Below are 246,723 nucleotides of genomic sequence, written 5' to 3' on the forward strand. Positions count from 1 at the left end.
TAACGTAGCTTAATGAGATAAGAGCATTTAGTAAAAAGACCAAAACTCAACTATTGTACACAATATGGTTTATTATTAATGTGTTTACTGAGTTTAGTCTTTTAAAATCTCTGTATTATCACATTAAGCCATGTTAAGCTTTTTCACTGCTGCCCGATCCTCTTAGCACCGGCCCCTTACGGTCCCTCCTGCAGGTGGTGAGCCCACTGGAAGGCGGCCCCACGTCGCTCCTTCGGGCTGAGCCCGGCCGGACCCTGTGGGGGAAGGCCCGGCCACCAGGCGCTCGCATACGAGCCCCAACCCCGGGCCTGGCTCCAGGGTGGGGCCCCGGCTGCGCCATACCGGGCGACGTCACGGTCCCTGATGTAGTATCTCTCATAAGGGGTTTTGAACCGCTCTTAGTCTGACCCGTCGCCCAGGACCTGTTTGCCTTGGGAGACCCTACCAGGGGCATATAGCCCCGGACAACATAGCTCCTAGGGTCATTCGAGTACTCAAACCCCTCCACCACGTTAAGGTGGCAGTTCAAGGAGAGGGCAGCAGTCGAAGGTGGAGGCCTCGACAACCCGATCCCTGGACACGGAAGCTAGCTCTAGGGACGTGGAATGTCACCTCGCTGGCGGGGAAGGAGCCTGAGATTGTGCGTGAGGTTGAGAGGTTCCGACTAGAGATAGTCGGGATCACCTCTACGCACGGCCTGGGCTCTGGAACCACACTCCTCGAGAGAGGATGGACTCTTTACAACTCTGGAGCTGCCCATGGTGAAAGGCGTCGGGCTGGTGTGGGTTTGCTTATAGCCCCCCAGCTCAGCCGCCATGTGTTGGAGTTTACCCCGGTGAACGAGAGGGTCGTTTCCCTGCGCCTACGGGTCGGGGATAGGTCTCTCACTGTCGTGTGTGCCTACGGGCCAAACGGCAGTATAGAGTACCCGGCCTTCTTGGGGTCTCTGGGAGGGGTGCTGGACAGTGCTCCGACTGGGGACTCCGTCGTTCTACTAGGAGACTTCAATGCACACGTGGGCAGCGACAGTGACACCTGGAGGGGCGTGATTGGGAGGAACGGCCCCCCTGATCTGAACCCGAGCGGTGTTCAGTTATTGGACTTCTGTGCTAGTTACAGTTTGTCCATAACGAACACCATGTTCAAGCATAAGGGTGTCCATCAGTACACGTGGCACCAGGACACCCTAGGCCGCAGGTCGATGATCGACTTTGTGGTCGTTTCATCTGACCTGCGGCCGTATGTCTTGGACACTCGGGTAAAGAGAGGGGCGGAGCTGTCAACTGATCACCACCTGGTGGTGAGTTGGATCCGATGGCGGGGGAGGAAGCTGGACAGACTCGGCAGACCCAAGCGTACTGTGAGGGTCTGCTGGGAACGTTTGGCCGAGCCTCCTGTCAGAGAGATCTTCAACTCCCACCTCCGGCAGAGCTTTGACCAGATCCCGAGGGAGGCCGGAGATATTGAGTCCGAGTGGACCATGTTCTCCACCTCCATTGTCGAAGCGGCCGCTCGGAGCTGTGGCAGTAAGGTCTCCGGTGCCTGTCGAGGCGGCAATCCCCGAACCCGGTGGTGGAAACCGGAAGTAAGGGATGCCGTCAAGCTGAAGAAGGAGTCCTACCTGGCCTGGTTGGCTTGTGGGACTCCTGAGGCAGCTGACGGGTACCGGCAGGCCAAGCGAACTGCAGCCCGGGTGGTTATCGAGGCAAAAACTCGGGCCTGGGAGGAGCTCGGTGAGGCCATGGAGAAGGACTATCGGCTGGCCTCGAAGAGATTCTGGCAAACCGTCCGGCGCCTCAGGAGGGGAAAGCAGTGCCCCACCAATGCTGTTTACAGTAGAGGTGGGGAGCTGTTGACCTCAACTGGGGATGTCGTTGGACGGTGGAAGGAATACTTCGAGGATCTCCTCAATCCCGCCGTCACGTCTTCCATTGAGGAAGCAGAGGCTGAGGGCTCAGAGGCGGACTCGTCCATCACCCAAGCTGAAGTCACCGAGGTAGTAAAGAAACTCCTCGGTGGCAGGGCACCGGGGGTGGATGAGATCCGCCCTGAGTACCTCAAGTCTCTGGATGTTGTGGGGCTGTCTTGGCTGACACGCCTCTGCAGCATCGCGTGGCGGTCGGGGACAGTGCCTCTGGAATGGCAGACCGGGGTGGTGGTCCCTCTTTTTAAGAAGGGGGACCGGAGGGTGTGTTCCAACTATAGGGGGATCACACTTCTCAGCCTACCTGGGAAAGTCTATGCCAGGGTACTGGAGAGGAGAATACGGCCGATAGTAGAACCTCGGATTCAGGAGGAACAATGTGGTTTTCGTCCAGGCCGTGGAACACTGGACCAGCTCTATACCCTCTACAGGGTGCTGGAGGGTTCATGGGAGTTTGCCCAACCAGTCCACATGTGCTTTGTGGATTTGGAAAAGGCATTCGACTGTGTCCCTCGCGGCGGCCTGTGGAGGGTGCTCCGGGAGTATGGGGTCGGGGGCCCTTTACTAAGGGCTGTCCGGTCCCTGCATGACCGAAGCAGGAGCTTGGTTCGCATTGCCGGCAGTAAGTCAGACTTGTTCCCGGTGCATGTTGGACTCCGGCAGGGCTGCCCTTTGTCACCGGTTCTGTTCATAATTTTTATGGACAGAATTTCTAGGCGCAGCCAGGGGTCGGAGGGTGTCCGGTTTGGTGACGACACGATTTCGTCTTTGCTCTTTGCAGATGATGTTGTCGTGTTGGCTTCATCAGACCAGGACCTTCAGCATGCACTGGGACGGTTTGCAGCCGAGTGTGAAGCGGCTGGGATGAGAATCAGCACCTCCAAATCCGAGGCCATGGTCCTCAGTCGGAAAAGGGTGGCTTGCCCACTTCAGGTTGGTGGGGAGTTCCTGCCGCAAGTGGAGGAGTTTAAGTATCTTGGGGTTTTGTTCACGAGTGAGGGAAGGGTGGAACGGGAGATTGACAGACGGATCGGTGCAGCTTCTGCAGTAATGCGGTCGATGTACCGGTCTGTCGTGGTGAAGAAGGAGCTGAGCCGCAAGGCGAAACTTTCGATTTACCGGTCAATCTACGTTCCTACTCTCACCTATGGTCATGAGCTCTGGGTCATGACCGAAAGGACAAGATCCCGGATACAGGCGGCCGAAATGTGCTTCCTCCGCAGGGTGGCTGGGCGATCCCTTAGAGATAGGGTGAGAAGCTTAGTCACTCGGGAGGAGCTCGGAGTAGATCCGCTGCTCCTCCACATCGAGAGGGGTCAGCTGAGGTGGCTCGGGCATCTGTTCCGGATGCCTCCTGGACGCCTTCCTGGGAAGGTGTTCCGGGCGCGTCCCACTGGGAGGAGACCCCGGGGAAGACCTAGGACACGCTGGAGAGACTATGTCTCCCGGCTGGCCTGGGAACGCCTTGGTGTCCCCCCGGAAGAGCTGGAAGAAGTGTCTAGGGAGAGGGAAGTCTGGGCATCTTTGCTTAGACTGCTGCCCCCGCGACCCGGCATCGGATAAGCGGGAGAAGATGGATGGATGGATGGATGAAGCTTTTTCACGTTAGTCGTTTTAGAACAGGGGTGTCAAACTCAGGCCCAAAGTGAGACGCGCCCGCGCACTAACAAATTATATTTGGCCTGCGAGATCATATCAAGTGTGTATTAGAGCTGGCCCGACAGTATATATCGCATACACCGCTAATTTTAAAAATCCCAGAATGCTTTGTTAGTGCGTGGGCGCGTTAGTCGAGACCGCTGAAAAACTCGGCGATTTACCCGGCCATTTACCGACTTTGAAACCCAGAAATGCAGATTTGAACTGCTCAGTAATCCGTTTGTGGTTGACGTGGAAAGCGCACCAACCAACCTCCAAATGGGGCTAATTGAACTCCAGTGTAAAGGCACGCTCAAGTCAAAGTACAACTCTTTGTGTGCTGCACAGTTTCCATGTTTCCTCCCCGACACACTCCTCCAACTCCGTGCCCAAGCTGCTCAAATCCTCTCTGTGTTCACCAGCACATATCTGTGTGTAACTGTTCTCTTTAATGAAGATGAACAAAACACCACCCAGAAGTCTCACTGATAAACACCTTCACTCAGAGCATCTGAGAACCTAAACCCAGACATTGATGCACATGCATATAAGAAGAGATGATCTGGGTTGAACCATTGTGCATCAGAGTAAATCAGAGTTGTCTTTATGCACTTTTTCTACTCCAAGGGATGGACTGGTAACTTTTATTTTTTTTTAATTAAAGGATATGATTATTATTTTTGGTTGTTTTGTTGTTGGCCTGTGAAAAAAGATTTACATTAAAAAGAAATTCGAAAGGCTACAGAGAGAGAGAGAGATAATAAGAAACGAAAACCACTGATGTGTGTTTTATTTCAAATTTAATTTCTCGTGTTTATAATATTAAACTTTTGTTGTACCAGATTCAATGTTTATGCAAAACTAAAGTTTGAAATATGAAATGGTTAAAAATTACACATCTGGAGAGACGGAAAACATGCACAATTGCATTATATTTTTCAATAAATATTTAGTTTGGCCCGCAACTTTGTCCGAATTTTTAATTTTGGCCCACTGTAAATTTGAGTTTAACACCCCTGTTTTAGAACGTCCCTTCCATGTGAACTTAGATAAATAGTTTTTCCTTCTCACTGAACTTGTTTTTACAAAATCATTAATCACACACTCAAAGTTACTGTAATTACTGAATGTAAAGTTACATCAAGGGTTCAGGTGAAGATGTTCAGTCTCTCCATAGTGTTTTGTTTAATAGATAAAACTTCAGCTGTGCATCAATATGAATCTGTATGCAGAACACGGTGTGTTTAGGAGGAAAGTACGTGTGGTAACAGAGTGTAAATGGAGGGTGGAGTCAGGAGAAGTGAGTGATGAGGATCCCACACCAGTACGTGTATGTTTTAGTTCATGAAAAGTGAAATCACGAGAATGAACATTAAGATTCCAGTTTGCCTTAAGCTCCGTTTCATTATTTTTATTTTGTATTGTTTTACTTTATTAAATACTGAGTTATAAGTAATAAAAATCTAAATAAAACTCACATCTGACACTGAGGTATTGAGCAGGAGATGGGAGATGTTCAGATCCTCTTACAGCACAGTTATAACTGCCTGCATCCTCACTGCTGACCCTCTGCAGGTGGAGTTTGTTGCTCTTGAAGGTGTTTGTGGTTAAATTATGTGTGTTTTTGTACCAGATGAATGTTGGATCAGTCAGACTGCAGGTGGTTTTACAGGTCAGAATGACTGATTCTCCCTCTGTCACTTCTGCAGGAGCGATCAGCTGAAGATCTTATACAATGAGAGAAACATTAAATCTGCATCAGTGAATAATCACCTGCTCATTTTAGTAGCAGTTCTAAAGTTTTCTTACATTTACCATGAATTAAATCATGTCGCTGCATCGAGTTACGACACTTTATAATATCTGCATTGCTCAATTACTCATATCTGATTAATCTTCTATTAAATCAGTTTTTATTGTATTGTAATGTCATGAGTTCTTCTGTTGGGACTCTGTGTGTCATGGTAGAGATGAACTGCATTACCCATCAGCCCCTGCATGTCACATGAGCTGGTCTAATCACTCTTAACTGTATCTCACTATTCCTTGTCTTTACCTGGCTTTTATTGTGTCTCCCACGTTTATTTATTTTCTATTGTCTAGAGTTCATGTTCATGTTTTTGCTCTTCTTCTGGGTATTTTTTCATTGTAATCCTCTTAAACACAAATTTCTGACATCATAAAGCTGTTATTATAATTATTTTCTAATCTCTGATTGCAGATTCTGTTTTACTGTTTATTTATAACTTTTATTATTTGTTTTATTTTAAATTTTGTAGTTTTAATTCATCTGTTACAAAACTCCTGTAGCTAAAAGGAGATTATGGTCTGAGTGACACATGTAGAGAATAAGATGATTTTATTTACCTGTAACTCTGAGTGTAATTTCAGGATAAGCCGTGTATTTATCTTTAGTTGTTATGAATCTGAAGCAGTACTTGTGTTCATCTGATTTCTTCACATCACTCAGTCTGAGGGAGAAGTGATTCTGTTTATCTCCTAAATACTCCACTCTGCCTGAGTAACCTGATTCATTACGCAGATCAGTCGCTTCTACACCCTTAACTCGGTTTATTAACCAAAACCTCTTTATCACTGTAACATCTGTTGGATGTGTGTAAGTGGCCTCCATAACCACTGTAGATACTTTTACAGCACAGAGATTTAGTTTACTGTATTCCACACTCCATTGATTCCCAAGAGCTCCTGAAACATGACACATGAAAGAGGTGATTAGAGATCATTATCCTGAGCCCCATAAAACACTGAGTTATTTTACAGCTTCTCTTCTCTCCTCTGGAACTCCGGGGCAGAAAAATACAAACTATTCTTTACTACTGGAAGGAAACTGTGCAGGATTAAGGGTAACATTTAAGGGTAACATTTGTAACTGAGCGAGTAAAACTCACATCCTGGTCTTCATCACCCCAAACCACCAAACACATGCAGCACACAATCTTTAAAACTTTCTTTAAAGAGATTTACTTTTTTTCTACAATATAAATATAATATGTTAATGTACTCGGTAAGATTTGTATAGAACAGGAAGTGTCAGTGGTGAATTGCCCTGTAGTCACATTAACAGGCTGGAGTGAGAAGGAGGACGGGGGAGGGGATGTTTTGACTATTTCTGTTTTTTTACTTACTTGCCTTTAAAATGTAATAAATATTTTTATACTAATGATTGTAAATGTAAAAAAATTATATATACAATAAATGAAAACATCAGAAATACTAAATGTACTGTAAAGAACAATTTATTAAGGAATTACCACAGTGATCTGGAGCTGTTCATGGTGGAGTGTCACAACAACCACTAGAGGGAGCACAGCAGGGGAAGTCATCAAGTAGGACTCATGCTGCAGGTCTACTGGAGATGTTTCCTCTTCATTAAAAGTCTTCTTTTCCTCATAGTGTCAGCCAGTGGCGCATGTTTCAGGAGTTGCACTTTTGGGGTTGGCGCTTCCGAGGTCGCTTCCAGGTCCTACATACGCTTCCAGGTTTTGGCACCATCTTGGAATCTGCTCTTCTGGTGAATCTTGGAAAACTGGAATGTTTTTTTTTTTAGAGTGGGGTTTGTATCACCTTCTTTGCTCCTTTTGCCGGTTTCACGCTGGACTGCTCTGGTCAGTAACTGTCACATTGTAAAAAGAAAAAGCCAAGCAGACTCATCTGTCAGACTGTTCTTCCAAAAAAAATGATCAAGACCAGGCATAAACTTAGCTTGACCAAACACTTAACCACTGAATTACTGTGAGCACTGCATCCATATTGTGCTGAGTGTAATATCTGTCCATGTGTGTGTACTCTACTCAGAGTAGATTCTTTTGGGAAGTATCAGTAGTTTTACTTCAGTATGATATTTCCTCACTGTTTCCACCTCAAAAACAGCCACAGGAGCCTGCAGCAGGACACAGTACAAAGATGCATATCATGAATGTGACCAGCAGGTGTCACTATCACACTGCAATTAAAAGCTTTTAATTACTAGTTGCTGCATTTTTTTACTTAAAAAACATTTAAAGGTAAATATTCTGGTTTTATGGCACTATGATACCAGTCACCAGGCATACAGTTAAAAAAAGTAAAGGGGTCTAAAAAACTTTTTTTAATGCACTCTATGCAAAGCTTAGGCTTGTTAAATAAAAAAAAAGTATACATATTTATTTATTATTTTTTTTTTATTATTATTATTTATTTATTTACGTTTACAGATCTGCATATTTAAAATATTCATTTCTTAGCTTAATATTACTGTTTAGTCATGTATTTAATCACACCAGAATCGGTGATTCACTTGTGCTTTTATTTGGGGATTTATTTAAAGAAAATGGGGGAAAGTGTTTCTTGTGTGCCAGTCATTCCTCTGTGCCCCCAGGAGTTCAGGCACATTGAGCCCTCATTAACTGCCACATGTTGTGTGACATGGATCAGTGATCTCCAGCAAGTGCTTCCCTTGGCTTCTGCCTGGTAATTTAGCAGATAGGGGGCTTGCTACCTCTCAGGAGGCACCAAGAGCGGCCACAGAGCACCACCTAAGCTGCTCTGGGTGTACCAGAGATTAGTTTTAAAAGACTGCTTCTCTTAAGAGTATAGTATCTTAACTACGTAATATCTTTAATATGCAAAATCTTTGATCTGTGTTCGACTTTGTTCTGTGTTGCTGAAGGCAGACCAGATGGTTATCGTTAAGCAAAGTATGAAAGGCATAGTGTTTAGAGCCATGACTGGGAAAATGAGAATGAAAATGTCGTCCTTAAATCAGTATGAGTCGAAGTATAGAATATGATCCAGGATGCATGTCCAGTTGGGAGACGACCTCTGACCCGTAAATTAGATAATTAAGATGAATGATCTGGGAAAGGGAGCTCCGATACATCTGGGATACATTTAGTCTGGACAAAGACAGACTTTGCTTTGTGTTAAAGCATTATTGCAGAAATGAGGTCATATACATTAAGGGGCGGACCCAGAGATCGGGCAAAAGTATTTAACATGTCTGGAGCAATGAATCGGGAGTCGTCGATGTCGATACGGCGGCCCCGAGCTGATCCAGGAGGCTCGTGAAGATGCTGAATCTCTGTGTTAAATAAAAACTTTATTTACAAAGAAATATCAGTGTCGGCGAGGATTCATTCCAAGAAACAGCTACACTCCATCAAGACAAGAAATATACATCATTTCCTGGCGTCACGAATCCTGGGCGTGTTGTGGCCTTCAGCTTCGCGGTTCTGCTCCATCGTCTGCTCCCGAATCTGTCCGGCCGGCTGAAACGGTGAGCTTTCGCCCCCTGGGGTGGTTCTGTTTTTCTGTGGCTGGGTCGCACCGTATAAAGGGCCTGTGTGTGGGTTTTGTGCATGTGTTGTGGCTGTTTCTGGGAGTTTCTGCGTTCTAAATATTTTTTTTTGCACTGCTGGGCAGCACAAAAGGGGGGATTTGACTGTAATAATGTTTTAAGGAAAATTAAACGTTGAATTACAATAGAAAAGAAGTGAAGTAAAAAGTTAAAGAGATAAAAGGAACAGGAATAAAGAGAGAAGTAAAGAAAATAAGAGTTGAAGCTGAAGAGAAAAAGTATAAAGATGAATGCTTTTGAGAAACAGAAGAAATATGGTAAAATAGTTAAAGGAAGAATAAGGTTTAAAGAAAAGGAGCCGCAAGATTTGAATGAAAACCCTCAGGGAGGTGACATTAGGTGGGCCGTAAGACCTGGATATTTACTAAGTGACTTTCAGGTTCAGGTTTCAGGCGCTCAGCTGGGGGAGGGACCCCCTCCTCCCTCTCTCTCTCTCTCTCTCTCTCTCTCTCTCTCTCTCTCTCTGAAAGTTTGTGCGTGTGATTGACTGCAGTATGTGTGGGTATGTGTGTAATATTTATATATGAATAAATACATATAAAGGTTAAGGGCTAATTTTTAGTAATTACAAGGGAAATATTTGTCTTCTATTAAGAATAAAAACAATGAGCCTCATTATTACATAAGAGGACTGAATCTGTTAAAATCTATGAGCTTCCCTTAGGAAGACTTTTTGTTCTGTTAATGACAAAAGAGAAACATAAAAAAAACAATGAGCCTTTTTGGGAAAATATTTTTATGTATGGCCAAATAACCTTATAAACCTCTAAAGAGGACCTAACACACCGAAGTCTAACCACCCTTAATACTGAATGAATAAAGACACCCCACAGTGAGACAAACACTCCCCTGTCCTGAATGAATAATATCATTCCAAAAAAAGGACATATTCAAGTAGAGAAGTTAATGAGGGTGTGTGTATGTGTGCGTGTATGAGCAACTATTATAATAAGTGATTATTGTATATGTATATGTATTGTTTGTGAGTAATACTGATTGATAAAAGAGTTGGGGTGATTATTAAAGTAAAACAAATGGAAGTTCATGCAATATGATGTTTAGAGGTTAAAAGGAGATAGGAAATCTGTAGAGCATAAAACTCTGAATGCTGATGGACGTTGTGTGTGTGAAGTATGAGGTGTTATCTGTAGAGAACTAAATAGATACTAAGGTCCTGTCTGATTTTTTTGTGTGATGTGTGGTATGCGAAAATTGCCAAGTTTTTGTGCAGAGGAAATAAGTAGGTGGGGACTTCCGGATCGGATATCCTCAGATAATGGAAAAGAATTTGTGGATAAAACAGTTAAATTGATCTTACAAAAGATGGGAATTAAACAGCGTCTTGGAGCAGTGTACCACCCACAAAGTCAAGGAATTTGTGAAAGGATGAATGGTGTTATAAAGAATCGCATTGTTAAGATCTGTCAGCACACGGGCTTAAACTGGGTAGCGGCGCTTCCACTGGCACTGATGAAGTGTCGCTCAAGCGAGCTGCGTGATTTGCAAATGACACCTCATGAGTTGCTAACGGGAAGACGGATGCCGACTCCTTGTTTGCGTACCAGTGGGAAAGGTCCAAGTCTAGCACTTTTGGAAGAGGAAATGCGAACTTATGTAACATACATGGTCAGCTTACATAAAAGGATATCCGCTTATGTTTTTGACAGGCAGAGGAAAGACGAGGTGCAGCAGAAACTTGATGAGCAAAAGAGTACTACAGTGCAACCTAGAGACGAGGTGTTTGTAAAAGTGTTTAGAAGGAAGTGGTATAACGAGCGTCGGGAAGGACCATTTGAAGTGGTCCGCAGTACTGGAACAGCGGTCCAGGTCAAAGGATCTCCAACGTGGTATCATTTATCACATTGTGTTAAGGCACCGAAAGAGGAGATAACGTGTTCCCAGAGTCAAGATGGTGAGGGTTCAAGAAAGTTGTAAGAAAGTGTGGATGAGCATGCAGCAGGAAAGGAGATGCATGAAAATAACCAGAGTCAAAACCCAGAAGGGGAGATTGTCCATGATATGGATGATGTTAATGATGCTGTGTATGTTTTTGACGATGCCAGAAATGACATTACAGTTAACAGACAGGAAAGAACATTTGGGGACATTGATTTCCAGCCGGTTCCTATCTCAGGTTCCAATCTCACCAGAAGGACTGATGGACACTAAACCATTCTTTGGAGGATCTGCGATGGACAGAAAGGTAACACTTTGAAGTACACCCATAATCTCTTTAGCTGTTTTGAATATTAGAAGTTCTGCTTTAACTTACACAGAACATTCAGAGTTACACTGGTGGAGTTCTGATGTCCAACTTTATTACTGCACATACACTTGTAGTCTCCACTGTCCTCAGAGCTGGTCCTAAAGATGGTGAAGGTCTTTCCTATTCCTAACGATGTAATTTCCTTAAACCAGGTGTAGGTCTCCACAGGTGGGTTTGCATCAATACTGCAGCTCAGATTCAATGCACTGCCTGCCACAATCTTACCAAAGGGACTGATAGACACTGAAACATTCTTTGGAGGACCTGCAATGGACAGGAAGGTAACACTTTGAACCAAATCCGTAATCTTTTTACCTGTTAAATAAATTTGAGTTGTTCTGCTTTAACTTACACAGAACATTCAGAGTTACACTGGTGGAGTTCTGATTTCCAACTTTTTTACTGCACATGCACTTGTAGTCTCCACTGTCTTTAGAACTGATCCTTAAGACGGTGTAGGTCTTTCCTCTGCCTACTGATGTAATTCCCTTAAACCAGGTGTAATCCCATCATATGGAGATAGGGAAAAAGAAAATGGTCTACTGAGGGAACTGAACCAAGTCGAGCTTGGGCATGCTGATCACACCACTCCCAGAATCATGTACCCATAATACCATCAATGTAATTTGTCCTTTTATAGTTAAAAAAAAAGCTCCTACACTTACATCAATTTTAGCTATTGTGCTTTTTGTGCGGTACATGACAGTCTGTGTTTTTCATTTCAATGAATCAGAACTTTTTGGTGTTCCATTAAACAGTCATTTAGTAAGAACATGTTAGAACTCTTCATTCAGCTGCTTTAAAACTGTAAATTATAAATGTAGAGAAAAAGATTGATTTATTTACCTGTAACTCTGAGCGTAACTTCAGGTTTTCCAAGCCATTGGTCTCCTTCTGTTATGATTCTGAAGCAGTACCTGTGTTCATCTGATTTCTTCACATCGCTCAATTTGAGGGAGAACTGATTCTGTGTTTCTGCTAAATATTCCACTCTGCCTGAGTAACCTGGTTCACCACGCAGATCAGTACGTACTTTTTCTGGAACTGGGTTTATTACCCAAAACCTGTTTGTTACTATTAAATGAGTTGGATGTGTGTAAGTGGCCTTCATAACCACTGTAGGTCCTTTTAAAGCACAGATATGTAGTGGGCTGTGTATCACACTCCATTCATTCCCGAGAGCTCCTGAAACATAAAATATGGAAGAGGTGAATAAATGCCATTATTGTGAGACCAATAAAAGAGTTACATTTACAGTTTCACTTAACTCTAATGGCTAATGGATTAGAAGACAGTGACTGTGAGATTTTAATAAAATTTTTCAGACATTTATGACATTTTAATATATATATTTATTTTCTGACTGGATGAATGGTATACAAGGTGGTATCAAAATGTTTCAAGACTAGTTTTGTAACACACTAACAGCACAATGCTGCACACAGTCACAGGGAGCACCAACTTTCATAAGTCGGAGCTATGCAACTGGTGCTATTCTGACCATATGTGTTAAAAGGTCTGAGATTTCATAATGGACAGCAAGTTAGAACAAAAAAACAAATATGAAATTCTGCGTGAAATAAGCAAATCTGCCACAATAACATTTGACATGATTCGGCAAGTTTACAGCAATGCTGCAACGAGTTGTTTTAGGTGTTTTGAGTGTCTTCAAGAGAGGAAGAAAAGCACTGGAAGACGATAAGAGATCAGGAACACCTTCAATGAGCAAAACCCCTGAAACCATTTAGCAACTTGTGCATGATGATCATTGGAAAACAATCCACATCATTGCTGTCATACAGAACAACCCGGGTGATCCTCACGTGTGATTTGAACATGCCTCATGTTGCTGCTAAGTTCATCCCAATTCTGCAGACACAGGAGCAGAAAAAACAGACCCTTGAAGTCTGCCATGAACTGTCAGTATGCTGTGGATCACCCGTCCTTCATGTCAAAGATCATTACAGGTAATGAAGCTTGGGTATTCAGGTAGGACCCTGAGACTAAGCAACCGTCTTCACAGTGGAAGAGCCTATCATCTCCACAACCAATAAAACAAGGCAGGCCGCAGCCTAACCAAGTGCATGCTCATCGTCTTTTTTAACATTCGTCAATAGTGAGTTTAACTGCCACGTATTGTAATGTAAAGGAGGACATTCGGCGAAAGCGACTGGTCTTCGGCACGCTAGTCTTAAAATATTTTATACCTTTTTTTTTTAATAAAGTCCATGTCCATGTTTTTAATAAAAAATATAGATTTGAATTGGGAACTGTATAAAGTTGCTAAATATATTACTAGTTAATTAATATTTTCTGTCTTTGATGTGTGTAGTGATATCACATCTCCACCTGCTTAAAACTCTGGCCAACTTTTCAGCCTTCCATCCTCACTAAGACAGCGCCATCAGTCAACAAAAACGTAACTTTTTTGAAAACAATCTCCAAAGTGAATGAACTTTAAAATGCGGTTTTCGTTGTTGTAGTGTGGACTCTTTGGAGGCTTTCAAAAATGATTACACATTTATATTCATTGCTGCTGCATTTCAAAGAGCCGGAAAGTAAATAAAACCCAGATGGAAATGATGCAGGTTGAACGCATTTTCAGGTGTTTCAGTGTGGATGAGCAACATTTGGGAAAGTCATCAACTCCAACCCTCAACCCCCTCACACACTTTCACTCTCAGACTAAAACCTGCTAGTGATTGAGTACAAGTGTGTTCAATTAGACATATAGTAGACACAATTAGACACACACACACACCTAGGAGCTCAAATCACTTTGCTTGCCCAATATTTCACAATCAACAACCAGCGTCTAGCACCACCAATTCTCAGACCAGAAGTTCTGTAGTGATGATTCTAAATTTAAGAGATTTACCATGAAGGACTATTATACACAATCATGGCTTTACAAAGAGGTAGACTGGACTCATTTTTGAGAGCCTGTTTCCACATACACACAGATATTACATGATAAGCTGTGATTATGCAAAAATGCAACTAACCTATGATGATCACAAATTGTTCTGTATTGTTGAAAGATTTATGATCAAACTCTTGATGTCACCCATATGAGGATGGGTTTCCCTTTGAGTCTGGTTCCTCTCAAGGTTTCTTCCTCATATCATTTAAGGGGGTTTTTCCTTGCCACTGTCGCCACGGCTTGCTCATCAGGGACAAACGCACACCATTCACCTTCACTGTTGTTTTCTGTAAAGCTGCTTTGAGACAATGTCTGATGTGAAAAGCGCTTTACAAATAAACTTGACTTGACTTGACTTGACTTGACCTGAGATCATTACTAGAAAACACCCGCAAAGTGAAGACATCATTCTGAGGGACTTCATTGCTAAAAGATGCATATAAACTTTAAGAAACAGAAAAATATTACAGTAAATAAACATGTTAATTAATAGTGTTTATAGCATAAGTATTCGTTATATTAGTAACCTGACCTCTTAAACCAATTTACTGAGATTTTTATTAATCACAGTATTAAAATATTAATAAAAAAAACACAAAAAAAAACCTGTTCATAAACTCTGCAATTAAATGTACTCAAGAGAAGGAAAAACACTTGTCATACACTTATCACCACTATGTCTGAATTTCCATTAATAAAACATATCAAAGGATTCATGTGTAATATATTTATTACATAAATATTACAAATGTCTACAAATATAATATATGTATATAAATATAGATACATAAATATCTAATAATTAAAAAATATTTTTTTGTCTGAGTTTCAAAGACAAAAACAGCAAAGCCATGAACACAATTAGATTGCTATGCTGAACTGTTCCTCATAAACAGTGAAAGAAAAGAAAATATAGTTTTGTACTTGATAGTTGTTTTTAAAGCAAGAATCTGAAAGAGTTCTGAGGTCATCTGAAACGCTGTAGGCTGGTCCACCCCACTTACCTTTGTCAGGTTCTATTACCTCAACATCAGAGCCCTCTGGCTCCTCTGTCCTGCGTTCTGGTTGTGCACAGACACACTAGGCAGGGACTGGTCAGTAAGGCGTGATTGGACACTTAATTCCAAAGCGTTGTGACGCAGCTCGAGGTACCGAAGAGGAACGTCTCTAGGTTACGTATATAACGTCTTTAGGTTACGTATGTAACCCTAGTTCCCTAAGGGAACGAGACGCTGTGTCAACAGTCCATACTCCCTGCATCCCTGTGGCGCTTATCTTCTCTTTTTTTAGAAGCTAACGTTGCTCCATTGCTCACGCATTTTGTAGCTTCCTGGTTCGCGACGTCGCCCGCCGAAGAAATCACGACTTCCTGTTGGTCAGATTTCACACGTGATTCAGAGCGGCTGTAGATTAGTCCTTGTCAGCTCTAGCAGAAAGGCTTCTGTGGCTCATCCTGTAAGAGGAGATTCCCGACAGGGACAGGTCTTTCCTTCTGAATGCCCCGGTGGCTCCTCCTGACCTGTTCAGGCAACGCTGTAAGTAAGGGTGGTCCCTGACAGGTTCAGGAGACCACGACGGCGTTTCAGTGGTACTTCGCCCCCGCTCTCATAGGGCTGTTAATCCGTTGCAGCCCCAGCCCCGCACAACCAGGCACTGCGAAGTCCAGAAACAGAACTCTGCCACCCGGACCCCACCGGGAGGACCCAAAGGCCCCAGGTGGCGCTCCAGGCCCAAATCGAAGGAGTCGGCCAACTTAAGGGTGGTCCTCTCCCCGAACAAACAGGTGGTGGTAAAGTGGCCCTGACAATCAGAGCACCCTACATCGAAGAGGGCGGTCTACACCTTACAGCCCAGAGGGGTAGGTTCCCTGATCGGATGCCTTGGCACAGGAGGCCAGGCTGTTAGCCCTACCAAAGGCTTTGGGGCACAGCCTCCTTCCAGCAGGTGGTTTGAAGAGCTGCCAGACGTATCTCGGTGGGTCCTGCGTACGATAGAGAAGGTCTAATCGATTCGATTCAGGTCCTCACCTTCCCGGTTCAACGAATTGAGGCCCACCCTGGTGGAAACCAAGCAGGCTCTGGTCCTGAAGCAAGAAGTATGCACCCTCCTGAGGAAAGGGGCCATCGAATTGGTTCCTCCCTCAGTCAGAGTGTCAGGATAATATGTCCAGTACATCATTGTTCCGAAGAAAGACGACGGATTGGGGCCAATCCTAGATGTACATTCCTTGAACCGATAACCCATGAGGCTCAGGTTCAGGATGCTTTCTCTATTTCCTCATAGCCATCCTTCCTGCTCACAGGAGGTTTCTGAGGTTTGCTTCCAGGGGCGCAGCTTACCAATCTCGGGCCTCCCCTTCGGCCTAACACTCTCAACCCGCACCCACAAAGTGCATGAATGCAGCGCTAGCCCCGCTACGGCTTCAGGGCATCCGCATTCTGAACTATATAGATGACTGGTTGATATTAGCGCGATCAGAGCTCCAGGCGGTCTGACATCGACATGTCATTCTTGGGCGTAGTGTGGAGCTTGACCGTGTTGCGGGCACGATTGTCTCCCACCTGGATCACAGCCATTCTCACAGTAGTCGAGAGAGTAAGAGAAGGCCAATCACTCACTGTAAAGCAGTTCCAGAGGCTGCTAAGTCTCATGGCGGAAGCGTCCAACATGATTCCACTTGCCCTCCTCCATATGAGACCCCTCCAGTGGTGGCTCAGAGACTAAGGGTTCTCCTGAGGGGGCAGCCCACTCCGTACTATCAAGGTCTTGAGGCGGGCTCTTCGAACCTTAGATATATGGAGAGAACATACGTTCATGTCTCAAGGCCCCATCTTGGGAGTGCCTTGTCATCGCGTAACGCTAAGAACAAACGCATCCATCACGAGGTGGGGAGCGGTCATGAGTGGCCGGTCCGCCCAAGGTTGGTGAACCAAGCTACATTGGTCATGGCACATAAACTGCCTGGAGATGATGGCTGTGCTTATAGCGAAGCAGATCCTCTTATGGTCCCAGGGTAAACTCCTCTCACATAACTTGCAAAGAGTTTGAAGTTATCATCATCTACAGTGCATAATATCATCCAAAGATTCAGAGAATCTGAAACAATCTCTGTGCATAAGGGTCAAGACCGGAAAACCAGACTGGATGCCCATGATCTTCGGGCCTTTAGACGGCACTGCATCACATACAGGAATGCTAATGTAATAGAAATCACAACATGGGCTCAGGAATACTTCCAGAAAACATTGTTGGTGAACACAATCCACCATGCCATTCGCCCGGCTAAATGTAAAAAAAGAAGCCATATCTAAATATTAACCACAAGGGTAGGCATTTTCACTTGGCCAAGTCTCATTTAAAATGGACTGTGGCAAAGTGGAAAACTGTTCTGTGGTCAGATGAATCAAAATTTTTAGTTCTTTTTGGAAAATTGGGACGCCATGTCATCCGGACTAATTAGGAGAAGGACAACCCAAGTTGTTATCAGCGCTCAGTTCAGAAGCCTGCATCTCTGATGGTATGGGGTTGCATGAGTGCGTGTGGCATGGGCAGCTTACACATCTGGAAAGGCATCATCAATAATGAAAGGTATATCCAAGTTCTAGAACAACATATGCTCCCATCCAGATGTCGTCTCTTTCAGGGAAGACCTTGCATTTTCCAACAGACCAATGCCAGACCACATACTGCATCAATTGCAACATCATGGCTGCGTAGAATAAGGATCCGGGTACCAAAATGGCTAGCCTGCAGTCCAGATCTTTCACCCATAGAAAACATTTGTGCATCATAAAGAGGAAGATGGGACAAACAAGACCTAAGACAGTTGAGCAGCTAGAAGAGTGTATTAGAAAAGAATTGGACAACATTCTTATTCCTAAACTTGAGCAACTTGTCTCCTCAGTCCCCAGATGTGTGCAGACTGTTATAAAAATAAGAGGGGACGCCACACACTGGTAAACATGGCCTTGTCCCAACTTTTTTGAGATGTAATTTACATTACTACCACCCTTGCAGCTAAACGTAAATCTCCACAAATATTTATAAGTACACTCCAAATTCTAGTGGAACATCTTCCCAAAAGAGTGGTGAGAATTATAACAGCAAATTGGGTCTAAATGTAAAATGCGATTCCCAAAAAGCAGATATCATACTTTTGACAATATGTCTGCAAACTTTGGCAATATAGTATAACTATTAGTCTAATAAGTAAAATTAGTAACAAATATCATAATCCTTGTCATCTGTGTGTTATTAAGGCCAGTTTACACACTCACACCCAAACACAAAAAGTGTGAACTTTAATGTGACAGAGCTGCAGCTGCGACTTCAGGATGGCTTTTTTAGCCATTTGAAAGTCAATTCTCAAATCTCTAACTCAACATGTACCTCAGTCATTCATACACATACTGTTAATAAACAGTTATGAGATATTCAAACACTAAAATTAGAATTGCTAGATAAACAATTGGCAACCTCAGTTTTAATTTAAAAAACATCAACATTATAATATAATAGATTTAATATTCCATATTAATATAGGGCATGTGTGGAAAGTCACATGCTTCTGGGCCACGGTTATTTATAAACATGGCCACAGAAGACACCCGACACTCTGCTAAAACAAAGAAATGAAAATTGTAAGTGAACTGCAAGTCAGATTGTATTTTTTATATATATATATATATATATATATATATATATATATATATATATATATATATATATATATATATATATATATACTGGAAATGTAAAGATTTAATATTCTTGAAATCACAGATTTGGAACGACCAACTTGTCTTGCTATGGCTGATAGGGTCATCCCTTTGGCCTTCATCTGGACATCCTGCTGCCGGAGGCTTTCAGTCACTTTAGAACGGCCCACTATTTTGCAGAGTCAGTGAAACTGGAAGTTAGGCTGCCAGTTAAATAGGGGTTGATCCTCATCTGTGTTGTGTCAGAGGTGGGTTCAAGAATCAGCTTTAAATCATAATGCTTGTCATCTGTATCTTATTACAGTCACTTTACATAAGTTTGTCTCTTTGTGCTTTGAGGAATGGCCATAACCCTCGACAGAGTGTGTGGCTAAGCTGGCTGATTATACAGTGCATACACTCACACCCACCCACACACAAACACACAAATAGTGTGAACTTGAATTTGAGAAAGTTGAAGCCACTCAGAGTTCAGGGTGGGCTTGTTTATCAGTTTTAAAGTGAATCCTCCATGGTCTTACTCAAAAAGTACCTCAGTCCTCCATACAGATAATGTTGATAAATAAATATGAGTCTATGCAAAGACTTAAACTTGAATTGCTTAAGAAGAACAATTGGCAACATTATTTTAAAGAAGTCAACATGCCATAAATTCACATTAGGTTAATTAACACCCCCACTTAAAATATATTGATGTAGGGCATGTGTGGGAAGTCACATGCTTCTGGGCCATGGCTATTTTTAAACATGGCCACAGCAGACACTCGTACTCTGCAAAGACAAAGAAATGAAGGTTTAATGTTGCAAAAAGTTTGTTTTACTGCATGTCAGATTCACACTGATGAATATTTCTGATTTTGAAAATACGTTTCTGTGCAAGCATTAACAAAAAAATACTTCGATAATGTTAGATTTTTATCATGCTCAAACGAAACTTCATTCTTGGAGAGGTTTTCCATACGACCTTAGATGCCCGTAGTGCCTTTCTGATATCAGGGAAGAATCACACAGCACACAGCAAATGTTCTTCTTCGGTTTATTGCAGGCAGCAGACACGTGTATATATACACACATTGGAAAGAAAGCTGACCTAAAGTTGTTTCCTGTTTAGACAAGAGGGTATACTAGCCGGAGATGTGTGAGCCAGATAAAGACTCCCTGTATACCTTACATACTAACATCATAAATATCCTATAGACACTGAACAGACAAAGGAATGTGTGCGAAGCAGTGTGAGAACCGTTTTAACACTTACAGATAATACATCAAATTTTTGTCAAATGCACACCATCCACTCAGATTCCAAAGCTTAGAAGCCTATTATAGGAGATTTAGGATGTGTATAGTGGTGAATATAGGAGGTTTAATTGCTCTGCAGCGATGTAACCCAATGCACATCAATGTAAATGAATGAACATCGTGTTTCCTGTTACTGGTCTTTACATGAAGCAATTTTAATATGTACCACTACGATAGAAGAAACGCCTACTAGTTCCTGCTACATCAACCTTGAGAAGTGATTGATTACTTGCTGCTTAATATTTGACATTTCTTACAATTTCTTGTTATTCTTTTTCTGAACTGAGTTGTTTATGACAAATTGTCTAATTTAACAGAATTAGCAAATAAATTGTGTTTGTATATTGTACATAGGTAAGAAGGTACTGTAAGAAAATATTCAATATACACTCATTAAACTCGATCCACATTTTCCCAAAAGAAGTAGAGTTGCAGGGTAGATTTTCAAGCAACAACGTATGGTTTTTGGATATATTTAATAATCTCTTAATAATCAACTGTCAGTAGAGGTCTGCATATGTTTTATTAAAGTATAATATAATATAATATTAAAGCCCTGAATCCAGCATTTAATCTGAACTGACCATGACCTGACTAATACAGAAAAAAATGTTAAGATACCTGTAGATCCAAATTAAAATGTATTTCTCACAAAAAAAAACAACCTTTTGCAATAAACTGCATTTCAAGATTACATGCAACACATAGTGAACAAGATCCACCCTCACAAACAAAAGCAGACAGATGGTAAAAAAAAGTTTTTTACTGTGAGTGTGTAGAACACAGAAAGAACAGATAACTCCAGATACTGGTGATGTATATTTCTAATCCTGTTCGTGATGCCAGGAAATGATGTATCCTGTTCGTGACGCTAGGAAATGATGTATATTTCTTGTCTTGATGGAGTGTAGATGTTGCTTGGAATTAATCTTCACAGACACTGTTATTTCTTTGTAAATAAAGTTTATTCAACACAGAAATTCAGCATCTTCACGAGCCTCCTGGATCAGCTCGGAGCCGCCGTATGGACGAATCGACGACTCCCGCTCCATGGCTACACACACGTTTAATAGTTTGCCCGTTCTCTGGGTCCGCCTCTTAATGTATAACAGATGTATATGAGCCTATTTCGCAATAATGTTTAACATAAAGCGAAGCCTGTCTTTGTCCAGACTAAATGTATCTCAGATGTACCAGAGCTCACTTTCCCAGACCATTCATCTTAACATCTAGTGAACTGGTCAGAGGTCGTCTCCCAAGAGGACATGCATCCTGGATCATATTCTATACTTCGGCTCATACTGATTTAAGGACGACAGCCCGTCTCATTTTCCCAGTCATGGCTCTTAAGATAAACACTATAGGCCTTTCATACATTTGGCTTAAATATTATATTTTAGTATATTTTGTTTTTATGTTTTATATATATATATATAATATCGGGGTTGAATTTTACTTGATTTATTCATTCATATGTTTATTTCAAAAACTAAGTTCCTGATGGACTGATTGCATCGAGTAGCTTTTTTGCTGACGTTCCACAGCTTTAAATGTAACTGTAAATGGCTGAATACATTTTATATGCTCTTTTAAAAAAAATAAATGTTGTTAAAGAGAAGTACACACTTGGGGATTTGCTGTTATAGGAAAATGAATCATCTTTAAGCAGCTTACAGTAACTCTGATTCATCTGTACTGTACAATACTGTATACATTCACATCAACAATTTCTTGTACCGACTTCTTTACCTGGTTTATACTTTGGTCTACTGTTGATCCAGTTTTTTTTTTTTTTCTGTTAAAAGACAATTTTAATAACAAAAATCAGCATTGAATACAATATATTTAATGCATTAAAATATTCTCAGTCAAAACTAAACTGTTATAATCTTGTGCATTTAAAAACAGTAGTGTTTACCAGTAAATTATTCAAACACACACACACACACACACACACACACACACACACACACACACACACACACAAAAGTTTTACAAAAATAAAAAAAGGCTTGACTTACATTTTAAACAAGATGATGACACCAATGAGGCAAACACACACAACCACCACAAGACCTGCATACACAGCTACATTCATTCCATTTAGAGCCTCTGTATAGAAAGATGACGAAACAGTGTTTTTAAATAAATAAATACATTTAAACAGTGTGTTTCTGGTGAATACATTTATATCATCTCTCTTACTGGTTATAGTGATGGACACTGCAGCTGATCTCTCAGAGCCGAGTTTATTCTGAACCACACAGTAGTACAGTCCACTCTGTAGAGCTCTGTAACTCTGTCCTGTTCCTACAGGTGATGATTCATTCTCCTTAAACCAGGTGTAGTTCTCCACAGGTGGGTTACTGTCACTGCTGCAGGTCAGAGTCAAGGAACTTCCCTCCACTTTCTCACCAGAGGAACTGATAGACACGTTCTTTGGAGGATCTAAAATGGGTTGGTAAATGAGAAAATAAATCAATAATTTTATCTTCTATTGGCTGTAAAAAGATCTTCAGCTTTAACTTACGCAGAACATTCAGAGTTACACTGGTGGAGTTCTGATGCCCGACTTCATTACTGCACATGCACTTGTAGTCTCCACTGTGCTTAGAACTGATCTTAGAGATGTTGTAGGTCTTTTCTTGTCCTACTGATGTAATTCCCTGAAACCAGGTGTAGTTCTTCACAGGTGGGTTTGCAACACTGCTGCAGTTTAGCATCACTGAACTGTTCTCCACAATCTCACCAGAGGCACTGATGGACACTAAGACTTTCTTTGGAGGATCTAAAATGGACAGAAAGGTATCACATAAAAGGAAATCTATGTTAATTTTATGTTCAATTAGCTATAAGAAGATCTTCAGCTTTAACTTACACAGAACATTCAGAGTTACACTGGTGGAGTTCTGATGCCCGAGTTTATTACTGCACATGCACTTGTAGTCTCCACTGTCTTCAGAACTGATCTTAGAGATGTTGTAGGTCTTTACTTTTCCCACTGATATAATTCCCTTAAACCAGGTGTAGGTCTCCACAGGTGGGTTTGCATCACTGCTGCAGGTCAGATTCACTGAACTGTCCTCCACCATCCCACCAGAGGGACTGATGGACACTGAGACTTTTTTTGGACAATCTAAAATGGACAGGAAGGTAATTTTTTAAAGAATACCTAAGAGAGTTTTATTTGTCATTGGTTATGAGGAGATCTTCAGCTTTAACTTACATAGAACATTCAGAGTTACACTGCTGGAGTTCTGATTTCCGATTTTATTACTGCACATGCACTTGTAGTCTCCACTGTCTTCAGAGCTGATATTAGAGATGGTGATGGTCTTTCCTTTTCCCACTGAGGTAATTCCCTTAAACCAGGTGTAGGTCTCCACAGGTGGGTTTGCATCACTGCTGCAGCTCAGAGTTACTGAACTTCCCTCCACAATCTCATCAGAGGGACTGATAGACACTGAGACATTCTTTGGAGGATCTAGACAATGTCATGTTAAGAAATTAGAAAGTTCATGGCCTTAAAATTCTTTCTTTACTTTTTTATTTTTAGATTTTCTTATCAAAACCTGAATCCATTGTTTAACCAGTATTTTTAGCAACTGTTTTAATCATTCATCTTCTTCTTCTTCTTCTTTCGGCTGCTCCCATTAGGAGTCTCCACAGCGGATCATCCATCTCCAGACCCCCCTGTCCTCTACATCTGCCTCTTTCACACCAACTTCCTGCATGTCTTCCTTCACCACATCCATAAACCTCCTCCTTGGTCTTCCTCTTTTCCTCCTTCCTGGTGTCTCCATCCTCAGCATTCTCCTACTGATATACCCCATGTCCCTCCTCTGCACATGTCCAAACCATCTCAATCTCACCTCCCTCACCTTGTCTCCAAAACGTCCTACATGCGCTGTCACTCTAATAAACTCGTTTCTAATCCTGTCCATCGTCGTCACTCCTAATAAACATCTCACATTTTTTAATCATTATTATATTAAAGCAATTCATACAGATTTAAGTTTTACTCATCATTTTCCCTGATTACAATAAGTATCCAATCAAACCGACATCAATATAAATCTACATGCAGAACACAGTGTGTTGACAGGAAGAAAATGTGTGTAGAAAAAGGGGTTTGGTTAAATATCGGTTTTTGAATGGAGGGCGGAGCCAGGAGATGTAAGTGGTAATTCTGTAATTACTGTGTGTAATTTTACTAACGAGTTCTGTTGTTTGGTAAACGGAAATGAGGACAAAAGAAAAGATGAGATACTTTGAGAGAGAAAGAGAGAACTAAAGCAACTCCTTAGATGAATACAAAGGCAGAGGATATTAAGGTATGTTAGAAAACCACGTGGTGAAAGATGTGCAGCCTAATGGTAAAGCGTAAGCCAAAGTAACACAACTAACATTATGACCCAGTCTCAGGATTATGTCAAAGTCTGTACACTACACAATGTAAGCTTTAACTTACACAGAACATTCAGAGTTACACTGGTGGAGTTCTGATCCCTGAATTTATTACTGCACATGCACTTGTAGTCTCCACTGTCTTCAGAACTGATATTAGAGATGTTGTAGGTCTTTTCTTTTCCCACTGAGGTAATTCCCTTAAACCAGGTGTAGGTCTCCACAGGTGGGTTTGCATCACTGCTGCAGGTCAGAGTCACTGAACTTCCCTCCACAGTCTCATCAGAGGGACTGATAGACACTGAGACATTCTTTGGAGGATCTGGACAATGTCATGTTAAGAAATTAGAAAGTTCATGGCCTTAAAATTCTTTCTTTATTTTTTTATTTTTTTTTTATTTTGAGATTTTCTTATCAAAACCTGAATCCATTTGTTTAACCAGTATTTTTAGCAACTGTTAGAATCAATAATCTTCATCTTCTTCTTCTTCTTCTTCTTCTTCTTTCGGCTGCTCCCATTAGGGGTCTCCACAGCGGATCATCCGTCTCCATACCCCCCTGTCCTCTACATCTGCCTCTTTCACACCAACTTCCTGCATGTCTTCCTTTACCACATCCATAAACCTCCTCCTTGGTTTTCCTCTTCTCCTCCTTACTGGTGTCTCCATCCTCAGCATTCTCCTACTGATATACCCCATGTCCCTCCTCTGCACATGTCCAAACCATCTCAATCACACCTTCCTCACCTTGTCTCCAAAACGTCCTACATGCGCCGTCCCTCTAATAAACTCATTTCTAATCCTGTCCATCGTCGTCACTCCTAATGGACATCTCACATTTTTTAATCATTATTATATTAAAGCAATTCATACAGATTTAAGTTTTACTAGTTCCATTGTGGGCAAACACTACCATATGTTTATTTTTTTTTTTCTGAGACATGGAAAGACAGCTGACTGCAGCTTTTTAAACTGTTGCTGTAGATTCAGGCGGCTTACAGACAAGCATGAGTGGCTCATGTCATTGTAACTGATATGTGAGACAGAGAATATCTGAGAATGCCTCCATTCCTGAGAGCACTCTTTAACAAATCTGCATCATAAAGTGGATTGGCACTTTACCTTCTTGTGAACTTGTGAAATAAACATGATCATTTTTCCAAGATTACAATAAGTATCCAATCAAACCGACATCAATATAAATCTACATGCAGAACACAGTGTGTTGACAGGAAGAAAATGTGTGGAGGGCGGAGTTTGAATGGAGGGCGGAGCCAGGAGATGTAAGTGGTAATTGTGTAATCAGCCCTTGCACATCACATGCTTGTCACACGTCACTAATTATACACACCTGTTTCTCTTTGCCAGATTTAACAGGAAAATAAACCAGGATAAACATTTCAGGATTTATTGATCAACTGTACCCATTACATTTTGAAGGCAACAGCATTTCAACTGTTCCTTAATTGTACTTTAGGATTAGGAGCCATAGGTGAAAGTCCAGCATAATTCTCAATCTATCATCTTGGACCTCAGGCTACTGTGCCCCAACCCAATACCCCCATACCCTCAGGAGGGTTACACTTAGTATCCACTGTGGTTGCTTATGCTGTTGGTTTTCATAGTTTTGGGTTTTAATTTGCACTTAATAAAATAATCTGAACTTTCAGACACTTTCCCAGTGTGCAGTTTGTCACTGAATTACAGCAGTACCTCCATTCCTTCTTCTATGCTTCATTTTTTTTTTACACTATTGCTTTATATAGTTTTTTATATTACGTTATACAATAGACTGCATAAGAAAAAAAAAAAAAAAACTCACATCTGACACTGAGGTTATGAGCAGGAGATGGGAGATGTTCAGATCCTCTTACAGCACAGTTATAACTGCCTGCATCCTCACTGCTGACCCTCTGCAGGTGGAGTTCGTTGCTCTTGAAGGTGTTTGTGGTTAAATTATGTGTGTTTTTGGACCAGATGAATGTTGGATCAGTCAGACTGAAGGAGGTTTTGCAGGTCAGAGTGACTGATTCTCCCTCTGTCACTTCTGCAGGAGCGATCACCCGGAGATCTAAGACAATTAGAGAAGGATTACAATTTTAAAGTTGTAATGAATCCAATAAAGCATTTACTTTAAAACTCTAATCCTTCAAATGTTTTTTTTTCTAGCTAATAATTTTCTTATTAATTTTAATATAGTTTTACAACTCTGGAAGTTATTATTATTATTATTATTATTTTTTTTTTTTTTTTTTTTTTTTTTTTACCAAACTCTGACTGATCGTATTCATCAGAGAAAACACTTTGTTCTTTATTTTATTTTCTAGACAATGGTTAATCAAGTACATGTTTGAGATTTGTATTATCTTCTGCTGCTTGTGTAACCTCAGGCAGCGTAACACAATCAGAAGAAAGCACTATTTTCCCACTTCTGCACACATGAGCTCACAGACACTGATGATTGTTTAGTATTTTTGTAATAGATATGGAAAACAGTGTGTGCCCACTTTCTAGTTTTGCGTTATACATAGAGTTATTAGCTGCTGCTCTACAGTAAAACAACAGTAAAATCAATGTGTGTAAGCAGTGTGTGAACTGTAGACAGAAACTGTACAGGAACCAGTCTCAGATATCTAAACCCCAAGCTCTAATTCAGGCAGACCACCACCTTCTGCCCCCAACTCCTCATCCACTACAGGATATTTGGAATTAGGAATATATGAGGAATGCTAAAAAAAAATGTGGGTCTAATGAAAGGTCTGGTACATCAAATAATCAAAAACAATAACAATAGTGGGCTTAGAGGCAAATACATGAAACCCTCATCATGTCATCTGGTTTTCTCTGTGTTTTTATTACCCAATCAAACGTAATAATTTGTTCTGTCATTTAAATCCATCACCTTCTCCCAAATGTTCCTTTTTTCTACTCACTTTGTTATTAAACTAATATTTTTTTCTTCATTAAATGTTGTTATACAATAAACCTAAAAGAATAAATGAATAAAACTCACATCTGACACTGAGGTATTGAGCAGGAGATGGGAGATGTTCAGATCCTCTTACAGCACAGTTATAACTGCCTGCATCCTCACTGCTGACCCTCTGCAGGTGGAGTTCGTTGCTCTTGAAGGTGTTTGTGGTTAAATCTTGCCCGTTTTTGTACCAGATGAATGTTTGATCAGTCAGACTGAAGGAGGTTTTGCAGGTCAGAATGACTGGTTCTCCCTCTGTCACTTCTGCAGGAGCGATCACCCGGAGATCTAAGACAATTAGAGAAGGATTACAATTTTAAAGTTGTAATGAATCCAATAAAGCATTTACTTTTAAAACTCTAATCCTTCAAATGTTTTTTTTTTTTTTTTTTTTTTCTAGCTAATAATTTTCTTTTTAATTTTAATATACTTTTACAACTCTGGAGTGTTTTTATTTTTTTTTTACCAACCCCTAACTGATCGTATCCATCAGAGAAAACACTTTGTTCTTTATTTTATTTTCTGGACAATGGTTAATCAAGTACATGTTTGAGATTTGTATTAACCTAGTACAATTCCTTTAACAATAAAAAAAATGCCAACCAATGACATTTCCAGAAAACGAATAAAAACACAATACTAATGTAATGTCCATGAATTATAGTTCCTGTAAGAGGAGCTTTCCATCAGGATTCATTGCAGATCCTGTAATAAATGATTCATCATCACTGCTGCAGGTCAGAGTCACTGAACTGCCCTCCACAATCTCTGCAGAGGGACTGGCAGACACCGAGACCTTCTTTATAGGAGCTAAAGAGAAGACAAATGTATTTATTTGTCACATTTATATTACAACATAGTAAAATTGTTTCTTCACCCAGGGGGTTAAGGGTCTTGCTCATACAGGGGCTTGAGCCCTCAACCTTCTGATCAGTAACCCCGAGCCTTAACTGTTCAACTACCACTTCCCCATTATTATTATTATTATTATTATTATTATTATTATTATTATTATTATTATTATTATTATTTTGTTGTTGTTGTTGTTTGTGACATCATGCAAGCTACAACAAACTGCATGTATATATTTATGTTTTGTTCTTCAATTTGCTTTTATTTTTCCGAGCAAATCTCCCAGATCAGATAAATATTATTATAAACTACACATCTCAACTTCTACATCAACAAAGTAGAAGCAAAATCATTTCCTGTTCATAAATATTTTGGGACAACAATTGATTAGAATTAAGAAAAAAATAATTATTCAAAAAACAACAATGTTACCAGTGAATACGACTTTCATCAGAACAGATATTAAATTCAGAAGCAATTATATTAGTTTCCTAAATTTGATCTATTCCCACTTCAACTCATTCCAATTCCGAAGGTTTCATTGAAGAAACAAGTCGCACAAAGAACCTGTTTCATCTCTCAACAACAAAATTCACACACAGCCATTCTGATATTCATGTACATTTTGTGGACACTAACATGTTCATTTCTGAGGCATGGGGAGACTGACTGCCTTTTTTCCAAACTTCTGCTGCTTGTGTAACCTCAGGCAGCGTAACACAATCAGAAGAAAGCACTATTTTCCCACTTCTGCACACATGAGCTCACAGACACTGATGATTGTTTAGTATTTTTGTAATAGATATGGAAAACAGTGTGTGCCCACTTTCTAGTTTTGCGTTATACATAGAGTTATTAGCTGCTGCTCTACAGTAAAACAACAGTAAAATCAATGTGTGTAAGCAGTGTGTGAACTGTAGACAGAAACTGTACAGGAACCAGTCTCAGATATCTAAACCCCAAGCTCTAATTCAGGCAGACCACCACCTTCTGCCCCCAACTCCTCATCCACTACAGGATATTTGGAATTAGGAATATATGAGGAATGCTAAAAAAAAATGTGGGTCTAATGAAAGGTCTGGTACATCAAATAATCAAAAACAATAACAATAGTGGGCTTAGAGGCAAATACATGAAACCCTCATCATGTCATCTGGTTTTCTCTGTGTTTTTATTACCCAATCAAACGTAATAATTTGTTCTGTCATTTAAATCCATCACCTTCTCCCAAATGTTCCTTTTTTCTACTCACTTTGTTATTAAACTAATATTTTTTTTTCATTAAATGTTGTTATACAATAAACCTAAAAGAATAAATGAATAAAACTCACATCTGACACTGAGGTATTGAGCAGGAGATGGGAGATGTTCAGATCCTCTTACAGCACAGTTATAACTGCCTGCATCCTCACTGCTGACCCTCTGCAGGTGGAGTTCGTTGCTCTTGAAGGTGTTTGTGGTTAAATCTTGCCCGTTTTTGGACCAGATGAATGTTTGATCAGTCAGACTGAAGGAGGTTTTGCAGGTCAGAATGACTGATTCTCCCTCTGTCACTTCTGCAGGAGCGATCACCCGGAGATCTAAGACAATTAGAGAAGGATTACAATTTTAAAGTTGTAATGAATCCAATAAAGCATTTACTTTAAAACTCTAATCCTTCAAATGTTTTTTTTTTTTTTTTTTTTTTTTCTAGCTAATAATTTTCTTTTTAATTTTAATATACTTTTACAACTCTGGAGTGTTTTTATTTTTTTTTTACCAACCCCTAACTGATCGTATCCATCAGAGAAAACACTTTGTTCTTTATTTTATTTTCTGGACAATGGTTAATCAAGTACATGTTTGAGATTTGTATTAACCTAGTACAATTCCTTTAACAATAAAAAAAATGCCAACCAATGACATTTCCAGAAAACGAATAAAAACACAATACTAATGTAATGTCCATGAATTATAGTTCCTGTAAGAGGAGCTTTCCATCAGGATTCATTGCAGATCCTGTAATAAATGATTCATCATCACTGCTGCAGGTCAGAGTCACTGAACTGCCCTCCACAATCTCTGCAGAGGGACTGGCAGACACCGAGACCTTCTTTATAGGAGCTAAAGAGAAGACAAATGTATTTATTTGTCACATTTATATTACAACATAGTGAAATTGTTTCTTCACCCAGAGGGTTAAGGGTCTTGCTCACACAGGGGCTTGAGCCCTCAACCTTCTGATCAGTAACCCCGAGCCTTAACTGTTCAACTACCACTTCCCCATTATTATTATTATTATTATTATTATTATTATTATTATTATTATTATTATTATTATTATTATTTTGTTGTTGTTGTTGTTTGTGACATCATGCAAGCTACAACAAACTGCATGTATATATTTATGTTTTGTTCTTCAATTTGCTTTTATTTTTCCGAGCAAATCTCCCAGATCAGATAAATATTATTATAAACTACACATCTCAACTTCTACATCAACAAAGTAGAAGCAAAATCATTTCCTGTTCATAAATATTTTGGGACAACAATTGATTAGAATTAAGAAAAAAATAATTATTCAAAAAACAACAATGTTACCAGTGAATACGACTTTCATCAGAACAGATATTAAATTCAGAAGCAATTATATTAGTTTCCTAAATTTGATCTATTCCCACTTCAACTCATTCCAATTCCGAAGGTTTCATTGAAGAAACAAGTCGCACAAAGAACCTGTTTCATCTCTCAACAACAAAATTCACACACAGCCATTCTGATATTCATGTACATTTTGTGGACACTAACATGTTCATTTCTGAGGCATGGGGAGACTGACTGCCTTTTTTCCAAACTTCTGCTGCTTGTGTAACCTCAGGCAGCGTAACACAATCAGAAGAAAGCACTATTTTCCCACTTCTGCACACATGAGCTCACAGACACTGATGATTGTTTAGTATTTTTGTAATAGATATGGAAAACAGTGTGTGCCCACTTTCTAGTTTTGCGTTATACATAGAGTTATTAGCTGCTGCTCTACAGTAAAACAACAGTAAAATCAATGTGTGTAAGCAGTGTGTGAACTGTAGACAGAAACTGTACAGGAACCAGTCTCAGATATCTAAACCCCAAGCTCTAATTTAGGCAGACCACCACCTTCTGCCCCCAACTCCTCATCCACTACAGGATATTTGGAATTAGGAATATATGAGGAATGCTAAAAAAAAATGTGGGTCTAATGAACGGTCTGGTACATCAAATAATCAAAAACAATAACAATAGTGGGCTTAGAGGCAAATACATGAAACCCTCATCATGTCATCTGGTTTTCTCTGTGTTTTTATTACCCAATCAAACGTAATAATTTGTTCTGTCATTTAAATCCATCACCTTCTCCCAAATGTTCCTTTTTTCTACTTACTTTTTTACTCACATGACTTTTCAATAGTTTTTCCTTCATTAAATGTTAAGTTATGAATAGACCTAAAAGAAGAAGGTAAATAAAACTCACATCTGACACTGAGGTATTGAGCAGGAGATGGGAGATGTTCAGATCCTCTTACAGCACAGTTATAACTGCCTGCATCCTCACTGCTGACCCTCTGCAGGTGGAGTTCGTTGCTCTTGAAGGTGTTTGTGGTTAAATCATGTGTGTTTTTGTACCAGATGAATGTTGGATCAGTCAGACTGCAGGTGGTTTTACAGGTCAGAATGACTGATTCTCCCTCTGTCACTTCTGCAGGAGCGATCAGCTGAAGATCTTATACAATAAGAGAACTATTAAATTTGAAAAGTTCTTCTGAACACAGTAAAGCATCTTCTTTTATAACTCTGCTCTCTCAAAGTGTTTTAGTATCCAATGAAGTTATTATCAGTTTTAAAAACTTTATATCATTAAGCAGTGAATGTTTCAGAAACACTTATTAATCAGGTACAAACCTCTGAAACCTCTTTCAGAAAAAAATGATTCATTTCAACATTTCAAACCAAACGCTATTTACTGTCATTTAGGAAATGATACCACAAACATCCTCTATAAATGAGACTGTTAAACGTGTAAGATTTAAAGGTGAAGGACGACATGCAGACACACCTAGAAATACCACCAGCCTTGATTTGCGTAAAAAAAACAACAACAAGAAAAACAGATGAGAATCAGCAGCAAGGATTTCTTCAGACTATGGGCACAAACGATTAACTCCAGGAGCATAGACACACAGGGAGGAGCCATTAACCAAAGAACAATTTATTAAGAAACTATAAGGCATGCATGAAATTTACAGAAGAACATGCACTGAAATGCAGCAGCAAATAAGAACCATCTTATTTACATATTTTCACTGATTGCATCAGAAACTCAAAGTTATGCGAAGACCTTCTGGATGAAACCCATTAGTCAAAATATTATTCATAATATATACAAGAATATTTATTAGATAAAGATAATGATTTCAATTTCCTACAGTCTTTTGAAAGAGATCTTTCCGGAATTCAGATATAAACTCAGCTGATTGTCCTATTTTGCTAAACGAAACGTTTTGTTGATTGAATCTAGAACTAAAATAGAAACTGTCTGATATGAAGCGCAAACACTGTTAACAAATAACACTGTAACTGTGCTTTTAAATGAAGCCACACTCAATCAGTTTCTGTAAAGATGCTCTGCAAAGGTCTTCATCCTTAAAAGCTTTTTGCACATTTTTTACATTCCAATCTTAGAAAGTTTGTGGAATTTTTGGTTTGACATGTTTTCTAAATGCAGTGAAAATTATTATTTATATGCACACAATTTATATACAACTGAGAGAGTGACCCAGATATTTTGAAGCCACTGTATATAGAAACTAAGATGATTTTATTTACCTGTAACTCTGAGTGTAATTTCAGGATGACCCTGATATCCTCCTCCAGATGTTATGAATCTGAAGGTGAACTTGTGTTCATCTGATTTCTTCACATCACTCAGTCTGAGGGAGAAGTGATTCTGTTTATCTCCTAAATACTCCACTCTGCCTGAGTAACCTGATTCATTACGCAGATCAGTCAGTTCTACACCCGGAGCTGGGTTTATTAACCAAAACCTGTTATTCACTGTAACATCTGTTGGATGTGTGTAAGTGGCCTCCATAACCACTGTAGATCCTTTTACAGCACAGAGATGATGTTTGCTGTATTCCACACTCCATTCAGACTCAAGAGCTCCTGAAACATGACACATGAAAGAGGTGATTAGAGATCATTATCCTGAGCCCCATAAAACACTGAGTTATTTTACAGCTTCTCTTCTCTCCTCTGGAACTCCGGGGCAGAAAAATACAAACTATTCTTTACTACTGGAAGGAAACTGTGCAGGATTGAGACACAGGGGTGTGTTCTGGATTCAGAGCTTTTTTTGTTATTATTTACATTATCATCCGTTATTCCCGTGTCACTGACAGACCACAGTATTATATCCTGGTGTTCAGGTTTTGGTAAACATATAAAATATTTCTGCAGTTATTTCATTAACTGAGATTATTTATAAAAAAGTTTATAACTATTTACTTACTCATGATTGTGTCTTATGCACATTTATCTTGTGGAATTCTGACTCAGAGAGGATCAGTGTTAAATCCATGGAATGCCATTTAGGACCAATATGAAGTACAAAAATGATGATACAGTAATTAGATATGAATATTATCCCGTTTTAAATGCATGTTGTTGTTTTTATTCTTCTCAGACCACTGATGGACACATACTTTACCCAAGTCCTATTTTATCTTCTGCCTAATAACGAGTGTGCAATATAAAAAATGTTGCAGTAAGAAATATCATAATTACATCTAAGAGCCTTTTTGCAGGAAAATTAGTGATACTGAAGACTATTATTAGATTTACTTTGATCTTTATTCATTTCTCATTATTATACCACCATGTAAAAGTGGGGACATGGTCGAGTGCTGGTTTTGGATTGAGGGATGGAGACGGAGGAATTAAGTGCTCAGGATCGCACACCTACACTATATTGCCAAAAGTATTGGGACACCTGATCTTTCCTGCTATATGTGGTTCTTTTCCAAACTGTTACCACAAATCTGGAGGCACTTAATAGTACAGGGTGATTTAACTTGGAAACCCAAAACTGTTCCAGCATGGCGATGCCCCTGTGCACAAAGTGAGCTCCTTGAAGATCTGGATTTCATGCTTTGGAGAGGAAGATCTTGTTGCTATAAAGCTCTGATCTCAGTTCTACTGAACACCTTTGGGATGAATGTGAACGCTGACTGCACCCCAGGTCTCCTCACCTACATCACTACCTGCCTTTCATAACACACTTGTGGCTGATGAACACAAATGTCCATAACCACACTCCAAAATCTAGTGGAACATCTTCCCAGAAGAGTGGAGGGAATTAGAAGAGGTGAATTGGGATTAATGTGGAATGCGATGCTGGAAAAATCACATACCGCACTTATGAGCAGGTGACCCAATACTTTTTGAAATATAGTGTATAGAAAAAGAGATTCAAGAGCCTTGAGAGAGAAAGAGAAATAAAGAGAGAAGAAAACACAGACGTCTATGTGTGCATTTGCAAGCGTTCCGTAATATAAAGGTTATTTCATAGACTATAGATATTTTGGTTACGTGAACCATTTTCCCATTTTCGCTTCCCACTAACTCTCTGCTCGTTATTAAGATTTTTTTATTCGAAAGTTTTTCTGGCTTTAATGTTATATCCTGTTATATTTGAAAAGTTGATATAATTGAAATCCCTGATTATTGTAAGGTATAAAAGGGAGCAGGTGAAGAAAAAGCCCAGAAAATCCATGTAAATCAACAGTCTAAACAAAATGTGAGAAATTTATTAAAAATAATGACATAACATTTTATTTTAAGTCTCCAAATCTGAAAACAGCAGTGTGAGAATTTCCCCTAAAATGTTTAAAATCGATATAATTGGCATTTTTTCTTAACTTCTTCTTCTTTCGGCTTCTCCCATTAGGGGTCGCCACAGCGGATCATCTAAACATCAAGTCTAAACAGTAATTAATTAATTTATTTATTTACTGTACCCAGTGTGGGGTATAATGAGTGTGATAATGTGAACGTGTGACTCACCGGTAATCACAAGAAGAAAGATCAGACAAAGTAGAGAAGCCATTTTAAAGGACATCATTCTTCTATAAGGAATCTATAGGTAACTAAAAACAAATAAATAAATTAATAAAATTACACCAAGAACAAAACCCTTATACGAGCAACTGCAGGTGAACTGACATTCCTTTAAACAAAACTTCTTTGTGGTTTATATTTTTTGTTATTTTGTGTTTGATTAACTTTGATTAACAATTACAACATAAATTGTAACTGTAAACACAAATGTTGGCAAATTGCTATAAGAAATAAAAACACAGAGATATGTGAATATATTAATTACAGAAATCAATAAAAATAATCAAATTTAACGAATCTGAGAGGCAAAAAGCATCTGCTTAGCTATCATATAGTAATAAGCATATGGATAGAATTATTTTGAAAAATTACATATCAAGATACAAGCAATGGGTCTAACATTGGTTGAAACCATGCAGAAGTATATTTCTATGTACATATAGTAACTAGTACAATATATCTGAAATATGTTCCCATTGATACACCTCTTTTTAACTACACCTAGACACAGGTAACTATATAAAGGGGTATAAATGTAGGAACACAAAAGCCATCACAATCATTAAGAAGTTCCAGTCAACTGTAAATGTTTGTTATGAATCAGCCTGGAAGAGGAAATGTGTGTGTGTGTGTGTGTGTGTGTGTGTGTGTGTGTGTGTGTGTGTGTGTGTGTGTGTGTGTGTGTGTGTGTGTGTGTGTGTGAAATGGACTGTGACCAGGAAGGTTCAACAGGGCAAAAAATATCTCCCACGATCCCAACTATAGAATTGCAGAAGTTAATTGTGTTTGGCGGTTAAAAAAAAAAGTGTCCATAACTGCAATCCAATACCTCACAAATTGTAAATTGTTTCAAGAAAAAAAAAAAAGCCTCTACTCAAACATCTTCAGTTTGACAGAAACTACTGGGGCTTCAAATAGAAATGGGTTCTATGATCAAACGAAACCAAAATATGGCTTCATAGAGGTAGGCTTGGCTTACACAGAGATTTTAGAATAGAATAGACTTTATTTGTCCCATGTTCATTAGAACACAGTGAAATTCTTTCTTCGCATATCCCAGTTTCCTCGGGAATTGGGGTCAGAGCCATGATACAGCGCCCCTGGAGCACGGAGGTTTAAGGGCCTTGCTCCAGGGCCCAAGAGTTCCAGCTTTGCAATACCAGGGCTTGAACCTCCTACCTTCCGAACAGTAGCACAGCACCTTAACCACTGAGCTACCAATCGTCCGGATATAACAATATGGGAAGTTAGCTCATGCCCAAAGTTTAAAATAGTGGTAGTTTTACGGATGTTTTTTTCTGCCAGAGGACCTGGACATTTTTTCTCGAATTTCAACAGATATTAACTGAACACCCGACTGCTTCTGCCAGAAAGCTTAATACGAGCTGTCTTTGGATCTTCCAGTGAGACAGTGATTTAAGATGTACATCAAAATCAACACAAAATTTTTACTGAATACAAAATCAATGCCCTGCCATGATCATCCCATCTTCCTGCCTGGAACCCCATACAAAACATGCGGAAAGAACTGAGGAGGAAATTCACCAGCATGGATCTTATAATTTACATTTACCCCATTTGGAAAACGCCCTCATCCAGTGCGAATTACAACTGAGCAGTAATATGTTTAAGGGCTGTTTAAGGGCCCAGCAGTGGCAGCTTGGTGATACTGGGATTTGAACTTGTGACCTTCTGATTGAAAAGTCCAATGCCATTACTACTGACCTTCTGACTACCGACCTACTGACTTCCCCAAATCTGAAGGATCTGGAGAGATTCTGTATGAAGGAATGGTTTCAAAGCCGTTGTCATATATTCTTCAACCTCATCTGGCATCTGGTATGATCTAATTATCATTGATCTAATTCTCATTGATCTAATTGGGTATTGATCTAATTATCTTTAGATCAATTTAGATGCACAGTAATGGAAAGAATCTGAGCAGCTAATAAATACACAGGACAGGTTTTAAACTATGTTTTACAGTAAATATGTAGAGCAGCAAAACTGGCAGCAAAGTGTTTCATAAATAATAATAATAATAATACAAAAAATAATGTCTGATGAAGATTCATAAATGTAATAGTTCCCATATGACTAGAAAAGTAAAATGTCCAAGTCATGGGGCACTTCCTGTTTTTTAGCCTTGGTTAGCTATGCTCATGCTAACCATGACATGAAGCATTGTAAGTCTGTTGTAAGACTGTTTGTTTGTCATGTATTTGTTTGTTCCATGGACTGCTCTACTTGGTGTTTGACTCTTTGCCTGTTTAATAATTCTGTGTTTGGCTTTTATCTCTTTGTGTGTTTTACTAATTAAACCGCTTATGTATGGATTATAATAAAGTGCGGTGTACACTGGGCACTGGAGGGGATATTACAACCCCAGTTCTGAAGTTGGGATGATCATCAAATCTCATAAATCCATATTGAATTCAAAATACAACAGTTTTTTCACAGATTGGTGAACCTCAGCCATTCTTTACTTCTGAGAGCCTCCACCTTTCTAAGATACTCTTTATACCCATGTTCTTGATCAGTTGTCAGTTAACCTTAATAGTATTCCAGCTGTTCCTTTTTAGTAACACTATTAATCCAAGCTTTTTTGAGACGTATTGCAGCCATCGTATTTACTTTCTTTTTTCCTAGTATGTAATTTCCTGGACTCTTATTGTTCTGACTTGGTAAGTTATACAACATGACTGTTGGGTCATGTCTGTGTTTGGGAAACACTTTAGATACTTTATTAAATGTAAACTTTAAGCAAAGCGATAAGTATTATTTGTAATTCTGCTCATGATGTGTTAGGGATAGAGGTTACGGGGTTGGGGTTAGTGGTGTCTTTAGGGTTGACCATAGACTGTAGTGGAATTCTCATGGGAGGTCTAGATCTTGAACAGTCTAGCTGAATAAATAGGCAACAGGTTGTTACCTGGATGTGAGCCAAACCTGCTGAAGTTTGTACAAAATGTGGAAGAGGAAAAATAATGTATTTGTAACATTCTTGTATTGTAGGTGGGCCTGTCTGGAAATGGGTTGCTTCGGGTCATTGGTCCTGAGAAAGCCCTGCAAATTTTGAGTCAGCATGCAAAGTTATTTCGGAGATACAGACTCACTTCCTCTTTGGTGGCTTTTGACCCATTACAGGCAATTCAAAACTCAGCTTGAATTCGAGAATCCATGGATCCCTTACATTTTGATTGATTTTGATGGTAGAGCATTTTACAGAATGTTCCTTAGATCTTCTCCAATCAGTGACAAAATCTCACAAATGTTTACAAGAAGACACTGTAGGGTGCCATAGACACCAAAGCCAGAAGAAGAGGCAGAAAAAAAGGTAGATCGTTATTATTTCTAAGTAGATCTGTAACAATAACGATGGTAATGTAAATATTCATCTTTGTTCACACTGAGACTCTATAACAGACTATATAACAATATATATATATATATATATATATATATATATATATATATATATATATATATATATATATATATATATATTTTTTTTTTTTTTTTTTTTAATTATTATTATTTATTTATTTTTTTTTATTTATTTTTTTTTACCAAAAATCAATTGAAAAATGCTAAAAGATTAAAGCTCAACTTTAGCTCAGGTCTAATGGTCATGTCACTCTGTATAATCACATGGTAAGACTGTCACTGATTGGCTGTGCTAAACTATGGTGCTGAACTTGTTATTGTTAGTTAGTTAGTTATGGTTTCACATAATGTATACTGGGTGGTTTTCTTTTGCTGACTGCTGCCGAATTTTGCAGGTAATTCAACATTAAAGGTAATTCAAAACAATCTACTTGAAAACAACGTGGATGCCAAAAGCAAAGCATTAATGTCTGTCATGGTTTATCCCTGCCTAAAGTACACACATGTAGCCATAAACTAATCAAGTTTTTGAATCCATTGATGTGAAATAAAAAAGCCATGAGTTAATGTTACGGTAAGTTCACTGAGTTCACTGAATGTAGTCTAAATAAAACTTTCTTTTGGCTTCTCCCATTAGGGGTCACCACAGCGGATCATCCGTATTCATAAACTGCATGTTCGATTTGGCATGTTTTTACGCTGGATGCCTTTCCGACCGCAAGCCTCCACATTTATTCAGGCTTGGGACCGGCACTAAGAGTGCACTGGCTTGTGCAACCCTAATGGCTGGGGCTGGTTCCCTGACTGGGAATCAAACCTGGGCCGCAGCGGGAGTGCAGCATCCTAACCACTAGACCACCAGGGAACCCTTGAATGTAGTCTAAACAAAAAAAATATATATATATAAATACATACACACACCAGTTGTGGGACGTCAGAGCCAGCAAGGCCTTCTCTGCTGGCCTAAACACTATCAAAAGCACTGACCTACATTTTCACCTTATTTTTTTATATTTGTTTCATGAAAATTTATTAATTTATTCCCATCAGTTTATTCTTTTCATTTCGTAGTGTTCCTCTCGGCCGCACTGCTTCCAGTACGTGTATGTGGATGTTATATTTTTTGTCCAATCAGATTTCAGCCTCTATGTGCTGTCATGTCAATCTAATCTGCCCAGGGCCTTCAAAATCAGTACTGCTGGACTTTTTACCATAGTCTCCATAAGAATTAGTTTTTTTTTTTAAACAATCTGATTTCAAATTCTTCTCAGCGAATTAGCGTCAGAATAGCGTCAGCATTTTTCCGTTCTCTGATTGGTTGGTCAGAGGGAAACCGTTACAGCCAAGTTCAACTGGCAAAACACGTCTGTAGCTCTGCATACATTAACACATCTGAGTTAGCCTTTTTCATGCCTACGGAGGGAGAAAAATTTATTTGGTCTCAAACATATTTAAAAATCCATTTTAAAGATAAGCTAGACATCATGAGGAGGTCATCCAACTCTGAATCTAGCTAGCTTGTCTCAGCCTGGGAAAGGGTTTGGTTCACCACTTCCAGACCAGTGAATACGAGCAGTACCACTGGATTACAGCCTCTGAGGAGCGCTGCACATTATGAGTCTGCATCTCTGGTGAGTACGTTGTATTTTATGAAATTTTGTATGTTTTTGACATGTTATTAGACAAATATTGATTCTGAACATGTTGTTATATTGCGTTTTGTATTGTATTGATGGTTTCTATAATTGTGACGTGATAGTGGTGGTATTAAGCATATATATAAAGCAGTTTTATTACTTGTGCATGAAGTTATGCAAATATTAGCGCATGGACTAGTAGCACAAATGGCTGTTATTGTTTATAATTGCTCAAGAAATATCAGCATTTTATCCCAGCAAACCTGATTCAACTCATCAGGCAATAACCAAAGCAGCCATGAGGAAAATACAAAACGTAGTATGAAGTAACGGTATCAGTATGAGACAATAAGGCCAATCGCGATATCTCCATGATACCTGGAGAAACCTGAAGGTCCTATACATAGTATATGTCTTAGTATAAAAACAGCCAGCGATACGGCAGAATAAACTATTAAGAATATAAACATAAAGCCTTTCAGTATTTAGTTCATTATTTAAGACTGAAGTTCTGAATGTCTACTCACGCCTCATGTGCACCACCACAATAAAGAACAGAGTGATAGAAAGGGTTTTCCTCTCACATGCTGTCTTTTGGATGTTGGTTGGTCCTACATTTGACTTTATTTTACTAACAACACCACAATAGCTGAAATATACCTTATCACAATATTGATAGCTCGATACACAGTACACAGAAACACATATATCCATTATTCCCAGCACACAGAGGCGATCAGTAAAAGTGCTAAAGTTAGCAATTAATGCAAATGCACTGGAAAAAAACAATACCATTTGAACATATCTATGTTCTGGAAATGTAACAATTAGACTAAAGAGTACATTTGGAAAAACCATTAGTAAGAACATTTTTTTTTTTCTTACCGTGTCTTCTTGACTTTCATGGTCAGCAGAAAGACTGAGAATAAAATAAAGTGCAAGAGAAAGAGTGTGTGGGTGAGAGGTGTTGCCGTTTCACATAAATGCAACATAGTGTTTCCTCTTTTAATTGGCGCTGAAGTTGTCACTCTTTCTGAATTTGAGAAAATCCTCCCATGAAGACGACTTCTCACACTCGGAATAGTAAACGGTTCGCAGTGTGTAGCACATCAGCAGCACCATCAGCACTGAAGCAGAACATTTCAGAGCTGCTTTCTGGCTTGTCTGTGATGAAGTCATTTGCATTTTCCTTTAGAAAAGCAGCTGCCCTGCAAATTCATGCTCGAGTGATCTCATAAGCATAAGCATAAAAAAAAAAAGATAAAGAAAAGAAAAGTCACTGCAACAGACTTTTCATCATTTCCTTCTTTTGCAATGCAAAGATATATTTGTGGTAATGTTGCCTTGGTGATGAAGTCGGCTGTGAAATTATATTGGCTTTAATAGTCAAAGTACAAAGCTGATGAACAGACTGAATGTATGTACCCTCTCTAAGACCCTTTAGCACTAAACAACTAGCACATAACCCATTATAAAGCTAACATGCTGGTTAATGTTTCCATTAGCATGATGCTAATATGCTCAGCTCAACTTTAACCATCTGAAAGGTTCATTAGCATGATTTAGCCTTCAGATTAATAGCAGTGTCCTGTTGCCTTTGTTAATGTAGTAAATTGTGTCTGTCCAGAGAAAGCATGTCTGTCCTCTGTGGCCATGTTTAGGATTTAAACTAGTGCTGAAGTATGTGATATACACCGCAAGCGCCATCTTTTATCTCGAAAACCTGCTCTGGACTGATTTAAATATCACAAACTCTGTCTAGTTTACAGCCTTCAGGACATGCAAAAGTTTAATCAACTCATCGGTCCACTGAGTCTGATCACGTCAATAATGCTTAATTAGCTTCATTAACTGGTGTACTTATTATAAAGGTCCCCTGGTGGTCTAGTGGTTAAGATGCAGCGCTCCCACCGCTGCGACCCGGGTTCGATTCCCGGTCAGGGAACCATCCCCAGCCACTCTTAGTGCCGGTCCCAAGCCCGGATAAATTGGGGAGGGTTGCGTTAGGAAGGGCATCCAGCGTAAAACATGTGCCAAATCAAACGTGCGGAGGATCCGCTGTGGCGACCCCTAACGGGAGAAGCCGAAAAGAAACTTTTTAACTGGTGTACTTATTGTATTGTATTGTATTGTATTTTATATTTATTACTATAACTGTAATACAAAAGCAAAGTGATTGTAAGGCATCGTTACAAAAAAAGCTTTTACTGCAACCATTTTCACACATTAAAAAGCGAAGCTTGGTGTGTCAGCATTAATGGAAACACCGTGTATGCAGTATTTCTTTTTTTTTTTCTACAACCCACTCAGTGAACATGTGTTAAGAGAAAAAGAGGGGGTTTAGATGAACTGAGGAAGTGAAACCCACAGCACGGTCAGCTTCAATCCAACAGCAGCAAATTCACACGTTCCAAAAATTCAGTTTTACTTTATATAAAGAGGTATAACACACTGCAGGATAGAAATATATATCATATTCATAATATGAAGAGTATATTTCTATTTTTTTCACTCTTTTATAAACATTTATATGAAGAGTATAATGTTTTATTTTCCTATTTACCATTTATTTTAACAGAACCTGCCACAGTTTAATTTTTATTGATGTGCACTGCAGCTGCTGTGCCACACGGGGCAGTCACGAGACTCTACTGTTCTAAACATATATATATTTAAAAAAAAATATATAAATTTAGTGAAATAAATATTGTTTATAAAGAAAAATAAATAAATAAATAAATAAATATCTGATATCTGTTTGCTTAGTGAGATTCTTAGGCAGTAATTAAAAGAAATATTTGAATGTAAATAAATGTAACATTTTCTATGGATTAGTTGTATCCAACTGGTCAATGATGTGTAGCTTGTGTTTTACTAAATATGAAACCACCACCATTAACCGTACATTCTACATTTACAGGTGATCATTTACCAGAGGTGGGAAGTAAGGAAGTAAAAATTCTTCGTTACTGTATTAAAATAGATTTTTCTGGTATCAGTATTTTACTTCACAATTTTTTTTTGACAACTTCTTTCACAAATATCTGTACTTTCTATTTCTTATGTCAATATTTTTTCTTCTAATTGTGCCATTTTCAGCCAATCAACCTGTTTTCTGTCATTGTGCTGCTTTTTCAATCCCCCCGTGCATCATTTCCTGTCTCTCACACATCACAGATGTAGACTAGTTTATGAAGCTCACAATGAGCAGGCAGAAGGCAGTAAGAAGTCTGGCGTTAACGTGGATGAGACAGAGGGAGTCAGTGATGAGAACATGACTGAGAACAGAGACATTCCTGATCACCTGATCATCATCATCTTTTCTCTGCTTGTGTTCTATATGGTGGATCTTCAGCCTACATTCATTAGGTAACTACTTCTTCTTTTGGCTGCTCCCATTAGGCGGCAGCACAGCTGATTATCCGTCTCCATACCCCTGTCCTCTCCATTTGTCTCTTTCAAACCAACTACTTGAATGTTTTCCCTTCCCACATCCATAAACCTCCTCATTTGTCTTCCTCTCCTTCTCCTTCCTGGTGTCTTCATCCTCAGCATTCTCCTACTGCCCCATGTCCCTCCTCTGCACGTGTCCAAACATCTCAATTGGGCCTCTCTCACGTTGTACCCAAAACGTCCTCCAAGATCTCAGGTCTCACCACAGTCTTAAACTTTCCCTTTCACTCTCACAGATACTCTTTTATCACAAATCACTCCTGCTATCACTCTTCTCCACCCACTCCACCCTGCCTGCACTCTTTTCTTCACTTCTCTAACACACTCTCCATTACTTTGCATTGTTGACCCCAGGTACCTGAACTCCTCCACCATCTCCACCTCTTCTCCCTGCAACCGCACCCCTCCACTGTCCTCCCTCTCATTCACACACATGTACTCTGTCTTACTCCTACTGACTTTCATTCCCCTTCTCTCCTGCATGTACCTCCACCTCTCCAGGATCTTCAATATGTAAAGGGTCTACTTTTATTTGTTTTCACTGATAATAACAAAAAACTAATGTGCTTTTATAAAATTAAGAAAACAGACAGGGGGCGCTCTCTGCTGTCTCTGTCAGCTCTCTTCACAGACACAAATAAAACAACCTGAATGCATATTTGCCTCACAGACATAATACATATATAAATAGAAAACGCAAAAAGTCTACTTTTAAATAAACCAATTCACATCACAAATATTCTCTGATTCATGCCCATGTTAAAAGCATGTATTAATTTAAGGTACATTCAAAACAGATAAAAATGTGCGATTAACAGAACTCATGACAATCATGCGATTAAATATTTTAATCAATTGACAGCCCTAATATCAGTATGACGTGACATCCAGTTAACAGCGTGACACTAAAACAGGTAGAAGTAACAGCTACTTTTTACATATAAATGTCAAAGCCCAAAATTCTTTACTTTAACTTGAGTAAAAAAGTGTACTGAGTGTCGACTGAGTAAAGGACGTGTGTACGTGTGTGTGTGTGTGTGTGTGTGTGTGTGTGTGTGTGTGTGTGTGTGTGTGTGTGTTTATACAGTATATACCTGTTGAACGTGTTGCAGCTTGATGTCTTTTTCAGATAGTAATTATTACTTGGAAGTTCAATAGATTAGCAGAAAATAAGAGTATGTTCCGGTAGATTCAGACTAATAATCTACTGTATCGTGGTTCTGCGCTGTTAATGAAGACCTTCGTGTACGCATCACGGCTCTGCCCTTCCCGCCGCTTTTGTTAGTGTATGGTTATGAGCTACAAAGATTAACATTTTAATCGCTGGAGATAATTGAACAATTGAGAACCTGTGGTTTGGATTAAGGAAATGAACAGTACACATGCGGTTAGTGAAGTAAAACATCCCTCCCACCCACCACGCAGTATCAATGTAGGGCATGTGTGGTAAGTCACATGGTTCAGGGCCATGTCTAAATATAGCTATAGCAGACACACTTTGACAGAAAAGTTTGCAAAGATAACATCTAGAGAATTGCTTACAAAGTACGTGTTGTAAGTTTTAAAGAAATAAAAAAATTAAATATATACATTAACATAGATATTATGTATAGATGCTGCACAATCAAGGAAGTTTTAATGTTATCAAAGACCATCAGGGCTGGCAGCTTCTCATGCATGGATTCCCTTCAACTGTTTTGTCAACAGGTCAACTGTAAAACGCATCCTCATGTTTACTAGATAAGCAGGGGTGCTATTGTTCTCTTGTGCAGAGCAAATGGGGGAGCAGCTACAGTAGGTCTGGGATAGGACTGATACTCTGACTCCATGCTTTCACTAGATCAATCATTTTATTCACCAGGGATCTCACTTTTCCCATGATGACAGAGGGAATATATGTCTTAAATCTCCTTCCTTCTCTTCGTAACTATGCCTTCTGTTGTCTTGTTGCCTTTCCCCTACTTCTTTTCTTCCAAGGCTTCTTTTGGACCTCCTTTGGAATTAGCTGTGAAGAGACTGCAGCTGCCATTTGTAGGATGTTTAGCTTGTCTCGGCTATAAACAATGGCTGCATGATGTTGTTGTCCCCAAGAGGTATAGCTTTCCAGAATGAATGCTCCAAAAGCCAGGATAATATTTAAAACTTCTCCAAATTTCATCATTTTAGATGATGGCTGTGTATCTAGTGGTCGACTGCAACAAGCAGCCATCCAGGTTGATGCCTGCACTTTAATCCATCCTCAACTTGTGCAGTAATTGGCACTAAAATGCAAGACTCTTCATGCAACCTGTGGTCCTGAGCACATTTTAGTAGACTGTTAATATTAATTACAGTCCAAATCCATCCTTAAAGTTCTTGAGTTATTCCCAAAGCATTACGACGCAGCTTGAGTACCTGGAAGGGAACGTTCTGTATTCACGGGTAGTATATACGGGTGCTGAGTATCACCCACACACTCGTGGTTCCTGACACCTTTTCTTGACATCTAGCTGAGCCCACACCCAGATCGGGTGCCTTCCCTTTGTGCCTTCCCTGTGTGCCCATCCTTCCAGTCTCCTGTGTTTGGTGTTTCTCTCTCCTTCCAAAGCAGTTGTCTCTCCTTTTTATTGGGCTTCAAATGGACTAAAACATTGCACACGTATTAGTCTCCATCAGCTGCATGTGTACGCTACCACTCGGGTCCACCCTCCACACGCAAAGCAGCACCTTCTGCCACAACTACATGAAGGATGTCTGGTGTTGCTGGAAGAAAGAGCAACAGGCAGTAATTAACCCAGCAGATCTTTCTTTATTTTACTTTAACTTTCGCCCTGGTGCTTTTCTTTCCTACACTGAAGCCGGGTCTTACCACGCTCTCACGGTTCCGGACACCTTTCCTCAGCGTCCACCGAAACCCACTCGCGGATCAGCGCATCTTTCTCTCTTCATCCACTCGCGCTCAGTCACCACTAGGTGACTCTTTCGCTCTCCTCTGCTTGGTGCCTTTCTTCTCTTTATTGGCATCGCCGGACTAAAACACAGCGCATTGATAAATCTCATCAGCTACAGCTGAAGTCTTACTGCTCATTCCCTCCATTCACTTGTAAGAAGAGATCAGTTACACACACCCGTGTGGTAGATCATCAACACGCCTTACTGACACATATACTGATATCCAAGTTGTCCTGAGAGACATGCTGAGAAGACACTGTATCTAAAATTAAAAGTTTTTTTCTTATCTTTCTGCTCTGAAGACCATGTCTGCACTTTCACCTTCTTCATTATCTCCTTCAGCATCAGTTATACATCAAGGGTAAGAAGTGAAAATGTCTATATTTTACCCAAGGTTGTCCAAATCAGAATGTAGAGCCACTGTGGTGTTCTTCTTAAGGCATGGAAGCCCAGAGATATCTTCAACAAGGTTCTGAGACACAACGATATCCTCTTAACAATCGTCAGACCGGGAGAGAGAGAAGGCAGCACATGGTGGACATCGGGTCAGGGATAAATAGCACCGAGACACTCATTGGTGCCTCTGATTATACATCTCCTCTCCTGTATCTCGAAAGTTAGCATTTTCTGCATCCATTTTATTAGGGTCATGTTCTGTCATGAGCAGGATGTGGATGCAAGTGCAGAGAATGTTGAATAAACTGCAAATGTACATGTGCTAAGTGACGGTGATGTGATGGTGCTGATGCCAATCATAGCCATTAATCCTGAAAGTCATACTGTGTTTGTGTGTCTGAGTTCTGTGTTTTACTTTTTTAATAAAAAGTATGTTCATGTATTTCAAAAATCACTCACATAAAAAGTGTCGTATTTTGGATATTTATTTGCAGTAAAAACAAAGCAAAAGAGGAATGTGTACAGTATATAAGCTGTGATTGGTAAAAGCAGCTGTACTGTAATGTATAGTAGTGCTTTATCCTGGTCAGAGCCACAATGGACCAAAGAGTCAATTCCAAAAATAATAAATATCTATTTCACTAAAGCCAGTAACTCAAAACCAACTCTACTTAGAAGGTCAGGATAATTTCAGCACATCAGAGTAACATGGATGCTCATGCCATCAACTGTAAATAAAACATTACTTCACTACTTTAAATAATTCTTTAGCAGTTATTACTGTATTTTATACAAATTAGCATAAGCACATTAGCAGCTTAAATCTATAACACTGACCTACACTTTATAGATTAGAGAAGGTTATATATCATCAGTATTGCTGGTGTCAGAACTCAGAACCGTCTCTGAGTGGACATGTCACAGGTGGATTCTTTGTTGCAATTGATTCCCAAAGTAGCACACTCAATAATAATAATAATAATAATAATAATAATAATAATAATAATAATAATAATAATAATAATAATAATAATAAAATAGACTCACAATATACCTCAAAAACCAATGAAGGATCTTCAGTTCTCAGATGAGGAAAAGCAAAACTTCTTTATTGCAGTCATGTTCCAATGAGCTCAACAGAAGGTGGTCACTCGATCAGGTCAAAATAATTGTCAGGGATTCACCCTGCCACGCCCCCCTTTGTAGCTGTCAGGGATTCACCCTGCCACGCCCCCGTCTGTAGCTGTCAGAGATCCACCCTGCCACGCCCCCCTCGATAGCAGTCACGCTGCTTCCCAAGATTACCGACAGCTGTGGCTCATGAAAGATCAGACTACATAAACTCACGTTCTTGAGTCACAGGCTGTCGGTCGTTATATTGTCAAGCTGGACAATCGCGTGGCTGCTCGACCGCCGGCTGTATATGCGAATTCCACTTCCGACTTGGATTACTCATTGCCGAAGGCTTTATGGATTATGCTTGGGACATTCGAACTCATAGCGGACAACGCGTATCGAGCGGATGTCTTTGTTTGTTGTTTTCAACGGCTTATGAGTGTTTTTGTGTTGTACGGTTGTTGAAATAAAAGGACAATGATCGGACTATATCGGCTTCCGCGTCTGCAGCCTGACAGAACGACCGACCTATACCGAACGCGGATTCGCCATTCTGCGATTCCGACGGCAACGGATCGGCAGCTGAACCCGGCTTCGGATTTCCTCCGGAAGCTCAGTGCCGCTTCTCGCGGTTCAGATCCACAGAAGCCGGATCATGAGAGCGCGGCTGCGCCACGCCCCTCAGAGAGCGCGAGGGGATTACCGGCTCGTTACTCGGGGAAAAAAGACGAATTGGGCGGATTTCTGCAAGGCATCGGCGAGTATGTGGCTGTTAACATTTCCCGGTTTCCTTCCGAACGAGCCAAGATTGCCCTCTGTATTTCCCTTCTGTCTGGAGAAGTTCTTGCCAAAGCCAGCTCACTATGGAGCGCCAAAGGGGGCAAATTCGGCTCACTCGCCGAATTCAGCGGGCTGCTTCTGGGGAAGTTGGGGATAGAGGTGGTGGATCTCCACTACAGTCCCCTTGAGGAGGAAGGTGCTCCATTCCAAGGTTCTCAAGAGCACGCGGCTCCGTGCCGGATCTCCCATGAGCCTGCAGCTCAGCCCCAATGTTTTGATGAGAGGGCTGCTTCATCTCAGGGTCTCTACCAGCGTGCTGCTGTGTTCCGGGTTCTCGTGGACGCACCACACCATCTCCGAGCGTCGGCGAGCACACCATGCCGTCACAGAGCTTCTACAGGCGTGCCGCTCTGTTCCGAGGTTCCCGTGGGCGTGCCACGCCGCCACAGTGTCTCCAGGAGCGTGCTTCCCCGCCACAGAGTCTTCACGAGAGCGCCGCGCCGCCACAGAGTCTTCACGAGAGCGCCGCGCCGCCACAGAGTCTTCACGAGAGCGCCGCGCCGCCACAGAGTGTTCACGAGAGCGCCGCGCCGCCACAGAGTCTCCAGGAGCATGCTTTCCCGCCACAGAGCCGTCACGAGAGCGCCGCGCCGCCACAGAGTCTCCAGGAGCATGCTTTCCCGCCACAGAGCCGTCACGAGAGCGCCGCGCCGCCACAGAGCCTTCACGAGAGCGCCGCGCCGCCACAGAGTCTCCAGGAGCATGCTTTCCCGCCACAGAGCCGTCACGAGAGCGCCGCGCCGCCACAGAGTCTCCAGGAGCATGCTTTCCCGCCACAGAGCCGTCACGAGAGCGCCGCGCCGCCACAGAGCCTTCACGAGAGCGCCGCGCCGCCACAGAGTCTCCAGGAGCATGCTTTCCCGCCACAGAGCCGTCACGAGAGCGCCGCGCCGCCACAGAGTCTCCAGGAGCATGCTTTCCCGCCACAGAGCCGTCACGAGAGCGCCGCGCCGCCACAGAGTCTCCAGGAGCATGCTTTCCCGCCACAGAGTCTCCAGGAGCATTCTTTCCCGCCACAGAGTCTCCAGGAGCATGCTTTCCCGCCACAGAGTCTCCAGGAGCATGCTTTCCCGGCACAGAGTCATCACGAGAGCGCCGCGCCGACACCTCCGGTCACAGAAGGCGAAGTGACTCCTCCGAGTCCCTCTCCAGACGATGCCACATCCCAGAGCCCCTTCCAAGGCGACATCTCGCCCACGGAAAGCTCGGCTCTGCCCCAGGACCTCCAAGAGAGCTCCGCCCAGCTCCAGGTCCCTCCAGAGAGCTCCGCCCAGCTCCAGGTCCCTCCAGAGAGCTCCGCCCAGCTCCAGGTCCCTCCAGAGAGCTCCGCCCAGCTCCAGGTCCCTCCAGAGAGCTCCCCCCAGCTCCAGGTCCCTCCAGAGAGCTCCGCCCAGCTCCTGGCTCCTCAAGAGGGCACGACTCCGCTCCAGGCTCCTCCCGAGAGCTCGTCTCCGCTCCAGGCTCCTCCCGAGAGCTCGTCTCCGCCTCCGAGCGACCCCACGAGCTCGTCTCCGCTTCAGTGTCCCAAAGAGAGCTCCACTGATGTCGTGGACCTCCAGGCGAGCCCTTCTCCGCTCGTGGATCTCCAGGCAGGCTTCACCTCATTTCCAGGCTGCTCAGTAGGCTCCGATCTGCTCCTAAGGGTCCCAAGGAGCGCCCCTACGCCCAGGGGTTTCCCTGTGCACTCACCCCGGCTCCAGGACTGCGAAAGGGAAGTTGAACCGCTGCCCCCGGGTTCCACCGACGGCGACGGCTCACCCCACAGTCCCGCAGAAGGCGACGGCTCGTCTCCAGCGCCCGCAGAAGGCGACGGAAATCAGCCCAGCTGGTCAATGACCTGAAAAGAGCTGGGACCACCGTTTCCAAGGTTACTGTTGGTAATACACTAAGACGTCATGGTTTGAAATCATGCATGGCCCGGAAGGTTCCCCTGCTTAAACCAGCACATGTCCAGGCACGTCTTAAGTTTGCCAATGACCATTTGGATGATCCAGAGGAGTCATGGGAGAAAGTCATGTGGTCAGATGAGACCAAAATAGAACTTTTAGGTCATAATTCCACTAAACATTTTTGGAGGAAGAAGAATGATGAGTACAATCCCAAGAACACCATCCCTACTGTGAAGCATGGGGGTGGTAGCATCATGCTTTGGGGGTGTTTTTCTGCACATGGGACAGGGCGACTGGACTGTATTAAGGAGAGGATGACCGGGGCCATGTATTGCGAGATTTTGGGGAAAAACCTCCTACCCTCAGTTAGAGCATTGAAGATGGGTCGAGGCTGGGTCTTCCAACATGACAATGACCCGAAGCACACAGCCAGGATAACCAAGGAGTGGCTCTGTAAGAAGCATATCAAGGTTCTGGCATGGCCTAGCCAGTCTCCAGACCTAAACCCAATAGAGAATCTTTGGAGGGAGCTCAAACTTCGTGTTTCTCAGCAACAGGCCAGAAACCTGACTGATCTAGAGAAGATCTGTGTGGAGGAGTGGGCCAAAATCCTTCCTGCAGTGTGTGCAAACCTGGTGAAAAACTACAGGAAACGTTTGACCTCTGTAATTGCAAACAAAGGCTACTTTACCAAATATTAACATTGACCTTCTCAGGTGTTCAAATACTTATTTGCAGCTGTATCATACAAAGAATTGTTAAAAAATCATACATTGTGATTTCTGGATTTTTTTTTTTAGATTATGTCTCTCACAGTGGACATGCACCTAGGATGACAATTTCAGACCCCTCCATGATTTCTAAGTGGGAGAACTTGCAAAATAGCAGTGTGTTCAAATACTTATTTTCCTCACTGTATATTGAAATTACGAATTGGTCTTGATTTCTTTACAATAAATATGAAGTGGTTTACAATGTAATTAGATGTAAATTACATACAAAAAAATAAATTAATTAAACTCACATCTTATATTGAGGTATTGAGCAGGAGAGTGGAGATGTTCATATCCTCTTACAGCACAGTTATAACTGCCTGCATCCTCACTGCTGACTGGCTGCAGGTGGAGTTCGTTGCTCTTGAAGGTCTTTGTCGTCTTAATATTACTCTTTTTGTACCAGATGAATGTTGGATCAGTCAGACTGCAGGTGGTTTTACAGGACAGAATGACTGATTGTCCCTCTGTCACTTCTGCAGGAGTGATCAGCTGAAGATCTTAATCATTGAAACATATATTCTGTTTCAGTGAATAAACTTTGCAAATAATTTAGCGCATAAAATCCGAATGCAACGATTTCAATTCTAATAAACCCATATTTTATTCACAACAGTATATAGACAAAAAAAAAAAAAAAACATCTCAACATCTTCAGCTCTGCTACCTCCAGCTCCACCTCCTGTCTTTTACTCAATGCCACTGTCTCTACACCCTACAACATCTCAGGTCTCACCACAATCCTATAAACTTGTTTAGAAAAAGTTTAAAAGGAGCACTTTTACTTTTACTAGAGTCGTATTCTACCTACTCTCTATCTAATTTTACACAACTACATGGTTTGTGTACTTCGTTGACCAAGAAAATTGACTTTCTTAAATCCTTAAAGCACTAGAAGTTTGGCTGTCAGAAAACTTCTGAACAATAGACAAAGAGAGAAGCCGGGAGACAGAGCAAAGGAGAGAAAGAACGGAGTTAGATAGCAGTCCTTAAGTCTGAATGATTGCAAACAGGGCAATGTGAAAAGAGCAAACCGTACTCGTGGGGATATCAAAACCAAAAGTATTGTTTCCATGAGGAGGAAAAGGGCTGAAAGGTCTCAAACTGACACAGAGCGAGAAGGCAATCTGGAAATGAACTTTTTTTATACTTAGTGAATATGGCTCCACACTGGTGACATTACATAAATAATCCTTCAGGCTGGAAAAGCCCATCATATGGAGATAGGGAGAAAGAAAATGGTCTACTGAGGGAACTGAACCAAGTCGAGCTTGGGCATGCTGATCACACCACTCCCAGAATCATGTACCCATAATACCAGCAAAGTAATTTGTCCTTTTACAGTTCAACAAAAAGCTCCTACACTTAAATCGATTTTAGCTATTGTGCTTTTTGCGCGATGGCTTTTTTAGCCATTTAAAAGTCAATTCTCCAATCTCTAACTCAACATGTACCTCAGTCATTCATACACATACTGTTAATAAATAGTTATGAGATATTCAAACACTAAAATTAGAATTGCTAGATGAACAATTGGCAACCTTGGTTTTAATTTAAAAGACGTTAACAATATGAATATTCCATATGAATATAGGGCATGTGTGGAAAGTCACATGCTTCTGGGCCATGGTTATTTATAAACATGGCCACAGAAGACACCCGACACTCTGCTAAAACAAAGAAATGAAAGTTGTAAGTGAACTGCAAGTCAGATTGTATTATATACAGTGAGGAAAATAAGTATTTGAACACACTGCTATTTTGCAATTTCTCCCACTTAGAAATCATGGAGGGGTCTGAAATTGTCATCGTAGGTGCATGTCCACTGTGAGAGACATAATCTAAAAAAAAAAATCCAGAAATCACAATGTATGATTTTTTAACTATTTATTTGTATGATGCAGCTGCAAATAAGTATTTGAACACCTGAGAAGGTCAATGTTAATATTTGGTACAGGAGCCTTTGTTTGCATTTACAGAGGTCAAACATTTCCTGTAGTTTTTCACCAGGTTTGCACACACTGAAGGAGGGATTTTGGCCCACTCCTCCACACAGATCTTCTCTAGATCATTCAGGTTTCTGGCCTGTTGCTGAGAAACACGGAGTTTGAGCTCCCTCCAAAGATTCTCTATTGGGTTTAGGTCTGGAGACTGGCTAGGCCACGCCAGAACCTTGATATGCTTCTTACAGAGCCACTCCTTGGTTATCCTGGCTGTGTGCTTCGGGTCATCGTCATGATGGAAGACCCAGCCTCGACCCATCTTCAATGCTCTAACTGAGGGAAGGAGATTGTTCCCCAAAATCTCGCAATACATGGCCCCGGTCATCCTCTCCTTAATACAGTGCAGTCGCCCTGTCCCATGTGCAGAAAAACACCCCCAAAGCATGATGCTACCACCACCATGCTTCACAGTAGGAATGGTGTTCTTGGGATGGTACTCATCATTCTTCTTCCTCCAAACACGTTTAGTGGAATTATGACCCAAAAGTTTTATTTTGGTCTCATCTGACCACATGACTTTCTCCCATGACTCCTCTGGATCATTCAAATGATCATTGGCAAACTTAAGACGTGCCTGGACATGTGCTGGTTTAAGCAGGGGAACCTTCCGTGCCATGCATGATTTCAAACCATGACGTCTTAGTGTATTACCAGTAACCTTGATAACGTCCCAGTTCTTTTCAGGTCATTGACCAGCTCCTCCCGTGTAGTTCTGGGCTGATTTCTCACCTTCCTTAGGATCATTAAAACCCCACGAGGTGAGATCTTGCATAAAGCCCCAGTCCGAGGGAGATTGACAGTCATGTTTAGCTTCTTCCATTTTCTAATTATTGCTCCAACAGTGGACCTTTTTTCACCAAGCTGCTTGGCAATTTCCCCGTAGCCTTTTCCAGCCTTGTGGAGGTGTACAATTTTGTCTCTAGTGTCTTTGGACAGCTCTTTGGTCTTGGCCATGTTAGTAGTTGGATTCTTACTGATTGTATGGGGTGGACAGGTGTCTTTATGCAGCTAACGACCTTAAACAAGTGCATCTAATTTAGGATAATAAATGTAGTGGAGGTGGACATTTTAAAGGCAGACTAACAGGTCTTTGGGGGTCAGAATTCTAGCTGATAGACAGGTGTTCAAATACTTATTTGCAGCTGTATCATACAAATAAATAGTTTAAAAATCATATATTGTGATTTCTGGATTTTTTTTTTTAGATTATGTCTCTCACAGTGGACATGCACCTACGATGACAATTTCAGACCCCTCCATGATTTCTAAGTGGGAGAACTTGCAAAATAGCAGGGTGTTCATGTATATACACTGGAGATGTTGTAAAGATTCAATATTTTTGAAATCACAGATTTGGAATGTCCAACTTGTCTTGCTATGGCTGATAGGGTCATCCCTTTGGCCTTCATCTGGATAACCTGCTGCCAGAGGCTTTCAGTCACTTTAGAAAAGCCCACCATCTTGCAGAGTCAGTGAAACTGGAAGTTAGGCGGCCAGTTAAATAAGGGTTGACAGATAATCAAGGAAATTAGCACCAGGTGCCAGATTAACACCAATAACTGGGAGATATCTGAAAGTGTTTTCTTTAATTTTGATCAGTGTGTTTTCTGCAAAATAATGTATTTTTTTTAAAATGCCTTAGTTATTTTGTGGAAAAGGTGGTCTGGTAGTATGGTATAGACAAGACAAAAACTCCTTGAACTGTTGAGCAGTGAAGATGACATTATTTGAGAATTGTTCAATTGTTTATATATTGTTCTCTAATTTTGATCTCCAGTGTATATATACAGTGACTTGCGAAAGTATTCGGCCCCCTTGAACTTTGCGACCTTTTGCCACATTTCAGGCTTCAAACATAAAGATATAAAACTGTAATTTTTTGTGAAGAATCAACAACAAGTGGGACACAATCATGAAGTCTTCAGAGGGCCTTGGCAGATGAATAGTTGTTCCGACTTTCTCCACAATCTTGTCCAGTGGACATAGCAGTCCAGTGCTCGGAATGCCTGGAGTTTAACAGGTCGTGGGACGACCGAGGGCAACTTGGGGATGTAACCTGCTCTAGGGTGCGGGGAAAGAAATAGCCATGCCTGGAGTAAACTCCAGAAAGGAAGGGGCCACAGAGAGGGCAAGAGAAGGAGCCAGAGCTGCAACCACACATTTTTTTAAGGTGCGGGGTGACCAGGCAAGGCCAAACGGAAGAACCCGATATTGGAAAGCTTTGACTCCATGACCAGAGCCTGCTCGGTTCCCAACAGATTGGGTCAGACCCGTTAAAACATGGCGGACGAGACCCGAACTAGATTGTATAAAGCCTCTCTCAACAGTGTGCAGGACCCATCAAGACACATCTGGCAGAGATTTCCAGGCTGCCAGGTGGATTTTTATTAAGGTTATCAGTCTGACTATCGTGAGAAGAGGTCGGCCAACCCCAAAGTTAGCTAGCTTGTTTAAGCCCAGGAAAGGGTTATTTTGCCACTTACAGACCGGTGCATACGAGCGGTACCACTGGATTACAGCCTCTGAGGAGCGGTGCACATTATGAGTCTGAATCTCTGGTGAATATGAAGTATTATATTTACATTTGTATGTTTTTTGTCATGTTATTAGACAAATATTGATTCTGAACTCCTTCAGATGATGTAAGTGCACAGTTGTGGTTATAGTGCAGAGGTTTGGAGTCTTAACTGCGTTTCTTGCTTTAGTAAAAAGCAAGTATTGTCTCTCTGTAATGCCACGTGTTGTTATATTGCGTTTTTTGCATAGTATTGATTGTTTCTATAATTATGACATGATAGTAGTGGTATTAAGAGGTGGATCAAGTCAGGTAAGTCCCCACTGAAGACCCAGGTACCAAATGCACAGCCTGCCACTGACTCTAAAGCATGACAACTGATTTTTGTGAACCCTCTTCATACACCGAGTTCTTTGCAAAGCTGAGTATTACACTATATTAATGCTGATTAATGGTTACATGTATTAAGATTGGATTCAAACTAATAAAAGCAATGTTATCTGAAGGATATTGCTAAATGATATTATACATTACTAGATCCTACTACTAATAGCTGAAGCTGACCTAAGCTTAATTACATTGGTGAACTTTATGCACCCTATTATGCAAGAGGAGTCAAAACGTCATGCGGTCTCTCTGTTTTCTCTGCATAGCCAAGGTGTTTAACCACATAGACTTTAGATGTGTATCAATATCTTTGTCTGTCATTTACTGACATTTTCTAATGTGTTCCATACATGACTTCTGACTGAATTTTGCACAGTGCATGGTGCACCTGCACATGCCTCTTCTCTGGATGATTTTTTTGCACACTGTGCACAATGCACCTGCACTCACCAATAAACCGACCTTACTATTACTACTAAATCTTTTTTTACTGTTATTGCTGTTATTATTTATAACCCAGCCATTAGGGGGGCACAAGCCAGTGTACTCTTAGTGCCGGTCCCAAGCCCGGGTAAATGGGGAGGGTTGCGTTAGGAAGGGCATCCAGCGTAAAACATGTGCCAAATCAAATATGCGGATCACAAATGAGAATTTCATACCGGATCGGTCGAGGCCCGGGTTAACAACGACCGCCACAGGTATCGTTAGCCGACAGGGTACCGGTGGAAATTGGGCTACTGTTGGCCGAAGGAGGAGAAGGAGAGGAGGAAGGCGTCTACAAAGACGGCAGGAAAAGGAGCAGTGTAGGAGAGTAGAGGTTCGGGTTGGTACTTTAAATGTTGGTACTATGACGGGTAAAGGGAGAGAGATAGCTGATATGATGGAGAGGAGAAAGGTAGATGTGTTGTGTGTTCAGGAAACCAAGTGGAAAGGGAGTAAGGCCAGGAACATTGGAGGTGGGTTTAAACTGTTTTATCATGGTGTGGATGGGAAGAGAAATGGTGTAGGGGTGATTCTGAAGGAAGCGTACAGTAAGAGTGTAGTGGAGGTGAAGAGAGTTTCTGATAGGGTGATGATCGTGAAGGTGGAGGTTGAAGGGATGATGATAAATGTCATCAGTGCCTATGCTCCACAAGTTGGCTGTGAGATGGAGGAGAAAGAAAGATTCTGGAGTGAATTAGATGAAGTGGTAGATGGTGTACCTAGGAAAGAACGATTGGTGATTGGGGCAGACTTTAATGGGCATGTAGGTGAAGGGAACAGAGGTGATGAGGAGGTGATGGGTAGGTATGGTTTTAAGGAGAGGAATGTGGAAGGGCAGTTGGTGGTAGATTTTGCTAAAAGGATGGAAATGGCAGTGGTGAACACGTATTTTAAGAAGAAGGAGGATCACAGGGTGACGTATAAGAGTGGAGGAAGGTGCACACAGGTGGATTATCTTCTGTGTAGGAGATGCAACCTGAAGGAGATTGGAGACTGTAAGGTGTTGGCGGGGGACAGTGTAGCTAGACAGCATCGGATGGTGGTCTGTAGGATGGTTTTGGAGGCGAAGAAGAAGAGGAGAAAAGTAAGGTTTGAAAGAAGAATAAGATGGTGGAAACTGAAGGAGGAAGACTGTAGTGTGAGGTTCAGGGAAGAGGTGAGACAGGGGCTTGGTGGTGGTGAAGAGGTGCCGGATGATTGGGCAACTACTGCAGGAGTGATGAGGGAGGCAGCTAGAAAAGTACTTGGTGTGACATCTGGAAATAGAAAGCAAGACAAGGAGACGTGGTGGTGGAATGAGGAAGTGCAGGAGAGCATTAGGGGAAAGAGGTTGGCAAAACAGAAGTGGGATCGACAGAGTGATGAGAAAAGTAGGCAGGAGTACAAGGAGATGCGGCAGCAGGTTAAAAGGGATGTGGCGAAAGCCAAGGAAAAGGCATATGAGGAGCTGTATAAGAGGTTGGACACTAAGGAAGGAGAAAAGGATTTATACCGATTGGCCAAGCAGAGGGACCGAGCTGGGAAGGATGTACTGCAAGTTAGAGCAATAAAGGATGGAGAGGGAACTGTGTTGACTAGTGAGGAGAGTGTGTTGAGAAGATGGAGGGAGTATTTTGAGCAGCTGATGAATGAGGAAAATCAGAGAGAGAGAAGGTTGGAGGATGTGGAGTTGGTGAAGCAGGATGTAGATAGGATTAGTAAGGAGGAAGTGAGAGCAGCGATTAAGAGGATGAAGAATGGAAAGTCGGTTGGACCAGATGACATACCGGTAGAAGCGTGGAGATGTTTAGGAGAGATGGCAGTGGAGTTTTTAACCAGATTGTTTAACAGGATTCTGGAAGGGGAGAGGATGCCTGAGGAATGGAGAAGGAGTGTGCTGGTACCGATCTTTAAGCATAAGGGAGATGTGCAGACCTGCAGTAACTACAGGGGAATTAAGTTGATCAGTCACACCATGAAGTTATGGGAAAGAGTAGTGGAAGCCAGGCTGAGAGAAGAGGTGACCATCTGTGAGCAACAGTATGGTTTCATGCCGAGGAAGAGCACCACAGATGCCTTATTTGCTTTGAGGATGTTGATGGAGAAGTATAGAGAAGGACAGAAGGAGCTGCATTGTGTATTTGTGGATTTAGAGAAAGCGTACGACAGGGTGCCAAGAGAGGAGTTGTGGTATTGTATGAGGAAGTCAGGTGTGTCAGAGAAGTATGTGAGGGTGGTGCAGGACATGTATGAGGACAGTGTGACGGCAGTAAAGTGTGCAGTAGGTACGACAGACTGGTTCAGGGTGAAGGTTGGACTGCATCAAGGATCGGCCATGAGCCCTTTCCTGTTTGCAGTGGTAATGGACAGGTTGACGGACGAGGTCAGACAGGAGTCTCCCTGGACTATGATGTTTGCAGATGATATTGTGATTTGTGGTGAGAGTAGAGAGCAGGTTGAGAAGAGCCTGGAGAGGTGGAGATATGCGCTGGAGAGAAGGGGAATGAAAGTCAGTAGGTGTAAGACAGAGTACATGTGTGTGAATGAGAGGGAGGGCAGTGGAGTGATGCGGTTGCAGGGAGAAGAGGTGGAGAAGGTGGAGGAGTTCAGGTACCTGGGGTCAACAGTGCAAAGTAATGGAGAGTGTGTTAGGGAAGTAAAGAAAAGAGTGCAGGCAGGGTGGAGTGGGTGGAGAAGAGTGACAGGAGTGATTTGTGATAAAAGAGTATCTGCAAGAATGAAAGGGAAAGTTTATAGGACTGTGGTGAGACCTGCGATGTTGTATGGATTAGAGACAGTGGCATTGAGTAAAAGACAGGAGGTGGAGCTGGAGGTAGCAGAGCTGAAGATGTTAAGGTTTTCGTTGGGAGTGACGAGGATGGACAAGATTAGAAATGAGTTTATTAGAGGGACAGCGCATGTAGGACGTTTTGGTGACAAGGTGAGGGAGGCGAGATTGAGATGGTTTGGACATGTGCAGAGAAGGGACAGGAATTATATTGGTAGAAAAATGCTGAAGATGGAGCCACCAGGTAGGAGGAAAAGAGGAAGGCCAAGGAGGAGGTTTATGGATGTGGTGAGGGATGACATGCAGGTAGTTGGTGTAAAAGAGGCAGATATAGAGGACAGGGTGGTATGGAGACGGATGATCCGCTGTGGCGACCCCTAATGGGAGCAGCCGAAAGAAGAAGAAGAAGAAGAAGATTGCTGTTATTATTTATATAAAATATATTATTATATTTATATTTATTATCATTATATTATAAACCAAACCAGCTAAATTTGTCAACAGTAGCAATAAACATTATAAATAGATTCTTAATGTGCCTACTTAACCTTCATGTCCGATAGCCATACAGAGAGTGTGAGAACTTTATATTATCAGTTGGACTTGAGCCTCTGTCTATACCAAGCCTTGTTATTGTGTTCACACTTTTGATCTTCATCTGTGTTGTGTCAGAGGTGGGTTCAAGAATTAGCTTTAAATCATAATGCTTGTCATCTGTGTCTTATTACAGTCACCTTACATAAGTTTGTCTCTTTGTGCTTTGAGGAATGGCCATAACCCTCGACAGAGTGTGTGGCTAAGCTGGCTGATTATACAGTGCATACACTCACACCCACCCACCCACACACACAAATAGTGTGAACTTGAATTTGAGAGAGTTGAAGCCATTTAGAGTTCAGGGTGGGCTTGTTTATCAGTTTTAAAGTGAATCCTCCATGGTCTTACTCAAAAAGTACCTCAGTCCTCCATACAGATAATGTTGATAAATAAATATGATCTATGCAAAGATTACAGCATTATTTTAAAGAAGTCAACATGCCATAAATTCACATTAGGTTAATTAACACCCCATCAAAACATACTGATGTGGGGCATGTGTGGAAAGTCACATGCTTCTGGGCCATGGCTATTTTTAAACATGGTCACAGCAGACACTCGTACTCTGCAAAGACAAAGAAATGAAGGTTTAATGTTGCAAAAATGTAGTTTTACTGCATGTCAGATTCACACTGAAGAATATTTCTGATTTTGAAAATACGATTCTGTGCAAGCATTAACAAAAAATAACGTTATAAAGAAATACTTCAATAATAAATCAAATGTTTGTCAAATGCACACCATCCACTCTAGTCAGATTCTAATGCTTAGAAGCCCATTATAGGAGATTTAGGATGTGTATAGTGGTGAATATAGGAGGTTTAATTGCTCTGCAGTGATGTAACCCAATGCACATCAATGTATATGAGAGACCATCGTCCTTCCTGTTACTGGTCTGTACATAAGCAATTTTAATATGTACCACCACTACAATAGGAGGAACGCCTACTAGTTCCTGCTACATCAACCTTCAGAAGTGATTGATTACTTGCTGCTTAATATTTCACATTTCTTACAATTTCTTGTTTTTCTTTGTCTGAACTGAGTTGTTTATGACAAATTGTCTAATTCAACAGAATTAGCAAATAAATTGTGTTTGGATATTGTACATAGGTAAGAAGGTACTGTAAGAAAATATTTAATATATTTGAATTATTGAATACACCCAAAACTCGATCCACATTTTCCTAAATAAGTAGAGTTGCAGGGTAGTTTTTTAAATATTAAACTTTGGTGTTTTTATATTTTAAAATCTCTTAATAATCAACCCTCAGTAGAGGTCTGGATATGTTTTAAAGTAAAAAACAAAATCCAGAATTTAATCTGAACTGACCTTGACCTGACTAATACAGAATTTTTTTTTGAAGAAAACTGTACATCCAAACTCAAAACTAAATTTCTCACAATTTTTTTTTTTTTTTTACTGTACATGGGTAGAACACAGAAAGGACAAATAACTCCAGATACTGTCCAGAAAAGTCCGTAATTCTACATAATGGCAAACAGGGCAGTATGGAGCAGGCAAAAACAAGGAGCAGACTGGATGAAGAGTGGACCAAAATCACACCAGAGCAGTGTGAGAGACTAGTGCTGTCCTTTGGCTGCAGATGTGCTGAAGGCATTCAGAGCAGAGGCCTGTACACTTCTTACTAATTGCTGACTGTTGTAACCTTCAGAAAATGTTGTTGTTGTAATCTTTTTCCATGCTACAGTCATTGTTGTTCTCTAATTTTTGATCAGTGTGTTTTCTGCAAAATAATTTTTTTTTTTTAAATGCCTTAGTTATTTTGTGGAAAAGGTGTTCTGGTAGCATGTTATAGACACGACAAAAACTCCTTCAACTGTTAAACAGTGAAAATGACATTATTTCAGAATTGTTCAATTGGTTATAAATTGTTCTCTAATTTTGATCTCCAGTATAAATATCATATTTATATACCACTTAATGTAAAATTCATTGAGTAGCACTGAGCCAGAGCAATTTCAAATCTCCATGTCACAGCAGTCATTGTGGTCTACATGCTTGAATGCTATGGACTAGAACAGTCTCCAACTATTGATTGAGAACAGATCAAAGACCCAATCCCCCACTGCACAGTATACAACCCAACGTGTCTCCCAACCAGTTTTACTTTAAAAGTTTATATGCACAGTTGTTCTTAAGCCTTTGTCAGTACTAAGAGGTTTTATTGTGTTCACACTTTTGATCTTCATCTTTGTGGTATAAGTGGTGGGTTCAAATATCAGTTTTAAATCTTAATGCTTGTCATCTGTGCTGTATTACAGCCAGTTTAATCATGTTTGTATCTTTGTGCTTTTAGGAATGGCCATAACCCTAGCAAGAAAGTGGCTAAGCTAGCTGATCATACAGTGCATACACTCACACCCATACACACACATACACAGACACCCTCACACCCAAACACACCCAGTGTGAACTTGAATTCGACTGAGTGGAAACATCAAGTTCAGGGTTGTTTATTCATTTAAAAGTGAATCCTCCACTTTCTCACTCAAAAAGTACCTCAGTCCTTCACACATTTAATGTTAATAAATAGTTATGGTCTATGCAAGGGCTAAAATTTTAATTGCTTAAGATAAACAATTAGCAAGTTTGGTTTAAAGAAGTCAACTTTCCCTACATTCACATTGGGTTACTCAACACCCTTCACCCCCTCAATATATATTGATGTAGGGCATGTGTAGGAAGTCACATGCTTCTGGCCATGGCTATTTATAAACATGGCCACTGCAAAGAGAATAAAATGAAGGTTTTAATTTGCAAAAATTAACTGCATGTCAGATTCACACTGAATATTTCAGATTTTGAAAAAAGGTTTCCATGCAGGCATTAACAAAAAATAACTTCTAAATTCTAAGGTGTTCATGCATCAATTAGAGCATTATGCTGCTTCTTCATCCTATAGTCCATCCTGGTGCCATTTTGTACACAGAAGTGTTATGTGCCACACAGGAACAAACAATTCTTGCTTCTCTTATTGCTCTTTGTCTCCCTTTCTTCAGGGCTTTCCTCATCTGCATGTGCAGGATCCAGTCATTGGTGCAGTAGGGGGATTTGCCGCACCACTCATGGAGGTGGGGGTGGAAAGTTCATGCTGTGATTAAAAACCCCTTTCTCTTACACCAGGAAGCTATAAAAGCACATGTAGTAAAGCGACACTGTCTTCTGTCTGTTACTAAAGCGCTCTATGTGTGTGTTTGTCCCCTTACAGGTTGGTAATGTCGGGAAATAAAAAGCAAAATGAATAATCAAGCGATCGTTCCGACTGTGCACATAAACAGCCCGTGAGTCGCTTGCTTGGGAACGGAGCACGTTAGGTCGGTTTCCGAGAAAACCAGTTGGTTTGTGGACCTGGTAGCCCTTCTCGAACAGCCTATCTGGGAGATACCTCTTAGACAGGGGTGCAAATGTTTACGCACACCCAGAGTTGTAGAGGCTCTGGCTGTGGCCCCTGAGGGTCGTATGCCGCTAGATAGCGCCTGTTCATTGTATGGTTCGAACAGCACCGATTGGATTCAGTTAAGGATCCAATTCTTTGGATCCTCAATTATTGGACTGGTTGGTTTAGTGCTGGAATTCCTTCAACAGTTTGCCAAAGGGTTGGCTCTGTCCACCGTTAAAGTCTACGAGTCTGCCATTTCGGTGTATTATGCCCCCTTGGCAGGGCAATCACTTGGCAGAGACCCGCTGGTGACACGTTTTCTCCGCTAGAATGACGCAGCGTCTCGTTCCCTCAGGAAACCAGGGTTACATACGCAACCTGAATATGTTCTTGCTTATGTCCTTTTTCTTCCAGCAAACATAACAAAAACACCAGATGTTAATCCCTAAACCCTACACTTAACGTACATTATTTATACCCAATCATCTCACTGACCTATTGTCAATTAATTTAATTAGTTTCAAAATGTTTCTCTAACTGTTTAATTTTATTAGCACTTTTCTATGTTCTATTGTAAATAAAATATGGGTTTGAAATTTGCTAATCATTGCATTCTGTTTATTTATTTACTTATTTATTTACTTTTTTTGAAATGTGGTTATATTTCTGATTTTTGAGCAGCTAAATTATGGCTGATGTGTAGTAAGGATGGTGTGACAAATAAAAGAAAAAAAGAGTCCACAATTTTAGATATTTATTAATTGCACAATTAATAATTTAGGAAAGAAAAAAGAAAAAGAAATATACACTCACTGGCCACTTTATTAGGCACACCTTACTAGTACCGGGTTGGACCCCCTTTTGCCTTCAGAACTGCCTTAATCCTTTGTGGCATAGATTCAACAAGGTACTGGAAACATTCCTCAGTGATTTTGGTCCATATTAACATGACAGCATCAAGCAGTTGCTGCAGATTTGTTGGCTGCACATCCACGATGCGAATCTCCCGTTCCACCACATCCCAAAGGTGCTCTATTGGATTGAGATCTGGTGACTGTTGAGGCCATTTGAGTACAGTGAACTAATTGTCATGTCCAAGAAACCAGTCTGAGATGATTTGCGCTTTATGACATGGCGTGTTATCCTGCCGGAAGTAGTCATCAGAAGATGGCTACACTGTGGTCATGAAGGGATGGACATGGTCAGCAACAATACTCATGTAGGCTGTGGCGTTGACACGATGCTCAATTGGTACTAATGGGCCCAAAGTGTGCCAAGAAAATATCCCCCACTCCATTACACCACCACCACCAGCCTGAACCGTTGATACAAGGCAGGATGGATCCATGCTTTCATGTTGTTGACGCCAAATTCTGACCCTACCATCCGAATGTCGCAGCAGAAATCGAGACTCGTCAGACCAGGCAACGTTTTTCCTATCTTCTATTGTCCAATTTTGGTGAGCTTGTGCAAATTGTAGCCTCGGTTTCCTGTTCTTAGCTGTCAGGAGTGGCACCCGGTGTGGTCTTCTGCTGCTGTAGCCCATCCGCCTCAAGGTTTGACCTGTTGTGTGTTCAGAGATGCTCTTCTGCCTACCTCGGTTGTAACGAGTGGTTATTTGAGTTACTGTTGCCTTTCTATTAGCTCAAACCAGTCTGGCCATTCTCCTCTGACCTCTGGCATCAACAAGGCATTTGCACCCACAGAACTGCCGCTCACTGGATATTTTATCTTCTTCCCAGAGATGCTTGTGCGTGAAAATCCCAGTAGATCAGCAGTTTCTAAAATACTCAGACCAGCCCGTCTGGCACCAACAACCATGCCATGTTCAAAGTCACTTAAATCACCTTTCTTCCCCATTCTGATGCTCGGTTTGAACTGCAGCAGATCGTCTTGACCATGTCCACATGCCTAAATGCATTGAGTTGCTGCCATGTGATTGGCTGACTAGAAATTTGCGTTAATGAGCAGTTGGACAGGTGTACCTAAAAACGTGGCCGGTGAGTGTATATATATATCCAATTAAATGACCGAATTTAAATACACACTGCAAATTAACACTCCAGAGTACACATGATAAACACTACAAACAAAAATAAGAAAAAAAGAAGCACATGTAATATTGAAATGTAAATATATTTAGGCTTGTGATTAAATATTATATATATATTGTGTCATACAAATGAGCAAAAGCAATTATCCGAGAGCATATTTCAGGTAACTGATGCTATTCTGGATTGTTGGCTGATTTTTGACTCCTTTGTGAAGAAGGAATTTTAGGAAACATTCACATTCACTCACTCCCGCTTATCCGTAATTCGGGTCGCGGGGGCAGCAGTCTAAGCAGGCCCCCGCCTCCGACTGCTGCCCAATCCTCATAGCACCGTCCCTTACGGTCCCTCCTGCAGGTGGTGAGCCCACGGGAAGGCGGCCCCACATCACTCCGGCGTCACGGACCTTGATATTTCCCTCGTAAGGGACCCCCTTTTAGGAAACAAGTTTGTTTTATTTTAAATTAAGCTAATTGGTTTAAAAATCCTATCTTAAATTTGATACTGTCTTTCAACTGGGTTCTGAGTTAGTGGGCGGATATTGTTATCTCTATCTAAATATCTGTGACTGACAGCTTACAGTTGAATCCTGGTAATATTTACACTTATACAATATCCTCTCATTTACTTTTTTACATTACATTACTTGAGATCTGTGGGTTTTTATACAGCGAGGGTCCAGAAGACATCAGAAGATCTAAAGCTGGATTTATACTGTAATAGTTTTCAGGCTGATTTTGTGACACACAAACTTTACACATCAGAAACAAACTGATTGTTCGCTGAGGTGAAATCTGAAGTCCTACAGCCCATAATGCATCATGCTGACCAGCAGATGATGAAGTGCCACTGTTCTGTTATGAGCTGCATTTATAAATGAGTCACTGAAGTTTCTAGAAGCTTTAAACTAAAACCAGGTGGAAGTTGGTGATGCTGATGTTGGATAAACGGGTAAATTCTATTCATTTCATGCTGCTGTAGATCACACTGAGATCCTCAGCATTGGAAGACCTACAGAAAGAGAGTAAATGATCACACTAAGATCCAGCAGAAGATCTTTTCCAGATCTGTTAGATTGAAGGAAACAGACCAGCTCTTCTCACCTGTCGTCAGCACCAGTGCATCTAAATTTAACACTAGCGTACTGAACCTCGTCCTCCCCAGAGGCAGAAGTGATTGCAGCAGAACTTCCAGCATCCCTGAGATCAACAGCACGCTGGCATACAACTTTAGCATACAGGTCTTCATCCTGATTGGCCGAGGCTGAAATAGATGCAGCGTTGACTCTATTCACCGCTACATTTTCATAAAAATCCTGAGGTGGAGAGCATGAGATCACAGATCAGAATCAGAATCAGAATCAGGTTTATTGGCCAAGTGTGTTGACACACACACACACACACACAAGGAATTTGGTTCCAGCTGTTAACCCCAATCTTATCGTCCCTACATTGGCTTCCTGTTAAGTTTCGAATAGACTACAAACTACTGCTACTCACTTGTAAAGCACTAAATGGTTTGGCTCCCATGTATCTATTCAGTCTTTTAACACGCTACAATCCGTCACGCTCCCTGAGATCTCAAAACTCTGGGCTTCTAGTAGTTCCTAGAATAGCAAAGTCCACTAAAGGCGGTAGAGCATTTTCACATTTAGCTCCTAAACTCTGGAATAGTCTTCCTGACAGTGTTCGGGGTTCAGATACACTCTCCCAGTTTAAGTGTAGATTAAAAACATATCTTTTTAGCAAAGCCTACACATAACACACATCACACACATCACATCATAACCTTGTGCTCCAGAACATCTGATCACATGCACATTATCAACTTGTGCTGTTAATATCATGAACAGCAGCTACGCTAATTCCTCTCCACTGCTTCTCTTTCTCTCCCCATCCCGAGGCATCCTGAGATTTGGCCAGCTCCAGTCACGTCCCACCTCGTGAAGATTATGGACCTATGGATGATCATGAAGAAGTAGATGCCGAGTGTTTAAAGGCCCTGGCATGGAGAAGCTGATGCTGGATCTATGATGATCACAAATTGTTCTGTATTGTTGAAAGATTTATGATCAAACTCTTGATGTCACCCAAATGAGGATGGGTTCCCCTTTGAGTCTGGTTCCTCTCAAGGTTTCTTCCTCATATCATCTAAGGGAGTTTTTCCTTGCCACAGTCGCCACGGCTGCTCATCAGGGACAAATGCACACCATTCACCTTCACTGTTGTTTTTTGTAAAGCTGCCTTGAGACAATGTCTGTTGTGAAAAGTGCTATACAAATAAACTTGACTTGACTTGACTTGACTTGACTTGACTTGTTAGTGACTCACAAATTACAGACATAAATAACACTATACATTCAGCTTGGACTTTACAAGACAAAACAGACGATGTGAGACAATATAGACAGTATGAGTAAGAGACACAGCGAGGTGGCAAACATCTAACTTTATATCACAGCACTGTTAAATTCTGGATTGTGATTGGTCAGAAGGTGTTGATTTATTAATAATAACAGCAGATCTTTCACTTGTTCTAATGTCAAGGCTGAATTTTGTCCTACGAATATTTAACATGATGTTTAATAAAAATTATTGGTGAAAGAGAAATAAAACACGTGGGAATGTGCTGTTATTGGAAAAGAATCAACTTCAAGCAGGTAACAGTTCCTCTGCCTTATTACATTATACTGTTGTTTAATATACTGTGAAAGCAGCACATGACATACAAACACAAGTCAACAATTATCTGTACACTTTTTTACCTCTTTTACACTTTGGTCAATTCTTTTATTTTTCCTGCTGATAAACAAAAACAAAAACAATATTGAACAAAATATCAGCATTGAACAAAATCTGTTCACATTTTTATAACTGCAGTTTTAATCATGTAATAAATGATAAATGATCCTGTATTTTCTCACCTTTTACACAAGATGATGACACCAATGACACAAACACACACAACACCAACAACCCCAACACCTGCATACACACCTACACTCTGATCTACTGTGTGGAAATATAATGTTATAATGAATCAGTGTTAAATATTATACAGTGTAATTCTGATTTATAGATTTATATCATCTCTCTTACTGGTTATAGTGATGGACACTGCAGCTGATCTCTCAGAGCCGAGTTTATTCTGAACCTCACAGTAGTACAGTCCACTCTGTAGAGCTCTGTAACTCTGTCCTGATCCTACAGGTGATGATTCTTCCTCCTTAAACCAGGTGTAGTTCTCCACAGGTGGGTTACTGTCACTGCTGCAGGTCAGAGTCACTGAACTGCCCTCCACTTTCTCACCAGAGGGACTGATGGACACGTTCTTTGGAGGATCTAAAGAGTTCCATGATAAGAGTGAAGAAAGCAGTTCAGTGTCATAATGAATGGTTTTGTTATCTTTAATCAAGGCATTTAACCATTTTAGCACAAACCACTCATCAACTTCAAAATTATTTTGAGGATCTTTTTTTAATTAGGATAAATAATCCACACCTTCTCTAAAAACTGTTCTACCTTTTCTTTTCCTGGTGAAAATGGGATTCAGTCTAAAGTTTTTTATCATATCAATATTTCCGAAATGCGTACAAAAAACTAAACATCCACAACTAACCCAAGTCATAACAAATCACACAGGTGTAAGATTATAATCTCATTATAATCTCATTTACATTTTTTTTAGGCAAAGCGTAACATGTGCTTCCTTCCATATAGGGACATTTCTAAAACACTTAACGTGGCTTAATGCAATAAGACAGCATTTTAAAAGACCAAACTCAGTAAACACATTAATAAAAAAGCAGATTATGTACAGACAAGCACATGAGTCCAGAATACGAATATAATTAAAGAATATAAATATATACGAAAAAAATTACAGAATATACAGAATATAAATATAATTAGTTTAATTACAAGTTAAGCCTTTTTTCTACTACAGACAATTAAATAAAAATCTTAACGTGGTTTAATGAAATAAGAGCATTTTTAAAAGACCAAAACTCAACCAAACTGTTTGTACACAATATGATTTATTATTAATGTGTTTACTGAGTTTAGTCTTTTAAAATCTCTGTATTATCACATTAAGCCATGTTAAGCTTTTTCACGTTAGGCGTTTTAGAACGTTCCTTCCATGTGAACTCCTGGACACTTGGTCAGGAATTTGTGTGGCATCTTCAAGTCTACACCATCAAGCAGCACAAAATACATTTACCTTCTCACTGAACTTGTTTTTACAAAATCATTAATCACACACTCAAAGTTACTGTAATTACTAAATGTAAAGTTACATCAAGGGTTCAGGTGAAGATGTTCAGTCTCTCCATAGTGTTTTGTTTAATAGATAAAACTTCAGCTGTGCATCAATATGAATCTGGATGCAGAACACGGTGTGTTTAGGAGGAAAGTACGTGTGGTAACAGAGTGTAAATGGAGGGTGGAGTCAGGAGAAGTGAGTGATGAGGATCCCACACCAGTACGTGTATGTTTTAGTTCATGAAAAGTGAAATGACGAGAATGAACATTAAGATTCCAGTTTGCTTTAAGCTCCGTTTCATTATTTTTATTGTGTATTGTTTTACTTTATTAAATACTGAGTTATAAGTAATAAAAAAGTAAATAAAACTCACATCTGACACTGAGGTATTGAGCAGGAGATGGGAGATGTTCAGATCCTCTTACAGCACAGTTATAACTGCCTGCATCCTCACTGCTGACCCTCTGCAGGTGGAGTTTGTTGCTCTTGAAGGTGTTTGTGGTTAAATCATGTGTGTTTTTGTACCAGATGAATGTTGGATCAGTCAGACTGAAGGTGGTTTTACAGGTCAGAATGACTGATTCTCCCTCTGTCACTTCTGCAGGAGCGATCAGCTGAAGATCTTATACAATGAGAGAAACATTAAATCTGCATCAGTGAATAATCACCTGCTCATTTACCTCAATCACCCCACCTGTGTGTGTGTGTGTGTGTGTGTGTGTGTGTGTGTGTGTGTGTGTGTGTGTGTGTGTGTGTGTGTGTGTGTGATGAAAGTAGTGAATCCTCACTGTTCTCGAGCTGGGGGACGTATAAAGGGACCCTGAAAAGACAGTGAGATGGAGAACTTTTGGCCCCAATTACTGCTGGTTCTCTCCCTTATTCTCTCGCTCTAAACAAAGACGGCAGCAGCTGAGAGGATTCCTGCCAGACCCTCGCCGAAGGAGACTGTGACAGAGCCGTCTCAGGAATCACGACCAAAAGTACCGAGTCTGACCAGAGAACCTCTCCCCCAAATAAACACACGAGAAAATCCCCGAGTCTGGTGTCTGTGTTCTGCCCATCGCTTTACTGTTAATTTATTACTTTTATTTATTTGTTTTATTTTAACGTTTGAAATTATATTTGATGCTAATTAGAACATTGAGCAGACAATCTTCTGTAAATCACCTGAACTACAAGCAGAACATTTATCAGATCCACAAGTAAATTTGTGTCTGTGTTTGTAATTTGAGTGAATCAGAGTTTTGTGGTGTTTCATGAAAACAGTAATTCAGTAAAAACATGTTTGAGTTTTAATTCATCTGTTACAAAACTCCTGTAGCTAAAAGGAGATTATGGTCTGAGTGACACATGTAGAGAATAAGATAATTTTATTTACCTGTAACTCTGAGTGTAATTCCAGGTTTACCCTGAAATTTATCTTTAGTTGTTATGAATCTGAAGCAGTACTTGTGTTCATCTGATTTCTTCACATCACTCAGTCTGAGGGAGAAGTGATTCTGTTTATCTCCTAAATACTCCACTCTGTCTGAGTAACCTGATTCATTACGCAGATCAGTCGGTTCTACATCCTTAACTGGGTTTATAAACCAAAACCTGTTTTTCACTGTACAATCTGTTGGATGTGTGTAATTGGCCTCCATAACCACTGTAGATCCTTTTACAGCACAGAGATTTAGTTTACTGTATTTCACACTCCATTGATTCCCAAGAGCTCCTGAAACATGACACATGAAAGAGGTGATTAGAGATCATTATCCTGAGCCCCATAAAACACTGAGTTATTTTACAGCTTCTCTTCTCTCCTCTGGAACTCCGGGGCAGAAAAATACAAACTATTCTTTACTACTGGAAGGAAACTGTGCAGGATTTAGACACAGGGGTGTCCAAATTATTATTATTATTATTATTATTATTATTATTATTATTATTATTATTATTATTATTATTTTTATTTTTATTATTATTATTATTATTTTGTATATATGATTTGTTAATATTGAATTTCAGTCTCTGATCTAAAATCAGCACGAGCAACAACTCACTGACACTTTAATAAAACATTTACCACTGAATAATGTACAGAATACAAATATTTATTATATTTCTATTTCTACACTTTGTCTTTTTTGCATGAATAATCAAAATGTTATTTTTAAAAGGTAAATTGTGATTCTGACTATATAATATTAAGGTGGTTGAATATTTCATGTCTCTGGTGTGTGTTTGCTGTGATTTTTATGTAGATGTGCACTGATGCACGATAGCAGATGCAAGAAACTCATGCTCTGACTGCATTCGCTTTGTGGTTACTGGCGCTAATATGCTTATGTATGCACTAAACACTGCTGCAACTGGAGAAAGAGGGTGAATTCTGACAAGGACGAAAATGTAGCACTCACCTGAGATCATCAGGAGGAAGATCAGAAAAAATTGGAGCACCATTTTGAGGGACATCATTACTAAAGGTTCTAAAGAAAAATGTTTTAAATTAAAAAATTACTTGAAAAAGTCAAAAATAGCTTTTTTTAATTTGAGAAAAATAGAAGTTTTTTCTTACATATATTTCAGGTTTATGGAAGGAGTCTCCAGTATCATAGCTTTGTAACAGTCAGAGGTAAAGCTGTAAAATATTCAGGACAGAGGAGTTTACACCTATTTTTATAACTGACAGAGAGGGAAACACCCCCCCCCCTCTCTCTCTCTCTCTCTCTCTCTCTCTCTCTCTCTCTCTCTCTCTCTCTCTCTCTCTCTCTCTCTGTCAATTACACAAAAAAGTGTAAACTCTTCTGTCATTAATAGCTGGTTTATTTATTTATTTATTTGTTTATTTATTTATTTTTAATTTCATTACATTTTATCAAGTGCACAGTTTGTGTTTTTTATTACTTTTTTAAATCACACTTTTATTAACCACGTTACTTTGAACACATCACAACAATCCAATACTCACAAACCACAAATAAAAAGCTGTTCATGAATTCACTGTTAACAAATTTACCATCATGTTCTAATTTCCATCATCTTAGAATTGTCATTAATGTACAGAAGCTTTAGACAATCAAAGCTATTGGATTAAAAACAGAATAATAATCAGAAATATCTCAATTTTCTAATATTTTTTCTACTTTTTATTTATTTATATCGTTTCATAGATAAAAACAAAACAAGTCCAGTAGTGTTAGTTTATACTCATTGGCCTTCCACACTACATTACTATAGAACTCTCAACTTGCCAAATTGGCTTTCCACAATACATCACCACAGAGATAAATAATGACACCAGTGGCCTTCCATAGCCTCAGCTACACCGCTAGATGTTAAAGTTTCTTACTCCAGAACTCTCATTTATCAAAGTGTGTAGAACAATTTATAATTGTGTGTGAAAGAAACACCAGTACACACCCCAACACTGGTGTTTATCACACGTGTGTACACACAGATGTAACTATATACAGTCATCAATCCTACAGATTCTCTACATGACTCTGTTCCTGCACAAACACATTCATTTACATAAAACATCCCCAAATCACCATATAAACTAAATAACTTCATTTCATGGATATATTTTATGTTTTGTAATGTTTATAATTTGTTGTAAATATGTTAATATCTAATCATGTAGTCACATTCAGAGTTTGTAATTTATTATAAAAACAGACACAGTCACAATATCATAATCATAATTTATTAGAATGTTGATGTTATAACTATTTTTCTCAGCACTGAGAGTCGATCAGTAAAATGTTTACAAAGGAAGTAAAGATTTGCAAAAATGAATCATTTACACTGAAAAAACAACATTGAACCTTTTTATGTTCAGGAAAAGTAGAGATTAAACTAATGAGTAAATTTAATGACTACAAATATAATAAATAGTTTCTCACCGTGTTCCTCGACCTTCATGTACGATGACCAAACAGAGAGTAAAGAAAAGTGTGAGAGTTGAAGGTTGTTGCAGACGAGTTGTTGCTTTTTCCTCTTTCTCTGAATTTGTTGCTGCAACTAAGGAAGTGTTGTTTTCTACAGTAAACACGTCGTGTCTGCATTGTGCATATAATTTTTATTGTGTCAGTCCAGAAGTGTGAAAAGAAATGGAGAGGTGTTGAAATGAGGCCACTGCATCTTCAACTGCGGAAGTAAAACACACAGCGTGGTCATCATCACCCTAAACCACTAAACACACTCAAGAAACAATCACAAGTGTTGAGCATAGAGTCATGACTTTTATAAAAACGAACAGTGTAATGTTTATATTTGGTTTGATTGCCATATATAAGTTTATCATTAAGTTTATCTACACTTCATTGTATCATTGATTTCAGTATTGTCTTTGTTTTAAGTTGAAAGTTAAAATGCTGATTATTTGAGGAGCCTGTGGGCCTCTGAAGACAGAAACAGCAGATTTTTGCTCCTCAGGATGGAACACAGTGATTATCAAAGCAAAAAGAGGAAAGAAAACACAAAGGAGCCAAGTGAAAGGACAGTTTTATTTAAAGTTTAATAGTTTTCTGTAGCTTATTACTGAACTGAAGCTTATCAGTCCTGACTTCCGGAAAGTTTTTCCCCTTGTGTTCCCCTGTATTCCCCACTAGATGTCGCCATTGTGTCCCTCTGTCTCTCATTATTTTCCTACTGTTTCCACGTGTCTAATCACTCCCGTGTATATTGAAGCTTCACCTTTGTCTCTGATTTTCAGTCGTTTTTAGTGATTTTGTTGATGTTCTGGTGCCTGTTTTTCATGTCTCTTTTTCTCTGTGTCTCCAGCTTTTTTTCCTTGTTGTCCTGTGTGAGTCTTTGCTTATTGATTTCTGTTTTGTTTTGTTTTTTTCCTGAGAGGATTTTTCACGTTCTTTACATTTTTTCCTTTTCATGTTTTGAAATCGTTAATGCTATTTTCTCTTGCTGTGTTTTCTAAACATTCTAATTAAAGAATGGATTCTCCTAACTGTCCGAGTCTGTCTCTGTTTTTAGATTCACACCTCCCTAGATTCCACAGACTGCTAGAACCCCGACCCTGATATTAACATTTACAGGAAATGTTTTTGTGGAAAATGTTTTTGTGGAAAGAGAATTGTAGGCAGTAGTACTACACAATATTTCTCCATGTGTAGTTGCACAAAATAAACAAATAATTACAAAATGATAGAAAATAACAAATCATTGAAGTCACTTTTAAAATTTAATTTTGTATGTGTTATTTTAATGTTATGTAATTTTTATCTGACATGCTTTAATTAGATTTGCTGACCACTGTTAAACACTGATCATGCTTTATTACATTTTATTTTATGTTTTTGTAGAGACAATTAGAAAAATAAAAGCTGAACAGTACTCTAAAAGGGAACTGGGTTGTGATTTTCACACCTGGCAACCCACGGTATAATTTTCTGATATTGAGTGACACACAGCAGAGCATCTCTTGTAGGACAACTATTTGTTTAGGGGGCAAAATGAGTTTCACTCATTAAAACCTCAGTCATTTGCACTTCGGTTTCCCGCTTCGTTCCTCAGAAGAATGGACCTGAACTGAAAAGAGGAAAAGCTCTACCTTGCGATAGATCCACAGCCAGGTGGCGCTTCAGATCCCATCAGGGAGCTTACCTGGGCTTCTCCACCGCCATCCGGCAGCCCAGTGGCTTTTCCAGGCACCTTCTCCGGGGATGCGGCCGAGTGTCATGGTTCCCTTCCGAGGGTTGCATTCCTCATCTCCAATGCGAGTAGGATATCAGCGACAATCCAAACAAGATCAAGAACGCCCCCTAGCTGCAGGGACATTCGGTGAATACACCCACCGATATCTCTCACTTGTCCATGCTTCCTGTCACATTAATTACCTCCGCTCTGTCCATCTCAGTATCTGCACTAGTTGACTCCGGCTCCGTGGGGATCTTCATCTCCCAGGCGTGTGTAGCCTTCATCTCATCAACATCAGGAATCGAGAACTCCTAGCCATCAATCTGGTGCTTGAGGAATGGAAAAACTGGCTCAAGGGGGCAGCTCATCCATTCATGGTTATTACTGACCACAAGAACCTCCAGTACCTCCATTAAGCCAAGAGACTAAACACTTGAAAGTCATGGTGTGCCCTGTTCCTCACCCGGTTCCATTTCACCATTACATACCGGCCGGGCTCGAAGAAAGGGAAGGCAGATGCCCTCTCACATATGTATGAGTCGCTCGAACTGGAACCTATTCTACCACACGGGGAGGACAAATCCCCACAAGGTGTCTAGGCCGAACCTTCTTCGCCGATTCCGGTCAACCTGCCAAAAAGAAGATGGTACACGAGAACCTCGGCTCAGGTCATCCAGGGAGAAATCGAACGCTCCGTCTGCGCCAGATCAAAAACCTGCCGGCACCTGACCGTGGGCAAATTGGTCCCTCTGCCTGTCCTGCAACGACCATGGTCACACTTGGGGATTGATTTTGTGATGGACTTACCATAGTCGGAGGGATATACCTGCATCCTCGTGGTGGAAGAACAATTCTCCAAAGCCTGTCGCTTCATTCCCCTCCAAGTCCTCTTCCACCATGTATTTCAGAACTTCGGTATCCACGAGGAGACCACGGTTCCCAGTTCACCTCCTACATATCGGGAGCGTTCTTTCGGCTTCTTGCGGTGTCCATAAACCTGTCTTCCGGTTTCCATCCACAATCAAATAGAAAAACGGAACGGAAGATCCAGGAGTTGGGATGGCACTTGCGGTCTTATTGTTATGAAGACCAGACAGAGTGGAGTCGATTCCTTCCCAGAGCGGAGTATGCGCAGAACTCGCTGCATCAGGACACAACCGGCCTCACACCCTTCCAGTGTGTGCTAGGGTTCCAACCTCCCCTGTTCCCATGGTCGGACGAACCGTCCCAAGTACCCGCGGTTGACTACTGGTTCAGGAAGAGTGTAAGGGTGTGGAAGTCAGCATATACCCAGCTACGGAGGGCCCTAAGGGAGACACTGAGACATGCCGATGCACGGCGACTGGTAACCCCGGCCAACCAGCCCAGGGATTTGGCATGGCTATCCACCAGGGACCTAAGACTCTGGCTTCCCTGCCGTAAATTGAGCCCCAGGTGCATAGGACCCTTTAGGATTATAAGGCGCATAAATGAGTCGGCCTATCAGTTGGAGCTCCCCCCCAGTATCTGATTCACCCAACCTTCCATGTGTTGCTCCCCAAGCCATACATGCCGCTGACCGCCCGTCGCCCGGGTGAGACTGTGGATCCTCCTCCGCTGGAGATCTTGGACCAACCAATGTGATTCGGGAAGTGCTGGACTCCCGCCGTCGGGAAAGATTGTGGAATACCTGGTGGACTTGGAGGGTTATGGTCCGGATGAACGCTCTTGGGTGGCCCGGCAGGATATCCTGGACCCGGCGCTCCTGGAGGAGTTCCATGCCGCGCACCCGCTTCGTCCCGCACCCTGATGCCGTGGCCAACCCAAGCCGCGAGTCTGGGCGACATTCCCCGACACACCACACACACTTACTAATTCCCTGTCGTACTAAATACCTGCACCTAGCGCTCATTCCCGTGCCAGGCTATTTAAGCTCCGCTCAATACCTGAATCAATGTCCATTCTACAGGTTATGCTGGCGAACATTCTAGGACTAATCTACACTCGGATTTCTAACCTTTCCAATGGATTACTCTTGCTCCGTGGACTCTACGTTCCCAAGGATTACTGGCATTACGGGTTACGTTATATGTTTGTTGGGACTTTCTTTTGCTACTGGTTTCACTCATTAAAACTTTGGTTTCCCGCTTTGTTACTCGTGCCTAACAACATCACTCACCTAGTAAAATGTACATGTTTGGTCTAATATCTCTTCCCTAACCTTCTGCTTATCTCACCCTTTGCTTACTTGAGTGCTCTGATCGTGCACTTTTGTACACATCTATGCACCAGATCATCCCCCACAATATTCTCACCTTTTCTTAAAATCTCTTTCTGGGTTTTTCCTATGTCTGCATATCATCCTTTGTTTTGTTTTGTTTGTTTTGAGTACACTTTGTATAGAAACATGTAGTTTTTTTTCTAGTTTTATAAACCAGGGATTTAGTTTTAACACACCAGCTCTTTTCTCCAAATATTTTTCATATTTTTCTTATGCCAAAATACTTCTTTATATGGAATACCCTGTCTTACTCTGCCTGCTTAAGCTCATGCTCTAATAAAAACATCTTACTTCCTGTGTGTTTGGGACATTGTACATCTTATACAATTTCTTGCAACTATTCTCCCACGTTCTTTATTATCTAACAGTGTGTTGTGCCTATTACCCTATTATTCTTCTCAATTTTTGTTTTTTTTATTTTCATATAATTTTATTTGATTTTTCTACTTAAGTTTATACTTCTGCTTTAAATATATATGCATATACACTCACCAGCCACTTTATTAGGTACACATTACTAGTAACGGGTTGGACCCCCTTTTGCCTTCAGAACTGCCTTAACCTGTTGCCTTTGACACAGATCTTGGGAAGTCTTATCCTGCGTGAGCAGGGATAATCCAGAAAATCAGAGTCCGAGTCAAACGGCACGTAGCGGGGTTGAGCAGCCGCGAACACACCGGCACACACGCGGACGGGCATGAACATGCAATAACGGACAGCGAGTGTGTGTGAGTGAGCGGTTTATATGGAAGCCGGGAGTGATTGCGTGATACGCTTCAGCTGTGCATGATTTGCGCTGCGAGCTTGGGAGCACGCAGCGGCAATGACAGTCTCTGACGGAGGTGTGGCAGGTGGATTCCTGACAGTGGGCTTCATACACAATTGAAATATCTCTAAAAAGAAGACACTTTGAGCTTTACTGTCCATTATTCAGTGTTGATATTGTTCAAAAAAAGAACAAGTTATAGATGATTAAGTACTGTAGAAAAATAATTGCTTTCCCTTTCCCTTCATATATAAATACATGAAATCTATCCTATGGCAATCCTGAAAATCCTGAAAAGCCACATGTCTCATGAGTTTATATTTTAAATTGAATGAAGATATCATAAAAAATGAGATTCCTACAAACATTTATCTGAGACTATGTCTGTTTCGCTCCCCACCCAAATTTTAGGACTCACAGCTGAAAAAACTTACCTAAATTTAAATGTTAACAATTCCTGATAAAAATGTGCTACATACACAATTTAAATATCTTTGGAAACAAGACACTTTGAGCTTTACTGTTAAACATCAAAGTTGATATTGCTCAAAAAGATTTTAAGTTATAGATGATGAAGTGCCATAGATATACATTTCCTGCATAGAACATTATTTGTATTTAATATATAAATACATGAAATCAGTCACCTGGAGCAATACAGAAAAGTACTGGGTTGAAAGCCACATATCTCATGAGTTTATATTTCAAATTCTATGAAGATTTTCATAACAAATGAGATTCCTACAAACATTTATCTGAGACTATGTCTGATTGTTTTCTCCCTCCCCCTGTTTGAGAGACACCTGCTAAACTCAGGTGATCATTCATACTCTATTCATACAGTCTGCATATTAATGAATGATTGACCATTAAAGGCTTTTGTTCTACATGTTTGGGGCGATTTATATTGATTTAGCATTCATATTGATGGCCAGGTAGCCAGACAAGCTATTGTTCTACAGTCATGGCCATTCATATTGATGTCTGGCCATTCCATTCTCAACAATACACACACAAACACACACACACACACACACACACACACACACACACACACACACACACACACACACACACAAACTTACTTTTCAAGCATTTCTCTTATAAAAACAAACAGGCAATAAAACCAATGAAATCATATATGGTCAGGAATCCCCCTGCCACGCCCCCTTCAGTGGCTGTCATACCTCGGTGTGTCAGGGAAAGCCCTGCTCCTTCGCTCAGGCGTACCCTGCCCACACGGAGCTCATTGCAATCGGGCTTCATTCCGAACACCTGTGACTCATTCCAAGTCTCATCACACCGCCTATAAAAACCCCACATTCACCTAGACTGTTTGTCCGTTATTGTATGTTCGTGTGTGTCTGTGCAGGTTAATGGTGGTGTGCTTCTTCGCATATGCTTCTCGCGCTACGTACCTTCTCATCCCGGACTCCTCGCTCTCTCCACGGTAGCGTTTACCTTCCCCAGCGCACCACGGACTACTGATGCTTCTCAGTCGCTGCCTCCGCGCCGCGCTTCCTCCATCACGCACCGTGGATATTATTTACGGACTGCCTTTTGCCGAATTATCACGTTTTCCGCGGGTGTTTTGTGTTGGCTCTGCCTTTGGTTTAATAAACACGCTTACTTCTATTCCGGCTTCCATCTCCATATCCGCCGCGTAACATATAAAGCTATAAGGGCAGATTTATTGTAACTTACAGATGTAGATCTCCAGGTCTCTGTTGTTACTTCGCCCCCCAAAATATTTTCCACATCGCTGTTTTTGTGCAAATCTCAGATAAAACAACTTATTTGATTGTCCATTTTTTTCATTGTTTTCTTTTTCTTTTTTGTAAACAAAGTCCAGTTAGCACGAGCTATAAACAGCTGTTTATGTTGACCTTAAAACTGCATCACTTCCTGGTTCGTCACTGCTTCTTCGCTGCTTCAGCCAGTAATAGTTTGTAAAGAGTAATTAAACTAAGTTTCACACACGTGGATAAAATAAAATCCTCCCATATATCGTTAGAATCCTGCACCTTTTGGCTACATTGTCCATCAGTCATTTTGTTTCCATAATGCTACTGGCTGGAAATAAAAGGTTTGAAATGAGAGGCGGTGCATAAAAAAACATGGCGACACCTGCAGAGAGAGGAGACTCCACCCAAGATTTATACTCTTTTACTTTTTTATTATAATTTTTTTTTTACTTTTTTGTGGTCTCAACCGTTTTGTAACACTATATTCTACCAGCCATATTTGTTTTTTTGTCACCAAGATGACATTTTTTATGTGAAAGTTATTCGGAAATATATAAACACAAACACCAGCCGAAGTTCTGTGACGTAAACAAAGGAATAAAGATCTAAATTTCAACACTATTGTTTGTTTGTAGCAGAAATGCTTTACCGCATGTTGTTCACTGGACCCTTATATTTCCTAATAAACCAGGATTAGCAGCAGTGGATGTGGGTTTTTTTTATGCATGTTGTTGTTGTGTACTGCTCACACAAATTCAGCAAATACATTCGTTATACGTTTTCCATTGAAAAACAGTGATCTGAAATCGCTGATTGAGACTTAGAGCTTTAGAATGATGTATCGTTAGTCATGGTTTCTGTTCTCCCTATTTATTGAATTGCTAAAATGCTATTGCTAAACATTAACACCTGAGAACAATTGGCTATTAGTTGCATTCACGCAACCACAAAGCCTAAGAGGTTAATCCTTCGTGGCATAGATTCAACAAGGTACTGGAAACATTCCTCAGAGATTTTGGTCCATATTAACATGATAGCGTCTCGCAGTTGCTGCAGATTTGTCGGCTGCACATCCATGATGCGAATCTCCCGTTCCACCACATCCTAAAGGTGCTCTATTGGATTGACATCTGTTGACTGTGGAGGCCATTTGAGTACAGTGAACTCATTGTCATGTTCAAGAAACCAGTCTGAGATGATTTGCGCTTTATGACATGGCGCGTTATCCTGCCGGAAGTAGTCATCAGAAGATGGCTACACTGTGGTCATAAAGGGATGGACATGGTCAGCAACAATACTCAGGTAGGCTGTGGCATTGACACGGTGCCCAACTGGTACTAATGGGCCCAAAGTGTGCCAAGAAAATATCAACCACACCATTACCCCACCACCACCAGCCTGAACCATTGATACAAGGCAGGATGGATCCATGCTTTCATGTTGTTGACGCCAAATTCCGGCCCTACTATCCGAATGTGGCAGCAGAAATCGAGACTCATCAGACCAGGCAATGGTTTTCCAATCTTCTATTGTCCAATTTTTTGTGAGCCTGTGCAAATTGTAGCCTCAGTTTCCTGTTCTTAGCTGTCAGGAGTGGCACCCGGTGTGGTCTTCTGCTGCTGTAGCCCATCCGCCTCAAGGTTTGACGTGTTCAGAGATGCTCTTCTGCATACCTAGGTTGTAACGAGTGGTTATTTGAGTTACTGTTGCCTTTTTATCAGCTCGAACCAGTCTGGCCATTCTCCTCTGACCTCTGGCATCAACAAGGCATTTGCGCCCACAGAACTGCCGCTCACTGGATACTTTCTCTTTTGCGGATCATTCTCTGTAAACCCTAGAGATGGTTGTACGTGAAAATCCCAGTAGATCAGCAGTTTCTGAAATACTCGTCTGGCACCAACAACCATGCAATGTTCAAAGTCACTTAAATCACCTTTCTTCCCCATTCTGACGCTCGGTTTGAACTGCAGCAGATCGTCTTGACCATGTATACATGCCTAACTGCATTGAGTTGCTGCCATGTGATTGGCTGATTAGAAATTTGCGTTAAAGAGCAGTTGGACAGGTGTACCTAAAAAGCTGAATAATGTTTATGTGTATTATGCGGATTTAAACTAATATAAGCAATGTTATATGTGATCTGAAGCACATTAGCATATGGTTTGTGCTCTGACATGCACTGTTAACTGTGGGACCTCATAAAGACAGGTGTGTGCATCTCCAAATCATCTCCAGTCATCTGAATTTACTACAGGTGGCCTCCATTCAAGTTTGCAAAGATTTAAAACAAAAGTATTTTACGTTGTCATTATGAGGTTTTGTTTGTAGAATTTTAAGGAAAATAAAGAGTGTAATTAATTTTGAAATAAGGCTGTAACATAATGTGGAAAAAGTGAAATGCTGTGAATACTTTCCAGATGTGGCTCCAGCGGTTAAGGCGCTGGGTTGCCGATCGGAAGGTCTGGGGTTCAAGCCCAGGTATCACCAGGCTGCCACTCTTGAGCAAGGCCCTTAACCCTCTATGCTCCGGGGGTCCCTTACGAGGGAAATATCAAGGTCAGTGACGTCGGAGTGACGTGGGGCCGCCTTCCCGTGGGCTCACCACCTGCAGGAGGGACCATAAGGGACGGTGCTGTGAGGATTGGGCAGCAGTCGAAGGCGGGGGCCTGCTTGGACTGCTGCCCCCGCGACCCGAATTACGGATAAGCGGGAGAAAATGAATGAATGAATGAACTTTCCAGATGAACTGTATATTTATTTGGAGTTCATTTTCAACCAGCATGTTCATGAAGCTTTGGCTAGTTTAAGTAACTGTACTGTGATTTATAAATATATATATTTACTAAAGCTTGTAAATCAAAATATACTAAAACATTAAAAAAAAACACGGGGTTATAATTGTGTTTATAGCAATTAACAGGCACACACACACACACACACACACACACACACACACACACACACACACACACACACACACACACACACACATACGCTGCCTACAATTTAAATAATGTTAATACATCATAAAGTTCTTTAGTAATATTAGCTGGCTAGCTTGTTGCTAACAAAACACAGACAACCAATAAGTAAGAAGAATTAAATATTTTGGGTGGTAACACTAACTCCACTACATCTTATTACCCTGTCACTCAATATTATAATGCAATATTTACAGTCAGATTTTTAGTTGAGTTTCAATAATTTTCCTCACTTCAAATATTTCCAACAAAAATTGATCATTGATAAATAAAAACAGCTATAAAATGATGAAAGCTGCTTTAACTGGCTGTAAGTTGCTGATGTTTCTGGTGTAAAGGGACGATTCAGGTTCTTCACTTCAGTGAGGAGTTTTCTCTGTTCATCAGCTGTTTCAGGACCCATTTTCTTCATTATGTTCCTGAAAGTCTGTGGGACAAAAAAGACACAGGAACATCATAAATTTGTGTTGAAATAGAACTCACTCACATTTTCAGATGAAAGGAAGTCATAAGACCAGACCTAAGAATAGGTGCATTTACATGTAGCATTGGAATTGATTTAAAAGTCCAGTCCGAATGAAAATGCTCCATGTAAACACCTGAATCCGAATAAAAAAGCCCAAACCGAATGTAATTGTAATGGGTTTGAGAGGGGTGGGATAAACCTGTCTATAAACCAAACAAAATACAAATTCTGCCATGTAAACACATTAAACCGATTAGTGCCATCGATAAGACCAATTGCTTGAGACACAAAATGCGCTTCCTTAAATCTCCATGCGATTTTGGAAGCCTCCTGTTCACCTGGCATCTGGATCAGATCTCGTATCAGCTCATTCCCTTGCAGAATTTGTAGATGAACGTTTTAACTGTGCTCTTGAGAACAAATTAATTTGGCACAACAAGGATTTTGACAAAAAGGTGTACATGTAAACGTGGCTAATGGTTTTCAATGAAACAAAAAATCCCAGCCATAAAGATTAAGTACAACAAAGCACACATGATATTAATATATTAATACCAATGAATTTTAAATGTTGTTCTCTAATGAATGTATCCAGTCTAAAGATCCACCATATAGAACACAAGCAGAGAAAAGATGATGATGATCAGGTGATCAGGAATAGCTCTGTTCTCAGTCATGCTCTCATCACTGACTCCCTCTGTCTCATCCACATTAACCCCAGACTTCTTACTGACTTCTGCCTGCTCAGTGTGACCTTCATAAACTAGTCTACATCTGTGGTGTGAGAGAGACAGGAAATGATACACCAGTGGATTGAAAAAGCAGCACAATGACAGAAAACAGTGCAGTGAGAAAAAGAAACAATAAACATATCACCAAATACATTAAAACTAAAGTAACGAGTCTGATTTAAAAATGTTAGAAGTAGAAGTACAGATATTTGTGTAAAAATGTAATGAGTGAAAGTAAAAAGTTGAAGTAAAGAACTGATTCCAAAATTTCTTCTACTGAAGAAGAGTTACAAAGTATTTGTACTTCTTTGCTTTCCACATCTGCTCCTGACCTTCTGATCACTAACCCAAATCTGGAAATCTAAAGTCACCTGAAGAGATTTGACCAGAGTCTATATCACCCACATACTGTACGTCTCAGTGCAGGATTATTCCCAAGCAGTGTGGGAGACGGCCAAGAGATATGTTCCAGGTAGTAAAGGAGCAATGCCTACTGTAGAAATCATGAAGAAAAGCAGGAACAATGACACCTAGTGATTTAAAAGATTTATAATCACACACTTGATATCACCCAAATTAGGGTGAGGTTCCCCTTTTGAGTCTAGTTCCTCTCAAGGTTTCTTCCTCGTACCATACAAAAGGGAGTTTTTTCTTGCCACAGTCGCCCCAGGTTTCACCAACAGTCGAGCCAAAAAGATAAACAAATGCAAAAGTAAGGTTCCTATGGTCAGCCTCTTTTATTTCAGGATTACAGGAGAAAAACATGAGTAAAGGGGCTCCTGGCTGATGAAGCCCCCGAGGACACTGTAATGTGTGTGTCAAGTACAAACATCTCACTTTTGCTGGCATCTAATCAGAAGACGTGGCCACATCAGCAGGACTGGGATGAGAAAACTGTGAATAAAAGGAGAGTTGTCACCTTGGTGAATAATTGGGTATAAAACTCCAAAGTACAATTAAAAAACAAATAAAACAAAACCTAATCTATCAGAATACAGATTTAAAGAAAAATAAGTTATCATTCTCTTAAACCAAACATTCTTCATAAGATGTTTTACAACTAACAGTATTCTTCACGTAAAACTTACTGCAAGTGTGTGATAAACATCATCAGATTTCCGGCCTGCAGGGTCGAGAGCTGCATACGTGTCGTCTTTAGCACTCAGCCCAATGTTCTGCAGAGAGGAGGGGTGGAGAACATGAGCAGGTTCTGCTGAAGATCTTTACAGTAAGAGTTTATTATGAACAAAGCAGCCACCTGATGGACAGGTGTGTATTAACTCACCTGATGATCACCTTCATCTGCCTTTTTCTTCTGTCTCCTGCATCTGTTCAGAAAAAGTCAAATATTTCACCATCAACAGCGTCTTCAGAGAAAATAATCATGAAATAATCAGCACAGTTTTTCTCACCTCAGCCAGAAGGGGGCAGAGAGAAGAGCTCCAAGTGCAAAAATACCAAGTCCAGCAGCCACATACACAATTACAGAACCACCTTATAGTATACACACACACACACACACACACACACACACACACACACACACACACACACACACACACACACACACACACACACACACACACACACACACACACAGAATATATACAAAGCATAAGTAAAAATATTTTCATGTTTATCCACAAAGTACAGGATGTATGATGGAGCAGTTATCAAACAGGAACATCTAAACATCTCTCACCAGTTATAGTGATGGACACTGCAGCTGATCTCTCAGAGCCGAGTTTATTCTGAACCTCACAGTAGTACAGTCCACTCTGTAGAGCTCTGTAACTCTGTCCTGATCCTACAGGTGATGATTCTTCCTCCTTAAACCAGGTGTAGTTCTCCACAGGTGGGTTACTGTCACTGCTGCAGGTCAGATTCACCGAACTTCCCTTCACAATCTTACCAGAGGGACTGATGGACACGTTCTTTGGAGGATCTAAAGAGTTCCATGATAAGAGTGTCATACTGTAATTAATGTTTTTTGTTTCTTTTATCAAGGCATTTAACCATTTTAGCACTTCACACCACTCATCAACTTCAAAATTATTTTGAGGATCTTGTTTATTAGGATAAATAATCGTGTCTGTAAACACTGTTTGAACTTTTTCTTTTAACTGGTCAAAATGGGATTCAGTATAAAGTTATTTATCATAATCAATGTTTCCTAAATTTAACATGAAAAATGCTCAATGTGGAAAAAAAAAAAACAAACTCAGTAAACACATTAATAAAAAAGCAGACGATGTACAGAGAAGCACATGAGTCCGGAATATGAAAATATCTGAAAAGAACATGTTTAATTAAACGTTGATAATTATTTATTTATTTATTTTTTTGTTTGTTTTTTACAATAGACAATTAAAGAAAAATCTTAACGTGGTTTAATGAAATGAGCATTTTTAAAAGACCAAAACTCAACCAAACTGTTTGTACACAATATGATTTATTATTAATGTGTTTACTGAGTTTAGTCTTTTAAAATCTCTGTATTATCACATTAAGCCATGTTAAGCTTTTTCACGTTAGGCGTTTTAGAACGTTCCTTCCATGTGAACTCCTGGACACTTGGTCAGGAATTTGTGTGGCATCTTCAAGTCTACACCATCAAGCAGCACAAAATACATTTACCTTCTCACTGAACTTGTTTTTACAAAATCATTAATCACACACTCAAAGTTACTGTAATTACTAAATGTAAAGTTACATCAAGGGTTCAGGTGAAGATGTTCAGTCTCTCCATAGTGTTTTGTTTAATAGATAAAACTTCAGCTGTGCATCAATATGAATCTGTATGCAGAACACGGTGTGTTTAGGAGGAAAGTACGTGTGGTAACAGAGTGTAAATGGAGGGTGGAGTCAGGAGAAGTGAGTGATGAGGATCCCACACCAGTACGTGTATGTTTTAGTTCATGAAAAGTGAAATGACGAGAATGAACATTAAGATTCCAGTTTGCTTTAAGCTCCGTTTCATTATTTTAATTGTGTATTGTTTTACTTTATTAAATACTGAGTTATAAGTAATAAAAATCTAAATAAAACTCACATCTGACACTGAGGTATTGAGCAGGAGATGGGAGATGTTCAGATCCTCTTACAGCACAGTTATAACTGCCTGCATCCTCACTGCTGACCCTCTGCAGGTGGAGTTCGTTGCTCTTGAAGGTGTTTGTGGTTAAATCATGTGTGTTTTTGTACCAGATGAATGTTGGATCAGTCAGACTGCAGGTGGTTTTACAGGTCAGAATGACTGATTCTCCCTCTGTCACTTCTGCAGGAGCGATCAGCTGAAGATCTTATACAATGAGAGAAACATTAAATCTGCATCAGTGAATAATCACCTGCTCATTTACCTCAATCACCCCCACCTGTGTGTGTGTGTGCATGTGTGTGTGTGTGTGTGTGTGTGTGTGTGTGTGTGTGTGTGTGTGTGTGTGTGTGTGTGTGTGTGTGTGTTTGTGTGTGAACAGTGGTAAACTGTCTGTTTTGTGTTTTTGTGTCTTCTATGTACTGATAATTTAATTATTTAACCAGAATTAAATGACAACAAAATCAAGTGAATAAATATATAAATATAAATTAGTAGCAGTTTTAAAGTTTTCTTACATTTACCATGAATTAAACCAGATCTATTTTATTACAGAAATATGTTAACATTTATATTTCATTTTTTCATGTAGGTTTTTGACACAAACACACACTCATGTACATGAGGCTCAACATCAAAATAAATCTACAGAATCACAAGTCAAAATTCTGTGAATCTTTCTTACTTTTAAACAAAATTTCTGACATCATGAAGCTGTTATTATAATTATTTTTAATCTCTGATTTGCAGATTCTGTTTTACTGTTTATTTATTACTTTTATTTATTTGTTTTATTTTAACCTTTAAAATGTTTCGCTAATTAGAAAATTGAGCAGAAAATCTTCTGTAAATCACCTGAACTACAAGCAGAACATTTATCAGATCCACAAGTAAATTTGTGTCTGTGTTTGTAATTTGAGTGAATCAGAGTTTTGTGGTGTTTCATGAAAACAGTAATTCAGTAAAAACATGTTTGAGTTTTAATTCATCTGTTACAAAACTCCTGTAGCTAAAAGGAGATTATGGTCTGAGTGACACATGTAGAGAATAAGATGATTTTATTTACCTGTAACTCTGAGTGTAATTCCAGATTCACCCTGAAATTTATTTTTAGTTGTTATGAATTTGAAATAGTACTTGTGTTCATCTGATTTCTTCACATCACTCAGTCTGAGGGAGAAGTGATTCTGTTTATCACCTAAATACTCCACTCTGCCTGAGTAACCTGGTTCATTACGCAGATCAGTCGCTTCTACACCCTTAACTCGGTTTATTAACCAAAACCTGTTTATCACTGTACAATCTGTTGGATGTGTGTAAGTGGCCTCCATAACCACTGTAGATCCTTTTACAGCACAGAGATGTAGTTTACTGTATTTCACACTCCATTGATTCCCAAGAGCTCCTGAAACATGACACATGAAAGAGGTGATTAGAGATCATTATCCTGAGCCCCATAAAACACTGAGTTATTTTACAGCTTCTCTTCTCTCCTCTGGAACTCCGGGGCAGAAAAATACAAACTATTCTTTACTACTGGAAGGAAACTGTGCAGGATTAAGACACAGATGTTTATTATTTTAAGACATTATTATAACCAGTGGTAGTTCAAAACTAATAATAGTAAAAAACGACAACTCAAATCGATCACATGACCAAAAAGGGTGATTTTTTTTTTCCCATAGAAAATAAATGGGGCAGAAATTTCATGTGTTGCAGCTCGGCCTTCGAGCGTCTGACATGCCCATATGACATATTCACTCGAAGGGGACATACATGACACGTCATGGGACATACCGTTAGCATACCGCATCGCTAAACTCACTCCCACCCGAACGTGTGACACCTCAGATTGTTTGGCACGGTCTGGTGAATCTCAGGCAGAGTGCCATATCAACATCACGTGACGTAGAGTGGGTCATAACAAATATGATTTTATATCTGCACTATAAATAAAATATTTTTTGTAGATATATTTAAAAAGCTTTAATTTAAGACAGTAATAAGACATAAGATAGAAATAAATCTATCAACAATTTAAAGTGGTGATGCTTAAAGTTAGAAAATATTTTTCTGTTTAAATATTTCATGTCTCTGGTGTGTGTCTGTGTGATGATGTAAATGTGAGACTTACCTGAGATCACGAGGAGAAACATCATACAAAGTGGACTCTTCATTTTTAGGGACATCATTGCTATTGGTTCTATATAAAATGAAGTAAACAAAAAGACAGAATTAGTAATAAAAATAAATAAATAAATAAAAACACAATAGTCATGGTTTTCTTTTGATGAGAAAATAATATCTCAGGGATTTGCCCCTTAGCTTTTCGTTAGCTCTGCTGGCTACATGTTTAATTTTTTTTTGTTTTTCAGTTTCATGTGTTTTTGTTTAGTTTTGTTTGACGTGTGTTTTGTTTTCATGTCATGTCTCCACTCCGTCCAGTCATTGGTTCTGTTGTTCATGTGTCTTTCCCAGTATGTGTATTTACTCCTTTATTTGTGCTTCATATTCACCAAGTAGCTCATCTTATATATTGTTATTCTGAGAGGTTTTTCGTTCATTTCCACAGTTCATGTTGATGGTTTCATGGTTTTGATCTTATTTTCATTTTCTCATTTCATGTATTAGATTTTGCCTCATATTGCTGTTTGCTCATCACCAGACATTTGCTAAGATTCTGTATTTGATTTCACTCAATGATTTGGATGATCTGCCTGTTTCTCTAATAAATGCTCTTATCTGTATTGCAGCTGCTCTTGTTTTTTATGCTTTCAGTGTGAAGTCAAACACACAACACTACATATAAACATGACAATATATTACTCTTTAATTTGTTTTAAATGTATGAGAGGAGTCTCCAGTGTCGGAATCGTCAGGAGAAAAGCTGAGATTTTCAGGACAGGGGTGTTTACCACCTTTTGTGTTGTGGTATCTGAAATTCAACTCGTTTTCTGTACGGTTGGAATGTTGGCCAAATGTTTCTATTTAAATGCATGAGTAGGCCATAGTGTTTATATTAGAGTCAGGACAATGAGAATTTAGTGGGTGTACATGTTGTTTCTGTAATCTGTACAAAGTCAACGTATGGAACAAGGTTAAAGGTTGTATGTCGTTAGGAGGGGAGTTCTTGATGCTTATCTTTTCCTGGAAAATGAACTCTGTTACTTCTGTTATACATTAAGCTGTTGGAAATAACAACCCCTCTAAATAAGGTGGATTGAAGACGGAGATCGAGAGAGCGATTTCCATTGGCATTGAAACCTCTCCGGGCAATCCCGCATGCTCGTCTTAAGATGCTGAACTTTTCGGTAATAAACCTTTTTTTAATATACAAGAAAGACAGTGTCTCTGCAGAGATTTTTTCCTTCATCACCACCAAATAAACAACAAACTTGGCATCACGAACAGGATGAAAAAAAAAACAGTGTCTAATTACCTTCAGGAAGAAAAGAGATGCTGTTGAGGAATCGACTGTTTATAGCAGGTTTAATTTCTATTCTTTTTTGCTGTTAGCATGTTAAAGGCACTGTTTTAAAAAAGGTGAATATTTAAGACTATTTAAGAATCATGTTTCTAATTTACTGATTATCATTAGTTTAGTATTCACACCTTTCTTAACCAGTTACTGAGATTTTAATTAATCACAAAATAGTAATAAGTCCAAACTTTTAATCAGTGCTGTACTTCTGTATGATGATAGAAAACTGGCAAGCAGAAGGTAGAAGAAAGAGCATCACAGCTTGAGCTAGCTAGCCTCATAAATTGTGTGTGAAATAGTGCTAGCATTTAGCAGATCTGATGTACTGGCTGGTTAGCAACTGTTCAAACACATTTTTGCAATTGCTAGTTAAACTTTAATACAATAGATAAAATATAATTACCTAAATAATATCACTAAGCTATAGCTTATAGGCAGAGCAGACAATGGCATAGGGCCTCAGGCTTGGAGGAGGAGCCTCCATAACCGGGACCAACCTATACACCAGTTCACTAATTAATACAGTAGGCATGTAAGGGTACACAAAATTCAAGATTCGGTGCGTACCTCTGTTTTTAACTCATAGTTCAGTTAGATTTCCTACAGTTTGGGGGAAGAAATGCAAAACATAAAATTGCTTGCATTTTATTTTTTTATTCCTTTGTGAAGTTTCCAGACTTAAAAATTCCTGTAATTTTGCAACCCTAGATACGACTTATTCTTTCTCATTCCTGAGCTCTTTACTTACTAAAGTGTATAAAACAATTACTAATTCTGTGGAAGATCCAGTACACACCACAACACTGGTTATATCTACATATACATATATACAGTCATCAACCCCACATATTCTACACACGGCTCTGTCCACACACAGCCACATCCACTTATTAGAGAGTTAAGTACATTTGATAACTAATAAAAATAATAACATAAATAAATAGTAAATAAGTAAATTGTTTCTTACCATGCGTCTTCAACCCCTCATGTCTGATGGCCAAACGGAGAGTAAAGAAAAGCGTGAGAGATGAAGAGGTGTGAGGTTAAGGCGTTTTGTTCTGCGCAATTGTGTTTCCTCTTGTGCTGAATTAGTTGCTGCAAATTGAGGAAGTGTTGCACTGCTACAGTATTAATGCGTTTTGTCTGCACATTATTTTTACCATCTCAGTCCACAAGTGTGAAGAGAAATGGAGGGGGTCCAGATGAACCCACTGTCTCTGTAACTGAGCGAGTAAAACTCACATCCTGGTCTTCATCACCCCAAACCACCAAACACATGCAGCACACAATCTTTAAAACTTTATTTAAAGAGATTTACTTTTTTTCTACAATATAAATATAATATGTTAATGTACTCGGTAAGATTTGTATAAAACAGGAAGTGTCAGTGGTGAATTGCCCTGTAGTCACATTAACAGGCTGGAGTGAGAAGGAGGACGGGGGAGGGGATGTTTTGACTATTTCTGTTTTTTTACTTACTTGCCTTTAAAATGTAATAAATATTTTTATACTAATGATTGTATATGTAAAAAAATTATATATACAATAAATGAAAACATCAGAAATACTGAATGTACTGTAAAGAACAATTTATTAAGGAATTACCACAGTGATCTGGAGCTGTTCATGGTGGAGTGTCACAGCAACCACTAGAGGGAGCACAGCAGGGGAAGTCATCAAGTAGGACTCATGCTGCAGGTCTACTGGAGATGTTTCCTCTTCATTAAAAGTCTTCTTTTCCTCATAGTGTCAGCCAGTGGCGCATGTTTCAGGAGTTGCACTTTTGTGGTTGGCGCTTCCGAGGTCACTTCTAGGTCCTACATACGCTTCCAGGTTTGACACCATCTTGGAATCTGCTCTTCTGGAGAATCTTCTGTTCCATAGACCATCCCACAATTCTTTTGGTCTACTATGTAGTTGCCTGCTTTTGGATTTTTTTTTTTTTTTTTTTGGATTACAAGTTTGCCAATCCTCATTGCTCTGTTTGCCTGTTCCGGAATGTTTTTTTTTTTTTTTTTTGGACTGGGGTTTGTATCACCTTCTTTGCTCCTTTTGCCGGTTTCACGCTGGACTGCTCTGGTCAGTAACTGTCACATTGTAAAAAGAAAAAGCCAAGCAGATTAATCTGTCAGACTGTTCTTCCAAAAAATTATCAAGACCAGGCATAAACTTAGCTTGACCAAACACTTAACCACTGAATCACTGTAAACACTGCATCCATATTGTGCTGAGTGTAATATCTGTCCATGTGTGTGTACTCTACTCAGAGTAGATTATTTTGGGAAGTATCAGTAGTTTTACTTCAGTATGATATTTCCTCACTGTTTCCACCTCAATAACAGCCACAGGAGCCTGCAGCAGGACACAGTACAATTACAGATGCACATCATAAATGTGACCAGCAGGTGTCACTATCACACACTGCAATGAAAAGCTTTGAATAATTACTAGTTGCTGCATTTTTCTACAGCAAATTTGTAAATATTTTAAATCATTTAAAGGTAAATATTCTGGTTTTATGGCACTGTGATACCAGTCACCAGGCAAACAGTTGAAAAAAGTAAAAAAAAAACTTTCTGAATGCACTCTATGGTTTGTTAAATAAAAAAAAAAAAAAAAAAAAAAAAAAATATATATATATATATATAATGTATACATGGATTTATTTATTTATTTATTTACTTATTTATTTTATTTTATTTTTACAGATTTGCATATTTAAAATATTTATTCCTTAGTTTGCGCCAATGCAACCGATATCCCAGTGTTCTCAGGTGTTAATGTTTAGCAATAGATTAAGTGAAAAGGAAGAAGCGTAACCATGACCATGACATTATTCTAAGCTATAAGCCTCAAGCAGCGATTTCAGATCACTGTTTTTCAATGGAAAACGTTTAATGAATGTATTTGCTGAATTTGTGTAACACAGTACACACAAACAACATGCATACAAATGCAGTACTTAAACAATGATTGTAATAATGAGTCATAAATGCATTTACTGCTAATACCAGTTTATTTGGAAAAATAATGGTCCATTGAACAACATGCCGTTAAGCATTTTTGTTCCAACCAAACAATAGTGTCATTTAGATGGTTATTTGTTTGTTTTTCCACAGTACTTCAATTGGTGTATTGTTTATATATGTTTTGGAATAACTTTCGCATAGAAAAAAACGGGTTAACATATGCTTTACTCTACATCGGTGGAAGTGGAAGATTTCCTGCGGTTGTCTTTTTTTTTTTTTTTTTTCTGAATACTCCAGGATATCTCCAACAGTATGTCTATATTTCTTAACACTGATAGACAATCAGTTTAAAGTTCTCTAGTGAATATAAATGACACAGAGACTCTTGATTTTCAGGAATTTAGTCATTAGATCAAAAGTTGAGTAACTAAAACTATTTATATTTTTTTTTACCATACTTGACCCTCGAAACTCTAAATCATAATTCTTGTCATCTGTATCTTACTAAAGCCAGTTTACATGTTTGTCATGTTTGTGCTTTAAGGAACGTCCAAATCCTTAAAGAGCAAGTGGCTGATCATGCAGTGCACAAACTCACACCCAAACACAAAAGGTGTGAAACTGAATTTGAAAGAGAGGAAGCTCATCATGGGTTTGTTTTGCATGTGTGTGTGTGTGTGTGTGTGTGTGTGTGTGTGTGTGTGTGTGTGTGTGTGTGTGTGTGTGTGTGTGTAAAGAGGATACAAAGTAGAAACAAGTCAAATGATCTGTCAGTGCAGCAAAAAATTACACTTGGTAAAATTTCTTGAAATAAGAAAACATATCTATAAACAAATCATAAAAACCATTGACAAAGATGCATGGAGAGGATTTGACCAGAGTCTATAATCACCCACATCGATCATTTCCACGCATTGTGGAAGAAAGGCAAGATATATGCTTCAGGTATTAAAGGTGCAATGCCTCCAGTAGAACTCATGAATGAAAGAAGAGACTAAGCAACCCAGCTTGAAGGATCTCTATCACCAGGTCAAAGAACTGCACTAAGGTTACTTTAGCTTGTGTGGCAGCTGGTAGGTGTTGGTTTAAGCCAATTTTCTCTGTAATCAACAATATTTTGATTTCAGCTGTCAGAAAGAAGAGGGCTTAATCTTCATTAATTGAGACAAAATGCAAGTGCAGCAAATCATGTTTCAGATAGTTTGACTAAATCTCAAACAACTGCTGTATGAGGCAGCTTCATGCTCTGGTTCCAAAGAAAAAAACAAGTTGTGGGGAAAAACAGGACCCTAATGCCAGTCTCTTCAACAAATTATTTCAGGATTAAAAAAAGAAAAACATGAGTAAAGACCCTCCTGGCTGATGAATCTGCAACAAGTCCACTGTTAGTTATACATGAACAAGAAAGGACTCACCTTTGCTGGCATCTAGTCATCATAAGTGATCACATCAGCAGGACTGGGATGAGAAATAAGTAAATAAAAAGAGAGTCCTCACAGTGCTCAATAATTTGGTGTTTAAATCCAAAGTAAAATAAAAAAAATTTAAGAGAAATATTTACACAGCATGAAGTTTAATCTGACAGAATATAGATTTAAAGAAAACTCTTACTGCAAGTGTGTGATAAACATCATCAGATTTCTGGTCTGCAGGGTCGAGAGCTGCATACGACACGTCTTTAGCACTCGGCCCAACGTTCTGCAGAGAGGAGGGGTGGAGAACATGAGCAGGTTCTGCTGAAGATCTTTACAGTAAGAGTTTATTATGAACAAAGCAGCCACCTGATGGACAGGTCTGTATTAACTCACCTGATGATCACCTTCATCTGGATTATTCTTCTGTCTCCTATATCACAAAGAGTACAATTTTCCCCATTCTAAGCATCTTCAGAGGAATTAATGATGAATTGATCAGCACAATTATTCTCACCTGAGCCAGAAAAATGCAGACAGAAGAGTCCAAACCCAAAAATGCCGTCATCGCTCACCATTTATAGTGATGGACACTGCAGCTGATCTCTCAGAGCCGAGTTTATTCTGAACCTCACAGTAGTACAGTCCACTCTGTAGAGCTCTGTAACTCTGTCCTGATCCTACAGGTGATGCTTCATTCTCCTTAAACCAGGTGTAGTTCTCCACAGGTGGGTTACCGTCACTGCTGCAGGTCAGAGTTACTGAACATCCCTTCACTTTCTCACCAGAGGAACTGGTGGACACGTTCTTTAGACTATCTAATGAATGCCAAAGGTAAGAGTAAGAAAATAAATTATATTGAAATTTTTGAAGTGTCTTAATTTCTTTACATTAACATGAAGTGGTTTATGATCTAATTAGATGTAAATTATTAATACCTGCCTGCATCCTCACTGCTGTGACCCTCAGAAGGTGGAGTTTGTTGCTCCTGGTGCTGTTAACATCAATTAATATTGATTTTATAGCCCCATCATTTCTAGCACTGAGAATCAATCAGTAGAAGCTGAAAAACATACAGATACAGCTGCACTAAAAAACTCAGCTAAGCCTTTCAACTTCTAAGTTCTAAATGTAGATATTTGACTAATAAGTAAATTTAGTAACAATAAAACTTTCTTTTCGGCTTCTCCCGTTAGGGGTCGCCACAGCGGATCCTCCGCACGTTTGATTTGGCACATGTTTTACGCTGGATGCCCTTCCTAACGCAACCCTCCCCAATTTATCCGGGCTTGGGACCGGCACTAAGAGTGGCTGGGGATGGTTCCCTGACCGGGAATCGAACCCGGGTCGCAGCGGTGGGAGCACTGCATCTTAACCACTAGACCACCAGGGGACCATAAGTAAATTTAGTAACAATAAACATTATAAATAGTTTCTTAATGTGGCTACTTGACCTTCATGTCATCTGACAGCCATACAGAGAGTGTGAGAAGTGTGAGGAGAAGATGTGTTGCTTATGCTGTTGTGTATTTCCTCTTTTTTGCTGCATTAGTTGCACAGAAAACAGAAAGTTTTTGCCTCAATGTCAGGTCATGTCAGAACTCCTTGTCTAAGTCATTGTGTACGACCAGCTTGAATGCTGTGGACTAGAACTCTCATGCCCTCACACATGTTTAGTCCCCCAACTACTGATTAAGAAAACAGATGTGCTCAATTACCCACTCCCACCCTGCACAGTATACAACACAACCTGTCTTCCAATCATTCTTCATTTCTTACTTTATATTATCAGTTTACTTGAGCCTCTGTCTATACCAAGCCTTGTCTGTGTCGTATTACAGCCAGTTTACTCATGTTTGTCTCTTTGTGCTTTCAGGAAAGTCCATAACCCTAGTGAGAAAGTGGCTAAGCTAGCAGATCATACAGTGCATACACTCACACCCAAACACACACACTCACACACACACACACACACACACACACACACACACACACCCTCACACCCAAACACACCCAGTGTGAACTTGAATTTGACTGAGTGGAAACTTCAAGTTCAGGGTTGTTTAGTCATTTAAAAGTGAATCCTCCAAGTTCTCACTCAAAAAGTACCTCAGTCCTTCACACATGTAATGTTAATAAATACTTATGGTCTATGCAAAGGGTAAAATGTTTGGTCAACTTTCCCTACATTCACATTGGGTTAATCAACACCCTTCACCCCCTCAATATATATTGATGTAGGGCATGTGTAGGAAGTCACATGTTTCTGGCCGTGGCTGTTTATAAACATGGCCACAGCAGACACCCAACACAGCGAAGAGAATAAAATGAAGGTTTTATGTTGCAAAAATTTAATTTAACTGCAGGTCAGAGTCACACTGAATATTTCTGATTTTGAAAAGAGGTTTTCATGCAGCCATTAACAAAAAATAACTTGATTTCATGCATCAACTACAGCATTATGCTGCTTCTTCATCCTATAGTCCATCCTGGTGCCATTTTGTACACAGAAGTGTTATGCGCCACACAGGAACAAACATTTTTACTTCTCTTTTTTTGCTCTTTGTCTCCCTTTTGTCTTGGCTTTCCTCATATGCAGGTGCAGGATCCAGTTATTGGTGCAGTTGGGGGCTTTGCCGGACCACTTATGGAAGCAGATGTCAGCAAAGAGTTGGGGCTTCTAGGTTTAAGCAGGAAAGTGGAGATGTGGAATGTGGAAAGTTCATGCTGTGATTAAAAACCCCTTTCTATAGTGTAATTCCTGAAGAAAATGACAGGCAAGTGCCACCTGCTGTATTAGTGTACAGGTTAGGATGTACATAGGCAGGGAAGTTGTTTTGTTCTGTTCTTTGATTCGGCACCATCACTGAGTTCACCTCCACAATTCACCACTTAACTGTTTCTAGTTTATGAATCCTGGCTGTTTGTTTCTTCGTCTCTTCCTACTTTTTTGTACAGAGTCCTGTTTCTAACTATTGTAAATATTTGTATTATGCACGGGAAAGTAAATGGAAAGAAAAACTATAACTGGTTTCCTTTCAGGAACGCGAGCTGCGTCAACAACGCTTTGGGAACATCAGGAACACGGTGTCACCCCGCTGGTGAAACGGTGCTTTCCATTGGATGGATTACACACTTGATTCAGAGAGTGGACAACGTGGAAGCGTTCCCTCAGGGAACCAGGGTTACAAACGTAACCTGAAGATGTTCTTTCTTATGTCCTTTTTCTTCCAGCAAACATAACAAAAACACCAGATGTTAATCCCCAAACCCTACACTTAACATACATTATTTATATCCAATCATCTCACTGACCTATTGTCAATTCATTTAATTAGTTTCAAAATGTTTCTCTAACTGTTTAATTTTATTAACACTTTTCTATGTTCTATTGTGAATAAAATATGGGTTTGAATATTTCTAATCATTGCATTCTGGTTTTATTTATTTATTTATTTATTTTTTACTTTTTTGGAAATGTGGTTATAATTCTGATTCTTGAGCGGCTGTATTATGGCTGATGTGTAGTAAGGATGGTGTGACAAATAAAATAAAGTCCACAATTTTAGACATTTATTTATTCCTTAATTAATATAAAAGAAAATAAATAAAAAAAAAAGCATTTTGCCTTTTAAAAAATCTTGACAGCTCTTCCTTCAGGGTGAATAAGTCACGTGAGAAGGTGGTCATGGAGAGAAACACACCAGTTATAGTATCTAAACACCAACATTCACCCAGATACTGAAATAAAAATAATAAAGAAATATATAAATACATACAATTAAATGACTGAATTTAAATACACACTGCAAATTAACACATGATAAACACTACAAACAAAAATAAGAAAAAAGTAGCAAATGTAATATTAAAATGTAAATATATTTAGGCTTGTGATTAAATATTATATATATATTGTGTCATACAAATGAGCAAAAGCAATTTTACGAGAGCATATTTCAGGTAACTGATGCTATTCCGGACTGTTGGCTGATTTTTGACTCTTTTGTGAAGAAGGAATTTTAGGAAACAAGTTTGTTTTATTTTAAAGGAAGCTAATTGGTTTAAAAATCCTATCTTATATTTGATTGGTCTTTCAACTGGGTTCTGAGTTAGTGGGTGGAGATTGTTATCTCTATCTAAATATCTGTGACTGACAGCTTACAGTTGAATCCTGGTAATATTTACACTTATACAATATCCTCTCATTCACTTTTTAACATTACATTACATGAGATCTGTGGGTTTTTATCCAGCGAGGGTCCAGAAGACATCAGAAGATCTAAAGCTGGATTTATAGTTTATTAGTTTTCAGGCTGATTTTGTGTAACACAAACTTTACACATCAGAAACAAACTGAGGCGCTGAGGTGAAATCTGAAGTCCTACAGCCCATAATGCAACACGCTGACCAGCAGATGATGAAGAGCCACTGTTCTGTTATGAGCTGCATTTATAAATGAGTCACTGAAGTTTCTAGAAGCTTTAAACTAAAACCCGGTGGAAGTTGGTGATGCTGATGTTGGAGAAACAGGTAAATTCTGTTCATTTCATGTTGCTGTAGATCACACTGAGATCCTCAGCATTGGAAGACCTACAGAAAGAGAGTAAATGATCACACTAAGATCCAGCAGAAGATCTTTTCCAGATCTGTTAGATTGAAGGAACCAGACCAGCTCTTCTCACCTGTCGTCAGCACCAGTGCATCTAAATTTAACACTAGCGTACTGAACCTCGTCCTCCCCAGAGGCAGAAGTGATTGCAGCAGAACTTCCAGCATCCCCGAGATCAACAGCACGCTGGCGTACAACTTTAGCATACAGGTCTTCATCCTGATTGGCCGAGGCTGAACCAGATGCAGCGTTGAATCTATTTATTACTAAATATTCATTAAAATCCTGAGGAGGAGAGCATAGAAGATCAGAATCAGAATTAGAATCAGAATCAGAATCACAATATAAAAACACAAGTCAACAATTATCTGTACACTTTTTTTTTACCTCTTTCTCACTTTGGGCAATACTTGTATTTTTCCTGCTGAAAAAACAAATAAACAAACAATATTGAACAAAATATCAGCATTGAACAAAATCTGTTCACATTATTAGCAATTTGCGGTTTTAATCATGTAATAAATGATAAATGATCCTGTATTTTCTCACCTTTTACACAAGATGATGACACCAATAACACAAATACACACAACCCCAACAACCCCAACACCTGCATACACACCTACACTCTGATCTACTGTGTGGAAATATAATGTTATAATGAATCAGTGTTAAATATTATACAGTGTAATTCTGATTTATAGATTTATATCATCTCTCTTACTGGTTATAGTGATGGACACTGCAGCTGATCTCTCAGAGCCGAGTTTATTCTGAACCTCACAGTAGTACAGTCCACTCTGTAGAGCTCTGTAACTCTGTCCTGATCCTACAGGTGATGCTTCATTCTCCTTAAACCAGGTGTAGGTCTCCACAGTTGGGTTTGCATCACTGCTGCAGGTCAGATTCACTGAACTTCCCTCCACTTTTTTACCAGAGGAACTGATGGACACTGAGATGTTCTTTGGAGGATCTAAAATGGTTTCGTAAATAAAAAGTAAATCTATAATAGTTTTATTTGTATTGGATGTAAAAGGATCTTCAGCCTTAACTTACACAGAACATTCAGAGTTACACTGGTGGAGTTCTGATGCCCGACTTCATTACTGCACATGCACTTGTACTCTCCACTGTCTTCAGAACTGACTTTAGAGATGGTGAAGGTCTTTCCTTTTCCCACTGATGTTGTTCCATTAAACCAGGTGTAGGTCTCCACAGGTGGGTTTGCATCACTGCTGCAGGTCAGAGTCACTGAACTGCCCTCCACAATCTCACCAGAGAGACTGATGAACACGTTCTTTGGAGGATCTAAAGAGTTCCATGATAAGAGTGAAGAAAGCAGTTCAGTGTCATAATCAATGTATTTTGTTATCTTTCATCAAGGCATTTAACCATTTTAGCACAAACCACTCATCAACTTCAAATTCATTTTTGAGGATCTTTTCTATTAGGATAAATAATTCACAGCTTGTCTGAAAACACAGTTTTACCTTTTTTTTTTTTTTTTGTTTTTTTTTTTACTGGTTAAAATGGAATTGAGTATAAAGTTTTTTATCATACCACATCAAACACTTACAACAAAACTAAACATCCACAACTAACCCAAGACAGCAAATCACACAGGTGTACAATTTCAATCCCATTATAATCTCATTTAAAATTTTTTAAGGCAAAGTGTAACATGTGCTTCCTTTCATGTGGGGACATTTCTAAAACACTCAACGTGACAATGTAATAAGACAGAAATTTTAAGACATCAAACTCAGAAAACACATTAATAAAAAAGCAGACTATGTACAGACAAGCACATGAGTCCTAAATAGAAATATAACGTGTTTAATTACACGTTAATCTTTTTTCTACTACAGACCATTAAAAAAAAATCTTAACGTGGTTTAATGAAATAAGAGCATTTTTAAAAGACCAAAACTCAACCAAACTGTTTGTACACAATATGATTTATTATTAATGTGTTTACTGAGTTTAGTCTTTTAAAATCTCTGTATTATCACATTAAGCCATGTTAAGCTTTTTCACGTTAGTCGTTTTAGAACGTTCCTTCCATGTGAACTCCTGGACACTTGGTCAGGAATTTGTGTGGCATCTTCAAGTCTACACCATCAAGCAGCACAAAATACATTTACCTTCTTACTGAACTTGTTTTTACAAAATCATTAATCACACACTCAAAGTTACTGTAATTACTAAATGTAAAGTTACATCAAGGGTTCAGGTGAAGATGTTCAGTCTCTCCATAGTGTTTTGTTTAATAGATTAAACTTCAGCTGTGCATCAATATGAATCTGTATGCAGAACACGGTGTGTTTAGGAGGAAAGTACGTGTGGTAACAGAGTGTAAATGGAGGGTGGAGTCAGGAGAAGTGAGTGATGAGGATCCCACACCAGTACGTGTATGTTTTAGTTCATGAAAAGTGAAATCACGAGAATGAACATTAAGATTCCAGTTTGCTTTAAGCTCCGTTTCATTATTTTTATTGTGTATTGTTTTACTTTATTAAATACTGAGTTATAAGTAATAAAAAACTAAATAAAACTCACATCTGACACTGAGGTATTGAGCAGGAGATGGGAGATGTTCAGATCCTCTTACAGCACAGTTATAACTGCCTGCATCCTCACTGCTGACCCTCTGCAGGTGGAGTTCGTTGCTCTTGAAGGTGTTTGTGGTTAAATCATGTGTGTTTTTGTACCAGATGAATGTTGGATCAGTCAGACTGCAGGTGGTTTTACAGGTCAGAATGACTGATTCTCCCTCTGTCACTTCTGCAGGAGCGATCAGCTGAAGATCTTATACAATGAGAGAAACATTAAATCTGCATCAGTGAATAATCACCTGCTCATTTACCTCAATCACCCCACCTTCTTTCCTGTTTTTGTGGGTTTTTTGTGTCTTCTATGTACTGATTAATAAATTATTATTATGAACCAGAATTAAATTACAACAAAATCAAGTAAATAAATATCTAAATATAAATTAGTAGCAGTTTTAAAGTTTTCTTACATTTACCATGAATTAAACCAGATCTATTTTATTACAGAAATATGTTAACATTTATATTAAATTTTTTTACGTAAGTTTTTGACACAAACACACACATGTACATGAGGCTCAACATCAAAATAAATCTACAGAATCACAAGTCAAAATTCTGTGACTCTTACTTACTTTTATCATTCTTACAAACTGTTGGTAATTTTTTTATTTAAGTGGTGAAGATAAGAGAATTTACAGATTTATGCATGTACAGATTTTTATCACACCAGACATTAAATTAAAGAAAAGAGGAAAAAGTGTTCCTTGTGTGTAAAAGTGGTAGTGGAGAGTAGCTAGAGGTGGGAGAAGGAGCGAGACAAGACATGACTGGAGGCAACTGATGAAAGTAGTGGATCCTCACTGTTCTCGAGCTGGGGGAACATATAAAGGGACCCTGAAAAGACAGTGAGATGGAGAACATCCCCAATTACTGCTAGTTCTCTACCTTATTCTCTCACTCTAAGCAAAGATGGCAGCAGCTGAGAGGATTCCTGCCAGACCCTAATTGAAGGGGACTGTGACAGAGCCGTCTCAGGCCAAAAGTATGGAGTCTGACCAGAGCGCTTCTCCCCCAAATAAACACACAAGTAAATCCTTGAGTTTGGTGTCTGTGTTTTGCCCGTCACTGCATCGAGTTACGACACTTTATAATATCTGCATTTCTCAATTACTCATATCTGATTATCTTCTATTAAATCATTTTTTATTGTATTTTAATGTAATTAATTCTTCTGTTTGTCACTGTAGAATAGAACTGCCTTACCCATCAGCCCCTGCATGTCATATGAGCTGGTCTAATCACCTTCACCTGTATCTCACTATGCCTTGTCTTTACCTAGAGTTCATGTTCATGTTTTTGCACTTCTTCTGGGTATTTTTTCATTGTGATCCTCTTAAACACTAATCATGAAGCTGTTCTTATAATTATTTTTACTCTCTGATTTGCAGATTCTGTTTTACTGTTTATTTATTACTTTTATTTATTTGTTTTATTTTAACTTTAGAAATTATATTTGATGCTAATTAGAACATTGAGCAGACAATCTTCTGTAAATCACTTGAACTACAAGCAGAACATTTATCAGATCCACAAGTAAATTTGTGTCTGTGTTTGTAATTTGAGTGAATCAGAGTTTTGTGGTGTTTCATGAAAACAGTAATTCAGTAAAAACATGTTCGAGTTTTAATTCATCTGTTACAAAACTCCTGTAGCTAAAAGGAGATTATGGTCTGAGTGACACATGTAGAGAATAAGATGATTTTATTTACCTGTAACTCTGAGTGTAATTCCAGGTTCACCCTGAAATTTATCTTTAGTTGTTATGAATCTGAAGCAGTACTTGTGTTCATCTGATTTCTTCACATCACTCAGTCTGAGGGAGAAGTGATTCTGTTTATCTCCTAAATACTCCACTCTGCCTGAGTAACCTGATTCATTACGCAGATCAGTCGCTTCTACACCCTTAGCTGGGTTTATTACCCAAAACCTGTTTATCACTGTAACACGTGTTGGATGTGTGTAAGTGGCCTCCATAACCACTGTAGATCCTTTTACAGCACAGAGATGTAGTTTGCTGTGTTTCACACTCCATTTATACCCAAGAGCTCCTGAAACATGACACATGAAAGAGGTGATTAGAGATCATTATCCTGAGCCCCATAAAACACTGAGTTATTTTACAGCTTCTCTTCTCTCCTCTGGAACTCCGGGGCAGAAAAATACAAACTATTCTTTACTACTGGAAGGAAACTGTGCAGGATTTAGACACAGGGGTGTCCAAATTATTATTATTATTATTATTATTATTATTATTATTATTATTATTATTATTATTGAGATTGAGAAAATGAATGAATTAATTATTGAGATTGTGTTCATACATAATCAACAGGAAAACAAAGACACCTGTGATTGAAGGGATGAGAAAATAAGGATCAATAATGAGACTGGGTGGAGACGTTACATGAATGAAAACAGAACCATGTGGAACCAGAACACAGAAATACATACTCATGCTCTGACTGCATTCGCTTTGTGGTTACTGGCGCTAATATGCTTATGTATGCACTAAACACTGCTGCAACTGGAGGAAGAGGGTGAATTCTGACAAGGAAGAAAATATACCACTCACCTGAGATCATCAGGAGGAAGATCAGAAAAAATTGGAGCACCATTTTGAGAGACATCATTACTAAAGGTTCTAAAGAAAAAATGTATTAAATGAAAAAAATACTTGAAAAAGTAAAATAATTGCTAAAACCATTGTTTTTTTTTATTTCACAAAAATATAAGTTACTCTTGAATTAATTTCAGATGGAAGGAGTCTCCAGTATCAGAGCTTTGTAACAGTCAGAGGTAAAGCTGTAAAATATTCAGGACAGAGGAGTTTACACCTATTTTTATAACTCTCTCTCTCTCTCTCTGTCAATAACACAAAAAGGTGTAAATTAATTTTCATTAATAGCTGGTTTATTTCTTTTCTTTTCTTTTTTTTTACTTTTGTTTAATTTTATTTTATTTAATCAATTGCACAAAAAAAGGTGTAAACTCTTCTGTCATTAAAAGCTGGTTTGTTAATTTTATATTATTCTATCAAGTGCACAGTTTTTGATTTGTATTACTTTATTAAATCACACTTCTCTTAACCACGTTACTTTGAACACATCACAACAATCCAATACTCACCAACCACAGATAAAAAGCTGTTCATGAATTCACTGTTAACAAATTTACCATCATGTTCTAATTTCCATCATCTTAGAATTGTCATTAATGTACAGAAGCTTTAGACAATCAAAGCTATTGGATAAAAACAGAATAATAATCAGAAATATCTCAATTTTCTAATAGTTTTTCTATTTTTTATTTATTTATATCGTTTCATAGATAAAAACAAAACAAGTCCAGTAGTGTTAGTTTATACTCATTGGCCTTCCACACTACATTACTATAGAACTCTCAACTTGCCATATTGGCTTTCCACAATACATCACCACAGAGATAATTAATGACACCAGTGGCCTTCCATAGCCTCAGCTACACCGCTAGATGTTAAAGTTTCTTACTCCAGAACTCTCATTTATCAAAGTGTGTAGAACAATTTATAATTGTGTGTGGAAGAAACACCAGTACACACCCCAACACTGGTGTTTATCACACGTGTGTACACACAGATGTAACTATATACAGTCATCAATCCTACAGATTCTCTACATGACTCTGTTCATGCACAAACACATTCATTTACATAAAACATCCCCAAATCACCATATACACTAAATAACTTCATTTCATGGATATATTTTATGTTTTGTAATGTTTATAATTTGTTGTAAATATGTTAATATCTAATCATGTAGTCACATTCAGAGTTTGTAATTTATTATAAAAACAGACACAGTCACAATATCATAATCATAATTTATTAGAATGTTGACTTTATAACTATTTTTCTCAGCACTGAGAGTCGATCAGTAAAATGTTTACAAAGGAAGTAAAGATTTGCAAAAATGAATCATTTACACTGAAAAAACAACATTGAACCTTTTTATGTTCAGGAAAAGTAGAGATTAAACTAATGAGTGAATTTAATGACTACAAATATAATAAATAGTTTCTCACCGTGTTCCTCGACCTTCATGTACGACGACCAAACAGAGAGTAAAGAAAAGTGTGAATGTTTAAGGAGTTGGCTGTTTAAGACGAATTGCTGATAAGTCCTTTTTCCTCTTTTACTGGAATTGGTGGCTGCAACTAGAAAATACAGTTTTAACACATCGTGTCTGCATTGTGCACATTATTTGTTTACTTTCTCAGGCCAGAAGTGTGAAAAGAAATGGAGAGGTGTTGAAATGAGGCCACTGCATCTCCAACTGTGGAAGAAAAACACACAGTGTGGTCATCATCACCCTAAACCCCTAAATACACTCAAGATGCAAACACAAGTGTTGAGCATAGAGTCATGACTTTTATAAAAATGATCAGTTTAATGTTTAGATTTGGTTTGATTGCCATAAATAAGTTTATAATTTTTACACTTCATTGTATCATTGTTTCAGTATTGTCTTTGTTTTAAGTTGAAAGTTAAAATGCTGATTATTGGAGGATCCTGTGGGCCTCTGAAGACAGAAACAGCAGATTTTTGCTCCTCAGGATGGAACACAGTGATTATCATAGCAAAAAGAGGAAAGAAAACACAAAGGAGCCAAGTGAAAGGACAGTTTTATTTAAAGTTTAATAGTTTTCTGTAGCTTATTACTGAACTGAAGCTTATCAGTCCTGACTTCCTGAAAGTCCCCCTTGTGTTCCCCTGTATTTCTCACCAGATGTCGCCATTGTGTCCCTCTGTCTCTCATTATTTTTCTATTGTTTCCACGTGTCTAATCACTCCCGTGTATATTGAAGCTTCACATTGTCGTTTTTAGTGATTTTGTTGACGTTATGGTGCTTCCATGTCTGTTTTTCTCTGTGTCTCCACCTTTTTCCCTTGTTGTCCTGTTTAAGCCTTTGTTTATCAGTTTCTGTTTTGTTTTGCTTTTTTCCTGAGAGGATTTTTCATGTTCTTGACATTTTTTCCTTTTCATGTTGTGAAATCGTTAATGCTATTTTCTCTTGCTGTGTTTTCTGAACATTCTAATTAAAGAATGGATTCTCCTAACTGTCCGAGTCTGTCTCTGTTTTTAGATTCACACCTCCCTTTGACAGACTGCTAGAACCCCGACCCTGATATTAACAGGCATATTATTTCTCAGTGTGTAGAAAAATAAACAAATAATTACAAAAATGATAAAAAATACCAAATCACTGGAGTCACTTTTAAAATACATTTTTGTATGTGTTATATTAATATAATATTTTTTTTATTTGACATGCCTTAATTTGATTCGCTGACCAGTGTTAAACACTGATCATGCTTTATTACTTTTTAATTTTATGTTTTCGTAGAGACAAGTAGAAAAATAAAAGCTAAACGGTACGCTGAAAGGGATCTGGGGTGGAATTTCACACCTGGCAACCCACGGTATCATTTTCTGCTTTTGAGTGACTCACAGCAGAGCATCTCTTGTAGTGGAACTGTTTCTTTAGGGTGCAAACTGAGGTCGTGTGTGTGTTTTGTGTTTATTCAGATAATTAAATCGTACATCAATATGATATTTCAGTAATGTTTTCACGTTCAAAACAGCCACAGCACTTCCTCTTTATAACCACCAGATGTCACTCTCACAGTGAGATAAACTGATATTAATTATTTTAGTTACTGTATTTTTCTTTCAAGTATTTTTTAGCACTAATTCAGATTTCATGACATGATGCGAGTAACCATTTAAGCTCAAGTTAAAATAAATGAAACCCAAATTAAAAACACTTCTGGACTTCTGGTTTCTGATATGTTTTTTTTTTTCAATATGATCACTCCTTTACCAGATCATTTTATTTTTTTTTTATGTTTTTTTGGATTGAACAAATTAAAAAGAGAAGATATATGATCCTTTTGCTAGTTAAGTGAGCTGGATTATCCGCTGTGTAGACCCCTAATGGGAGAAGCCAAAGGCAAAAGATGAAGAAGGGGGAAGAAATGCAAAACATAAAAGTGCGTGTATTTATTTATTTATTTATTTTATTCCCGTGGGCTCACCACCTGCAGGAGGGACCGTGAGGGACGGTGCTGTGAGGATTGGGCAGCAGTCGAAGGCGGGGGCCTGCTTAGACTGCTGCCACCGCGACCCAAATTACGGATAAGCGGGAGAAAATGAATGAATGAATATTTATTTTTATTCCCTTGGAAAAAATTTTGCAACCCTAGATAAGACACTCTTTCTAATTCCAGAGCTCTTCGTTTATTAAAGTGTATAGAACAATTTCTAATTCTGTGTGGAAGAACCAGTACACACCAAAACACTGGTTATATCTACATATACATATATACAGTCTGATCAATCCTACATATTCTCCCCACAGCTCTGTCTACACACAGCCACATCCATTTATTAGAGAATTTAGTACAATTGTTTACTAGTAAAAATAATATAAATAGATTCTTACAGTGCATATTTATGTGTTTTGTTTATTTACTTGCTGTGAAATTTAATAAATAATTGTATACTAAAGAATTTAAATGTAAAACAAAATACAATTTATTAAAACACCAGAAAGACTGAATTTACTGTAATGAACGATGCATTAAAATAATAATAATGTGAAGGATTTACCACAGTGATCTGGAGCTGTTCATGATGGACTGCCACAACAACCACTAGAGGGAGCAAGTCATTATGTAGGATTTATGCTGCAGGTCTGCTGGAGATGTTTCCTCGTTATCCAAAATCTTCTTTTCCTCATAGTGTCAGCCAGTGGCATGCGCTTCAGGGGTTGCGCTTTCAGGGTCTATACTTCTGCTTCCTGGTTTGGCACCATCTTTGAATCTGCTCTTCCATAGAATCTTCTGATCACCTTCCCACAATTGTTTGGACTACTATAATGTTGCCTGCTTTTGGATTTTTTGTAAAAAAATTTAAAATTATTACAGTTTTGCCTAGCCGCATTGCCCTGATTGCCTGTTTCTCTCTGGAATGTTTTTGGACTGGGTTTTGATCACCTTCTTTGCTCTGTTTGCTCTTTTGACCCTGGATTACCCTGGTCAATTGGCTTTCCACAATACATCACCACAGAGCTAAATAATGGCACCAGTGGCCTTCCAGAGCCTCAGCTACAAAGCCAGATGTTAAGGCTTTCTCATTCCAGAGGTCTCATTTATCTAAGTGTATAGAACAATTTCTAATACTTTGTGAAAGAAACACCAGTACACACTCCAACACTGGTGTTTATCACACGTGTGTACACACAGATGTAACTATATACAGTCATCAATCCTACAGATTCTCTACATGACTCTGTTCCTGCACAAACACATTCATTTACATAAATCATCCCCAAATCACCATATACAGTAAATATCATTTAAAGGTGTTATTTCATTAATATATTTAATGTTAATAAATTTCAGGATAGCTTGCAAATATGTTAATATCTATAAAATATATAAAACACAGACACTGTCCCTATCATAATCATAATTTATCAGAGTATTGATCATATTTCTCAGCACTGAGAGTCGATAAGTAAATTGTTTACAAAGTGAGTAAAACAAATCATTTGCACTGAATAAACAACAGTGAACGTTTTTAATCTTCAGAAAAAGTAGAGATTAAACTAATGAGTAAATTTAGTGCCTAAAAATATAATAAATAGTTTCTCACCGTGTTACTCGTCCTCCATGTACGACAACCAAACAGAGTAAAAAAAAAAGCATTAGAGTTGAGCGAGTCTGTCACTTACATCGAGTTGCTTAAAGATATGAGATAAAGTAGCTTCTCCAGCAGATCATACTGTTGTTTGATTTCTAAATAGTTACTATATTTCAGCAGTGGCTGGTGATGGTGTAAACAAACACCTGTTGATCTGATGTCCATATGCCATAGAAATCAGACTAAATAAGCAAAGAAATAAAATGCACAATTATTGGTGATTTTATAAATGTGAAGCTCACCTAATACGAGGAAGATCAGACAAAGTGGAGATGCCAAATTGCATAAACCTATTTCCCAAGGGCTGTACATAAAATATTTAGTAAATAGACAAAATAACTTGAACATATGTGACTGGAATTTTCTGACATACATGGAAGGAGATTTTATTTTTTCAAATTTTGCTTTAATTTAATTAATTGATATTTTTGGTTATGTTTATCATCACTACTCAGTTGCTTCCGCTAGGGGTCGCCACAACGTATCATCCGTCTCCATATCCACTGTCATCTATATCTGCCTTTTTCAAACCAACTACTAAACTAAAATTACAAGCGGGAGTAACAGGAGTTTATTTTACTATTTGATTAATTTGGGATGTGACAGTAATTTTACTTCAGTATGATGTTTTAATTCAGTCCTGTTCCCATCTTAAAACCAGCACAACAGCCTGCAATTTACATGAGTAACCACCAGGTGCCACTATCACACATTTCATGACATTAAAATGCAGATCAACATTTAAACTGAAATTAAAATTAAATAAAAAGCATGTTTGTGCGAGGGAAAGAGAGAGAGAGAGAGAGAGAGAGAGAGAGAGAGAGAGAGAGAGAGAGAGAGAGAGAGAGAGAGAGAACGTTACCGTAATTTTTCTAAAATGTTGGTCAGGTTTATGAAGTCTGACCACAAATATTTTTCACTATAATCATTCATATTCAAAATCTTGTGTTTAAAATATTTCTTTGCAGTAAAAATGGAAAAGACAAGGATATAGCTGAAGCTTTGGCTAGTTAAAAATATTATATCTAATAATATATTATATACAGACACTGAGGAACACTGTCTATTAATCAGGTCCTCATATTGTGTTTCACTAAAACCAAATAAAACCCAGTCCCTCTACTCAGATATTCTACTAAGCAGGTCATGGAAGGTTTCAGCACATGACATCAGAGCAACTTAGATGCTCAAACATTAACAGTAAATAAAACATCACATCAATACTATAAATGAGTTTATAGCTGTTACTTTAAATCCATTAGTACAGACACATTAGCTGCTTAAATCTATAACACCAAAAGTTATACATCAGAAATATTATCAGTAATATTAGCTGGCTAGCTAGGATTAAAACAGTTTTAAAAGGCTGTAAGTTGTTGATGTTGCTGGTGTAAAGAAGTGATTCAGGTTCTCCACTTCAGTGAGGAGTTCTCTCTATTCATCAGCTGTTTCAGGACTCATTTAAATCATGTTCCTGATAGTCTGAAAGAAAACACACACAGGAACATCAGGAATGTGTGGTAAAGAAGAACATGTTACTGACATTTATTTACATCAGCTGTGTATTGTAACTCACATCATCAAATGAAAAGAATCACATGATCACATTACTCTAATCAAATAGTGGTTTTGAGTTTAAAAGCTAAAACTCACTTCCACATTGCAGTAGTCAGAAGTGAGCGCGTCATCAGGAGGACTGGGATGAGAAACCTGTGAATGAAGAGGCCACGCCTTGTTAAAAATGTATTTACAGCAATAAAATACAGTATTATTCTGTTAGACCTTTATCACCAACCTTCATTCTAGCAGTAACTGTATGTCTCAGTTAAAACTTACTGTAACTGTGTGATGAACATCATCAGATTTCCGGGCTGCAGGGTCGAGAGCTGCATGCGTGTTGTCTTTAGCCCTCAGCCTAACGTTCTGCAGAGAGGAGGGGTGGAGAACATGAGCAGGTTCTGAAGATCTTTACAGTAAGAGTTTATTATAAACAAAGCAGCCACCTGATGGACAGGTCTGTATTAACTCACCTGATAGTCACCTTCATCTGGATTATTCTTCTGTCTCCTCCATCTGCTCACACAAAATCTAATTCTTATTCATTGTAAACATCTTCAGAGGAATTAATGATCAATTTATCAGCACATTTAATCTCACCTCAGCCAGAAGAATGGAGCGAAAAGAGCTGCAAGTCCGAACAATCCGAGTCCAACAGCCACATACACAATTACAGAGACATCCAATAATACTTATACACACACACACACACACACACACACACACACACACACACACAAAAGTAATAGTGAAGTAATTGTTCATCAACAGTACAGAATGTAAAATGGAGCAGTGATGAAACAGTAATGTCTAAACATCTCTCACCAGTTATAGTGATGGACACTGCAGCTGATCTCTCAGAGCCGAGTTTATTCTGAACCTCACAGTAGTACAGTCCACTCTGTAGAGCTCTGTAACTCTGTCCTGATCCTACAGGTGGTGTTCCATTCTCCTTAAACCAGGTGTAGGTCTCCACAGGTGGGTTACTGTCACTGCTGCAGGTCAGATTCACTGAACTTCCGTCCACTTTCTCACCAGAGGGACTGATAGACACTGATATGTTCTTTGGAGGATCTAAAATAAGTTGGTAAATGAGAAATGAATCTATAATAGTTTCATCTTGTACTGTTCTATTACTGGTAAGAAGATCTTCATTTGTAACTTACACAGAAAATTCAGAGTTACACTGGTGGAGTTCTGATGCCCGACTTCATTACTGCACATGCACTTGTACGTTCCACTGTCATCAGAACTGACTTTAGAGATGGTGAAGGTCTTTCCTTTCCCCACTGATGTCCTCCTCTTAAACCAGGTGTAGGTCTCCACAGGTGGGTTTGCATCACTGCTGCAGGTCAGATTCACTGAACTGCCCACCACAATCTCACCAGAGGGACTGATGGACACGTTCTTTGGACGATCTAGGGAGTTTTATGATAAGAGTAAAGAAAGAAGTTCAGAGTCATGATTAGTATTAGTATCAATAATTATAAGCATATATATATATATATATATATATATATATATATATATATATATATATATATATATATATATATATATATATGACTATAAGTATCATTACATTTATCAGTATCATCATTTTAATTTTGTATTGTTTTACTTTATTAAATACTGAGTTATAAGTAATAAAAATCTAAATAAAACTCACATCTGACACTGAGGTATTGAGCAGGAGATGGGAGATGTTCAGATCCTCTTACAGCACAGTTATAACTGCCTGCATCCTCACTGCTGACCCTCTGCAGGTGGAGTTCGTTGCTCTTGAAGGTGTTTGTGGTTAAATCATGTGTGTTTTTGTACCAGATGAATGTTGGATCAGTCAGACTGCAGGTGGTTTTACAGGTCAGAATGACTGATTCTCCCTCTGTCACTTCTGCAGGAGCGATCAGCTGAAGATCTTATACAATGAGAGAAACATTAAATCTGCATCAGTGAATAATCACCTGCTCATTTACCTCAATCACCCCCACCTGTGTGTGTGTGTGTGTGTGTGTGTGTGTGTGTGTGTGTGTGTGTGTGTGTGTGTGTGTGTGTGTGTGTGTGTGTGAACAGTGGTAAATTGTCTGTTTTTTGTGTTTGAAAAAGGTTTTGAAGACTTCTTTTCACTAATAATTAAGAGGATTTCTGATAGACCCTTGAATCACCTTGCAGAGTGGGAGACACCTCATGCCTGCAGGAAACCCCTGACCCCTTCGAGCTGAAGGAGACTGTGACAGGGCCAGCTCTTGTATCATATAGGAGCCTGTGCAGAGCAGCTTTCTCCTCTCTAACCTCCAGCCACTATCCACTACCCCTTTTTGCACAATGAACACTTTCCCCCCCTTATTACTTTTATTTTATCCTTTGTATTTTTTTCCGTATATAATAATTATACAAGTAAATCCCTGTTTCCAATGTCTGGTGTCTGTGTTCTGCACATATTGTGGCAAGTTGTGACCATATATCTGCTATCAGTTTTTCTTGTATTCTAATGTAATGAGTTCTTCACTTGTGCCTCTGTGTGTCATGGTAGAGTTGAACTACATTACCCATCAGCCCCTGCATGTCACATAAGGTGGTCACATAGCTCACCAATCACGCCCACCTGTATCTCACTATGCCTTGTCTTTACCTGGCTTTTATTGTGTGTCTCCGATTTTATTGTGTGTCTTCTTTTCTATTGTCTAGAGTCTATGTTTCTGCTTCTGCTCCTCTTCTGGGTATTTATCCACTCGTAATCCTCACAAAACGAGTGGAAATCACCCATTTCTGACATCATGAAGCTGTTTTTATAATTATAGAATTTTTTTTTAATTATCATTTGCAGGTAAAATTTTAATGTTTATTTATTTGTTTTGTTTATTCAGGTTAAATTCTCGGAAATTTCATTCGAAATTTTTCATTTTTAATTAGGACATTCAGCACACAGAATCGTTTGTAAATCACCTGAACTACAAGCAGAAATGTTCAATTTATCAGATCTATAATTAAATTCGTGTCTGTGTTTGTAATTTGAGTGAATTAGAGTTTTGTGGTGTTTCATGAAAAATATAATTTAGTAAGAAATATTTTTGAGTTTTTGGTTTATCTATTACTAAAACTCCTGTAGCTAAAAGGAGATTCTGGTCTGAGTGACACATGTAGAGAATAAGATGATTTTATTTACCTGTAACTCTGAGTGTAATTTATCACTGTAACATCTGTTGGATGTGTGTAAGTGGCCTCCATAACCACTGTAGATCCTTTTACAGCACAGAGATGTAGTTTGCTGTATTTCACACTCCATTGATTCCCAAGAGCTCCTGAAACATGACACATGAAAGAGGTGATTAGAGATCATTATCCTGAGCCCCATAAAACACTGACTTATCTTACAGCTTCACTATATTATTAATAATAATTAATATTATTATTGAGACTGTTGGATAAACTGTATTGTTAATTTATAACAGACTAGCTGACAGTAGCCGTGCTTCGCTACGGAAGGCAGAACACTAAGCAATATGGCAATAAGCAGTAAGCACTGAGCAGGACTGGATGATCAGAGATCAGAACATCTGTCTGTACTGGTCAGGACCATGAACTTAACTGAGTTTCGACTATGTTGTGTATACCCACTATCCAGACAGTGCGAGGCGGAGTAGGGGAGGTCAGAGTCCTCGACGGGTTCAGATAACGATGGGCTCTCAGGTGATATGGAAATCAATATAGGCCTCAACCTGTAAACCATTGTCTTTACTTACTGTTACTGCACTGACTTTGTATATTAGTCGTACAGAGAGTATGTGATGGTTGAACACATCAATCACATTAATCATTTTTATAGTTTGACTGTAACTCAAATAGAAAATCTTCATCCAGTAAACACTTATTCACTTAAAGACTTATTTCATATCAAGGGAGCCCTAATAAAAATGATTAGTGAGCACCTAAGACCCAAGAGGAAGGAATGTTCCAAATTTCATTGCAATCCGTTCAGTGGTTTTTGAGATTTCGTGATGAGTGAGTGAGTCAGTCAGTGGTATTTGAGCTTTATATATATATATATATATATATATATATATATATATATATATATATATATATATATATATATATATATATATATATATATAGATTAGCCTTATTAAATTGTCAAATTGAAAATTTACCCTCCAATCTAAAATAATGCATTTAACACCTTTGACATTTTCTACATTTTTTTTTAATTTTCTCTACACTGTGCATAAAATCCAAAACTGTGCTTCTAGTTATTATATCACTAGAAACTTTAATCAAAAGCTACAAAGATTAAAGTTGCAGAATAGAAAGTTACAAAATATATGGCTAAATATCAATGATGTAAATGTGTCATTTACCTGAGATCATGAGGAAGATCAAAAAAAGTGAAGAATCCATTTTGAAGAACATTACTAAAGGTTCTATACAAAATAAAATAATAATTTAAAAAAATTTACACAAACAAAAATATGCTACTGTTAAATTTATTGTAAATTCATGAAAGGAGCCAACCAGAAGAAATGCAGTAAAATCAGGAAACCTGACACTGGAAACAAAAATAAATGGATTAGTAATCACAGTAGAACTAGATAAGTTACTTTGTGGTGAGATTATGACAACAAAAACATCGTCTCTAGGTTAATCACAAGTAAAATCTGCCGTAATGTAACCGGCGAGGTGACGTCGCGACCAGGAAGCTACAAAATACGCAAGCATTGGAGCAACGCTAGTTTCTGAAAAAGAGAAGGTAAGGGGAGTGTGGCTTGGAGACACAGCGCCTTGTTCCCTCAGGTAAATAGGGTTACATACATAACCTAGAGACGTTCCTCTTTTGGGAACTCGAGCGGCGTCACAATGCTTTGGGCACGAGTTTCCAATCGCGCCACACTGACCAGTCCATGCGTGAGCACAACCAGAACCGGGAGTGGCTCCAAGGTCGAGGTTATAAAACCTGGTGATGGTCAGCGGGGTGGACCAGCCCGCAGCGTTGCAGATGTCCTGGAGTGTTACTCCAGCGGACCAGGTTGTAAAGGCCACCATAGTCCGAGTTGAGTGAGCCTTGACTCCGAAAGGTGTTTTCCCAGCAATACAATGAGCCACGATAGAGGACATGTAAACCTTCAGGGTTGAAGGAGCCAACCCTGTGGCAATGCGGCATATAACCTCCTTGTACAGGGAGCTCTGGAAAGGAGGTTGGTCTCCACTACCTCAGTAGAGAGACCAGCTGCTAGTAACTGTGCCCCCTCAGGGGCCACAGCCATAGCCTCCATAACTCTCGACAAGGGTGAACCAGGGTCCCCCCTGCCTGAGAGAGGAGATCCAACCGATGTGTTGTCCGTACGGACCTGCACATGATAATCTTTTAGGTCTAGAAGGAAGTGTTTCAGAGCCAGAAACACAGCCATCATCTCCTGGCAATTTATGTGCCATGAGAGGTGTAGCTCGTTCCACCAATCTTGGGCGGAGTGGCCACTCATGACTGCTCGACATGCGTCTGTCGTTAGTGTTACGCGACATCAAGGAGCTCTTAGGACAGGGCCTTGAGACAGGAACATAGGTTATTTCCACTTATCTAAGGCTCGAAGGGCTCGCCGTGATACCTTGATAGTACGGAATAGATTGCCCTTTCTGAAGAACCCTCTGTCTCTGAGCCACCACTGAAGGGGTCTCATATGGAGGAGGCCAAGTGGAATCACATTGGATGCTGCCGCCATGAGACCCAGCAGCTTCTGGAACTGCTTTAACTGCTTCACACTCACTGTGAAGCAGTTCAATCACTGTGAAGCAGTTCACTCTCCTTTTCTAACTCTCCTGTCTGATGTGAGGATAGCTTTAATCCAAGTGGGAGACATTTGTGCCCGCATTACAGTTGGGTCCCACACTACGCCCAAGAAAGTGGTTTTATGTACTGGAGAATGCACAGGAAGGGAAGGATGGGAAGGCTGGCTATGTGGAAGGATGGCTATATGGAAGTATGCATTCTTTAAATCTATCGTGACAACCCAGTCCTTGGACTTGATCTGAGACACAACCTCCTTGAGGGTGAGCATCCTGAACCTGAACCTCACGAGTGAGTGGTTCAAAGCGCAGATCCAGGATCGGACACAACTCCCTATCCTTCTTCGGAACAACGAAGAACTGGCTATAAAAGCCTGACTCCCTCACTAAGGAAGGAACCAACTTAGAGGCCCCTTTCCTTAGGAGAGTGTGCACTTCGTGTTCCAGGACCAGAGCCTGCTCCTGTCCCACCAGGGTGGGACGCATCCCATTACACCGGGGAAGAGAGGACCCGAATTGAATCTATTAGCCACTCTTTATTGTGCACAGGATTTAGAGACACATCTGGCAGGCTTTCCCAATCTGCGAAACAAACAGAAGCTAGTGCCATTTCCACTGCATGTGCTATTATAACTTCCTGTTCATGAGATCACCCTGCCAGTGACATCACACTTTTCTGTTGGACAGTTTACAAATGTGGTTTAAAAAATGGTCAGACAGAGGTGTTTCCAAAGTGTTGTTAATGCAGCTGAAGGTAAAATATATATATATACAACATTAATCAAATGCAGAAATTAAGACAACTATAAATGAGTGGGACACCCATTAAACTTGGGTGAGAGCATGGCATAGAAGACCACTTTGATGAAGACCACCTCATCATGTCTAAAACCCCCTTCAGTAGACTGAAGTACCCATCATTGTGCCAATCCCCCCATTACTTGGGGTGTTCAGGAGCTCTACCCACTGACAAGCTGGACTGGTGAGCTTTGAGCAGGAACATAAGCCATTGACTCTCCAAAGGTTTTGGATCCACCAGATTTTTAAAATAGAACTGGCACTGCATTAAAAAAATCCTCCAGGCAAGAAAACAACATCATATAGAACAAGGGTTGGATACAAGGTCCACTGTTAGAACTAAACTTAATTTAGTTTGGGCATGTTTACAAACAAGTGTACATACCAACTTATTCAATCATGGAAATACAGTAATGACACCTGTGAATGAGGACACATGTACACACTAAGCAATAATAGGAGAAAGTTGGAGACATGACTTACATAAAACTTGTGGACACAGGAGACACGTGACAAAGCGAATGCTTGTGCTATGAGCAGGCACGTGCTTCACACTGCTGTGAACAGGGTGAAGGGGTTTATTTGACAAGTTTACACTGTGTGTGTAATTGACTTCAAGAGAGGAAGAGAGTTCGGTGAGGAAATTACTATTAATAGTTGGTTTACTTTACTAAATTTTTTGCTGTTAGCATTTTTAGCTGCATGTTTTTGTAAATATTGTTTATCTAAACAAGTTAATGATTTTGGAATGCATCCCTCTAATCAAATAATCACAAATCAAAAAGAAAAAAACTGTTTATGAAATTACTGTCAAATTTCTGTTTTACTGTCTCAAGAGAAATAAGATCATGAAAACATAAAATTATAACTGCTGCCCTTTATGGCCTTCCATACTTCATTACCACAGAGCCATCAAATGCCCCATTGGCCTTTCAAGCAACATCACCACAGAAGCATTATATGAACCAAGTGGCCTCTATAACCACAGCTATTAATCCAGCTGTTAAGACTCTGGTTTTCTCATTCAAGTGCTCTTATTTATCAAGTTGTGTAGAACAATTTTTTATTCTGTTTGGAAGAACCAACAGAACCAACCACACTTCAACACTGGTATTTATTACACACAGCTGCACTATATGTGGTAAATTCTATATATTCTCTACATGGCTGTGTCCATGCACCACATTCATTTACATTAAGCAACACCCCCAAATCACCATATATGGTAAATACTGTAAGTTCCTGGGTGGTTTCAATGGTGAGTTCAAGGATATATTTTGTTTATTAATACTTAATATTGGTTGCAAATATTGTAATATTCAAATCATGTCACTTTAGAGTTTGTAATTGTGCAGAAAATACAGGCAATACCACAAAGTCAATAAAAGTGACTGCTGCAAAAAAAAGCCATTCTATCTTCAGAAAATGTAGAGATTTTACTTAAAATTTTAATTAGCAAAGAAAAGATTAAGTAGTTTCTTACTGTGCCTACTCGACCTTCATGTCCGACAGCCAAAGAGAGAATAAAGAAAAGTGTGAAATTTGAAAGAATGTAAAGTAAAAAGGTGTTGCTTGTGTGGCTTTGTTTTATTATTAACCCACTGTGGCTGCATTGGCAATAGTCTTTTTTTTTTACCACCTCAGTTTACATGTGTTATGAGAAATGTAGAAGGGTCTTTAACTCAGGAAGTGAAACTAACTAGCTTAGTCATAATCAAACCCCCAGACACACACTACACAATGTATACTCTTTTACATTTAATTTACCTTTTTTATAACCTTTATTACCAATAAGGATTTTATTGGTTTAATGTGTTAACGTCCTCTGTAACATCTTTTCTGAACAGGAAGTGTCAGTGTTGAATTTACTGTAGTGCAGTACCACTGGTTTCTCTACACCTTTATCACATTAACAAGGTGGAATAATAAGGGGGAGGGGGAGCGATTGCCTGAACTACTTCCTTGTTTGGCTTATTCACTTATTTGTCTCTACAGAACAGTAGGTAGGACCATTCGGATTTATTTCGTATACCACAGCGAGCTACAATACTACCGTAATTTCCGGACTATTAAGCGCACCCATATATAAGCCGCACCCATTGCACCAATTTGACAAAGATTTTTATTTTGAACATAAATAAGCCGCACCTGTCTATAAGCCGTGTCTACACTGAAACTAATGAACTTTATCCAGACTTTAACGAAAGACAGTGTCTGTAACACGGTGTAACGGGTAAAATATGTTGTGGCTCCTTTAAGAGCAGAGCGGTATTTTGGGAATAGCCTGCCGCTGCATTTTTTCCGCTATTACTGCATGTTTGCAAGACCGAGGAATATGTCCTTATTGTTTTCTGATGCTCATTTCTAAGTTTCTTTGACTAACCCATAACGCTGTTGCCAAGAACAATAAAAAAGCACGAGTTTGGAAACCTGTCTGTGCTTATATGATTTCTGTTACAACTGGAGTTAGCGAGCTCCTCCCTTCACCCAGACTCAACGCGTTACAACGGCTTGTATCTAAACAGTAGCCGACCAAGAAAGTCATTGTTCACTGTCTTCCTCCTTCCTTTCACAACTTTTTCTCTTGGGAGTTTATCTTTTGGCATCGTCGTGCGCTTAAAAAAAACGTTTTTTTCTCCCGATGCCGTGAGAAATTTATGAACATACGACTATTTATGAACATACAAAAAAGAAAAAGACATTCTTAATTGAATTGTGTCCTCTCATTTTTACCCTCTTACAATAAAAATGGATTAAATAGATATAATGTAATAATAATAATAATAATAATAATAATAGTATTAACAAATGTAAATTAAAAAATACATTATAAACAAGTAAGCTTACATTTAAACACTACATAAAGATTGCATTTATTGTAAAGAACATTGCCTTTAAAATAATAATATTAGCTAAAAAATAAATTGATAAATGGACAAAACATGACTAAACTGGAGCTCTTCATGGTTGGCTGTCACTTTTGTGTTGAGGACATGCAGAAGAAGAGGTCATCGCCTAGGCCTCATACTACAACTCTGCTGCAGATGTTGCTTCCTCTCTGTTTAAAGCCATGTTTCCTCTCATAGTTAGAAAGGGAATAGCCAATCGTCTGTATAGCCAAGCATCTGTCAATCCTCAAAACAGATATTAAATCAGGCTTAAACATAGCTTGCCCAAATACTTCAGGCTAACAAACTCTGCATCCTGTGGTGACCTGCAACTCTGGATTTGAGTAGTTCCTAGAATAGCAAAGTCCACTAAAGGTGGTAGAGCAATCTCACATTTAGCTCCTTAACTTTGGAATAGTCTTCCTGACAGTGTTCGGGGCTCAGACACACTCACCCAGTTTAAGTGCAGATTAAAAACATATCTTTTTAGCAAAGCCTACACATAACACACATCACATCATAACCTTTTGCTCCAGAACATCTGATCACATGCACATTATCAACTTGTGCAGTTAATATCATGAACAGCAGCTACGCTAATTTCTCTCCACCGCTTCTCTTTCTCTCCCCATCCCAAAGCATCCTGAGGTTTGGCCAGCTCCATTCACGTCCCGCCTCATGAAGATTATGGACCTTTGAAGAAGTAGATGCCGAACTCGCAAACATCCCGAACCATCTAGAGACGTACCAGTGCCAATTGGATCCCACTACATGTGTGGAGTTTTGACATTGGACCTCCTGGAGTGTTTAAAGGCTCTGGCATGGAGAAGCTGGTGCTGGATCTGTGATGATCACAAATGTTGAGATCAGTAGCTCCTAGTTTTATACCAAAGACTGTAGAAAGAACATTTAATTATAATCTTATACTCCAGTGCTCATGTTAGTTCTCACTCTCCAGTGTTCTGTATTGTTTAAAGTCTATAATCAAACTCTTGATGTCACCCAAATGAGGATGGGTTCCCCTTTTTGAGTCTGGTTCCTCTCAAGGTTTCTTCCTCATAACATCTAAGGGAGTTTTTCCTTGCCACAGTCGCCACGGCTGCTCATTAGGGATAAATGCACACTGTTCACCTTGACTGTTGATTTCTGTAAAGCTGCTTTGAGACAATGTCTGTTGTGAAAAGCGCTATAGAAATAAACTTGACTTGACTATGTTTTCAGTTTACTGATGGACTGGGTCAAAGAGCCAGGAAAATTGGAACCTTAGCCAATACTGTGACCACCGCTATGGGGCCTACAGAGCTTTCAAAATAGAACAGTCTCTGCAGCAGGAAACACTCTGGACACTGTTACGACCCAGTCTAGGGGGTTAGGCCACACAGAGTAACTAGCTCAGGATTCAAGATATAAGTAATAATACAAACCAGACACGCACAATGGTATTTTGGTCTTTTGAAATTGTTGGTATATTAATAAGACAAGTGGAATTATTACACACACACACACACACACACACACACACACCCACACAGTGGAAAACAGTTAATTCGTTCCGGTACTTTATTCGTAACCTGAAAAGTTCGTATCCCGATACGAATTTCCCCATAAAAATGAACAGAAACTTCGGTAATTCGTTCTGGACAACCAAAAATATATTGCAGAAGCAGAACTAGAAGCCAGAGTATTTATTCAGTCTAAGGCAGAGCCAACACAAAAACACCCGCAGAGAAACGGGATAAACTGGCAAAAGGCAGTATGTATATAATATCCACGGTGCGTGATGGCGGAAGCGCGGCGCGGAGGCAGCGTCGGTAGTCCGAGGTGCGCTGGGGAAGACACACGCTACCGTGGACAGAGCGAGGAGTCCGGGATGAGACGGTGCGTAGCGGGAGCCGCATGCGCGGAGAAACACACCACCAGGAACCGGCACAGACACGCACGAACATACAATAACTTTATATGAGCTGGGGATTAGTGAATAACGAGCTCCAGGTGTGCATGATTGAAGCCCGATTGCGAGCAGCTCCGTGCGGGAGGGGGACGCACGAGAGAAGGGGCGCGGTGCTTCGGGGAATGCAGAGGTTTGACAGCCGCCGACGGGGGCGTGGCAGCGGGGAATCCTGAAACTAATATTATTTACTTTTAAAATGTTATATTGAAATCATACCATCATAAAAACATATAAAAGAGGAAAACATTGGAGACGACGGTCGTACAAGGGGGAGGAGGGAGAGTTATTGTTTGGAAGGAGAATCTTATTATATTATATTATTTATATATTATTTTATATTATATTATAGAATATTATTGAATATTATCGAAATAAAGACACAGTGTTAACACGAACGCTGAGACAATGCTCTCGCTAGGTACACAGGACGCTAACTGATGCGACGAGCTGCGTGGGTGAGCGTGGGAGAGCGTGGAAGAGCGTGGGATATATATTCAGTGGAACCTCGGGTTACAAACGCCCCGGCATACGTATAATTCAGGTTACGAATCGCAGTTCATCAAAATTTTTGCCCCTGGTTACCAACAAAATTTCGGGATACGAACGTCGAGCACCAAAAAATCGCAGGCAAGTTGGTTGTTTTCGTATCGCCACCCACGCTCACCCAGGCTCTCCCACGCTCACCCACGCACTCCCACGCTCTCCCACGCACACACACACACACACACACACACACACACACACACACACACACACACACACACACACATACACACATACATACATACATACATACATACATATACACACACATACATACATATACACACAACTCTACAATGGCTTGTCTTCAGGGTGGGCCAATGCCAAAATAATAAACAAAACAATGTCTAGGTTTACAAGCTTCCTTACCTGAAGGAAAAGAAACAAAAATACAATAAGCTTCCCTAACTCCTTACTACAAAACACAAATCAATACCCACCCCAAAGGAAATGGCAGCCACACCCCTACAGACAGTGAACTAAAGGAATATGTACAGTGGTATCAATCTATTGAAATGTAAACCAAGTTCAAAAGGTCAAACCAAGCTACTACCACTACCACTACCACTACTACTACCACCACTACCACTACACCAAAGACCACACCAACAATCCTTTGGGCGCCTCTACATACCCCAACGTAGAAGTCTTCTGTTCAGACACACTGGGGGGTAAGTGCCACCCACTGTATATTTGCACAGGTTATGATGTACTCAAAGATGTGTCTCACTCTGACCTGATCATTCAAGCACTAGGTGTCATTGTTGGTGTTTTTCTCCATGAATGCTACAGCAGGCATTGCTCTTTTAATAGCTGGAACATATCTCTTGGCCACTTCAACACATCATGGGAATAATCCTCCACTGAGACCTAGGTGGCCATTTTAGATTTCCAGATTTTGAGATAGTGATCAGATATTTTGGGGTTTATGCCGCAGTATCGACAAGCTACCACTATTGGGGTCCTTGAGCAAGGCCCTTAACCTTTTGTGCTCCAGGTTCAGGGGCACAGTATAATGGTTGACTCTGCATTCTGACCCCAGCTCCTAAGATTACTGGAATATGTGCTGTAAAAGTAAATGTAACAAGTAAATAAGAAGCTTTCTTTCTTTGTGACTTTTCTGATGTTCCAGTTTGTCATTTCTTTATGGGCTTCTGACTTTTGGGCTGTGCTGTTACTGATCCAGCAAATCCTGTTGGAAAGCTTAGGTCTTCTTCATCCTCTCCAAATACAATTCAAATACAAATACAACTCTCCAAAGTAGCTTTGTGGGACTCAACCTTTATGGCAGTGATTTTTGTTGTTGTTCCACTGAAAAGCATTGTTAATTATGCATGGTTAATATCTGGTCTTATGTCTTCTTTTCATTTGAAGATGTAAGAGTTCAACTTCAACACACATTTCTAATTTTCCTGTCTTTTTTGTCTTACAGACTTTCAGAAACATGAAGGAAATGAGTCCCGAAAGAGCTGATGAACAGAGAGAACTCCTCACTGAAGTGGACAACCTGAATCACTCCAGGAAAAATCAGCAACTTACTGCCAGTTAAAGCAGCTTTTGTTCTAGTAGTGTGTGTTTTGTTAGCAACAGGCTAGCCAGCTAATATTACTGATCTTTGTGATGCATTAACATTCTCTAAACTGTAGATTGATGTTATAAAGCAGCTAATGTGTCTGTGCTAATGGATCTAAAGTAATAACAGCTATAAACCTATGTGACATTGGGATCTGAAGCTCTTCATACTGGGTTAAAACATTGTTGGAAAGTTGTCCCTAAGCCTATGCCTTGCTAATAGAGATATTCTTAATTAAAACTTGTTCCACAGCATTCAGGACTTTAGACTGGGTTGAAGGTTCACCATCCTACATGACAACAACACTAAGCACACAGCCAATACAACATAGTAGTGGCTTAGGGACAAACTCGCGATGGGTGGAACACATGCACCAGGAAGGAACAGGGTAATTTATAGTCCGCTGGTTGGGGCTGGCTGGAGCTCGGAGGTGGGTTAGAGTAATGACGCTCTTGGTCCGAGTCGATCAGTGCCATGATGATGATTTTGCTCCTTAAAAGGAATAGTAGGACAAGTAGGAACTGAAATATGAAGAGGAGGGATTGGACGTGTGCAGAGGAGGGACATGGGGTTTATCAAGAGGATAATGCTGAGGATGGAGCCACCAGGAAGAAGGAAAAGAGGAAGACCAAGAAGGAGGTTTATGGATGTGGTGAGGGAAGACATGCAGGTAGTTGGTTTGAAAGAGGCACATATAGAGGACAGAATATTATGGAGATGGATCCACTGTGGTGAACCTGATGGGAGAAGCCAAAAGAAGAATGCAGTGGGGAAATATCATGTAGAATATCTGGAAGTCAGTAACTGACAAGCTTCAGTTTATTAATTAGCTACAGATAACTTTTGAACATTTAATAAAATTGTCCTGTCCTTTGGCTTCTTTGTGTTTTCTTCCCTCTTTTTGTGCTCCATAGTGAGTGCTCCATCCTGAAAATCTAAATCTGCTGTTTCTGCCTTTTGAAGCCCACAGGCTCCTCTAATAATCAGGATTTTACCTCTGAGATAAACACAATACTGAAAACAATAAAAAAAAAATTAAGTGTAGACACAATGATAAACGTATATACAACAATCAAAACAAATCTAAACATTAACCTGATATATATATATATATATATATATATATATATATATATATATATATATATATATATATATATATATATATATATATATTTTTTTTTATATAAAAGTCATGACTCTGTGCTCAACACTTTTTTTCTTGTGTGTGTTTGAGTTTCACTTCCTCAGCTAAAGATGCAGTGGCCTCTTTTTCACAATTCTGGACTGCGATGGTAAAAATAACGTGCAAAATGCAGACACAACGTGTTACTAATGTAGAAAGCGACACGTTCTCAGTTCCAGCAACTAATTCAGTGAAAGAGGAAAAAGGACTCGTCAGCAGCTCACCTTACAACCAACTCGTTCAACTCTCACGCTTTTCTTTACTCTCTGTTTGGTCGTCGTACATGAAGGTCGAGGAACACGGTGAGAAACTATTTATTATATTTTCAATCACTAAGTTTACTTATTAGTTTAACCTCTACTTTTCCTGAACATTAAAAAAGGTTCAGTGTTGTTTATTCAGTTCAAATGATTTGTTTTACTTCCTCTGTAAACATTTTACTGATCGACTCTCAGTGCTGAGAAATATCCAGTTATAACTTCAATATTAATTATGCATTGTGATATTGTTATTATTATACATAATATTGTTATAATATTGCTATAATTATAATATTGTGCCAATGTTTGTGTTTTTATATCAATTCACAAACTTTGATTGTGGCTACAAAAAATAGGCTACAAAATATCTCCATGAAATCACACTTTAACTGAGGTTATTTACTGTATATGGTGATTTTGGGATGTTTTATGCAAATGAATGTGGCTGTGCAGGAGTTACCCAGGAGTAAGTATATACCCATACTGTTGATGGTTTTGTTTTTATATTTAGATCTCAGATATAAATAAATAAATTTATACTCAAAAGTCAAAACTATTAGAAATGTGAGATATTTGTGATTATTATTTTGTTTTTTGTATCTTAGCTGTGATTATCTAATGCTTCTGTGCCATTCATGAGAATTCTAAGATGATGGAAATTAGTGCTTGATGGTAAATTTGATTATGAATTCAAGAACTGGTTTGTACTTGTGATTTGTGAATATTTGATTGGTGTAATGAATTCAAATTAACTTGGTTAAGAGAAGTGTGATTACTAAATTAACTGTTATCCAGTAATTCAATCCACTTACAAATTGTGCAATTAAAATGCAAACAGCAAAAATAAAAAAATTACATTTTATTCCATTTAATTAAATAAAATTAAGGAAGCCAGCTATAAACCAGTTATTAGCGTTTCTCCACTAGTTCTTCTTGAAGCTTTAGCTCTGACTGTTAAAAAGCTCTGACACTGGAGACTCCTGGTATAAATCTGAAATAAATTCAATACTAATATAGTTTTTTCTCAAATAAAGAAAAATGTTTCGAACTGTTTTTGAGTCATTAAGTAATATATTAATATTTTCATAGAACCTTTATTAATGATGTCCCTCAAAATAGAGTCTACACTTTGTTTGATCTTTCTCCTCCTGATCTCAGGTGAGTCATACATTTTCATCATAACTGTCAGAACCCACCCACACACACCCCACCCCCACCCCAACACTCTAATCGCATGCTAGTGCTAAATGGCAAAAAGTGCAAGTTTTTTGTGTTGAGGTTCCACCTTATATTTTTTGGGGTTTATGTCATGTGCATATTAACCCAGCCATTATGGATGCACAATCCAGTGTACTCTTAGTGCCGGTCCCAAGTCTGGGTAAATGGGGAGGGTTGCGTTAGGAAGGGCATCCAGCGTAAAACATGTGCCAAATCAAATATGCGGATCACAAATGAGAATTTCATACCGGATCGGTCGAGGCCCGGGTTAACAACGACCGCCACAGGTATCGTTAGCTGAAAGGGTACCGGTGGAAATTGGGCTACTGTTGGCCGAAGGAAGAGAAGGAGAGGAGGAAGACGTCTACAGAGACAGCAGGAAAAGGAGAAGTGTAGGATAGTGGAGGTTCGGGTTGGTACTTTAAATGTTGGTACTATGACGGGTAAAGAGAGAGAGTTAGCTGATATGATGGAGAGGAGAAAGGTAGATATGCTGTGTGTTCAGGAGACCAAGTGGAAAGGGAGTAAGGCCAGAAACATTGGAGGTGGGTTTAAACTGTTTTATCATGGTGTGGATGGAAAGAGAAATGGTGTAGTCGTGATTCTGAAGGAAGCGTACAGTAAGAGTGTAGTGGAGGTGAAGAGAGTTTCTGATAGGGTGATGATCGTGAAGGTGGAAGTTGAAGGGATGATGATAAATGTCATCAGTGCCTATGCTCCACAAGTTGGCTGTGAGCTGGAGGAGAAGGAAAAATTCTGGAGTGAATTAGATGAAGTGGTAGATGGTGTACCTAGAAAAGAACGATTGGTGATTGGGGCAGACTTTAATGGGCATGTAGGTGAAGGGAACAGAGGTGATGAGGAGGTGATGGGTAGGTATGGTTTTAAGGAGAGAAATGTGGAAGGGCAAATGGTGGTAGATTTTGCTAAAAGGATGGAAATGGCAGTGGTGTACACTTATTTTAAGAAGAAGGAGGATCATAGGGTGACGTATAAGAGTGGAGGAAGGTGCACACAGGTGGACTATGTGCTATGCAGGAGATGCAACCTGAAGGAGATTGGAGACTGTAAGGTGTTGGCGGGGGACAGTGTAGCTAGACAGCATCGGATGGTGGTCTGTAGGATGGTTTTGGAGGCGAAGAAGAAGAGGAGGAGAGTGAGGACTGAAAGAAGAATAAGATGGTGGAAACTGAAGGAGGAAGAGTGTAGTGTAAGGTTCAGGGAAGAGGTCAGACAGAGGCTCGGTGGTGTTGAAGAGGTGCTGGATGATTGGGCAACTATTGCAGGAGTGATGAGAGAGGCAGCTAGAAAAGTACTTGGTGTGACATCTGGAAATAGAAAGCAAGACAAGGAGATGTGGTGGTGGAATGAGGAAGTGCAGGAGAGCATACGGAGAAAGAGGTTGGCAAAACAGAAGTGGGATAGACAGAGTGATGAGAAAAGTAGGCAGGAGTACAAGGAGATGCGGCAGCAGGTAAAGAGGGATGTGGCGAAAGCCAAGGAAAAGGCATATGAGGAGCTGTATGAGAGGTTGGACACTAAGGAAGGAGAAAAGGATTTATACTGATTGGCCAGGCAGAGGGACCGAGCTGGGAAGGATGTACTGCAAGTTAGAGCAATAAAGGATGGAAAGGGAAATGTGTTGACTAGTGAGGAGAGTGTGTTGAGAAGGTGAAGGGAGTATTTTGAGCAGCTGATGAATGAGGAAAATCAGAGAGAGAGAAGGTTGGATGATGTGGAGATGGTAAAGCAGGAAGTAGATAGGATTAGTAAGGAGGAAGTGAGAGCAGCGATTAAGAGGATGAAGAGTGGGAAGTCGGTTGGACCAGATGACATACTTGTAGAAGCATGGAGATGTTTAGGAGAGATGGCAGTGGAGTTTTTAACCAGATTGTTTAACAGGATTTTGGAAGGTGAGAAGATGCCTGAGGAATGGAGAAGAAGTGTGCTGGTACCGATCTTTAAGCATAAAGGAGATGTGCAGTCTTGCAGTGACTACAGGGGAATTAAGTTGATCAGTCACTCCATGAAGTTATGGGAAAGAGTAGTGGAAGCCAGGCTGAGAGAAGAGGTGACCATCTGTGAGCAACAGTATGGTTTCATGCCGAGGAAGAGCACCACAGATGCCTTATTTGCTTTGAGGATGTTTATTGAGAAGTATAGAGAAGAACAGAAGGAATTGCATTGTGTATTTGGGGATTTAGAGAAAGCGTACGACAAAGTGCCAAGAGAGGAGTTATGGTATTGTATGAGGAAGTCAGGTGTGTCAGAGAAGTATGTGAGGGTGGTGCAGGACATGTATGAGGACAGTGTGACGGCAGTGAAGTGTGCAGTAGGTACGACAGACTGGTTCAGGGTGAAGGTTGGACTGCATCAATGATCGGCCCTGAGCCCTTTCCTGTTTGCAGTGGTGATGGACAGGTTGACGGACGAGGTCAGACAGGAGTCTCCGTGGACTATGATGTTTGCGGATGATATTATGATTTGTGGTGAGAGTAGGGAGCAGGTTGAGAAGAGCCTGGAGAGGTGGAGATATGCGTTGGAGGGAAGGGGAATGAAAGTCAGTAGGAGTAAAACAGAGTACATGTGTGTGAATGAGAGGGAGGGCAGTGGAGGGGTGCGGTTGCAGGGAGAAGAGCTGGTAAAGGTGGAGGAGTTCAGGTACCTGGGGTCAACAGTGCAAAGTAATGGAGAGTGTTTTAGAGAAGTAAAGAAAAGAGTGCAGGCAGGGTGGAGTGGGTGGAGAAGAGTGACAGGAGAGATTTGTGATAGAAGAGTATCTGCAAGAATGAAAGGGAAAGTTTATAGGACTGTGGTGAGACCTGAGATGTTGTATGGATTAGAGACAGTGGCATTGAGTAAAAGACAGGAGATGGAGCTGGAGGTAGCAGAGCTGAAGATGTTAAGGTTTTCATTGGGAGTGACGAGGATGACAAGATGGACCCCTAATGGGAGCAGCCGAAAGAAGAAGAAGAAGATATAATGTGCATATTATTTTCATTAAAAAAAAATTTTCACCCCCTTTTTCTTGTTATTGCTTCCCGGGTCTCTTTGTCTTTATGTTGATTATATCTGTATAAACTTTCTTTCGGCCACAGCGGATCCTCTGCATGTTTGATTTGGCACATGATTATGTCTGTATATTATCTATGTATACCCTTTAATCTCCGCCTTGTATTTGTGAAGTTACTTAATTAAAGAGTCATTTTTTTTCACCTTTCATGTTTCCTGTTTTCTGTTTTCTGACCTCAGTTCTAGTTTTTCCTTTTTCCTGCTCTTCACTAATCGCTCAGACTTTTCTTTATTATCTCCCTGTTTATTATAATAAACAATCTTATCCAGCATCTGCATCCACTTTCACTATCGTGCATCAGTACAAATCTACATGACAATCACCATCATGACAGATACACACACCAGAGACATAAAATTTTTGATCAGCAATTATAAACCCGATTCCAAAAAAGTTGGTACACTGTACAAATTGTGAATACAAACAGAATGCAATGATGTGGAAGTTTCCAATTTTAATATTTTATTTAGAATATAACATAGATGACACATCAAACTGAGAAAATGTATAATTTTAGGGGGAAAATAAGTTGATTTTGAATTTCATGGCATCAACACATCTCAAAAAAGTTGGGACAAGGCATGTTTACCACTGTGTGGCGTCCCCTCTTCTTTTTATAACAGTCTGCAAACATCTGGGGACTGAGGAGACAAGTTTAGGAATAGGAATGTTGTCCCATTCTTGTCTAATACAGGCTTCTAGTTGCTCAACTGTCTCAGGTCTTCTTTGTGTTTTTATGGCTTCTTTTTTGACCTATAGAGTTTTAGCCGGCGACGGCGAATGGCACAGTGGATTGTCTTCACTGACAATGTTTTCTGGAAGTATTCCTGAGCCCATGTTGTGATTTCTATTACAGCAGCATTCCTGTATGTGATGCAGTGGCGTCTAAGGGCCCGAAGGTCAACTTTCAACATTTGATATGGTTCTATATTCTATTGTTAATAAAATATCAGTTTATGAGACTTGTAAATGATTACATTTATTTTTTATTCACAATTTGTACAGTGTCCCAACTTTGGAATCGGGTTTGTACATAAACGTTCTTTTAAATACCAAATAAAAAAAAAAAAAAATCAAAATCACAGGGATAGATCTAATTTCTTTATTTTTAATTTATTTTTCAGATATAACAAAATTCGTTATGGACTTTTTTATAATTTTTATTGTTAAAAAAATGATTAAAATATAAAAAATATATATTTTAAATTATTCAGGCATACACCTACAATTTAATTATATTTACACTCAGTTGTGGCTTATTAGAGTTTTTTAATGCATTATATACATTTACATTTAAAGCATTTAAATAGAAACATTACGTTTCTATCAATGAATAAATCTACACTGATTCACTATGTAACAGATTTAAGACACCATCAGCCAAAATTATAACACATGGTTTTAGAGTTTATATATATATATATAAATAAAATAATAAACAAAGACAGCACAACCAGGTTTAGAAAGTGTTAGTTTCAGGTTTTCACCCGTCGTCTGAAGATAGGCAGTGACTCCTCTGTTCAGACATCCAGGGAAAGTTCATTCCACCACCTCTGTGCCATAACAGAGAAGAGTGTAGATGTTTACCTCCCTCTTACCCTGAGAGCAGGTAGGACCAGTCAAGCAGTGGTAGAAGATCTGAGGCAGTATGGTGCATTGTGTGTAAAGATGTAAAAACATGTGTAAAGACACCATACGATCCTGACTGGAGATTAATCATATGGGATGATTAGTTGCCAGCAGTTCAATTTAGCTGGGATTGAGTTTCAGCTAATGAAAGCTCTCATCCATGATGATATGTCTGCTAGAGATGCTGATATCTGAGCAGAAGCTGTGGTATTTGTGGGAGGGAAGAAGAAGATAAAACGCTATACAGCAACAACAACAACAACAACAACAACAATAATAATAATAATAATAATAATAATAATAATAATAATAATAATAATAATAATGCAACTACTATAATAATGCTAATATCCTGCACAGTTTCCTTCCAGTGGTAAAGTTCCGGAGTTCCAGAGGAGAGAAGAGAAGCTGTAAAATAACTCAGTGTTTTATGGGGCTCAGGATGATGATCTCTAATCACCTCTTTCATGTGTCATGTTTCAGGAGCTCTTGGGAATCAATGGAGTGTGAAATACAGCAAACTAAAGCTTTGTGCTGTAAAAGGATCTACAGTGGTTATGGAGGCCACTTACACACATCCAACACGTGTTACAGTGATAAACAGGTTTTGGTTTATAAAACCAGTTAAGGGTAAAGAGCTGACTGATCTGCGTAATGAATCAGGTTACTCAGACAGAGTGGAGTATTTAGGAGATAAACAGAATCACTTCTCCCTCAGACTGAGTGATGTGAAGAAATCAGATGAACACAAGTACTGCTTCAGATTCATAACACCTGGAAAGGGATATACGGGTTTACCTGGAATTAAACTCAGAGTTACAGGTAAATAAAATCATCTTATTCTCTACATGTGTCACTCAGACTATAATCTCCTTTTAGCTACAGGAGTTTTGTAACAGATGAATGAAACGTTCTTACTGAATTTTCATGAAACACCACAAAACTTTATGCATGGATCTTTGAGCTGAATGTTCTAAATAGCTCTTAATTAGAAATGTCAAATGAAATTTTATCAAATACAATGAAACACTATTTTAAAAATAAATAAATAAATAAAAATAAATAAACAGTGAATCAAAACTTGTAATTTAAAGTTTAAAAAAGGCATTATATATATATATATAGAGAGAGAGAGAGAGAGAGAGAGAGAGAGAGAGAGAGAAGAGAGAGAGAGAGAGAGAGAGAGAGAGAGAGAGAGAGAGAGAGAGAGAGAGAGAGAGAGAGTGGCCATGGACCAGCCAATGGTCTTAGTGGTCTCTTTGGTAACCCTAAGGGAATAAAGTGCTTGTTAAGATTGAGTTTTCTTTAAAAATAAAGATTTACAAACAGTTTCTAGATCACAGGATAAAAGATTTTTGAAATTATGACTTTAATATTGATTAAAAGTATTTTATTTTGAGACTCATGTAATTGAACTGAGTTTAGTGTAGTGACGCCGAAGCAGAGAAAATGCTGTAGGTAGTAAATAATTTAAATATTAGTACATAGAAGGCTGGAAAATTTCAATCAAACACACAAACACACACACACACACACACACACACACACACACACACACACACACCCACACACACACACACACACACACACACACACACACAGATTGTTATGCTTTTTATCTGTATAAAAACAGCCCTCAATGTTTCTCTCATTGTATAAGATCTTCAGCTGATCGCTCCTGCAGAAGTGACAGAGGGAGAATCAGTCATTCTGACCTGTAAAACCACCTGCAGTCTGACTGATCCAACATTCATCTGGTACAAAAACACACATGATTTAACCACAAACACCTTCAAGAGCAACAAACTCCACCTGCAGAGGGTCAGCAGTGAGGATGCAGGCAGTTATAACTGTGCTGTAAGAGGATCTGAACATCTCCCATCTCCTGCTCAATACCTCAGTGTCAGATGTGAGTTTTATTTACTTCATTCTTAAAAAGAAAAAAAATGATGAAACAGAGCTTAAGGCAAACTGAAATCATTATTTTCATTCTTGTAATTGTACATTTTATTGACTAAAACATACACAGCTCTGTCTTCTGTTGTTGTTTTTTTTTATCTTTTCCCTTTATTCTCACTCTCCCTTTACTGAAACAAAGAACACTGTTTAGAAAATTATGTAATCTGGTTCTCGTCCCTGTTCCCACACGTACTTTCTTTCTGAAAACACACCGTGTTCTGCATACAGATTCATATATCTTTCGTTGAGATTCTACTCTGTGGATATCTCTATTGAACTGCTCTTTGGCTGTGCATTCGGTCATTCCGTGCTTAATTCCCTAAAAAAAAAACATTCCCTTCGTTATTAAACACATCTTTGTTCTGTTGAACTTCGGCTTCTGCTCGTTCTTCCAGCCTGACATTACAGTAACTTTGAGTGTGTGATTAATGATTTTGTAAAAACAAGTTCAGTGAGAAGGTAAATGTATTTTGTGCTGCTTGATGGTGTAGACTTGAAGATGCCACACAAATTCCTGACCAAGTGTCCAGGAGTTCACATGGAAGGAACGTTCTAAAATGCCTAACGTGAAAAAGCTTAACATGGCTTAATGTGATAATACAGAGATTTTAAAAGACTAAACTCAGTAAACACATTAATAATAAATCATATTGTGTACAAACAGTTTGGTTGAGTTTTGGTCTTTTAAAAATGCTCTTATCTCTATAGTAGAAAAAAGACTAATGTATAAATAAACAAGTTATATTTGTATTTAGGACTCATGTGCTTGTCTGTACATAATCTGCTTTTTTATTAATGTGTTTACTGAGTTTGATGTCTTAAAATTTCTGTCTTATTACATTGTCACGTTGAGTGTTTTAGAAATGTCCCCACATGAAAGGAAGCACATGTTACACTTTGCCTTAAAAAAATGTAAATGAGATTATAATGGGATTGAAATTGTACACCTGTGTGATTTGCTGTCTTGGGTTAGTTGTGGATGTTTAGTTTTGTTGTAAGTGTTTGATGTGGTATGATAAAAAACTTTATACTGAAACTAATTTTAACCAAAAAAAAAAAAAAAAAAAAAAAAGGTAAAACTGTTTTTTTCTCTGTTTTTAGAGAAGGTGTGAATTATTTATCCTAATAGAAAAGATCCTCAAAATAATTTTGAAGTTGATGAGTGGTTAAAATGGTTAAATGCCTTGATGAAAGATAACAAAATCATTATATATGACACTGAACTGCTTTCTTCACTCTTATCATGGAACTCTTTAGATCCTCCAAAGAACGTCTTTATCAGTCTCTCTGGTGAGATTGTGGAGGGAAGTTCAGTGACTCTGACCTGCAGCAGTGATGCAAACCCACCTGTGGAGAACTACACCTGGTTTAAGAGGAGGACTTCAGTGGGAAAAGGAAAGATCTTAACCGTTTCTAAAGTCAGTTCTGAGGACAGTGGAGAGTACAAGTGCATGTGCAGTAATAAAGTCGGGCATCAGAACTCCACCAGTGTAACTCTGAATGTTCTGTGTAAGTTACAGCTGAAGATCTTTTTACATCCAATACAAATAAAATTATTGTAGATTTATTTCTTATTTACCAACCCATTTTAGATCCTCCAAAGAACGTGTTCATCAGTCCCTCAGGTGAGATTGTGGCGGGCAGATTAGTGACTCTGACCTGCAGCAGTGATGCAAACCCACCTGTGGAGACCTACACCTGGTTTAAGGGGAGGACATCAGTGGGGAAAGAAAAGACCTTCACCATCTCTAAAGTCAGTTCTGAACACAGTGGAGAGTACAAGTGCATGTGCAGTAATGAAGTCGGGCATCAGAACTCCACCAGTGTAACTCTGAATGTTCTGTGTAAGTTAAAGCTGAAGATCTTTTTACACCCAATACAAGATAAAACTATTATAATTGTATTTCTTACTTATCAACTGATTTTAGATCCTCCAAAAAACGTGTCCATCAGTTCCTCTGGTGAGAAAGTGAAGGGAAGTTCAGTGAATCTGACCTGCAGCAGTGACAGTAACCCACCTGTGGAGAACTACACCTGGTTTAAGGAGAATGAAACATCACCTGTAGGATCAGGACAGAGTTACAGAGCTCTACAGAGTGGACTGTACTACTGTGAGGTTCAGAATAAACTCGGCTCTGAGAGATCAGCTGCAGTGTCCATCACTATAACCAGTAAGAGAGATGATATAAATCTATAAATCAGAATTACACTGTATAATATTTAACACTGATTCATTATAACATTATATTTCCACACTGTAGATCAGAGTGTAGGTGTGTATGCAGGTGTTGGGGTTGTTGGGGTTGTGTGTGTTTGTGTCATTGGTGTCATCATCTTGTGTAAAAGGTGAGAAAATACAGGATCATTTATCATTTATTACATGATTAAAACTACAGTTTATTACAGTATGTTGTCTTTCATTTAAAAATATTTTCACTATTACTTTTCTGTGTGTGTGAATTATTTACTATTAAATATAAGTACACGTTTATACATGTTTAGTTTTTACTGAGACGGTAGAAATGCATTTAATTGATTTCAATCAATGCTGATATTTTGTTCAATATTGTTTGTTGAATATTTGTTTCAGCAAAAAGAATTATAAAATTGCATCAACAGGAGAACAAAGTAGAAAACAGGTAAGAAGAACAAAAAGTGTACAGATAATTGTTGACTTGTGTTTGTATATTGTGTGCTGCTTTTATAGTAAAAAAAATATATATATATTTTATTTTTTGATTTTTCAATAACAGCACATTCCCAAGTATTTTATTTCTCTTTTAATAACAACTTTGAATAAATATAATGTCAAACTTTTTATCCATTTACAGTTAAAGTTGCCGTAAAAATGATATATAAAAAAAAAAATGTTAGTTTCTGTTCTTACTTTTGATCTAGCAGCTAAAAACAGTCAATCATCACCTTCAATTTTTTTTCACTTTTGAAATTATTATGACACAAAATTCAGGCTTGACATTAGAACAAGTAAAAGATTTGCTGTTAATAATAATAAATCAACACCTTCTGACCAATCACAATCCAGAATTTAACAGTGCTCTGCTATAAAGTTAGATGTTTGCCACCTCTCTGTCTCTGTGATCTCATGCTCTCCTCCCCAGGATTTTTATGAATATGTAGCAGTGAATAGAGTCAACGCTGCATCTGGTTCAGCCTCGGCCAATCAGGATGAAGACCTGTATGCTAAAGTTGTACACCAGCGTGCTGTTGATCTCGGGGATGCTGGAAATTCTGCTGCAATCACTTCTGCCTCTGGGGAGGACGAGGTTCAGTACGCTAGTGTTACATTTACACGCACTGGTGCTGACGACAGGTGAGAAGAGCTGGTCTGTTTTTTTTCAATTTAACAGATCTGGAAAAGATCTTCTGCTGGATCTTAGTGTGATCATTTACTCTCTTTCTGTAGGTCTTCCAATGCTGAGGATCTCAGTGTGATCTACAGCAGCATAAAATAAACAAAATGTATCTGTTTATCCAACATCAGCATCACCAACTTCCACCTGGTTTTAGTTTAAAGCTTCTAGAAACTTCAGTGACTCATTTATAAATGCAGCTCATAACAGAACAGTGGCACTTCATCATCTGCTGGTCAGCATGTTGTATTATGGGCTGTAGGTCTTCAGATTTTACCTCAGCAGACAATCAGTTTGATTCTGATGTGTAAAGTTTGTGTGTCACAAAATCAGCCTGAAAATTATTACACTATAAATTCAGTTTTAGATCTTCTGATGTCTTCTGGACCCTCACCATAGATCTCAACAAATAACCTATAAAACAGATAAATGAGAGGATATTGTATAAGTGTAAATATTTAACAGGATTAAACTGTACGCTGCCAGTCACAGTTTATTCAGATTTAGAAAACAAACTCTGCCATCAATCAAATTCCCTCAAAACAAAACCAAACAAAAAAACTAATTTTGTCAAAAATTCCTTCCTTACAAAAGAGTGAACATCAGCCAACAGTCCAGAATAGCAGCATCAATGACCTAAAATATGCTCTAGAATAATATTTGATTATGCTAATTTATAACTCAGTTATATTAATAATCTTTAAAACAATTAAAGATAATTAACATATTTTAATACATATGCAAAAGTATTTTAAATATTAAATCACAAGCCTGAATTTATTTTGATGACTGTTGATTTATTTTGGTTTCTTTCTTTATTTGCAAGTCTTCAAGTGAAATATATAAATATATAACGTTTATCATGTATTAAAACCTCTTAGTCGTCAGCATTGCGCCAGCGCAAACGATATCACTGCATTTTTTTATGCAGTACTTACATTATTATTGTAATAACGAGTCACAAACACACCTACTGCTAATAATACTGGTTTATTAGGAAAGATGAGGCTCCACTGAACAACATGCCGTAAAGCTTTTTTCTCCAACCAAACAATAGTGTTGTAATTTCGATGGTTATTCTTTTGTTCGCACACATCTTCGGATGGTATTTGTGTGTATACGTTTAGGAATTACATTCGCATAAAAAAAATACATCTTGGTAAAAAAAAAAAAAATATGGCAGGTAGAATATAGTGTTAGAAAAGAAAAAAAAAAAGAAAGAAATGCAGTAAAATTGGTGTAGAAGGAAGCACTGAAGGGATGCCAGAGGTGTGGCATAGAAACCAGTGTCTCGCTTCCTCAGGGAACTAGGCTTACATACGTAACTTGGAGACGTTCCCCTCCAGTAATTAGAGCTACATCATCAACGCTTTGGGAACAAGAGTGCAATACTGCCAGACTGACCAGTCCCTGCCTAATGTGTTGGGGCACAGCTAGGTTGAAGGACAGAGGTGACACTGAGGTCAAGGTTAATTAACCTGACTGTCAGTGACTCTTGCGTGTGACTAGGTAAGTGAGGACCCAAATGCAGGATGCACACAGGGAATAAGGAAAACACAGGCAAAAACACAGTCCATTAAACAGTCCAGTGTCAAAACACAACAGGGCAATGCAGGGAAAGACAAAACCAAATCCTAAAACAGTCCAAAATATCCAAGAGCTGGCAAACAGAACAAAGAAGGGAAGAGCATAAACACAAACAAAAAACAGTCCAAAGTAAAGACGTCAGAGCAGAGCCGATCAGGAACAGGAAAAGGTATCCAGGGCAGGGTGGCAAGAAATAATCCCAGGGACTTTAGCAAGCCGCTGAGATAATCTAGCCCCATGATAAAGTTTTGGGTGTCCTTAAATACTGGGAGGCGTGGAAAAAACTGCAAGATAGGCGCCGACCCGGAAGTGCACGCCGCGTGCCCGGTAGATCCTGACACTGACAAAGGTCAGTGGGATGTTGCAGATGTCATAGAGCAAAACTCCAGAGGACCAAGCCTTAGAGCTTGCCACACTCTGGGTTGAGTGTGCTCTGACCTCGAAGTGAGCGAGGCGACCATAGGACTCCTAAGAAGATGCAATTGCATTGATAATCCACCTGCTCAGCATCTGCTTGTTCACAGGGAGGCCTCTTCTCAGATAGCCATAACAGATGAACAATTCTGACTTCCTCCACAGACTTGTCCTGTGGACGTAAGTGTCCAGTGCTCACCCCGGACACAGCCGGTTAAGCTTTTTTCTGGTCTGGGGCCTGAAACGGAGGAGGATAGAATGCCTGTAGCGTAACAGGTTGTGGGACGACAGAGGGCACCTTAGGAATGTAAGCCATTTTAGGGTATAGGAAGGCACTGGCCATGCCTAAAGTAAACTAAAAAAAAAAGACAGCCACAGGAAGGGCCTGCAAATCCCCTACTTTCTTAAGATAGCAAATGGCCAGGAGGAACACAGTCTTGACTGTGAGATGCCTCTAAGATGCCTCAGCCAACAACTTGAAGGGGGGCTAGGATAGAGCCTCCAGCACAACAGCCAAGTCCCACCCAGGCACTCTAGGCCACATGGAGGCCTCAGCCTCCAGGTGCCATGGAGAAAATGTGTCACTAGCAGGTCTCTGCTCAGTAATTGCCTAAGGAGATCAGTTGCTAAAGTTTTGGAAGAGAAAAGTTGTCCCTGAAATTATGCCTTTCCAAATGTGCTAGCTATCCATTCCACAGGCACTAATGCACTCAAATACCAACTTTTAACAATGATATTAACAAGTCAGATGGTCCCTGTCCTCATTAGTCCGGAGGACTAATGATGATTGTTTTAAATGCCTGAGGACCCAAAGATCATGGCCATCCAATATTTATTTTTTTCCCTTGTCCCTTATGCACAGAGATTTTTCCAGACTCATAGTAAGTTTTTATTATATTATGTTCTGTAAATAATGAGATATTTAACTATTTTTAAATTAAGTTTTATTTTGTAATTGTCCCACAGAGCCTTTCACAGATTTGTGAAGCTCCACCCATCTTTACATCTGAGAGACACTGCCTCTCTTAAATACACTATTTACATCCAATCATCTTACTGACCTGCTGTCAGGTAACCAGTCAGGTAATCAGTTGCACATTGTTTCTCCTACTGGTAAATTTTAATATATTTTTTTAAATTTACATTTTACACAGAGTCTCAACTTTTTTTAAATTAGGGTGGTAGAAAAGGCTTTTACATTAAATGGTCATTGCTAATGGCAATAGGTTCTAAATAAAAGGTTGCTCTGGTTCTAAACAATAAATCCCAGACATTATTGAAGGCTTAATTTAGATATGATATTTTATACTCTGTGTAAAATAGTACATTTTTAGGAGTAACAGTATTTTCTTTACTGTGCTCAGTGTAATATTTTGGGCAGTATCAGAAGTTTTCTTCAGTATGATTTTCAGCACTGTTTCCACTTTAAAGCATCCACAGCTGCCTGCTGTAGGATGCAGTATAATTCCAAATGCACTTTATAAACATGACCAGCAGGTGTCAGTATCAAACCTTGCAATGAAATAATTTATTTATACAGTACATTTTAAAACATTTTTCAGTACTTAAAGCTACAATTTCAGATTTAATGACACTATGAATCAGGTCAATATTAAGCTCAAATTAAATAAATGAAACCCACATTAAACACACTTCTGGATTGTTCTTACTCTTTCTCACCAGTTATATCCTGTAATCCCCCATTTATCGTGTTGGTTACATTCCATAAACTAAAAACCATGAAACACCCCAAAAATGCTTTTTTAAATATCCTCCCACACTCTTTAAACTCACACAGAAAACATTTGCAAGAATATATCGAGAAGAATTTTGTCTAGTGGTGGCTCCAGCGGTTAAGGCGCTGGGTTGTCGATCGGAAGGTCTGGGGTTCAAGCCCCGGTATCGCCAAGCTGCCACTCTTGGGCCCTTGAGCAGGGCCCTTAACCCTCTATGCTCCGGGGGTCCCTTACGAGGGAAATATCAAGGTCCGTGACGTCGGAATGACGTGGGGCCGCCTTCCTGTGGGCTCACCACCTGCAGGAGGGACCGTAAGGGACAGTGCTGTGAGGATTGGGCAGCAGTCGAAGGCGGGCGCCTGCTTAGACTGCTGCCCCCGCGACCCGAATTACGGATAAGCGGGAGAAAATGAATGAAAAGGATGAATGAATTTTGTCTAAATTCGCCTATGCGTAGTTTTTCTGCTTGTTAATTGGACGAAGTGTCCTATGATGTCCAAAAAGAGGCTGAGAATTAGTTAGCAAATTAATTATGTGGCAAATGCAATTCTGCATGTGCACAAGTGGGCACAAGATTCGAACTACCAGTTAAAGTGAGTCAACAGTTAATTCCAGGAACACTGAGTACCAATCAGGACTTCATACTGCGGTTTAAGAAAGCTTATAACTCAAACAAGTAATTAAAAAGTAAATAAATAACAGCCTCTAAATGCAGACATTCTACTCAGAAGGTCAGGAAGGTTTCAGTGCATGGCATCAGAGCAACATGGCAGCTCACACCATCAAGAGTAAATAAAGGATACATTCTCTACTTTAAATGAGTTTATAGTCATTATTACTTTAAATCCATTAGGTTAAATCTATAACATTGACATACAGTTTACAGTTTAATAAAAGTTAATCTGAAATAAACAATTCTGACATCAGAAATATCATCAGCAATGTTAGCTGGCTTGTTGCTAACAAAACACAGTGTCATGGAGTGTGGTAAGAGGTTAAAAGCACACAGGTTGCTATAAAATAATTAAAAATGGCTGCTTTTAATGGCTGTAAGTTGTTGATGTTGCTGATGTAAAGGCACGATTCAGGTTCTCCACTTCAGTGAGGAGTTCTCGCTATTCATCAGCTGTTTCATGACCCATTTTCTTCATCATGTTTCAAAAAATCTGAAAGAAAACACACACAAGAACATCAGAAATGTGTGTTGAAGCAGAACACGTTACTGTGAGCTGACACGACACGCGAATCCGGGAAACGACGCAATGTTCGGGGTCGCTGTCATACTCCATGCTGTCCTTGCACCCTCTATGCCAGATGATGTTTTTGCTACTTAGCATTCAAGAGTCCATTCCTGCTAGCTACCTGTTTCCGCTACTCTGTTGCCTGCTTCCACATTTTTTTTTGTTTTTCTACCCTGTATTGCTGTTTTACTGGTATTGGATTTTGTGAGTTTTACAAGCATCGATAATTTTTTGTCTCAGATTTCTGCTTGTCCCGTATTGCCCTATTTGCTCATGGCTTTCTGACATAATTCTTCCCCGCTCTGAGTGCACCTGTGTTTGTGTTTACGACCGGTTTTCCTGGCTCTTGCCTGCTACTTCCTGGTGCCTGTATTTTTTGCATATCTGCCCTATTTCACTGCTCCTCTACACTTGAATAAAAATTAATAACTTATATCTTGCCTGCATGCTGTGATTAGGTCCAGTCTGCCACTTCCTCACATTTACTAACATTTATTTGCATCAGCTGTGTAACTCTTACATCTTTAAATAAAAATTTCATATTATCCAATTTTTCTAAATGAATGTTGGTTGTAAAAGCTAAAACTTACTTCCATAATTTAGTAGTCAGAAGAAGTTGGTGTGTCACCAGGAGGAACAGGATGAGAAAACTGTGAACAAAAAGAGAGGCCTTGGATTCTTGGATTTGAATTTAAAGCAATAAAATACAGTATCATTCTGTTAGACCTTCATCCTTAAACATTCTAGCAGTAACTGTATGTTTCAGCTAAAACTAACTGTAAGTGTGTGATAAACATCATCAGGTTTCCGGCCTGCAGGGTCGAGAGCTGCATACGTGTCGTCTTTAGCACTCAGCCCAACGTTCTGCAGAGAGGAGGGGTGGAGAACATTAACAGGTTCTGCTAAAGATCTTTACAGTAAGCAGCCACCTGATGGACAGGTCTGTATTAACTCACCTGATGATTAACTTCATCTGCCTTTTTCTTCTCTCTGTTCCATCTATTTACATAAAATCAAATATTTTTTAAGCATTTTTTTGAGGAATTAATAATGAATTGATCAGTACATTTATTCTCACCTGAGCCAGAGGAGAGTAGAGAGAAAAGTTCCAAGCCCAAAAAGTCCAAGTCCAACAATCACATACACAATTACAAAGCCATCTGATAAAAGATATACAAACACAGAAATATTTTTATGTAAATGAAGTTCATCCACAGTACAGAACGTAAAAATGACCAGGGATTGTATAGAAACAACTAATCGTCTACCTCACCATTTATAGTGATGGACACTGTAGCGGATCTTGCAGAGCCCACTTTATTCAGAAGCTTGCAGTAGTACTGCCCATTCTGTAGAGCTCTGTAACTCTGTCCTGATCCTACAGGTGATATTTCATTCTCCTTAAACCAGGTGTAGGTCTCCACAGGTGGGTTTGCATCACTGCCGCAGGTCAGAGTCACTGAACCGCCCTCCAGTATGTTAGAAGAGATGCTGATGGACATTGAGACTCCAAGTGATGGAGCTAAAATTGGCATGAAGATAACAATTTAAAGTAAATCTTTGAGAGTTGTATTCTCTATTAGGTGGGTGGAGATAATCAGCTTAAACTTACACAGAACATTCAGAGTTAAACGGCTGGAGTACTGATGTCCGACTTTATTACGGCACTTGCACTTGTACTCGCCACTGTCCTCAGAACTGACATTTGCAATGGTGTATGTGGGTATTTTTCTTACTAATTTAGTTTCTTTAAACCATTCGCAGATTGCAGGTGGGTTTGCATCACTGCTGCATGTCAGAGTCACTGAACTTCCCTCCACTATCTCACCAGAGGGACTAATGGACACTGAAAGTTTTTTTGGAGAATCTAGAAAGTTCCATGTTAAGATTGAAGAAGCAGTTGGTTTTACTTAATGGTTTATTTTTATCAAAGCTTGTAGACAGTAACCTTTTTAACCATTAACACATCTTACCACTCTTGTTCAGCATAATGTGGGTTTATATTAAATATAAATCCAATTTTATTGAAATAACTCTTTCAAAAAATTTTCAAATCTGTATTTAGCTTTGATAATTATGAGACATGATTTGAAATGCATCGGAATTCATTTCTTTATTATTATTATTTCTAATTAACTTATTTTGCATAGTCCAACATTTGCCCTTCATTCCTGTAAATATAAAGTGATTCATGATATATTTCTATACAGTATCTAAGAAGAATGTAAATAAAACTCACATCTGACACTGAGGTATTGAGCAGGAGATGGGAGATGTTCAGATCCTCTTACAGCACAGTTATAACTGCCTGTATCCTCACTGCTGACTGGCTGCAGGTGAAGTTCGTTGCTCTCGGTGCTGTTTGTGGTTAAATCGTGTCTGTTTTTGTACCAGATGAATGTTGGGTCAGTCAGTCTGCAGGTGGTTTTACAGGTCAGAACCACTGATTCTCCCTCTGTTACTTCTGTAGGAATGATCACCTGAAGATCTTGAACAATGAAAGAAGCATTACATGTGCATGATAGAATAAGCAATCACTAGTTTACCTTTATCCTGACCCAAATGCAGGATGCAGACAGAAAAGGAAACCGGCAAAGAATAGAAGACAGTCCTAAAAATACACTTAATCAAAGAAGAGCCAGCTGACAGAGCAATGAAGGAAGAAGCAAATTCAGAGACAGAGGATACAGAGGATAGGCTAATGAAGATGTTCAGAAGGTTGCAAATCTCCCTCAAAAAGTGGGCCATGAACTGGAACCCTGGTCAGAAAGAATGTCCCATGGCAGGCCATGTAGATGGAACATGTTTTGGAGCAAGAGCTGAGCCATCTCCTTGGTGGATTATAGAGGTATGAAGTGCGTCATCTTGGTGAACCGGATAAACACAGTAAGGATAATCATATGACCGGCTGAGGGGGGAAGACCGGTGTCGAAGTGCAGTGCAATTTGAGACAATGGACATCTAAGCACCGGAAGAGGGTGAAGAAGTCCCACAGGGTGGTTTTTGGAGGTCTTATGCTGTGCACAGGTGGGGCAGGTCACAACAAAATTCCGGATGTCCTTCCATACTGTGGCCACACTGCAGGAGGAGGATTTATGTACAAAGAGCTCCAAGTTGGCAAAACAGGAGAAAGCTGTGGCACCACTGGAGAACCTTGCTCCAGTACATAATGTCTCCACAGGGGACAGCATTCAGGGACTGGTTGGCCAGACATAGCTCCAGATTGCGGTGATCTTCCCATAGTAGGTAGGGGACGTCAGAGCCCTCTAACCAATTGCGCCATTCCTTCTGGGGCCAATTGAGTATTTTGCTTGGCCGGGCTGAGGTGGTGGAAGAAGCAGGTATATGCATGCAGGGGATTGTCTTTGGTGTCTGGGACAGTACGAGGCCAACTCCTGGAATTCACAGTTTTAAGATTTTACATATAGGCTGTATAGTAGTGTGGGATTCCTGGGTATATTGGGTTATACCTTTCTGTCAGGTTACTTGGTACAGGGAGAGAGACTTATAAGGTGCCCAGTAGTGGTTCAGATTTGAGGTCTAGTTGAGAAATCGGGGACTGCACTGGAGTTGGGAGCAAAAATCCATGATGTACTCAAAACCAAACAATTACCCTGGGTGGGGAAGAACAGCGACTTTGCTGCATCCTACCAGAAGTTGATGTTTCAAAGATCTTGTGGTGTTCCGTAGAAAAGGCAGCAATGTACAAACATAGGGTGGATTGGCTCTCCCACTAGACAGTCGCTCTTTATACTGGCCTCAGTAATACACAGATATATAGATAATAAGATGATTTTATTTACCTGTAACATTGAGTACAACTCCTGGATGCCCTGTGTATCCTCCTTTGTCTCTTACGATTCTGAAGCAGTACACGTGTTCATCTGATTTTTTCACATCACTTAGTCTGAGTGGAAAGTGATTTGGTTCATCTCCTAAATACTCCACTCTGCCTGAGTAACCTGGTTCATTATGCAGATCAGTCAGCACTGTCCCTGAATCTGGGTCTATTACCCAAAACCTGTTTGTCACAGTAACAATTGTTGGATGTGTGTAAGTGGCATTCATAACCACTGTAGATCCTTTTACAGCACAAAGATTTTCCTGGCTGTATGTCACACTCCATATATTCCCAAGAGCTCCTGAAACATGACACATGAAAGAGGTGATTAGACGTCATTATCCTGAGCCCCATAAAACACAACTTCACTTCTCTTCTCTGAAACTCCAGCTCAGAAAATATTTTTTTACCACACAATTTGGACACATGTGTATGTTCTGAATTCAGGGCACTTAAATTACTATTACTATTATTATTCAGTATTACCATTCTATATATATATATATATATATATATATATATATATATATATATATATATATATATATATATATAATTCATTCATTCATTTTCTCCCGCTTATCCGTAATTCGGGTCGCGGGGGCAGCAGTCTAAGCAGGCCCCCGCCTTCGACTGCTGCCCAATCCTCACAGCACCACCCCTTACGGTCCCTCCTGCAGGTGGTGAGCCCACGGGGAAGTATATATATATATATATATATATATATATATATATATATATATATATATATATATATATATATATATATATATATATATATAGGATGTAAGATATTCCCAGACAGGTAGCATTTTGAGATGAATATATATATATATATATATATATATATATATATATATATATATATATATATATATATATATATATATATATATATTCCGGCCCTTACGGTCCCTCCTGCAGGTGGTGAGCCCACGGGAAGTATATATATATATATATATATATATATATATATATATATATATATATATATATATATATATATATATATATATATATATAGAATGGTAATACTGAATAATAATAGTAATAGTAATTTAAGTGCCCTGAATTCAGAACATACACATGTGTCCAAATTGTGTGGTAAAAAAATATTTTCTGAGCTGGAGAATATATATATATATTCATCTCAAAATGCTACCTGTCTGGAAATATCCCTGAGCCTGGAGTTTACAAAGTACTAATGTATTAAAGTTCTTAAACATTGCCCATGCCGTTGGTTCCTTGTCTTCAAATGCTGTGTTAAAATGTTTACACTTTGTTTTGCAAAGTATTATGTCCAGTTTCCTGTTTAAGTCTTTCAATTAATTTTTTGTAAATAAGGTTCTTATTCAGATTATTTACGAATCATGACATACTGTCATGAGATACATTGTTTTTTTCGAATTATGTATTTAAGAAATAGATTTTTTTTAAAGTGGCTACATTTATCTTTGTTGGCAGCTTTGCACACTCTTTTTAAATGCTTTTCCTTCACTCTCTGGTCCAACTCATACAGTAACCATCTTAACTGGATTTAGATTGGGTGATTGTTTTGATTGTGGAGGCCAGATCATTTGATGCATAGCACCATCAATCTCCTTTTTAAACAAATACCTCTTACATAACTCACAAGTTTGGGGTCATTGAACAGTTAAAAAAAAAAATACAAATTATTGTCCCAATTATTGCAAACCAGATGGAATGCATGTCCTGCAAAATGCTGTGGTAGAGCTGCTTATTTGTGTTTAAAGCACCCCCGCACCATCACATCTTGCATGCATTTAAAGTTTTAGAGATTTGTTTTGATTGATTTACTTTCATTTCTTAATGTAATGGCTTTCTAGAGTTTATTATAATTTTTTTATGTAGTAATTTATTTGTATTTATTTATTTATTTATTTATTTATTTATTTATTTATTTATTTATTTATTCCATGCCATTAGGTGCATTGAGTGACAAGTGCCTGATGGCTTTTTTTTTTTAATTTCCGTAGCAGTTTTGTTATGTGGACGGGTTGCTAGCCCAACATCCACCCTACTTCTTTCACAGCCGGGCTTGGGACCATCCATGCAGAGTTCTTTATACCAAATCCCAGAACCGAACACCCATGGGGGGGTTAAGGGGCTTGGACAAGTGCTTATTATAAATTAATTTGATATTATTATTATGATTATTATTATTTTTAAAAGTAGTTGTATTATTTGTATTTTCTTATTATTATTGAAAGTGTGGGATATTGTCAAACTTGATTAATTTGTCTCATATTAATGTTTGATTATGTCAGGATCTTTGGGTCGGTGGCCATCTTGTCGTTTTTCCCACCATAGAGTTTAGTTTGGCACCAGATTATCTCACCAGCTTCCTAAGGTCCCTGGGAATACTTTTGCCGCCCTGCCTGCTCTGGATCCTGTCCTGTACCTGTACTTGTTCCTGACCCTGATTGTGACTCTGTACCCTTTTCTGCTCTGCTCTGCTTTTGACTTTGGACTGGTTTTTGGTTTGTGATTCTGCTCTGCCCTTCTTTGTTCTGTTTGCTGGCTCTCTAAATCTTGGACTGTTTTTGGTATTGGTTTGGTCTCTCCCTGCATTGCCCTGTTTGCCTGTGTTTTGACCCTGGACTGTTTTTGGACTTTGTTTTTGCCTTGACCCTTTGCTCATTTGCCTTATTAAAGCCTGTTCTCTCCATGCCCCTGTGACATCCAGCATTTGGTTCCTCCCATCCAGTCCCTCATGCAACCAGTTACATTACGTCTCTGACAGAAAAATCTGGCCCCTTTGCATCGTGTCCCTGTGAGTTTCTGACAGAATAATCTGGCCGTGTACCATGTCCCCTGCTTTCCTGACAGATTATGTAAATTATTCATGATTAATGGTATAACGTAAATGTGTGACTCACCTGAGATCATTAGGAGAAGGATCAGACAAAGTGGGGATGCCAAGGAGAGCATTGCTTAATCTATATAAAATCAAACAAATAGAAAATAAATTACAAAAAGCCACAAAACATCTTATGTCCACCACACTTGCTCTCAGCTACCTGGACAATAAGAAGCTCTAAAATTAAATAGTGTTTAATATTCATCTCAGCATTCAACACCAATAATCCCTCTGCACCTGATTGGGAGGCTGAACATACTGAGCCTGAACACTTCAGTTATGGTGTAAAAATGTGGTCAAAACGAAGCTAAACATGGAGCAGCCACTCACGTTTGCACATCCAGAGCTCGTCTGTGGAGATTAATAACATCGAATTCTTGATGCCCTCCTGGCAGAGAACCTCAAATTGTCACTTAACACCACATCCATAGCAATAAAAGCCCAGCAGCATCTCTATTTTCTGAGAAAACTGAGCATGGCTCAGCTCTCACCACCTAACGACATTCTGCAGAGCATCCTGAACAACAGCATCACTGCTAGGTTTGGGAATTGTGTCATCTCAGATCTTAAGACCCAAAAGAAGCAGATAATGAAAACAGTGAAGGAAATCATCAGGGTCTCTCATCTCTTTATCATAGACATGTTCACAACATGCTGCATCCGTAATGAAGCAGGTTAACAGAGAATGAAGGAATGCATGAGATTTGAGGAAGTGTGTGGTTAAGACCTTTCACTGATTTTGCCCTTAGGTTTTATGTTTCCGCTTTTTTAAGAATAAATGTTGTGGGTGAGGAAGTGACCCACACACAGTCAAACCACCAAACCCACACACACACACACACACACACAGTGCACAATATTCCAACTGTGATTAAGATTTATTTCAAATATTGAAATTATAATGTGTTCATGCCTTCTGTAACATTTATATTTGAAAGAAAAGAAACTGTTTTGCTCGGTGTGTATGTACGTTTGTGTGTGTGTGTGTGTGTGTGTGTGTGTGTGTGTGGTGAGGATAAGCAGTAAAGTTCATCAAAAGTAAAAGTAGGACATCTTCACTTATTAGAGCTGAACTTGATCATCTTGAGGGATCATCATTTCCACACTCAAGCAGCTGAGCTTTAAAATGAACTTCATTTTTTATGATAATAAAGTTCATTTTTCCTGTTTTATTTGTGTCCTTCTTTCAGGTGAGTACCTTTTGCATATTATATAAATAATAAAACATTTAAAATACCAAATGCAGTATACAATATTTATGGTTAGAATATGTTAAAATGTTCTGTCTAAGATTTAAACACATGGAATAAAGAAAGAAAGAAAGAAAGAAAGAAAGAAAGAAAGAAAGAAAGAAAGAAAGAAAGAAAGAAAGAAAGAAAGAAAGAAAGAAAGAAAGAAAGAAGGCTTTAGAACAGGAGGAACATGAGTCACTGGTAAAAAATAAACACATTAAAATTATAAAGCAGAAAATCTCCTTAAAACAGTAAAAGAAAAAATAACCCACTCTACTGTACATCACCACAGAAACACCAAATGACCCCAATGGCACACAGCTACAAATACAGCAGGATAGACTCGCTTACGTTCTCATTCCAGAGCTCTCACTTACACATGAACAACACTAACTTTAATATGTTCAGTAAATGTAGATATTAGCCTGATGAGCGAATAACAGATACTAAAGAGTTTCTTACCCTGCTGACTCAACCCTCACGTCCGACGACCAAACAGAGAATCAGGAAAAAGAGTGTGTGGTTAAGAAGTGTTGCTGATGATGTTCTGCAAACAATTATGTTTTTTTATTTTTTGCTGAATAATTTGCTAAAAATAATAAAAAGTGTTAGAAAAACGAGTATGCGTAGTGCACGTTATCTTTTACCATCTCAGTCTACATGTCTAGGTCCAGGTGAATCTACAACTTAGGAAGTGAAACTCACAGAAAGGTCATCATCACTTTACAAACAATCTAAAATGGCAGGCAGAATAAAAAAAAACAGGGAACCAGGTAAGTTTGGGCCACTGGTCAAAACAGGAATGAAAAACTGAGCTGAGATTTAAAAAAAAATAAAAAAATAAAAAAATTAAATAAATAAATAAATAAATAAATAAATAAATAAATAAATAACATATAACAAGAAACCAGAAATGAAGAATAAATTCCTTAGTAAAAAAAACTTAGATCTGACCATATTATTTCACAAGACGTGCACAGTCATCTGTTTAAGAGCAGGACTAAGAGCAACATAAAAACACAACATTGGCAAGACAAGTTTTTGGGTACTCTATTCGCCAAGATCATTTTGAAGGGTCACCAAGTTGAAGGATCCCAGGAAATATTGTGAACCACAAATAAAAGGTGTGTCATTGACATAACTATTTAAGATAGTTAACAGTGAGAATTTGGTTAATAAATATAATCAAAAGTATGTAATGATTAATGATGTGTTAATGTGATGTTAATTGTCATGTTTTAAACTATTCTATGGGCTGGCCCCTTGGGGCAACAAAAAACATACACACATCAGTATCACTATAACACATTTCCAATTGTCAGAATTGTCAGGCAAATTTCCATGGTGGTTGTGTGGCCATATGAGCGAAGCTGTACACCAACAAACACTATTCATAAGTGACTAAATAAAACAGTTCTGTTTCTATCGTTTAGCTCTGATTGTTAGAAATCAGGCTAAAACTGATAAGTTTATGCATCTCAATTAACCATCCTAATTAAGGGCCAAAACATATTAATTCATAGAATATACTAAGTACTTAATGTCCTTTGGATAAGAGTGACTGCCTAATAACATAAATGTAAAAGTAAGCATAAAGCCTAGAACAAAGTAGCAGATAAGATCCTTCCTAGGGCTTAGTTACATAATACAATATCTGCTCTAACAATTCAATGTGTGGCATGGACCAGGAGTGCAGAATGTGATTGCTGACTACTTGGGAAGGTACCTAGGCTTTACGTAGCCGAGAGAAGGGAAAGGTAACAGATTTGCATTCAAGCGCCAATTCGTGAAACAGTTAATAACCTCAACAATGATGATACTACAATGAATGGACATTATCCAGTCAGTACCCTTTTCAGTCTGTTTTTTCCTCATACCATCTCAAAGAGTTTGTTCTTGCCTCTGTAACCTCTAGTTTACTCATTTGGGATAAAATTATAGGGACTATATTATAAAAAATAACAATAATATTTTATTTTTTATTTACTTGAATTGAACTGAATCAAATCAAACATCCCCACTGTGCTCAGCACACACATGCATACTGTACATTTACTGCAGCAACAAAAAAAATATGTCTTGAGCTTTGTGAATTGTCATAAAACAAAATAAATCAATCAGGGATTTTTAAATCTGATAGTTGGCTATACATAGTTTTGCGGCATGCACTTTCGAGTTGGCAGCCATCTTGCCATTTTACCCACACGACCCGGTATTACAGGACACCAAATACCTTTACTCCCTGCCAGATTATCTCATTGTATTCCCTGAGATTACTCTTGCCACCCTGCCTGCTCTTGTCCCTGATCCTGTCCCTGATCCCTGATTCCTGTTCTTCTCTGACTCTGCTCTGGTTTGGACTGTTTTTGGTTTTTGTGTTTTTGCTCTTCCTTTATTGTTCTGTTTGCCGGATCTGATCTTCGGACTGTTTTGGACTCGGCTTTGTCCCAGCCTGCATTGCTCTGTTTGCCTGTGTTCAGACCCTGGATTGTTTTTTTTTTAACTTTGTTTTTGCCTTTGCCCCCATTGCTCAGGCTTTCCATTTTAGGAGTGTTTTTTTTTTTTTAGATCTGTTTTGTGACCTGTGTTTTTCCCTCTGCCTCTTTCTCATTAAAGATGTTTCACTATCACCTGTTGCATTCTGCATTTGGGTACTCCCAGTCACTCACTTCCTGACACCAAGAGATATCACTAGCTAATTGTGGAACTGAAGTTTACCAGTTCTGGTTAATTCTTAACAGGTGGTACTTTTTATTAGGGGAAATGTATTTGGGAAAACAGTAATGTCAAACTTCATGTTTTTTTGGAGTTTTTAGCTTGCAGAGAATCGAAAGATTTAAAAGTGTATATATTATTATTATTATTATTATTATTATTATTATTATTATTATTATTATTATTTCTTCAAATATCTACACACTTCAATTTTATTTTATATAAAAAAAATAAAAATAAAAATAAATAAATATATATATATAGCTTAGGTAAAATTTCACACCTGGCAACCTGCAGTGCTGAGTGTCACGCATGACACATATGTGAAAAATAAGGTCATAAGGACATATGTGAATGTATTTATACTATGTGTGTAATTATTTATACCTTTATGTAAAAGCAATAGAGCTACTGTAACATTAAGTTACTGTGATTAAGAACTTTAAACATTTAGCAGATCGCAGAGTTTGATATATTCAGGGCTTACATTAGCTATGACAATTTATACTTTGGAAAACTCGAAATGTGTTTAACAGTTTATTTGGGGAAATATCAGTAGTTTTACTTCAGTATGATATTTCAGTACAGTTTCCATCCTAAAAACAGCCACAGCAGCTTGCATCATAATTGTACAGTTACAGATGCAATTCATGTTTGTGTACTCAAATTATCGAGTAATTACTAGTTGCTGCATTCTTTTTAGACATTTTTCAGCACTTTAGGATAAATATGAATGTATATGTATATTCACTGTGACATATACAGTGGGTATGGAAAGAATTTAGACCCCCTTAAAATTTTCACTCGATGTTATATTGCAGCCATTTGCTAAAATCATTTAAGTTCTTTTCTTTTCCTCATTAATGTACACATAGCACCCCATATTGACAGAAAAACACAGAATTGTTGACATTGTTGCTGATTTATAAAAAAAATTAAAAACTGAAATATCACATGGTCCCAAGTATTCAGACCCTTTGCTCAGTATTTAGTGGAAGCACCCTTTTGATCTAATACAGCCAGGAGTCTTTATGGGAAAGATGCAACAAGTTTTTCACTCCTGGATTTGGGGATCCTCTGCCATTCCTCCTTGCAGATCCTCTCCAGTTTTGGATGGTAAATGATGGACAGCCATTTTTATGTCTCTCCAGAGATGCTCAATTGGGTTTAAGTCATTGCTCTGGCTGTGCCATTCAAGAACAGTCACGGAGTTGTTGTGAAGCCACTCTTTCGTTATTTTAGCTGTGTGCTTAGGGTCATTGTCTTGTTGAAAGGTAACCGTTAGGCCCAGTCTGAGGTCCAGAGCACTCTGGAGAAGGTTTTCGTCCAGGATATCCCTGTACTTGGCTGCATTCATCTTTCCCTCAATTGCAACCAGTCGTCCTGTCCCTGAAGCTGAAAATATCTTCATATATTTTATACTTTAGAAGTCAAAACCAAAACCGAAAAAAACAGTCCAAAAAAATCAAAAGCCGGCAAACAGAACAATAGGGGCAGTGCAAGAAAAACAAATCCAAAAACAGTTCAAAGATCTCAGTATCTTCAGCTCTGCCACCTCCAGCTCTACCTCCTGCCTTCTTTCACAAATCACTCATGCTACTCTTCTCCACCCACTCCACCCTGCCTGCACTCTTTTCTTCACTTCTCTATTACGTGGCACTGTTGACCCTGGGTACCTGAGCTCCTCCACCATCTTCACATCTTCTCCGTGCAACCGCACCCCTCCACTGCCCTCCCTCTCATTCACACACATGTACTCTGTCTTACTCCTACTGACTTTCATTCATCTTTGCTCCAGCATGTACCTTCAGCTCTCCAGGATCTTCTCAACCTGCTCCTTACTCCCACCACAAATCACAAACGTCATAGTCCACAGAACTCCTGTCTGACCTCATCCGTCAACCTGTCCATCACCACTGCAAACAGGAAAGGGCTTAGAGCCAATCTTTCATGCAATCCAACCTCCAGCACACTCCTTTTCCATTCATCAGGCATCCTCTCACCTTCCAGAATTTTGTTAAACAATCTTGTTCAAAACTCTACTGCCATCTCTCCTAAACATCTCCATGCTTCTACAGGTATGTCATCTGGTCCAACCAACTTTCCACTCTTCATCATCTTAATCGCTGCTCTCACTTCTTCCTTACTAACCCTATCCACTTCCTGCTTCACCATTTTCACATCATCCGCCCTTCTCTCTCTCTCTCTCTCTCTCTCTCTCTCTCTCTCTCTCTCTCTCTCTCTTGCTCTCTCTCGCTTTCTTTCCCTCATTTATCAGGTGCTCAAAATACTCCTTAAGGCCATACTTAACCATCACCTCCTCATCCCCTCTGTTCCCTTCACCTACATTCCCCCAATCACCAATCTTTCATTCCTAGGTACACTCTCCTCACTTCATCTAACTCACTCCAGAATTATTTCTTTTCCTCCATCTCACAACCCACTTGTGCAGCATAAGCACTGATGACATTTATCATCACCCCTTCAACTTTCAGCTTCACGTTCATCACCCAATGAGAATCTCTCTTCATCTCCACTACACTCTTACTGTACTCTTCCTTCAGAATCACCCCTACACCATTTCTCTTTCCATCCACACCATGGTAGAACATTTTACCATTCCAACATCCAATGTTCTTGGCCTTACTTCCTTTCCACTTGGTCTCCTGAACACACAACATCTCTACCTTTCTCCTCTTCATCATATCAGCTTTGTGATCCACATATTTGCTTTGGCACATTTTGTACGCTAAATGCCATTCCTAACACAACCCTTTCCGTTTTATCCGAGCTTGGGACTGGCACTTAGAGTGCACTGGCTTGTGCAACCCTAATGGCTGGGATAAGAAGGGAGTATTTTGAGAGGCTGATGAATGAAGAAAATGAGAGAGAGGAGTGGATGGTGTGGAGATGGCGAGGCAGAAAGTGGATAGGATTAGAAGGGGGGAAGTGAGAGCAGCTATTAAGAGGATGAAAAGTGCTAGGTTGTTTGGACCAGATGAAATACCAGTAGGTGCATGGAGATGATTAGAAGAGATGGCTGTGGAGTTTTTAACAAGATTGTTTAAGCTGGCTAAAATCCTACCTGTCTGATTACCATTTTGTAGATTTAAATGGAGAACTATCCAGATTAATGCAAGTAAACTATGGGGTGCCACACAGTTCAGTTCTAGGACACTTGCTTTTTACAATATACATGCTACCCTTGGGAATTATAAACAGAAGGCATGGGATCAGCTTCCAGTGTTACACTGATGAAACCCAGTTATATAGCTCATCGAAACCAGATGAAACATCTTAATGCCTGTCCCTGAATGCAGATGTAATTCTGTAAGCGATGCAGAAGAAAGTCAAGATCTATAGTTTCAAAAGCAGCACTAAGATCTAGCAAAACTAACAGAGATGTAGCCTTGGTCTGAAGCTGAAAACAGGTAATTTGTGATTTTAACTGGAGCAGTTTATGTGCTATGATGGGGCCTAAAACCTGACTTAAACTCTTCAAAGATATGTTTTCTTGTAAGAAGGAACATAACTGGGCAGAAATAATCTTTTCTTAAATCTTAGACAGTACATCAAGTCAGCACGGCTGTTTTGTTGAGCCCAGAGCACATGGACGGAAGGAGGGGCGGCAAGACAAGACAATGGCTGGAGGCAAATGATGAAGAGGTGGTTCCTTACTGTGGAGTATGTAAAAGGATGCCACGATAAAGGTGAGATGGAGAACTTTTTGCTCTGATTGATGCTGGCTCTTCTTTCACTCTAGGCAGAGAGAATTCCCATCAGACCCATGCATCACATCACAAATGTGAGAGACACTCCTTGGCAGGATCTCACTGACCCTTTAGTGCCAACAGAGACTATGACAAAGCCAGTTCCCCTATCGCAGCCTTAAATATGAAAGCCCAGCCAGGGTTCTTAGCTTCTCCTCATGCCTCCAGTACCCCTTACCCCTTTTCCACATGATAAGCAACTTTTTTTTATCTTTGTATTATGCACAAAAAAAACAAAAAAAAAACATGAGCGAGTCCCTAATTACAGAGTCCAGTGTCTGTGTTCTGCATGCCCTACTGTGTTCTGTTTGTCAAGTCACAGTAAATCTGAAGTCAGTTTCAGGAACACTGAATGCCAATCAGGACCTCATACTAAGTTTACTAAATCTCTATGTAAGGAAAAACATAGACATTTATTTAGAAGGTCCAGAAGGTTTCAGTCCATGACATTAGAGCAGCATGGATACTCACACAATCAACAGTAAATTAAGCATCACTTCTTTACTTTACATGAGTTTATAGCAGTAATTTCTTAGCTGCTTAAATCTATAACACTGATCTACAGTTTATAGTTTATAGAAAGGTAAACATCAGAAATATTAGCAGTAAGGTTAGCTGGCTAACTCCACTTCAACTTTTTAAACTGGTAACTATAATAGCACACAAACACACACACGCACACACACTCAGAAACTGCTATAACATGATTGAAGCTGCTTTAAATATCAGAAAGTTGTTGATGCTGCTGGTGTAAAGGAGCATTTTCATGTTCTCCACTTCAGTGAGGAGCTCTCTCTTTTCATCAGATGGTTCAGGACTCCTCACTCCCACAGCGGCCCATCCGGATGTTCGTTTTGGCACATGTTTTATGCTGGATGCCCTTCCTAACGCAACCCTCCCCATTTATCTGGGCTTGGGACCCGCACTAAGGCTTGTGCAACTGTAATGGCGGTGGTTGGTTTCCTGACCGGGGATTGAACCTGGGAAGCAGCGGAGAGAGCACCGCATCCTAACCACTAGACCACAAGGAAACCCTCACTTCTAATGCACTAATATTGGTAAAATCCATCAAACTAGCTCCACCTATTGTTGAAACTTAGCAGTACAATACATTTAAGCACAAATATTTGAGGGCCATAGACCAGTATATTTGTAGACTTTGATATGGGAAAATAAAAAATGGATGGCGAGTCGCAGTTAGCCTGCGGGCTGTAGTTTGGACACCTCTGCTCTAATCGAATGGTGGTTTTGGGTTTCTAAACTAAATCTTACTTTCATAATGCAGTAGTCAGAAGAAGTGGGATCATCAGACGTGCTATCAGAGGGACAGGGATGAGAAATCTATAAACAAACAGATAGACCACACCTTGTTCAAGTTTAATTTACAACAATAAAATGTATAATATTATTTATACCTTCATTACTAAACAGTCTACAAGTAACTGTATGTTTCAGTTAACACTTACTGCAAGTATGCGACACACATCCCCAGATGTCTGGTCTTCAGTGTCGAAAGAGCTGAATATATGTCATCTTTTGCAACTGACTCAACGTTCTGCAGAGAGTAGGGGTGAAGAACATGAGCAGGTTCTGCTGAAGATCTTTACAGTAAGAGTTTATTATTAACAAAGCAGCCACCAGATGGACAGGTCTGTATTCACTCACCCGATGGTCACCTTCATCTTCCTTTTTCTTCTGTCTCTTCCATCTGCTCACAAAAAAGATTTCTCCATCGCAAACATCTTCAGAGGAATTAATGATAAAATTTATCATCACATTTATTTTTACCTCAGCCAGAAAAGTGCAGAGAGTAAAACAATCCAACAGCCACATACACAATTACAGAGCCACCTGATCAAACACATACAAACACGAAGAAGAAAAAATATTTTCAAGTGAATGTTCATCCACAGTACAGAATATAAAATGGAGCAGAAATATTCATATAGAAAAGACTAATCATCTCTTACAATTTACAGAAATGGACACTGCAGCTGATCTCTCAGAGCCGAGTTTATTCTGAGCCTCGCAGTAGTACAGTCCACTCTGTAGAGCTCTGTAACTCTGTCCTGATCCTACAGGTGATGATTGTTTCTCGTTAAACCATTCATAGGTCTCCACAGGTGGGCTTGCATCACTGCTGCAGGTCAGATTCACTGAACTGCCCTCCACTACGTTAGAAGAGATGCTGATGGACATTGAGACTCCCTTTGGTGGATCTAAAAGGGACATGAAGGTAACAATTTACAGTAAATCTATGATCATTGTATCTGTTATCAGCTGTAAGAAGATATGTCTATCAGCTTTAACTTACACAGAACATTCAGAATTGGACCGTTGGAGTACCGATGTCCGACTTCATTACCGCACTTGCACTTGTACTCTCCACTGTCCTCAGAGCTGATCTTCGAGATTGTGTGTGTTTGCTTTTTTTTTACGAGTTTTGTTCCTTTATACCATATGCAACTCTCCACAGGTGGGTTTGCGTCACTGCTGCAGATCAGAGTCACTGAACTTCCCTCCACTGTCTCACCAGAGGAACTGACAGACACTGAGAGGTTTTTTGGAAAATCTAGAGATTAGATAAAAAGATTAAATAAGGTATGACTTTACTGGTGGTTTCTTTTGATCAAAACCTGAAGACAGTTAGATTTTTAACCGTTATAATGTGTTTATATTAAATATAAAACCAACTTTATTGCAATAACCCTATAAAATTCGTGGAATCTGTATTTAGTTATGATAATTCTGAAACACCTTCCTGTGATTCTGCCTGTAAATCCTATTTACATGGTCAGAACAGAACTTAACAATAACAACACTGCAACTGCAATGCAACACAAGGTCACTGTCAGTCTTTTAACTTTCTTTACATAGTCCATCATTTGTTCTTCATTCCTGTAAATTTGAAGTGATTATGATTTATTTCGATACAGAAAGTAAATAAAACTCACATCTGACACTGAGGTTATGAGCAGGAGATGGGAGATGTTCAGATCCTCTTACAGCACAGTTATAACTGCCTGCATCCTCACTGCTGACCCTCTGCAGGTGGAGTTCGTTGCTCTTGAAGGTGTTTGTGGTTAAATCATGTGTGTTTTTGTACCAGATGAATGTTGGATCAGTCAGACTGCAGGTGGTTTTACAGGTCAGAATGACTGATTCTCCCTCTGTCACTTCTGCAGGAGCGATCAGCTGAAGATCTTATACAATGAGAGAAACATTAAATCTGCATCAGTGAATAATCACCTGCTCATTTACCACAATAAGTGATTCAGTTTTTTTTATGCAAATCAAATAAACAACATTCTGTGTGTGATCACAATAAATATATATATATATATTTATTTATTTTTTTCTGGATATTTTGGTGTTTGTATCCACCGCAATCACACATTTCTCATATGATACAGCAGTTATTATAATCATATAATTATATTATCTATATAAATATATAGAATCTTTAAACTTCTCATTTGCGGATTTTCTTTCACTGTTTATTGATTTGTTCTTGTTATTCATGTTTAATTTTATTTTCTGAAGTTTGATTTGACATTTCTGATTTAACTCTAATTAAAACATTCAGCACACAGAATCTTTTGTAAATCACCTGAACTACAAGCAGAAATGTTCAATTTATCAGTATTTATTCTTTTGTGGTGTTTCATGAAAACAGTAATTCAGTAAGAACGAGTTTTTCATTCATCTGTTACAAAACTCCTGTAGCTAAAAGGAGATTATGGTCTGAGTGACACATGTAGAGAATAAGATGATTTTATTTACCTGTAACTCTGAGTGTAATTCCAGGAAAACCCTGATATCCTCCTCCAGATGTTATGAATCTGAAGCAGTACTTGTGTTCATCTGATTTCTTCACATCACTCAGTCTGAGGGAGAAGTGATTCTGTTTATCTCCTAAATACTCCACTCTGCCTGAGTAACCTGATTCATTACGCAGATCAGTCGCTTCTACACCCTTAGCTGGGTTTATAAACCAAAACCTGTTTATCACTGTAACATCTGTTGGATGTGTGTAAGTGGCCTCCATAACCACTGTAGATCCTTTTACAGCACAGAGATGTAGTTTACTGTATTTCACACTCCATTGATTCCCAAGAGCTCCTGAAACATGACACATGAAAGAGGTGATAAGAGATCATTATCCTGAGCCCCATAAAACACTGAGTTATTTTACAGCTTCTCTTCTCTCCTCTGGAACTCCGGGGCAGAAAAATACAAACTATTCTTTACTACTGGAAGGAAACTGCAGAATTTAGACACAGGGGTGTGTTTATTATTATTATTATTATTATTATTATTATTATTATTATTATTATTATTATTATTATTAAGACTGTGTATGTAATGCACTGATGAATCCTACAGATTTGTTGAATATTACAGTTAAGTCTCTGATCTAAAATCAGCATGAGCCACAAATGTTTAATTATATATATATATATATACTTTTTCTATTCTTTGTCATTTCTTTTTCAAGACAGATAATTATATATATATTACCAAGTTGGAACCACATGTTGGATTTCACCCGTCCCTGTTGGTAGCTGTGGGATGATGGTGATGATATGGCAAGAGTGGGCAAATGGGTGGCAAATGTTAGTTGACGATACCAAATTGTATGTATATATATATATATAGATAGATAGATAGATAGATAGATAGATAGATAGATAGATAGATAGATAGATAGATAGATAGATAGATAGATAGATAGATAGATAGATAGATAGATAGATAGATAGATAGATAGATAGAACTTTATTGTCATTGCATTGTACAGGTACACAGCAACGAAATGCAGTTTGGCATCTACCAGAAGTGCAAAAGTGCAAATAAATATATGGCATATTTACAGCAAGTGATAGTGATAATATGAAAACATATGTAAAGTGAATAAATACAAAGGCAGTAACAGTGCAGAGACGTGTGGACATCAATTTAGAGTACAGTCGAATAAACAGTCTACTATATATATATATATATATATACACAGGTTATATACACAAATGAATGAAATGTTGGGCAGAATGTACAGTAATGATATAAAGATACATAGATAAAAATAGTGCAGATTTAATGAGATGTAATGAGGAGTAAAAGATATACTATGTAATATGTACATGTATAGTACAGAGGTTATATTCAGTGTTTTGTTTTGTGTTTGTTTATATATATATATATATACATACAATTTGGTATCGTCAACTAACATTTGCCCAGTCTTGCCATATTATCATCATCATCCCACAGCTACCAACAGGGACGGGTGAAATACAACATTAAAACACTAATAAACACTAATATACTTATTCATGCACTGAACACAACTCACCTGAGATCATTAGGGGAAAAATCTGACAAAATTGGGGCACCATGTTGAGGGACATCACTACTAAAGGTTCTAAAGAAAAAAAGAAAAATGAAAAATGAATTGCGAAATAGTAAAAAAAAAAAAAAAAAAAGAAAGAAAAAAAAAAAAAGTTTTTTCGTTGAGAAAAAAATGTTACTCTATATATTTCAGATTTATGGAAGGAGTCTCTAATGTCAGAGCTTTGTGACCATCAGAGGTAAAGCTATAAAATATTCAGGACAGTTTGTACCTTTTTTATTTGACTTGAAGAGGAAAGAGAAGAGAAATTAGAGACAATAAAGGAAACAACTACAGCTGGTTTACAGCTGGTCTCCTTTTTTTTTAAAAATGTAATTTAATTTAATTCATCAATTCTTTAGATTCTCTACATGACTCATGATTCAGCCACATTCATCTACATAAACACCCCCAAATCACCATATACTGTAAATATCTTCTTTTAAAGTGTGATTTTATGGATATATTTTATGTTTTATTATTGCAAATATGTTAAATATCTAATCTTGTTGCCACAGAGTTTGTAAATTGATATAAAAAAACACACCCTGTCACTACATCATAATCATAATTTATTAGAATATTGAATAACTTTATGTTCAAGTAAAGTAAAAAATAGATCAATAAATAGTTTCTCACCGTGTGACTCGACCTTCCTGAACGACGACCAAACAGAGAGTAAAGTGTGAGAGTTGAAGGAGTCGGTTGTGTAAGTTGAGTTGTTGATGTGTTCTGTTTCCTCTGTCACTGAATCAGTTGCTGCAACTGAGGAAGTGTTGCTTTCTACAGTAGTAACATGTCGTGTCTATATTGTGCATATCATTTTTACCATCTCAGTCCAGAAGGGTGAAAGGAAATGGATTGGGGTTGAGATAAAACCACTGCATCTCCCACTGAAGAAGTGAAACTAACAGCATGGCCATCATCACCCTAAACCACTTAACACACACACACACACACACACACACACACACACACACACACACACACACACACACACACAAGAAACAAACACAAGTGTAGAGCATAATCATGACTTTTATAAAAATGATCAGTTAAATGTTTAGATTTGGTTTGAATGTTTTATCTATACATGTATTCTTGTGTCTACACTTCATTTTTTATTGTTTCAGTATCGTGTTTAGTTTAAAAGTAAAATCCTGCTGATTGGAGGAGACTGTGGACTTGAACATGCAGAAACAGTAGATTTTGCTCCTCAGGATGGAACACATTGATCACCAGAGCAAATATAGCAGTTATTACTTTAAATTCATCAGTACAAACACATTAGCTGCTTAAATCTATAACACTGACCTGGAGAAAGTAATACATCAGAAATATCAGTAATGTTCGATGACTAGCATGTTGCTAACGAAACACACACTATCTGCATTGAAAGACTGATATTCTGTAATTCCTGCTACTTGCGCAGATCTTTTGCTGCATTTCTGCTTTTGTCGAATTGTCCCACTGTATTTCCACGACTGTAGAGTTATTCACTAACAAATACTTTAAAAAAATCTCAGATTTGTAATTGAAAGTATTTGTATTTTTGCCACAATTTACACACTGAACAGTAGATATTGAAATACTGTATGTCTGGCACTTTAACTCTGAGTGAAATAAACAGCACTTTCCTTTTTAACTTTCAGAAAATTCCCAGTTCTCACATCTCATGGATTGAACAGAGATTCTATATTATACTTTATAAAATCAGTAGGTAGAGTAAAAGTAGATGTAGCAGCAACAGATACACTTCATTCTTCTGACCACCAGGTGTCACTATTACACTCTTTAGTGAAAAACGTTGCAAAATTCTGTTACTGCATTTTTAATAGTGTATTTTTCAGCACTTATATTTTAATATACTTTGTAGAGTGTGGATAATCAATCACAAACACATGATTAAAACAATGATTCTGTTTTGCCCTGTAAGGTTCAACAGACATTAAATACAAAGTACCATGTTTTAGATATTAACTCCAAATTAATGTATATGTTATATAGTCTATGTTCCAGCAGTTATTGCAGCCTGTAAGCTTAAATGCTGTCCACTAGAACTCTCACACTCTCACTCATGCTGATTAAACACAGAACTGCTGATTACACACTTCCACCCTGTACGGTATATAATATCAGTTTCTCCTAAACAGTTTTACTTTTTGACTTTAAATACGGAGTTATTGTGTTTACACTTTGGATCGTCATCTGTGTGGTATAAGGGGTGGTATCAAGCATCAATAAGAATAATCATCTGTGTCTTATTACAGCCAGTTTACTTCTGTTTGTCCTCCAGGGACGGCCATAACACTAGAGAGAATGTATCTAAGCTGGCAGATCATGCAGTACACACACACACACACACACACACACACACACACACACACACACACACACACACACACACTCCACATGATGTAAAGAAAAATTGCCTAAAAATGCCTACATTCCCACTGTAGGAGGTTTAGGATGTGTACAGGGGTCAGTATTCTGCAGTTTTGCATCCCAATGCACATCAATGCCAATGAGTGCCCATGGCCCTTCATGCCACTGGTCTTTACCTGAATTTATTTTAGTATGTACAACCACAACAACCACTGAACTTTGATCATATTGCATTTTTTTAATAAACAGAGCGTTTTTCTGTTGCGATTTTCCGAACCAACTTTTAAAATAGTAAAGAAAAAGTAAACGTTTATAGAAGTCATAATAATAAGAATATGATGGAAATTAGTTAATAGCTTTTATTGCTTAAGAGTAAAACAGTTTACATTTTAGAGAAAGATAATATATGATAAATATCAGTAATGTTAGCTCGATAGCTTGTTGCTAACAAAACACATGACATCATAGGGAGTGATAAAATAAATCAAACACAGGGATTACTAAATGCACACGCAATATTTACATTCAGAACTAAAGTATTTATCATTGAGAATCTACAGCAGACTGAAACAGTTCTAACCTGCAGACAGCAGAAAAAATACTTTGTACTTCTATAAAATGATTAAAGCTGCTTTAAATGGCTGTAAGTTGCCCATGTTGCGAGAGTAAAGAAGCGATTCAGGTTTTTCATTTCAGTAAAGAGTTCTCTCCATTCATCAGCTGTTTCAGAACTTATTTTATTCATCATGTTCCTCAAAGTCTGAAAGAAAAAACACACAGGAACATCAGAAATGTGTGTTGAAGTAGAACATGTTGCTGACATTTATAAACATCAGTTGTGTATAAAAACTCACATAAAAAAAAATAATAATAATAATAATTTTAGCAAATTAATAATATAATAATGGTTTTCATTGAAACATAAATTCAGAGCCATATACTGTAGGATGATTACCAAAAAGTCATAACCGTACTTAGAGAACGAGGATTTACTGGACCAATAAAAGGCAACGCCCGAGTTGAGAAACCCAAAATGAATTGCCAAGCAGGACCTTCAGATAAGTCTGGAATTTCACATGTCAAATGAGAACAATTGACCAGAGTTTCCATCACCCACACAGGTCTCACAGTGGAGGATTATTACCACATAGTGCAGGAGATGAGTAAAAGCTATATTTTAGGTAGTAAAGGAGCAAAGCTTTCTGTAGATATGAGGAAGGAAAGTAAGGACAGAGAAACATAGAGCTTAAAAGGTGTTCATTCAAGCCAGATTTTCTATTTATAAACAATATATTAATATCTGCAGTCAGAAGGTAGTGGACTTTATCTTTATTATCTGGAAGCAATTGCAGTAAATCACATTACCAGATGAGGCAGAAACAGAAAGGTTATGGGAAACATAAGGACACTAAGAACAGCCTCTTCATCAAAATAATCAGGGATTAAAATAGAAAAACATGAGTAAAAGGGGCTCCTGGCTGATGACCAGCACAATAGCACTGTAGGATGTGTGTCAAAAAGAAACGACTCACCTTTGCTGGCTTCTAACAAGTGTGTGATAAACATCATCAGATTTCCGGTCTGCAGGGTCGAGAGCTGCATACGTGTCGTCTTTAACACTCGACCCAATGTTCTGCAGAGAGGAGCTAGACAGCATCGGATGGTGGTCTGTTGGATGGTTTTGGAGACGAAGAAGAAGAGGAGGAGAGTGAGGACTGACAGAAGAATAAGATGGTGGAAACTGAAGGAGGAAGAGTGTAGTGTGAGGTTCAGGGAAGAGGTCAGACAGGGGCTCGGTGGTGGTGAAGAAGTGTTGGATGATTGGGAAACTACTGCAGGAGTGATGAGGGAGGCAGCTAGGAAAGTACTTGGTGTGACATCTGGAAATAGAAAGGAAGACAAAGTGACGTGGTGATGGAATGATGAAGTGCAGGAGGGAAAGAGGTTAACAAAACAGAAGTGGGATCAACAGAGTGATGAGAAAAGTAGGCAGGAGTACAAGGAGATGCGGCAGCAGGTAAAGAGGGATGTGGAGAAAGCCAAGGAAAAGGCATATGAGAAGCTGTATGAGAGGTTGAACACTAAGGAAGGGGAAAAGGATTTATACCGATTGGCCAGGCTGAGGGAAGAAGCTGGGAAGGATGTGCTGCAAGTTAGAACAATAAAGGATAGAGAGGGAAATGTGTTGACTAGTGAGGAGAGTGTGTTGAGAAGGTGAAGGGAGTATTTTGAGCAGCTGATGAATGAGGAAAATCAGAGAGAGAGAAGGTTGGATGATGTGGAGATGGTAAAGCAGGAAGTAGATAGGATTAGTAAGGAGGAAGTGAGAGCAGCGATTAAGAGGATGAAGAGTGGGAAGTCGGTTGGACCAGATGACATACTTGTAGAAGCATGGAGATGTTTAGGAGAGATGGCAGTGGAGTTTTTAACCAGATTGTTCAACAATATTCTGGAAGGTGAGAGGATGCCTGAGGAATGGAGAAGGAGTGTGCTGTTACTGATCTTTAAGCATAAGGGAGATGTACAGACCAGCAGTAACTACAGGGGAATTAAGTTGATCAGTCACACCATGAAGTTATGGGAAAGAGTAGTGGAAGCCAGGCTGAGAGAAGAGGTAACAATCTGTGAGCAACAGTATGGTTTCATGCCGAGGAAGAGCACCACAGATGCCTTATTTGCTTTGAGGATGTTGATGGAGAAGTATAGAGAAGGACAGAAGGAATTGCATTGTGGATTTGTGGATTTAGAGAAAGCGTATGACAGAGTGCGAAGTGAGGAGCTGTGGTATTGTATGAGGAAGTCAGGTGTGTCAGAAAATAATGTGAGGGTGGTGCAGGACATGTATGAGGACAGTGTGACAGCAGTGAAGTGTGCAGTAGGAACGACAGACTGGTTCAGGGTGAGGGTTGAACTACATCAAGGATCGGCCCTGAGCCCTTTCCTGTTTGCAGTGGTGATAGACAGGTTGACAGACAAGGTCAGACAGGAGTCTTCCTGGACTATGATGTTTGCGGATGATATTGTGATTTGTGGTGAGAGTAGTGAGCAGGTTGAGAAGAGCCTTGAGAGGTGGAGATATGCGCTGGAGAGAAGGGGAATGAAAGTCAGTAGGAGTAAGACAGAGTACATGTGTGTGAATGAGAGGGAGGGCAGTGGAGTGGTGCGGTTGCAGGGAGAAGAGGTGGAAAAGGTGGAGGAGTTCAGGTACCTGGGGTCAACAGTGCAGAGTAATTGAGAGTGTGTTAGAGAAGTGAAAAAAAGTGTGCAGGCAGGGTGGAGTGGGTGGAGAAGAGTGACAGGAGTGATTTGTGATAGTAGGGTATCTGCAAGAATGAAAGGGAAAGTTTAAAGGACTGTGGTGAGACCTGCGATGTTGTATGGATTAGAGACAGTGGCATTGAGTAGAAGAGAGGAGGTGGAGCTGGAGGTAGCAGAGCTGAAGATGTTAAGGTTTTCATTGGGAGTGACGAGGATGGACAAGATTAGAAATGAGTTTATTAGAGGGACAGCACATGTAGGATGTTTTGGAGACAAGGTGAGGGAGGTGAGATTGAGATTGTTTGGACATGTGCAGAGGAGGGACATGAGTTATATTGGTAGAAGAATGCTGAGGATGGAGCCACCAGGTAGGAGGAAAAGAGGAAGGCCAAGGAGGAGGTTCATGGATGTGGTAAGGAAAGACATGCAGGTAGTTGGTGTGAAAGAGGCGGATGTAGAGGACAGAGGGGGTATGGAGACGGATGATCCGCTGTGGCGACCCCTAATATGAGAGCAGCCGAAAGAAGAAGAAGTCTCAAGTAAATGTAACTCTTTACTACCCACCTCTCAGTTTAACACTTATTTTCAAAACAGTGGTCAGGTCTGTGAAGTCTGACCACAAATGTTTTTTTCAATATAAATCACTGCTATACCAAATCTCATGTTTTAAATATTAATTTGCAGTGAAAAAAAAAACAAAAAAACAATAATAATAATAATAATAATAATAATAATAATAATAATAATAATAATAATAATAATAATTTGAAGCTTTGTCTAGTTGAAGCCTCTGCTCAGAAATTCTACTCAGAAGGCAGGAAGGTTTTAGCAAATTTCATAAGAGCAACATGGCTGCTCACAGTATCAACAACAAAAAATAACATCACTTCACTGCTTTAAATGAGTTTATAGCATTTATTACTTTAGATTCATCAGTACAAACACATTAGCTGCTTAAATCTATAACACTGACCTACAATTTATAGTTTAGAGAATGTAATACATCAGAAATATCATCAGTAATGTTAGATGACTAGCATGTTGCTAACAAAACACACACTATCTGCATTGAAAGGCTGATATTCTGTAATTCCTGCTACATGTGCCAGGGGTCAGTGGTGGTGTAGTGACACTCCAGTCTGAATTGATTCTTGGCAGCTCTAACGGCACTTTAAATATCATATCTGTCCTTCAGGTAGTCACTAACATCACCTGAGACAAATGCAGGAGAGCAGAACTTCAGAGTACAGAGTTTATCATAGATTTGTTTTGGAGTAATTTAGTATTGGCTTAACAAGTGTTTTAGGGTCGTAACAGTAACTCAACATATTAAACTAGCATTTAGAACAGCAAACACACACACACACACACACACACACACACGCACACATACACACACACTGGTTTGAAATGATAAAAACAGATTTAAATGGCTGTAAGTTGTTGATGTTGCTGGTGTGAAGAAGTGATTCTGGTTCTCCACTTCAGTGAGGAGTTCTCTCTATTCATCAGCTGTTTTAGGACTCGTTTTCTTCATCATGTTCCTGATAGTCTGAAAGAAAACACACACAGGAACATCAGAAATGTGTGGTAAAGAAGAACATGTTACTGACATTTATAACATCAGCTGTGTATTGTAACTCACATCATCAAATGAAAAGAAGTCACATGATCATATTACTCTAATCGAATAGTGGTTTTGAGTTTAAAAGCTAAAACTCACTTCCACATTGCAGTAGTCAGAAGTGAGCGCGTCATCAGGAGGACTGGGATGAGAAACCTGTGCTGCATGCGTCTTGTCTTTAGTCCTCAGCCCAACGTTCTGCAGAGAGGAGGGGTGAAGAACATGAGCAGGTTCTGCTGAAGATCTTTACAGTAAGAGTTTATTAGGAACAAAGCAGCCACCTGATGGACAGGTCTGTATTAACTCACCTGATAGTCACCTTCATCTGGATTATTCTTCTGTCTCCTGCATCTGCTTACACAAATTCTAATTGTTATTAATTTTAAACATCTTCAGAGGAATTAATAACTAATAGATCAGCATATTTATTCTCACAACAGCCAGATGAATGGAGAAAGAAGAGCTGCAAGCCCCAAAAGTCCAAGTCCAACAGCCACATACACAATTACAGAGACTTGCGCTAGAACTCACACACACACACACACACACACACACACACACACACACAGTAAAATTATAAATATCTTTAGTGGAAAGATGCCTGATCCACCATTAAGTGTAGCTCTGAACAAACAGGAACATCTAAACATCTCTCACTATTTATAGTGATGGACACTGCAGCTGATCTCTCAGAGCCGAGTTTATTCTGAGCCTCACAGTAGTACAGTCCACTCTGTAGAGCTCTGTAACTCTGTCCTGATCCTACAGGTGATGCTTTATTCTCCTTAAACCAGGTGTAGGTCTCCACAGGTGGGTTACTGTCACTGCTGCAGGTCAGATTCACTGAACTTCTCTCCACTTTCTCACCAGAGGAACTGATAGACACTGAGATGTTCTTTGGTGGATCTAAAATGGGTTGGTAAATGAGAAATAAATCTATAATAATTTTTATCTTGTATTTGTTGTAAGAAAATCTTCAGCTTTAACTTACACAGAACATTCAGAGGTACACTGGTGGAGTTCTGATGCCCGACTTTATTACTGCACATGCACTTGTACTTTCCACTGTCCTCAGAGCTGATCTTAGAGATGGTGAAGGTCTTTCCTTTTCCCACTGATGCTGTTTCATTAAACCAGGTGTAGGTCTCCACAGGTGGGTTTGCATCACTGCTGCAGGTCAGAGTTACTGAGCTGCCCTCTACAATCTCACCTGAGGGGCTGATTGACACGTTCTTTGGAGGATCTAAAATGGTTTGGTAAATGAGAAATACATGTATAATAGGTTTTTTTTTTCTTGTATTGACTATATGAAAATATGAGAATTTTGTGTGTGTGTGTGTGTGTGTGTGTGTGTGTGTGTGCGTGCGTGCGTGCGTGCGTGCGTGCGTGCGTGCGTGCGTGTGTGAGAGAGAGAGAGAGAGAGAGAGAGAGAGAGAGAGAGAGAGAGAGAGAGAGAGAGAGAGAGAAATAAAGAAGAGAGAGATGAAAAAGTGAGAGATGAGTTGTCTAGGTTCTAGGTAATGAAAAGTGAAACTAAAGGAGACTGGAAATAAAAAATTCCAGTTAGTTTTAAACTCTGTCTCCTTCTGAATGCTGTGGTGGACACATGGCTCAGTGTTCAGCAGAAACAGAAGAACTAAAACCAACATTCTCTCAGAGATCAGAGAAGGAGATTAGGATTCTATAACAATACATGAATGAGTCTGTGATATTTAACATCTAAACTCCACTCAGACAAACTGCTATGACTCTGATACTGACATTTATCAGTCTCAGCATTTTTATTACACAAATCATTTGTATTGTTTTGCTTTATTAAATACTGAGATAATAAATAAGAAGTTAAATAAAACTCACATCTGACACTGAGGTATTGAGCAGGAGATGGAAGATGTTCAGATCCTCTTACAGCACAGTTATAACTGCCTGCATCCTCACTGCTGACCCTCTGCAGGTGGAGTTCGTTGCTCTTGAAGGTGTTTGTGGTTAAATCATGTGTGTTTTTGTACCAGATGAATGTTGGATCAGTCAGACTGCAGGTGGTTTTACAGGTCAGAATGACTGATTCTCCCTCTGTCACTTCTGCAGGAGCGATCAGCTGAAGATCTTATACAATAAAGAAATCCGCTAAACTTTGCTTTAATTAATAGTTGCTATTTTTTAGTAAAAGGGTCTGAACAACTATTAAAGCTGAAAAGTTGTAAAAAGAAAGAAGTTTTAGGCTTTGATTTACTGTGTTTACAATGAGGTCTTCCACAACTGATTCAAACAAATGGTATGTTATAAAACTTTGGCCCCCAACCCCCGGGCCATTTACGGCACCGGTCCGTGGGTCAATTGGTACCGGGCCGCACAGAAAGAATACATAACTTACATTATTTCCGTTTTTTAATTATCTGATTCTGAACGATGGTTTAATTGGGAAAATGACCGGATTCTCTCCTCCACATTGTCTATGATTCACTCTTGATTCATGTCATGATGCCTCAGTCACGTCTTACCTCCATCTGCTACTTTCTTAAAGGGGCTCCGGCCGCTAACACATAATACATTCCCGCTAAAATCAACCCCCCATGCGAGCAAAATGAACAAAAAACAACACAGTGGATTAACGTTTATTATTATATTTAGAAAATACCAGTTTTTATGCTCGTATCATTTTATTTTGTTGTATTTATTCGCCACACCTTAAAGGCCGGTCCGTGAAAATATTGTCGGACAATAAACCGGTCAGTGGTGCAAAAAAGGTTGGGGACCGCTGTTATAAATGACCAAAATAAAGATTATAAGAAGTGTATAGAAGTAACAGAATGAATATAACACCAATGTGTAATTTGGTAAAAAGTGCATTACAATCATCTTTTATTTAATCAATTCCTGTCCGAAACTCTCCTTGAAAATAAATAAAGATTAGATTTTCTCGTAACCCTGGAGAAAAAAAAACGAAAAAAACATTTTAGAAGTGATAGTGATGATTTCGATAAACTGTCATTTTAACATCAGAACACAATTTGCAATTGTATTTGCTTTTCAGGGTTTTTTTTTGCTTCATTACCCATCAGCTACGGAGTGTCACATGGCTCACTAACCGCTCTCACCTGTGCCTGGTTATGCCTGGTTACAACCTATTTAAGTTTTGTTGGCTGTGTTTCTTATATTAGCGTTTGTCATGTGTCTCTTATGGTACAGTACATTTTTTTCTGTTGTCCAGAATCCATATTCATGATTATGTTAAATTAATTATATCTCCTATATCTAAAAGATAAGTGATGCATGAAGAAATAAGATGATTTTATTTACCTGTAACTCCGAGTGTAACTCCCGGTTTCCCCAACCATTTTTCCTTCTCTACATTTGTTATGACTCTGAAGCAGTACTTGTGTTCATCGGATTTCTTCACATCACTCAGTCTGAAGGAAAAGTGATTTTGTTCACCTTCTAAATACTCCACTCGGCCTGAGTAACCTGGATCATCACGCAGATCAGTCAGCTCTTTATCTGGAGCTGGGTCTATTACCCAAAATGTTTTGGTCACTTTAACATTTGTTGGATGTGTGTGAATGATGCTCATAAACACTGTAGAACCTTTTAAAGCACAAAGCTGTGTTTTGTTGTGTATCACACTCCATTCATTTCCAAGAGCTTCTGAAACATGACACATAGACATGATTGGTGGTTATTTTCCTGAGCTCCATAAAACACTGTTATCTTACCAGCTTCACTTCTCTACAATAGAGTACAACAGCATTTACCAGTAGTTTAACAACAAAATTATTATTATGGTTGTTAGAAATATCAAGTGCATGTGTGAAAACATGTGCAAACATAGTAACACAATACAATAAGTATATAAAAAAAATAGAAAATAGAAAATGGTCACAGTCAATTTGAATGCAGTGGAAACTAGTACATAGAGCCATTGTGGTGAGAAGTGCACATGCATAGTCCAAAACATTTTAAAACAGAATGCACAAAGAAGGAGTTCATTGTGTATTTGTGTGTATGTTTAAGTCCAGCCAATGACCTGATGAGTCTGATAGCTTGTGGGAAGAAACTGTTGCAGAATCTGGTTATAATGGGTGTTGTTGGTCTTCATTGCTTGTGGTGATTAAAGATTTCTATAATGGAGAGTACAAGAATCAGCTGTCCTCACTTTCTACTGCAGGGTCTTGCAGTCTGGAAGAGTGCAATTTCCAAGCCAGGCATTTATGCAGCTTCTTAGAAGGCTATGAAGTTCCCTTTCAGGAACTCGAGCTGTGTCGCAACACTTTGGAAACGCTTCCACCTTGCTACAGCTCTGAATCACGTGTGTAATCTGTCCAATAAAAGGCGCTGCGTCACCGGCGGGGTGACGTCATCACCAGTTAGCTATAAAAAGCACATGGAGTGAAGCCAGCGGCAGCTTCTGTTTGTTCATAAAGCACTCTGTGTGTATTTTGTCATTGTTTGTCTATTTTTTGTCCAAAGAAAAAAAAAGGCTTTGAAAAACACTAAGCACACTCTCAAGCTGTGCCTTTGTGTAGCTTGCGTGGGAGCGGAGCACGCTATTTTGGTTCTCAAGGAAACCGACTGCAAGCACTGAGCTCGCATGTCTATGTGATCGCTCTGCTCCCGATGTGCACTCAATAATAATTATTATAATTATTGAGGCTGTGTATATAATGCATTGATAAATCCTAAAGATTTGTTGAATATTACAGTTTAGTCTCTGATCCAAAATCAGCTCAAGCCACAACTGACTGACCACATTGGAGAGTTTTTGCGCATGAACCATCTTTTTAAGGTCGTCCCACAGCATCTCAATAAGATTCAGTTCAGGATATTGACTAGGCCACTCCAAAGTCTTTATTTTGTTTTTCTTCAGCTATACAGAGGTGGACTTGCTGGTGTGTTTTGGATTATTGTCCTGCTGCAGAACCCAAGTTTGCTTCAGCTTGACATCACAAACAGATGGCTAGACATTCTCCTTCAGGATTTTTTGGTAAACAGCAGACTTTATGGTTCCATTTATCACAGCAAGTCTTCCAGGTCCTGAAGCAGCAAATCAGCCCCAGACCATCACACTACCACCACCATATTTTACTGTTGGTATGATGTTTTTTTTTCTGAACTTTTACACCAGACGTAATGGGACGCACACCTTCCAAAAAGTTAAACTTTTGTCTCGTCAGTCCACAGTATTTTTCCAAAAGTCTTGGGGATCATCAAATGTTTTCTGGCAAAACTGATATGAGCCTTTATTTTCATTTTGCTATTTTTGCTCTTTTTCGTCTTGGATCTCTGCCATGCAGACCATTTTTGCTCAGTCTCTTTCTTATGGTGGAGTCATGAACACTGACCTTAACTGAGGCAAGTAAGGCCTGCAGTTCTTTGGATGATGTTGTGGGGTCTTTTGTGACCTCTTGGATGAGTCGTCGCCGTGCTCTTGGGGTAATTTTGGTCAGCCAGTGTCAGGGAAACACCAGCTTCTCCTCCCCTCAACACTCTGCCTGCACAGAGTGAATCACCTTCCTACTAAGTGCCGGCACCTGCAGCTCATTAACTCCAGGCCTATAAAAACTTCTCCCTGCCTTGAAGGTTATGCTGGAGGAACACCTTTCGATCCTTCTCGTGCGTGCGCCCATTCATTTGGCTTTAGTGGGCCCCACCATCCTCTGGTGTAACACGGATTACTATCCTTACTTTCCTCATAGGACTACATCTGTTCTAGTGACTTTTCCGGTATTACAGGGACCCTTTCTCTACTATTTGTCTCAATCTATTAAACATTGTATTTTACTACTATGCTTCTGTCTCTGTTTGTCTGGCCTGACAGCCGGCCACTCCTGAGATGGTTCTCCACTGTTCCATGTTTATGCCATTTTGAATAATGGCAAACTCACTGTGGTTCGCTGGAGTCCCAAAGCTTTAGAAATTGATTTATAACCGCTTCCAGACTAATAGATTTCAATTACTTTCTTTCTCATTTGTTTCTAAATTTCTTTTGGAGCTCGGCATGATGTGTAGCTTTGGAGGATCTTTTGGTCTACTTATATTATTTATATGTATATAATTGACACAGAAGGAAAGACAACTCTGAATGAAGACACAATAAAATAAAGATTTGCGGTAATATGCTTATGCATGCACTAAACAAGTCGCAACTGAAGCAAGGGGGTGAATTCTGTCAATGATAATGAAAATGTGCCACTTACCTGAGATCATTAGGAGAAAGATCAGACAAAAATGGGGTGCCATTTTGAGGAACATCATTGATATAGGTTCTAAACAAAAAATAAATATTTAATTAAAAATGAAAATGACTTGCAAAAAGTTAAAAATAGATAAAAACATTTTTTTTAGTTAAGAAAAATATTTGTTACTCATAAAACACATGTACTCTGTCGTACTTCTACTGACTTTCATTCCCCTTCTCTTGAGCATATCCAGCACATACCTCCACGTCTCCAGGCTCTTCTCAACCTGCTCCCTACTTTTACCACAAACCACAATATAATCCGCAAACATCATAGTCAAAGGAGTCTTCTGTCTGAAATCTTCCGTCAACCTGTCCATCACCACTGCAAACAGGAAAGGGTTTAGAGCCGATCCTTGATGCAGTTCTACCTACACCTTAAACCAGTCTGTCGTTCCTCTGCACACTTCACTGCTGTCACACTGTCCTCATAAATGTCCTGCACCACCTTCACATACTTCTCTGACACACCAGACTTCCTCATACAATACCACAACTCCTCTTTCCACCCTGTCGGACACTTTCTCTAAATCCACAAATACACAATGTAACTCCTTCTGACCTTCTCTATACTTCTCCATCAACGTTCTCAAAGCAAATAATGCCTCTGTAGTACAAATGCTATCTGAGGAAATGCATATGGAAATGGAAAGGTCTCTGGACAGATAGCATGACTGTTTTGAGGTATATACAGAATGAAAACAGAAGATTTCAAACCTTTGTTGCCAACCGTCTGAATGTCATTTAAGGTGCATCGGAGGTGTTTTAGTGGAAATACATAGGCACAAAACTAAATCCTGTTGACTGTGCCTCACTGGGACTGCACATTGATACATTTCTGAAAGGTCAGTCCTGGATGGTCAGTGCTGGCCAGACCCTCCATCCAAACTCATCTTCTCCCTAGATGATCCTGAATTAGGATCTGTTAGCCTGTTGTGCCTCCAGGGTTGTTTGCAAAGGACGATTTGTATGTCAGATGCTGCTGGAGGCAAGTGAACTTCATTGCCGATCTGTTCTGGAAGCGCTGGGTCCAAGACTATCTTTCTACAGATCTTTCTATATCCAGAGGTGGCAAAAGTACACACATCCATTACTTAAGTAGAAGTACAGATACTCATGTTTTAAAATACTCGGGTAAAAGTTGAAGTACTGATTATACTTTTTTACTTAAGTGAAAGTAAATAAGTCTTGGCTCTGACATGTACTTAAGTAAAAAGTAGTTATTACTTCTACCTGTTTTAGCTGTTAACTGGACCTCACATCATATTAATATTAGATAGATAGATACAGAGAGGAAAATAAGTATTTGAACACCCTGCTATTTTGCAAGTTCTCTCCCTTAGAAATCATGGAAGGGTTTGAAATTGTCATCGGAGGTGCATGTCCACTGTGAGAGACATAATCTCAAAAAAAAATTCAGAAATCACAATGCATGATTTTTTTATTATTTATTTGTATGATACAGCTGCAAATAAGTATTTGAACACCTGAGAAAGTCAATGTTAATATTTGGTACAGTAGCCTTTGTTTGCAATTACAGAGGTCAAACGTTTCCTGTAGTTTTTCACCAGGTTTGCAGGAGGGATTTTGGCCCACTCCTCCACACAGATCTTCTCAAGATCAATCAGGTTTCTGGCCTGTCGCTGAGAAACATGAGCTCCCTCCAAAGATTCTTTATTGGGTTTAGGTCTGGAGACTGGCTAGGCCATGCCAGAACCTTGATATGCTTCTTACAGAGCCACTCCTTGGTTATCCTGGTTGTGTGCTTCGGGTCATAGTCATGTTGGAAGACCCAGCCTCGACCCATCTTCAATGCTCTAACTGAGGGAAGGAGGTTGTTCCACAAAATCTCACAATACATGGCCCCGGTCATCCTCTCCTTAATACAGTGCAGTCACCCTGTCCCATGTGCAGAAAAACACCCCCAAAACATGATGCTACCACCACCATGCTTCACGGTAGGGATGGTGTTCTTGGGATGGTACTCATCATTCTGCTTCCTCCAAACACGTTTAGTGGAATTATGACCCCAAAAGTTCTATTTTGGTCTCACCTGACCACATGACTTTCTCCCATGACTCCTCTGGATCATCCAAATGGTCATTGGCAAACTTAAGACGTGCCTGGACATGTGCTGGTTCAAGCAGGGGAACCTTCCATGCAATGCATGATTTCAAACCATGACGTCTTAGTGTATTACCAACAGTAACCTTGCAAACGGTGGTCTCAGCTCTTTTCAGGTCATTGACCAGCTACTCCCATGTAGTTCTGGGCTGATTTCTCACCTTCCTTAGGATCATTTAGACCCCACGAGGTGAGATCTTGCATGGAGCCCCAGTCCGAGGGAGATTGACAGTCATGTTTAGCTTCTTCCATTTTCTAATGATTGCTCCAACAGTGGACCTTTTTTCACCAAGCTGCTTGGCAATTTCCCCGTAGCCCTTTCCAGCCTTGTGGAGGTGTACAAGTTTGTCTCTAGTGTCTTTGGACAGCTCTTTGGTTTTGGCCATGTTAGTAGGTATTCTTACTAATTGTATGGGGTGGACAGGTGTCTTTATGCAGCTAACGGCCTCAAACAGGTGCATCTAATTTAGGATAATAAATGTAGTGGACGTTGACATTTTAAAGGCAGACTAACAGGTCTTTGAGGGTCAGAATTCTAGCTGATAGACAGGTGTTCAAATACTTATTTGCAGCTGTATCATACAAATAAATAATAAAAAAATCATACATTGTGATTTCTGGATTTTTTTTTTTTAGATTATGTCTCTCACAGTGGACATGCACCTACGATGACAATTTCAGACCCCTCCATGATTTCTAAGTGGGAGAACTTGCAAAATAGCCGGGTGTTCAAATACTTATTTTCCTCACTGTAGATGGATAGATAGATAGATAGATAGATAGATAGATAGATAGATAGATAGATAGATAGATAGATAGATAGATAGATAGATAGATAGATAGATAGATAGATAGATAGATAGATAGGCGTATATTTCATTTAACAGTAGGGGGGGGACAATAAATATAAAATTTCTCATGAGCAATTTTTGAAGGGGGACACAAATAATACAGTCAAATTGTACTGATAAAGACACAGTGTCCCCACAGTGAAACACTTTGCTTTTATTATTGTAGCATGGCGACTGTGTCATTATGGTTATTTTAAGTTTAAGTTTTTCTCAGGTTCAATGACAAGGAAAACAAGGAATTAAAAAAAAGTTTTAACATTTTATTTAAAATGTTCTTCGATACGCGAGCAAATACTTGAGATACGAGCTCGAGACGCCGCTGATAGATGGCGAATTAAAGCCAGAAAGCGAAGATTGTGACGAAAATTAAGATAAGCAAAGAAGAAAAAAAAATTAAATAAAGAAAAAATTTATAAATACAAATTTTGAAGTTCAGGGATATGTTGTGTGCAGGAGTGATAGCAAAAAAAACGAGTTTTCCCTCCGCCACTGCTTATCGCCTCTACCACTCCCCCCCCCCCCCCCTTTCCGCACACTCACACACACACACACACACACACACACACACACACCCGACCGGCGTTTTCGTTAGCTCAAGTCGTCTCATCTCCAAGGAAAATACACTGAATAAAACCTTATTTTATCTTTACATTCTCTTTTATTATGTTTTTATACAATATTTGTCATTTATAAATAAATTTTTATTATTCAAAAAAACGTAACAAAAACAACTTGGGGGCATTTTGGGGGCTGGAACGGATTAATGGCATTTAAATTAATTTCAATAGGGAAATTTGCTTTGAAATATGAGAAATTTGACATACGAGCAAGGTTACGGAGCGAATTAAACTCGTATGTCGAGGTACCACTGTATTTGCTATAGGAGCACCCATATCCTTTAGTTGTCACTTTTATTTTGAATAGGACTTTTAGTTTGATAGAGCTTAAGAGGGCCTCGAAGTTAAGATGGCCACCACTCACCCTTTGATTTTAAGATAGAGAACAAAGGAAAGAATAATAGTATAAATTATATGTAATAGAATAGAATAAATTATATAATAGAATAATATGAAAACAATAATAGTCACCAATATTTCACATTTCTAATAGTTTTGACTTTGAATTGAAAGACAAAACCAAAAATAAAACCAACAACAGTGTTAGTATTTACCCAGCTGCCTTTCCAAGTATATGGCTTATACAACTCTCAACTTGCCTAATTGGCTTTCCACAATACATCACCACAAATGCAACATAATGACCTCAGTGGCCTTCAACAGTCACAGCTACAAAGCCTCATGTTCAAACTGTCTAATTCCAGAACTCTCATTTATCAAAGTGTGTAGAACAATTTCTAATTCTGTGTGGAAAAAAACACCAGTACACACTCCAACACTGGTGTTTATCACACGTGTATACATACAGATGTAACTATATACAGTCATCAATCCTACAGATTCTCTACATGACTCTGTTCCTGCACAAACACATTCATTTACATAAAACAACATCCCCAAATCACCATATACACTAAATAACTTTATGATTTTGTATTCACTTTGTGATTATATGGATATATTTTGTTTTACTGTTGCAAATATGTTAATATTATCTTGTAGCCACAATCAGAGTTTGTAAATTGTTATAAAACAGACACAGTCACAATATCATAATCATCATAATCATAATTATCAGAATATTGAAGTTATAACTCCATATTTCTCAGCACTGAGAGACGATCAGTAAAATGTTTACAAAGGATGTTAAACAAATCATTTGCACTGAATAAACAACAATAAAACTTTTATTATGTTCAGGAAAAGTAGAGATTAAACTAATGAGTAAATTTAGTGATTGAAAATAAAATAAATAGTTTCTCACCGTGTTACTCGACCTTCATGTGCGATGACCAAAAAGAGAGTAAAGAAAAGTGTGAGAGTTGAGGGAGTTGGTTGTTTTAGATGAGTTGTTGATGACTCCTTTTTTCTCTTTCACTGAATTTGTTGTTGCAAAGAAAGTGTTGCTTTCTACAGTTTTAACACATTGTGTCTGCATTGTGCACATTATTTTTCCATCTCAGACCAGAAGTGTGAAAATAAATAAAGAGGCGTTGCGGCGAGGCCACTGCATCTTCAACTGCGGAAGTGAAACACACAGCATGGCCATTAATACCCTAAACCACTAAACACACTCAAGAAGATGAGGTATCTGAAGTTCAATCTCATTCCTGTGGATTTGAACAGTTGGCCAGATGTTTCCATTTAAGGTAATGTAAGAGAAGGCCAAGTGTCTATATTAGTGTCAGGACCATGAGGGTGTAGTGGATTGATATGGTGTTTTGGAATCTGAAATAAGTTGATCTAGGGGTCTAAGGTTAAAGGTTACATGCCCCATGAAAGAGGAGTTCCTTATGCTTCGCATTATTTGAAAAATGAACTCTGTTCCAGCTGTCATACATTAAGTTGTAGACAATAATAACTCCCCTATATATGTTGGGTTTAGGACGGAGATTTCCATTGGCACTGAATCCTCTCCAAGCAATCCTGGGTGCTTGTCTTAAAATGCTGAACTTCTTTGTAATAAACCTTTTTTATATTCAAGAAAGACGGTGTACGCGGAGATTTTTTCCTTCATCATCTTCACATCATCACCATCAAATAAGCAACAAAGAAACACAAGTGTTGAGCATGACCTATCAGGTTAGAGTTTAGATTTGGTTTGATTGTTGTCTATACATTTATAATTGTGCCTAAACTTAATTTTTTATTGTTTCAGTATTGGGTTTAGTTTAAAAAGTTAAATCCTGATTATTGGAAGAGCCTGTGGGCTTGAACAGGCAGAAACAGTAGATTTTGCTCCTCAGGGTGTAACACGGTGATAACCAGTGCAAAAAGAGGGGAAAAAAACGTGCTCTGAACCATCTGGCCCATAGGAAAGTTGTGACATCATTGTTGGGCGACGTCACGACGACCAGGAGCTACAAAATGGCTGCTCGCACTGGACACAGCTGGTTCTGCTTCTCCTGGTCGGGGGCTAGGAACAGAGGAGTGTAGAATGCCTGCAGCACGGTTGTGCAGGAGCCATAGGCACATTAGGCATGTACCCAGGTTTTGTATGGAGAAACGCACTGGCCATGCCAGGGGAAAATTCCAGGCAAGACAGGGCCACGGACAGAGCCTGCAGATCCCCAAACCTCTTCAAGGAGGAAATGGCCACAAGGAAAGTGGTCTTCACCGACAGGTACCTAAAGGCCACTTCGGCCAGGGGCTCGAAGGGTTAGGTTTAGGGTTAGGGCCAAGTCCCAGACAGGCACTCTGTGTCTCGTGTCCTGGGCCTCAATGACCACAGGCAGGGCAATATAGCAGACACGTAAACCTTCAGGGTCGAAGGGGTCAACCCCGTGGCAAACTGCCCCTGCAAGAACTCCAGAACTGAACCAACTGGGCAATTAACTGGATCTAAACTATGGTGCTCACACCACGACGTGAACAGCCGCCACGAGATGGCGGCTGTTCACGTCGTGGTGCTCACACCACGACGTGAACAGCCGCCATCTCGTGGCGTATGACCTCCTCATGGAGGGAGCTCCCTCAGCTCCCCCGAAGTCTCCTGAGTAGCAAACAGATCCATCTGGGCTCTGTAAAACCTCCGCTATATCTGCTCCACCACCTCAGGGTGGAGTCTCGGCCCTTGCCTCGAATGGGCATCTGCTCTTCAATTCAAAGATGCCGGGATATACATGGCTCTCGGTGAGAGGAGTTTGCCCCGGGACCACAGGAGGACCTCTCGCGTCAGCTTTTATAAGGGGCGAGACCGGAGACCCCCCTGGTGGTTGATATAAGAGACCACCACTATATCATCCGTGTGGACCAACACATGGTGACCCCTCAGGTCTGGGAGGAAGTGAGAGATGTGGCCCGCTCCACAGACCTTGGGTTGAGCAGCCACTCATGACTGCTTGCCACCCCTTGAGGGAAGCAGCCATCGTTATCATAATGCGACGACAAGCAGTCACCAAGACGGGGCCTCGGGAGAGTAACATTGGGTCTCTCCACACATCTAAGGCTCGAAGGGCCGACTGCGAGACCTTGATGGAACGGTGTGGATTCCCTCTCCGGGTGAACTGGAGCCACCACTGGAGGGGTCAAGTGGAATCATACTGGACGCTGCTGCCTTGAAACCCAGCAGACTCTGGAACTGCCTCACAGTGAGAGACTTGCCTTCTCTCACTTCTCTGACTGCAGTGAGGATAACTGTGATCCGGGTGGGAGACTACTGTGCCTGAAACCTGGTCGAATCCCACACCATGCCCAGGAAGGTGGTTCTCTGCTGTGTAGCCCGGTGTTTAGTCTAAGCCCCAGATCCTTCATGCAGGCGAGAACGACATCTCAAGGCCGGACCGCCTGAAGCTCTGACTGAGCCAATATCAACCAGTTGTTGATATAATTAAAAATGCAGATGCTCTGGACCTTTAGCGGGGTCATCGCTGCGTCCATGCACTTTGTGAAGGTATGGGGCTAGTGTGCCAGACCAAACGGGAGGACCTGGTATTGGTAAGCTTTTCCACTGAAAGCAAACCTCAGGAACCTCCTGTGTTCAGAAAGGATGGCTACATTGAAGTATGTTTCTTTTAGATCTATTCAAGTGAAGTGAAGTGAAGTTTATTTATTTTCACAACAGACATTGTCTCAAAGCAGCTTTACAGAAATCAGCAGTCAAGGTGAATAGTGTGCATTTATCCCTGATGAGCAAGCCATGGTGACTGTGGCAAGGAAAAACTCCCTTAGATGTTATGAGGAAGAAACCTTGAGAAGAACCAGACTCAAAAGGGGAAACCATCCTCATTTGGGTTACATTAAGAGTTTGATAATAAATTTTCAACAATACAGAACGGGGCGAGAATGACAGACCAGTCCTCGGACTGGATCTGAGACACATCCTCTTTTAGAGTGAGCATCCTGAACCTAAGCCTCATTAGTGAGCGGTTTAAGGAGCAGAGATCTAGAATCGGACGCAACCCGCCATCCTTCTCTGGAACAATGAAGTACAAGCTGTAGTAGCCTGAATCTCTGAATAAGGGGGGGGGGAACCACCTCGATGGCCCCTTTCCTCAGAAGAGCGTGCACCTCCTGTTCCAGAACGAGAACACATTCCATTGAACCGGGGAGGAGAAGATGCAAAATGATTCATCTAGCCCCTCTCTATAGTAGGCAGGACTAACTGACAGACCACTGGCATCCTCTTCCAGGCTGTCAGAAAGTTCCTCAGGGGAACCAACCCCTGGGGGCTGGTCTCTGACCCACTCAGAGTGGCTGGAGTAGTGCCTTGCAGCCATTTATGCCTCCAGAGAGGCAGTGGGTATCCCAAATCTGCAACGATCTTTTGGCTGGGAACAGAGAAAGCAAACCTATGGAGGGAGGTTGCACCCTGAAACACAACCCTTGGCAGGGCTAGCAGACCGGCCTCCTAAACCCGAATGGCTGGAGCAGCGTATGTTTATTTTCCAGTGTCTGTTTGGGGTCATTGTCTTGTTGAAACAACCATTTTAAGGGCATGTCCCCTTCAGCATAAGGCAACATGACCTCTTCAAGTATTTTGACATATGCAAACTGATCCATGATCCCTGGTATGCGATAAATAGGCCCAACACCATAGTAGGAGAAACATGCCCATATCATGATGCTTGCACCACCATGCTTCACTGTCTTCACTGTGTAGTGTGGCTTGAATTCAGAGTTTGGGGGTCGTCTCACAAACTGTCTGTGGCCCTTGGACCCAAAAAGAACAATTTTACTCTCATCAGTCCACAAAATGTTCCTCCATTTCTCTTTAGGCCAGTTGATGTGTTCTTTAGCAAATTGTAACATTCTGCACATGCCTTTTTTTAACAGAGGGACTTTGCGGGGGATTCTTGAAGATAGATTAGCTTCACACAGACGTCTTCTAACTGTCACAGTACTTACAGGTAACTCCAGACTGTCTTTGATCATCCTGGAGCTGATCATTGGCTGAGCCTTTGCCATTCTGGTAATTCTTCGATCCATTTTGATGGTTGTCTTCTGTTTTTTTCCACGTCGCTCTGGTTTTGCTCTCCATTTTAAGGCATTGGAGATCATTTTAGCTGAACAGCCTATAATTTTTTGCAAATCTTTATAGGTTTTCCCCTTTCCAATCAACTTTTTAATCAAAGTACGCTGTTCTTCTGAACAATGTCTTGAACGACCCATTTCAGGCTTTCAAATGCATGTTCAACAAGTGCTGGCTTCATCCTTAAATAGGGGCCACCTGATTCACACCTGTTTTTTCACAAAATTGATGACCTCAGTGATTGAATGCCACACTGCTATTTTTTTTAACACACCCCTTTCAACTAATTGCCCAATTGCACAGCCTTACGAGCGTGCATATCATGAATGATGGGTCTTGTTTGTTTTCTGAGAATCCACTGCACCTACTGGTAACTTGTTTGTCATGTTGCAATACAAAATATACTAAAAACCTGGATTATTCTGGTTAGTCACATTGTACTGCTATTATTTTGAACATAACTGTAACTCTGATCTGGGGTGAACCAGGGTACCCCACGCCTGGGAGAGGAGATCCCTCCTGGAAAGAATATCCCAAGAAGGTTTCTTGAAAAGGGAACCAGGACACCAGAACACTCTAAAACTCCTGGTAGCAGCGCAATAGGGGGAAAGGCATACTGTCGTAGCCTTGGCCACGTCTGCACCATGGAATCCTGCCCCAAAGGAGCTGGGTGAATGAGGGAGAACCAGCAGGGACAGTGCAATGTCTCTTGAGTCACAAACAGATCCACTTGTGCTCTGCTAAATCTGCTCCACCACCTTGAGGTGGAGTTTCCATTTCCCGAGCCTTGGCCCTTGCCTTGAAAGCCTGTATAACGGGCGAGACCAGAGACCCTCCTGATGGTTAATGTCAGAGACCACCGATGTGTTGTCCGTACAGAACACTTCAGGGACAAAAACATAGCCAGCATCTCCAAGCAGTTTATGTGCCATGTGAGATTGAGCCTGTTTCACCGACCATGGGCGGAGCGTCCACTAATGACCACTCCCCACCCATGAGGGATGCATCCATTGTTAGCATTGCGTGATGACAAGTAGTTCCCAGGATGGGGCCTTGAAACAGGAATGCAGGTTCTTTCCACATATTTAAGGCCTGAAGGGCTCGTCGTGAGACCTTGATAGTGCGGAGTGGATTGCCCTTTCAGGAGAACCCTCTGTCTCTGAGCCCCCACTGGAGGGGTCTCATGTGCAGGACGCCAAGTGGAATCACATTGGATGCTGCTCCCATGAGTCCCAGCAGCCTCTGGAACTGCTTCACAGTGAGTGACTTACCTTCTCTCACTCTCTTGACTGTCGTGAGGATAGCTTCGATCAAAGCGGGAGACAGCTGTGCCTGCATTACGGCCGAGTCCCACACCACGCCTAAGAAAGTGGTTCTTTGTACTGGTGAAAGCACACTCTTCTTGGTGTTTAGTATAAACCACAGCTCCTTCATACATGTGAGAACAACATCTCGATGCTGGACTGCCAGAAACTCTAATTGAGCTAATATCAACCAATCGTCAATATAGTACAGGATGTGGATGCCCCGAAGCCTTAGCTTTACATTTTGTGAAGGTGTGGGGGAGAGCGCCCCCGAAAGCAAACCTCAGGAAACTTCTGTGAGCAGGAAAGATGGATATGTGGAAGTATGCGTCCCTTAGATCTATCATGACAAACCAGTCCTGTGACCTGATCTGAGACACGACCTGCTTGAGAGTGAGCATAGCCGAAACTTAGCCATTTCCTTGGTACCCCTAAAGGATAGGTCGGCAGCACAGCGGAGCTCCTTAAGATTGTCAGCCCCAGAGCTGAATCCCTCTTCCATCTTTTGCAGCAGTTCAGACTGTATGCTTGTGTGGAGGCAACCCACAGCCTAAACCTTGCCCACTGAAACCGAAGTGGCTCACAATGGTTTAGTGGGCAATACCAGGAAAAAAGGCAGGCCCCGGGTGGAGGCTGTGACTCAGGGCACAGGAAGCACTCATCCAAAAAAATGACTTTCATACAAAGAACAAGGCATGTATGAATATGGTACAGGAAATATTCTGTCTTTTCTTGGCCAAAGCTTTTTTTTATTTTATATATATATATATATATATATATATATATATATATATATATATATATATATATATATATATATATATATATATATATATATATATATATTTTTTAATATGGACCAAATAAGGTTTGGCTCCATCCCATCTCATCCCATCCGTGTGGCGTGGCAATGTAGCCTGCACACCCAACCATGGTATGGGTCATGTTTGGATTTGATGTCTGCTTATTTTTAATCCTATGTATTTACTCTGAACTTGCTTCCACTATAACATTTGCATAATAATGTGACAAAAAAAGTCTACAGTTTTGAAGAAATTATATAGTTTTATTTATTGCTGAATGAATATTATGAATAAATGAACTCAACAGCATTGAGACACAGCATAATATATTATAGAAGAAACACAATGATATGATTAGTGAAGCTGTCACACACCAGTGTGCTATACAGATCTCTGAACACCTTACACACACACACACACACACACACACACACACACACACACACACACACACACACACACACACACACACACAGAAAAATAGAATAGCCTCATTTAAAGACACACTGTAACCTGAAGAAATTTACTAACAAGATAAAGAAATTTACTAAAACAGAAAAACATATTAAAATACCATTTAAACTTGCAGGTTATATTTATATTTAATTTTTTTTAGGTTATTTGGCTATTTTGATTAAATGTTTAAAACACTTCTGCATATGAAATAACAGTAGTAAATATTCTTAATAATTGTTTGAATACAATTGTGTCATGTAAATTAAGGAAAGCAATTATTATTCTAGAGCATATTTCAGGTAACTGATGCTGCTTTTCTGGCAGTTGGCTGATTTTCACTCCTTGTAAGGAAGGAATTATACTAAAATGATTTTTTTTTTTTAGTTTTGAAGAAACAAATTGGATTAAAATTCCTCTCGAATTTGATTTCACTTTCAACTGGATTCTGAGTTAGTGGGCGGAGTTTAACTCTATCTGAATAAAAATGTACACCTATACAATATCCTCTCATTGATTTTTTAAGGTTATTTGTTGAGATCTATAGCGAGGGTCCAGAAGACATCAAAAGATCTAAATCTGAATTTACACTGTGATGATTTTCAGGCTGATTCTGTAAAACACAAACTTTACACATCAGAAACAAACTGATTATTCTCTGAGGTGAAATCTGAAGTCCTACAGCCCATAATGCATCATGCTGACCAGCAGATGATGAAGTGCCACTGTTCTGTTATGAGCTGCATTTATAAATGAGTCACTGAAGTTTCTAGAAGCTTTAAACTAAAACCAGGTGGAAGTTGGTGATGCTGATGTTGGATAAACAGGTAAATTCTGTTCATTTCATGTTGCTGTAGATCACACTGAGATCCTCAGCATTGGAAGACCTACAGAAAGAGAGTAAATGATCACACTAAGATCCAGCAGAAGATCTTTTCCAGCTCTGTAAGATTGAAGGAAACAGAGAAGCTCTTCTCACCTGTCGTCAGCACCAGTGCTTGTAAATTTAACACTAGCGTACTGAACCTCATCCTGCCCAGAGGCAGAGTGATTGCAGCAGAACTTCCAGCATCCCCGAGATCAACAGCACGCTGGCGTACAACTTTAGCATACAGGTCTTCATCCTGATTGGCCGAGGCTGAACCAGATGCAGCGTTGAATCTATTCACTGCTACATATTCATTAAAATCCTGAAGAGGAGAGCATGAGATCACAGAGACAGAGAGGTGGCAAACATCTAACTTTATATCACAGCACTGTTAAATTCTTTATTGTGATTGGTCAGAAGGTGTTGATTTATTATTAATAACAACAGATCTTTTTCTTGTTCTAATGTCAAGCCTGAATTTTGTGTCATAATAATTTCATTTTAAGCTTGTTAGTTTTGTTAATAACCACAGAAAATGTAAATGTTAATAGATAATAATTTTGACATGTTATTTATTACAAATTATTGGTAAAAAAGAAATGAAACACGTGGGAATGTGCTGTTATTGGAAAATAATCTTCAACTTCAAGCAGGTAACAGATCTTCTGCCTTTTTACACTGTTGATGTTTTGATTATTTTACTATAAAAGCAGCAGATAATATACAAACACGAGTCAACATTTATCTGTACAAATTTTTACCTGTTTTTTACTTTGGTCCACTGGTGACTCGATTCTTTTATTTTTCCTGCGAAAAATAAACAAACAACATTGAACAAAATCTGTTCACATTATTAGCAAGCTGTAGTTTTAATCATGTAATAAATGATAAATGATCCTGTATTTTCTCACCTTTTACACAAGATGATGACACCAATGACACAAATACACACAACACCAACAACCCCAACACCTGCATACACACCTACACTCTGATCTACTGTGTGGAAATATAATGTTATAATGAATCAGTGTTAAATATTATACAGTGTAATTCTGATTTATAGATTTATATCATCTCTCTTACTGGTTATAGTGATGGACACTGCAGCTGATCTCTCAGAGCCGAGTTTATTCTGAACCTCACAGTAGTACAGTCCACTCTGTAGAGCTCTGTAACTCTGTCCTGATCCTACAGGTGATGATTCTTCCTCCTTAAACCAGGTGTAGGTCTCCACAGGTGGGTTACTGTCACTGCTGCAGGTCAGAGTCACTGAACTTCCCTCCACTTTCTCACCAGAGGGACTGATGGACACTGAGATGTTCTTTGGAGGATCTGAAATGGGTTGGTAAATGAGAAATACATCTATAATAGTTTTATCTTCTATTAGTTGTAAGAAAATCTTCAGCTTTAACTTACACAGAACATTCAGAGTTACACTGGTGGAGTTCTGATGCCCGACTTTATTACTGCACATGCACTTGTACTTTCCACTGTCCTCAGAACTGATATTAAAGATGGTGAAGGTCTTTCCTTTTTCCACTGATGCTGTTTCATTAAACCAGGTGTACGTCTCCACAGGTGGGTTTGCATCACAGCTGCAGGTCAGATTCACTTTTCTGCCCTCCACAATCTCACCAGAAGGACTGATGGACACGTTCTTTGGAGGATCTAAAATGGTTTGGTAAATGAGAAATACATGTATAATAGTTTTTTTTTTCTTGTATTGACTATATGAAAATCTTCAGCTGTAACTTACACAGAACATTCAGAGTTACACTGGTGGAGTTCTGATGTCCGACTTTATTACTGCACATGCACTTGTACTCTCCATTGTCCTCTAAACTGATATTACAGATGGTGTAGTTTATTGTCATAATTAATACTTTTGTATTATGTTTCATTGTTGTTCAGGAATATCTGTGGCATTTTCAAATCTAAACCATCAAGCAACCTAAAATACAATAACCTGCTAGCCTTCGCCACAGCTTTTGGGAGTCACAGCTGAAAATGCCCTCCTATCTTTAAATGTTAAATACTGAGTTATGCAAAAATAATAAAGTAAATAAGTCTCACATCTGACACTGAGGTATTGAGCAGGAGATGGGAGATGTTCAGATCCTCTTACAGCACAGTTATAACTGCCTGCATCCTCACTGCTGACCCTCTGCAGGTGGAGTTCGTTGCTCTTGAAGGTGTTTGTGGTTAAATCATGTGTGTTTTTGTACCAGATGAATGTTGGATCAGTCAGACTGCAGGTGGTTTTACAGGTCAGAATGACTGATTCTCCCTCTGTCACTTCTGCAGGAGCGAAAAGCTGAAGATCTTATACAATGAGAGAAACATTAAATCTGCATTAATAATCCACCTGCTCATTTCCTCGATCTGTGCTTAAATTTTATACACATAAAAAAGCGTAAAGTTCTCTGCATATGTGTGTGTGTGTGTGTGTGAGAGAGAGAGAGAGAGAGACCAGTAAAAAAAAAAACAGTGGAATGATTTGATGATGATGATGATGATGATGATGATGTGTGTGCATTTGAATATACAATTTGGAGGCCTTTAATGTACCAATAAATTATTTAACATCTTTATTACGGTAAATTGAAGTTGATCAGTCACACCATGAAGTTATGGGAAAGAGTAGTGGAAGCCAGGCTGAGAGAAGAGGTAACCATCTGTAGGCAGGAGTATGGTTTCATGCCGAGGTAAACCACACATGCATTATTTGCTTTGAGGATATTGATGGAGAAGTATAGAGAAGGACAGAAGGAGCTGCATTGTGTATTTGTGGATTTAGAGAAAGCGTATGACAGGGTGCCAAGAGAGGAGTTGTGGTATTGTATGAGGAAGTCTGGTGTGTCAGAGAAGTATGTGAGGGTGGTGCAGGACATGTATGAGGACAGTGTGACTGCAGTGAAGTGGGCAGTAGGAACGACAAACTGGTTCAAGATGGAGGTTGGACTGCAGCAAGGATCGGCCCTGAGCCCTTTCCTGTTTGAAGTGGTGATGGACAGGTTGAAGGACGAGGTCAGACAGGAGTCTCCGTGGACTATGATGTTTGCGGATGATATTGTGATTTGTGGTGAGAGTAGTGAGCAGGTTGAGAAGAGCCTGGAGAGGTGGAGGTACACGCTGGAGAGAAGGGGAATGAAAGTAAGTAGGAGTAAGACAGAGTACATGTGTGTGAATGAGAGGGAGGGCAGTGGAGGGGTGCGGTTGCAGGGAGAAGAGGTGGAGAAGGTGGAGAAGTTCAGGTACCTGGGATCAACAGTGCAAAATAATGGAGAGTGTGTTAGAGAAGTGAAGAAAAGAGTGCAGGCAGGGTGGAGTGGGTGGAGAAGAGTGATAGCAGGAGTGATTTGTGATAGAAGAGTATCTGTGAGAGTGAAAGGGAAAGTTTAAAGGACTGTGGTGAGACCTGAGATGATGTAGGTTTAGAGACAGTGGCATTGAGTAAAAGACAGGAGGTGGAGCTGGAGGTAGCAGAGCTGAAGATGTTGAGATGTTCGTTGGGAGTGATGAGGATGGACAGGATTAGAAACTAGTTTATTGGAGGGTCAGCGCATGTAGGACGTTTTGGAGACAAGGTGAGGGAGATGAGATTGAGATTGTTTGGACATGCGCAGAGGAGGGACATGGGGTATATCAGTAGGAGAATGCTGAGGATGGAGCCACCAGGAAGGAGGAAAATAAGAAGACCAAGGAGGAGGTTTATGGATGTGGTGAGGGAAGACATGCAGGTAGTTGTTTTTGAAAGAGGCAGATGTAGAGGACAGGGGGGTATGGAGATGAATGATCTGCCGTGGTGACCCATATGGGAGCAGCCAAAAAAAAAGAACAAGAAGAAGAAGATTAGGTTAAATTCGGTCAGAAATTAGTGGCAGTTCTAAAGGCTTCTCGCACTGACCCAAAATTCGCACGATAAAAATGTTTGTGATTTTCAACTAGCTCTATTTTATTACAAAAATACTGTAACATTTAAATTCTATTTAATAATTTTTTTTTTGAAATAAAAGTGAAACAGCTCAATAATATTTGCATAATTCGAACTCTTATAGTGATTATTCCTAGAAAGTGTCTGTTAGTAAGTAAATTGTTCCTTTAAGTGGTGATCATGGTAGTATTTAGAGATTTATGTATATAATATCTAGATTTTTTTAAAGTTACATATAAGTAGTTAATCTTCTACTAAATATTTTCTTATTGTATTCTAATGTGATTAATTCTTCTTTTGTGCCTGTGTGTGACAGTCAATAAGAACTGCATTTCCCATCAGCCCCTGCATGTCACATGCTGGTCACATGTGTCTCCTTATTTTTTGTTCCATCCTTTTTCTGTTCTGTTAGTTGTGTGTTTATTTTTCTAGATTTTGTTGTGTGTCTCCCGTGTTATCATTCATTTGCTTTCTGTTGTCTGGAGTTCATATCATGAAAACAGTAATTCAGTAAAAACATGTTCGAGTTTTTCAATCATCTGCTACAAAACTCCTGTAGCTAAAAGGAGATTATGGTCTGAGTGACACATGTAGAGAATAAGATGATTTTATTTACCTGTAACTCTGAGTGTAATTCCAGATTCACCCTGAAATTTATCTTTAGTTGTTATGAATCTGAAGCAGTACATGTGTTCATCTGATTTCTTCACATCACTCAGTCTGAGGGAGAAGTGATTCTGTTTATCTCCTAAATACTCCACTCTGTCTGAGTAACCTGATTCATTACGCAGATCAGTCGGTTCTAAATCCTTAACTGGGTTTATTACCCAAAACCTCTTTATCACTGTAACATCTGTTGGATGTGTGTAAGTGGCCTCCATAACCACTGTAGATCCTTTTACAGCACAGAGATGATGTTTACTGTATTTCACACTCCACTGATTCCCAAGAGCTCCTGAAACATGACACATGAAAGAGGTGATTAGAGGTCATGCTTAAACTGAGAAAATATATAATTTTAAAGAAAAAAAAATAGGGTAATTTAAAATTTGATGGCTACAACACATCTCAGAAAGGTTGGGAAAGAAAAGTGTCACAAGTCTTTTGTAATTATGTTTGTAGAAAAGTCTGAGTGATGAATTGGTCTGTCTGCTGTCTAGACCTTTCACCATTTAAAAACAGATCTACAAAGGATTTCCCATATCACCACAGTTTATTAAGACATAATCTAATGTTTTTAATGTAAAATAATTCTACTCATAACCAGGGATGAGCTTGTGAACCTGCTGCTTTGACAACAACTCCAGGATGAACGTCAAAGAACCAGAACAATCCAGAATTATGTCACACTGCCTTCAGCTAATTGAGTAGTTCACGTGTGAAGAATGGACCACAAGCTCATTTTAATGTGGAAGTTTTTAAAATAAATAGTGGTACATTTTATTCTATAAATGAATGATTTACAACACAAGCAGAGCAGTTCAGAAATTTTAGGATTCTTCAATATCTGTTGCTCACAACACAAACAATTCAAACTATCTCAATGGTTATATCTCCTTTATAACTGGAGAAAGTTGAAGGTACAAGGTATAGTGTCAGTAGTTTTACAAGAAACTGTTGCAAGAAAATAGCAAAATCCAGACTTTTCTTACCGTATCACCTCGGACCCTCGTGCACAGCAAAAAGACAGAATAAGACAAAGTGTGAGCGAAAGTGTGTGTGGTTGAGGGATCTTGCGTCTTTTAAAAAAGTGAGAAAATACTTTGGTGAAATTGAAAGAAATCTAAAATACAGTCTGCAACATTTAAAACAGCAGTAGCGCTGAAGTTTTCAGAGCTGCTTTTCGACTTGACTGTGAGAGTCATTTGCATTTTAAAAACACGAGTGATATCATTGGCTCAGAAAAAAATTTAAAAAGTCTCCTAAGTGATGGTCAGCTGTGGGTTTACATCGCCATTTATAGTCAGAGGACAGAGCTGATGAACGAGCTGCATTTATTCATCCTCTCTACGACCCTTTCAGCAGTACATACTATAATTAGGATATGGACATATGTAGAGTGAACATGCTGGTTAATACATGTATATTGTAGACATGTATACATGTATGATGTTACCACACCCAGCTGTACTGCTGCACACCTGAAATGTTCATCAGCATGATTTAGCCTTCAGTTTCAGAGCCGTGTCCTGCACACTGTCATGGTGATGACTGTTGTTGCCTTTTTCTTATTATTATTTTTATTTCTTCTGTCCAAAGAAAGTATTTCTTCTCTGTGGCCATGTTTAGGATTTAATATAGTGTTGATATACGCCTCATACAGGGCCTTCAGAACCTTCAACAGTCAACTCTGATCAGTCCACTGAGCCCAATCATCTCAATAAACTAAAATCTGCTTCATAAACTGGTATAAATTTTAATTTAAATAAACAAGTAAGTCATACAAAAGCAAATGGACCACAACACATGGTTATAAAAAGGGTTATTTATTTTCACACATTATAAAGCAAGCGTGATGAGTCAGTGTGAATAGAAACAGTGTGTATGCACTGTCTAAAAGTTCAAAATGTGTGAAATGAAAAGAAGGAAGTGAAACTGCCTGCACAGTACGTGTTTAAACACCAACTTTCATACTGTCTGTTTAACTTTATATATAAAGCTATAATGCATTGTAAGATAAGATTAATAAATATTTATAATGTTTATTGTTTTTAACATTTATATTAATAAAATAACAGCTCATTCTTGAGTTGACCTTTAGTGCAGTGCTTCAACTCTGCCACGTGGGGCAGTCAGGAGAATGTGCTGGTCTAAAAAAAAAAAAAAAAAAATAATAATAATAATAATAATAATAATAATAATAATAAAATTGAAAAGAAATCTAATTGTTTAGTCAGATCCTAAAATAATGCAGTATGCCTAGCCAGCAGTATATCTGCCACCTACCCCCCACACCTAGTCACTTTTTCACTCTGCAGAGGTGAGGGTGTGATGGCATAATCTAGTTGAGGTGAAAACGCTATCATCAAGCTGTTGGTGAGGAAACCGTGCTGCCAGATAGCTCAGTTGAAGATGTCACTCCCACTTTTGCATTGGAGAGAAAGTTGCCCCCCCACAAGCTTCATGTGTGTCGTCACTCTGCATTCATGCTACATATCTGTTGTGCTGCCTACCAGTTTAACAATAGCAAGCACAACACTTGACCCACTTGGCATATACTATATCTATATCTATATATATATATATATATATATACACGAGCCGGAAGGAGGAGTAGCTCTATCATGACTCTAGAGAGAGTAACGAACCATCATGCGGGTTTGGTCCGTAAAGTGGAGATAATCCACAGGACGGAGATATCCAAGGAACGGAGATGATCCACGGAACGGAGATATCCACGGAACGGAGATGATCCACGGAGCGGAGCGGAGATAATGCACGGAGGGACCAGCGGAAAATACTGGCAGTCAGGGATCCAGGAGATCTGTCGCATGACCTTCAAGAACCGACAGCCTGTGAATCTGGAATGGGAGTTTATAAATGTACGTCGATAACGAGGACCAGGTGTCTGTAATCAAAGCCGGGAGTGGCATAGATAGCGATAGCATGACAGCCGCCGATGGGGGTGTAGCTGGTGGAAACTTGACAGTATGTTACAGTTTCTCATTTTTAATTTAGACTTCATCTTGACTCTGCACCATTTGTCAGCATTCTTCACACTGTTTATTTTACCACACAGTTGGGAGCTACAAAAATATAAAATTAATTCCTTTAAGGAAATGAAGATGTACTGCTTCAACGCTGGGTTAGTCATGTCAGGTCAGGGCATTTCAATACGTCATACTCGGTATAAATGTGTAGGGGAATAAAATTTTTATTTGATGTGAAGCACCCAAACCATCCAAACATCAAACCCCCTATATTATATTGTGTAGTTCTCACTCATGTCACCAGAACAAGCCCAAGCCCTGGGGGCCTAAAACTCACAAGAACTTTGAAGGAAGGTGGTATCCTGTGGTATCAGCAATTGTCACTAAGACATTAGCAGCAGATATGTGAGATCAGGCCTCATGCATCAGACCACATTGTCCATTACATCTTACAGATAATTTATCATATTTACATGGGGGCTGTCAGGGGGTGAATGAGCGGAGGCGGAAGCCGGTACAGCTTGCTCGGGTTTAATATAGAGTGTAACACAGAAACAAACACATGCGCTTGGGGAAAAGCGCAGCTGATCCGAGATGCGCTTGGGGGGAAAGCGCAGCCGTTATAGAATAGCAGACGGAACGCATAGGGTCATGCATATATCAACGAACAACAATGGACAGAGAGTGAGTGTGAGTGAGGGGTATATGTATGGTGCCGGGGATGAGTGATTAACGAGTCCCAAGTGTGTGTAATTGAAGCCGTGAGCAGCAGAGATAGTGGCAGTATGACAGCAGCCGAAAGGGGCATGGCAGGTGAATTCCTGACAATTTAATATTTTATGTTTAAATTATTTTAGAAAATCTATCCATTTTAAGACTGCACCTGACCAGAACCTGAAATCGAGTCACAAAAAATATTTTTTTGCAACATGCTGTTTTTCAGGACTGTGCAAGTTAGAGAACAAAAAACACTAATACCAGGTATGAATTTTTGCTGGTTGAACTTCGCTCAAACTACTGCCACTAACACCAATAAACGCAACCTGTCCCAAGGCATGTTGGCCTTCACATACCAGTGTCTGAAACAGGCTGCCTAAACCTACAAATAAAAGGCTGATCAACAAGTTAGAAACATCTTCACTATCAACCTGCGACCAAGTCTGGTTTTCTACCTATGACCAGAGTCAACCAACCCCCTGCCTACAAAAGCTTAATCCAGGGTACATTGACAAGACTTTAGAAAGATTTAACAATGTTAAATACACAGGCACATCATTTTAGCCTTCTATGTTTCATGAATAAATGTACATATGTACATAGGCCAGGTCCCACCCAGGCACTCTTGGTCACACCAGTGGCCTCACCCTCTGGGTGCTGAAGAGAAAACGCGTCAGGAGTGGGTCTCTGCCCAATGAATACCCCGACATGGGGGCGTGATGCGCCAAAATGGCAGACGCGCAGAATTTAATGGTGGACTGAGCCAACCTTTTTGCAAGCTGTTCATGCAGGAACTCCAGCCCTGAGCCAACGAGGCAGTGAACTGGGTTGAATTGGTGCTGAGCGCACCACACAGTGAACAGACGCCATCTTGTCGCATACGACCTCCTCCCGGAGGGGATATTATGACGTCTCTAGAGACGCGACAAGGTCCAAACCTCTCCCAGATCTGCTCCACCACGTGAGGGTGGAGGCACCTGGGTCTTCTTCATTCAACCGGCCTGGGATGTAAGCTTCTTCCAGGGAGAGTAGCTTCCCCTACCCACAGGAGGATCAGGCGTGTCAGCCTGTACAGGGGTGCAAATGCAGACCCCCCCTGGTGGTTGATATATGAGACCACCAAGGTGTTGTCTGAGCAGATCAAAATAAAACATAGTTTAGAATCAAATAATATGCCTGAGGGTCAGCATTTTTTAACCGGAGCCGCATTAGAGAGCGGTCCAGCTGACGTAGATCTCGGAAAGGGAAGAAAGTGCCGAAAGGCGTGCTTCTGATGCCTACGAACGGGAGCTGGACTAAGCAGGTGATGCAGGAGAAAAGGGCAAGACTGTCATATTTAAGAACCACGAGGAGTTGGATTGGAGCAATTGCAAAGGCATGTGAGTACAAAAGCACGTGGTGATTTTACGTTTCTTCTTAGGGTTTTTTTTGTGCATTTGTGGAAACAAAAAAAATTTATATGAGTACCAAAACAATATAGAACTGCAACAATTTTCTCAGGGAAGGGTTGCATTTTCTGACAAAATTGTCATATATATTTTTGGCCATGACAGCATTTGAAGCTTTGGCTAGTTAAAGCCTCTGCTTAGAAATTCTACTCAGAAGGTCAGGAAGGTTTTAGCAAATGTCATAAATGCAACATGGCTGCTCACTTCATCAACAGCAAAAAAAAACACAACATCACTTTACTGCTTTAAATGAGTTTATAGCAGTTATTACTTTAGATTCATCATTACAAACACATTAGCTGCTTAAATCTATAACACTGACCTACAATTTATAGTTTAGAGAAAGTAATACATCAGAAATATCATCAGTAATGTTAGATGACTAGCATGTTGCTAACAAAACACACACTATCTGCATTGAAAAGCTGATATTCTGTAATTCCTGCTACATGTGCCAGGGGTCAGTGGTGGTGTAGTGACACTCCAGTCTGAATTGCGTTTTGGCAAGTCACATTGAGTTTAAAAGTTAAAACTCACTTCCTTATTGCAGTAGTCAGAAGTGAGTGTGTCATCAGGAGGACTGGGAAGAGAAACCTGTGAATAACGAAAGAACATTGTTATTTGTGATTTCAATTTACAGCAATAAAATACAGTATTATTCTGTTACACCTTCATCACCAATCTTCATTCTAGCAGTAACTGTATGTTTCAGTTAAAACTTACTGCAAGTGTGTGATAAACATCATCAGATTTCCGGTCTGCAGGGTCGAGAGCTGCATACGTGTCGTCTTTAGCACTCAGCCTAACGTTCTGCAGAGAGGAGGGGTGGAGAACATGAGCAGGTTCTGCTGAAGATCTTTACAGTAAGAGATTAATATGAACAAAGCAGCCACCTGATGGACAGGTCTGTATTAACTCACCTGATGATCACCTTCATCTGCCTTTTTCTTCTGTCTCCTGCATCTGTTCATAAAAAAGTCAAATATTTCTCAATTGTAAAAACATCTTTATAGGAATTAATGATGAATTTATCAACACATTTATTCTCACCTCAACCAGAAGAGTGCAGAGAGAAGAGCTGCAAGTCCAAACAATCCGATTCCAACAGCCACATACACAATAACAGTGCCGTCTGATACTACACACACACACACACACACACACACACACACACACACACACACACACACACACACAGTAAATACTTTAAAAAAAACCCTGAAATATCTTCAGTTGAACAAAATACAGAATGTAAAACAGAGCAGTGATGAAACAGTAACGTCTGATCAATTATCTTACTGGTTATAGTGATGGACACTGCAGCTGATCTCTCAGAGCCGAGTTTATTCTGAACCTCACAGTAGTACAGTCCACTCTGTAGAGCTCTGTAACTCTGTCCTGATCCTACAGGTGATGCTTCTTCCTCCTTAAACCAGGTGTAGGTCTCCACAGGTGGGTTACTGTCACTGCTGCAGGTCAGATTCACTGAACTTCCCTCCACTTTCTCACCAGAGGAACTGATAGACACGTTCTTTGGAGGATCTAAAATGGGTTGGTAAATAAGAAATTAATCTATAATAGTTTTTTCTTGTATCAGCTGTAAGAAAATCTTCAGCTGAAGATTTTCAGCTGAAGATTCAGAGTTACACTGGTGGAGTTCTGATGTCCGACTTTATTACTGCACATGCACTTGTACTTTTCATTGTCCTCTAAACTGATATTACAGATGGTGTAGTTTATTGTCATAATTAATAATTTTGTATTATGTTTCATTGTTGTTCAGGAATATCTGTGGCATCTTCAAATCTAAACCATCAAGCAACCTAAAATACAATAACCCGCTAGCCTTCGCCACAGCTTTTGGGAGTCACAGCTGAAAATGCCCTCCTATCTTTAAATGTTAAATACTGAGTTATGCAAAAATAATAAAGTAAATAAAACTCACATCTGACACTGAGGTATTGAGCAGGAGATGGGAGATGTTCAGATCCTCTTACAGCACAGTTATAACTGCCTGCATCCTCACTGCTGACCCTCTGCAGGTGGAGTTCGTTGCTCTTGAAGGTGTTTGTGGTTAAATCATGTGTGTTTTTGTACCAGATGAATGTTGGATCAGTCAGACTGCAGGTGGTTTTACAGGTCAGAATGACTGATTCTCCCTCTGTCACTTCTGCAGGAGCGATCAGCTGAAGATCTTATACAATGAGAGAAACATTAAATCTTTGTGTGTGTGTGTGTGTGTGTGTGTGTGTGTGTGTGTGTGTACCTTGGTAAATTGTCTGTTTTATGTTGGAATGAGATTTTGTAGACCTTCTATGCACTAATAATTGAATTATTTTACCAATATTCAATTGCACCAAAATCAGGTTTATAAATATTTTAATATAAATTAGTAGCAGTTCTAAAGTTTTCCCACAATAACTAAAGATTCTCACAGCAAAATGTATTTTTTTTTTTACTATGAATTAAACCAGATCTATTTTATTACGTAAATATTCTGACATTTCTATTCTTTTTTTTTTTTTCTCACTAAATTCTAATTATGTACATGAGACTTAATAAAAATAAAACAACTATCACAATAATAGAGTCAAAATAGTGAAGATAAGAGAATTTACAGATTTATGCATGTACAGATTTTTATCACACCAGACATTAAATTAAAGAAAAGAGGAAAAAGTGTTCCTTGTGTGCAAAAGTGGTAGTGGAGAGTAGCTAGAGGTGGGAGAAGGAGCGAGAGAAGACATGACTGAAGGTAACTGATGAAAGTAGTGAATCCTCACTGTTCTCGAGCTGGGGGAACGTATAAAGGGACCCTGAAAAGACAGTGAGACAGATAGCTTTGGGCCCCAATTACTGCTGGTTCTCTCCCTTATTCTCTCACTCTAAGCAAAGATGGCATCAGCTGAGACGATTCCTGCCAGACCCTGCGTCAGGAAACCCCTCAGGCTCAGGTATCACGGCCAAACGTATGAGTCCGAACAGAGCGCCTTTTATCTTCTCCCTTGTGACACTTTATAATAGCTGCATTCCTTAATTACTCATATCTGATTAATCTTCTATTAAATCCGTTTTTATTGTGTGCTAATGTCATGAGTTTTTCTCTTGTGCCTCAGTGTGTCATGATAGAGTAGAACTAAATTACCCATCAGCCCCTGCATGTCACATTAGTCACTTGCATCTTACTATGACTTGTCTTTGCCTGGGTTTTATTGTGTCTCCTATGTTTCTTTCCTTTCTATTTTCTAGAATCCATTTTCACGCTTCTTGCTCTTCTTCTAAAAAGTTTTCCACTTGTAATCCTCCTAACCACACATTTCTGAAATCATGAATCATTCATTTTTGGGTGTATTTTCATTTCATTTCCGTGTTTCAAGTTTTGTGTGACATTTCTGATTGAACACTCATTAGAACAGTCAGCACAGTGAATCTTTTGTAAATCACCTGAAATACAAGAAATATTTATTGTATTAGATGAACAATCACATTTGTGTGTGTGTAATTTTTGTTTTGTGATCAGAGTTTTGTGGTGTTTCATGAAAACAGAAATTCACTAAGAACATTTTAGTTTTTTCATTCATCTGTTACAAAACTCCTGTAGCTAAAAGGAGATTATGGTCTGAGTGACACATGTAGAGAATAAGATGATTTTATTTACCTGTAACTCTGAGTGTAATTCCAGGTTCACCCTGAAATTTATCTTTAGTTGTTATGAATCTGAAGCAGTACTTGTGTTCATCTGATTTCTTCACATCACTCAGTCTGAGGGAGAAGTGATTCTGTTTATCTCCTAAATACTCCACTCTGCCTGAGTAACCTGGTTCATTACGCAGATCAGTCGCTTCTACACCCTTAACTGGGTTTATAAACCAAAACCTGTTTATCACTGTACAATCTTTTGGATGTGTGTAAGTGGCCTCCATAACCACTGTAGATCCTTTTACAGCACAGAGATTTAGTTTACTGTATTTCACACTCCATTGATTCCCAAGAGCTCCTGAAACATGACACATGAAAGAGGTGATTAGAGATCATTATCCTGAGCCCCATAAAACACTGAGTTATTTTACAGCTTCTCTTCTCTCCTCTGGAACTCCGGGGCAGAAAAATACAAACTATTCTTTACTACTGGAAGGAAACTGTGCAGGATTTAGACACAGGAGTGTCTTTATTATTATTATTATTATTATTATTATTATTATTATTATTATTAATATTAATATTATTATTATTATTATTAATTATTAATTATTTATTAATGAGATTGTGTAACGCATTGATAAATCCTAATGATTTGTTAAATGTTGGATTTCAGTCTCTCATCTTAAAGCATGACCCACATCTGACTAACACTTTAATAATACATTTACCACTGAATGATGTAAAATATTTATTCTTTAATTTTTTTTTTTACAAATATTTAATATATTTCTATTTCTACACTTTTTGTCATTTTTTTTACATGAATAATCTAAATTTTATATCTGCGCTGGTTGAATAGTTAATCTCTCTGGTGTGTGTGTAGCTGTGATTGTCATGTATATGTGCACTGAAAGCCAGCATGAAAGCAGAAGCAGATGTAAGTGGTAGGTAAGAATGTTAATTGTTATAAACATTTAGATAATCCAAAGCAGCAGGCAGGAACAAAAACATTAAACAAGAAAAGATCCGCTGATTAGCGAAGATCATGTAGAAGGCAAAACAACAATGTGAACGTAAAAACTACGCAAACTCAAAAAACAAGTTATTAAGGAATATTAAGGAAGATTATATGTACAACATAATCAACATGAATCCAAGACACCTGTGATTGAAGGCACGAGAAAATAAAGACCAGTAACAAGACTGGGCTCGAGACTTAATAAAAACTGAATAAAAACAAGACAGATGTGACATACTGTAAACACAGGAATACATACTCGTGCTCTGACTTGGTGCTTTCTGGTGACTGGCGCTAATATGCTTATGCATGCACTAAATACTGCCACAACTGGAGCAAGAAGGTGAATTCTCTCAATGATGAGGAAAAAGTGTGACTCACCTGAGATCATGAAGAGCAACATCAGACAAAATTGGGGCGCCATTTCGAGGGACATCATTATTACAGGTTCTAAAGAAAAAAATATTAAATTTAAAAATTACTTGCAAAAAGTCAAAAATAGCTAAAACGAATTTATTTGACAAAAAAGATATGTTACTCTTGATTATATTTCAGTTTTATGGAAGGAGTCTCCAGTATCAGAGCCGATATCCCAGTGTTTTCAGGTGTTAATGTTTAGCAATAGATTAATTAAAGACGGAGAAGATTAACCATGACTAACTATCAGGGATCCACCTGCCATGCCCCCTTTGGTGGCTCTCTATTCCTCCGCTCTCCCTAGAGCTCCAGGTTTAATCACGCTCACCTGGGGCTCATCATCACTCCACTCCGCTTCTATATAAGCTCTTCACTCACACTCACTCCCCGTTCGTTATTGTATGTGTTGGACTTTACAGGTTGCATGTTTTCGTGTTCCGGGTTTCAGACAGGACTCTATGCGTCCGTCCCTTTCGGACTACACAATCCCGTACCTGCTGTGCGTCTCCTCCACGTGCATCTCGAAGGACTGCCATGTGTGTGTGTGTGTGAGTGTGTGTGTGTGTGTGTGTGTGTGTGTGTGTGTGTGTGTGTATCTCTCTCCCTCACTCGTGTCAATAAAACCTGAGCGAGCTGTACTCCAGCTTCCACCTCCTGTTTCACTCGCACCCTGACAGAATAACGAACCCCAGAAAGGGAATATAAAAATAAATAAATATAAAAAAAAGGGGGAAAATGATCGGAATACCGCCGTGGTCCCGGTGCGAACCGGGAAAAACCCTGACAGCCGCTGCCGTTTCACGTGGATCATGCTCGGGAGCGCCACGCCCCCTCGGTGACGTCATGGGATTCCCTGCTCGCTTCTCTGGCAAAACGGCAGAATGGGGCAGATTTTTACGGAGCATTGATGGATATGTGGAGTCGAATTCAGCCTCCTACGTAATAGAGGGAGCAAAGATCGTGCTCCACATCTCTCTGCTGTTTGGGGAATCCCTCTCTCTTGCCAGCGAGTTGTGGAGTACGACTGGAGGCGAGTTCGGCTCTTGCGCCCGGTTTATCCGGCTTCTCACAAGGGAACTAGGGATGGTCACCGCGGATCTCCACCATCTCTCTCCCGCTCCCGGCGGAGCGGCGCCGTCCTGGAGGGCCTGGAGCAGGGAGGAGATCTCCTGGAGGCTTCTAGATCAGCTCCTCACTCACATTCACTCCCTGTTCGTTATTGTATGTGTTGGACTTTACGTGCTGCATGTTTTCGTGTTCCGGGTTTCAGACAGGACTCTATGCGCCCCACCCTTTCGGACTCCGCAATCCCATACCGGCTGCGCTTCTCCTCCACGTGCATCTCGGATCAGCTACGCTTCTCCTCAAGCGCACCTCGGACTTACTCAACCAAAGGACTGCCGTGTGCGTGTGTGTGTGCGTGTGTGTGTGTGTGCGTGCGTGTGTTCACTCGCACCCTGACACTAACTATACATCATTCTAAAGCTCTAAGCCTCAAGCAGCGATTTCAGATCACTGTTTTACTGCATTGTATTGGAAAATGTGAGCCTATTTTGAGCCTAAATACTGTTAGCATTTGAACTGCACGATTTGTAAGTGTTTTTTTTTTTTTTTACTTTAATTAAATCACATTTCTTTTATCCAAAATACTTTGAACACATCACAACAATCCAAGACTCACAAACCATAAATAAAAACCTATTCATGAATTCACTGTGAACAAATTTACCATCATGTTCTAATTTCCATCATATTAGAATTTGTATTAATGGCACAAAAGCATTAGACAATTATTATCATAGAGCGTTCATTTTGCCAAGAAAAATCTCCTCCAGAAACTCCAGGCCTCGACGAAGCTAGAAGCTATGCGCTAACCCGGTGTTCTGTTTTACATTGTTGATAGTTTTCATACTTCAGCTGTGAAAGGAACATGTTTAAGAGCTCAACACAACAGCTTTCATGATGCAGAAGCCACTTTAGTTTTGGATTGTAAATATATTATTCAGCTTGTTTTGTTCTTTATTTCAGAAATCCTTGAGATATATTCAGTGTGTGCTACTCTGACGTAAATAAAATAGTGTTTAAAAATGACTTTGTGTTTGTCAGTTTTGTGTTTGTAGACCATAACACATAAAAAGGCATTAATAGGAACATTAAAGAACGTTCTTTTAAAAAGAAACTGAAAAAATTACTTTTAACAGTAACGCATTACTTTTTGGTGTAAATAATCAACAAAGTCATTGAGTTACTTTTTGAATGAAGTAACGAGTAACTGTAACTAGTTATTATTTCTTAGTAACTAGCACAACACTGATCATAATCATAATTTATTAGAATATTGATTTTATAACTCCATTTTTCTCAGCACTGACAGTTGATCAGTAAAATGTTGAAAAAGAAAGTAAAGATTGAATCATTAACACTGAAAAAAAAACAACACCACTAAACCTTTTCAGATAAAGTAGAGATTAAACTAATGAGTGAATTTAATGACTACAAATATAATAAATAGTTTCTCACCGTGTTCCCCGACCTTCATGTACGACGACCAAACAGAGAGTAAAGAAAAGCGTGAGAGTTGAACAAGTCTGTTGTTTTAGACGCGTTGATGAGTCTTTTTTTCCTTTTTCACTGAATTAGTGGCTGCAACTGAGAACAGTGTTAAGAGTTTTAACACATTGTGTCTGCATTATGCACATTATTTTTACCATCTCAGTCCAGAAGTGTGAAAAGAAACGGAGAGGTTTTGAGGAGAGGCCACTGCATCTTCAACTGAGGAAGTGAAACACAAAGCATGGTCATCACCACCCTAAACCACTAAACACACTCAAGATAAAACACAAGTGTTGAGCATAGAGTCGACTTTTATAAAAAAATGATCAGGTTAATGTTAACAATAGTTTGAATGTTTTATATATACGTTTATCATTGTGTCAACATGTCATTTCTTATGGTTTTCTGTATTATGTTTAGCTTAAAAGTAAAATCCTGATGATTGGAGGAGACTGTGGGCTTGAACAGGCAGAAACAGCAGATTTTTCTCCTCAGGATGTAACACAGTGATCACCAGAGCAATAAAAGAGGGAAGAAAACACAAAGGAGCCAAGTGACTCCTTGTTTACCCCTGTATTCCCCACCAGATGTCGCTATTGTATCCCCCTGTCCCTCAACATTTTCATATTGTTTCTACCCGTGTCTAATCTCTCCTGTGTATATAAAATTCCTCCTTTTTTCTCTTTTTTCAGCTTGATTGAAGTCATTGTTTATCGGGGTTTGCCTTGCTTTTTCATGAGAATATTGAGATTTTTCACATACTTTTCATAATAGCCGAAACTTAGCCGTTTCCATGGTCTGGGTCATGTTTGGATTTGATGTTTGTTTATTTTCAATCCTATGAATTTACTCCAAACTTGCTTCCACTATCACATTTGCATTACATGACATTTCTAGATGATCTTTTTGCTTCTTTATTTATGGCTGATGTTTGGTGAGGATGGTGTGACAAAAAAGTCTACAGTTTTGAAGAAAACAAAGTTGTATTTATTGCCGAGTGAATATTAGGAATAAATGAACTCAACAGCGCTTCCTGTAGGGCAAAGGAGACACAGCAGAAGGTGATTATAGAAGAAACACAATGATAGTGTGATTAGTGAAGCTGTCACACACCAGTGTGCTATAGAGATCTCTAAACACTTTACACACACACACACACACACACACACACACACACACACACACACACACACACACACACACACACACACACCCTTGCATGCTGATGTAAAATATAGCAGAATAAAAGTCATAAAATACCATTTAAACTCGCAGGTGTTATATTTATATTAAAATATTTTTAGGTTATTTGGCGATTTTGATTAAATATTTAAAACACTGCATATGAAATAACAGGAGTAAATATTCTTAATAATTGTTTTAATACAATTGTGTCATGTAAATTAGGGAAAGTAATTATTATCCTAAAGCATATTTCAGGTAACTGATGCTGTATTTCTGGCAGTTGGCTGATTTTCAATCCTTTGTAAGGAAGGAATTATACAAAAATGATTTTTGTGGGTTTTTTTTTAGTTTTGAAGAAACTAATTGGATTAAAATTCCTCTCGAATTTGATTACACTTTCAACTGGATTCTGAGTTAGTGGGCGGAGTTTATCTCTATCTGAATAAGAATGTACACTTATACAATATCCTCTCATTGATTTGTTTTATAGGTTATTTGTTGAGATCTATAGCGAGGGTCCAGAAGACATAGGAAGATCTAAAGCTGGATTTATATTGTAATAATTTTCAGGCTGATTTTGTGACAACAAATGTCCTACAGCCCATAATGCAACACGCTGACCAGCAGATGATGAAGAGCCACTGTTCTGTTATGAGCTGCATTTATAAATGAGTCACTGAAGTTTCTAGAAGCTTTAAACTAAAACCAGGTGGAAGTTGGTGATGCTGATGTTGGATAAACAGATACATTCTGTTCATTTCATGCTGCTGTAGATCACACTGAGATCCTCAGCATTGGAAGACCTACAGAAAGAGAGTAAATGATCACACCAAGATCCAGCAGAAGATCTTTTCCAGATCTGTAAGATTGAAGGAAACAGAGCAGCTCTTCTCACCTGTCGTCAGCACCAGTGCATGTAAATTTAACACTAGCGTACTGAACCTCGTCCTCCCCAGAGGCAGAAGTGATTGCAGCAGAACTTCCAGCATCCCCGAGATCAACAGCACGCTGGTGTACAACTTTAGCATACAGGTCTTCATCCTGATTGGCCGAGGCTGAATCAGATGCAGCGTTGTCTCTATTTACTGCTACATTTTCATAAAAATCCTGAGGTGGAGAGCATGAGATCACAGAGACAGAGAGGTGGCAAACATCTAACTTTATATCACAGCACTGTTAAATTCTTTATTGTGATCTGCCTTATTACACTGTTGATGTTGTTGATTATTTTACTATAAAAGCAGCAGATAATATACAAACACAAGACAACATTTATCTGTACAAATTTTTACCTGTTTTTTACTTTGGTCTACTGGTGACTCAATTCTTTTATTCTTGATGCGAAAGAAAAAATCAAATAAACAAACAACATTGAACAAAATCTATTGACATTATTAGCAAGCTGTAGTTTTAATCATGTAATAAATAATAAATGATCCTGTATTTTTCTCACCTTTTACACAAGATGATGACACCAATGACACAAACACACACAACACCAACAACCCCAACACCTGCATACACACCTACACTCTGATCTACTGTGTGGAATCTCGAGATCTCGACCGAGAACCGCTTCGTCCCCCTCCGCGAGACGGAACGCGACACTGTTATTCTCGGAGATTCCATCGTCCGGCATGTCCGCGCTACCCGAGCTAAAGGTAAGGTGCACACTCGCTGTTTTCCTGGAGCTCGTGGTTTGGATGTCGCTGCGCAGGTACCCGCGATCCTGAACGAGAACTTCGGAGCGGTTGTTCTCCATGCCGGAGCAAACAACACCAGGCTGCGGCAAACGGAGATCTTAAAGAGGGACTTCAGGATCCTGGTGGAGACGGTACGCAGCACATCACCCACAACGAGGATCATTGTGTCAGGACCTCTTCCCACTTACCAGCGAGGGGCTGAGAAGTTTAGTAGACTTTTAGCTCTAAATGAATGGTTACAGTCATGGTGTCGAGAACATAAACTTCTCTTTGTTAATAACTGGAACTGTTTCTGGGAGCGTCCTAGGTTCTTCCGCCCTGATGGCCTGCACCCCAGCAGAGTTGGAGCAGCAGTGCTATCAGATAACATCTCTAGGATACTACACACCATCTGACTGGTAAGACATCAATGAAACTTCAACTATAAGAACACGCATACTACAGACCAAATAGTTACAAGTTCACACACAGTCCAGTTTATAGAAACCATATCTATTCCTCGGGTAGTAAAACCAAGAATTACATACACAAGATCCAGAAATAATCTTATTGCAGTTAAAACTGAAAAATGCCAGATAAACAAACACAACAAAGTTCTAAAGTTCGGTCTTTTAAACATTAGATCACTTGCACCCAAAGCACTGATTGTAAATGAGATGATCACAGATAATAATCTCGATGCACTCTCTCACTGAGACCTGGATTAAACCAGGTGATTATATGGGTCTAAACGAGTCGACACCGTCAGGATATGTTTATAAGCATGAGCCTCGTCAGACTGGTCGTGGGGGGGGGTGTAGGAACCATTTATAGTGCTTCTCTTAATGTTAGTCAGAGATTAGGATTCAGCTTTAAATCATTTGAAGTGCTCGTTCTTAAAATTATACTTTCAGAGATACATAGAAAACTCGCTCTGGTCACCGTGTACAGACCCCCAGGACCCTACGCTGATTTTCTTCATGAGTTTGCTTGTTTTCTCTCAGACCTCTTGATCAGCTTTAATAAAAGTGCTGCTTGTAGGAGATTTTAATATTCATGTAGATGATGAAAACGATGCCCTAGGATTATCATTTGTCGATTTACTAAACTCTTTTGGAGTTAAACAAAACGTCACCAGACCAACCCACCGTTTTAACCACACACTAGACTTAATAATATCCCACAGAGCAGACGTCACTGATATAGATATTTTACCCCAGAGTGATGACATCACAGACCATTATCTCATACTGTACACACTACCGGTAGAGCAGATTAACCGTGTTTCACCACGGTATCGACTTGGTAGGACTATTATTCCAACCACTAAGGACAGATTCATAAATAACCTGCCTGATTTATCTCAGTTTCACATTAAACCCATAACTGCTGATCATCTTGATGAGATGGCGAACAACATAGACCTTATCCTCACTAGCACTTTAGACACTGTTGCCCCCATCCGGTTAAAAAAGGTTCGAGAACAAGCACCTGCACCTTGGTATAATAGTCATACGCATGCCCTAAAGAGAACAAGACGTAATCTGGAGAGAAAATGGAGGAAAACTAAATTGGAGGTATTTAGAATTGCGTATAAAGACAGTATGCTTAGCTACAGACAGGCGCTAAAAGCTGCTAGAGCTAAACACCTGAGCAAACTCATAGAAAATAACAAAAACAACCCCAGGTTCCTTTTCAGTACAGTCGCCAAATTAACAACAAATCAGGGTTCTGAAAAATGTGTTCCATCACAGTTTAGTAGTGAAGACTTTATGAATTTCTTCACTGAAAAAATAGATAACATTAGAAAAACAATTGTGGCAGTTCAACCTCTGACAGCATCTCCTGACACAATCGTACTTACAACCCCACAACTACACTGTTTTACATGTATAGGACAGGAAGAGCTGTATGATGCTATTATGAAAGCTAAATCAACAACATGTCAGTTAGATCCAATTCCCACTAAACTTCTGAAGGAAGTGTTATATACAGCTGGTGAGCCTCTTCTCAATATTATTAACTCCTCACTATCGTTAGGTCATGTCCCCAAATCCCTCAAGTTAGCAGTTATTAAGCCCCTCATTAAAAAACCTAATCTGGATCCAAGCACGCTATCGAATTACAGACCAATTTCAAATCTCCCATTTATGTCTAAGATTTTAGAAAAGATTGTCGCTGCCCAGTTATGTAACCACTTGCAGGAGAACAATATCTTTGAAGAGTTTCAGTCAGGTTTTAGGCCCCATCATAGCACAGAAACTGCTTTAGTTAAAATCACTAACGACCTGTTTTTAGCTTCAGACCAAGGCTACATCTCCCTATTAGTTTTACTAGATCTTAGTGCTGCGTTCGACACTATAGATCATGATCTTCTCCTCGATCGCTTACAGAATTACATCGGTATTCAGGGACAGGCATTAAGCTGGTTTAAATCCTACCTGTCCAATCGTTACCATTTCGTAGATTTAAATGGAGAGCTATTCAGGATAATGCTAGTAAATTATGGCGTGCCACAAGGGTCAGTTCTAGGACCCCTGCTTTTTACAATATACATGCTTCCATTAGGAAATATTATTAGAAGGCATGGAATTAGCTTCCATTGTTATGCTGATGATACCCAGCTATATATTTCATCCAAACCAGGTGATACAGCTCAATTAGCTCGCATAACTGAGTGTGTTGAAGAAATAAGAGATTGGATGACCCATAACTTTCTGCTATTAAATTCTGATAAAACGGAGATTTTGCTCATCGGCCCAAAAAATAGTACACAGAAGCTCCAGCATCTCAGCCTGCATTTAGACGGTTGTTCTGTAACCACTAGTTCAACGGTAAAAGACCTGGGAGTTATTTTAGACAGCAACTTATCTTTCAAAAATCACATCAATCAAGTTACAAAAACAGCCTTCTTTCACCTTAGAAATATTTCTAAGCTAAGAAATATGTTATCTATATCTGATGCAGAGAAGCTCGTCCATGCGTTTATGACCTCTAGAATAGACTACTGTAATGCATTACTAGGTGGATGTCCTGCATCATTAATAAACAAGCTTCAGTTAGTTCAGAATGCCGCAGCAAGAGTTCTTACTAGGTCAAGAAAATACGATCATATAACCCCAATCTTATCGTCCCTACATTGGCTTCCTATTAAGTTTCGAATAGACTACAAACTACTGCTACTCACTTATAAAGCACTAAATGGTTTGGCTCCCATGTATCTATCCAGTCTTTAAACACGCTACAATCCGTCACGCTCCCTGAGATCTCAAAACTCTGGGCTTCTAGTACTTCCTAGAATAGCAAAGTCCACTAAAGGCGGTAGAGCATTTTCACATTTAGCTCCTAAACTCTGGAATAGTCTTCCTGACAGTGTTCGGGGTTCAGATACACTCTCCCAGTTTAAGTGTAGATTAAAAACATATCTTTTTAGCAAAGCCTACACATAACACACATCACACACATCACATCATAACCTTGTGCTCCAGAACATCTGATCACATGCACATTATCAACTTGTGCTGTTAATATCATGAACAACAGCTACGCTAATTCCTCTCCACTGCTTCTCTTTCTCTCCCCATCCCGAGGCATCCTGAGGTTTGGCCAGCTCCAGTCACGTCCCACCTCGTGAAGATTATGGACCTATGGATGATCATGGAGAAGTAGATGCCGAGTGTTTAAAGGCCCTGGCATGGAGAAGCTGATGCTGGATCTATGATGATCACAAATTGTTCTGTATTGTTGAAAGATTTATGACCAAACTCTTGATGTCACCCATATGAGGATGGGTTCCCCTTTGAGTCTGGTTCCTCTCAAGGTTTCTTCCTCATATCATCTAAGGGAGTTTTTCCTTGCCACTGTCGCCACGGCTTGCTCATCAGGGACAAACGCACACCATTCACCTTCACTGTTGTTTTCTGTAAAGCTGCTTTGAGACAATGTCTGTTGTGAAAAGCGCTATACAAATAAACTTGACTTGACTTGACTTGGAAATATAATGTTATAATGAATCAGTGTTAAATATTATACAGTGTAATTCTGATTTATAGATTTATATCATCTCTCTTACTGGTTATAGTGATGGACACTGCAGCTGATCTCTCAGAGCCGAGTTTATTCTGAACCTCACAGTAGTACAGTCCACTCTGTAGAGCTCTGTAACTCTGTCCTGATCCTACAGGTGATGATTCTTCCTCCTTAAACCAGGTGTAGTTTTCCACAGGTGGGTTACTGTCACTGCTGCAGGTCAGATTCACAAAACCTCCCTCCACTTTCTCACTAGAGGAACTAATGGACACATTCTTTGGAGGATCTAAAATCAGTTGATAAATAAGAAATACAATTATAATAGTTTTATCTTTTATTGGCTGTAAAAAAGATCTTCAGCTTTAACTTACACAGAAACATTCAGAGTTACACTGGTGGAGTTCTGATGCCCGACTTTGTTACTACACATGCACTTGTACTTTTCACTGTCCATAGTACTGATATTACAGATGGTGTAGTTCATTGTCCTAATTAATATTTTTGCATTATTTTTAATCAATACCTGAAGCCAGTATTTCATTTTTGATATAGAATTTCAGCACTTCTCACCACTTTTTTTTGCATTATGTGTGGGCAATTAAAAAAAAAAAAAATTAAAAAAAAATTTATTGTAAAAACTTTTTTTTAATGCCTAAGACAAAACTAAACCTCCTACAACACACAACAATTTCCACAGGTCTTCTTCAGTTCCACAATAATCTCTAGTACACAGTATTTTGTAGGAATGATTAACAGTTGCTGCCTTCCATGTGCATTCCTGGACTGTTGGTCAGGAATATCTGTGGAATCGTCAAGTCTACACCATCAAGCAGCCTAAAATACATTAACCTGCTAGCCTTCGCCACAGCTTTTGGGACTTAGAGCTGAAAATGCCCTCCTATCTTTAAATGTTAAAGTTCTTCTCACTGAAATTGTTTTTGCAAAATCATCAATCAAACACTCAAAGTTACTTTAATTACAAAACAGTGAAATTACATCAAGGGTTCAGGTAAAGATGTTCAATCTCTCCATAGTGTTTTGTTTAATAGAAAAAAACTAACTTCAGCTGTACATCTAAACATCAAGATGATTCTGTATGCAGAACACAGTGTGTTTTTAGGAAGAAAGTACGTGTGGGAACAGGGACAAGAAGCAGAGTATAAATGGAGGGTGGAGTCTGGAGAAGTGAGTGATAAGGATCCCACACCTGTATGTAATTTTACTAAACAGTGTCCCATGGGGGCAGCGAGGATAAAGGGAAAAGAGATAAGAGGTGTGAGAGAGAGAGAGAGAGAGAGAGAGAGAGAGAGAGAGAGAGAGAGAGAGAGAGAGAGAGAGAGAGAGAGAGAGAACACAGAGCTGTGTATGTTCTAATCAATAAATGTGAAATGACGAGAATGAAAATAAAGATTCCAGTTTGCTTTAAGCTCCGTTTCATTATTTTTATTTTGTATTGTTTTACTTTATTAAATACTGCGTTATGCAATAATAATAAAGTAAATAAAACTCACATCTGACACTGAGGTATTGAGCAGGAGATGGGAGATGTTCAGATCCTCTTACAGCACAGTTATAACTGCCTGCATCCTCACTGCTGACCCTCTGCAGGTGGAGTTCGTTGCTCTTGAAGGTGTTTGTGGTTAAATCATGTGTGTTTTTGTACCAGATGAATGTTGGATCAGTCAGACTGCAGGTGGTTTTACAGGTCAGAATGACTGATTCTCCCTCTGTCACTTCTGCAGGAGCGATCAGCTGAAGATCTTATACAATGAGAGAAACATTAAATCTGCATCAGTGAATAATCACCTGCTCATTTACCTCAATCACCCCCACCTGTGTGTGTGTGTGTGTGTGTGTGTGTGTGTGTGTGTGTGTGTGTGTGTGTGTGTGTGTGTGTGTGTGTGTGTGAGAGAGAACAGTAGAAACAGTGGTAAATTGTTAACATGTTTCTGACACTAAAATCAGCTCATGTTCATGAGGCTCAAAATAAAAGAACAAACTCAATAATATTTGCATAATTCCAAAAATACTACTGTGATTATTCCTGTGTCTTTTAATAAGTAAATTGTTCCTTTAAGTGGTGATCATGGTAGTATTTACTTATAAGAAGTTAATTGTATTCTAATGTAATTAATTATTTTTTATGCCTCTGTGTGACAGTCAATAAGAACTGCATTTCCCATTAGCCCCTGCATGTCACATGCTGGTCACATGTGTCTCCTTATGCCTTGTTTCATCCTATTTAAGTTCTCTTAGTTGTGTGTTTATTGTACTATCTTTTGTTGTGTGTCTCCCGTGTTATCATTCATTTGCTTTCTGTTGTCTGGAGTTCATATCATGAAAACAGTAATTCAGTAAAAACATGTTCGAGTTTTTCAATCATCTGCTACAAAACTCCTCTAAAAGGAGATTATGGTCTGAGTGACACATGTAGAGAATAAGATGATTTTATTTACCTGTAACTCTGAGTGTAATTCCAGATTCACCCTGAAATTTATCTTTAGTTGTTCTGAATCTGAAGCAGTACATGTGTTCATCTGATTTCTTCACATCACTCAGTCTGAGGGAGAAGTGATTCTGTTTATCTCCTAAATACTCCACTCTGCCTGAGTAACCTGATTCATTACGCAGATCAGTCGCTTCTACACCCTTAACTGGGTTTATTAACCAAAACCTGTTTATCACTGTAACATCTGTTGGATGTGTGTAATTGGCCTCCAAAACCACTGTAGATCCTTTTACAGCACAGAGATGATGTTTGCTGTATTTCACACTCCATTGATTCCCAAGAGCTCCTGAAACATGACACATGAAAGAGGTGATTAGAGGTCATGCTTAAACTGAGAAAATATATAATTTTAGGGAAAAAAATAGGGTAATTTTAAATGTGATGGCTGCAACACATCTCAGAAAGGTTGGGACAGAAAAGTGTCCCAACTGTTTTGTAATTATGTTTGTAGAAGTGTCTGAGTGATGAATTGGTCTGTCTGCTGTCTAGACCTTTCACCATTTGAAAACATTTGGTGCATTTTAGAAGTTCTAAAATCTAGTATCAGACACATATGGGGCAACATTCCTCTTCTAACACTTAAGCAACTGGTCTCCTAATTTTTCAGATGATTATGGACTGAAGACATGATGCTACACAGTGGTAAACACACCCAATGTGGCCAACTACAACATTACCTTATTTTTTAAATGTATCTATTGACAGTTATTTTAAACATTTGTATTTAGATTGTAAATAAAATGTGGGTTAATGAGATTTGCAAATCACTGCATTTTTGTTTTAATTACATTTTACATGTGTTTCAACAGTTTTGGAATTGGGGTTGAATTAAAACTAAACATTTATTAATGTTTATGAGATTTATTTTGATATCATCTTAGTGAGAAGCAATATTAAAACGATGGAATGAAAGGGCCAATTGTATATACACTGATTACTAATTGATTGATTGATTAATTGATTGATTGATTGATTGATTGATTAAGTAATGTGATTGTTAAGCTCTGGCATTAGCAGGCTGTCTGATTAGTGTTTGGCTGATTTGATGTGTGTTTCTGATTTTCTTTGCTTAATTCTTGTTTTGGGATTGTAAACTGTGTTTGTCATTAAACTGCCCAAATCTACATCGGCATCTGTTACTCTCTTCATTTCATGGCAGAAGAGAAGACATTAGTATGCAAAGGAGAGAAGGGGAATGAAAGTCAGTAGGAGTAAGACAGAGTACATGTGGGTGAATGAGAGGGAGGGCAGTGGAGGGGTGCGGTTGCAGGGAGAAGAGGTGGAGAAGGTGGTGGAGTTCAGGTACCTGGGGTCAACAGTGCAGAGTAATGGACAGTGTGTTAGAGAAGTGAAGAAAAGAGTGCAGGCAGGGTGGAGTGGGTGAAGAAGAGTGATAGCAGGAGTGATTTGAGATAGAAGAGTATCTGTGAGAGTGAAAGGGAAAGTTTATAGGACGGTGGTGAGACCTGAGATGTTGTATGGATTAGAGACAGTGGCATTGAGTAAAAGACAGGAGGTGGAGCTGGAGGTAGCAGAGCTGAAGATGTTGAGAAGTTTATTGTGAGTGATGACGATGGACAGGATTAGAAATGAGTTTATTAGGGGGACAGCGCATGTAGGACGTTTTGATGACAAAGTGAGGGAGGTGTGATTGAGATGATTTGGACATGTGCAGAGGAAGGACCAAAACCAAGGAGGAGTTTTATGGATATGGTGAGGGAAGACATGCAGGTGGTTGGTTTGAAAGATGCGGATGTAGAGGACTGAGGGGTATGGAGACAGATGATCTGCTGTGGCGACCCCTAGTGGGAGCAGCCAAAAGAAGAAGAAGAAGAAGAAGACACTAGCAATTCACGACAACTATTGTGGTTATTTTTTTATTAATCGGGTTCATTGTGTGGTAGTGCAATAATGTTGAATGTAAAACTCACCCATCATCAAGTGCAGAAAGACCAGACAAAGCAGTGAAGTTATTTTAAGGGACGTCATTCTTCTATAAAGATTCAAACATGTAACAAAAAACATAATAAATTCACACAAAATTATCAATTGCAGTAAAACTGACTTTTATTTAGACAAATTCAACATGGCAATGTGAGGAGCATTTATTTATGGAAGGTCCAGTGTCACATTCAAGCACTTCTGGGAACTGTTTCAATGAGTCTTCAATTATTCTCCAGATGGTAAAGAAGCCATCAAAATCCTGCTCAATCTTTCCTAAGGTATCTGCAGAGGTGAGCAGCTATGCTCTTAAATTTCCTGCCCTTCTAATACTACCAAAGAAGCTGAGAGTATTGAGTTAATGTAACTTGGTTGCTCTTGAGTAAGCAATAAGAAGAGAACGTGCCATAAAAACTCTTGTGCTTTTACTGTGGGGAAAAGATCTACTGTGTGCATAGTTGCTCTTTCTGGAACAGGAGCACAGCATCATTGAGCAGGAAATCCAAACCACATAAACCACTGGTGAGTGGTTCTTCAGTCATTACTCACAACTTTAATCTTGAGAACTACACCACCTGATTGCACACGTCTACACACCCTTTTACAATGGGGGGCTCATAGAGTGAACCAGTCACATTCAAAATTACACCTGTAGGTAAAGGGCATCTACCTGCCATTAATTAAAGTGATTCTGATTTAAACCAGATAAAAGGCTGTAGTGTTTGAATGTTCAAGTTTGCATTGTACTAAGAGCCATGGAGCACAAAGATCTGCTCACGAATATGTGACACCTCATTTTTTGAAAGGTAACAATCAAGAAAGGAATATAAACAATATCGAAGGCACTGAATGTACGATGGAACTCGTAAAAACCAGCATCAATAAGTGGAGAAAATGTGGCACCATTGCAAAGATAAGGACGACCCTCCGAATTGAATGAGAGGACGAGGAGAAAACTCATCAGGGACGCTACCAAGAGGCAACAGCAACACTGTAGGAACTGCAGGAATTTCATATGCATACTGTATGACCATCTCCTGTATTCTGTACACGTCTGCACAGGACATCATAAGACATAATCTAATGTTTTTAATGTAAAATAATTCTACTCATAACCAGGGTTGAGTTTGTGAACCTGCTGCTTTGACAACAACTCCAGGATGAACATCAAAGAACCAAAACAATCCAGAATTATGTCACACTGCCTCCAGCTAATTGAGTAGTTCACGTGTGAAGAATGGACCACAAGCTCCTTTTAATGTGGAAGTTTTTTAAATAAATAGTGGTACATTGTATTCTATAAATGATTTACAACACAAGCAGAGCAGTTTAGAATCTTTCGGATTCTTCAATATCTGTTGCTCACAACACAAACAATTCAAACTATCTCAATGGTTATATCTCCTTTATAACTGGAGAAAGTTGAAGGTACAAGGTATAGTGTCAGTAGTTTTACAAGAAACTGTTGCAAGAAAATAGCAAAATCCAGACTTTTCTTACCGTATCACCTCGGACCCTCGTGCACAGCAAAAAGACAGAATAAGACAAAGTGTGAGCGAAAGTGTGTGTGGTTGAGGGATCTTGCGTCTTTTAAAAAAGTGAGAAAATACTTTGGTGAAAATTATAGAAATCTAAAATACAGTCTGCAACATTTAAAACAGCAGTAGCACTGAAGTAGAATGTTTTCAGAGCTGCTTTTTGACTTGACTGTGAGAGTCATTTGCATTTAAAAAAAAAACACGAGTGATATCATTGGCTAAGAAATAAAAAATAAAAAAAAGTCTCCTAAGTGATGGTCAGCTGTGGGTTTACATCGCCATTTATAGTCAGAGGACAGAGCTGATGAACGAGCTGCATTTATTCATCCTCTCCACGACCCTTTCTGTAATTAGCATACACACATATGTAGAGTGAACATGCTGGTTAATACATGTATATTGTAGACATGTATACATGTATGATGTTACCACACCCAGCTGTTCTGCTGCACACCTGAAATGTTCATCAGCATGATTTAGCCTTCAGTTTCAGAGCCGTGTCCTGCACACTGTCATGGTGATGACTGTTGTTGCCTTTTTCTTATTATTATTTTTATTTCTTCTGTCCAAAGTAAGTATTTCTTCTCTGTGGTCATTTTTAGGATTTAATATAGTGGTAAAGCATGTGATATACGCCTCATACAGGGCCTTCAGAACCTTCAACAGTCAACTCTGATCAGTCCACTGAGCCCAATTGTGTCAATAAACTAAAATCTACTTCATAAACTGGTATAAATTTTAATTTAAATAAACAGGTAAGTCATACAAAAGCAAATGGACCACAACACATGGGTTTAAAAACGGTTATTTATTTTCACACATTATAAAGCAAGCGTTTAAAGTTCAACATGTGTGAAATGACAAGGAGGAAGTGAAAACGCCAGTACACTCAGTGTTACTCCAAATTCTTAAAGTATACCAAGTTTTAAACTATCTGATTAACAGGCAGCTCTGGTGCTTTAGACATTTTCTCAGATGTCCATTGTCAGGATTACAGTCATATACAGTACTATTTGCACCATCAGCACAACACTGAACTGCATTTACACTGACACCCCCCCTCTTATAGCCTGTTTCAAATTAATGAAATAATTGGCATTTATATATTTATATATTTACTTGGACATTGAGTATGTTACAGTTTCTCATTTTTTATTTAGACTTCATCTAGACTCTCCACCATTCTCATTATCCAGAGCAGTGACAATGACCTTTGTGCATGACCCTGTTCTTCACGCTGTTTATGTTAACGCACAGTTGGGAGCTACAAATATATAAAATTAAAACCTGCGGTTTCATTTAAGGAAATGAAGATGTCCTGCTTCCACGCTGGGTTAGTCATGTCAGGTCAGGCCATTTCACTACGTCATACTCAGTATGACTGTGTATGTGAATATAATTTTTATTTAATATGAAGCACCCAAATCATTGATTGTACCAGCGGTCCGAGAGTGTAGGCGGAGCCGGCGGAAACGAGTGGTAAGGAACACCTGCAGCTGATGAGACTAATCAGTGCGCTCTGTTTCAGTCTGGCGATGCCAATAAAGAGAAAAGTCTGGTTTTCTACCTATGACCAGAGTCAACAGAACCAGAGCCTATAGTCAGAAAATGTAAAGTTTTAGATCTAAAAATGAGAATCCTTCCATTAATTTTAAATAAATTTCTCCTTGCAGAAACCACATTAACAAATAGCTCATTTTTGTGCAACCTAAATTCAGTCAGGATGAAGTTCAGTGTGACAGAGTTCTACACTGGAGTGTTATTGACACTTAGAGGTCTGCTTGGAAAACTCTATCCAAGCTTTGTGGAGATAATAATTACTGCATTTTTATTAATTTAATATTAATTTAAGTGTATATGATTAGAGGGAACTGACTGAGTGTATGAAAGAGTGTAAATGATACATTTTCATAACAGATCTGTGAGATAAACACAAATGACTCACATACAAGATCATGTTTTATACAGTTTATTTATTTAAAATGAGGATGGGTCCCCTGGTGGTCTAGTGGTTAAGATGCAGCGCTCTCACCGCTGCGACCCGGGTTCGATTCCCGGTCAGGGAACCATCCCCAGCCACTCTCAGTGCTGGTCCCAAGCCCCGATAAATTGGGGAGGGTTGCGTTAGGAAGGGCATCCAGCGTAAAACATATGCCAAATCAAACGTGCGGAGGATCCGCTGTGGCGACCCCTAACGGGAGAAGCCGAAAGAAACTTTTTATTTATTTAAAATGAGGCTATATATATATATATATATATATATATATATATATATATATATATATATATATATATATATATATATACAAGGCTTTGGCTAGTAGCACTTAATCAGTGTTACAGTGAATCAGGAACACCGAGTGCCAGTCAGTTTTTACTAAAGATTGTAATAAAAAAAAGTTGAGAAAGGCACATGACATCAGAACATGGCTGCTCACATCAACAGTAAAATAAAAATTTTTGTCTTTTAAATGAGCATATGGCAGTTATTATAGCAGACACATTATCTGCTTACATCTATAACACTGTCCATTAGTTTACTCTAAAGACAAAGTTATACATCAGAAATATCATCAGTAACGTTAGCTGCTAGCTTGTTGCTAATAAAACACAGGCTATCATTGATTGAGGTAAAAGAAATAAAGCGCTTGTGCTGTTATGGAAAGTTAATAAAATTTGGGTAGTAATGATTACTTTATGTCTTCTAGACTACTAGACTATCAACTGCACACACACACACACACACACACACACACACACACACAGTAGTTCAGTTGCTGGCAGTAAATATGGGTAAGGGTTAGGGTTAGGGTTAACCCTAACCTAACCCTAATCCAGGGACTTTAGGAAGCCGGTGAGAATATCTAGTGCCAAGCTAAACTCTTGGTTGTTGCGCTGCGGAACCGGAAGTACGCGCCGTGCGCCCGGAAGATCCTGACACATACTGCTGCGTATCCAAGGGGATACATGTCAGGCGTTGGTGGACTCAGGCTGCAATTAGACCTCCAGCCACCAAAGCGTGATTTGGTGCAAGGATTTAGAAATAGCAGTCAAGCTGAAGGTAGTTGTGTGCAAGAGGATATTTATAAATATCTGGTACCAGCCATCAATATCCGATTTTGGGGGGGGATAAAAGCATACTGTCAGGCCAAATTTGGTCCCAGTCACCCTGATCCACTAATTCTGGAATTGATTTGGCCCATTATTTAGGCTTTAGTAGGGTGAATGTTTATTTTGTATGTTTTGTATAAATGGAGAACATTTGTGGTCCTCTTCCCTGAACCAATGAGCTCCACATTCATGTTGCTCAAAGACTAAAAGGAGCAAAACATACAAGAACATCAGAGTTGTTTTTTTAAAGCAAAACATGTTACTAACATTATATTCATTAACATTAGCAGCTGTGTATTGTAACTCTGAAATAAAAATAAGTTATATGATCACTTAAATCAAATGGTGGTTTTGGGTGAAAACTGCTGAAACTTACTTTTACATTCTAGTAGTCAGAAGAAGTGGGCATATCAGTAGGAGAACTGGGATGAGAAATCTGTAAACAAATCGAAAGGCGTGCTCAATTTCAAATTCTATTAGAACTTCATCATCATACATTCTAGCACTAACTGTATGTTTCCGTTAAAACTTACTGCAAGTGTGTGATACACATCAACAGATGTCTGTCCTGCAGTGTTGAGAGCTACATACATATCGTCTTCAGCAATGTTCTGCAGAGAGGAGGGGTGGAGCATGTTTTTCTGAGGATCTTTACAGTAAGAGTTTAGTAGAAAGACAGCACCATATGGACAGGTCTGTATTAACTCACCTGATGGTCACCTTCATCTGCCATTTGCTTTTGTCTCTTCCATCTGGTCACACAAAATCAAATTTTTATCCATTATAAGCACCTTCAGAAGAATTACCGTCTCTAGGTTACGTATGTAACCCTACTTCCCTGAGGGAGCGAGACGCTGTGTTGTCCATGCTCTGAATAATGTGTGTAATCAGTCAAAATTGGAGGCAGGCCCTCACCAGCAGGGTGACTTCACGACCAGGAAGTATAAAACGCATATGGAGTGAAGCCGGCGCCAGCTTCTGTAACAGGAAGCGCTGAAGGGACGCTGGAGGTGTGACATAGAGACACAGGGTCTCGTTCCCTCAGGGAACGAGGGTTACATACGTAACCTAAAAAAATTCCTTTTTTTAGGAACTCAAGCTGCGGCAGAACGCTTTGAGAACAAGAGACTGATACCACAACAATGACCAGTCCGACTAGTGTGAAAGAGCACAACTAGGTCAAATGACAGAGGTGCCAGGAGTGGCACATTGGTCAAGGTTGTAAAACCTGAAAAAGGTGAGTGGGGTGGACCAGCCCGCAGCATGTAGAGGTCTTGGAGGGACACTCCAGAGTACCAAGCCTTAGAGGCTGCCACACTCCGGGTCGAGTGCGCTCTGAGCCCGAATGGAGTGTGGAAAACAGAGGACCCGTCAGAACATGCAATCTATCTACTGAGCGTCCGCTTATGAGCAGGAAGGCCTCTCTTCGGAGAGCCATAGCAGATAAACAATTGTTCCGACTTCCTTTAAGGACTTGTCTTGTGGACATAACGGTCCAATGCTAGGACTGGGCCAAGGTGGTTAAATCTCTCCTTGTCTTGGGTCTGGAATGGGGGAGGACTGAAGCCTGACAGGTTGTGAGACGACTGAGGGGACCTTGGGGACGTAACCCACTCTAGGATGCAGGAAGGCACTGGCCATGCATGGAGTGAAATCCAGAAAGGAGGGGGCCTGTAGATCACCTAATCTACCCAGAGCGCAGATAGCCAGCAAGAATGCATTCTTAATAAACAATTGCTTTCGCAAAATCTCGGCCAACGGCTCGAAGGGCGGCTCGGACAGTACTGAACCAACTAGGCAGTGGACTGGGTTGATTTGGTGCTGAGCACACCACACAGTGAGCAGACGCCATCTCGTGGCATATGACCTCCTCGTGGAGGGGACAGGGGAACATCTAAGGCACGTAGGGATCGCCATGTGACCTTGATCGTACGGAAGGGATTGCACTTCCATGAGATCCTATGGGCCCTTAGCCACCACTGAAGGGGTATCATGTACAAGAGGCCAAGTGGAATGACATTGGACGATGCTGCCATTAACCCAAGCAGTCTCTGAATCTGCCTGACAGTGAGTGACTGCAGTTCTCTGACCTTCCTGACCGCCGTAAGGATAAACGCAATGCGGGTAGAGGAAAGCTGCATGCGCATTGTCGCTGAATCCCATATGATGCAAAGATAGGTGGTTCTCGGTGATGGAGACAGCACACTCCTCCCGGTTTCAGCAGAAACCCCAGTTCCTTCATCTGAGCAAGAACGACATCTCGATGCCGGAATGTTAACTGCTCTGATTGAGTTAATATCAACCAATCGTCGATATAATTGAGGATGCGGATGCCTTGCATTCACACATTTCGTGAAGGTGCGGGTTGATAAGGCAAGGCCGAATGGAAGGACCCGATATTGGTACAGTTTGATCCCAAAAGCAAACCTCAGGAACTTCCTGTGAGAGGGGAGGATGGTACATGAAAGTATGCATCCTTTAGAGCTACTGTGACAAACCAGTCCTTGGATCTGATCTAAGACACAACCTGCTTGAGGGTCAGGATTTTTGAACCGGAACTTCATCAGAGAGCAGTTCATCTGACGTAGATGCGTAGATCCTGGGATAGGATGCAACCCACCGTCCTTTTTGGTAACTATGAAGTACCGGCTGTAGAACCCAGACTCTCTGTCTGATAGAGGGACCACCTCAATGGCCTCCTTCTTCAGGAGAGTGGGAAAGTGTCTACTTCTCGTTCCATGACCAGAGCCTGCTCACTTCCCACAAGAGTGGGGCAGAGCCTGTTGAACCAGGCCGGACGAGACCAGAACTGAATCGTATAGCCTTGCTCTACAGCGTGCAGGACCCATCGAGACATGTCTGGCAGAACTATCTTAAAGGTATCAGTCTCTCGAGACTGACCTCCGGTCTGCAAAGAGCTGGGGCACTGTCCTGATGCAGCTCTAGTGACGAGACCTCCTGGTCCGCAACGATTTGAGAGCTTGCTGGAGCTGGCCGTGCCCTGAAACACATTCCTGACAGGGTTAATGAACCAGGTCCCTGAGGGGGCCGGAGAGAACAGGCCTAGACACGCGAGCACTTAGCGCGTGGTGAAATGAGCAGACGGCTCAATCAGGAACCGATCTAGTGTGCTCCGCTCCCAAGCAAGCAACGCATGGGCTGTGCTTTGTGCACAGACAGAACGATTGCTTGCTTTTTGGACATCAACCACTTACCTGAAGGGGACAAACACACAGAGAGCGCTTTCTAAACAAGCAGAAGCTGGCACCGGCTTCAATCAATGTGCGCCTTGTACTTCCTGGTTGTGACGTTCCCTCCGCCAGTGACAGCCTGCCTCCAAATTTGACTGATTACACACGTTATTCAGAGCATGGAAAACGCAGCTGTGTTCCCAAAGAGTTCTGCCACAGCCTGAGTTCCTGAAAGGGAACCATGAATTTATCAGCACAATTATTCTCACCTTATCCAGAAGAATGCAGAAAGAAGAGCTCCAAGACCAAGTCCAGCAACCACATACCCAATTCCAGAGCCACCTGATAGTACATACACAAACAAATAAAAATAACATGAACAAAAATATTCTAAGTTTGCTCAATGTAAAGAATGTAAAATATAGCAGTGATCACACAGGAACATCTAATCATCTCTCACCATTTATAGTGATGGACACTGCAGCTGATCTGATAGTGCCGAGTTTATTCTGAACCTCACAGTAGTACAGTACATGCTCTAGAGCTCTGTAACTCTGTCCTGATCCTACAGGTGATAATTAATTCTTCTTAAACCAGGTGTAGTTCTCCACAGGTGGGTTTGCATCACTGCTGCAGGTCAGATTCACTGGATTATCCTCCACTCTCTCACCAGAGGGACTGATGGACACCGAAACACTCTTTGGAGGATCTAAAGAATTAGTAGATAATGAGAGAGAGAAGCAGTTCATGGCCAAGATCACTATGCAATTCAGTATATAATATTTATTCAGTATATAAAAAAGTAAATAAAACTCACATCTGACACTGAGGTATTGAGCAGGAGATGGGAGATGTTCAGATCCTCTTACAGCACAGTTATAACTGCCTGCATCCTCACTGCTGACCCTCTGCAGGTGGAGTTCGTTGCTCTTGAAGGTGTTTGTGGTTAAATCATGTGTGTTTTTGTACCAGATGAATGTTGGATCAGTCAGACTGCAGGTGGTTTTACAGGTCAGAATGACTGATTCTCCCTCTGTCACTTCTGCAGGAGCGATCAGCTGAAGATCTTGAACAAAAAAGTCATAATTCTAATCATCTTTCTCAATGTGTTTATTTTTAAATTAAAAAAGTGTATATTTTGAATATTTTAAAGTGGTGAAAAGGATAAATGTAAAGTCTAATAAATCCCACTCTTATCCTTTATCGTGTCACATGATTCGCTAATCAACCTCACATGAATCTCATTACGCCTTGTTTCACAATTTTTAATTTCTGGTGGTTGTGTTTCTTGCTCTAGTTTTGATCTTTTATCTCCCTGTTCCAGTTCATTTTCTGTTGTTTTTAATGTTTGTGCTTTTTTTTTTCATATTTTATTTCTTGTTTCCACCTTAAACACTCATTTTTAACATGATGAAGCTGATATTATAATTTTATCTTTATTCATATAATTCTGATTTCTCTTTGTTTGATTGATTATTTATTTGTTATTGTTTGTTTTTATTTTGGAATGTTATGGGACATTTCTGATCTAACAGCTCTTCATACATCTGGTACAAACACTTCTGTAGCTAAAAGGCTATGGCCTGAGTGATAAATGTAGAGTATATGATCATGTTATTTACCTGTTACTCTGAGTATAACTCCAGGATAACCCAGGTATCGTTCTTTTTCTTCGTTTGTTATGATTCTGCAGCAGTACTTGTGTTTATCTGATTTCTTCACGTCACTCAGTCTGAGAGAGAAGTGATTATGTTCATCTTCTAAATACTCCACTCTGCCCGAGTAACTCGAGTCATTACGCAGATCAGTCAGATTTCTACCCTTAATTGGGTCTATTACCCAGAAAACTCTTTCCACTGTAATTTCTGTTGGATGTGTGTAAGTGGCTCTCAGGACAACTGTAGATCCTTTTAAAGCACATAGTTTTTCCTGGCTGTATTTCAAAACTCCATTCATTCCCAAGAGCTCCTGAAACATGACACATGAAAACAGTAATAAATTGTGAGTTGTGATCATGCAGACTTATACTGAGACTTTGTTTACGTTGATGCCATAATGACAGGATGAAATTGAAGTACAAAATCCTTTTTGGCTTCACTGGTGCATATGCAGTTTCATGATTCCATATTGTGAACAAACTCAAAACATCTTTTGATCAAGCTTTTTGTAAATACAACCCAGATAAAACATTTGTAGCTTTATTAGCTTTATTGGTAGCTTTATTCTAAAATCTTTAAACAGCAACAAAAATACTTTGTGGTTATAACAATAAAATTTTTGATACCTGTATAAAATTTAATAGAATTTTTTTCAAAGTATATAAATTCCAAGCATGCTATTATAATAATACACATTTTTCATTTTTTGTTTATATATAAAAATTTTATTGGTACATATATAAAGAACACAAACATATTGCTGGTTCAGGCCTCTGGTCGTGAGGGCAATAGTGTATGTATTAAATGGACGACTCACCCGAAATCATGAGGAGAACAATCAGATCAAGTCGAGGTGCCATTTTGAGGTACATCAATGCTGGGAATAAGACACAAAATTTACATCATATTTCTTTTTGAGGATATAATATGCGACTTTGGAATATGTTTCAAATTTATTAAAGGATTTTCCAGTGACAAAGCTTCGTAACAGTCAGAAGAAAAGCTGCAACATGTTCAGGACAGAGGAATTAATTACACAGAGACTGGTGAGGAAATGATTGTTCATAGCTGGTTTACTAAAAATGGCCTTAATATTTTTAACTGCACTGTTTAATACTTATCATTTTACTAATCGCATCTCTCATAAAGCAATTACTGAGAATTCAATGACAGTCAAATTATTCACATATAAATTATTTTTGTGAATTCCATGCTATTGAATTTACTCAAGAGGAAAAATCTTGTAAGTGTGTAACAATGTAACTACCATGTAATATGAATTCTCGTTGATGGTTAAAAACATTAGATAATCCGTGCTGTGTCAAATAGAATAATAGTCACAAATAATTAATAATTTAATCATTTATAAAAATGACTTTCTAAAGATTCACGGCCCTCTACATTACAGAACCACCATATTGTCCCGAGTGCCTTCAACACTATATCACAACAGTGTTACAAAAATGCTCTTCCACACTATACTGTATTTCCACAGAGCCACCATAGAACCATCAAAAAATCAATTTCTAATTCTGTGTGGAAGAACCGCCAGTACACACTACAAAACTGGGGTTTATGACATGTGTGTACACACAGATTTAACTATACAGAGTAATGAATCCTCCACATTTTCTAGATGGTTCTGTTTATACACAGCTAAACCCATTTATATAAAGAAAAAAAAAAACAGATCACCGTATACAGTAAATAACTTCCTTTAAAAGATTCGTTCGAAATGAAATGGAACTAATTTATCGATATATAGATATTAGAGCTTCATGATTCCCAGCACTGATAGTCGATCTGTAAATGTTGACGAACATAGAAAAATGAACAAAAAAAGGGCCACTGCATTAAAAAATCCAATGCAGATATCAGCCTAATAATTTAATATAGTAACGAAAACATTATTAATAATTTCTTACCGTGCCTACTCGACCTTCATGCCCTATGGCCAAACAGAGAGTGAAGTGTGAGATATGAAGGAGTGCGAGGTTAAGAGGTGTTGCTGGTGTTAAAAGTGCTGCAGAATTAACATGTGTATGAGGTGTGCACATTAATTTTACTGCCTCAGTCCACATGTGTGAAACAAAAAGGAAGAGGTTCAGCATGGGCTCCTGCCTCTGTACCCGAGAGAGTGAAACTTGCAGTCGATCATCATCATCTCAAACCACCAAACCCACACAGTACACAAAGCATAAAACTGTCTGTTAAACTGGTAATAAAGAGTCATAACTTTCTTTTGTAATATGGATAATTGAATGTGTTCATGTGGTCTGTAACAGTTATGTAGAACAGGAAGCGTCAGTAGGGGGAGCCATCTGGGGTTGGTCTATGTTTTGCTTGCTCACTTTATAGGACATAATCTTCTTCTTTTTCTTTCGGCTGCTCCCATTAGGGGTCGCCACAGTGGATCATCCGTCTCCATACCACCCTGTCCTCTACATCTGCCTCTTTTACACCAACTACCTGCATGTCTTCTCTCACCACATCCATGAATCTCCTTCTTGGTCTACCTCTTTTCCTCCTACCTGGTGGCTCCATCCTCAGCATTATCCTACCAATATACCCCATGTCAGCCTCTCATACAGCTCCTCGTATGCCTTTTCCTTGGCTTTCGCCACATCCCTCTTTACCTGCTGCCCCATCTCCTTGTACTCCTGCCTACTTTTCTCATCACCCTGTCGATCCCACTTCTGTTTTGTTAACTTCTTTCCCCTTATGCTCTCCTGCACTTCCTCATTCCACCACCACGTCTCCTTGTCTTGCTTTCTATTTCCAGATGTCACACCAAGTATCTTTCTAGCTGCCTCCCTCATCACTCCTGCAGTAGTTTCCCAATCATCCAGCACCTTTTCACCCCCACAAAGCCCCTGTCTGACCTCTTCCCTGAACCTCACACTACAGTCTTCCTCCTTCAGTTTCCACCATCTTATTCTTCTTTCAGTCCTCACTCTCCTCCTCTTCTTCTTCGCCCACAAAACCATCCTACAGACCACCATATGATGCTGTCTAGCTATAGTCCACCTGTGTGCACCTTCCTCCACTCTTATAGGTCACCCTATGATCCTCCTTCTTCTTAAAATATGTATTCACCACTGCCATTTCCATCCTTTTAGCAAAATCTACCACCATCTGCCCTTCCACATTTCTCTCCTTTAGGCCATACCTACCCATCACCTCCTCATCACCTCTGTTCACTTCACCTACATGCCCATTAAAGTCTGCCCCAATCACCAATCGTTCATTTCTAGGTACACCATCTACCACTTCATCTAATTCACTCCAGAATCTTTCCTTCTCCTCCATCTCACAGCCGACTTGTGGAGCATAGGCACTGATGACATTTATCATCATCCCTTCAAGGTCCACCTTCACAATCAACACCCTATCAGAAACTCTCTTCACCTCCACTACACTCTTACTGTACTCTTCCTTCAGATCCCCCCTACACCATTTCTCTTTCCATCCACATCATAATAGAACAGTTTAAACCCACCTCCAATGTTTCTGGCTTTACTCCCTTTCCACTTGGTCTCCTGAACACACAACATATCTAGCTTTCTCCTCTCCATCATATCAGCTATCTCTCTCCCTTTACCCGTCATAGTACCAACATTTAAAGTACCAACCCGAACCTCTACTCTACTACACTGCTCCTTTTCCTGCCGTCTCTGTAGACGCCTTCCTCCTCTCCTTCTCCTCCTCCGGCCAACAGTAGCCCAATTTCCACCAGTACCCTGTTGGCTAACGATACCTGTGGCGGTCATTGTTAACCCGGGCCTCGCCCGATCCGGTATGAAATTCTTAATCGTGACCCGCATATTTGATTTAGCACATGTTTTGCGCTGGATGCCATTCCTAACGCAGCCCTCCCCATTTACCCGGGCTTGGGACCGGCACTAAGAGTGCACTGGCTTGTGCAACCCTAATGGCTGGGTTACTTTATAGGACATAATAATACTAATAATAAACAACAATGTGTGAAGTAAAGCACCAACCGTAGATAGCTATTGCTGATACATACACCGAGATCATCCTCACTGTTCTGGATGGTAAGATGTTAAACTTGAAAAAAGAAAATTAAAACTAGAAATTTTCCCCACCTCCCACAGCACTGCCGAGTTCTCCAGCCTTGAGCACAGGGACTCCTTATTAATTTCCAACCACTATTAGTTATATGGGGAAAATACACCATTATTTCCAAAAGTATTGGGTCACCTGACCTTTCCTACTATATGTGATTCTTTTCCAAACTGTTACCACAAACCTGGAGGCACTCAATTGTACAGGATGTCTTTAGATGGCGTTATAATAACATTTTGGATTCACTTGAACTTGGAAACCCAAAACCTGTTCCAGCATGGCGATGCCCCTGTGCACAAAGTGAGCTCCTTGAAGATCTGGTGTACATGTTTTGGAGAGGAAGATCTTGAGTGGCCTGCTATAGAGCTCTGATCTCATCCCTACTGAACACCTTTTAACATCAGTACCTGCCTTTCGTAACACCCTTGTGGCTGATGAACACAAATATCAATCAGCACACTCTAAAATCTAGTGGAACATCTTCCCAGAACAGTGGAGGGATGCGATGCTAAAGATCACATATCATACTTATATTTTCACTTCAGTTACTATAGCAACAAATCAATCTACTTTCAGTGACCAGAACAAAACAGAAGGTCAATTTTTCTTCTTTTTTTTTCAATAAATGTTGTGTTACTCTTTACTTATCTTGTAGAGACTTATATTAATGTCTGTTATTCTACATGACCCTTATAATACAGTAGGTCTACTGAAAGCGAGGAAGAGTTCACAATGTGGTCGTTGTGATCTCATGGTTTCATTCAGGAAATTGTGGTTTTGCTGAGCAAGTTGAGCGAAGCGTGCCCACCACCGTACAGAACATTTAGATATACACGTCATGGTGACACTAAGAAGAGAAATAATGTGTGTGTTTTCTTCAGATTGGCGAGTTTACTTCTTTGTCTCTGGGGGCATTTTTAAAATACTTGGTAGGGGCTCCTTTTGCTTTCAATTACTGCCTCGTGGCATGGAGGTGATCAGTCTGTGGCACTGCTGAGGTGGTATAGAAGCCCAGGTTTATTTGAGAGTGGCCTTCAGCTCATCATTCAGCATTTTCTGGACTATTGATTCTCATTTTCCTCTTGACAATACCCCATAGATTTTCTATGGAGTTCAGGTCTGGTGAGTTTGCTGGCCAGTCAAGCACACCAACACCATGGTCATTTAACCAACTTTTGGTGCTTTTAGCAATGAATGAAAATAACTTTGAATAACTAAGAATTTATTTAATACACGAGTTTCACAATTTGAGTTGAATTACTGAAATAAATTAACTTTTCCATGATATTCTAATTCATTTAGGTGCACCTGTATGTACACTATATTTCCAAAAGTATTGGGTCACCTGGTCATAAGTTTGGTATGTGATTTTTGAGCATCGCATTCCACATTTAGTCTCAATTTACTCTTATAATTCCCTCCACTCTTCTGGGAAGATGTTCCACTAAATTTTGGAGTGTATTTATGGATATTTGTGTTCATCAGCCACAAGGGTATTATGAAAGGCAGGTACTGATGTAGGTGAGGAGGCCTGGGGTGCAGTCAGCGTTCACATTCATCCCAAAGGTGTTCAGTAGGGATGAGATCAGAGCTCTATTGAAGGCCACTCAAGATCTTCCTGTTGAAAGCATGTAAAACAGATCTTCAAGGAGCTCACTTTGTGCACAGGGGTATTGCCATGCTGGAACAGGTTTGGGTTTCCAGGTTCAAGTGAATGCAAAATTGTATTAGCATAGTGCCATCTAAAGACATCCTGTACAATTGAATGCCCCCAGCTTTGAAACAGTGTGGTAACAGTTTGGAAGAGAACCACATATAGCAGGAAAGGTCAGGTGTCCCAATACTTTTGGAAATATAGTGTATATGCCCACACACTTTAATTCCTTTTATACCACAGCTCTCGCACTGTAGTCATTTTCTCATCAGCTGTCAGAATTACTCAAAATATCTTCTGGCAAGTCACAATCCTGATCTCAGGAACCTCATTGTTGATTTACTTAATATTAACTACAAGCATAATGTATTTCAGAGACTTTACTGAAGTTGCCATGTTGCTCAGAAAAAAGAAATGTAAAAGTCTGAGAAAAGAATTCTCAGCAATTGACAAATTGTGAGAATATGTTAAACTCTGAATGCAAGTTCACTGAGGAACCAAAGCTCAATCTCCGATGACCTTCATTCTGCCAGAAGACACACCCCACCTGAGTATGAGAACCTTCTCAGTATCCCCATAGTATCGCCCTCCTACAATATATACACTGTTCACTGAAATAAACCACCTCACTGCACTACTGAGCATATTAAATAGGTATGTTTGTTTTTGGAGTATTATAGAGCATTTTGTAAATAATTCTCTTCTTTTTACCTACTAATGTATCTGGGAATCGTGTAACACTTTTTAATAGAAATTTCCTGTTTACGACTCCAAATTTATTTATTTGTTGAAATAATCATTAAAATTGCCCATGTATTTCCTTTAATTTATTAATTTTGAATTTATTGATTGATTACTTACTTAATTTACGTACTTTTTTGTCCTCAGCTCTGTTCTGTTGTAATATGTGCAGTTACAGACTTCCTGTAGAGGGCAGCAGAGCACTGAATTTATCCAAGTTTCTACTGATTTAAATCTATAAATTTAATACAAAGTTTAGTGTGTGTTTAGTGTGTGTGTGTGTGTGTGTGTGTTTAGTGTGTGTGTGTGTGTGTGTGTGTGTGTGTGTGTGTGTGTGTGTGTGTGTGTGTGTAATAGTAACATAGTAACAGTGTTAGAATTGTTCTTTAATTTTAATTTACAGTGCTGAAGTGTTTCTCCTGATATGAACTGATCATTGTATCCCAGTAAAGAGGTTAATGTATATAGTTTATGAGCAGAAAAACTTGGAGGCCTCAGTGCTCAGTGTGGTGGTGTTTAGGATGCCAGTCTCAAACCAGATTGATTGAAGCCTAACAGTCTGAAAGTCCAGGATCCAGATGCAGAGGGAGATCTTTAAGCCCAACAGGCCCAATTCCCAATAATGTGCCAAAGAGCGATGATGTTTGTCCAGGTGAATGAGGACCAGAAAGAGTGTGGTGATAGCATTTGTAAATTGAATGTGAAGATACTTCCCGTGGGCTCACCACCTGCAGGAGGGACCGTAAGGGACGGTGCTGTGAGGATTGGGCAGCAGTCGAAGGCGGGGGCCTTGACAGCCCGATCCCTGGACACGGAGAAATGTCTGGGGAATCTGCTTAGATTGCTGCCCCCGCGACCCGAATTACGGATAAGCGGGAGAAGATGAAATGAACAACTTGGAGATCCACTGAAGTAAACCAGTCTCCTTGATAAACAGATTGAAACTCTGGTTTGTGCATGAGCACTTGTACCTCTCACTCACTAACAGTGTGGCCCTCTAGTGGCAAGAGGCGATGCTACAGCTTCAACCCAAGAGAGGTTTTTTTGAGTGAATAATTTTTTCTTTTACAATTTCCTGTGCCCTCGTTCTGGGCTGATGAGCCAATGCTAGCAATCATCTGGAAATTTAAACCTGGAATGCACTCCCTCGATTTTCTAAAGGTTGCACTGCTGGCACAAACCGGTTACTGTTATGCCAAACGTTGACCTTGGATCAATGGGGGGAATAAACTCTATTCTTTTCATAAATTTCAGATAAGTCCAACCATAATGACCTTTCTCCTAATGCCAGGCCTGTAGTCCACTAATACAGGTTTATAATACTGTATCATTCACATGAGTTTGTTCTGTAGATGCTCCACATACAGGGATTGAAAAATTGTGTGATTTTTAATACCACCCAGTAATGCTTATTGATTATAGATGTTTGTGCATAGGGCTGAAGCATGGGGCTGAAGCATGGGGTGGAAGCAGGGGGCTGAAGCATGGGGCTGAAGCAGGGGGCCGCTGCTGGCCGAAACATCTTCTGGTCAACAACCTGCTGGAACTCTTGCATTTGAAACAGGTAGTTTTGCATTGGGAATCTTTGTGTGTGTGTGTGTGTGTGTGTGTGTGTGTGTGTGTGTGTGTGTGTGTGTGTGTGTGTGTGTGTGTGTGTGGAAAGGGAGTAAGAGCAGGAACATTGGGGTGTTTAAACTGTTCTATCATGGTGTGGATGGAAAGAGAAATGGTGTAGGGGGGATTCTGAAGGAAGAGTACAGTAAGAGTGTAGTGGAGGTGAAGAGAGTTTCTGATAGGGTGATGATCGTGAAGCTGGAAGTAAAGGTGGGGATAAGGAAAGAAGAAAAAGTGGTAGTAAATGTAATTCATTGAACTTTTATTCTGTAAAGCGCACACACATACACAGACATTTACATTCCCATTTCTATTTACAATAAAGAAACACTTATAAGTAAAAACTGCTGCCTGGTAAACTGCTGGCAGCAGAAGAAGCGATCCAGGATTTACACTGCAGTGAAGAACTCTCTCTATTCATCAGTTGTTTCAGGAGTGGTTTCATGTTTCTCAAAATCTGTAAGAAATAATACCCCACAAAAACACCCGGAACACGTTGCTAACATTTATTTCATTGGTTTATTTCATTGGTTTCTCTTGAATATGAATATTTTTACGGTAAGTCTTTATTATGAACAAAGCAGCCACCCGATGGTCAGGTCTGAATTAACTCACCTGATGGTCACTTCAACTCTCTTATTCTTCTGCATCTACTCACACAAAATCCAACATTTTCCCACCATTTTCACAGGAATTAATGATGAATTTATCAACACAATCATACTCACCTCAGAAGAATACAGAGAGAAGAGCTACAAGCCCCAAAAGTCCAAAGGGTCCAACAGTCAGATACACATTTACAGAACCATTTGGGGCTACACACACACACATACACACCAGTTAAATAATTAGTGAATTTCAGATTTCGGTAAATGTTTCAGATTTCAGTGAACAAAAGAATTCCAGAATCTTACCCTTTATAGTGATGGACACTGCAGCTGATCTTTTAAAGCCGATTATATTCTGAGCCTCACAGTAGTACAGTCCACTCTGTAGAGCTCTGTAACTCTGTCCTGATCCTACAGGTGATGCTTCATTCTCCTTAAACCAGGTGTAGTTCTCCACAGGTGGTTTAGCATCACTGCTGCAGGTCAGATTCACTGAACTGCTTTCCACTCTCTTAGTGGTGGACACTAGGGCATATATTGGGCCATCTAGAAAGTGCAAAAATAAAATAAGAAAAGCATTGTATTCCTTCTTTTTTATTCATTCAGCACTTCTCCCCAGTTCTGATCACCATTAAATGTGGTTTATGTAAATATAAAGCAATTGTATTATTGGTATTATAATTCTGTGTATAATTTTTTGATGGGATAAATCTGGGAGTTGTTTATATTAGCGAAGCGTGAATTGGATGCGATTGCAGATTCTTTACAAAGTGAACACACAAACCCACACCAAAAATCTAAACTTCTGATTGCAAAACACATCAAACAGAGAAAAAGAGAAATCTGATAAAGCACCTGATCATAGGCAACACATATAAGTGAAAAGGCAAACAAGGGGGAAAAATACACTCCTCAAAGCCAGAGGAGGGAGGGATGTCCACCTTGAGAACAATGATCTCTATGTGGAGAAAGAAGGGCGAGACTTTTTCTATAAATAAAGGCAAACTCACAAACACTAACGTGAAGCAATACATTTTAATCCTTAAAATGTCAAAACTGTTCTGTGGTCAGAAAAATCTAAATTTAAAATTGTTTTTGGAAACCATGTATCATCTAGACCACGGTCACCAATGTGGTGCCCGCGGGCACCAGGTAGCCCGCAAGGACCACATGAGTAGCCTTTTCTAAAAATAGCTGCTTCCTACTTTGTTAAATCATTGTTGATAATTATTATGAGAAATCATTAACATGATCAGTGTCTTCACATAGATGAATATCATTAATTATTAATAATAATATAAAAAAAGGTAAATTGAGTAAATTTGTTATTTCAGATCAAACTGTGTGTATCAAACTGCTAGCCCTTCACATTAATCGGTACCCAAGAAGTAGCTCTCAGTTTCAAACAGATTGGTGACCCCTGATCTAGACTAAATCCAGCTTATCAACAGTGCTCAGTTCAAAAACATGCATCTCTTATGGTATATACAGTTTTTAAAGAAACAAATGTTTTCATCCAGACAGTGTCAGTCCAGACCTTTCAACAGTTGTAAATATCTAATATAATGTAAATATAAAAACATGACAAAGAAGACATGGACTGTTAAGCAGCTAGAATCGTCTATCAGACACAAATTGGACAACATTCCTCTACTAAAACTCCAGCAGCTGGTCTCATCAATTTCCATACATATACCTACTGTTAATAGAAAAAGAGGGGATGCTACACAGTGGGAAACATGGCACTGTCCTAAAATTTTTGAGACATGTTTTAGTCATCAAATTTAAAATTGAAAAAGTTTTGCTTTACAATGGTTCATTTTCTCAGTTTAAATGTTTGATGTGTTTTGATGTGTAATTACGACTAAAAAATCGGTATTTGAGTTGTAAACACTATATAAGAAGAAGATAAATAAGGCTTACATCTTTCACTGATGTACTGAACAGGAGAGGGGAGATGCTCATATCCTCTTACAGCACAGCTATAACTGCCTGCATCCTCACTGCTGAATGGCTCCAGGTAGAGATTATTGTATTTGGTGATCTTTCCTATTAAAATGAGTCCGTTTTTGTACCAGACGTATGTTGCGCCACTCAAAAAGCAGTTGGTTTCACAGGTCAGAACAGCTGATTCTTCTTCTATCAATTCTGCAGGAACGATGACCTGAAGATCTTAAAAAAAGCAGAGGAACATTAAATCTCCATCATTAAAGATGTCACCTGCTCACTTTCCTCCATCAGTGCTTTAAAGTTCACATATACAGATAAATAAAAAAGAATGCATTTTACACAACTATCAATAATGCTAAAGAAAAATAATACATGTATAATCAACAAATATTCAGACCGTGTTTTACTGTGTGTTTGTGTGAAAATCTCCTCCAAAGTCTCTTGAACTCTAAAAAGTTCAAAGCTGCCACCCCCTTGGAATACCCCTTTGTTCAACCAAGCTCCAGAACACCTTCCAGTTGCTGGAACACTTGGAACAAAAGCAAGCTTGGCTGCCCATTTGCATTGGCACAGGGATTCTGCCACAGCTTGCTCATCAGGGATAAATACACACCATTCACCTTGACTGTTGATTTGTGTAAAGCTGCTTTGAGACAATGTCTGTTGTGAAAAGCGCTATAGAAATAAACTTGACTTAACTTGTTGCCTAAACCCCAATCCCAAACCCAAACTTCTGAATGTTTTCTTTTCTCCACAGATAATTCATCCTGGCATCACAAGTTTGGGCAGGTTTGCTAGACTTTGGAAAACAAGGGGATTTTCTAAGACCAGTGCCATGTGTTGGAGGTGGGAGTATTCAGACCAGATAAGTAAGAATTCAGTAAGAATCCAATGATGTTTGTACCACTCTTAAGTGGTTTTAAATTGTAATAAAAAGCAGGTCAAAACAAAACCATCTTATGACTGGGTTTTATTATTTTGTACCTGCCATTTTGTCATGATGGTCAAAGCTGGTGTACACCATGTCTTGATCAACTGGTAAGTTTATCAGCCAGCACAAAAGTGCCATTGTACCCCTTATCATTAAGTTTTTTTCTGTCAAAATAACTGGGATGGACCTCCATTAGTACGTTTTGGTGATAGATGTAAATGCAATAAGGAAGCAGTGTACACAACCAGACCAAGGTACTGCGTTTATGCCACAAACCCTGTACAAAGAAAATACAAACTGCATTTATCTTTTTTTATTTATTGAGAGAGAATAAACCAGTGCAATCCTGCCTGGTCTGATGTGAAAAAGTAATTGCCCCAAGGCCTAATAACTTTTTGGGCCACCCTTGTTGGCAACAGCTGCAGTCAAGTGTTTGTAACAACTTTCACATCACTGTGAAAAAGTTTGGTTCACTCTTCTTTGCAGAAATGTTTTTTTGGAGGTATATGTCCCATTACATCTGGCATTTCCTAGGACACCACATTGAGATGCTCCCCTGTGTGTTAATAGCTTAGACACTTCTCTTGTTTGCTGCAGCACAAAAAAACAGGACATTTCAAAATAGCTCATGGCTTAGTTTATTATATTTAAAGTTGCATTAACTTAATTGTCACTGATTTATCTCACATAATAATGTGAACTGGTCCAGTCATGAAAACAGTTATGTTTGTAACTCTGGTTCCCTGAGGGAACAAGGCACTGCGTCAACAACACTTTGGATAAATAAGCTCAAGTTCCTGTAAGGGAACAGCATTTCATAGATGGTGAACTATTGAGTTCAGTTGAATCTAAAACATAAGTTTGCACACAGAGAAATGTTTCTGGTTCATTTTAAAGTGGAACTCACCCATCAGCCTATGCAGGTCACATGGCTCACTACTTACCTTTCCCCGGGGCCTGGTTATGCCTCGGTACACCCGGTTTAAGTTTAGTTGGTTGTTTCTCCCATGTTACACTTTGTTCATTTTCTGTTGTCTAGAGTCCATGTTCATGTTGATGATCTTCATTTTTTCTTTTATCGCTATTTATTTATTTTGTATTATTTTGTTTCAGCATTTTTCTCATACCACAATCAATGTTTTATCATAAAACCTCCCATTTTTTAAGCTTACAGCTAATTAGAACATTCAGAAATGCTTGATTTATCAACTCCATGATTCACTAAAACAATAATTCAGTCAGAGCTTCTAAAACAAAACTCTGACCCTCCTGTAGCTAAACGAAGATAATGGCAAGGGTAATATGTGTAAATAATCTTTTTATTTACCTGTAACATTGAGTGTAAATCCAGGACAATACTGAGATGGTGCATTATCTATGATGAGTTTGAAGCAGTACTTGTGTTCATCTGATTTCTTCACATCACTCAGTCTGAGCGAGATGTAACTCACTTCATCTCCTAAATACTCCACTCTGCCTGAGTAACCTGGTTCATTACACAGATCATTCAGCTCATTACCCTTATTCGGGGGTAAACCCCAAAATGCTTTTACCACTTTAAAAACTGTGGGATATTTGGAAGTGCCATTTACAGTCACTGTAGATCCTTCTAAAGCACAAACCCTTTGGTCGACTAACACACTCCAACTATTCTGAAGGGCTCCTGAAACATGACACAAAAAAAGGTGATTAGAGATCGTTATCCTGAGCCTCATGAAAGACTAAGATATTTTTCAGCTTCACCTCTCTAACCTGGAATTAAGTGCTACAACAACTAGTGGTCAAACAATAGTACTGATAGTAATAAAAACAACAACAACAACATTGATAATAATAATAATAATAATAATAATAATAATAATAATATTAAATATAGCTGCAAACAGCAATTAGCTGCGTTCAAGCAACTGAGGCACTGAACGTTTTAAGGAAAAATCAATTAGGAACATGCCCATCCAGTTTCATTGTAATACACGTCTGGTAACTTTGTCAAACAGGTGCTCACATGTAAATGGAAAATGGTGGCCATGTTTTTTTACATACACAAATATCATCATGAAACTTTATGGCACATTTGATAGAGACACTGCGTGCCAAGTATCAAGTCGTTTGTATGAATGATATTATATTTATAGCCGTTAATTATTTATTATTTATTTGTTTTGCACCACCAAGTAGCAAAGCTATGCGATTTCTTTTATTTCACCAAGGATTGAGCTCATAGACACGTTTACTAAGTTTGGTAAAGATATCTTATCTTTATAAGATCTTTATAAGGTCGTGAGTTATAGCCATTTTACATGCCTACATTGAATATTTTGGTGACCCTTTGAACAATGAGTAGAAAGTGCAGTTTTTCTTTGATAATTATTGATAAGCACTGTCCAGCAAACATTTTTTAACTTGGTTCCAGTTGGTTTCAATCAGATGAAAAACCTAGGAGTAGTTCACAAAAATATGTTTTAATTCATATTAATATTTAATTAATAAAATAATTAAGAATAATGAAGGATTTGATAGGCAGAAGTGGTTTTCGATTCAAAGTTACTTTGCATGAGGAGAAAATTTAGTGTAGGTTTGAAAAATTGTGCAATATACAACCATTCACAGACTTGAAAAACGATTTTGCCCCCTACTGGTTGATTCCGCTCAAAATTCGTACTTAATTTTAGGGTCATGTCCATCGAACATGCCCGCCGGGTTATGTTTTGATCGGCCTCTGTTAACCTTGTCTAAAATGTGCTTAAATGTCATTGGCAGATGGCGACCATGTTTTTTAAGGTACGCAAATGTCCTCATTAACATTTCTGGCACATTGGACAGATAATTGGTTATAATTTTTGTTAAACCCCAAGTTTAAAAGTTTTGTAGGTATTAGGTTTTATCCCTTTGGGTCAAACATAACCAACAGCCAACAGTGACTGCAAATACCTTTGTCTACACCTCCTGACATTCTGCAGAGGAGAAAATTAATTCCAAATCTCTTTTTTGTTTTGTAAATTATCTGGAATACAGTTTTAATCACACGATTTAAAGTGCTGCATAGCCATATCATGTCTCTGGTGTGTGCATTGTGATGTAAATGTGTGACCCACCTGAATTCACGAGCAGGAAGATCAACACAAGTTGAAACACCGTTTTAACAAACATCATTAACTTCCACAACACTGCTCACATCTGTGAAGACTAAAAGTTTTCCAGAAAGTTCTCCTTTGTCTATAATCAGCGTTATGTAATTACACTCGCAAAGAGCAAACAACTTGTGGCGAAATAGAAAAAAAAAAGATGGCAACTGAACAGAAACAGAGAGTGAAATAAGTAATGACTGGGGCAGCGGAAAGTACAAAACATGGGGGCAGTGTAGGGTTTCATGCTGACTGTCTTTTTTCCAATAATCTTTTCTGAAAAGGGAGTTTACTAAAACGGGAGGGTGGAGCAGACCGGACCTCGTGTCCTCTATTCCCAGAAAAAATGTATTCCCCTGTTTACTCTTCGGTGCACATGCATGAAATCATAAGCTTTTCTTTATACACATTACATATTTTGAAAACACACAAAAAGGCATTGGTTATGATACAACAAAGAATCTGGTATGGAAGGCTCAACAGGATTTTTTAATGTGCTGCATTGATCGGCTGGTGTCTGATGTATTAAATATGGTGGAATCATTTACTTCCGATCAGCATAACACTGTTTATTAGATTTATTTTTTCCGGTAGTCGGTTTGCTTTATTTGTGATAGAAGAGTATCTGTGAGAATGAAAGGGAAAGTTTATAGGACTGTGGTGAGACCTGAGATGTTGTATGGTTTAGAGACAGTGGCATTGAGTAAAAGACAGGAGGTGGAGCTGGAGGTAGCAGAGCTGAAGATGTTGAGGTTTTCGTTGGGAGTGACGACAATGGACAGGATTAGAAATGAGTTTATTAGAGGGACAGCGCATGTAGGATGTTTTGGAGACAAGGTGAGGGAGGTGAGATTGAGATGGTTTGGACATGTGCAGAGGAGGGACATGGGGTATATCAGTAGGAGACAGATGATCAGCTGACCCTTAATGGGGAGCAGCCGAAAGAAGAAGAACTTGAAGTCGGCTTGGTTGATCTATTTAATAGACCCCTTCGTTTGTGTTTGGAGCGAATCCTTCCTTCCTTCCTTCCTTCCTTCCTTCCTTCCTTCCTTCCTTCCTTCCTTCCTTCCTTCCTTAATCTTCAAGCACCATTAACTAACATTTACGCAACATTTATCCTTGTTTTTAATTTATTTATATTCGGGACGATATTTTGCAGGTTGTATTTTGTTTGTATGCAGTGTGTAGTTGTGTACAGGTGCCATCCCGAGACTCCGTTCCAGGTCTTCACTAAAGCCACACCCTCTTCCCTTCTGCTGACATCATCAGGAGGCGACCTATAAAGGCGAGGAGAAGCTGAGATTCAGGAGCTCCTTTAGACAATGTTATCTTTGACTGTTTGGCCCAAGTTTTTGTGATTTCCTGTACTGACCATGCCCGTTCTTTGCCTTGTCCAGTTTTGACCGTATTTAACTCCCTGTATTATACCTGTAAAATATATGTACATATTTGTTGTTTTTTTCACCGGTAGTAGGGGTGTAGCTGCAATTTCTGTTGGGTGAGTGATTATTCCCTGTTTTTGGTGAGGGAGTTAGGGAAGGGTTTTGTATTTCTTTTGGGGTTTGTGTGTAGGTAAGTAGTGTTTGTTAAAAGACTGTTTTTGTTTATTATTTTGGCCTTGGTCCACCCTGAAGTCTGTCCTGATGTTGTACTGTACATACTACAATATACCTTCCGTTTTACGACACCCTGGTGTTTGAGCTTCCATTCTCCCATCACACTTCTACCGGGATATTGCTTGTATTTGGTATTCTTTTTATAAACCATTGTCAATGGTTCCTTCCAGTCAAAATCCAGTAAATATACAGTATTTCCCTGGTTAATTAAGAAAACTGTTAATTAGAGACACACATTAATTACAGAAAAATCATTACTTTGATAAAAATAGGGAAAAAAGATTTTGGCAACTTTGGCATTTTTGTCAGCATTACCCATGATCCTCGGCCTCCGCTGCTAAAAAGACAGTTTTGGTAGAAAAGACAGGTAGTTTTGCTAAATAATACGAAATAAGAGGGAAATTCATGTCCATTAACACGAATAAATAGATTAGAAGTGTGTGACTATATCACCAGATGCTGTAAGACTGTATTGGTGCTTTTTGTAATGATTGTTAAAGACCCCTGTTTGAACCCAGCCATTAGGGGGGCACAAGCCAGTGTACTCTTAGTGCCGGTCCCAAGCCCGGGTAAATGGGGAGGGTTGCGTTAGGAAGGGCATCCAGCGTAAAACATGTGCCAAATCAAATATGCGGATCACAAATGAGAATTTCATACCGGATCGGTCGAGGCCCGGGTTAACAACGACCGCCACAGGTATCGTTAGCCGACAGGGTACCGGTGGAAATTGGGCTACTGTTGGCCGGAGGAGGAGAAGGAGAGGAGGAAGGCGTCTACAGAGACGGCAGGAAAAGGAGCAGTGTAGTAGAGTAGAGGTTCGGGTTGGTACTTTCAATGTTGGTACTATGACGGGTAAAGGGAGAGAGATAGCTGATATGATGGAGAGGAAAAAGGTAGATGTGTTGTGTGTTCAGGAGACCAAGTGGAAAGGGAGTAAGGCCAGGAACATTGGAGGTGGGTTTAAACTGTTTTATCATGGTGTGGATGGGAAGAGAAATGGTGTAGGGGTGATTCTGAAGGAAGCGTACAGTAAGAGTGTAGTGGAGGTGAAGAGAATTTCTGATAGGGTGATGATCGTGAAGGTGGAATTTGAAGGGATGATGATAAATGTCATCAGTGCCTATGCTCCACAAGTTGGCTGTGAGATGGAGGAGAAAGAAAGATTCTGGAGTGAATTAGATGAAGTGGTAGATGGTGTACCTAGGAAAGAACGATTGGTGATTGGGGCAGACTTTAATGGGCATGTAGGTGAAGGGAACAGAGGTGATGAGGAGGTGATGGGTAGGTATGGTTTTAAGGAGAGGAATGTGGAAGGGCAGATGGTGGTAGATTTTGCTAAAAGGATGGAAATGGCAGTGGTGAACACGTATTTTAAGAAGAAGGAGGATCATAGGGTGACGTATAAGAGTGGAGGAAGGTGCACACAGGTGGATTATCTTCTGTGTAGGAGATGATTGGGCAACTACTGCAGGAGTGATGAGGGAGGCAGCTAGAAAAGTACTTGGTGTGACATCTGGAAATAGAAAGCAAGACAAAGAGACGTGGTGGTGGAATGAGGAAGTGCAGGAGAGCATTAGGTGAAAGAGGTTGGCAAAACAGAAGTGGGATCAGCAGAGTGATGAGAAAAGTAGGCAGGAGTACAAGGAGATGCGGCAGCAGGTTAAAAGGGATGTGGCGAAAGCTAAGGAAAAGGCATATGAGGAACTGTATAAGAGGTTGGACATTAAGGAAGGAGAAAAGGATTTATACCGATTGGCCAAGCAGAGGGACCGAGCTGGGAAGGATGTACTGCAAGTTAGAGCAATAAAGGATGGAGAGGGAAATGTGTTGACTAGTGAGGAGAGTGTGTTGAGAAGATGGAGGGAGTATTTTGAGCAGCTGATGAATGAGGAAAATCAGAGAGAGAGAAGGTTGGAGGATGTGGAGTTGGTGAAGCAGGATGTAGATAGGATTATTAAGGAAGAAGTGAGAGCAGCGATTAAGAGGATGAAGAATGGAAAGTTGGTTGGACCAGATGACATACCGGTAGAAGCGTGGAGATGTTTAGGAGAGATGGCAGTGGAGTTTTTAACCAGATTGTTTAACAGGATTCTGGAAGGGGAGAGGATGCCTGAGGAATGGAGAAGGAGTGTGCTGGTACCGATCTTTAAGCATAAGGGAGATGTGCAGACCTGCAGTAACTACAGGGGAATTAAGTTGATCAGTCACACCATGAAGTTATGGGAAAGAGTAGTGGAAGCCAGGCTGAGAGAAGAGGTGACCATCTGTGAGCAACAGTATGGTTTCATGCCGAGAGCACCACAGATGCCTTATTTGCTTTGAGGATGTTGATGGAAAAGTATAGAGAAGGACAGAAGGAGCTGCATTGTGTATTTGTGGATTTAGAGAAAGCGTACGACAGGGTGCCGAGAGAGGAGTTGTGGTATTGTATGAGGAAGTCAGGTGTGTCAGAGAAGTATGTGAGGGTGGTGCAGGACATGTATGAGGACAGTGTGACGGCAGTAAAGTGTGCAGTAGGTACGACAGACTGTTTCAGGGTGAAGGTTGGACTGCATCAAGGATCGGCCCTGAGCCCTTTCCTGTTTGCAGTGGTGATGGACAGGTTGACGGACGAGGTCAGACAGGAGTCTCCCTGGACTATGATGTTTGCAGATGATATTGTGATTTGTGGTGAGAGTAGAGAGCAGGTTG

The 246,723-nt window shown here is 39.4% G+C and overlaps 9 protein-coding genes and 3 long non-coding RNA genes across 17 annotated transcripts; 1 reads left to right on the forward strand and 11 right to left on the reverse strand.

Moving 5' to 3' along the window:
* Nucleotides 1-22,141: 22,141 nt before the first annotated feature.
* LOC310715887 (B-cell receptor CD22-like) lies at nucleotides 22,142-41,683 on the reverse strand (the record flags this gene model as incomplete). The annotated part of the gene is made up of 10 exons (XM_083522587.1): nucleotides 41,400-41,683; nucleotides 35,437-35,519; nucleotides 33,199-33,537; nucleotides 26,353-26,601; nucleotides 24,596-24,853; nucleotides 23,351-23,608; nucleotides 23,003-23,260; nucleotides 22,655-22,912; nucleotides 22,330-22,572; nucleotides 22,142-22,236 (listed from the first exon to the last, which is right to left on the reverse strand). Exons 2-10 carry the CDS (start codon nucleotides 35,492-35,494, stop codon nucleotides 22,142-22,144), a joined length of 2,016 nt encoding a protein of 671 aa, XP_083378713.1. The 5' UTR covers nucleotides 35,495-35,519; nucleotides 41,400-41,683.
* Nucleotides 41,684-66,899: 25,216 nt separating this feature from the next.
* On the reverse strand, nucleotides 66,900-71,443 carry LOC310715594 (B-cell receptor CD22-like; the record flags this gene model as incomplete). Its single annotated transcript, XM_083522108.1, has 7 exons — nucleotides 66,900-67,130; nucleotides 67,223-67,434; nucleotides 68,884-68,920; nucleotides 69,043-69,130; nucleotides 69,218-69,460; nucleotides 70,756-71,004; nucleotides 71,377-71,443. 7 exons carry the CDS (start codon nucleotides 71,441-71,443, stop codon nucleotides 67,082-67,084), a joined length of 945 nt encoding a protein of 314 aa, XP_083378234.1. The 3' UTR covers nucleotides 66,900-67,081.
* Nucleotides 71,444-71,825: 382 nt separating this feature from the next.
* LOC310715920 lies at nucleotides 71,826-92,834 on the reverse strand. The gene is made up of 4 exons (XR_014530437.1): nucleotides 92,514-92,834; nucleotides 90,200-90,268; nucleotides 89,350-89,470; nucleotides 71,826-71,978 (listed from the first exon to the last, which is right to left on the reverse strand). It is a non-coding gene; the product is annotated as an uncharacterized lncRNA (long non-coding RNA).
* Nucleotides 72,060-74,682, reverse strand: LOC310715928. The gene is made up of 3 exons (XR_014530446.1): nucleotides 74,273-74,682; nucleotides 72,785-72,853; nucleotides 72,060-72,099 (listed from the first exon to the last, which is right to left on the reverse strand). It is a non-coding gene; the product is annotated as an uncharacterized lncRNA (long non-coding RNA).
* Nucleotides 92,835-99,490: 6,656 nt separating the features above from the next.
* LOC310715894 (B-cell receptor CD22-like) lies at nucleotides 99,491-107,470 on the reverse strand. 2 transcript variants are annotated; one of them, XM_083522602.1, is made up of 10 exons: nucleotides 107,217-107,470; nucleotides 105,727-105,786; nucleotides 104,864-105,202; nucleotides 103,099-103,347; nucleotides 101,596-101,847; nucleotides 101,264-101,512; nucleotides 101,089-101,173; nucleotides 100,927-100,963; nucleotides 100,613-100,824; nucleotides 99,491-100,520 (listed from the first exon to the last, which is right to left on the reverse strand). In XM_083522602.1, the coding sequence occupies exons 1-10, from the start codon at nucleotides 107,233-107,235 to the stop codon at nucleotides 100,472-100,474; spliced, it is 1,551 nt and encodes a 516-aa protein (XP_083378728.1). In that variant the 5' UTR covers nucleotides 107,236-107,470; the 3' UTR covers nucleotides 99,491-100,471. The 2 variants fall into 2 exon arrangements, with proteins under 2 accessions (XP_083378728.1, XP_083378727.1); XM_083522601.1 differs by having other exon boundaries at nucleotides 99,528-100,520; nucleotides 105,727-105,795; nucleotides 107,217-107,248.
* A 4,396-nt stretch (nucleotides 107,471-111,866) lies between these two features.
* On the reverse strand, nucleotides 111,867-206,887 carry LOC310715625 (sialoadhesin-like). Its single transcript, XM_083522145.1, has 16 exons — nucleotides 206,831-206,887; nucleotides 176,951-177,019; nucleotides 161,884-162,222; nucleotides 161,055-161,303; nucleotides 160,415-160,651; nucleotides 160,071-160,319; nucleotides 150,403-150,456; nucleotides 147,465-147,803; nucleotides 145,901-146,149; nucleotides 145,274-145,528; nucleotides 144,935-145,183; nucleotides 144,740-144,821; nucleotides 144,618-144,660; nucleotides 144,439-144,525; nucleotides 112,553-112,609; nucleotides 111,867-112,381 (listed from the first exon to the last, which is right to left on the reverse strand). The coding sequence occupies exons 1-16, from the start codon at nucleotides 206,847-206,849 to the stop codon at nucleotides 112,361-112,363; spliced, it is 2,598 nt and encodes an 865-aa protein (XP_083378271.1). The 5' UTR covers nucleotides 206,850-206,887; the 3' UTR covers nucleotides 111,867-112,360.
* LOC310715891 (B-cell receptor CD22-like) lies at nucleotides 127,351-139,463 on the forward strand. 2 transcript variants are annotated; one of them, XM_083522597.1, is made up of 12 exons: nucleotides 127,379-127,475; nucleotides 128,523-128,591; nucleotides 133,204-133,333; nucleotides 133,837-134,175; nucleotides 135,014-135,262; nucleotides 136,570-136,821; nucleotides 136,905-137,156; nucleotides 137,241-137,483; nucleotides 137,574-137,658; nucleotides 137,903-137,951; nucleotides 138,432-138,643; nucleotides 138,737-139,463. In XM_083522597.1, the coding sequence occupies exons 4-12, from the start codon at nucleotides 133,911-133,913 to the stop codon at nucleotides 138,783-138,785; spliced, it is 1,656 nt and encodes a 551-aa protein (XP_083378723.1). In that variant the 5' UTR covers nucleotides 127,379-127,475; nucleotides 128,523-128,591; nucleotides 133,204-133,333; nucleotides 133,837-133,910; the 3' UTR covers nucleotides 138,786-139,463. The 2 variants fall into 2 exon arrangements, with proteins under 2 accessions (XP_083378722.1, XP_083378723.1); XM_083522596.1 differs by lacking the exon at nucleotides 133,204-133,333 and having other exon boundaries at nucleotides 127,351-127,475.
* LOC310715595 (B-cell receptor CD22-like) lies at nucleotides 169,868-174,423 on the reverse strand (the record flags this gene model as incomplete). Its single annotated transcript, XM_083522109.1, has 7 exons — nucleotides 169,868-170,684; nucleotides 170,856-170,954; nucleotides 171,065-171,110; nucleotides 171,195-171,270; nucleotides 171,405-171,662; nucleotides 171,748-171,999; nucleotides 174,057-174,423. 7 exons carry the CDS (start codon nucleotides 174,421-174,423, stop codon nucleotides 170,634-170,636), a joined length of 1,149 nt encoding a protein of 382 aa, XP_083378235.1. The 3' UTR covers nucleotides 169,868-170,633.
* On the reverse strand, nucleotides 188,403-195,236 carry LOC310715897 (B-cell receptor CD22-like). The gene is made up of 8 exons (XM_083522610.1): nucleotides 195,071-195,236; nucleotides 194,035-194,418; nucleotides 191,558-191,806; nucleotides 190,568-191,152; nucleotides 190,393-190,480; nucleotides 190,243-190,288; nucleotides 189,593-189,803; nucleotides 188,403-189,500 (listed from the first exon to the last, which is right to left on the reverse strand). Exons 2-8 carry the CDS (start codon nucleotides 194,387-194,389, stop codon nucleotides 189,472-189,474), a joined length of 1,563 nt encoding a protein of 520 aa, XP_083378736.1. The 5' UTR covers nucleotides 194,390-194,418; nucleotides 195,071-195,236; the 3' UTR covers nucleotides 188,403-189,471.
* Nucleotides 206,888-208,633: 1,746 nt separating the features above from the next.
* LOC310715917 lies at nucleotides 208,634-209,385 on the reverse strand. Its single transcript, XR_014530434.1, has 3 exons — nucleotides 209,341-209,385; nucleotides 208,944-209,155; nucleotides 208,634-208,851 (listed from the first exon to the last, which is right to left on the reverse strand). It is a non-coding gene; the product is annotated as an uncharacterized lncRNA (long non-coding RNA).
* A 4,391-nt stretch (nucleotides 209,386-213,776) lies between these two features.
* Nucleotides 213,777-219,887, reverse strand: LOC310715626 (B-cell receptor CD22-like; the record flags this gene model as incomplete). Its single annotated transcript, XM_083522146.1, has 5 exons — nucleotides 219,710-219,887; nucleotides 218,200-218,261; nucleotides 216,216-216,554; nucleotides 215,271-215,519; nucleotides 213,777-214,045 (listed from the first exon to the last, which is right to left on the reverse strand). Exons 2-5 carry the CDS (start codon nucleotides 218,255-218,257, stop codon nucleotides 213,777-213,779), a joined length of 915 nt encoding a protein of 304 aa, XP_083378272.1. The 5' UTR covers nucleotides 218,258-218,261; nucleotides 219,710-219,887.
* Nucleotides 219,888-223,561: 3,674 nt separating this feature from the next.
* Nucleotides 223,562-242,694, reverse strand: LOC310715905 (B-cell receptor CD22-like). Of its 4 annotated transcripts, none has more exons than XM_083522619.1 (7): nucleotides 242,387-242,630; nucleotides 240,619-240,954; nucleotides 238,334-238,582; nucleotides 236,717-236,956; nucleotides 236,531-236,617; nucleotides 236,434-236,452; nucleotides 223,562-223,584 (listed from the first exon to the last, which is right to left on the reverse strand). In XM_083522619.1, the coding sequence occupies exons 1-5, from the start codon at nucleotides 242,442-242,444 to the stop codon at nucleotides 236,532-236,534; spliced, it is 969 nt and encodes a 322-aa protein (XP_083378745.1). In that variant the 5' UTR covers nucleotides 242,445-242,630; the 3' UTR covers nucleotides 223,562-223,584; nucleotides 236,434-236,452; nucleotide 236,531. The 4 variants fall into 4 exon arrangements, with proteins under 4 accessions (XP_083378745.1, XP_083378747.1, XP_083378746.1 ...); XM_083522621.1 differs by lacking the exon at nucleotides 223,562-223,584 and adding an exon at nucleotides 236,063-236,259 and having other exon boundaries at nucleotides 236,418-236,452; nucleotides 242,387-242,694; XM_083522620.1 differs by lacking the exons at nucleotides 223,562-223,584; nucleotides 236,434-236,452 and adding an exon at nucleotides 236,093-236,259.
* Nucleotides 242,695-246,723: the final 4,029 nt, after the last annotated feature.

This window comes from Silurus aristotelis, assembly GCF_946808225.1.
Source record: "Silurus aristotelis genome assembly, chromosome: 20".
In the NCBI taxonomy this organism is placed as follows: Eukaryota; Metazoa; Chordata; class Actinopteri; order Siluriformes; family Siluridae; genus Silurus; species Silurus aristotelis.

Bases quoted from the DNA above. Each gene is read 5' to 3' on its own strand.
- LOC310715905 (XM_083522619.1), bottom strand. From the start codon at position 242,444: ATGATGTTTGTTAAAACGGTGTTTCAACTTGTGTTGATCTTCCTGCTC. The intron at 238,583-240,618 runs GTAAATAAAAAG...GCTTTTTTTAAG, and splicing joins ATTTACACTCAATGTTACAG to ATCTTCAGGTCATCGTTCCT. The intron at 236,957-238,333 runs GTAAGCCTTATT...TGCACTTTCTAG, and splicing joins TCAGTACATCAGTGAAAGAT to ATGGCCCAATATATGCCCTA.
- LOC310715891 (XM_083522596.1), top strand. The intron at 135,263-136,569 runs GTGAGTTTTATT...GGAACTCTTTAG, and splicing joins TCAATACCTCAGTGTCAGAT to ATCCTCCAAAGAACGTCTTT. The intron at 138,644-138,736 runs GTGAGAAGAGCT...CTCTTTCTGTAG, and splicing joins CGCACTGGTGCTGACGACAG to GTCTTCCAATGCTGAGGATC.
- LOC310715897 (XM_083522610.1), bottom strand. From the start codon at position 194,389: ATGTGTCATGTTTCAGGAGCTCTTGGGAATCAGTGGAGTGTGAAATAC. The intron at 191,153-191,557 runs GTGAGACTTATT...AAACCATTTTAG, and splicing joins TCAATACCTCAGTGTCAGAT to ATCCTCCAAAGAACGTGTCC. The intron at 190,481-190,567 runs GTAAGAGAGATG...ATTTCCACACAG, and splicing joins AGTGTCCATCACTATAACCA to TAGATCAGAGTGTAGGTGTG.
- LOC310715894 (XM_083522601.1), bottom strand. The intron at 101,848-103,098 runs GTGAGTTTTATT...GGAACTCTTTAG, and splicing joins TCAATACCTCAGTGTCAGAT to ATCCTCCAAAGAACGTGTTC. The intron at 101,513-101,595 runs GTAAGTTAAGGC...AAACCATTTTAG, and splicing joins TGTAACTCTGAATGTTCTGT to ATCCTCCAAAGAACATCTCA.
- LOC310715625 (XM_083522145.1), bottom strand. The intron at 162,223-176,950 runs GTAAGTGGCACA...GTCATGTTTCAG, and splicing joins CTTTCTCCTAATGATCTCAG to GAGCTCTTGGGAATCAATGG. The intron at 145,184-145,273 runs GTAAGTTTAAGC...TGCCAATTTTAG, and splicing joins TTTAACTCTGAATGTTCTGT to CTCCATCACTTGGAGTCTCA.